The 288,358-nt window shown below is 40.5% G+C and overlaps 4 protein-coding genes across 8 annotated transcripts; 2 read left to right on the forward strand and 2 right to left on the reverse strand.

The window, feature by feature from the left end:
• Positions 1-7,078: 7,078 nt before the first annotated feature.
• On the reverse strand, positions 7,079-30,522 carry PLAC8L1 (PLAC8 like 1). The gene is made up of 4 exons (XM_004042755.4): positions 26,630-30,522; positions 20,603-20,739; positions 8,228-8,364; positions 7,079-7,338 (listed from the first exon to the last, which is right to left on the reverse strand). Exons 1-4 carry the CDS (start codon positions 26,746-26,748, stop codon positions 7,198-7,200), a joined length of 534 nt encoding a protein of 177 aa, XP_004042803.1. The 5' UTR covers positions 26,749-30,522; the 3' UTR covers positions 7,079-7,197.
• A 5,862-nt stretch (positions 30,523-36,384) lies between these two features.
• LARS1 (leucyl-tRNA synthetase 1) lies at positions 36,385-105,108 on the reverse strand. Of its 2 annotated transcripts, none has more exons than XM_019027931.4 (32): positions 104,837-105,108; positions 99,898-100,016; positions 95,182-95,269; positions 94,406-94,486; positions 90,632-90,769; positions 86,826-86,987; positions 82,886-82,998; positions 81,922-81,985; positions 80,237-80,304; positions 79,912-80,137; positions 76,383-76,470; positions 76,224-76,300; positions 75,663-75,716; positions 74,349-74,489; positions 72,076-72,153; positions 67,084-67,169; positions 66,931-66,996; positions 66,727-66,809; positions 65,868-66,006; positions 65,321-65,533; positions 62,631-62,688; positions 58,050-58,113; positions 55,337-55,520; positions 53,452-53,542; positions 52,451-52,591; positions 51,424-51,564; positions 51,118-51,228; positions 48,882-48,992; positions 46,428-46,532; positions 44,943-45,038; positions 42,812-42,944; positions 36,385-36,785 (listed from the first exon to the last, which is right to left on the reverse strand). In XM_019027931.4, exons 1-32 carry the CDS (start codon positions 104,840-104,842, stop codon positions 36,580-36,582), a joined length of 3,531 nt encoding a protein of 1,176 aa, XP_018883476.3. In that variant the 5' UTR covers positions 104,843-105,108; the 3' UTR covers positions 36,385-36,579. The 2 variants fall into 2 exon arrangements, with proteins under 2 accessions (XP_018883476.3, XP_055243277.1); XM_055387302.2 differs by lacking the exon at positions 104,837-105,108 and adding an exon at positions 103,366-103,385.
• Positions 105,109-126,203: 21,095 nt separating this feature from the next.
• On the forward strand, positions 126,204-211,575 carry RBM27 (RNA binding motif protein 27). Of its 4 annotated transcripts, none has more exons than XM_004042756.4 (21): positions 126,204-126,473; positions 141,623-141,741; positions 146,054-146,178; positions 151,585-151,676; positions 152,356-152,549; positions 153,309-153,569; positions 156,113-156,406; positions 159,937-160,071; positions 174,329-174,493; positions 177,561-177,710; positions 181,115-181,259; positions 183,093-183,246; positions 183,858-184,154; positions 185,849-185,989; positions 190,006-190,125; positions 191,548-191,622; positions 191,761-191,925; positions 193,290-193,394; positions 193,823-194,014; positions 206,966-207,076; positions 208,306-211,575. In XM_004042756.4, exons 1-21 carry the CDS (start codon positions 126,415-126,417, stop codon positions 208,387-208,389), a joined length of 3,183 nt encoding a protein of 1,060 aa, XP_004042804.1. In that variant the 5' UTR covers positions 126,204-126,414; the 3' UTR covers positions 208,390-211,575. The 4 variants fall into 4 exon arrangements, with proteins under 4 accessions (XP_004042804.1, XP_018883919.1, XP_018883921.1 ...); XM_019028374.3 differs by having other exon boundaries at positions 126,214-126,473; positions 153,306-153,569; XM_019028376.3 differs by lacking the exon at positions 174,329-174,493 and having other exon boundaries at positions 126,214-126,473.
• Positions 211,576-261,195: 49,620 nt separating this feature from the next.
• POU4F3 (POU class 4 homeobox 3) lies at positions 261,196-264,087 on the forward strand. The gene is made up of 2 exons (XM_004042757.4): positions 261,196-261,589; positions 261,905-264,087. Exons 1-2 carry the CDS (start codon positions 261,470-261,472, stop codon positions 262,799-262,801), a joined length of 1,017 nt encoding a protein of 338 aa, XP_004042805.1. The 5' UTR covers positions 261,196-261,469; the 3' UTR covers positions 262,802-264,087.
• Positions 264,088-288,358: the final 24,271 nt, after the last annotated feature.

The raw sequence follows: 288,358 nt of genomic DNA on the forward strand, positions 1-288,358 counted from the left end.
GAGCATCCTCAGCCTCGGAAGAGAAAGGAGGCAAGAGATTGGCCAGGGAGGGGAGGATATTGATTACATGTGTGAGGATCATAGGAATGCAGGTTGAGTTTGGTCATCAAAATACAATATTTGAGACCTCAGAGAAATTCTGGGGGCTCATGGATTTTAACTTTTTATTTTTGAAATAATTTCAGACTTTTATAAATGTTTGCTAAAACAGTGCAAAGAGTTCCTGTAAACTCTCCCACTAGGTTCCCCAAAAGTTAACATTTTACCAGGTTCATTTTTATTTTTTCTGGACCATTTGAGAGTAAGTTGGAGACTAAATGCTCACTTATCCCTAAACATTTCAGTGTGTATTTTTTAAAAATTAGAATATGCTCTTACATAACCATAATAAAATCATGTTGATATAGTACTATTAACTAGTCTACAGGTCTTATTCAATTGCCCTACTATTTTTTAATTGTCCTGTTTTCCCTTATAGAAAAATTATTTCAAAAGCCTTTTCTAGGACCCCTTTCAAGACCACATCTTGCATATAGTTGTCATACCTCTTTAGTTTCCTTTAATGTGGAACAGTTCCTCAAGATTCATTTTCTTTCATGGTCTTGGAATTTTGAATATTGTAAGCCATTTATTTTATGGAATGTCTCTCAATTTGTGTTTGTTGTTTCTTCATCATTAGATTCAGGGTTTAGAGTAGGAGTAGGGGGCTTGGCAGTAACGGATGATAACCGGTAGAATGAAATAGGAATCCCTGAGCCTATACTGACATAAATAAATAAATGTAGGAGAAGGAAAAGCTCTCCCTTATGGTCAAGTGCCAACCTCTAAGTGTAAAAGGAATTATGGAATTAAAAAAAAAAATTTGGCAACCATTCAGTAGTAATTGGTTCAGGCAATAACCATGAATGAATATTAAAACTAGTGGATGAAAGCTGAGAAGTCTCAGAATATCTCCCCACAAGATACTTATTAGTCACTGAAGGAAAAAAAAATCACAACTTTACAGTAGACAATCACCTTAACCAAAACACCAAAGTTAGCATCACAAGCGATGGGGAAACAGATACTGTGTACCTCCTGATATGATGCACTCAGAAGAACACAGCATCTCTTCTGGGAGAAGATAAATTTCTGCCCAAAAGATGTTAAGAATTCTGAAGAACTATAGTTCTTCCCAGCTGCATTCACACACAACAGACTCTGAAATCCTTTTTACCTTACAGAGCCTGCCTTGGTCATCTTCCCAGGAGGAGTTCATGACAACTGGGATACAGAAGAGAGCAAACGATCTGCTGGGATGGAAACTGCTCAATGGAGAGTTTGTGGACTGCATAATATTCCTTGAACATCAGGGATGGTACAGGGATACCAATAGTCTGGCCTCCAAGACAGGAGAGTAATAGGAGGAAGAGCAAATCTGTCTTCACCTGCAGTATTAATGGGTGGTGGGCCAGAATGGAGAAAAGCAAGTGAGTCATGTGCTGCTACAGGTTACACCAAACTCCCATCCCTCTGTTACTCACTGCTGTTGTCAAAGCCAAACTTTATCTTGCTAATTTCTCACAGCTTGGCACCTAACAAATGACAAGGCAGGACATCCAATGCCTTCGAGCTCTGTGGTCTGGCCTGTCTCTCTAGATCAGATTTAGAGTGATGTAGCAGATGGCATAATATTCTCTTTGGTGTTCAATCCGAAGAGGCCAATGCTTCAGCAAAATGTCCCCTAGCCATCACCCCCAGCCCGACTCCCCACCAAGCATCCTGCATCCCTCTGCCACATCTTCATTCTTTTCCATTCTGTCTTTTCCCCTGATACTTCTGACCCTGGGGATTTCTAATAGAGCATAATGATCAAGAAAATAAAGACCTGGTACATAAAGAGTCTCAGAAAAAAAATCCATGATGTTATATGAAAGATACCAAACTGCAGTGCTTACAAAGAGGCTATTTCAAGTAGAAAGACATAAATATCACTTATAACCATGCATCCTTTATGTTCATAAATAAGTCATCATAAAGAACAAGCCATTAGAAGACATTCTACTCCTTGTTTAAAAAAAAAGACTATAATCTAAAATACAATTTTAAAATTACTGGGCTAACCTGCAAGAGACATTGCTCACATAAATGAAATTCATAAATACCGTGATGTTATTTGAACCATATATTTTCATCTTCTCCTCCTCTCTTAAGACATCAATAAGAATTTGATTTTTAAAGGCACATGCTGCTCTGATTATCAAAGACAATAACACAAATGCAGCATCACTGGGATATGTCGGTTGTTTTAAAGTTCAGATCCTAATTTTACTGAGGAAGCATCCTCAGTTTTTCATCTAGCCCTGCTTGTAAACAGGATCCAGCATCAGCCAAACCATGAGCAGAGTAAGGATTGCATCTGGAGGTTACAGAAATGTTTTCTTCTATGTGAAGCTATCACATGCAGGGGTTAAACAGGCAGCCATCTTTTAATGCGATGAATAATTTGGACTTCTTAGCCACACCCTTATCTCGGTTAACCACAGGAGGAGGTGACAATACACCACAAGAAGCCCCAGAGTTCTGCCAGGTGGTAGGTGAGAAGGGAAGAGGTGGGATTGAGCACACTGGCTATTTATACCTTGTCTTCAAAGCCCTCTTAGTCACATTTCCATCTTCATGCATTGGCTTCTGCCTTACAATTAAGCAATAGGAAACCACCACTCCTAATTTTTGCACGTGCTGCTTTTTAAGTCTCTGGGAACTTTCCATGAGGTATAGTGGAGGGTTTCATAAGGATTTAGCTCTTCCTTCGAACCTGCTTAGCCGATAAACCAGATATTTTTTTAAAACACAGCATACAGATTCCAAATGATCAAGGATCAAAAAGTGTTGGGGATGTCAGGAAGGATGCAAGGATGGGCTTGAATGATCACAATGAGTCAACCCAGAAATGTGCAGTAGAATAGTTTTCTAATGGTGACATCTGAGTTGCATCTCCCGGAAATATTGTTTCTTATTATTACACTTCGGGTCAGGGGAAGGGGTGTTAAGGGTAAAAAGAGGAAGGAGCAAATAGATAAAGAGAAAAATTCACGCCTCCAGGAAACATAAGCAGAAAAACTATAGACTCTTGTGTCTCTGCTTATTTTTTTAAGTACAGTGCTTTTAATAGACCAAAGAGAATCTCTATGAGTTAATATGTATGTGAATAATGTTTATAAACGGGGTATAATGTGTTAGTCATTATGGAATATTGTATAAATAAACCTTCCATATATAAAATATATATAAAATGATTGCTTAGGGCAGTGGACACTTAAGGACTTCCAAACCTTTCATATCTTCATCCCAAAAAATAGAGCGTTCCAGGGCTGGCAACTTATTTCCTTAGTATATTCCACTGTAAAGCCAAGAGGTGTGGGGGCTTGTTTTCTGGTTTTGTAATTTGTAATAATCTGTATGGATTACTGTAAAATGTCTGTTGCATGTGTGTTGGTGTTGGTGTTGTTTACCCACATGGAGTCATCAGAGATTTGTTCCACACTTTGTATCCTGGAAAACCAAAAGGAATTTTCTTTTCTTCGAGACAGAGTCTCGCTCTGTCGCCCAGGCTGGAGTGCAGTGGTGCCATCTTGGCTCACTGCAACCTCCGCCTCCCGAATTCAAGCGATTCTCCTGCCTCATCCTCCCGAGTAGCTGGGACCACAGGTGCGTGCCACCTTGCCCTGCTAATTTTTTGTATTTTTAGTAGAGACGGGGTTTCACCGTGTTAGCCAGGATGGTCTCGATCTCCTGACCTTGTGATCTGCCCACCTCGGCCTCCCAAAGTGCTGGGATTACAGACGTGAGCCACCATGCCCGGCCTGGAATTTTCTAGTAAGAAGAAAAACATACAGAATATGTCTTCACTGTTGGGTAACTCTGAAACTTGCAGCAATCCGAATTTTTTGTAAAACTGTGCTAATGGGATGTTTAATGTCAGAGTTATTGTCTCGCACTTCAATATCTAGTACTGGATAATGTTTCTCCTGGCAGCACGTATTTTTTTTTCAAGTCCTTTTTTCCTGGACTTAACATGTTCTTCTAGAAGACACCAGAAGTCATGACCCTAAGCCACCTCCCTTCAGGACCACTTTCTACCATCGGTTTTCAAAAAACTATCCACATGTTAATTCTGTTTTATGTTCTGTGATTCTGTGGTAGACTCAGTGCTTTCAGAGTCCAGAGCTTGACTTGGGTTAGTGGCCTTAATGAAGTGCTAAATTTGCTCTTTACCGCGAGACTGATCAGAAGAAGCAAAAGGGGAAAGGGGGCTAGAGGTCCACTCGCACCTTTCACATCAGACAAGAGGAGGACTGTGCCAGAAATCTGTGCATGAATCACCATCTGCTCTTCATGCAGGGAGGGGTCAACCGTGTGAACGTGCAGAGATTACTCGAGCCTTCTTTGCCAAAAATATGCATTCTTCCCAGCTGTAAGCGTGTGAAGCCAAATATGTCTTTTAGCATGAAACAATAAAAACATGTTTATTTTCACTTAATAGGTTATTCCCCAGGCCTGGATTTTTTTTTTTTTTTTTTCAGTAGTTGATTTGGAGAGGGCAACACTTCATCATAAATTGTCAACAGTGAGCATTTGATTTCTCCCAAAGGGGTTTAACTCCTGGCAGCTGCTCTGGACATCCAAAAGGGAGGGTTGGGAGGAGAGGAAATCACTTTGACGGATGGGAATTGCTAAGTTTCAGTGGAGGTAGGCGGAGAAACGGGCAAGAAACACTTCCTTTTAATGCTCAGCAGGCTGAATTCACCTCTGTGGAGCAAACTCTGGTTTGTACAACCACGAGGGCCCACAAAGGCCTCTTGGCTGGAAGTCTTCTCTGCCTGATGAGTGCAAAGGTTAGGTGCACAGACTCAAGTGCCTGATTTCCTGTGTTGCCAGCTGTTTAGCCTTGGGTAAGTTACCTAACCTCTCTGTGGCTCAGATCCCTTTTCTAGAAAATGGAGATATAATAGCACCTTTCTAAGGGATGTTAAGGATAAATTTCTTAAAACATGTAGAGTGCTTTGAACAGTGCCTGGCACATATAAGTGCTTAATAAAATTAGTATTTGACCACCTTCACAATGTTTGCCATATCCATCTATCGCCTGTGTTATTATTTACTGAAGATTCTTATTTTAATTGACTCAGTTTTCTTTTTTGAGGTGGGGGAAACTTCATCTCTAGTATCAACTTTCATCTAGAATTTAATTTAAAGGAAAACTTTATGTTCCAATAGTAAATTAGTAAAATTTGGCCGGGTGCAGTGGCTCACACCTGTAATCCCAGCACTTTTGGAGGCCAAGGCAGGTGGATCGCTTGAGCCCAGGAGTTCGAGACCAGCCTAGGCAACATGGCAAAACCCTGTGTCTACTAAAAACACAAAACTTAGCCAGGTGTGGGGGCACACGCCTATAATCCCAGCTACTCTGAGGCACAAGAATTACTTGAACCCGGGAAATGGAGGTTGCAGTGAGCCGAGGTCATGCCACTGCACTACAGCTGGGCGACAGAGCAAGATACAGTCTCAAAAAAAAAAAAAAAAGGAAAATTAGTATAATTTTCCACAAATATAAAGTAGCCATAAAACAGTAATCACACTTATTTACTGAGTCCATCCTACCTGCCAGGCAGTGTGCTAAATGTCTTGATGTACAATTCTCATGCCCTGCAAAGTCAGTACTATCACCATCCCACTTTCCGGATAAGGAAACTGAAACAGAGAGAGGTTAGCAAGTTTGCCTATGGTTGTGTAATTAGTAAACAGAGGAGGCATTTCAGGCTGCAGAACCCAGGTTCTTTGGCACTGTTCGGTGCTGCTGCCCTAACAAAAACATCTACCAAACATGGTAGATGGTCACTTCTTAGGGCTGCTAAAATAAATGATCACAAACTGGGTAGCTTATTCTGTCACAGTCTGGAGGCTAGAAGTCCAGTATTAAGACGTTGGCAGGGCCATGCTCCCTCCAAAATCTCTGAGGGAGGATTTTCTCTTGCCTCTTCCAACCTCTGGTAGCCCCAGGCATTCCTGGGCTTGTGGCAGCATCACTCCCATCTCTGCCTTTGTCTTCACATACCCGTCTTCCCTCTGTGTCTCTATCTTTGTGTCTTTTCTCCTCTTCTTGTAAGGACACCAGTCACACTGGATTAGGACCCACCCTGAAGATCTCATTTTAAACTAGTTACAACGGCAAAGACCCTATTTCCAGATAAAATCGTATTCACAGTTACCAGGGGTTAAGACTTCAACATATCTTTTGGTGGAGGAATGGGAGGTGGGGAACACAATTCCACCCATAGCTGTTGCTGCCTGAGGTTTTGAACCTGGGGCCTGAAGAAGATTTCTAAGTGTTACAGAAGTGTTCAAGATGAGCACCAACCTGAGACTTTCTCCTTCACGCAACCAGACCTGAAGAGTTGGGACAAGGGAAAGACAATGGCTGATGTGTTTCAGTGACATTTCCAGCCAGTCCAGATGCTAACTAAAGTTAGCCACCTCCTGCCCCATCCCTGATACTCTGAGGAAGGTGGCTTGACATAAGAAAGCCACATAACAACTCCTCCAGCTTCTCAGACATCCCTCATGAAAGGATGGCAGTAGAAATCTGGAGGGGAAAAAGCACGCTTCCAAAACTCCAGCAGGGGAGGGGAGGCACAAAACTCACCTCTAGGCTGGGCGCGATGGCTCACGTCTGTAATCCCAGCACTTTGAGAGGCTGAGGCGTGTGGATCACCTGAGGTCAGGAGTTCAAGTCCAGCCTGGCCAACATGGTGAAACGCCGTCTCTACTAAAAATGCAAAAATTAGCCAGGTGTGTTGGTGCATGCCTGTAATCCCAGCTACTCAGGAGGCTGAGACAGGAGAATTGCTTGAAGGCAAGATGGCGCCACTGCACTCCAGCCTGGGTGACAGAGCCAAGACTCCGTCTCAAAAAATAAACAAACAAGAAAACTCACCTCTAGATCTGCTTTATATGGCTGGACTGGAATAGCAAATTCAGACAAATGATAAAGTCATCAACAGGGAAATGTGTAAAGAAAGAAGAACAGTAGAGACAGTAGGGGGGAAATCATTTATTTTCGTACCATTTCAGTAAAAACTTAGGAAAAAGCAATTGTTCCACTGAGAGGTTTGAGAGGAGGGTGTTGGGGAGTAAGGAGGAGGAGTTATCTTGCTGTCAAACCAGGGTGTCCTTAGTCATTGGGACTGCACAGATTTCATAGACTTGGGAGGTCCTCATCTTGAGTTCCCGGGCCACCTGGCAGATGGAAAAAGGCCAACAGCAGTGCACCGCCAGCCAGTCTTCACACAGTGTGCCCTAGGGCAAGACCAGAATCTGTTCTGTTATAGTCACACAGGCTCATTTTTCTTCCCCAGGGACCTGTACAATGTTACCTCCTGGCCCTTCAACCACAGCTTCCAAGGTTCACCAACATCCTTAAGCCAATGCCCAGGGACACTAAGTTGCATAAGTGCCAAGCAGCTGAATTGCTAATCAATACCTGCGATTCAGAGCGCTGCCCTTAGGACCTCTGATATGTGCCTTTATAATTGAACCACTGATTTATCTATCAACTTCTTGGTTCTTTCTCTTAGAACCTAATATTTATAATTATTTATTTCTTTGGAGTAGGTAATAAGTGAACATGGCCTAAAATTTCAGTGTAAGAAGGGATAGGAAGCAAAAAATAAATCCCTCTCTCCAGCTGTCCCCAGCCATCCAGTTGCCTGCCTGGAAGTAATCATTGTTACCAGTTTCTTGTAACCACTTCCAGATACATTCTATGTCTACATAAACATATACATATATAGTCTTTTAAAATAGTTCCATACTTCTGTGCCTTACTTTTTTTTTTTTTCCACTTAAAAATACATCAGTCTGGGCCAGGCATGGTGGCTCACACCTGTAATCGCAGCACTTTGGGAGCCCAAGGTGGGCGGATCACTTGAGGGCAGGACTTTGAGAACAGCCTGGCCAACATGGCAAAACCCCATCTCTACTAAAATAATATGGTATTTTAGTTAACTTATATTTCCTGGTAAAGAATAAAATTTTTAAATGTATTTCCTTTCTCAAAGTTTCCCACTAAGCATGGTATGTTTCAACATCCTCACCCACCCTTCTTTTATTTGGAAAATCACAGGTTTGGAAGGCATCTAGGTTTTCATACAGATTCGGGTTCACGTATACCTTCAAACACACTTACCTGTATTTTATGTCTCTCCCTGGTGCCAATTCTCAGTGCAAAGGTGGACCCAGGTAACAACGGCCAACAAAGACACTCTCCATAATGCCTGGCGATGTCACACTCAAGACACATAGGACAGAATAGACCACAGAAACCTGTCAATAACCACATCCAAAAAAGCCAAGGTTCTCAGATTTCTTGGAGCAACTTCACATCTCAAAGAATATTTACAACATTATGCCACCAGTTTAATGCTGCACTGTCTCCCTGCTATCAGACTGAGAATAAATAACCAATTCCCAAAACTCATTGTATGAAAATTGCCATAACTGAGCCACATCAAAATTGCCTTCTTTTGTTAAACACTGGCAAAGATGAACCTGATACAATTCTGTTAGCGTTGACTATGGTAATTGTTTTGTTCCTGTTAAGAGAAAAAGCATCAAATAATTTTTTTACAGTTGAATCATAACTGTTGCTTTCATTATGTTCATCTATCTAATTTCAATATTTAAAATAAACATGGTATACAGGATATTTTTGAACAACAGACATCTATTTCTATAAGTGTAATTGAAAGGTCTTTTATAGTACATTGATTCTGCCTCCTATTCTTATCAGGGCTTTATTCTATCTCTCAGACCAAGTTATTCAAATTTATGTTAGTGTCTTGGAGCCACTGACATCTGCCAGTTTTAATCTGCAAATTATTAGGGGCTTGGTTCCTTGAACATCAACTGTAAACAATTTGTCATTTATTAGTTCACTCATCTTTACTGATATTGTTTTCTACATATTCTTCATGAACCTTCCAACACAGAGGTTCTATTCTAAATATGTTTTGGGTCACAGACCATTTTGAGAGTACAATGATAGCTATGAACTCAGTCCACAAGGGAAAAGAAAACTACACGCACATAGACATGCAAAATTGTGCATTCAATTTCACGGAGCTCATGTATCCATTGAAAAGTATTAACAGACCACAGGTTAACAACCCCGATATACAGTTAAGATGTTATGTCATCTAGCATCATAAAAGATGACAACTCTGATGAATGCAAATAATTAGGACTGTGAAACAGCAAAAATTCCAAGCTAACCATAATCTCTGAAAATTTTTTTAATAAATATTTTATGGAGGCATAATTTATATATAAGAAAATGCACAGGCCATCAGTGTTCTGTGGGATGAGTGCCAACAATCACATACACCCAAGTAACCAAATGTGTGGAACATTGCTCTCACCCCAGAGCTCCTGTGTCCTTTTCCAATCAATCCCAGCCCTCCTGTTGCCCACTAGAGGCAACCATTGTTCCAATTCCTATTCTTATAGATGAGTTTTGCCTCTTCTTCAACTTCATATTAATGAAATCATGTTTGCTTTTGTATCTGGCTTCTTTCGTTCAACATCATGTTTTTGATGCATCTATGCTGTTGCGTGAATCTGTCTCTTTTTTTAGAGTTGAGCCATATTCCATTGTATGAATATTCCACAAATTGTTTCTCCATTCTCCCACTGATAAACATTTGATTATTTCATTTTTTTGCTTTTATGAATTTGACTGCTATGAAGACTCATCTGTAAGTGTTTACACAGGCGTATGTTTTTATTTCATTTGGATGGATACCTGGAAGGGGAATTGCTAGGTTATGGGGTAAGATATACGTTTAACTTTGCAAGAAATGACAGACAGCTATCCAAAGTATTTGTACCATTTTAAACTCCCATCAGCAATGCATGAGAGTTATATTTTCTTTATTTATTTATGTATTGATTGATTTTGAGACAGGGTGTCGCTCTGTCACTCAGGCTGGGGTGCGGTGGCACGATCATGGCTCACTGCAGCCTCAACCTCCCAGGCTCAAGCGATCCTCTCATCCTTTCATCTCAGCCTCCTGAGTAGTTGAGACTACAGGCATGCACCACCACATCCAGTGTATTAGTCTGTTCTCACATTGCTATAAAGAAATACCTGAGAATGGGTACTTTATAAAGAAAGGAGGTTTCATTGCCTTACAGTTTCACAAGCTGTACAGTAAGCATAGCAGCTTCTGCTTCTGGGGAGGCCTCAGGAAACTTACAAACATGGTGGAAGGCTAAGGAGAAGCAGGCTTGTCTTACATGGCCAGGGAAAGAGGAAGAGAGCAAAGGCGGAGGTGCTACACACTTTTAAACAACCAGATCTCATAAGAACTTACTCACTATACAGTACCAAGGGGGGATGGATCCAATTGTGATTGGATCACAGGGGCAGCTTCTAATGGTTTGGCACCATCCCCCCTTGGTACCATATAGTAATCCCAGGCCCCATCTCCAACATGGGGGATTACAATCCTATGAGATTTGTGGGGACACAGATCCAAACCATATCACCTGGCTAACTTTTTTTCTTATCTTTTGTAGAGATGGGGTCTCTGTATGCTGCTCAGACTCCTGGGCTCAAGCAATCCTCCCATTTTGGCTTCCCAAAGTACTGGGATTACAAGCATGAACCACCACTTCTGGCCAAGAGTTCTGATTGCTCCACATCCTCACCAACATTTGCTATTGTCAGTCATTTTTATTTTAGTTACTCTTGTGAGTGTGAAGTAGTCACCATTGTCTTTTAGTGCACCAGACACGAAGGCTCACATACCATGACACCAGCACACTGAAGAACTTCCTGACAATGGTCTGTCTCTGGCTACCCCTTGTTCTCCCACAGTGAGCACTTCAAAGTCCCACTCCCAAATTCAGTGACAAAGAGGCAAAAAACTAGGAATTCTGTATCTTAGACTCTCCAAGGCTCCAGGACTCTGGACTTCAGCTTCAAATAGTGGATGAAGTAGCACAAGCATACAAAGGGCATGAGGGATGGGGGCAGAGAAGGAACATCTATTTCATCTATTTGGAAGTCTCAAGATAGTCACTCAATCATCTACTGTAGACATCTCTTGGCCCAAAGCAAACTCTGAATTCAGTCTCAAATAAGACTGGGATATTTTACCCTACATTTAAAAAGTAATCTCAAGTAGATCAGCAGGCCCCACCCAGCCCGGATACCTGGTATGAACAGCTTAGAGGACAGCAAATGGTCCAGTAAATTTACTGAGAGTACAGAGTACTCACACTGTATGCAATCTTGAATTAGGGGATTTTGAAATCAATGGCACATAAAAATCAATCAACTCTCACTTTATGAGTGGATTACAAAATAGTGTAAATCCCTGTAAATAAAAAAAAATTAATCAAAACTTGCTTAATTGTAAAGCTGGCAAACTAAGTGACTAATAAATAGTGTTTACACAATTGCCTCAGCTGCACCGCTTTAACTGATAAAGAGAAATGCCCACCTTTCTCAATAAGTATATTGTACAGAAATTGTTTAAGCGCATTTGAACTCTTGCACCATATTTTCATGACTCATATGCTTTTTACAAAAAACACATGCTTTTGTTTTTATTTTTAATCTTTTTTGTCATATAATCATGTTATCTAAGTGTTCATTAGGAGGTAGTACTAGATGCTGAAAGAAACATACCTCAAATTCAATTACTGTACTTTGAAGAAGAAATCAGATGTGATTTTTAAAAAACACTATGAAGGACAAATTTTTATTATATAATAGCTAATATTTATACAGAGTTCACTATGTACCAAGCCCTGTTAAAATCACTCTGCACTTATTAACTCATTGAATCTTTGCAACAATCCTATAGGTATTCTTCTTATCCCCATTTTACAGATGAGGATACTGAGGCCCAGAAGATTTGAGTAATTTGTCCAAATTTACACAATCATCAGTGAAAGGCAGAGGAGAGATTGAACTCAGGTAGTCTGGTCCCAAAGTCTGAACTACTATACATATTACTATGTGTTCTCATGTTTTATGTATTTATCTATTATGCCACAGTAGTTGTGGATTGGTGTGCTAGACAGTAGACAGTATCCTATCACCACTTTACATTTATTCCTGTGGGGTAGTCTTAAGTCAGGCAACTTCTTCTTTTTTTTTTTTTTTTGAGATGAAGTCTTCCTCTGTCGCCCAGGCTGGAGTTCAATGGCACAATCTCAGCTCACTGCAACCTCCACCTCCTGGGTTCAAGAGATTCTCCTGCCTCAGCCTCTCGAGTAGCTGGGAATACATGTGCCTGCCACCATGCCCGGCTAATTTTTGTATTTTTAGTATAGACAGGGTTTCACCATGTTGGCCAGGCTGGTCTCAAACTCCTGACCTCAGGTGATCCGCCCGCTTCAGCCTCCAGAAGTGCTGGGATTACAGGCTGAGCCACAGCACCCAGCCTCAACTTCTTTAAGGAAGATCCTTTCATCAAGTATTGCTGCTCTGTACTGTGAGGAATGCAGTGGGATATGGAAACACTGTCAGGTCACACCCCAAGAAGGGATGCACAAAATCAGGATGATGGGATCCTTTGTTCTAAAGACTCTCTAGGAAAAAACTTTGCAACACATATCACAGGCCAAGGATAAGTATCTAGAATATATAAAGAACTCTTGGCCGGGCGCAGTGGCTCACGCCTGTAATCCCAACACTTTGAGAGGCCGAGGCGGGTGGATCATTTGAGGTCAGGAGTTTGAGACCAGCCTGGCCAACATGGTGAAACCCCATCTCCACAAAAAATACAAAAATTAGCCAGGTGGTAGTGGCGTGTGCCTGTAATCCCAGCTACTCAGGAGGTTGAGGTGGAAGAATCCCTTGAGCTTGAGAGGTGGAGGTTGCCATGAGCCGAGATTGGGCCACTGCACTCCAGTCTGGGCAAAGGAATGAGAACGTCTCAAAAACAAAACAAAAAACAAAACAAAACAAAACAAAAAAAAACTCCTGCAAATCAACATATAGAAGATTAAACAAAAGAAGAAAATGGGCATAGGATATGGACAGGTAATCCACTGAAGAGCAAATACAAATGGCCAGTAATGAAGGCAAAAAGTTGCTCAATGTCATTGGAAATGAATATTAAGACATCCAGAAACTACTTATTATCCATGATAATGCCAATTTTTAAAAATTTGTCAGGCCGGGCGCAGTAGCTCACACCTGTAATCCCAGCACTTTGGGAGGCTGAGGAGGGCAGATCACCTGAGGTCAGGAGTTCAAGACCAGCCTGCCCAACATGGCGAAACCCCGTCTCTGCTAAAAATACAAAAAATTAGCCGGGCGTGGTGGCAGGTGTCTGTAATCCCAGCTACTCGGGAGGCTGAGGCAGGAGAATTGCTTGAACCCAGGAGGCGGAGGTTGCAGTGAGCAGAGATCGCACCACTGCACTCCAGCCCGAGCGACAAGAGGAAAACTCTGTCTCGAAAAAAAAAATTGTTAATGTGATATATTGTGGGGAGCCATGAAGAAATAAGTACTCCACACACAGATGGAAGTAGAAATTAGCACAGCCACTTTGGAAGTCAGTTTTGCTGAATCTATGACAATGTTACCTCATCTAGGACCTAGTGATTCCACTTATCAGTGTCCACCCTGGATCAATGCTTATACATGCTCACAAAGAGCAGGTACAAGAATAGTCATTGCAGCATTACTTGTAACTTTAAATTTGAAACAACATGAATGTATATTAATAGGCTGAAGTACAAATAAACTATAATGGTATAACTATACATACTGTGGAATACAAAAGATCAATTAAGAACCAACAGAGTTAAATCTCTAAGACAAATTTTGAGTTTAAAAAAATCAAACTGCATAATGATATGCACAGCATAATACATAATACCATTTATATTATAAATATAGAGAAATATAGAGAAAAAGATCAGGAAGGAAACTCTCTAAAATTTCAACACTTTGGGAGGCCAAGGCAGGAGGATCACTTGAGGCCAGGAGTTTGAGACCAGCCTGGGAAACATAGCGAGACTCCATCTCTACAAAAAAAAATTTAAAAATTAGCCAGGCATGGTGGCATGCACCAGTAGTCCTAGCCACTCTAGAGGCTGAGGCAAGAGGATCACTTGAACTTAGGAGTCCGTGGTTACAATGAGCTGTAATCATGCCACTGTACTTCAGCCTGGGCAACAAGTAAGACCCTACCTCTATAAATAAATAAATACAATTAAAAGGGACATGATTCCCTTTTCTGTAATGTTTCATTTTGTGCAAGGTAAATGTATTGTTACTAGTGAAAAAAATTTTTGTCTTTTTTTTTTAAGAAGCTCAGGTTCAAAAGGGATAAATTTAGCTTCTTCCTCTTACACCTAAAGGCCTGGTGGTTATGTAAGCACCCACAGTATAAATGATTCAGGTCTGTTCTCTGAGATGGGTTCCACCCGCATGTGTGGAATGTTGCTCATTATTCATCCTTCTAACTCATAGGAGAGTCAAGAGAAAGAAAAGAAACCTACACAAAACCAGAGTGTGGAGCCCCAGAGAGTAGAAGTAGGAAAGGTGGGTGGAAATTGCAGCAAGGCACATTTCAGATCAATTATTGCAAAAGAGGCAGAACTTTCTAACAATGAGATGCTCAGAAAAGAAATGGGTCATATTCATACATTGCTGGTGGGAGTGTAAATTAGTACAACTTCCAAATGGAAAGCCATTTGGCAACATCTATCAATATTTAAAATAGCACATACTATTTGACCAGCAGGTTTACTCTTTAGTGGTTATCCAACAGATATACTCACACACATGCAAAATGACATCTGTGCAGTGATATTCACATAGCAGTGGTTTGAATGGCAAAGTCTGGAAACCATATAAAGGTCCATCAATGGAGATTTTCAGATAAATAAGCTATGGTACATTCATACAATGGAATCTTTGCAGATTTTTTTTTTTTTTTTTTTTTTGAGACAGAGTCTCACTCTGTCACCCAGGCTGAAGTGCAGTAGCATGATCTCAGCTGACTGCAACTTCCACCTCCCGGGTTCAAGCGATTCTCCTGCTTCAGCATCCCAGGCAGCTGGGATTACAGGAGCCCGCCACCACGCCTAATTTTTGTATTTTTAGTAGAGACGGGGTTTCACCATGTTGGCCAGGCTGGTCTCAAACTCCTGACCTTGTGATCTGCCTGCCTTGGCCTCCCAAAGTGCTGGGATTATAGGCGAGAGCCACCGCAACCCGGCCGAATTTGCCAAATTTTAAGAAATTAGCTCCAGATATGTTGATATGGTCTGATCACCTAGATATGTTTTTTTTTCCTTTTATACTTCTTTCAGAAGAATGTGATGTGAGATATATTATTAAATTAAAATAAGCCAAAGGTACTAGACAGTATGTGTTTACAGTGCTACCACTTGTATAAATTATACACACACACACACATATAAGCAAAACATCTAGAAGGATAGATACCAAAATATTAACAATATTTATCTCCAAGAGCTGGGATTACAGGATGCTGTTTTTTTCTTTTATAGTTTTTTGCATTTTTCTTTTTTATAATTATTATATAATACTTTTATAATTAAACATCTATTTTAACTTTTTAGATTTCTATATCTGTATAAGTATATAGACTATATCTGGACTCAAGTAAAGGTATTTGACTCTGAAGAGAAAAACCAGGTGGATAGAGAGCAAGGATGGAGTACTACTTGCTTTTCATATACAAAAAAGGTAGGTACTTTTGAATTCTGCATTATGTGCATGGCAGTCTTTACAAAATAATTTTTTAAGGTGCTGAACTGGGTCCAAAGGAAATGAGCCCTCCTCCCTGGAAGTGCTCAGAAAGTTGAGGCTGTCGGGTCTTTGCCACGCACGTTGCAGAGGGGATTTACGCAAACAGATGGGGGACCAGACAAGCTGACTCGCAATATCCCTTCTAACTCTGAGGCTCTGAGTTTTTCAATTAAATTTGACAAAGAAGCAAATGAGAATACAAGTTAAAATTCATTTATGTGTTATTCAGCAAATACGTTTAAGTGCCTCCTATGGTCTAAGTGCTCTGCTGGGTGTCAGAGCATTGAACAAGAAAACTGGTCCCTGCTTCAGGGAGTCTACAAGTTACCTGAGATGCAGTGTGGGGACACGAATCCCAGTCCAATGCCTTCTCATGCCTCCTTCCTTTTCCAGAAAACCAGGGAAAATTCTGGCTTGCTTTCTTCTTCCTACCTTGGGTATCTACTAGTTCCTAGTACACATCAGTCTCTTTACTGCCTGGTGCTTACAATGCCCGCTACAGGGAAGCTGTTTGAGTGGCTGACTCTTTCCTATCTTTCAGGTAACAGCTGAAGTCAGCTCCTCAAAAAACTGTCCTTTACCCCATTCTCCTATAATTTCCTTTCATACACTCTGTTTAAATTCTTCATGGCATTTATCACAACTGCAATTATTTTGTTTATAGATTTTTGTTGTTGTTGTTGTTTTGTTTCTTTTGTTTTGTTTTGTTTTGAGACAGTTTCGCTCTGTCTCCCAGGCCAGAGTGCAGTCGTGCAATCTCGACTCACTGCAACCTCTGCCTCCTGGGTTCAAGAGATTCTCCTGCCTCAGCCTCCGGTGTAGCTGGGATTACAGGCATGTACCACCATGCCCAGATAATTTTGTATTTTCAGTAGAGATGGGGTTTCACCATGTTGGCTATGGTTGGTCTCAAACTCCTGACAGGTAATCTGCCCACCTCAGCCTCCCAAAGTGCTGGGATTACAGGTGTGAAGCCACCGCACCCGGCCTACAGATTTGTTTATTATCCATCTCCTCTAAGACACTGTCTCTGACCTATTCACTATTATGTCTATATCACCTACCTTGTGCCTATACATGGGAAGAAACTCAGTAAACATGGTTGAATCATGAGCTGAATTATGAGTTGATTACACCTTCCACATAAACCTTCTCTGAGGCCACATCACAAACATTCCCAAAGCTGGATTGCCCAGTCTTTCACTCACAATGCCACTTAGCAGCCACTTACTTCACCTCAGTTTAATCTTCACATCTGAGCTCTCAGCTACCCTGTCTTCAAAGGAGACAGAGACACCCATTTGCTAATCCCAGTGCAGTGTGAATTCAGATGAAAGCACAGAGGTGGGAAGAAGGAGGCACTTAAAATACATAATTACAATAAAATGAAGAAGCAAAATGTCAAAAAGAAATGGAAATCACTGCTGTTCATAATGTACCCTTTGCTTAATGGATGACAAATTGTAGCAATAATTCTCAGCGTTTGATGGAAAAATGTCCCAGGATGGGAATCTGGCATGGAACAGTCATGAGAAGCTCTCCCTTTGTTCCCAAGTCTGTCAAAACAATGGACACAGTGATTTACTCTAAATAAAACTTTGTGGATAAAACAATCCCCAATTAAAAGTCTTTCTAAACAAGGAGGGGAAGAAATCCAAGACTCGTAGCACTCACACTCCAGCAGCATTCTCAGAATTACAGTGCAGATAATGAGTGTACACAGTAATATATTACCTTTAAGTTTTCTTCTAAGACAATTAATTTAAAACACTATGAGCAGTCACAACATGGAAACACAACTAGGGAACAAAAATTACAACACAACATTCGAGATCACCTTGAACCCTATCCATGGCCTTTCGTTCAGAATTCATGCCAATTGTAAAGAATATTGTATTTCTCCCCATATCCTTTTTCCTCCCCTTGTCACTAGAATGGGCTCTCAAGTGGACAACCAGGGAATCCTCAGGAAGTGTGGTTGGTGTCCTGAGCATTGATGCGGGTTGAGAGCAGAGGTGAGCAGTGAAGTAATGCTTAAGGCAAACAGTATGGCTGAGGAGTGAGAATTCCTTGACCAGCTTTTCTAGGTGCTCTTAGGATTATGTAGAAATCATTCTGCAGCATCTAATATAAGCCTTCTGACTCATCTACTCTTTGCTCTCAACATGCTGAAGGATAATTTTTTTAAAATAACAGTAGTATTAATAGCTAAGATTTACTAAGTGCATTGTAATGATATTTTTTTGAATTTTCCTGGTAACTGCACCCCAATAGTAAATTTAGGAAATTATCCCTTCCTTATTATGAACCATATTGGTAGGACTATCGTTCAGAGAACCGTGGCCTGGTCAAGAAGTAGGCACATGATCCAAGCTGAGCAAATTGAGCTGCTTCCACTGAAACATCAATTCTCAGATGGGGATGACACAAGGATAAAAACATTTAAAGCTGATTGGACTGTCAGCTAGCACCTAATAACAGTGCGTCTTGTCCCTTTCTGGGCTTGGCTTTTACCTGGCTCATTGATTCCGGGAGCTATCCCATGGCCTTCTAATGAAATTCAATGTTGGCTTATATATTCGTTTCCTAGGGCTGCCATAGCAAAATACCACAAACTGGGTGGCTTAAAACAACAGGAATTATTTTCTCATGGGAGAATTCTGGAGGTTAGAGGTATGAAACAAAAGTGTTGGCAGAGTTGGTTCCTTTTGGGGGGTCCGAGGGAAAAATCTGTTCCCTGTCTCTTTCCTGGCTTCTGCGGGTTGCTGGCAATCGTTGGTGCTCCTTGGCTTGCAGATGTGTCACTCCAGTCTCTGCTTCTGTCTTCACATGGCCTTCTCCTTTGTGTGTCTGTGTCCAAATCTCTCTCTTCTTATAAATAAGGATTGACTTTATTTTAATTTGACTACATTGTAAAGACTCTATTTCCAAATGAAGTCACATTCAGAGGTTCCAGGTGAACATGGATTTTAAAGTGACACTACTCAACCTAGTATAGTTTGCAACCCTAAATCCCTAACTGATCCAGTTATGCCCAAACCAGTGTTAAGAGTGGGTTCTATCCATGTTCTGTTTTCATCTTTACAGTAAACCTTGAGGTAGGCACCTTTATTATCTTCATTTTAGAGGTGGAAAAATGAAGACCCAAAGGACTTGTTCAACGTTACATGGCCAGTAAGAGCCAGAGTTAGGATTCAAGGTGTATATGTGATATGAACCTGTTCTCCTAACCACTACACCATATTCCAGGCTTTGCCCTAGTTAAAAGTGCACTGAAGTTCCCCCAACCCCCAACCATAAGCTATGAAAGGAAAATGGTCCACTTATTATTCTGGGGCCAGATCTGCACATTTGTGCATGGCTACTCGAGCTCTCTGTACCTTAGTACTGGGTGACTACCAAAGTCATGAAAAGAGCAGAGAATCAGGAAGAATTCTGAGGGAACCAGAGAACAGCTTCCATAATTGTCTGGTCAGAAATCCACATGGGTAGCCGCGACAGGAAGAGACTTGCCAAACTATGGGTCACGGGGAAGACTCTCAGCTGAATGAGGACTTGCTCAGAGTTCTCTGGTTGATATGTCCTGTGAGGCATTAGGACAAATTCAGATCTTCCTAGAAGGCTGATATATCCTTCAAAAATATTTTACCCAGGGTCTGTTGGATTTGGAACTTAAGAGACTAACCCTCATCCATCACACATACCCTCCCTCCTCCCAGAGAGACTCTGTGATCCAATTGCTCCCTAGAGCAAGACCATCAGGTCCTGGAAGGGGATCCTGACATGTGGTACCAAAGATGGGTCAGAATGTCCTCAGGTAAAAATAGAATCAATGAGCTTTGAACTCTAAGCCCAGGGGGGAATCATGTAGCCAGAAGACAGTGTTATTTGCCCCTCTTTATAGCTGAAAAGTGTCAAACCAGTGTCTGAAAAGATTTCAATCAAGGAAGGGAGTTTCTTTTTGTGATTGTTCTTGTTGATAGGAGTACTACATATTCTTCCAAGACAATTGAAAAAAGAAAAGCAAAAAGGAAATAAACACTATCCATTAACCTACCATCTGGAGACATCTGCTATAAATATTTGTATTTGTATTCTTCCAGACATTTAAGAAATGTTTTCCTCTCTCCAAAAACACGGTATCTACTGTGCACAGTTTTGCAATGTGTTTCTTTAATGTAAAAATGTATCCAAATCATCTTTTCATCTCATTAAATATTATTCTACAATATAACTTTTCGTGGCTGTATAATAATTCATTGTGTGGATTCCTCTTGTTGAACATTTAAGTTGTCCCAGGTTTCTGCTGTAATAACTAACGCTGCAAAATTTAATGTTCCTGCTAAATCTTTGCACATGATTTATTTCCTTAAACTCCTAAAAATGTAATTACTGGGTCAAAAGCTATGCAACAGCTGAGGTTCTTTCTATATGGATTGCTAAACCATCCCCCAGAAGAGTTGTACCAATTTACACTCCCACCAGCAGTGGATAAGAAAGCTCATTTTGTGCACTTTGCCAACAGTGGAGTCTGTCATTTAGAAATCTTTGAAGGCACCACTTATTCTATAAAACATCCATATCTCTGAAAAGCAAGATTTTTCCAGACAAGGAGTACATTTGAGTCACTGAAAGATTAGTCCAGTTATTCTGAAAACATTTAATTTCTGTCCTTGTGCCTGCTGCAGCTTTTCCACTCACTGATGTCCCGGAAAAGAAAATAGTAAGGAGGAACTTAAATAAGGAGGAAAAACTTACAAATTCTCCTATCTCTGCAGACACTGAAGAGACCAGTGCTCCAGCCCCCGCCAGTCTGGACAATTGCTGTGATGGTCGTCCTGCCACTGGCTCCCCGAACAGGCTGCTTCACCACAGCGTTGGCTGGTACATGGCCCCTGGAGAGTCAAGGATGATGATTAACTCGGAAACAAAGGTGTTTCAGAACAATAACCATTAAGCCAAGTCAGAACCATGAAGAAGAGATAGGGACCCAATGATGCCAAGGGGTTCATAGCCCAAATCGACTTTGCCATCTCCCTCCCTCCTCCTCCTCCATCATACCTTCTCTTCTGGCTTTTTGCCTCATCTCTATTAATGGAATTATTGTTCTAAATCCTGACACGCAAATTCAAGCTCAATGTCCAGTCTACTTCCTCAGTGTTTCAAATAGTTAAATTCACAAATTTGGAATCGAGACCTCAGTTCAAATCCAGGCATTCCTGGAGGATTGACCTTGGTTAAATGACTTTACCTCTCTGCTTTCCGTTGGTTCTGATGAAAAAACTACCTCATGAGATTATTGTGTCTATTGAAGGACATCTGATTCGTTTACTGTGCCCAGGGGATGTGTGACAAAGTAACTCTGAGTGAGCTGCATCCCAAGGATTTTGAACCTTTGCTGAAGGGATACTGAGAAGGAACTGGACTGAGTGGGCAGACTGAAACCTGGACTAGGCTGTTGAAGTTGACATGGGTATCATTTAAGTGAATTGCCCAGACTTCAGAATATGTCTTGATATCAAATTACTGTATGATTGACCTAGTGGTGCCACAAAGTATACTTTGGGTTGATTTTCCCAGAAAGGAATGAATATTCCTATCATCAATCATTCTGAATTAGAAAATGAAAACCTGGTGGCTGGGCTTCAAAAGCGAGGTAAGGAAAAACTTCTCTTTCTGAGGCTGAAAATCAGTTGTGCCTGAATTTCAACCATGGGGATGTCTGGAGTGATTTCCATAGTGAGGGGTAAGTTGCACTTGGCCTCATAGAAGGGGTGGGTCAAGAGTGGGGTAGAAGGGCCCTAGAATGAATCTGAGCCTGTGCAGTGTGGTAATTATTCTGTTTTGTGCTTCTCTTTCAGCAAGCCTCATTAAGATTTTGCACCTGTTTTCTGATGTGCTATGAAGAATTAAAGAAAGAGCCTGCCTCATAGTTGAGACAAAATAAGAGACAGCAGCATTTCTTCCTGTAACAGTTGCTGCAGTAGGGTGCGGCGGCTCATGCCTGTAATCCCAGCACTTTGGGAGCCCGAGGCGGGTGGATCATGAGGTCAGGAGTTCAAGACCGCCTGACCAACATGGTGAAACCCCATCTCTACTAAAAATACAAAAATTAGCTGGGCGTGGTGGCGTGCATTTGTAGTCACAGCTATTCAGGAGGCTGAGACGGGAGAATCGCTTGAACTCAGGAGGCAGAGGTTGCAGCGAGCTGAGATCGCGCCACTGCACCCCAGCCTGGGGGACAGAGCAAGACTCCGTCTCAAAAAAAAAAAAAAAAGTTGTTGCAGTAATAGTTGCCAAAATTCAGCACCTGGGACACATGGCCTGGAGGCCAAAGCAGAACATTCCTAACTACTCTTAAGACAACATCCTGGGGGCATCTTGGAAACAGCTGTGGAGCCCATTACCTCCGATTTCTGGCAATAAAGCCAATGGAATTTCATGGTATTACAGTATAAGTTGCATTGTGGATCTTATTAAGATCCACATCTCTTTTTCATCCCACCAATACGGATCACGTCCACACCTTCCCAAAGATGATAGCACATTAGCTTGTTAAAAACAGAAATTCCCAAGCCTTCCCTCAGACCAACTGCACAGGTTTCCAAGAATGAGGTACAGAAATTAATATCAAAACAAGGCTTTCAGGTAATTTTTAAGCACTCATGCCATTCTGAAACCTGATACCAGCAGATTTGGACACTAGTGATGGTGACTGCAGTAGTCTCCCACTAGCTAGGTGGTGATGTCAATGCAAGAGAGATGGCAAAAAGTAGAAAAATAGGAGAATAAGAGGTAGGGATGTTTGGAACATATCCAGTCTCAATGTCAGTGAGAATCAAGACAATACTTAACAAATGGCTGGAAATGATGTGCCAGAGCTTGGAAGAGAGGTTAGGGTTGGAAGCGACCTGTCTGGAAGTATGAAGTGGAACTATGAAATACCCCCAGCCATTTTATCCATTAGGCATTGTAGACAGTTCTCATGGTCTAATGAGCTTTCCAAGAACCTACCATGGAAAAAAAAAATTGGCTCCAAAATATAAAAACTGCAAATAAATTAATGCTCAATTAAACACAAAAATCTAGCATTATGTCAATTTTATTAATTGCCAAATTTAGAATTCACAAATATTTAACATTTTGAAAATTTGTAAGTTCTCATTTTGCAAAAATTCCCAAATATGAATGGTTGCTAAGAAGCAGCAACTAGACATAAATGAGTTATTCATAGTCAAATAATCTCAAAAACAAAATTATAAAAATTCTTTCAAGTATTGTACAGAAAAAAATATATATGGATATAACGAATGTATGGGTATATTTTAATATGTTTGTTATGATGTAAGTTAGGGCCCATTTCTGTAGACTGCATTGCATCCCCCAAAACACATATATGTTGAAGTTCTAGCCCCCAGTGTGAATGTATTTGGAGACAGGGCACTTAGGAAGTAATGAAAGTTAAGTGAAGTTGTAGGGGTGAGATCCTGATTCAGTAAGTTTGGTGGCCTTAGGCCAGGCACAGTGGCTCATGCCTATAATCCCAGCACTTTGGGAGGCTAAGGCAGGTGGATTGCTTGAGCTCAGGAGCTCGAGACCAGCCTGAGCAACATGGTGAAATCCTATCTCAACTAAAAATACAAAAAGCCAGGCATGGTGGCATGCACCTGTGGTCTCAGCTACTTGGGAAGCTAAGGTAGAAGGATTGCTTGAGCCTGGGAGGAAGAGGCTGCAATGAGCCGAGATTGCACCACTGCATTCCAGCCTAGGCAACAGAGCAAGACCCTGTCTCAAAAAAAAAAAAAAAAAAAAATAGGTGGCCTTATAAGAGAAATTGCTGTCTCTCTACATGCACGTACAGAGAAAGGCCACGTGAGCACACTGCAAACCAGGAAGAAAGTCCTCGCCAGAGCCCAATCGGGCTGGCACTCTAATCTCAGACTTCCATTCTCCAGAACTGTGAGAAAATTATTCCTCGTTTAAGCCACACAGCCTATGGTATTTTGCTACGGCAACCGAAATAGATTAAGACATCTTTGCTGATTTGAAATTGGCCCTGAAGAAACTACTTTTATATGTCTTATTTCCTCTGCCTCCATGTGTGCTCCCTGAGGTTGGGGGCATATGCTGTTCCTCCCTGTATACCCAGTATCCCGCACACTACCCTGAAACCTCATGGGTGCATGATAAGTATTTGTTGGACTGGACCAAATAGATTCACTTGTCTCTTCTGTTATATTTGAGTCCTCCTCAAGGCTAGCTACAAATTTATGTGAACTTTACTGTGTTTCATTCTCTAGTAAAGCCACAAGTCTTGGGCATGAATTGATGAAATACAAGCAGAGGGTAGCCTAAAAGCTTTCTGCATTCCTCCATACAAAGGCATTTACCTCTCAATGTGATGGCCACAAGCTGGGGCTTCCATCATTAGGCTAAGAGCTTCAATCGTCTTTTAGTAGAGGGATTTCTTAGGGCAGCCTAAGAATGGAATGTTTGCTTCTAACTCGGTATTATGTGAGTGACACCTTTTATTATAGCAAGGAATGCTGTATTCTATCCATTCCAAATCAAATAACTAACAGGATAGCTTTTCCTTAATGGAAAAAGAAAATGGTTTTTTTCTGTGTTTACCTTTTTTTTTTTTTTTTTTGTCTTTTGTCTTTTTTTGAAACAGGGTCTTGCTCTGTCACCCAGGCTGGAGTTGAGCAGCATGATCATAGCTCTCTGCAACCTCGAACTCCTGGGCTCAAGAGATCCTCCTGCCTCAGCCTCTCAAGTAGCTGGGACCACAGGCACATGCCACCATGCCCAGCTAATTTTTTTTAATTTTTTGTAGAGACAGGGGTCTCGCTTTATTGCCTAGGCTGTTTGTCTAATTTTGAACTCAAGGATAGATTTGTTATTTATTTCCTTAATACCCTGAGTCTTCAGTTATTTTTATATTAAAATGTTTGAATTGACATACATTGGCTGAGACATTTCAGTTCAAAATGATTGCTCATGTGTTGTAATTGAAATAACAACCATAGCTAACTTTCACTGAGTACCTTCCATGTACCAGGATCTCAGTAGTTCATTAAGAACTGAAAGATTATTCAGGGGCTGCTACAGGTATCAGACTCAAGTAGCTCCTGTAGCTTCCTAGACAGCTTTTCTATATATTATGCCCAGGGAATCTTCTGCTATCATGAAGAACAGGAATGAGTATGCAAACAGTGGATGAAGCTTACGGCCACAAAGCTCTGCTAAACCGAGAAGATGCTCATTTACCTATCAAATTCCACAAGTTCTTCATTTAGTAGAAAAAGCAAAGATTTTCATTTCAGACACAAAAAAGTTCAAATAGTTACATTCTAGTTGTTTGATCTTAGAAAATACAACTTGTCACAACCCTCAGCTCTGGCCTCCTCCTCCATAAAATTGGATTTAAAATATCCTAGCTCCTCAGTTGCCAGAGTATTAAACAAGATCATGTACCTGACACGTAGTATGCATGAAGTCGATGGCCACTGTTATTATTCTAACTTCAGGATCCTGTGTATGCTCTAGGGCATTCTGTATACTTTTCTCAGAAACAAAGGAAGGAGAAAGGAGAACTGGACCAGGTTTTCAGTTGTCATATGTGCTACCCAAATGCCTTAAAATTCAGTCAGAGTGATGGCCAGGCATGGTGATGCACACCTATAATCCCAGCCACAAGGGAGACTGAGGTGACAGGATTGCTTAAATCCATGAGCAAGACTCCATCTCTTCTTTCTTTTTTTGAGACAGAGTTTTGCTCTTGTCATCCAGGCTGGAGCACAGTAGTGTGATCTTGGCTCACTGCAATCTCCGCCTCCGGGGTTCAACCGATTCTCCTGCCTCAGCCTCCCTAATAGCTGGGATTACAGGCATGCACCACCACGCCCAGCTAATTCGGTATTTTTAGTAAAGACAGGGTTTCACCATGTTGGCTAGGCTGGTCTCGAATTCCTGACTTCAGGTGATCTGCCCACCTCAGCCTCCCAAAGTGCTAAGATTACAGGTATGAGCCACTGCGCCCGGCCTCAGACACCATCTCTTAAAAAAAAAAGATTCAGTCAGGGTAACCAACCATTCCAGTTGGCCCAGGACCAAGGGTTTTCCCAGGATAGGGAAGTTTTAGTGCTAAAACCAGTACAGTTCCAGGCAAACCAAGATGGTTGGTGATCCTAACCCTCAGAAGCTGAGGGAGGCTTCAACTCAGGAGGCAGGAGGCTAACTCCTGTTAAAGTTTGATGGATGAGATACATACTTTTCCCTCTTTTTGACCTCACTCCATTCCTCTTCCTCTTCTAGCACAAGCCCTACCATGTCTCCCACATGCCTGGTTCTTCAGCCTGGGGTGTTACATGTCACTCTTCCATAATCACACTTGGAGTATTGAGAAATCATTCTGCCTTGTACCTAGGCCTCCTTGATTATTTCAAACTCAGCTGAAGCCAAAACCCTTGAGTTTTCATTTCAAAAGGGTGGAAATGATTGGCAGTCTCTAAAAATAAAGTTCCACTTGGTCAGGGTTCAACATTTTAAGTTAAGAATAAAGAGATACCATTTCACCCAAGCCAGCCCTTTTCTTGTCACCAGCCAAGAAAGGCCAGAAGGAACAAATCAGTTGCCCTCTTTTCAAGTTTGCATGGAGAAAAGATAGCAACCACTTTCTTCCCAAGCCCAGTTTTCTTTTCCCTGGCTCCTTATAAGTAGAGGTTGATTCGATAGTCCAACTAAAGAGCAAAAGCTAGGGGAAAAACTCATCCTATTCCCTACCTCAAGTTGGAAATAAAATGTTCATCTTCAGATGACATGTGTGACAACAGAGGTGAGTATATGTTGAGTAACGAAAGATCCTCAGGACACCTGAAGAAGTTACTTCCAAACCAATTCATAGTGAGAAGTGTTTTCTTGTCCCTTGGGCTATCCTTTTTCCCTTTGGCAATAAGCTGGTTTCTAAACTTCGGATTAGTCCAAAGTGAAACATCTCTTGAAAGAATGTTCCCTTAATATTCTGGAACCTGAGGTCATAGCAGTGTAACTAACAGACATCTTTTTTCTTTAAAGACAGGTATACACCTAACTGTGGACACATTCATCTTACTAATCTGTAGGGAGATATTGCTGGAGTATAGAGTAAGTAGAAGAAGAAAAAGACTTATCTTTGGTGGAAAACTCTTTAAGAGATGCCTCTATTAACATTTATCTAGCTAAGTGCCACTTGACTGTTCCTTGGAAGATTCAGAAGGCTGAAAATATCTGCCATGCCATGTGACTGAGAAGCAGCAGGGACCTCTCTTCATCCCCTGAACTGCTGGTCCAATTCAGCCAGATGATGCAAGTCCCATAGCCAACCCAAAAGCAGGAGCAAAAAAAGTCTTTCAGCGCAGGTATTGTATTTGAATCCATCTTATGAAAGGTGGTCTCCTCAAGTTTGAGCTATGGTAGATTGCCACAAGCCTCAAAGCCTTTTCAGAACTTCTAGAAATTCTCTGCTCTTCCATTAACTTCATTGATAATGCCAGGAAAGTGGCATTTCTTTCCTACCCAGTCCAGACGGAATCTAGTAACCGAAGCAAGGCTTGCCTGGTGATGTCCTCACAACAGCTCTGAATCCTCAAGGTCTCAGGAGCCTCTGAATCATGCCTCTAGCACATGTCTTATGGAGGTGTGGACCCTAGAAATATTAGGAAATATCCTAAGACAAAAAATTAGGCAAAATTTCACGTTAAGGGCTCTGTAATCATAATTTGACATTACATTAGAAAGACATCAGGAGGATACTGCCAATTATATCATATATTCTTTTCATCAGACCCATAGAGAATGGTTGTTTAGGGTTCTGAACTTCAAAGCATTTATTGAACCAGGTTGTTAGGAAAAGCCTATAATACCCTCCAAATCAAGATTCCTCAGACATAGCTTCATAACTGCCTTCAATCATGGGGTTCTGGGCAACTGTCATTGTCTTCTTAACAGTAAGGATGTACCCTACATTAAGGACAGGTATGTTTTTTCTGCTTACTACTCTATTCCAAGTGCTGACCACAGTGTCTGGCACATAAAAAGCACTCAATAATTTGTTGAATAAATGTGCCCTACATGAAAATTCAGGTTTATAAGAATAACAGAAATTAAGAGGTGATTACTAGCTTTGCAAAAAAAAAAAAAAAAAAGATTTACAGTAAGATTCCTTTGAAGAGTAAACCACCATGGTACATATAAGCTATGACTCCATATTTTTACATTTCATTTGCGCCCAACTTTTCTAATCAAACGTCTATTGTATGAAGTGACTAATCCACATGCTACACAGCTTTTTCATTTAAAAATAAAATGAAAAGAATAGAAAAGGCATGTGCTTTACAAAAGAATGCCAAATATTTATGAAAAAGAAATAATAGCATTAGAATACCACCATTTTGCATAGCCCCAGCATAACAACATATCAGGAAGGAAATTCAGAAGCATTAAAACCATTAGATAAAAAAGATTAGGAACCAAATATTCTCAAGGTGCAAAAATATAACTATTCCACATATTTCTAATTGCAAAAGAGAAAATGTACCTTAACTATGAAAAATTCCAGAAGTACTCAAAATGCATATTTACATTGGAAAGTTCTGAAAGTGTAAGAAAAAAAAAGTACCCTTACAATAAAAGCTCTGGGTGTGATTTTAACAAATATGCCTTTACATCAGAAGGTCCTAGAAGTGATCAAAATGTATCTTTAACATTACCCTTCACCCTTCCTCCATGATTGTAGGTTCCTGAGGCCTCCCCAGCCATGCCTCCTGTATAGCCTGTGGAACTGAGTCAATTAAAACTTTTTTAAATAAATTACCCAGTCTCAGGTAGTTTTTTATAGCAGTATAAAAACACACTAGGCCAGATGCAGTGGCTCACACCTGTAATCCCAGCACTTTGGGAGGCTGAGACGGGCAGATCATCTGAGGTTAGGAGTTTCAGACCAGCCTGGCCAACATGGTGAAACCCCGTCTCTACTTAAAAATACAAAAATTAGCCAAGCGTGGTGGCAGGCACTGTAATCCCAGCTACTCAGGAGGCTGAGGCAAGAGGATCGCTTGAACCTGGAAGGCAGAGGTTGCAGTGAGCCAAGATCATTCGACTGCACTCCAGTCTAGATGACAGAGCAAGACTCTGTCTCAAAAAAAAAAAAAGAAAAAGAAAAGAAAACACACTAATACAAGCTCTATGCACAGCAGAGGGCCATTACAAACCTTACTGATGCTGTAAATTTTGGGGTGAAGTATTTTCTACCTGACTGGGGTCCATATAAACTTCTCCTTTCTCTGACCTCCTAACGGCCCTGGTAACACTGGCCTTGGTCAAATACATTCCTGTTTTCCATGCACGAATTCTTTGTTGTCTAAGTGCAATGAAGATGGAGGCCAGGGCTCTAATTCAACTCTGCTGCTAGTATATAGGATCTTAAGCCAGTGACTTTCACCTGTTTCTTCATGTGGCTTCCTTGCTATTCCTTCAGCACACCAGCTACATGCCCCTGCCTCAGAGCAAAAAAATGCTTTTGACCACATACGTGCTAACAAAACTACATCTGCATTTACTCTCAGACCCACAAGCCCACTTCTACAAATTTACTCTGAAGATATACCTCCACAAAAGTGAAACGACATTATTCATGAGGTTACTCACTATATCATTCCATACACATTCTATAAAATATTAAAAACTTAGAAACAACCTATACGTCCATCCATGGAGACTGGCTGAATAAACTAAGGTACACCTTTACAATAGTATCACATGAGCAAGGAAAGAAGAGGGGCAAAAGAGGAAGGAGGGAAGAAAAAGGAAGAGAAAACAAGATTTTTTCTTTTTTTTTTTTTTTTTTGAGATGGAGTCTCACTCTGTCACCCAGGCTGGAGTGCAGTGGTGCAATCTTGGCTCACTGCAAGCTCCGCCTCCCGGGTTCATGCCATTCTCCTGCCTCAGCCTCCCAAGTAGCTGGGACTATAGGCACCCGCCACCATGCCCGGCTAATTTCTTTTGTATTTTTAGTAGAGATGGGGTTTCACCATGTTAGCCAGGATGGTCTTGATCTCCTGACCTTGTGATCCACCTGCCTCGGCCTCCAAAAGTGCTGGGATTACAGGTGTGAGCCACCATACCTGGCAGATTTTTTTTTTTTAAAGAGCATGATCACAGCTCACTGCAGTCTTGAACTCCTAGACTCAAGTGATCCACCTGCCTCAGCCTCCCAAGTAACTGGGACTACGGGTATGAACCACTACAACTGGCTAATTTGAAAAAAAAAATTCTTTTTTTAGAGACAGGGTCTCACTATATTGCCCAGGCTGGTCTTGAACTCTCCCACTCCAGCCTCCCAAGGGGCTGGGATTACAAGCACAAGCCACCACATCTCGCTGAATCATGTATTTTTACTTATTCAAAAATCAGATAAAAAGAAAAAGCAAACCATAAAACTGAATATAAAGAGAAATGAATGGCTTTAATTTTATATTAAAAGCACATACAAGAAAGAATCCAAGAAACATTTCTTGATTAAAGAAAAAACCCAACCAGGCATGGTGGTGCATGCCTGCAGTTCCAGCTACTTGGGAAGCTGAGGCAGGAGGATCACTTAAGCCTGGGAGATCAAGGCTGCAGTGAGCTCTGATTGCATCACTACACTCTAGCCTGGACCACAGAGTGAGACTCTGTCATAAAAAAACAAACAAACAAACAAACAAAAAAAAACAACCACATACAAAAAAGAATTCAGGAAATATTTAAATAGTGCTCTGACTATATCCCTTAGAGAGATATGTTCTAAGGACACAAAGAATTGCAAAACAAACAAACAAAACCAAATACTGTACTTATTTATTGCTAACAGAATTGGATTGGCAATTCTGAAATTTTTAATAGACTAAATGAGTAAATATATTGAGGTTCTTGAGAACCAGAGTTCTCACTGTGTGAGAAGGGAAATACAATTGCAAAGGGGAAAAGATGAGAGAGAATTCAGTGGTATTAGATAAAATTATGATTTTAAAAAACACTACTGTATGTATTTCTTAGCTCTGTCTATTGGAAGGGCCTAAAAAACAATGTCCTAGTAGCGCCTGGATCTTGGTTTCTTAATAACACTCTCCATTAAAATGAAGCAAGGCTCTCTGGAGAAAAGGCTGATTTCTAGTTCTGAAACAGAAAACACAAGGCAAGTTGGGAACTTTTTATGCCATTATACAAAGAAATGCCCCAAAATTAATGTGGAGTTATAAAAAGGACAAATATTGTACTGCAGCCAGCTTGAATGGGGCTTCCACTGGTTAACTCAGAATTTGAGCGTTCAAAGAATAATGATGGTAATAGATTATAGCACATATGAAAAAAAGAAATCCATCAGTCCACAGTGATTTTAAAAGAATGATGAAAGAAGAACACTGGGGCCAGACACAGTGGTTCACACCTATAATCCCAGCACTTTGGGAGGCTCAGGCAGGTGGATCACCTGAGCTCAGGAGTTCAAGATCAGCCTGGGCAACATGGTGAAACCCCATTTCTATGAAAAATGCAAAAACCTTAGCCAGGCACGGTGGCACACACCTGTGGTCCCAGCTACTAGGAAGGCTGAGGAGGGAGGATGGCTTGAACCTAGAAGGCAGAGGTTACAATGTGCTGAGATTGCACCACTGCACTCCAGCCTGGGGGACAGAGCCAAATCCTGTCTCAAAAAAAAAAAAAAAAAAAGAAAGAAAAAGAAAAGAAAAAAAATTGGCAGCAAAAAGGAAACATCTTCTTCACAAAAGAATGATACCTAATAAATGTAAAATAATAATTTTATCATTTTTAAGAACTCACCATATTACAACCATCAATGCAATAACTGACAGCTTATCCATGAATGCTACCACTTCATGAAAGTTAGCTGATAAACAAATGTCTTAGTCCCTTCAGGCTGCTCTAACAAAATACCTTAAATTGGGTAATTTATAAACAACAGAAATGTATTGCTAGTTTTGGAGGCTAGGAAGTCCAAGAGGAAGGCACCAGCATATTCAACTTCTGGTGAGGGCCCATTCCTTATAGCTGTCCCTTCTGTGTCCTCACATGGCATAAAGGCAACAGGACTCCCTCAAGCCTCTTTTATAAGAGCACTAATCCCATTCATGAGGAAGCCACCCTCACGACCTAATCACCTCCTACAGGCCCCACCTCTTAATACCAACACCGTGAAGATTAAGTTTCAACATATAAATTCTGGGGGGACATGAACATTCAGATCATAACAGCAGGATATTCATATAAGCCTCAAAGTATCAGCTCACAGACTACTTAATTTATAAAAAGGAAGAGTAGCTTTTCAACTGAGAAATATGATGCTAGTCAAACTTAGCATCACTAATAATGGAACAAATCCACAATATATTAATCCTGACATGATGCAGTGGGAAATATCACCTATGTAGTAATCTTGCCAAGAATTTTAAATCTGATTACAACCATGAGAAAATACAGAAATCCAGATTGTAAGCATCATGCTAACGACCAGCTTGATGTCTTCAAAGATGTCACTGTCATGAAAGATCAAAAAAATAACAGAGAAACTACCCTAGTTTAAAGGAGATTAACAGACATAACCACAAAATGTAATACTTGATCTTTGAATCCTGAGAGTTTTTCAAAGAACACATTATTGATGAGACATTGGGGAAGCTTTACTAGAAAAGCTTATTACCTAATATTATTGTATCATGTTAAATTTCTTGGGCATAATAACAACACTGTGATTATATAGGAGAATGTCCAAGTTCTCAGGAGTTGCGTGATAACCTATGGGAAGATGAAGTGTCATGGTGTCTGTAACTTACTGTCAAATGGTTCTGAATTTTTAAAAAGTATTTTCTAAATACAATGTGTTATCCTGGATACGATCCCATAATAGTAAAAAAACATTAGTAGAAAAACTGGTGAAATCCAAACAAAGTATACAATTTAGTTAATCATAATGTACTCATGTTAATTACTTAGTTTTAACAACTAAACCAAGGTTAAGTAAGATGTTAATAGGAGAAACTGGGTAAAAGATGTACAGGATCTCTCCATATTAAAGATGCAACTTTTATGTAAGTCCAAAACTATTCCAAAATTAAAAGTTTATTTTAAAAATAGATACTTAGAGAGATAAAGTAAATGTGACACAATATTAACAATTGGCAAATCTAGGTGACAAGCGCATGGATGTTTACTGGCCAATTCTTTCCACTTTTCTGTAGGCTTAAAATTTCTTGAAATGAGGTGTTAAAAGAAAATAAAACTACTGAAGGTTAAAAGGAATGGAAAAGATAGTCTGCATGGACGTTAACCAAAAGATAGCTGGTGTTACTATATTGTTAGGCAAAGTGGTCTCTAGGCAAAAAATAAATTAATTAAAAATAAAGAGAAATGGCCGGGCGCAGTGGCTCACGCCTATAATCCCAGCACCTTGGGAGCCCAAGGCAGGTGGATCACGAGGTCAGGAGTTCGAGACCAGCCTGGCCAAAATAGTGAAACCTGTCTCTACTAAAAATACAAAAATTGTGGGGGGACGGGGGAGGGATAGCATTAGGAGATATACCTAATGCTAAATGACAAGTTAATGGGTGCAGCACACCAGCATGGCACATGTATACTAACCTGCACATTGTGCACATGTACCCTAAAAGTTAAAGTATAATAATAACAATAATTTAAAAAAAAAGAAAAAGAAAAAAAATACAAAAATTAGCCAGGCGTGGTGGCAAGCGCCTGTAATCCCAGCTACTCGGGAGGCTGAGGCAGAAGAATCACTTGAACCTGGGAGGCAGAGGTTGCAATGAGCCAAAATCGTGCCACTGCACTCCAGCCTCGGCAAAAAAGAAACACTTTCTAACTAGAAAAAGTTCAACTTACCAGAAGGAATATAATCTGAATTTATATGTACCTAACAAAACAGCCTTAAAATATATAAAACAAAAACTGTCAGAATTATAACAAGATACAGGTAAATTTCATTGTCATGAGAGATTTTGGTATACCTCTCAAAAACAGAAAGAGAGAAAACAGTAAGGATATAGGTTTGAACAATTCAATCCACAACTCTGACCTAATGGACACATACAGAACTTTTGCATTTACAGAATATATATTTTTTTCAAGCTCAAATGCAACATTTATAAAAACTGACATATACTGGGCCAGAAAGCTTATCTCTAGCGACCAGAGGAGGCAAAAGGCAGACCTCTGTGGTGCTGGCACTGTGCCATTCTTCAACTGTTTGGTGACTGTGCAGGTGTTTGCTTTATTAGTAAATTTTTTTTTTGGAGGTGGGGAGAGAAAGGGAGTTCATTTTTTGTGTGTGTATATTATATATTTTTTGCTCACTTTTTGTGTATGTGCATTATATTTCAAAACTTAAAAAGAGTTAAAATCCTCCAGGAAGGCACTAACATACTAAGTTATATATAACATTATTATTATGCACCCAATTATATTATTGTTAATAATAGAATAAGCCCAGTGTAGCCTGTTTTTCCTTCAGCATTTCAACTAACTGCTGGTTCTTCTGTTGAGTACCAGATGAAGTAATGGGCTTATGCTCAGACGACTCCTTATACAAAACATTTGTATCTCTACACGTAAGAAACATATTCAGCACAGCAAGAAGCTTATTCTAAGAGAGACACACAGAAATCGAGACTGAAAAAACAAAGGATCCATGAATCTCAACTCACACTTAATCCAAAACAGTTCATCATAAGATGAACACAATCACAATATTATTTTCCTTTCTCTCTCTTTTTTTTTTTTCTGGCCAAGCACACATAGTTTAATTTTCCTAAGTTAAACACAAGTAGGTTTGTGTTTAGGCAACAGAAAGTATTACTTAATTTCAGAAATAATTAAGGCTTTGCAGATCAGAGAGGACAGCAAAAGAATCTAGAGGAGTGCAAAGAAAGAATCAGTTGCCCCAAAGGAACCAACACAAAGGACATGATTACAGACTACAGCAATCTGAAGCCAATATACCTTGGTATCCATCATCTTCTTCTTCTTCAATGGTAACATTCATAAAGACTTACTACTTGCCAGGCACTGTGTTATGACTTTCCTAGATCAGTTCATCTAAACATCTCACAATAAGCCTACAAGGTACCAGTATTAGTTCCGTTTTATAGATGAAGAACTGCAGCTCCGAGTAATTGGCCAAGAGCACCCTAGTAGCAAAAAGAACTGGAAATCTAACCTAGCTAGTCTGATTTCAGAGCATGCGCTCTTACCCCACTATGCTATAGTGCCTGTCCCTAGTAGATAAGTGATTATTTGCACTTGATGATTTCTAAGGATTTTCAGTTCTAACATCCTATGATTGGCTTCAATAAATCTGTGATAAACCATACGACTAGGCCTAGTGGTCCCTAATTGCGGAGAGCAAAATAAGGAAGCTCAATAAACCCTATTTATATAACCTCAGTTACAATTCAGGTTCCTCTGGGTTATCAAAATTGTTCTTTCTCCATATTAAACCCATCAAAATTAGAAATGTTTCTCCTGTTAGTCAATGCCTTACATTTTTTCCTCACATGAAGACAGATGGCGCAGATATTAAAAGACACTCCATCAAGAATAAAAGAATAAATCTGTAATACAGTCAGTATGACCTCTATTTTATTGATTGATTGATTGATTGAGACAGAGTTTCACTCTTGTTGCCTAAGCTGGAGTGCAATGGCACGGTTTCAGCTCACTGCAACCTCGGTCTCCCAGGTTCAAGCGATTCTCCTGCCTCGGACTCCCAAGCAGCTGGGATTACAGGTGCCCGCCACCATGCCAAGCTAATTTTTGTATTTTTAGTACAGACGGGGTTTCACCACGTTGGTCAGGCTGGTCTCAAACTCCTGACCTCAGGTGACCGCCCACCTCGGCCTCCCAAAGTGCTGGGATTGTAGGCGTGAGCCACCACACCCGACCAGCATGACCTTTAAACACAATTGGACTTAAGACAAATTTAGTAAATGCAGATTTCTGGGGGGGAAGGGGGGAATCTTCTTTTAAAATGCCCACATTTAGTGTAGGTGAAATATACTGCTTATAAACTATTGATATTAGCCTTGAAGTAGCCATTATTGGTTCTTAGTTGAATAATTAAAGCTTTAAAGTCTTATAAAATGCAGGACCTATTTGTTCTTTATATAAAATACTTAGTAATTGAAGTCAAGTCAAAATATTCTCATTCGTTCTTTTAAATCATCATGAAGTTCTCTTCATTTAAAAAAAAAAGCTGCTAATTTACTATTTTTCTTTTTTTTTAAAAAAAATACAGCTAACTCCATAAATGAATATACTATAAAAAGCTGTTAGGTACACCTTAGCCTTCACCAAAGTATAAAGTATAAAGTACACCTCATAAAAGAAGCATACTGACACTTTTATGTTCATCTTAAAAACCAGAAACTTCTAGGAAATAGCAACAATTTGTTTTTTAAAAAGAGTTTGGCAAAAACCATTTCTCTTGGACACCCAAAGAAAGGGAAAAAAAATTTATTAGGTCCAGGAATCAAAGATGACTTGATAGAATTATGAATACATGCAGAATTGGATGGTTAGAAATGAAATCAATCTATTTAGGTCCAGCCTAAGGTTCTGATAGCCAATCAGTAGACACAATCAGAGTAGTAGCATTCCTAAGAAACCAGGATAAATCTCCAATGTGCATGAGTTTAATGAACCAGATAGATTATTGTATCGCCAATATCCACCCTTATCCCATTCTCAGTCAGATGGATTTTCTTGCTCATGAGGTCCACATTGAAAACAGCATGCTCAGAAATGGGGGTCTTCTCGGTGTACTCTTTTCCCAGGACAGGAACTCGTCGAGGCCCGAACAGTGGATCATCAAATCTCATCAGTTTCACTTTGGAAAGGTCTACAACAAAATAAATTATCAATATAAGCATTTAATTACAGTCACTCAAACCCTGGAGCAGTCTGAGAACTCACGTTTTAAATACGCTGGTTGTTATATCTAAACAAAAATATTTTCTTCAGATTATTAAATAAAAGCCACGCTGGGTGCGGTGGCTCACACCTGTAATCCCAGCACTTTGGAAGGCTGAGGCGGGTGAATCACTTGAGGACAGGAGTTCGAGACTAGCCTGACCAACATGGCGAAACACCATCTCTACTAAAAACACAAAAAAATTAGCTGGACCTGGTGATGGGGGCCTGTGATCCCAGCTACTTGGGAGGCTGAGACACGAAAATCGCTTGAACCTGGAAGGCAGAGGTTGCAGTGTGCCAAGATCGCACCATTGCGTGCCAGCCTGGGCAACAAAGTGAGACTCTATCTAAAAAAAACAAACGAACAAAAAAAGCAGTGGCCAGGCATGGTGGCTCATGCCTTTAATCCCAGCACTTTGGGAGGCTGAGGCGGGCAGATCACGAGGTCCGGAGATCGAGACCATCCTGACCAACATGGTGAAACCCCATCTCTACTAAAATACAAAAAATTAGCCGGGCATGGTGGTGCATGCCTGTAGTCCCAGCTAGTTGGGAGGCCGAGGCAGTAGAATTGCTTGAACCCAGGAGGCAGAGGTTGCGGTGAGCCAAGATCGCGCCACTGCACTCCTGCCTGGCAACAGAGCAAGATTCTGTCGAAAAAAAAAAAAACAACCTCAGGAGCAAAGCTAAAATGTAGCAAATCTTCATCCCCTTTCAGCTTTTACCCAGATCAAAGTGTCAGAGATTCTGACATCTCCTGGAATTACAAACTAAGAGAGAGAAAGAATTGTGTGTATTTTTTAGCATTATCCTATATGGTCTCTCAAATCATTTTTATATGCTTCAATTAACCATTGTACAGAATATCGAAAAATCTAAAACTTATCCCTTTCTTGAGCTCCCTGGAATACACTAAACCTGCAAGAATTGTAGCTTTTCTCAGAGATACTTTTGGATAAATAATGACTACTCTAAGAAATGGCATTACCAGTTTCTCATTTGCTCAATAGATGAAAGTATTTGTATTAACAAGTTGATGAGACAAGGAGAGCGGGGACAAGGCAGAGAAAGGACAGAAATTTAAGCTTTCAGGATTTTAAGCTTTAGGATGAGCTCTAAAACCCACCCTGCTTGAGATTTTCCTAATCTGCTCTTATGCAAGCTAAAAATTAGCGCCTGACCAAAAAAAAAAAAAAAAAAAGCACCTGTCTCTTGAACAACTTTATAAGTCAACAATCCTGCCAACAACTGAGCCCAAAAGAAGTATATTTATTTCAGCAATTCTGAGACTTCCCAACATCAAATAGTTTTATTTCATATGGCAGAAAAACACCAGAAATGACTACAAATGCTGATTCTGGGTTTATATCTCATTCAAAGTGTAGCATGGCTAGTTATCCTTAACCTGATCCATAGAAATAGAAGATATTTTCTGAATTACTTCCCATTTCTTTCTGAAACACACCTGAGCTACCCTCCCTCATGTTGACTTGAGAGTACAAAGCTTAGCATAAGAGGGTAAGAGATAAAAGAAGACTTTAATGCAGCTGGCGGCCATGCCAACCAAGAATACAAGTTATCCATGCATTCTGTCCTCTTTGGGAAACAAAGACCGAAGTTTAGAGAAGGGGCTTATAGAACAATTACCTGCGACTACCACAAAAGCAAACCCTGTCTAAGAGTCTTTGGAGAGTTTCTGCAGGGACCATACAATCTATTCCCAGACACAGTACGAGCCCTGAAAATTAAAATGGGAAGAGAGCAGGCGCAATCTTCATGACAGCCACGATCTTATTTTGGGGAAGAATACAATTAATTTTAACAGCTATTGCAATTCAACTTACATATCAGTGGTACCAAATATTTTGCTATAGATGCAGTGACAAGTTCTGCCAGCAGATTTTATGCATAAGGCCTTTTACTGCGGATCTGCCTCTGCCTCTCTCTCTCATACACACACACTCTTTCTCTCTGTCTAAAACAGACCTCCCTCATCATTCCAAGCAATTCTGAATCAAACTAGTTCAAAGAAACCTTAATACTCAATCAGGCTTCTAAGTGACAAAACATATTTGCTTTGATGTTTCACCATGTAGTTCATTACTGTCCATAGATTCGTAGAGCTTTCTTAGCGGTTTAACTGTCTTTTATCCCAGACTTCTCTTATCATTGAAACTGTTGAAATTTAAGCCTGCAACTACATAAGATTTAAGGCTCTTAGAGAAAAGATGAGAGTGATTGTAAGTCCCTAGGGACTGATAACGAGAAATGAAGGCTTTCACTTCCAAGTTATTAGTTCACATATGGCATGGGTTGTGAGTGATTCAAATTTATTAGCATCAGATAGTTTACTGAGTGGCCTTTGTGGAATGAAATGATAGTTTTAGTTCAGTTCCTCCCGGACCCAGATCATAATTACCCTCAATACAACTGGCACTAGTTGGACAATTTGCTGTCTATTGCAGCAAACAGACCAATAACTATGTTACTGAATTTAACTCCTCTTCCATCTCATATACTCAATATACTCAGGCCTTTTAGATATCAAGGCATCCTGAGGGCTTTTGGTAAACTATCAAGGTTAGATCTCTCCTGCAGATACTTATAGGAATAGCAATTTCAAACTCTCTCTAATGTTTCTATTTTCTAAAATTTACAACAGCTACTAACATCAAACTTAAGACACTTTAGATAATATTTTTCACAGCTAGTATGACAAAGGAGATAAGAATTATGCCAAAGGCTCCATGAGAAAAGACAAGAAATAGGAAATACATTTCAGTACAATTCTGCAGAACCTAGTCAGTGCTATATTTGAGTACATTTAAAACAGAGGTAGATTTAACATAATATAATACAATTTTCAATACAGAAATACATCCTTTTATGTGCTATAACATCATAATAATCCCATCCAGGCAGGGCCGGTATCTCATCCCTGTGATCCCAGCACTTTGGGAGGCCGAGACAGGCAGATCACTTGAGGCCAGGAGCTCAAGACTAGCCTGGCCAAGTTGGCAAAGCCCTGTCTCTACTAAAAATAGAAAAATTAGCCAGGTGTGGTGGCTCATGCCTATAATCCCAGCTACTCAGGAGGCTGAGGCATGAGAATTGCTTGCATCTGGGAGATGGAGGTTGCAGTGAGCTGAGATTGTGCCACTGCACTCCAGCCTGGGTGACAGAGGGAGACTCTATCTCAAAATAAGTAAATAAATATAATCCTATCCAGTGGGTCCACACAAATATCTATTTTCTTTAAAAGCCATTATCATGCTCTTTCTGCTTCTTGTGGCCTATAAGTTCTGAGGATGAAGCTATCATTCTATGGTACCTAGTTCACTGAGAGGACATAATAAATGCACATAACATGATGAAACTTGAAGATATTTTGCTAAGTGAAATAAGCTAGACACAAAAGGAAAAATATTGTGTGATTCCAATTATATGAGGTACTGAGAACAGTCAAATACATGAGGTAGGAAGTAGAACAGTGTGGTGCGAATGTAAATTTGTATAGCCACTATAAAAAACAGTATCGAGGTTCCTCAAAGTACTAAAAATAGAACTACAATATGATCGAGCAATCCCACTACTGGACATATATCCAGTAAGAAATGAAGAAATGAAATCAGTATGTTGAAGAGATATCTGTACTCCCATGTTTATTGCAGCACTATTCACAACAGCCAAGATATGCAATCAACCTAAGTGTCCATCAACGGATGAATGAAAAGAGAAAATGTGGTATACAATGAAATATTATGCAGACATAAAAAAGAATGAAGTCCTGTCATTTGTGACAACATGGATGAGGCTGGAAGACATTATATTAAGTGAAATAAGACAGGCACAGAATAACAAATATTGCATGATCTCACTCATATGTGGAATCTAAAAAAGTTGATTTCATTGAAGTAGAGAACAGAATCACGGTTATCAGAGGCTGGGAAGGATGGAAGAGAGGGGACTGGAAGGAGGTTGGTCAACAGGTACAAAGTTATAATTAAATGGGAGGAATAAGTTATACTGTTCCATTACACAGTAGATGACTACAGTTCATAATAATATATGGTACATTTCAAAATAGCTGTAAGAGCAGCTGTTTGAATGTTCTCATCACAAAGAAATGATAAATGTTTGAGGTGATGGATATGTTAATTATCCTAATTTGATAATTACACATTGTAAATATGTACCAAACCTCACACTGTACTCATAATTATGTACATTTATGTGTCAAAAATAAAACTTAAAAGAAAAAAAGTAGAGCAGTGATTACCAGGGACTGGAGGGAAGGAGAATGGGAGTTATTATTTAATGGGTATAGGGTTTCAATTTGGGATGATGACGAAGTTGTAGAGATGAATGGTGGTGATGGTTTCACAGCAATGTGAATGTATTCAAGCCTCCTGAACTGTACACATAAAAATGACTAAAATAGTAAATGTTATGTTAGGTATATTTTACCACAATTAAAAAACACATCTATAAACAACAACATCCCTAACCCTAGTATACTGTTGCTGCTGATGCTCTGTACACAGAGAAACAAAAGCAACTGGTATTTCCCTCCTGGATACCCTTTCCCCTTACCTTTATGGGTATAATGTTCAAGGCCCCATCCAAACAGTATTTTCTCCATAAATTAGTCCCTGATCGCTGCAAGTGGAAATAATCTCACGTTCCTCTGTGCTATACATTTTACCTGTACCTTTCTTACTACACTCAGCAATTTCTCCTTACATTATCATACACTTCAATAGCTTAGTTCCCTACTCCTTTACTAGATGCAGCTCCTAATGAACAGCACTCTGTGGACTCCCCAAAGCCCCAGTACATACAAAGGAGTCTCTACATACACAGTTGTCTCTACAAACACTACATATATTAGTGTCTCAATAAGTATCCACAGAAGGGAAACAACTTCAAGAGAACACAAAATAAATGACAGAATGAATTCCAAAGAGCTATTTCAAGTCTCCTATTTTAATTCATGTTACTACCCTAATATAGTTCCATAAATTAGGTTATTGTTAGGGATTTATAAATCTTTTTAGAAAATTTTTGTAGTGATGGAAAGTGGCCAATCAACTTTTGATTGCTATCAAAAAGAAAAAAGACAGATAATACAAAATAGAGAATCACAACATTAATTTGTTTTCATAGCTCAGAAGAAAAATAAGAGAGACACACTATCTCCCTTCACAGTCTGCTCACCGTAGGACCTGGCTGGATGACGAAAAGAAAAGCCATAAATTATTACATTGAATCTAATCACAAAAGATGCAGACTTATTCTTGATAATAAGTTAAGATTACTGACATATTTTACCTGGAGGCACATTGTTCAGAAGAAAGAATATGAGCTTTGGAGTCAAACAGACCTGTTTGAATTCCAGATCTAGAGTTTACTAGCTAAACAAACTTTGCAAGTTACTTAGCCTTTTTAGCCTCCAGTTCACCATCTATAAAAGGGAAATAAGAATACCCTCTACATTATAGAACTGTAAAAGGATTAAATGGTTAATACATGGAAGACACGCAATAACTTTTACTCTGTTTCTCTTCCTTCTCAAGGAACAGACCTGCTGGACAGGTTAGTTTAGAATATTAAGGGTATGTGTTCCTTGATTCTGAATATCTCTGAGAGACAGAAATCACTCATTACAATTTTAGAGCTAGAAAGAAAGATGAAAACTATCTAATCCCTCTATTGTCCTCACATTAGTAAATGAAAAATCAGTTTTGAGCTTAAGTGACATGGCAAAGCCACTAACCCACCTAGCCACAGAGTCCCAAAAAGAATAGTTTTCTTGATTCTGATCCCAGTACTTTTTCCATAATAATACACAGCTGTCCATAAGCAAGCCGGTTTCTTTTCTTTTTCCTTTCTGCTTAGAACTCACCAAATCTACAAGCTATTGACAAATGGGAGTTTTGGGGAACAACTTACCTTTAATTCCTCGATTCATTTTCATTAAACGCCTGATTATGGAATCACAGTTATCTCCTTGCCTGATTTCAATTTTGGTTGAGAAGTGGCCATTGGATGGCTGGGGATTCACTAGAGAAACGGACACACCAGGCTAGGAAACAACAAGAAAATGATTGTTTAACTTGAATACTGCTGAGGGAGGAGGAATCTCTGCTACGTTTTCAATGCCCAATGAAAGACGGATCTAATTCTGGTATTTTAAAATCATGACTAAGGAGTACTCAAATATGAAAGAAAAGCTGTACAAGCTCATGCTTATAACCAAATGCCTAGGTAAAGATGACTACAACTACATATATCAACACCAATGATGGACACTAACAATAACTACATTTTCTCTTCCACAACCACCATCATTCACTGAATCTCTACTATGTATTAGGCATTGTACTAAGCACTTTATCGACGTTAGTTCTATATCCCTGAAGCAGTTTTTTTGTACCCTTTTTCACAAAAGAGAAGCTGAGAACCAGAAAGATTAAAAATCAGCACAAGGTCACACAGCTAGTAAGTGGCAAGGTCAAGATTAAACATAAACCTATGTTGTACTTATAGAAGCTACATAGTCCAGAACCCTGTTTATTATTTTTAAGTGGAAAAAAGTCAAATGAGTCTTGTGAAAGACTTAAATACATACTATCTTAATAGAATACTTGAAAATGGTTTGAAATAAATATATTTGTATAAGGAATATTTTCATATACCTATCTCCATGGCTCAAATGACTGAACTATTAAAAGCTACCACATCTTAATGCAATGAGCATATTCCTTACATGATGCTAAATTCAGGAGGTATCCATAATCACGATTTCCTTATTCTTTCAAAATAGGCCTTTTCTGTTTGCTGGGTTTTCAAATGTGGCAAAAGTAAAAAAACATATCTAAGTCCTCTGCTTATCAAGACAAGGAGGGCAGTTTACAGACTCTCCCAATTGCAGTCCCCTGGACTTTGCCAAATGCTGCCAATCTGAATGGATTCTTTGAGACTAAAAAAACAGAATGTCCTTTCTCTAGGATCTAGATCCAGAATAGCATCTGACCCAGCAATCCCATTATTGGGTATATACCCAAAGGATTATAAATCATTCTACTATAAAGACACAGGCACACATATGTTTATTGCAGCACGGGCCACAATAGCAAAGACTTGGAACCAATCCAAATGCTCATCAATGATAGACTGGATAAAGAAAATGTGGCACATTTACAGCATGGAATACTATGCAGCCATAAAAAATGATGAGTTTATGTCCTTTGTAGGGACATGGATAAAGCTGGAAACCATCATTCTCCACAAACTAACACAGGAACAGAAAACCAAACACTACATGTTCTCACTCCCAAGTCGGAGTTGAACAATGAGAACACATGGACATAGGGAGGAGAATATCACACACCAGGGCTTGTCAGGGTGGGGTGGGCAACAGAAGGGATAGCATTAAGAGAAATACCTAATGTAGATGACGGGTAGATGGGTGCAGCAATCCAGCATGGCACGTGTATACCTATGTAACAAACCTGCACGTTCTGCACATGTATCCCAGAACTTAAATTAACAAACAAACAAACAAACAAACAAAAAAACAGAATATCCAAAACCTTTTTGTCTTCACCAATAATAGCCAAAAACTAAGAGGTTAAAAAAAGCTATTCCAGCATAACTTAAGATGATGCATCAATCCAGTTTATACTAAAAACAAAACAGCCTTGAATAACAATCAAACCAAGACTCATCTGAGGTTTAAAAGCTCCTTTTAACTGTCTAAAAAGGTCCTACATTTCCAGTATTTTTAAATAAAAACCAGATTTTGAAAATCATACTTTTTATTTTTAAAACCCACAAATAACATCTGATAGTTCCTATAATAGTAAACTGAGGAAAAAGTAAGTATTGCACTGACCAAGGAATTAGGACATTTCAGGTACATCCCCATTTCTAACAATCTATGGGGTCTACAACAAACCAACCACTTAATTTCTCTGGACCTTACTTTGTTCTATTTTTTAAATGTGGGTTTAGATGTAATGATCTCTAGGTCTCTTCTGGTTTTAAAATGCAATGATTCAGTGAGATTCCTTCAACTTACTTCTATTCTAAAAACATTAAGTGGTTTCCCAGGACAGCAGTCTTCCCTGATTTTATCTTCTACTTCGGAGGCAAACTTGACTTCTATGTGTTCTAGCTAAACAGAGGGGAAAAAATGGAAGTTATTAGTATCACTTAATGTGATTCAAATTAATCACCACCTCATTTCACCAAGAACAAAACTAGGTTCTCCAGTTAACATGAAATGGTCTGTGCAATTTTATTATTTTCCATATAAATATTAAATGAAATCTGTAATCAGTTATTTAACATTCATTTTAGATGTCTCATAGTACTGTTATTTATATAGTCATGTTTATCATTTTCTATAATGAAATCTGACATCTGCCATATAAAATAAAATGAAAATCAGCATAAGAGGCTTCCACTTAAGACAAATAGAAGTTCAGAAATTTATCAGTTGAGAATAAAAGGCTTCCACTTAAATAAATGGAAGAAAAGCTCAGAAATACAGCACAGTGCATATGTCTGAATATAAGATGACCCTAAACATAAGGTGTGTCTGCATGGTCCAAGTGAAAAGATCCAAGAAGTTTTTTGACCTACATGAATATATATGAACATTTAGATATACATAAAATGGATGTCATTTAATATTTATTAATTTCATTAACTCATTTAAAATAAAATACTTAATTAGAAACAACTTTCTTCCATCTCCGTATTTCACAAAACAATTTTACTTAAATTCCAAACCTATATTTTTTTTACTTGAGTGTCTTCATTATTACTAGGACCACTTTTTGAGTGCTCTAACAGTTTTCTAGAGCACATGACTTTTCCTTTTGCCTAAGTTGTCTGAGACCAGCTTATTTACGATCTATATATAAAGTTGTGAGTGGGGCACAAAGATTGGATGGGGAGAAAGTCACAGATATGTAAAGCTATTGGTACTGTTCTAGTTCCTGGATTGGGTAGAAAATTCAGGGATGTTCATTTTATTATAAATTGGGAGGAAAAAAACACGGCAAGACATGGAACAATCATAATATATCATGAACCAAATCATAATATATCATGAACCATAATATATCATGAACCAATATATCAGTGCAGCAATTCTAAACCAAAGATTATAATTAATCCAATTCTGCAAATCAAAAGGGAGGGGGGAAAAAAGGCAACAATTCAGAGTACTCCATAACATGAGAGGCTTGGAAAGCATTTGAATATAAGGTCTCTTAAAAATAATTTGCAGTAGAATAGCCAGACATACAGTTCTTTAATGTATAATTGATTACATGTAAATTAAGAATTGATGAAATAAGATGACATATCACTTTTTTTCCTGCAACTTTTATACTCACCCATTTTTCTTTTCTCCAAAAATATTTTCGACTGATATATTTAACAAAGATACTAAACACAGAAGATGAAATTTATAAAAAGGTTTATTATAAAATAAAAGAGCTGGATTATGGTTTAACTACAGTTAACTGGTTATTACAATCCCTGGCCCTCTTACCTCAAGTGAATTAGTCAGATAGACTATATTCTCCATAAGCACAGCCTTTTCATCAAATTCTAATTGCAAATCCAGAATACGAGGCCCCATCTTCTCCAGATTTTCCTAATAGCCAAAATGGTACGGAAAAACAAAATCACAGTAAGAATACGTTGGAAAACATACTTCCTCCAAAGTAATCATTCTTCTCTCAACTGATAAAATCTTCAGATTTCAGGAGTTAAAGGAAAGGCCTTGGACTCATGATTTCCTTTACCTACATTTGCTTGTTAATGAAATTTACTAGCTCCAAATAATTATCTTTTAAAGTATTATAAGATTATGGCAGCACTGAAAAGATGGGAAGGCACAAGGTTTTCAGATTTATAAAATAAATACGGTTTTATGATTGTTTATTTAGACTGACTTAACATGCAAGCCCAAAGAATTCACTTTACAGGGAATCAGCCAAATGTGTGAAAATATCCCTTTACGTTACCCAAAAAAAACAAAATTTTAATTTTCTGAGATACTACCTTCTTAAAGCTGTTTCAGAGAATTGTGAATTAATAATATCCAAACAAAAAATCCCCAAAGATATTTCTGCAAAGTTTAAAGAAAAAAAACTCATACTACATGAGTACTCAAACATGGCATGTAAAAAATAATTTCTTATTCTTAGTCTTCTTGGGTAGTCAATATTTGCTGTGCAAAATAGAATCCTAGAGATCCAAGTACATATGCAGATATAACTACCTAGAACATGTTATACTTAATGAAAGTGACCTGATATTATTCCTGCTACTCACTGTTTTAGCTTACTATGCAAGTTCTATTTCTTTTTCTCATGGAAGTGCTAGAAAGTCATTTTCTTATTCCCAGATTTATTAATCCCTTCCAAAGTTTGCAAAACCACTAATTTGCCTGGCAAATCACCAACATAATTTTAAAAATATATTACCACTCAAACGGTCTGATGCTGGTTCTTCAAATTTAAATGAGATCCTAAAGAAGCCAACTCTTGAATCTAATATCATTTTATACACACACACACACGCACACACACACTCTATATATATATACATATACACGTAACTACTTTTCAAATAGGTTTCCCTGGATTCTTTTAAAACATGTCATCAAAATTAATTGCCTTTGCAACCACCAATGGAATATTTTGTTGGATCCACATGTTGACAGAGATTTGGCATTATGACCAATGACACTAGCCACTGGGGAACCAATGAACTATGAACATACCAGCACTTACATTACAACTTGATTAGTGTAGGTCAACACAGGATTCTAAATTACTTCTGAAACTTAAAATACCCTGAGGATCAAATAGTGACTTTGGTCTAAGAGAATTAAAAACCTTTTCCAAGAATATCAATCTATTATAATATTGAAGAAGTTAAGAGGTCTGGTCTCCATCAGGCATCTGCAGCCAAGAAGACACAAGAATTAAAGTACAGTACAAGAATAACCACGATATGCTTAGTAGGCTGGAAGATACTAATTTGTATTTTTAAACAACATTTACTGAGCCTACTTCTTGACTGGTGCTACTTAAGTGTGTTAGGTACACTATTTTATTTACTCCTCACAGCACTCCTAAAAAGTTAGGTTCTACAGTATCCTCATTTTATGGATGAAAAATCCTGTAGCCCAGAAAATTTAAGTGATTTGTCCAAGGTCTCAAAACTAAGGAGTGACTGATAACACAGAATTTCAACCAAGATTTTTCTGGCCCCATAGCCTGAGATCTTAAGCAATATAAGGCTTCTTTCGGTTTCTTTTTGTCAAGAAATCCAATAATACAACAGCGACGTATAGGAAGAAAACTAAGGGTCTAACCCAATAATTCTCAATGGTAAGAAGTGGAAGGTGATTCTGCCCCCAGCGGACATTTGGCAATGTCTGGAGATATTTTTCATTGTCATAACTAGCAGGAAAGGTAGTTCTACTGGCTTCTAATGAGTAGAAGCCAGGGATGCCATTACATATCCTACAGTGCACAAGAAAGTGCCCCACAAGAACTATCTAGCCCAAAATACCAACAAAGCTATGCTGAGACACCCTGGTCTAACCACTATAACCAATGTTTACCCTATTAAGCTATACCTATACAAATGTTGAATCCTGGTTCCAGGAATAGGGTCTAGGAAATGCAAGCCTCTATAAGCCTAATGTAAGCCAAAAGAGTTTGAAAGAAGGGAAGATAGAATATGAAGGGAATAGTTCAGTGCAGCAATTCTAAACCAATTTTTCTCCCACAATGATATTTTTCACATACTCAGCAATTCCACAAGTAAACCCAAAATCTGATAGATCATTTCTCTCAGTCATTGATTGAAAAGTGCTATTTTAGCAGATTTCTGGCAGGAGACTATGTCCAAGGCTTTTCCCCATCCTTCTATCGTCCCATCTAACCATTGCTCATGTGGTCACAGCTGCATAAGGTCCACAGCTTACCTTAATCATGGCAACAAATGGCATGACTTTCTTCATGTATTTCTTCAGTTCTGGCATACTGCCTAGTTCACTAGCAATGACTTTGTTGTCAGGCAGTTTTCCGTTATTGGCCTAAAAAAAGGAAGGAGGGAGAGTAATGTAGAAAAAAAAGTCTCAAGAATAAGGCAGAATAGTAGATGTGACCAGGCATAGAATGGTGGCCTCTATCAATCCTTAGAGAACAGCAGAAAAGTGTCCAGCCCTAGCATCACGGGAAGTGAAAGCTGAATGAACAATGCAGAAGGAACTCTCCTATTCTCTATAAATTAACAACACGTACTTTTTAGTTTAGAAGAGAAAAAGAAGTGATTTGTGTTGACTATTTCTCCTGTTCAGAAACTAAATAGTCTCATAAAAACTTGTTTTCAAATTTCTAAAAGCATTTTATTAGTCATATTAAAATAAAAAATTACACAACTATCATACAAGTTTATATAATGTCTGCTTTTGGACACTTGGAAGAAACTGTTACCACAATTGTGAAAAGAATCCCTAGCTATTGACCTGTTAAAAACAGAATCATTTCTATCTACTCAAAAATAAATGTCCATATCATATATCACTAATGAGTACAATCCAAGTGTGCTTTAAATGAATCTAAATTCATTTCTTTCTACAAATATTAACGGTCCCCTCGATAGAGTGAGAAATAAAGCAACTGGTCTTTTCAAAGTTTTGGGCGACTTGTTTTCTCTTTATTGTAAAAGAAGGGTTGGGAATGAATCTAAATGAAAAGGAACATATAATACAATTTCAAATAATCTATTTTCAATTCTAACTTTTACTAAAGTACATGGGAAAAAAATATTCTACTTGTTAATATATTCCTCTGAAACACACGAAAAAGAAAAAGGGTGGGAAACACTCCTTTACCTTATGTCACCAAAATGGTGCCACATTCAACATAAGAACACTCTTCGTGATTATAAATGAACATTCTTTTCATTCTTGTGGATGAAAACATACAAAAATCTAAAAGACAGCTGCTAATGCCAAAAGATACCACTGTTTTCAATTATCTAGCAAATGAATACTAAGTAAAAATACAACTTCAAAAAGAACAGAGGTGATGCATTTTTTAATACCTAAGACATTACATATTATATTTGGGTTCTTCCACTGCTTCCTTGAAATTGCTGGTATGAATATATAATCCACTGAGGTAGTTTCACTTTCGTGCCAACCAAAGTAGCTTTTATCTTTTATTTACCTTAATTCAAAATCTGCAAGCAGATTCTAAAGGCCACCTTCTATTTCTATCATATATACTCAAAGGTGGAAATAGTTCTCCATAAAAATAGACTCACAAGAAATACAAAAACATTGGCTCTTCTCTATCAAATTTTACAAACGTAAAAGCAGCTTTTCTTAGCATTTCTTAATTAACTATGAAAAGTGTTGAGGCAAAATTCCAATAATGGTCTAGAATATCAAAGCTAAGAATTTTTCCTTTACGTTTCTTCTTTACATTTTGACCACAATCCGTATTTTGTCTCTCTTTTTAAAGTGCACCTTAGTGGTCTGCATCTAGCAATAACTGTTTTAATAACCTAAGCAAAAAAGCCAAAGTCCATAAACATACTTTGTTTCTACATTTTGAATGCAGAGGAAAAATAGATTTTTTTCTTTCAGGAAAACTTAGATCTAAGTTATTGAGTTCCCTTTAAGTGGATTTATCATTACCTGGCACAGCCAAAAATGTCTTCAAGCTCTACATTTCTATAGGTAATTATCAAACCAAACAACATTTAAAGTACTCAAGAACAAAGCTTCACTTTTTTCCAAACAATAAACAAGGTTACGGTTTGAAATAATTTAATGAATGAATATAATGAATGAATAAATTTAATGAATGACTCCCACTGCTCAAGTTACAACAAATTCCAAAGGCAAACTCTGTCCTTTTATTTCATCATTTCAACTACACATATGAAAACCCCCAATTCTTTTGATTACATTCAACTAGATCCAATGTATTTTTGTATAAATTTTTCGGAAATGAGAGGAAAACAGCAGCTTTTCCCTCAGCACCCTTTTAAGAGCCACCAAGAATAACAAAAGGATGCTGTCTGCCTAGAGGGAATGAAACAAAGCTGCCTATCTTTCTTCTCCCAGACATTGCCAACATCCTAAAAACAAAAACAACATAGGGAGCATACAACACCATCAGGGGGGAAAAGTCTACTGAGAGCATCACCTCAAAGTGTTTACGTAGAACAGACAGGGTGGTATGTTGCCAAGGTGGATAGTTCTTTGCCACATAGATGGTGCAATGTGAGGGCTTCTGCAGGGGTTGTTTGTCAGTCTTCTAGACAGTAAAAGAAAGGAAAAACATTCAATAGCTTTTATATAAACCAAAAATGAGAAAAACCCTCCCCCAACATACACCACCACGGTCTTCACCATTAATGAAAATCTTTTTAACTTTCATTGTTGTTAAATGTTATCTGATCAATAACTTTTAAGGAATAATCCTTTAAAAAAAAAAAAAAAAAAACTTTACCTTCCCTTTAGCTGGTATCATATAGTTCTTGAGTCGTAGTCTAAGGTCATGTGTTACTTCCATAAGATACTGTGAGGAGTGTATTAAAACTTCATCCACAGGACCTGCCACAGGCCATGAAGCATTCATAATTGAGTCAGGCTTTTAAAAAAAGAAAAACAAAAAAACCTTCAGTGAGATAAGACAATATAACTATTTTATGGTTCTTGATTATAGTTTCATACCAAGGATACCATCTGTAATTGTGTGCTCAGAGTTCAAACTTGACTACACATAACACACTTGCACAGCCCCTGATCTAATGTTCCCTAGAATTCAAGCTGCGAAGTCTGACTCTACATTCTTAATTAGCATCCATTTGTACAAGCATATTAATACCCACACACATATGCTCACTTTCAAAGAAAATTATGTAATGCTAATTTGCCTAAATTTAATCATTATTATATAAATTATGCATACACTCAGTTTTTATCCTGCTAATACATCCAGTATTCAAGTACGGTTATTTGGTATATAGATCATGAGCACATTTCTGTATTGTTCATGCATTTAAAAATACAAAAGAGCCTAGCTAATATGGCTGGAAAGGAGTTATTAAACCAGCCAATCTATTTATCTGCAAGCCTGGGAGAAATAACTGAATTTATATTCATAGTAAGAGTGCTACTATCCCTGAATATTAAGTCCTATATATGCCAGAAGTTTTATATAAAACAAGAATACTTACACAAATATACACCTATATCTTTGTTTTTAAGCAGCTCATAATTGTTTATATCTTTCTCAATATTTTCACCTTTTAAAAATATGTATGCACTGTTGTGTATATAAATAAGGGCACATATATCCATCTGAATAGGAGATAGCTCTGGTTTAACCTGTCATAATTATGATGCTGAATCCAGCATTACTCTTGAATTACTCACTTTCAGACTTTCTCTCTTAAGTAACAATATTAGCACAACACTTATTTAATGAAGCCAAAATCAAAACCACTCAAAACATTTTAAATGCATAAAGGTACCTTTCCCAGGAGTGTCCAGATGTGCTCACACAAATGTGGACAGAATGGAGCGAGGAGAAGTGTCTGAACTTCAATAAACCGGAACACAAGTTCTCTGTGCATCCCTTCCACGGCCAATTCACGGTACTTATCTTTTGCGGCCTATAAAATTTGAAATTATTTACCATTTCCCTCACCTTCTTTAAAATAAAAATAAAGGGAAAAATTTCAGTATCTTGGTTTTAACACATTTTTAAGTTTCTAGTCTTTTAAAAATCCATAACAAATTACTGTAAAGGTTTTACTTTAAGAATCTGCAAGTATTTATCTTTGTCCAAAGTACATGGCAGTTTTATACTAATAATTCTCAAAAAAAGAATTTTTTTACAGACAGTTTGTAACTGAGACATAAAAGTTGAACAACTTTAACTGTATATTAAGGGTGACTGCTCTTAGCAGCATATAGGATATTAAATATAAAAAAAGACTATAAATACAACACATTGCTATGCCCAGCCATTTATCCTTATTTAACCACAACTCTGAAAACCAAGTTATATAAATCTCAATGTGATATTTTACACAGCTCATTGCGTAAAGCTACATTTTTACTTTAAGCACTTTAAATGCCAAACTTGAGGAAATACTGACACCTTGTGGAAAACCTCAGAAAACGCTTGCTCTCAAATTAATGGCAATTAATTACAATTTTGCCTTCGTTTTTATCAATTTTGAAATGTTTTCCTGGAAAGTATAGCTGAATTTTAGATTTAATCTCCTTTATATTAATGCTCATAGCTTAACTAGGAGCAGAATTATTAAATTAAATGGACACAATAGAAAAAATACCAAAGATAATAACTTAAAATCACAATTTATTGAAGAATTTAAAATTTTTCTGGCAGGATTTTCAGTCTACACTTTAGGCGAGTAATTGTGCTATAGCAGGAAGAAAAAAGGGGGAAAATACATAATGTTCACATTGACATGTTTTATAGCTACCAAAAGAATCAACAGCCTACCTGAAACTCAAAAAACCCTGTTTTCAAAGCTTCTTTAAACATCATCTTTTCATAGTTTTGATCTGTTTTTATAATTCCTGCATTCAATTCACTATTGAATACGGGGAAAAAAAGGTTATTCAGTTTAAAGGCACTTATACATAGCTATAAAAAACTGCTGCATACACAAATTTAAAATACTGCTTTTTAATATACAAATTTGAAATACTGCTCATTTAAGCAGTAAAATCAGAACAATGCCCGGAACATTTAAAACTGCTCAACACAACACCATCTTTGCGTTCCTTAAAACAAATTACTGCAATCTCTCTATTGTCTATCCATCCTTAAGTACTGTCATCTGACACTGCTTAGGGCTCCTGTTTATGACAATAAATGATGCTTCTTCAGAAATTTCCTGATGGACACTTTATTCTTATAAAGCCAAAAATGCAATATGAAAATAGCTTAACTAAGGTTGTAGCCAAGTTTTGTTTTTTTTTTTGTTTTTTGGTTTTTTTTTTTGAGACAGGGTCTCTCTCTGTCACCTAGGCTAGAATGCAGTGGTATGATCACAACTCACTGTAGCCTCGAACTCCTAGGCTCAAAGAATCTTCTCACCGCAGCCTCCCAAGTACTAGGACTACAGGCGCAAGCCACCACACCCAGCTAATTTTTTTTTTTTTTTTGTAGAGACAGGATCTCACTTTGTTGCCCTGGCTGGTCTCAAACTCCTGGGCTCAAGCAATCCTCCCACCTCAGCCTTTCAAAGTGCCTGGTTTATAGGCGTGAGCCACAGTGCCTGGCCATAGCCAGGTTTTAATTATTGCATTTACAATAACTAATACTGGATATCAGAAAAAAATTTTCTCATACCAATCCAGGTCCTTCTTAATTTGGCCTAATCTGGCCCCAACCTGTTTCATCTCCTACCTCTGCCCACAAGATAATGTACTTCAAATAAATATCAGACCCTTTCCATGGCTTATCCACACTTTCTCCTCTCCCTGAAAACATTGTTTATTTTTCAAGAAACCCAGAATTTGGCCGGGCGTGGTGGCTCACGCCTGTAATCCCAGCACTTTGGGAGACTGAGGCAGGTGGATCACAAGGTCATGAGTTCGAGACCAGCCTGGCCAACATAGTGAAACCCCGTCTCTACTAAAAATACAAAAAATTAGCCAGACGTGGTGGCAGGCACCTGTAATCCCAGCTAGTAGGGAGGCTGGGGCAGAAGAATAGCTTGAACCTGGCAGAGGCTGCAGTGAGCTGAGATTGTGCCATTGCACTCCAGCCTGAGTGACAGTGCGAGACTCTGTCTCAGGAAAAAAAAAAAAAGAAACCCAGAAGTCACATGACATCTCTGAATTCTCCTTATCTCTATTATTGTACTTAGAAACTGGGTGTTTGTCTCTCTTGCTAGACAATAAGGATCAGGTCTCATTCATCTTTATAATACCAGTGCGTAGGATGACTCCAAAGATATTTATCCTTTTCTTTTAATCTACTTTTCCTTTAACCATTTTGCCCTACTCGAAAACAAGACAACATGGTAAAATGGTTATGAGAACAGACTTTCAAGACAGACAGAAGCAAGTTCACATCCCAAGTTTGCAACTACTAGCTTTAAGGCATTTAAGGAAATACTTAATTGTTCTAAGCTTCAGTTTCTTTATTTATAAAATAGAGCTAATAATATCTGTATTATATAAGGTTGCTTTGAGGTTAAAGTCAGATAATGGACACAAAATACTTAGCATAGTACCTGGCACAAGTAAGCCTTCAATGAATACTAGCTATTATTATCATTAGTTTATTTTACTTAAAAAAAAAAGAAAAGAAAACTTAAAAATGCACCAGGACTAAGTAACTCTAAAACACAAAATGATTGGGATCTACAGATTACCTGGCAAAAACTCTATCATTGAAAGTGTTGGCAGGACCACTTCTTAGGCTGTCCCAGTTGGCAACCATTTCTTTCACCCACTCTACCCAGGTGTACAGACGGAGAATACCTGCATCTGCCATGGCTTCCACAAAGTTGGCATCTTCTACAGTGTCACCAGCATCAGCCAGAGCCAAACGCATTCCTGGAAGAAGAAAAAAAAATTCAATGCATTAAAAATATGGTTACTGAGTATCAAATGTGTCCTATGTGTCCAGTTGGATAACTTGCAAAGCCCATATATAAATTAACAAATGCTTTAAAGGACTGTCCTGGATCAACAACAAAAATTAAAATCACCAAAAAGTAGCATCCCTAACCGTGATGTTAAAATATTCGAACCATCCATATTGATTTGCATCCACTAAGCACCAATATGTGTTTCTTCTCAGGCATGTTGAGTTAATGAGATAAAGTGATCTTTAATGAGGCAGAGATAGAAAATGATAAACTGGGGATAAAGATACACATTTCATTGTGGTTTTCTTATCAACATTTCAGCCTCATTTAGAGGTAGCAAAATACATTTTAATGCATGAGAATACACAGTGGTGCCTTATGTGTACAAATGCATATGAATTTTTCTCAGTTTTGAAACTAGGTTCTTACAAGTTTACCACTAATAAAACTTTACTTTTTCAATTCTCATCTCTCAGTACTACCAAAATCTTCCATTCTAAAATATTGAAAAAAAGAACCTAAATGTCCATCAATTAAACTGTAGGATATCCCTACAATGGAACACTATATGGTTGCAAAAAAAAAAAAAAAAAAAGAGGGAACTCATTATGTAGTTATTTCCGTCTTTAGCTTTGGTGTCCAATCAAAGCATTCAGGTTCTGCACTTTGCCTTTTCCACTTAACAGTTCATATTTGTATACTAACCCATACATACACATATCTATGTTTTTGGTTTGTTTGTTTGTTTGAGATGGAGTTTCACTCTTGTTGCCCAGGATAGAATGCAATGGCGTGATCTCGGCTCAGTGCAACCTCCGTCTCTTGGATTCAAGCAGTTCTCCTGCCTCAGCCTCCTGAGTAGCTGGGATTACAGGCATGTGCCACCATGCCCGGCTAATTTTGTATTTTTAATAGAGACAGGGTTTCTCCATGTTAGTCAGGCTGGTCTGAAACTCCCGATCTCAGGTAATCTGCCCGCCTCAGCCTCCCAAAGTGCTGGGATTACAGGTGTGAGCCACCACACCCAGCTGTTTAGTTTTATATCTACATATCTATACACAAAATAAAAATCATGAGCTCATACTTTTATCACCAAATCCAATCTGACCCCATAGGGCTCATTCTAGCATTTTCTCTTTACTTATTTATAGCTTCTTTCTCTGATAGTGAGCTCTGTGAGGCAGAGGTTCTCATTATCTATCTGTTTACTTATTTATTCAATCCTAATATATACATAAAGTGGTTTCATAATTGCTTATATATCTTGTAAGAAACAGACTAACTATATTATTTGGATACAGTTCCGTCTTTGGCTATGGTGTCCAGTCAAAATACTGAGAACACAAACTGAGTTAGCCACGACCAATAAAAAGAAGTACCATGATGACCAATGACTAATTATATAAGAAATGAATGGTTCTTTCAGGATAGTGTATTTCTTCTCTTGACACGATAAAAAATAAAAATAAAATAGGACTGAGGCCAGACAAAAAAACAATTTTCTGAAAAAATCAATGTTCCCAGGTTCAAGACACATTTAGGAATACCAAATACAGGCCAGGCATGGTGGCTCATGCCTATAATCCCAGCACTTTGGAAGGCCAAGGAGGGTGGATCACTTGAGGCCAAGAGTTCAAGACCAGCCTGGCCAACATGGCAAAACCCCGTCTCTACTAGAAATACAAAAATTAGCCAAGCACGCAGGCACATGCCTGTAATCCCAGCTATTTGAGAGGCTGAGGCACGAGAATCGCTTGAACCCTGGAGATGGAGGTTGCAGTGAGCCAAGATCACGCCACTGTACTCCAGCCTCGGTGACAGAGCAAGACTCTGTCTCAGTTAATAAGAATGGAATACCAAATAGAGGAAATATCTTGGAAAAGCTTCCTACATACTCAACATTTTTTTTTGAGACAGAGTTTCACTCTTGTTGCCTAAGCTGGAGTGCAATGGTGCAATCTCAGCCCACTGCAACCTCCACCTCCCGGGTTCAAGCAATTCTCCTGCCTCAGCCTCCCAAAGTAGCCTGGATTACAGGCACCCGCCACCACACCCAGCTAATTTTTTTTTTTTTTTTTTTTTGTATTTTTAGTTGAGACAGGATTTCACCATGCTGGCCAGGCTGGTCTTGAACTCCTGACCTCAGGTGATCCACCCGCCTCGGCCTCCCAAAGTGCTGGGATTACAGGCGTGAGCCACCGTGCTTGGCCCATACTCAACATCTCTACAAAACAAGTCTTGAATCTTAGCAATGATATTGAGTTCATTAAAGGAAGACTCAAACTAACTTCAGCTTGATTTGTTCCTGAACACATCATGTCAGCAATTCTTATATATTAAATATTATGTTGCTCATCCACAAAGGAAACATTAAGATTTTAAAATTTTGTTAAAAGCAAAACAGAAAGTAAAATTAAAACACCAATTTTAACGTGTCTTCTATAATCTGAGAACTGGACCCTACAGAACAGCAATAAGAAAAATGTTTACTCACCATCTGCTGAAAATTTGTCAATAGCTTGAGTCAAAGTGAGGAAGTTGCCTGTGGATTTTGACATCTGAAATAGAGAGTCAGTGATTAATCATTAATAACAGTAATATAAATAAACCAAATGAGCCAAATAAAATTAACTAGGTTGGCCATGACCAGATAAAAACAAAAAAGAATTCAAAATATGGAAAGGAAAAGATATTACACTAATTTTAGAGAGGTGAAAACTGAATTTCATCCGATAAAGTGCCTTGTTTGGGTTACTCAGCTATCAGTGACAGAGCTAGGAGAGGACCTCCAGACTCACACTCAGTCCACTGTGATTTAGCTTATACTGTCTGGGTTAGACATGTGTAATGATTCCACTATAACTCTAGAACACCACCTGGTTACCTAAGAAAGAGCTTTACGGCAATTAGAATCATTCAGAAATGGAATGGACCAGCTCATGAGGTTGGAGTTATGATTTTAGGAACCCTCCTATCATTAGGGTCACAAAAATCGGTTGTTCAAGCTGTGCTCTGCCTTAGGGCAATGGATCGGAAGAGGCACCACTCACAGCCTAGCAATCTTTATTGCTTTAAAATTGTATGTCATTAGTTTAACTATGCTGATATCAGAAGGAAATGATGATTATATCAGTTTTCTATTATACTACATGGCAATACATATCTTGTTCTAATAAAATCAGGATAGTACAACAACTTTCAGACAGCCAAAGAAAATGTCATGTTCTAACAAGAATAATAAATGTATTGTTCCTTTGACTTACAAAGAAGAAATGAGTTCAATAATCAAAGGTTCCTTATTGAGCTAACAAAATCTATTAAAATCGCCTGTGCTTCTAAACAGCAGTTTTTCAGTCTAATATACAGATTACCTATTTTTCTTTTTTTTTTTTTTTGAGATGGAGTCTTGCTCTGTTACCCAGGCTGGAGTGCAGTGGCGCAATCTTGGCTCAGTGCAACCTCCGCCTCCCTCGGTTCAAGGGATTCTCTTACCTCAACCTCCTGAGTAGCTGGGATTATAGGCGTGCGCCATCATGCCCAGCTAATTTTTGTACTGTTAGTAGAGACGGGGTTTCACCATGTTGGTCAGGCTGGTCTCTAACTCCTGACCTCGTGATCTGCCCGCCCTGGCATCCCAAAGTGCTGCAATTATGGGCGTGAGCCACCGCACCTGGCCACAGATTATCTTAAAGGAACATTTTTTATTACCTTTCAATACTAGGGCACAGGCTAAGTCTGATGTTACATAATGCAATTTACATCAGCTGCCGTTTAAAGCTACAACTATTTTCTCTTTTTTTCCTTTTTTTGAGACGCAGTTTCACTCTTGTCGCGCAAGGCCTGAGTGCAATGGCATGTTCTCAGCTCACTGTAACCTCTGCCTCTCGGGTTCAAGCGATTCTCCTGCCTCAGCCTGCAGCTGGGATTACAGGCGCCCACGACCAGGCCCGGCTAATTTTTTGTACTTTTAGTAGAGATGGAGTTTCACCACATTGGCCAGACTGGTCTTGAACTCCTGACCTCAGGTGATCCACCCGCCTCGGCCTCCCAAAGTGCTAGGATTATAGGCGTGAGTCACCGCGCCAAGTCCCCTACAACTATTTTCATTATGACATATAGACACTTAAGACAACTAATACTGTCATTGCTATTCTGTTGGTTACAGCAAAATTCACTGGTTGTAACAAATCTAATTTGTTACCATTTTTATTAATGAGGAATAAATAATTTTGTACCCTTTTTTTTTAAGTCAAGTAGGGGTGCCCTTCTCTAATTTGTACAGAAGTATCATAGGGGCAAGTGAGGGGTCTGTCAAGTTTGCATAACCTCCTACTGAGGATATTGATTAATAAGATAAAGTACTATGCAGTCTGTTTTAAAAAAATCACCCATATTATTAATAGTAACAGTAGTGATAGTAACAGCAGAAGCATAGAGAGGACTACTATACTGCTTGGGAAGGAGCATTACGTGACATCTAAAAATCTTACAGACTCCAAAATTCTATCATTCTACTAATTTAGCGGCCAGTCACAGTATAAAACAAAAAGCACCGAGCCATTTTCTCAACTTACTAAGAAAAATAGCTCTTCCCATCATCTTGGATCCTATGGAGGCCTGCTGGGAGCAGGACTTCTAAAAGGAAATATGGCTGGAAGGCTGTGGTCCAAGGCCATTTTTGCTGGCTATGAGCAATGTCTCCAGAACACACAGCTCTTCTTAAAATTGAAGGTGTTAGCTGGGCATGGTGGCTCACATCTGTAATCCCAGCACTCTGGGAGGCTGAGGTGGGCGGATCACGAGGTCAGGAGTTCGAGACCATCCTGGCCAACATAGTGAAACCCCGTCTCTACTAAAAATACAAAAAAATGAGCCGAGCATCATGGCAGGCACCTGTAGTCCTAGCTACTCAGGAAGCTGAGGCAGAATTGCTTGAATCCGGAAGGTGGAGGTTGCAGCGAGCTGAGATTGCGTCATTGCATACCATCCCAGGCAACAGGGCGAGACTCTATCTCAAAAAAAAAAAAAAAAAGTGAAGCTGTTTATGCTCAAGATGAAACAGAATTCTATTTGGGCAAGAGATGTGCTTATGTATACAAAGCAAAGAACGACTATGACTCCTGGCAGCAAACCAAACAAAACCAGAGTAATCTGGGGAAAGGTAACTCGGGCTCCATGGGAACAGTAGCATGGTTCATGCCAAATTCCTAAACAATCTTCCTGCTAAAGGTATTAGACACAGAATCTGAGTGATGCTATACCCCTCAAGGATTTAAACTAATGAAAAGTCAATAAATAAAAGTGGATTTGTTAAAAAGGAAAAAAAAAAAAAAAAAGAAATGGCTGGGTGCAGTGGCCCATGCCTGTAATCCCAGCACTTTGGGAAGCCGAGGCGGGTGGATCACTTGAGGTGCGGAGTTCCAGACCAGCCTGGCCAACATACTGAAACCCCATCTCTACTAAAAATACAAAAAAGTAGCCGAGTGTGGTGACAGGCACCTGTAATCCTAGCTACTCAGGAGGCTGAGGCAGGAGAATCGCTTGAACCCAAGAGGTGGAAGTTTCAGCAAGCCCAAGATCGCATCACTGCATACCACCCTGGGCAACAGTACGAGACTCTGTCTCAAAAAAAAAAAAAAAAGAAAAAAAAATTTGAAGGTGTTTATGCTCAAGATGAAACAGAATTCTATTTGGGCAAGAGATGTGCTATGTATACAAAGCAAATAACCAGACGGTGACTCCTGGAGGCAAACCAAACAAAACCAGAGTAATCTGGGGAAAGGTAACTCAGGCCCACGGGAACAGTAGCATGGTTCATGCCAAATTCCTAAACAATCTTCCTGCTAAGGCTATTGGACACAGAATCGGAGTGATGCTGTACCCCTCAAGGATTTAAACTAATGAAAAGTCAATAAAAGTGGATTTGTGAAAAAAAAAAAAAAAAAAAAAAAGGCCGAGTGCAGTGGCTCATGCCTGTAATCGCAGCACTTTGGGAAGCCGAGGCAGGCGATCACTTGAGGTCAGGAGTTCGAGACCAGCCTGGCCAACATGGCAAAACCCCATCTCTATGGAAAAATACAAAAATTAGCCGGGCATGGTGGCATGCGCCTGTAATCCCAGCTACTCAGGAGGCTGAGGCAAGAGAATCGCTTGAATCTGGGAGGTGGAGGTTGCAGTGAGCCAAGATCATGCCACTGCACTCCAGCCTGGGCCAAAGAGTGAGATTCCGTCACAACAAAAAAAAAAAAAAAAAGAAAAAAAAAAAGGAAAAGAAAACTCTTCTGGGTCACAATGCTAAGCTCTTTATGATTCCTGTCCCTGTCTTTTTCTCTCTTTACTTCAGTTGCAATTTGTGTCACCTTTGGCCACTCTAAATACAAATGTTACAAATATGTAACTCTTCCCTATCTCTCTCTTCAATTAATACTATCTATTCCCCTTGCTCAATTTTAAAGATAAAAATTAATTTATAGGCCGGGCGCCGTGGCTCACGCCTGTAATCCCAGCACTTTGGGAGGCTGAGGAGGGCGGATCATGAGATCAGGAGACTGAGACCATCCTGGCGAACATGGTGAAATCCCGTCTCTACTAAAAATACAAAAAAAAATTAACCAGGCGTGATGGCGGGTGCCTGTAGTCCCAGATACTCGAGAGGCTGAGGCAGGAGAATGGCGTGAACCCAGGGGGCGGAGCTTACAGTGAGCCGATATGGCGTCACTGCACTCCAGCCTGGGAGACAGCAAGACTCCGCCTCAAAAAAAAAAAAAAATTAATTTATGCCTAGTCCTAAATATGCTAATTAGAAGGTTTTTAACTCTGATTAATTCATATTATTTCTTATTTATTTACTAATTTTTTGGTAGAGATGGGGTCTCACTATATCGTCCAGGCTAGTCTTGAACTCCTGGCCTCAAGTGATCCTCCCACCTTGGCCTCCCAAAGCTCTGGAATTACAGGCATGAGGCACCACACCTGGACACATTATTTCTTACATACATTAAAAAAAAAGTGCAACAACCTAAATCTGAAAAGCTTTCCACAGAATTTTAAACTTTTAAGATGCAATAAGCCTTACCTTCTCAGAGTTCAGGAGGAGATGTCCATTTGCTCTCACAGCTGTAGGCCATTTGTCACTTCACAGATAAATGTTTAAAGACAGAAAATAAGAAACAAAGATGATAGTTCTGGCTTAAAATTTTGAGGTAAAAGCTAATAGACTCATAAAGGATTGCTAAGATAAAAGTGCAAGGATATATACTATAGTCCTTTTTGTAATGGGAAGTGAAAACAAATCAAAGGACTGGCTACATAAACTAGGATACAGGTATACAATGATGTAACTACTTAGGTGGGGCTACACATATGGATATAAAAAGATCTTAAAAATGTATGTGAAGGCTGGGCGAAGTGGCTCACGCCCATAATCCCAGCACTTCGGGAGGCCGAGGCGGGTGGATCATGAGGCCAGGAGTTCAAGACCAGCCTGGCCAGGATGGTGAAGCCCCATCGCTACTAAAAATGCAAATATTAGCCGGGTGTGGTGGCTGGCGCCTGTGATCCCAGCTGCTGGGGAGGCTGAGGCGGACAGTTGCTTGAACCTGGGAGGCGGAGGTTGTGGTAAGCCAAGATCGTGCCACTGCACTCCAGCCTAGGCGACAAAGCAAGACTCCCTCTCAAAAAAATGTATATATACACACACACACACATATATAAATATACACACATATATATATACACACACACACATATATATACCCACATACATATATATACACATATATACACATAGATATACACACACATATACATGTGAAAACATAAGACAGAACAGTGTAAACAACGTGGTATCTTTATATACATTAACAAATAGAGATATCAGATGCTGGTATATAAAATCACAAGAAACCAATAGCATCATGATGAATTTTGGGAAATAGAGTAGTGTGCAGGCAAGGATGAAAGTTCACTTTTAACTTTTTGCCTTTATGTACTCTTTAAATTTTCAAACTATGTACATGTCATTCATTCATTCTAGCAATGAGATCATATGGGGAGTTGAGACCAAGAGTTGTGGAGCCAATCTCTCTGGGTTTGCATACTTGTATTATCTTCATTAGCTGGGTAGCTTTGGGTTATGATTTCTTCCTCTTTATTCCTCAGTACACTTCCCTGCCTACAGACATGGATATTAAAGACCTTCCTCGAAAAGCTATAGTAAAAAGAGTTATTAAAAGTGATTTAAAAAGTACCTGGCATAAGCTCTTGATGTCAATACTTATTTGTAATTTTTAAAAACCTAACAAATGTGAAAAAAATTGGGGCAAAGGAATGAAGATTCAACTTATTGGTAAAGAATACTTCTGAGATACCAATTTGCCTACAAATGCATTGTAAATAGAGAAAAATACTAGGGCCAGGCACGGTGGCTCATACCCGTAATCCGAGTACTTTGGGAGGCCGAGACAGGAGGATCGCTTGAGTCCAGGAGTTTGAGACCAGCCTGGGCAACAAAGTGAGACCTCATCTCTACAAAAAATAAACAAAATTAGCCAGGCAAGGTGACATGTGGCTAGTCCCAGCTACTCGGAAGTGTTGAGGATCACTTGAGTCTGCGAAGTTGAGGCTGCAGTGAGCCAAGATCATGCCATTGCACTCCAGCCTGAATGACAGAGTGAGACTCTGTCGAAAAATAAATAAATAAATTAGGTAAGTAATAACAGTGGATGACAAGTAGTGTAAGAACCACATTAAATTTATTTTATTCCTCTGGGCTGGGCATGGTGGCTCATGCCTGTAATCTCAGCACTTTTGGAGGCCAAGGCGGGTGGATCACCTGAGGTCAGGAGTTCGAGACCAGCCTGGCTAACACGGTTAAACCCCATCTCTACTAAAAATACTAAATTAGCTAGGCATAGTGGTGCACACCTGTAATCCCAGCTACTCGGGAGGCTGAGGCAGAAGAATTGCTTGAACCCAGGAGGCGGAGGTTGCAGTGAGCTGAGATCACACCATTGCACTCCAGCCTGGGCAACAAGAGCAAACCTCTGTCTCAAAAAAAATAAAAAATATTCGGGAGGCTGAGACAGGAGAATTGCTTGAACCTCAGAGGCAGAGGATGCAGCAAGCTGAGTTCGTGCCAATGCACTCCAGCCTGGACTCCGTCTCAAAAAAAAAAAAATTATTTTATTCCTCTACTTCAAAATCTTCGTTTTATTGTTGAAGGAAAAAATGTAATTTTATTCTAAATACAAGAAGGCATAAGAAGTTGTTTTGGTTTTATGAAATAAAATTTGAACAGACTGAGAGGTTTGTTTCCTCAGCTACTTGAGGAACTAGAATGAAAAGTAGACACGTCTGGGTAAAGAGGGAAAAGGACAGAAGGATTACTCTGAAGAAACAAACTCTAGTCAGAATGTTACTACAACTAATGCTGGAACCTTGGGGCTCTCTGCTCTAAAGAGAAGGTTCTTTCCAATTCTAATGGTCTAGAATTATTCCTGCATTTAACAGGTCAAATGAATTACTAGCAGACCAGCAATGCACCTGAGATATGACATGCTTTGGTGCCTGGGGTAGGTATGTGGATTTCTGGATGTAAGAGATAGGAGGTGGCCTTTCTGCTTTAGTACATATTTAAGATAAGAAAAAGAATGTAACTGGCAAATCTATACCATCCCCTCCACAATAATTTATTAGATATTTGAAGCCACAAGACACCCCTACTGACAATCAATAAATCTAGTCCACACCTATTTTATCACTCACCTTTGTTCCGGCCACATAGCCACATGATTATAAAGGTAATATGAAAGATGATTTGGAACAAGATCCTTGCCAGAGACGCGAAGATCAACAGGATACCAGAATTCAAACTCCTGCTTTAACTGATCTAATTTTTCCTTTGCAATCTGAGTCTTAGGAAATGGAGCCTCCTTGAAGAAAACATAATCCCAAACTTCCTTGGTCATCTGTTGCGGTCTGTATTAAAAATAAAACAAACTATTATATATATATATATATATATATATGTAATTTCTTTGAAGAATCAATACCTGAATCGAACCATGGATTAGGAATCTCTTTCTTAATGTAGTTACAGGAACAAATAAGGACAACAGCTTCCATAAGAATGAAGAATAGATGATGACAGTAAGGGGCTATTTATTAATTTTTCCCAGTTCAATAGTAAAAAAGCAAAAATATCATGACAAAATTCTGTGAAATAAATCTTATTAAAACATTTCAATACATAAATCAAATATCACAACTCTTACTGAAAAATTATGCTCCTTTCCCTTATCTGTTTACCAACCTAATGCCCAGCGGAGACTCTGCCTGTCCATGCAAGTTACCCCCCTGCAATAGGTGTGCAACTGTGTAAAATGCCATGTAAATAGTGGAGTCAGAAAGTGATTCAATCAGCCACTGCTCATCCCAAGGCAAGTGAGTGCCTGAAAAATAAAAAGTAACGCATGAGGAACCTGAGAGACATTTCATCTATAGAATCCACAATTTTAAGAAGGGGGCTATAGAATTTACAAAGCTACTTATTTAGGAAGCTCTTAAATTATTCTTGAATAATTAATAAAAATAAAATGGTAGATAAAAGACAAAATGGGCCAGGCACAGTGGCTCACGCCTATAATCCCAGCACTTTGGGAGGCCGAGGCAGGTGGATCACCCGAGGTCGGGAGTTCAAGACCAAACTGGCCAACATGGTGAAACCCCGTCTCTACTAAAAGTACAAAAAAAATTAGCCAGGCATGGTGGCGGGTGCCTGCAATCCCAGCTACTCGGGAGGTTGAGGCAGGAGAATCGCTTGAACCCGGGAGGCAGAGGTTGCAGTGAGCTGAGATCGCGCCACTGCACTCCAGCCTAGGCGACAGAGCAAGACTCTGTCTCTAAAAAAGAAAAAAAAGACAAATGGTTGAAGCTTGGAGTCTCTCCATAAAAAAGTCACACCACAAAATCTATATAGAGAGGGCATATTTCTACCACACAGTAGATGATAGTGGACTATATCCTAGTTTTCATGACTATCCAAAGGAAACTTATTGCTTTCAATTCAGAAAACACTAGAATTGGGGGGGGGGGGGGGGGGAGGTAAAAATGTATATTTTCTGTGTAACTGGCAAAGTTATCCAAACAGAAAAAATTTCAAGTTTGTTTACCTAGACCATAAGTTCTTGAGCAAGCATGTTCTTGCAGCCAACCTAAGGTGGCTTCAAAATTCCTCCTTGTCTCCTCACAGAATCTAGAAAAGAGCAAAAGACAAAGTGTATCTTTACTGGTTCATTTTTTTGTTGCATTTCAACTTTACTGTTTCCACATTTTTCATCTCCTTTTTCCTCCTTCATCACTTTCTCCCATCTTACGTTTCCAGGTTCTTCAAGCACTGAGATGTCTGTTTCTTCCAATTCTCTTCTCCATAATCCAAGTACCTGGGAGTGGACAAATTGATATGTTTTTTTTTTAAGTCAAAGGTGAGCAAATTGACTAGGGGAATTTTCTTGCTATAAGAGACTAACCACTGGTCACACAGAGCCACGACACATTCATCTGACGACCTGGACATCACTTGTTTCTCTGGTTCCATGTAAATAAGTGCATCTCCCTAAAGGAAGGTAAATAAACATACATTAGATACTATGTCAAATCAATCTTCATTCCTCAAGGATAAAAATTACTTTAAAAAAATGCTATACCACCAATAACTGAAACCCCACATTTTCATTATGTCTTCCCCGCCTTCCCAGGGTCAGTCATCTTCTACCTTTCCTTCTATGTAACACCTGCTTTTAAAAAGGCATGAATCTTCATCAAATGGATCACTTTCTCTAGCTACTGATTATTTCGTTTCAGTGAAAAATTAAAAAGTGAACAAAAAGGAAAAAAAACACAAAAGATGGTCAGCAGTTTCGAATCCTATGGTTTGAAGGTTGGGCTTCCTATGACAGTTTTTTGGGGTTTTATGTTTTTTTTGTTTTGTTTTTATTTTGACAGATAGCGTCTTGCTCTGTTACCCAGGCTGGAGCGCAGTGGCACTATCATGGCTCACTACAACCTCGACCTCCTGGCTCATGTGACCCTTCTACTTCACACTGCAGCCTCCTGAGTAGCTGGGACTACAGGCACATGTCAACCCACCCAGTTAATTTTTTATTATAGAAATAGGGTCTCACTATGTTGCCCAGGCTGGTCTCGAACCCCTGGGCTCAAGTATTCCACCTCAGCCTCCCAAAGTGTTTGGATTACAGCCGTGAGCCACTGTGCACAGCCCTATGGCAGCTTTTTATCCTTCTTATAAACTACTGCTTAAAAAAAAAAAAAAGATATACAAAGACTAAACATAGAAAATCTTGTTACTAAAGATTTATGGTGCCATGAAAAATTTCCACTAGAAAACTGACCATGTTTTCGATTTTTTACCAAATATAAATCTTCCTTAATGCTATTATGATCCTAACTTTAAGCATGAAAATTGACGATGCTTTTGATTTCTTACCAAATATAAATCTCTCTTAACGCTATGATGATCCTGAACATTTTAGGCTAGGATAATTTTTAAAAATAAAATCCAGCATTATTATTCATAAAATGATTCACTGCTCTGTTTTTAATGCAATTCTTCATGCTGAAATTAATGGTTTTTTGGCTGGAATTTTGGTTTAAAGATGGTAGATTAAAAACAGACATTTAACTCTCTCTCAAAATTCCAATAAAAAGACAACAGAGGGTTTTACAAATGGCATGAACCTACAAAGTCAAAATGAATGAGAAGAAAAAATATTAACTGAATTTTGCAAACAAAAAAGCAACATGAATGACAAATATATTAGCAGCAATTAAAAAGCTATCTGAATCCTAATAGAAAAAGCTGAAAAGCAATCCACTCTGCACTCTAGTACCTCAGAAATTGGTGGCATTAAATAGAAAGAGACTCAGAAATTGGTGGCATTAAATAGCTCTAGAAATAGAGATAAGGGCTGGGAGTGGTGGCTCACGCCTGTAAACCCAACACTTTGGGAGACCAAGAGTTCCAGACCAGCCTGTCCAACATGGAGAAACCCCGTCTCTACTAAATATACAAAATTAGCTGGGCATGGTGGTGCACACCTGTAACGCCCAGCTACTTGGGAGGCTGAGGCAGGAGAATCGCTTGAGCCAGGAGGCAGAGGTTGCGATGAGCTGAGATCGTGCCATTGCACTCCAGCAGCCTGGGCAACAAGAGCAAAACTCCGAAAAAAAAAAAAAAAAGAAAGAGAAGAGAGAGAGAGATAAGGTGAGACTGAAAAGAAGAGCACCAACTAAAGTCATTTAAAGAAGTGGGTATCTGGGAGGTGGTAAAAAAATAAGATAATAAAAGATAAAATAAAATAAAATAGAGGTTAGAACCCCATATACTGCTCCTACCTATGCCAGACCCCCCCGCCAAAAAAAAAAAAAAAGGCTAATTCTCTGGAAAAGGTAAAAGAAAGTCTCTGAACTAGAGACAAAGTTACAAGTATCATAGTAAAAATAGGGGAATTAAGTGAAAGTCAGCATACTAGATGTTGGTACACATTCCTAGCTATCTTCTCCCATCCAACTTGCAAAATGCTCAGTTGCTTAGACTTTTTTGTTTGTTGTGAGACAGCGCTCTGTCGCCCAGACTGGAGTGTGGTGGCGCCGTCTCGACTCACTGCAACCTCTGCCTCCCAGGTTCAAGCGATTCTCATGCCTCAGCCTCCCGAATAGCTGGAATTAGAGGCAGACACTACCATGCCCGGCTAATTTTTGTGTTTTCATTAGAGACAGGATTTCACTATGTTGGCCAGGCTGGTCTCAAACTTGACCTCAAGTGATCCACCGGTCTCAGCCTCCCAAAGTACTGGGATTACAGGTATGAGCCACTGTGCCTGGCCACTTAGACCTTTTGAGCTAGAGATTGGCAGAATCTTCTGTAGGGAAATCTAACAAACACAAAAGCAAATACTAAAAAAACTTAACAACCGGGAGTCACCAAGGCCCAAATGGCCCTTTCTAGATCTCCCCCAGTGAAGCCTAGTGACAAGTCCTACCTGTATGCAAAAACATTTCTTTTTACACCCAAATATATTACATATCAACGGTCTTCCTCAGAGAAATAAGATTAAGATGTCCCATCTATGAAACAAGAACAGCATCCTACAACAAATCAGCCAGGCATGGAGGCACATGCCTGTAGTCCTAGCCACTCAAGAAGCTGAAGTGGGACAATCACTTGAGCCCAAAGCCAGATCAGCCTGGGCAATATGGCAAGACCCCTGTCTCTTTAAAAAAAAAAAAAATCAATCAGAAAACAAGAATCAATTATTGAACTGTCCCAAAATTAGTAATTATTGAATCCGGGTGATAGGTATTACAGGCATTTATCATTCTACTCTCTACTTTTTTATACATGTGAAATTTTCCATACGATTCTTTAAAAATAAGTTCTTATAAATTTGTATTCATATACACACACAAATAGTAAATAAAAGCACACAGTAAAGAAAAGCTCAGGAAGAAAATGATGAGGGACTATCCCACAAAGAGGACCAACAGGACTGCCAGGATCTAAGAAGTTCAATATCTGAATGATAGGAATTCAAAAAGTGAAAATAGAGAATAAGAAAAAAATAAAATAATCAAGAAAAAAGTCAAGAAATGTTCCCCAAATTGAAGTACACAAGTTTCCAGACTGAAGGAGCCCACCAAGCACCCAGTAGAATGAATGAAAATTGACCTACACCGAAGGCAAATCATGAAATTTCAGGATACTGGGAGAAAAAAGATTATACAAGCCTCCAAAGTCAGGGAAAACAAGTTAGTTACAAAAACATCAGTCACTACCAGAAGAGTTTTCAACTTCTTAATAGCATCAATGAACCAAAAGATGATGAGGTAATACCTTCAGGTTTTTAAGGGAAAATTATTTCCAATCCAGAATCTATACTCAGGCAATCCAATATAAAGATAGAAGACATATTTCAGACATGAAAAGTCACAACAATTTACCTTCCAGGTACCCTTTCTCAGAAAAGCTATCAGAGGCAGAGTTTCACCAAAATGAGAAAGAATATAAGGACATAGACATGGGATTAAGGAAACAGGAGATCCAGCTCAAGAGGAGCAAAGGGTATTCTTAGTAATAGTGGAGGAACATCCAAGATTTGTGCATCAGGACAGTAAGCAACCAGTTCAGACTAAAGCCAGAAAGCTCTGGAAGAGCTTTCTCTGAGATGGAACTGAAAGCACACTGATGTGTTTGAACTGAGTAAGAAAAGAAATAGACAGTTGGAAAAGAGTTGAGAAATGGAGTACTGACGAGTATATTTTAATTAAGAATTTTTTAAAAATAAACCTAACTATTAATCCCAGGGAAAACCAAAAGCTGAGGATGAAAAATTATTGTATACTACATTATGGATAAGCCATGTCTCAAAAATGTAAATAATAACTATTGATCTAACATTTGTTATAACTATAGTGTACGGAGAAGACAGGGTATGGAGTAGTATATACCAATAAATGTGGGACGTTAGAGAAAACAAAAAGTAGGGGAAAGAGTGTAACTTTGATCTTCCTCCTACTCCTTCCAAGAGTAGGAGGTTAGTGGCTGATACCTAACCCTGAAAAAAAAAAAATCACATTACAAGCATTTAGATCAGAGATCTGTAAGAGATGGAGATCAGCCGGGCATGGTGGCTCATGCCTGTAATCCCAGCACTTTGGGAGGCCAAGGCGAGTGGATCACCTGAGGTCGGGAGTTCGAGACCAGCCTGACCAACATGGAGAAACCCCATCTCTACTAAAAATACAAAATTAGCAGGCATGGTGGCTCATGCCTGTAATTCCAGCTACTCAGGAGGCTGAGGCAGGAGAATCACTTGAACCCAGGAGGTGGAGGTTGCAGTGAGCTGAGATCGCGCCATTGCATTCCAGTCTGTGTAACAAGAGCGAAACTCTGCCTCAAAAAAAAAAGAGCTGGAGATCAATACTAAAACGATTACATGTTACCCCCTCCAAGGAAGAGAAATTTAAATTATGGAAAAGTGATGAGGAAATTGCTGCTTTTTTATTTCAACAAGCCTAACAGACCATTGTCTCTCATAGTATTATGGGTATACAAAGTTGTCAAAAATAAAAATGTAAAGGGTTAACTCAGCTAAATAGAAGAGAGTTATAACAAAAATGGAGGGATGAGAGGAGGATGACAGAAACACCACAGAAAGAAAGGATTGTAACTACCAGTATCTAAAATGGCCACTGCCAGAAATATCATCAAAGTTCTCTACACATGCTATGCACACATCGACTTTAGAACACTACCTTTATCAACATTATAGATGGGATGTTCAAGTTAAATGAATTGCTAAATAGGTCTATTTTCTGCCACAAAACTGTATGATATTTTTATTATAGCTCCAGGTTCTACTGTAGAACTCACTGCTAATAACACTGTCAAGTCTATTAACAGCTCTTCTAAAACAGCCTTCAGAGCATAGCCTATCACATACAGCGTCAATCATCTTTTTCTGAATAGTCTTCTTTACATCTTGAACCTTCTGTCCTTTAAATCCATCCACCAACATGATCTAAAAGGATGAGAGGGGAGAAAAACCACATATAAAACAGTTAGAATCTGCCTTGAGTTTCTTTCCTAATTTTCCCTAACTAAATTTGCTTCTGCCCACCGAAATATTTTTAGTATGAAATTTATCATATTTACAACAATAATTTTTCATTTTGGTATAGCATGGATAACTAATATTTATAACACACTTATCGTTCTGTCAGTGATACCCACACCTCACTAGGTATCACGGAGATACCTAGTGTGAGCATGATTAGGAAGGAATACTCACTTCCACTTCTTAAGTTTCCACATGGACAGACTTCAATTACACTCACTCCCCTCATTCCTGGTGGTTTCTGAAGGAACTAAGTACATTCGGCTTCATCTAATTAGGCTCCTCTTTCTAACCCCACCTGCTGCAGGTGAGTATTCTTTGCCTGGCCATGTGATAAAGCTTGCTCTTAGAAGGAGGCCTACTCTTTCACCTCTATCTTTTTTTCAGTAGGCCAATAACATTCTAGGGCAAAGTATTAGCTTATCCATTGTTGCCATCAATTAAGCCTCAATCACCTTCCAGCTTTCTCTGGTAATAAAGCAGATATTTTCACCTACATGACTCTTATTTTCATCTACATGACTCTTATATTTCTCTCAAATTGTTTCTATCTTAGGTAGAAAAGACATGCATTCTCTTTTGACATTCTAAACCTCTAACATACCAAAATACTTCAATATCTATTTAATCCAGCATTATAAAGTTATATTTAATGAGTGCAGTGATTAAGAACACAAATCTGAATTAGCTGGGTGTGATGGCAGGGGCCTGTAATCCCAGCTACTCAGGAGGCTGAGGCAGGAAAACTGCTTGAGCCCAGGAAGCAGAGGTCGCAGTGAGCCAAGATTGAGCCACTCCACTCCGGCCTGGGCGACACAGCAAGACTCCGTCTCAAAAAAAAAAAAGAACACAAATCTGGCCAGGTGCAGTGGTTCAAGCCTATACTCCCAGCACTTTGGGAGGCCAAGGTGGGCAGATCACTTGGGGTCAGGAGTTCGAGACCAGTCTGACCAATATGGTGAAATCCTCGTGTCTACTAAAGATACAAAAATTAGCCAGTCATGGTGGCACGTGCCTGTAGTCCCAGCTACTCAGGAGTCTGAGGCAGGAGAATCGCTTGAACCCGGAAGTTGGAGGCTGCAGTGAGCTGAGATTGCGCCACCGCACTCCAGCCTGGGAGACAGAGCAAGACTCCGTCAGATAGACACACACACACACACACACACACACAAATGCAAATCCCAGAGCGCGCGCGCACACACACACACACACACACACACAAATGTAAATCCCAGAGCCAGGCTACCTAGTTTGAATTCCAGTTCCCACTGGCTAACTATCTGGCTAATCTCAAGTAAATCAGTTAATCATCTCTTTGTGCCTCCATTTCCTCATCTGTAAATTGGAGATAAGAGTGCCTACTTCAGAATGGGGTTATTTTCAGAATTAACTAAATTAATATATAAGTGCTACATAAGTGTTGCTTTTATCATCATTCAAAATATGTGTCACTTCAAAAAAAAGAAATGTAACCAATTCTTGGTTATCCAGAAAAATGTAGGAAAGCTAAACTAAAAAACATTCTTGTTGATGTCCTTAAAAATCTTCATTTGACTCTGAAGCACCTAATAACTTGTTTGGATTTTTATGTTCTCTAGCCTAGCCTTCTTTCCATGGAAATATAAACCACATTAACATATGCACAATTAGGAGAAAAGAATGGTTCAGAACATGTTTGTTGAACTCACCTGGCATTTAGTAGACATTAATAAATAAATTAATGGGCTGAATAAAACTGCTTATCTAAAATATGAACTCCTTAACTAAAAGAGCAAAAGAAGGGACCAGGTATTCTCCATTCAATAAATCTTTGAAGTTTACTGCATAATAATATGAACTAATTTGAAATATCTTGTCAAGAAATTCACTCCATAGAGATTCCTGGAGGGCAGGAAAAAGACAATTTCTGAAAATGCTTCTAGGCAAAGGACATGATAAAAACAAAAATTAGAAATTTGGAAATAGAATACATTCTCATATTAAGCTCTCAAATCAATGTATAGCTGAAACTATGTTAAATTTTTCTACATTTTTTCTAATTAAGAAAATCACAGAGCATGGAGTAAATCAAATAAAAACTAAAAAAAATTATTACTTACACCCTCATAAAATCCTTTTAGATATATCTTTTCCTTTGCTTCTGCAAGTTTTTCCCGGTCATTCTGGCTCTGAATTTTCAACTCATCACAAATGGTTACAGCAGAAAGATTTCCAAAACCTGGGATTTCAATGACTGGCACCTGCAGCAAACAGCAGTCAGGAACATGTTCACACTGACTGGACACACAGCTCTGTAGGGCACAAGTCCTTTTGCCTCTAATGTCCAATTAAGTCATTTCAGATTGTATATGTCATTACGACACTGCCACACATTAAGTAATCACAGAGTGACTAACTTCCAGATGTAAATTTGTCCTTCTACTCTCCACAGGAACCACCCATACTCTGTGTACCAACACCCCCAATGCCCTTCCCCCACCACATACACACCTTTCCCAACACTCTATCCTCCACTGGCATATAATTACCTAAGGAATTCATACTGAAACTAGCAAAATGACGTAAACCAGGGGTTCCCAACCCCAAGGATGTGGACCGGTACCAGTCCATGGCATTAGGAACCAGGCTGCACAGCAGGAGGTGAGGAACGGGCGAGCATCACCCCCTGAGCTTCACCTCCTGTCAGATCATGGGTGGCGTTAGATTCTCATAGAAGCACGAACCCTATTGTGAACTGTGCATGGAGGGATCTAGGTTGCTTGCTCCTTATGAGAATCTAATGCCTGATGATCTAAGGTGGCATAGTTTCATGCCAAAACCATTCCCCTACCACACCCTGCTGGTCCATGGAAAAATTGTCTTCCACAAAACCAGTCCCTGGTGCCAAAAAGGTTGGGCACTGCTGATGTAAACAACTAGATTCATGGATGGTTGTGCTTTTGGTTTATATTAATTCCTCTGGATCTTTCATGAAATGAAAATCATTTGCTAGTAATTTAAAAGTTTTTCTTCTATAGATACTAACATGAAAATACAAGAAACATAAAACAGAGTTGTACAGGACTTTGTTAAAGTTATTATGGTTACATATAAACATTCATGAAAAGGGAAAAATTTTGTCTTTAGAAGCCAGGAAATTGATCACACTAGCAAAGCAAGCTACTATAAAATTGCTGATGCTAAAAAGCTATTTGTTCCAGAACTGCAGGTGCCAGGTGGTAAGAAAATGCTTGTTAGTTTTCCTTTTGCTCTTATCTACCATAGCAGGTATCAAATTAAAGTGAGTAAATCCTTAAGCAAACTCTCTTTTTCATACTCCACCAATTAATTTTGTTATAAGGAAAACATGTTAGCTCTTCTTTTTCTCTGATAAAGAGATGGATGTGAATATTCTGAATTATCTATGTACTCACCGGCTCAAATGGCAAGACCATGTCATCTCTAATTCCATATTTTGCTCGTAAGGCCTACAGAAAAATTTGCAAGTTAACACTAATGATCAAAACTTTACTGATAGAATCATTGAGAGAGGCAACCTCCAAAGTTTCTTAAAAGTTTCTTTAAAGTTTCTATTTGTTCTCCTCTCCATAGAGAGCAATTTTCTAACTTTGCCAAATATCTCAAAAGGGATCTGTAACCTTCAAAAATTTAATAGCTAAAGTTATAGTGAATAGCCTAAATGAAACCATATAGCCAAAAGCAAAAATGTACATAGACATACACATATCACTTAAATTGAGGTTCATATGCCAGATTTCAATGAAAATGTGAATATCAGAAAGCTTTTTCAAAATTCTGTGAAACATATTTAAAATTCAAACCACAGAAAACATATTAACATCAAGAAACAAGTTAGAGATAGCAGTTTAAAGATAAATGCATAGCTTTTTAGCCTAGTCCCACAGCGTAGTTCAGCAGTACCTAAGCAATGAGATGGTGAGGACGAAATACAAACATGAAACTCAGATACTTACTTGCTTTTTCTTCAAGTCTCTGAGGGCAGCAATATCATCAGGGGAGTCGGAAGGAACACTTGTAACCACACCAGTGCCTTATAAAACGAAGTGTGGAATTAATAACTAGAACCAAAACATGATTATCAAAATATTTCTAGAAATAAATAAACTCTTTACCTTTATCCTCCTTAATAGTTAGCATTGGGAGAACATAGATCACCTTGTATGATGTTAAAGGTGCAGAAAGTGATGCACCAAGAATTTCCTGCATAAGAAAAAAATCAATAAAAAAGGTGAAGTAATTCATTGTGACTATTAGAATTAAAACTATGTTAATATTTTAAGCCCTGAGAAGCTAGTAATCAAAAATATATGGAAATAAATTCAAGAGCTATATTGTACAATATGGTGACTATAGGAAATAACAATGCATGTTATACTTGAAAATTGCTGTGTAGATTTTTTTAAGAGACAGAGCCTTGCTATGTTGCCAAGGCTAGAGTGTAGTGGCTATTCACAGGTGCTATCATAGCATTCTACAGGCTCAAACTCCTGGGCTCAGGCAAGCCTCCTGAGGTCCCAGCCTCCCAAGTAGCTGGCTCTACAGGTGCATATCACTGCACCTGATTTAAATTTTAACTCTTCTCACCACAGAAAATGGTAAGTATGTAAGGTATGAATTTGTTAATTACCTCAATTTAGCCATTTCACAATGTATATATATTTCAAAACATACTGCGTACCATAAATACAATTTCTGTCAATTAAAAAATGAATATAGGCTGAGCGCGATGGCTAACGCCTGTAAACCCAGCACTTTGGGATGCTGAGACAGGCAGATTGCCTGAGCTTAGGAGTTCGCGACCAGCCCGGGCAACATGGTGAAACCCCGTCTCTACTAAAATACAAAAAATTAGCCAGGCGTGGTGGCATGCGCCTGTAGTCCCAGCTATTTGGAAGGCTGAGGCGGGAGAATTGCTTGAACTCAGAAGGTGGAGGTTGTAGTGAGCCAAGATCGTGCCACTGCACTCCAGCCTGGGTGACAGAGGGAGACCCCGTCTCAAAAAATAAAGAAAAGAATATAAATAAAATACACATGAAGTAAAACAAAACACATTCTTTTATACCTACTAGAGGAAAAATAATTTTTTTATTTTTTTATTTTTTTTTGAAATGGAGTTCTGCTCTTGTTACTCAAGCTGGAGTGCAATGGCACGATCTCGGCTCACTGCAACCTCCGCCTCCCAGGTTCCAGCGATTCCTGCCTCAGCCTCCCATGTAGCTGGGATTACAGGCATGCACCACCACGCCTGGCTAATTTCTGTATTTTTAGTAGAGACAGGGTTTCACCATGTTGGCCAGGCTGGTCTTGAACTCCTGACCCCAGGTGATCCACGAACCTCTGCCTCCCAAAGTGCTGGCATTACAGGCATGAGCCACCGTGCCCGTCCCGGAAAAATAATTTTTAATAATTATAATAACTAAATCTGTCAATATTATGATGACATGAGTACACTAATACATTGTTTGTGACATTGTACTCCTTGAAGAAAATATAGGAATCCACAGCAAAAGCCACAAAATGTTCATGTAACTCAGACTCAACAACTAATTATTTTTTCTTAAACAAGTCTACCCAATGCTGAGTTAATTATACTAGGAAAGCCTGGAAACAACTAAAGCTTTCAATGATAGAAAAAATGATTTAACAAAATATGTTACAGGAACAAGAATGGGTACTACATATCTATTTAAAATAGTAGTTATGAAGACAAAGTAAAAGGATAGTTCTAATTTCACTTGAAAAAATCCAAAAGATTAAGCAATTTTAGACCCAAATTCTCAGATGGCAACAAAGAATTTGCAGCTGCTTGCTCTAGCTAAGGAACACACTTTTCCTTTCCACATAATTCCCACCCACCTCTCTTTATTCATATATGTACATATAACCTGCCTTTATAGAATTTGCAGTCATATGGATGACAGCTAAATATTATAACCATTTTAAAGGTTGAAACTATTTTGCAATTTATAACATCCATGTCCCTCACGCCAGAATTTGCTCAAATTAACAGGGAGAAAAGTTGCATTAAGAATAGGAAAACATGTATGTCCCTAATACTGTTCCCAAGAACTTCTCAGACAAAATTCCAACATTAGGAACTAAAGAGATGTGGCAGTGTTGCTTTTAACAGAAAAAGGCAGGAAACAATTCAAATATCCATTAATAGAGAATGGTTAAGTAAATTGTGGTACAACCAAACAATGAAATACTATGTAGCTATAAAAAATAAGAATAAAGAAGCTGTTTATGTACTGACAAAATGATTGCCAAGATACAAATTAAAAAGCAAGATGTGGTACAATGCATATAAAGTATATTGCCATTTGTGTAAAAACAGAGGGACAAAGAGTATGTGCGTATTCGCTTGTGTATACATGAAATATTACCAGGATACACAAGACACAGATATTACTAACTACCTCTAGAATGGGGAACTTTTGTATCTTTTTGCGTTTTTTGAATTTTGGGACTTGTAAATATACTGCAATCAAATAAAAAGTATTAAATAAGGAATAAAATAGTTCAATTTAAAAGAATTGAGATGGTACTCTACTCATATTTTTCTTTTTAAAAAATTATTTAAGATACCAAAGATCAGCATTCACTAAATGGAATTAAACACACTCAGAAATATTGATAATACAGTAGATAAGGCTGGGTACAGTGGCTCACGCCTATAATCCCTGCACTTTGCGAGGCCGAGGTGGGTGGATCACCCGAGGTCAGGAGTTCAAGACCAGCCTGGCCAACATGATGAAACCCTGTCTCTACTAAAAATACAAAAAATTAGCTGGGCGTGGTGGCCCGCACCTGTAATCCCAGCTACTCAGGAGGCTGAGGCAGGAGAATCGTTTGAACTCAGGAGGCAGAGGTGCAGTGAGCTGAGATCGCGCCACTGAACACCAGCCTGGGCAACAAGAGCAAAACTGTCTACAAAAAAAAAATAAAAATAAAATAAAGTAGATGAGCTGTGTAACCATCCATATTTAATTAATATCAACCAAGACTTTCTTCACATGAAAAAAAAAAAGCCAGCTACAATTCCAAATTTAGTATTACCAAGAATTCAGGTAACAGTATTTTTAAAATAATATAATGACTAATGCAGCTATTAAATCTCTTGGGGAGGACTGCCTATATTTTTCAACCAGATATTTACCGAGTTGAAACCTAAAAATAAAATATGCTATCTTAATGATACAGTCATACAATGAATATTACACAACAATAAAAAAAGAACTACTCCTACAACATGTATGAATCTCACAAACATAATGTTAAGCAAAAGAAGCTAGACACAAAACAGTCAGACTACACAATTCCATTATGTAAAGTTCAAGAACAACAACTAATCTTTGGTGAAGTCAGAGCAGTGGTTACCTTTGGAGGAGAGAGGTGAGTACTAATGATATGGACATGAGAGAGCCTTCTGCAGTGCTAAAACTGTTCTATATCTTGATTTAGGTGGTGCTTACATAAGTGTATATACATATGAAAATGCACCAAAACACACAAGACTTACACAGTTTACTGCATGTACACCTCATTTTTTAAGGTTGTAATGCTCTTTTCTCAATATTCATTGTTGAAATTTTCCTTGAAATTTATGCATTAAAATAAAAAATCTGCTATCCAACTTACCTCCCCCATTAATTCCTTAACAACAGGCACCACGCCATTGTCTTTGGTAAAGCCCTGGTATGACATATTCCTGGCTGCTTTTTGGGTACAGATGAATATATCACCATTCACCGTCTCAAATCCAATGTACTTCATATCAGGACGAACCCAACAATTTGTCTGCCCAAACATGGTCTCAGGTCTGAGAGTAGCAGCCACCAAGAAAATATTTTTACCTTTCAGGCCACTGAGAAAAAAAAACAAATACTGATGTAAAAACATGTCAACTCTGTAACAACTATCTGATGGTTCAGAAATGATAAAGCAATTACTCTGGCAAACCTACCTTAATTTAGATGGGTATGGCTCAAGCACCTTCAATTTGAGTAAAGTATATTCCTGAGGTCCAACACCCTATGCAAATAAACGATACAAAAATTTGAAGGAAAAAAAAGACTTGCCTTAAACCTACTAACCTATGTGAGAGATCTGATTCAAGTCCCTAAAATGGGTTCTTGCATTATTAATTTTTTTTTGCAGAGAAGAGTTGCCAGTGGTGTGCTAACTATACCCACACAGAAGTCTAGTATGTTAGGAGAGATTTGGAGTAATCGCCCAAAATAGTGTTCGCCAAAATGAAGGTGAGAAGACACAATCAACCCTAATTCCATCCCAGGGCATGTCCCGCATAGTAGTCATCAAAGGAAGACACTAGACCAGAGGTCAGAGATAACGTGCTTTCTGAACTTAGTTTGCTCCCTTACTAATGGTTAGACCCAAGGTAGTCATAATCTCTCTAAGCCTTTCTTTCCTTATTGGTAAAATAAGGATGTTGTGTCTCAGATAGGACTGTCCTGAGGAACACACAAGATAACAGATGAAAAATGCTTTGAAAAATCTACAAAGGATTACTGAAATCTAGGATATTGCTACCATTGGCTATATTAAAACTTTACTGGGTCTTAAGTCTCTCAAATCTTTTAAAATTTTGATCAACTCTCACTTAGATAAGTTACATCAAAATTGAAGGCTGATTTTGAAAATATGTTCAAAGATGGTAATAAAGAATGATGCAATCATAGGGAATCATAAGTTCAGATGCTGGCATTGTCATTGATTTTTACTGTGCCATGGGTTTAGCCAAATCACTTACTCTTGATTTATTCAAGTATTTCAGAGAATAATGTTAATAATGTGTTCTACAGGAATTAGAATGAACTTCTAGGCATGGCTAGAAGTACTTTGGAAATAAGCAAGAAGGCACATGATCAAAGCAAATATAACTGGAATCTGTGTACATCAAATCTTAGTCACATATCTTACTACCTCTCCCCATGCTTTCTTTTTAGAGCTGTTTATTTTCCAGATGGTGCTTCACAACATTAGCATGCACATACATAACATTGAGAGCTCGTAAAAAGATATTCCTGGAGGCCGGGCACGGTGGCTCATGCCTGTAATCTCAGCACTTTGGGAGGCCAAGGCGGGCAGATCACGAGGTCAGGAGATCGAGACCATCCTGGCTAACACGGTGAAACCCCGTCTCTACTCAAAATACAAAAAATTAGCTGGGTGTGGTGGCGGGCACCTGTAGTCCCAGCTACTTGGGAGGCTGAGGCAGGAGAATGGCGTGAACCCAGGAGGCGGAGCTTGCAGTGAGCCGAGATAGCACCACTGCAGTCCGGTCTGGGCTAAAGAGCAAGACTCCGTCCGAAAAAAAAAAAAAAAAAAAAAGATATTCCTGGGCCCCACCCCCAGAACTTTTGATTCAGCAATTTTGGGGTGAGGCTAAACAATGTGCTTTCCTGTAACAAACTGATGCAGCTGTCCTCAGATGACTCTTAGGATAGCTAGGTACTACACAAGATACAGGTACCTGTATTGATATTCTATCTCCTCTTCATATCCACCAGAGTATCAGGACTACATCCCTCAGCACTACAAAGAAGTTATTTTTAGGTTTCTATTTCTTAAACTCTATGGTCATATTAAGGATTATTATAATAGCTACTCTGTCTCACAAATAATCACCTCTCCAGTTTGTCTATCATGATCCATGCAAGGCTGTCCATCTTTCGGAGAATAAATGGTATACCTAAAAAATAAACAAAAAGTGACAAACATTATTATAATATTCACGTTTTATCCTACCATATTTGCCTGTGTTGCACCTAATTTCTTACATGTCTTGCAACTAGAATTTCTGAGTAGATATCTGTATCTATTATGTGTACTCTTATGGTAGTTCCACTGTCAACCTACTTATTTAATGAAAGCTTTCTACCTTCGTCAAAGGTAATACCACTGAAAAATACACACTGATCTTGGCTCTGTGGTATTGAACAAAAGATTATAAAACATAAATTGACTTAACAAATGAAACTATCAGGAAGTTGATTATGTAGATTAATCAAGGAAGATAACATTTTCATTTCTTAAGTTATCTTCCTTGATTAATCTACATAATCAAGGAAGAATCTTAATTTGTAGAACAAAGTATAAAATAAAACACAAATCAAATGATTACTTTTTCTGCTTGGCAGGGAATACTGAACATAATCTTTAGTAAGATAATAAAAGCCCACCCTCCCATTCTCCCTGGTTATATCTGTCATAAACACTAAGCAGCTCAGAGAAATTAAGACACTGGTAAGGAAAAAAGGAAAACAAAGGATACAAAAGAATAGAAACAATGTATTTTAAAAACAGAAAGGTAACAGGAAAAGGTAGGCTACAAGGTATTTATTTATTCATGTAAGCAATCCTCCTGCCCCATCCTCTCAAGTAGCTAGGACTACAGGTGCATGCCACCACGCCTGGCTAATTTTTTTTTTATATAAAGAGATGTGGTCTTGCTATGTTGCCCAGGCTGGTCTCAAACTCCTGGCCTCAAGCAATCCCCTCACCTCAGTTTCCCAAAGCACTGGGATTACAGGCGTGAGCCCCCGTGACCAACTGATTTTTGCTTTATTATGCTCAAGTATAACAAACTTACCGCTTCCCAAATTTAATTTTGTTTCTTTCTCTTAATGTTAAAAATTGCCATCTGACAAATGAATCATAGTAAGGATTAACATCAGTGGTGATGAAGGAACGACGCCAGTCTACCTATAAAAGGAAAATTTTAAAAGGCAATTACTGAGAAATACACAAATTTTGTTTGAATAAGAATTCCTATGAATCAATTATTTACTCTTCTAACTTAGAATCAGATCAACTATTAAAAATAATTTTCCAAGTTCCACTATTAAAAGTATATCACAATTATTACTTTAATTTACTTAATTAAAGTATATTTTTAAGCATATACATATACATATTAACAAACATATAGAAGCTATAATAAATTAAGAAGAAACATTTAATCCTACCTTTATGTATTCCTAAATATTCAAGTTAAACTTGGGCTTCTTCATATTCTTTGAATAAAGCTCCTTTCTACTAATTGTTAATATGTCAATATACATTCTAATTCAACAAATAGTGAAGTATTCATTGTTATGAGACCCATAGGCAATGTTAGGTTCTAGTCTAACAATAACAGTACTAATTCTTTAGTGGCATACAGGGGAAATATATTATTCTAAAATTAGGAGTTGGTCCAAATCTCATATAATCACACAAATATACAGACATATCTGGGAGATATTGTGGGTTTGGTTCTAAACCACCACAACAAAACAAGTCACACAAATTTTTGATTTCCCAAGGCATATATAAGTTATGTTTATACTATATTGAATTATGTTAAGTGTGCAATAAAGTTATATTTAAAAAGACAATGTATATACCTTAATTTTAAAATACATCATTGCTATAAAATGCTAATAATCATCTGAGCCTTCAGTTGAGTTGTAATCTTTGTGCTGGTGGAGAGTCTTGCCTCGATGACGGCTGCTGACTGATCGGAGAAGTGGCTACTGAAGGTTGTGATGGCTATGGCAATTTCTTAAACTAAGACAACAATGAAGTTTGCCGCATCCATTGACTCTTCCTTTCACAAAGATTTCTCTGTAGCATGCGATGCTGTCTGATAGCATTTTACTCATAATAGAACTTTCAAAACTGGGAGTGGGCCGGGCATGGTGGCTCATGCCTGTAATTCCAGCACTTTGGGAGGCCAAGGCAGGCGGATCACTTGAGGTCGGGAGTTCAAGACCAGCCTGACCAACATGGAGAAACCCCGTCTCTACTAAAACAAACAAACAAACAAAAAAATACAAAATACAAAATTAGCCAGGTGTAGTGGCGCATGCCTGTAATCCCAGCTACTCGGGAGGCTGAGGCAGGAGAATCACTTGAACCCGGGAGGCGGAGGTTGCAGTGAGCCGAGATCATGCCATTGCACTCCAACCTGGGCAACAAGAGCAAAACTCCATCTCAAAAAAAAAAAAAAAAATTTGGAGTGAATCCTCTCAAAACCTGCTACTGCTTTATCAACTAAAGTTTATGTGATATTCAAAATCTTTGTCATTTCAACAATGTTCACTGCACCTTTACCAGAAGAAGACTCCATCTCAAGAAACTACTTTTTTTGCTCATCTATAAGAAGCAAATCCTCATCCATTCAAGTTTTCTCATGAGATTATAGCAATTCAGGCTTATCTTCAAGCTCCACTTATAATTCTAGCTCTCTTGCAATTTCTACCACATCTGCAGTAACCTCCTCCCCTGAAGTCTTGAACCTCTCAACGTCATCCATAAAAGTTAAAATCAGCTTCTTCCAAACTCCTGTTAATGTTGATATTTTGACCTCTTCCCATGAATCATGAATGTTCTTAATGGCGTCTAGAACAATGAATCCTTTCCAGAAGGTTTTCTATTTACTTTGCCCAGATCCATCAGAGGAATTACCATCTATGACTGTTATAGCCTTATAAAATGTATCTCTTAAATAAGAAGACCTACAAGTCGAATGACTCCTTGATTCATGGACTGCAGAATGAATGTTGTGTTTGCAGGCATAAAAACATTCATCTCCTTGTATACCTCCATCAGAGCTTTTGAGTGACTGGGTGCATTGTCAATGAACAGTAATATTTTGAAAGAAATTTTTTTTTTTCCTGAGCAGTAGGTCTCAAGAGTGGGCTTAAAACATTCACCAAACCATGCTTTAAACAGATGTGCTGTCACCCAGGCTTTATTTTTCCATTTACAGAGCATAGAGTAGATTTGGCACCATTCTTACAGGCCTTAAAATTTTCCAAATGGTAAATGAGCACTGGTTTCAACTTAAAGTCAGTAGACACATTAGCCTCTAACAAGAATCAGCCCATCGTTTAAGCCAGACACTGACTTCTCTCTAGCTATGGAAGTCTTACAGCATCTTAATCACTAGAGGAAAGCTGTTTTGTCTACACAGAAAATCTGTTGTTTAGCGTAGCCACTTTCATCAATGATCTTAGCTAGATCCCCTAAATAACTTGCTGCAGCTTCTACATCAGCATTTGCTGCTTCACCTTGCAGCAGAGTCTCGCTCTTGTTGCCCAGGCTGGGTTGCAATGGCGCAGCCTCAGCTCACTGCAACCTCCTGGGTTCAAGCAATTCTCCTCCTTCAGCTTCCCAAGTAGCTGGGATTATAGGAGCCCGCCACCATACCCAGCTAATTTTTGTATTTTTAATAGAGACAGGGTTTCCCCAGGTGGCCAGGCTGGTCTCGAACTCCTGGCCTCAGGTGATCCACCCACCTTGGCCTCCCAAAATGCTGGGATTGCAGGCATGAGCCACCATACCCAGGCTACAAATTGCACTTTTCTATTATGGAAATGGCTTCTTTCCTTAAACCTTAAGAACTAACCTCTGCTAGCCTCCAACTTCTCTTCTGCATCTTCCTCACCTCCCCCAGCCTTTACAGAATTGAAGAGTTAGGGCCTTCCTCTGGATTAGGGTTTGGCTGAAGGAAATGTTGTGGCTGGTTTGATCTTCTACATGGACGAAACTTTCTCCATATCTGCAATAAGGTCACTTCATTTTCTTATCATTCATGTGTTTACTGGAGAAGCACCTTTCATCTCCTTCAATAACTTTTCTTTGGGCCAGGTACAGTGGCTTATGCCTATAATCCCAGCACTTTGGGAGGCTGAGATGGGCAGATCACCTGAGGTCAGGAGTTCAAGAATAGCCTGGCCAACACAGTGAAACCTCGTCTCTACTAAAAATACAAAAATTAGCCAGGCGAGTTGGCAGACGCCTGTAATCCCAGCTACTCGGGAGGCTGAGGCAGAAGAATAGCTTGAACCCGGGAGGCGGAGGTTGCCGTGAGCCGAGATCACACCACTGCACTCCAGCCTGGGTGACAGAGCGAGACTCCATCTCAAAAAACAAAACAAAAAAAAGAACTTTTCTTTGCATTCATAACTTGGCTGACTGTTTGGCACAACAGGCCTAGCATTTAACCTATCTTGCCTTTCAACATGCCTTCCTCACTAAGCTTAATCATTTCTAGCTTTTTACTTAAAATAAGAGACATGTGACTCTCCCTTTCACATGAACACTTAGAGGCCATTATAAGGTTAATAACTGGCTTCAAGATTGTTGTTTATTAGAAAACAGGGAAAACCAAGGAGAGAAAGAGGGAAACAAGCCAGTCAGTGGAGCAGTCAGAACACAAACATTTACCAATTAAGTTTGCCACCTTATATGGGTACAGTGTGTGGCAACCCAAAACAATTAGAATAATAACATCAAAGATCACTGAATATAGATCACCATAACAGATAATAATAAAGTTTGAAATATTAAAATAATTGCCAAAATGTGACGTGAAGTAAGCAAATGCTGTTGGAAAAATGGTGCCACTAGACTTGCTCAATGCAGGGTTGCCACAAATCTTCAATTGTAAAAAAATTCCATGTCTGGAAAGCACAATAAAGCAAAGTACAATAAAAAAGCACATACTTGTAAATGCTTTCCTCATATTTCCTTTATAGACATACCTTCAAACCCATTCTTTTTAAATCCTGAATAGCCAGTGGCGGGAAATAATCAAGCCAATGTTCTGCTTCAGAAAATTTTACTATCTCTTCATCAGACAGACCAAGGGATTTCATAATGCCCCACTGGTATTTAGAAGATCCAGCTTTAGCAGCAGCTTTACTCTGAAAATAATGGAGAAAAATAAACTCGATCAACGAATAACCAACACTCCAGGAAAATGACCCAAGATATTAATGAATGTAATTTTTTTACATTCTAAAATAATGCTGATACATCGGAACACTGCAGGAATTAGTTGTACTATTAGTCTGTACTAAAAGTACTAGTCTGTACTAAATAGTACTAATTTAGTCTGTCAAACTGTATACAAGACACTGGCACCAATAATAACTAAATGGATGGCAACATAAAGAACTACCCATCACGAAGATAAGATCTCAATACCAAACCTTCTGTTTCTTTTATCCTAATACCACATTTACCTTATTTACCTATAAAGAGGCTACTCATAAGCTTTCCTCCTTTTCCAAAAATTATGAATATCCAAGAGACAACCAAATGCCAGAAGGTGAAGGTAGGAAATTTGGTTAAACTGCAACACTATAATGAGGCAAGCGTAAGAAAATTTTGAGGATGACAGAATTGCTCTATATGATACTGTGCTGGTAGAAACATGACTCCAGGCATTTTCAAACTCACAGAATTATACACCACAAAGAGGAAATTTTGGGCCTGGCACAGTAGCTCACACCTGTAATCCCAGCACTTTGGGAAGCCGAGGCAGGCGGATCACAAGGTCAGGACTTCGAGACCAGCCTGGCCAATGTGGTGAAACCCCGTCTCTACTAAAAATACGAAAATTAGCCGGGCATGGTGGCGAGCGCCCGTAATCCCAGCTACCCTGGAGGCTGAGGCAGGAGAATCACTTGAACCAGGAGGCGGAGGTTGCAGTGAGCCGAGACTGTGCCACTGTACTTCAAAGCCCAGGCGACAGAGAGAGACTCCATCTCAAACAACAACAACAACAATAAAAATAATAACAATAATACAAAAATTAGCTGGGCGTGGTGGCACACACCTGTAATCCCAGCTATTTGGGAGACTAAAACATGAGAATTGCTTGAACCTAGGAGGCAGAGGTTGCAGTGAGCCAAGACTCCACCACTGTACTCCAGCCTGGGTGACAGAGCAAGACTATGTCTTGAAAAAAACAACAAAAAAAGTAAATTTTATGGTATGTAAATTTTTAAAAAATTCAACCACGATGCTGAAGGAACCTGAGGAATGCAGACTGTGACAAATCTATCTAACTGCATTACAAATATATGATATAACCACACTCAAGGGGGAGGGAAGAAAGGAGCTGATCTAGGCAGTTTTGGAAAACAGTGTGATTAGATTCTAAAGACAAAAAGAATTACACACAAACACTGTACTTTTGTCAGTAAAATTGTATCTCCCAGGGGTATAGGTTGGCAATTCTGAAACTACTTTACTAGTAGTCTAGGATGGAACAAATAAATAAATATACTATAGGTAATGAGAGCCAAGTTTCTCACTGTTGTAGTAAGAAGTCCCAAATAAGCCAAGGGAAAATGCTAGAATGAGACCCATGGTGCTAAAATGGACCCAGGGGTATCAATATGAACTTACTTGTTTTTTAATAAACATTAAAATACATAAAGAAATAAAAACAGATGTGTATGCATGGCTTAGCGGACATAAATATATTTCCTTGCTCTTTCCACTGAGAGTGCCTAGAAGCAGTGATACCCCCAGGCAATGAGCACACCCAGCATTCAGACCTTAGTTTCTGAACATCATTCTTCAATAAAAGAAATCTTGGAGAAGTGGTTGATTCCTTGGTTGAATCACAGAAAATACAAGCCTGGAACAGCTTGTGACATCATAAAGAAAGCAAGTGCTTTGAACAAAGGAAGATGAGGGAATGTCTAACGGACACAGGAGCCAAGCTAAAAAAAACTCCCAATGGCCAAAGCTAGAACAATTTATTTATTCTAGCTTTATTCTAATAAAAAAGAACAATTTGACAACAAATTACGGTGTTGTTAACAACCACACACACACACACAAAAACAACCCAATAGCCAGGCACAGAGGTATAAGCCTATAGTTCCAGCTACTCAGGAGACTGAGGTGAGAAGACAGCTTGAGCCCCGGAGCTGAAGACCAGCAACATAGTGAGACTCCATCTCTTAAAAAACAAAAAGCTCAATGGTATTGGCTTATAACCTGAAGAATAAAGTGAATATCCATGAATCCATATGACATAGAAAGGACAGATTAAGTAAGTGGGGGAGAAAGGACAGCTCTTCTTTTCAGAAGAATTATAGATAATAAATGTAAAAAGAACGAGGAAAATGGAAAATCATGATTAGAAGACTAGAGTAATAATTGCTGTAGGCAAGATCCACTGATGAATGCTAAAATTAATGAGCAAATATTTAAAAAGAAACACAGTATTATTTCCATGGCCTCAAAAGATCTCTCCCAAAATATATATTAATTATAAAAAAAAATGAAATCTTTACAGGAGAAAAACCTGGCAGACGCCATCTTAACCAAATGATCAATGTTAACATCACCAATAATAAGACATATCAGTATCATATACTCCCTAATGCTTGAGAACGACAAATTACCTAATAGTCTTCCTCCAAATCAGTAACCTCAATCTAACGATGAGAAAGCATCAAACAAACTCAAACTGAGGCATAATCTATAATTATCTGACCCGTATTCATTAAAAGTATAAAGGTCATAGAAGAAAACGAAAGACAGAAAAGATTAAGGAAACATAGTAAGGACACATGACAACTAACTGCAATGTGGGATCCTGGATTGGACATTGGAAGAGAAAAGGACATTAGTGAAAAACTGGTAAAATCCAAAAAGTCTGTAGTTTAGTAAACACTACTGTACTAATGTTAATTCCTTAATTTGAAAAATAGTATCATAGTTATATAAGATTTAACATCTATATACTATCTTGCAGTTCTTCTGTAAATCTAAAATTACTTCAAAAAAGAGGAAAAAGGAAATAGGAAAGTCAGAAAGATAATTTTTTTTTTTTTTTTTGAGACAGAGTCTCGCTCTGTTGCCCAGGCTGGAGTGCAGTGGCGTGATCTGAGCTCGCTGCAAGCTCCACCTCCAGGGTTCACGCCATTCTGCTGCCTCAGCCTCCCGAGTAGCTGGGACTACAGGCGCCCGCCACCACACCCGGCTAATTTTTTGTAGAGATGGGGTTTCACCGTGTTTGCCAAGATGGTCTTGATCTCCTGACCTCGTGATCCGCCCGCCTCGGCCTCCCCAAGTGCTGGGATTACAGGTGTGAGCCACCACGCCCAGCTAATTTTTTTGTATTTTTAGTAGAGACAGGGTTTCACCATGTTAGCCAGGATGGTCTCGATCTCCTGACCTCGTGATCCGCCCGCCTCAGCCTCCCCAAGTGCTGGGATTACAGGCGTGAGCCACCGCGCCCGGCCTACGACCGGCTTACGCCTGGCTAATTTTTGTATTTTTAGTAGAGATGGGGTTTCACCATGTTAGCCAGGATGGTCTCGATCTCCTGACCTCGTGATCTGCCTGCCTCGGCCTCCCAAAGTGCTGGGATTACAGGCTTGAGCCACCGCGCCTGGCCAGAAAGATAATTTTTTGCTTTGATACTTTAAAAAAATGATCTAGTACATTTTATGTGTTGGGCACTGTGCTAGTACTGGGAATGCACATATAAATCAGAAAAATATAAAACTTCAACCAACATAAATATCAACCACTATCAAACCTTTTTTCCTTTAGCTTTATCCTTAATTATTATATCTTCTGTTTTAACACTGGTTTCTTCCTCTTCCTCTTCTTCATCTGGAAAATCAGGGGGGCAACCATACAGCTCTATTTCTCTTTTCAACTTATCAGCACACGCCTACAACGAATATTAGAGATAAGGAAGTTCAAAATCAAGGTAGACACAATTTCAGTTTTTTACTGTTTTTATTGCCAACTAAAATTGACTCTGAAATTTTTTGCAATATATTGATACATATGTGGCTCCACTACAGAAAACTGAAACGGAGGCTGGGAGCAGTGGCTCACGCCTATAATCCCAGCACCTTGGGAGGCTGAGGCAGGCAGATCACTTGTCAGGAGTTCGAGACCAGCCTGGCCAACATGATGTCTCTACTAAATATAAAAATTAGCTGGGTGTGGTAGCACACGCCTGTAATCCCAGCTACTTGGGAGGTTGAGGTGACAGGATCGCTTAAAACCAAGAGGCAGAGGGTGCAGTGAGCCGAGATCACATCACTGCACTCTAGCCTGGGCAACAAAGCAAGAATGAGTCCCATGTCTCAAAAAAATAAAATTAAATTAAAAAAAGGTATAAATCATGTACCTCAAAATTCACTAATTTATAAAGTAGTATTTTACCTAATTTACTCAAAAGCATTTATTCAACACCCAGAATATTCAATATAGTATACTATATACCATATATATTAGATATATAAAGATGTAGGAAACATAATGTGTTATCATTTTGGATAACATTAATAACATTGTTTCTCAATTTAAAGATTACTGTCAGGAGGGGGGAGGGATAGCATTAGGAGATATACCTAATGTAAATGACGAGTTAATGGATGCAGCACACCAATATGGCACATGTATACACATGTAACAAAGCTGCACATTGTGCACATGTACCCCAGAACTTAAAGTATAATAATAAAAAATAAAAAACAAAAATAAAATCCCACCAGCAAGAAAGAAAGATAGATTACTGTCACATATACTCTATTAGTTATCATCACAAGCCTACCAAGTAGATAGGATAGGCTTTAAATCAGAAAACAAACAGAGATGAAGTGATTTACCCAAGGTCATACAGCTAGCAAAGTTACAGACTTAACCTTGGACTTTCCACTCTAGCTCTTATCAATTATACCACAATGAGTCCACTGTCAAAAACAAAGATGACACCAAGTAAACACTGTTAAAGTTATGAGAAAAATAAGAAATACAGAAGTAAAAATTTTTTAAATGGAAAAGGCTCTTCTATTCAGAAGAATTTCAACCACTAATAGAATAATAAAAACAGGCAAGGATGATTAAAGGATGATAAAACCAGGGTTATTGAGTAACAGGACATTCAGAGGCTCTCAAAGTGTTATCCTATAGATTACTTTTTAATTTCTTTCTTTTTTTTTTTTTGAGATGGAATTTTACTCTTGTTGCCCAGGCTGGAGTGCAATGGCGCAGTTTCAGCTCACTGCAACCTCTACTTCCTGGGTTCAAGCGATTCTCCTGACATAGCCTCCGAAGTAGCTGGAATTACAGGCGGCTGCCACCACGCCCAGCTAATTTTTGTATTTTCAGTAGAGATGGGGTTTCACCACGTTGGCCAGGCTGGTTTTGAACTCCTGACTTCATGTGATCCTCCTGCCTCGGCCTCCCAAAGTGCTGGGATTACAGGCGTGAGCCACCGTGTCTGGCCTTACTTTTTAATTTTATAGGAGGAAAAGTCACCTTTAGAATGAGGAAACCTGGCAGGATTAACTTAATTTCACTAAATGGGACAAATTACCATTTTATATGCTTTTGAGGTGATACAATGGTAAGTTAATACCTCAACAATGAAGTATTCTTGTCAAAATATTTAGCCCAACCCTAATCATGAAAAAACAATCAGAAAACTCATATCATAGGACATTCTACAAAATAACTAGCTTAGACTTCAAAAACATCAATATCACGAAAAACAACTAAAAGATAGTGAAAAGAATGGATAACTACATGCAATGTGTGCTCCACAAAATAAAAAGTGAAAAACAGCAGGGCATAGTGGCTCAAGCCTGTAATCTCAGCACTGTGGGAAGCCAAGGCAGGCGGATCACCTAAGGTCAGGAGTTCGAGACCAGCCTGCCCAACATGGTGAAACCCTGTTTACACTAAAAATACAAAAAACATTAGCTAGGCATGGTAGCAGGCACCTGTAATCCCAGATATTCTGGAGGCTGAGGCAAGAGAATCCCTTGAACTTGGGAGGCAGAGGTTGCAGTAAGCCAAGATCTCACCACTGCACTCCAGACTGAGTGACAGAGCAAGATTCTGTCTCAAAAAAAAAAAAAAAGGGGGAAAAACAGATGGAAAGGACATTTTGAGTCTACAGAAATTTGACTACAGATTAGATGAAGACGATAAATATAACATCAATGCTGAATTTCTTGGAGGGGATAACAGGACTCTGATAATGTAGAAGAATGCCCTTGTTCTTAGAATACATGCTGATGTATTTAGCAATGACACATCATGATATCTGCAACTTTCTTTCAAAAAGTTCACAGAAAAAGAGAGAGAGAAGGGCTAGGCGTGGTGGCTCATGCCTGTAATCCCAGCACTTTGGGAGGCCGAGGTGGGCAGATTACCTGAGGTCAGGAGTTTGAAACCAGCCTGGCCAACATGGTGAAACCCCGTCTGTACTACAAGTACAACACTGCACTCCAGCCTGGGCGACAGAGCAAGACTCCAACTCAGAAAAAAAAAAAAAAAGAAGAAAAAGAAAGAGAAAAGCACGCATGCATGTATGTGTGCTAAGAGACAGAACTAAAACAAATATGGCAAACGTTAAGACTTTGTAACTACAGGTGAAGGGTGGAGGGTGTTTATTGTACTACCATTCCACTTTTTCTGTAGGATTGACATTCTTTAAAATAAAAGGTTGCAGAAGGCCGGGCATGGTGGCTCACGCTTGTAATCCCAGCACTTTGGAAGGCCGAGGTGGGTGGATCAACTGAGGTCAGGAGTTCCAGAACAGCCTAGCCAACACGGTGAAACCTCGTCTCTACTAAAAATACAAAAATTAGCCAGGTGTGGTGGCGGGTGCCTGTAATCCCAGCTACTCGGGAGGTTGAGGCAGGAGAATCGCTTGAACCCAGGAGAAGGAGGTTGCAGTTAGCCAAGATCACACCATTGCACTGCAGCCTGGACGACAAAAGCAAAACTCTGTCTCAAAAAAAAAATAAAATAAAGTAAAATAAAATAAAATGCTGGAGAATAAAAAGAAACAGGATTTAAATTTCCTAATCCTATTATATAAAGGAATCCTTTCAACTCTAGTTTTCTTTCCTATTCTTCATTGAGAATTATTTCTAATACAAACTTATGACAAATGAAGATATTTGCAAAAATGATCAAAATACAATACAACTGTTTATTATTTTATGCCGGCATCTTACATATGTCACAAGTGCACAATGGCTGTACATTTTTCTTTTTAGTAAAACAGAATCAGTTATTACCTAACTGTAATACAGACATAAATACACAAGGTAACCAAAAGACATTAAAATCACTTAGTAATCACTTAGACCATAATGGATGCCCTTTATTTAAGCACTTCTTCAAATGTTGTTTATTTTTAAATTAATTTTCACTATAATAAATTCAACTCATTTCATACTTTAATGCAGCAATACTTAAAAATCCTTTCAAGCTCTTGAATTGGGTATTACTATTTGCTCCAACTAAAAAGAGTAGAAACCAATCCTATTAGCAATCTTACCTTAATAGGCATTCCAGTACAGTGCAGGCCAAAGGGAAACAGACAACATTTTCCTTTCAATCGCTGGTACCCTACAGCAAACTACAGAAATAAAATTAAATTTAAATTGCAAATTTAAATGCCAGACAAATACAAAATGTGAACTTTTCACACAAAAAAATTAGTTTTCTTCTTTACATCCTCCTTTGGAATGCCAGTTAGATTTTAGGCATTCCAAAACTCAACAACCTAGGAATTACTTTTGAATATGCATACATGCCCAGACCCTTGCACACATACACATATGGCACATAAAAATTAAATATAAAAATTAAATTACTTAAATGGGCCAGGCACGGTGGCTCACGCCTATAATCCCAGCACTTTCAGAGGCCGAGGCTGGTGGATCACAAGGTCAAGAGTTTGAGACCATCCTGGCCAATATGGTGAAATCCCATGTCTACTAAAAATACACAAATTAGCTGGGCGTGGTGGTGCGTGCCTGTAGTCCCAGCTACTCGGGAGGCTGAGGCAGGAGAATCACTTGAACCCAGGAGGCAGAGGTTGCAGTGAGCTGAGATCACACCACTGCACTCCAGCCTGGTGACAAAGCAAGACTCCATCTCAAAAATAAATAAATAAAAATAAAAATAAACTACTTAAATATAAAAATTATGCTTTAAGGAATTTTAAGTTCTCTTAACAGGAAATAATAAATTTTATAGCTGCCATTTTCTTCAAAACAATATTCGTTAAAAACCTTCCTCCCCATTATAGCAAACATAGGGAAACATTACCTCACATTTGGATAAAGAAAACGTGTGTCCCAAATGAAGGCGTCCATTCATATATGGATATGGGAAGGTTACAAAATACTTGCCCTTGCTGCAAAACAACAGTATAAAAAAGAAAGTACAGAAGAATAAATGTTAAGTTCCTTTTACAATAAGGAAGTGGGGTGAAGGAAATGCTTGATATAAATAACTTTAGTTATTTAAAAAATATTTAAAAGTAAATTTATAAATCTAGAAATTTAAAACTTTCTAAAATTGAAAATTACTTTAGATTTACAAGAAATAAGACATTGATAGGTTGCTATTAAGAATTAAATAGCCTTGTAACGAATACTAGAGGTTTAATTTGAGCTAAAATACTTGAGTAAAGATAATATACTAGGTCAGGCGTGCTGGCTCACACCTGTAATCCCAACACTTTGGGAGGCCAAGGCTGGTGGACTGCTTGAGGCCAGGAGTTCCAGACCAGCCTGGGCAACATGGTGAAACCCTGTCTCTACTAAAAACTAGCCGGGCATGATGGCGTGCGCTGATAATCCCAGCTACTCTAGTGGTTGAGGCATGAGAATCAAGAATCGTCTGATCATTGAACCTGAGAGGCAGAGGTTGCAATCAGCTGAGATCATGCCACTGCACTCCAGCCTGGGCGAAAGTGAGACTCCATCTCAAAAAAAAAAAAAAAAAAAAAAATTCTTTAATACCCTTATGAACCTAGGCTAATTTAATATTTTACTGAATAAATGAGATTTGTTTTCACTAGATACTAGATATATATATAAAGCAATTCAAAGTCCCTCAGGTAATATAAAACATCCTCAATATTACTTGATATGTGGTAGATTCACTTTAAAAGCATCCTTTAAAGCTTTTTTTTTTTTAATTTTTTAGTTGTTTTCGTAAAGACAGGGTTCTCAATATAAGAACCACCATGAGCATGAGCTCATGAGCCACCATGCTTGGTCTGTATTCTTCTTTCTTATGAAGAATATCTAACATACATACTGTGTTATGAAGCATAATAAAATGAACACTTGTAAACACACCATCTGACTTATGAACCCACTGAAACTACCTGTTTCCTCTCTACTGTCCCACAAGAGATAACCAACATTCTGAAATTTGCTTTTACCGTTCCCTTGTTTTTGAATAGTTTGCACACTTGCCAGCACCCTTAAACTACTTATCATTTAGTTTCGCTCACTTGTGAGTTTTATACAAAAAAAGGCAAACTTCATATAGACTTGTGCAATTTGCCTTCTTCACTTGACATTATATTACTTTCTTCAGTGTTACTGCATACACCTATAGTTAATTCTCTTTCACTAAACAAAGCAGCTTTTTCAGTTCACTTGTAATTATTTTAAATTACCTTAAAGTTAACCAAACCTCTAGAAGAAAATAGAAGCTTCAAATTATAGCTTCAAGTATAACACCAGAGACTATATTACAGCAATTTCTTTTTCTCTTAAAAAAAAAAAAAAAAAAAAAAAAAGGCTGGGGCCTGGTGGCTCACACCACTAATCCCAGCACTTTGGGAGGCGGAGGCGGGCGGATCACCTGAGGTTGGGATTTCAAGACTAGCCTAACGTGGAAAAAACCCGTCTCTAGTAAAAATACAAAATTAGCTGTGCGTGGTGGCGCATGCCTGTAATGCCAGCTACAGGGGAGGCTGAGGCAGGAGAATCGCTTGAACCCGGGAGTCGGAGGTTGCGGTGAGCCGAGATCACGCCATTGCACTCCAGCCTGGGCAACAACAGCGAAACTCTGTCTCAAATATATATATATATATATATCCATTAGAATATAGCTTAATAAGCAAGGAAAAAAGACTTTTGAATCAGAAAGTCCTAAAAACAAGCCCAGGCCCAGTCAATTCCCAGTGATGTAACCTTGAACTGGTTACTTAGCCTCTCTGTGCCTCAGTTTCCTCAGCTGTAAAAGAGAAATTTTAAAAGCTGTTAACCATAAAGTATATTGAGAAGATTAAGGCCAGGCATGGTGGCTCAAACCTGTAATCCCAACACTTCGGGAGGCAAAAGTGGGAGGATTACTTGAGCCCAGGAGTTCAAGACTAGCCTGGGCAAGACAGCAAAACTTCATTTCTACAAAAGAAATTTTTTAAATGCTGGGCGCAGTGGCCCATGCCTATAATCCCGGCACTTTGGGAGGCCGGGGTGGGCAGATCACTGGAGCCCAGGAGTTGGGACCAGCCTCAGCAACATAACAAGACCCCATTTCTACTAAAAATAGAAAAATTACCTGGGTGTGGTGGCGTGCGCCTACAGTCCCACCTACTCAGGAGGCTGAGGTGAGAGGATCACCTGAGCCCAGGAGACAGAGATTGCAGTGAGCTGAGATCACACAACTGCACTCCAGCCTGGGTGACAGAGGCTCACTCCATCTGACACCACAGACTCTGTCTCCAAATTAAAAAAAAAAAAAAAGATTATGGCCGGGCGCAGTGGCTCACGCATGTAATCCCAGCACTTTGGGAGTCCGAGGCAGGCGGATCATTTGAGTTTGAGACCAGACTGGCCAACATGGCAAAACCCCGTCTCTATTAAAAATAAAAATTAAAAATTAGCCAGGCGTGGTGGCATGCACCTGTAATCCCAGCTACTGGGGAGGTTGAGGCAGAAAAATCATTGAACCCGGGAGGCAGAGGTTGCAGTGAGCCAAGATCGTGCCACTGCACCCAGCCTAGGCAAGAGAGCAAGACTCCACCTCAAAAAAAAAAAAAAAAAAGGCCTGGCGCAGTGGCTCACACCTGTAACCCCAGCACTTTCAGAGGCCGAGGCGGGCAGATCACGAGGTCAGGAGATCCAGACCACAATGAAACCCCATCTCTACTAAAAATACAAAAAAATTAGCAGGACGTGGTGGCGGCTGCCTGTAGTCCCAGCTACTCAGGAGGCTGAAGCAGGAGAATGGCGTGAACCCAGGAGGCGGAGCTTGCAGTGCGCCGAGATTGCGCCACTGCACTCCAGCCTGGGCTACAGAGCAAGACTCCGTCTCAAAAAAAAAAAAAAAAAAAAAAAAAATTAAAAGGTAAAATGAGACCGGAAGTGATGGCTCATGTCTTATAATCTTAAGAGCTTTGAGAGGCCAAGGCAGAAGGATCACCTGAAGCCAGGAGTTTGAGACCAGCCTGGGCAACATAGCAAGACCCCGTCTCTAAGAAAAAACAAATTAGCCAGGCATGGTGGCGCATGCCTGTAGTCCCCAGCTACTCAGAAGGCCGAGGAAGAAGGATTGCTTGAGCTCAGGAGTTTGAAGTTACAGTGAGCTATGACTGTGCCACTGCACTCCAGCTTGAATGACACAGCAAGACTTTGTCTAAAAAAAGAAAGAAAGAAAAAGGCTAGGCACGGTGGCTCATGCCTGTAATCCCGGCACTTTGGGAGGCTGAGGCGGGCGGATCACGAGGTCAGGAAATCGAGACCATCCTGGCCAACATGGTAAAACCCCGTCTCTACTAAAAATACAAAAATTAGCTGGGCGTGGTGGCACGTGCCTGTAATCCCAGCTACTAAGGAGGCTGAGGCAGGACAATCGCTTGAACCAGGGAGTTGGGGGTTGCAGTGAGCCGAGATGGCGCCACTGCACTCCAGCCTGATGACAGAGCAAGACTGTCTAAAAAAAAAAAAAAAAGAAAGAAAGAAAAAGAGGATTAAATAAGAATACACATGTAAAAAAATTTGCTAGCACATTTGCTAGCACACAGTAAGTGTTCAATGTTAACTTACTATTATTGTTGTTATTATAACCATATTTCTTCAATCTGAAAAAGCACATTTTCTTACATCTCAACATATATGAATCTGGGATATATCTTATAATTGATGCATACATTTATTGAGGCAATGTTTGGGGGAGTTATTTTGTTTTTGTTTTTCCCAAATATCATGTCATGATCTATGTTTGTCTTTAAATCAGCATTATTTTAGTATCAAGGCAATGCAGTATTTATGAAATAATATCTTCAACATTTATACTTTTATAAGCATTAGGTTTACTTGTAAAGAAAAAACACAAAAATTTACATTTTCTGTCTTTGGAGATAATAATCGTCTACGAGTCTAATAGAATAATTTCGTTTTATCAGTCAGCAAAGAAAAAAAATCTCAAAACATCCTTCTTTGTCTAAATATTTAAAATACTGTAGTCTTTAAAACAAAACAAACTTTATTTAGAAAAAAAAGCTTTACAAACCCCATAAGAAAAAAGATCCTAATTCATATGCAGAAAGTGAAAGTCACCTCCTTCACCCTGTTTCAGGCATTATAAACACAATCTACCTTATGGGTTCCACCAAGCTGTTTCTGTACTATAAAGCCAACGGTTTTAGAAATACAATGTGCAGGGCCAGGCGCGGTGGCTCACGCCTGCAATCCCAGGACTTTGGGAGGCCAAGGCGGGTGGATCATGAGGTCAGAAGATCGAGACCATCCTGGCTAACACAGTGAAACATCATCTCTACTAAAAATACAAAAAAGTAGCTGGGCATGGTGGTGGGCGCCTGCAGTCCCAGCTGCTCGGGAGGCTGAGGCAGGAGAATGGCATGAACCCGGGAGGCGGAGCTTGCAGTGAGCCGAGATTGCGCCACTGCACTCCAGCCTGGGCGACAGAGCAAGACTCCGTCTCAAAAAAAAAAAAAAAAAAAAATATATATATATATATAGAAACACAATGTGCAGAACTTCACAAACTATTACTCACCTGGTCTGTTTCTCTAAATTAGATGCATTGACCTCAAACACTCTCTCAGTATCCCATTTCTGTTGGATTTCTTTCTCAATCTTCTTCAAAAAGTCCACTTTGGCTGTTCCTTTTCTTTCCTATTGGACACAAAGAGAATAATCCACTCTGTATTTCAGCACACTTGCTTTAAAAAAGAATTGGGTTCACAGAACTGAGCTGCTCACTGATAAAGACTGATTTTTCCATGGTTATCTTGAAATTTAAGTGAACATTAAAAATTAGGGTTATCAGCCAGGCGCGGTGGCTCATGCGTGTAATCCCAGCACTTTGGAAGGCCGAGGCAGGTGGATTGCTTGAGGTCAGGAGTTCGAGATCAGCCTGGCCAACAGGGCAAAACCCACCTCTACTAAAATACAAAAATTAGCTGGGCGTGGTGGCGGGTACCTGTAATCTCAGCAACTCGGGAGGCTGAGGCAGGAGAATCGCTTGAACCAGGGAGGCGGAGGCTGCAGTGAGCCTAGATCATGCCACTGCACTCCAGCTTGGGTGACACAGCAAGACTCCATCAGAAAAAAAAAAATTAGGATTATCATGACCTGTGTACCTCAAACCTCAAAGAAATGGTTGAACAATGACTGAAATATGTAAAAGGCTTTGATATGCTTTTTTAAAATTATATACTACAATGTAACACTGTCATCAAATGTTTCTATTTAATTAAAATACATGAATATCAAAGATACTGATAGAGAACTTCTCTCCAAAATTGTTAAAGAACGGTTCATATGAAATTTAAATAAAATAGGCTGGACACGGTGGCTCACACCTGTAATCCCAGCACTCTGGGAGGCCGAGGTGAGAGGATCACCTGAGGTCAGGAGTTAGAGACAAGCCTGGCCAACATGGTGAAACCCCATCTCTACTAAAAATATAAAAATTAGCTAGGCAAGGTGGTACGCATCTGTAATCCCAGCTACTTGGGAGGCTGAGGCAGGAGAATCGCTTGAAACTGGGAGGTGGAAGTTGCAGTGAGCCAAGATCGCACCATTGCACTCCAGCCTGGGCAACAAGAGCGAAACTCCATCCCCTCCCCCCAAAAAAAAAATACCTGGACTCTTTTCAAGTTTCCATAAAACAGTGATTGTATAAGGTATTTTCTTTTCTAAGAAATAATAAGCCTGCACATCTGTTCATCCCTTTCCATTCCTGCTAGTAACCACCTTCATTTAGACTATCAACGCCACTGCCCCCTCTCACTTCAAAACCTCTTCTTAATAAGTAACTTGGTTGGATGTAGTGCCTCATGTCTACAATCCCAACACTTTGGGAGGCTGAGGAGGGAGGATTATTTGAGGCCAGGAGTTTGAGACCAGCCTAGGCAACATAGAAAGACCTCCTCTTTAAAAGAAAAACAATTTTTTTGGCCAGGTGTGGTGGCTTATGCCTGTAATCCCAGCACTTTCAGAGGCCGAGGCAGGTGGATCACCTGAGGCTACGAGTTCAAGACCAGCCTGGCCAATATGGCAAAACCCCATTTGTACTAAAAATACAAAAATTAGCCGGATGCGTTGGCATGCGCCTATAATCTCAGCTACTCGGGAGGCAAAGACAGGAGAATTACTTGAACCCAAGAGGCAAGTGGTTGCAGTGAGCCAAGATGGAGCCACTGCACTCCAGCCTAGGCAACACAGCAAGACCAATCTCAGCTCACTGAAACCTCCATCTCTGGGGTTCAAGCAATTCTCCTGCCTCAGCCTCCCGAGTAGCTGGGATTACAGGTGCGTGCCACCATACCTGGCTAATTTTTGTATTTTTAGTAGAGACGAGGTTTCACCATGTTGGCCAGGCTGGCCTCAAACTCCTGACCTCAGGTGGTCCACCTGTCTCAGCCTCCCAAAGTGCTGTGATTACAGGCATGAGCCACCCAGCTCGGTCTGTAAAATACAATTTCTAATATTTTTACAGAGGAAAGGACCCCCCCACAAAGGCAAAAGTATGCAGGGCCTCATGAAGCCTAGTCATATCTCCTTCCCTACGGTCATGGGTAATATGAAATTTCACTGTATTTATGTGTGTGTGTGTCTGTGTGAGAGAGAGAGGGTCTCCCTCTGCCACCCAGGCTGGAGCATAATGGTGCAAGCACCAGCTCACTGCAGCCTTGACCTACTGGGCTCAATCAATCTTCCCATCTCAGCCTCCTGAATAGCTGGGACTACAGGCATATGCACCACCATACCCAGATAGTTTCTGTATTTTTTTGTAGAGACAGGGTTTCACCATGTTGCCTAGGCTGGTCTTGAACTCCTAGGCTCAAGCAATCCACCAGCCTTGGCTTCCCAAAGTGCTGACATTACAGGCTTGAGCCATCACACTCGGCCAACTTCCACTTTATTACTAAATTCCTCCTTAACCAACTTGAGTTGACTTCTGTTAAATGCAACCAATGATCTTAAGACATTTATGCAGTTGGGCTGTAAATTCTCAACAGGCAGGAACTTTTAAATCGTTTATAGTCACCTTAGCACAAAGTACAATGCCATAGACACAGAAGTTATGTAACAAATATCTTTTACCTAAAAATTACCATGAGCAGGACATGGGAACACTGAGGCCAGAGGATCACTTGAACCCAGGAGGTCAAGGCTGGCTGCAGTGAGCTATGATTGCACTACTGCACTACAGCCTGGTTGATAGAGCGAGTCCCTGTCTCAAAAAATAAAAAATATGGCCAGGTGCATTGGCTCACACCTGTAATCCCAGCACTCTGGGAGGGAAAGGTGGGCAGATCACTTGAGGTCAGGCGTTCAAGACCAGTCTGGCCAACATGGTAAAACCACAACTATACCAAAAAATACAAAAATTAGCGGCACGTGGTGGCGCACACCTGTAGTCCCAGCTACTCAGGAAGCTGAAGTGGGAGAATCACTTGAACCTGGGAGGCACCACTGCACTCCAGCCTGGGAAAGAGTGAGACTCCATTTCAAAAAAAAATAAAAATAAAAATAAAAAATATGATCATGTCACCCATTGTAAAGAAGACTATGAAAGCAAGTCTTTTACAAATTACTTAGAACTATGTGTTTCTTTTCATTGTACTGAGTATGCCAAATGCAAGAAAGCTTTTATTTGAGTTTTCTGTTTCTCAGAAAAACTTGTTTCTCAAAACCTCAAAGATCAAGTATAATAAAAGCTGATATTGGCCCAAACACCAACTTATTGTACAACCTTGAGCAAGTCATTTGATCAATCTGAGACTCAACTTCCTCAGTGGTAACAAAAGGCTATATAACTAAATCAGAGTTCCTAAACTTTGGCACTACTTACACTTTGGGCCAAATAATTCTTTGTTTTCAGGGGTTGTCCTGTGCACTGCAAGATGTTTAGAAGCATCCCTGGCTTCTACCCGGGATCCCTGCTTTTCACTTACACTGTTGCCCCTGCCTGGAAATCTCTTTCTTCCTATAGTTGCATAGGTTGCTCTCTTACCTCGTTTTTGCCACCTTTTTGGCAAAGCCTTGCTTGATCATCCTTTTAAAAATTGCAACAGGCCAGGCGCCATGGCTCACGCCTGTAATCCCAGCACTTTGGGAGGCCGAGGCGGGCAGATCACGAGGTCAGGAGATTGAGTCCATCCTGGCCAATGTGGTGAAACCGTGTCTCTACTAAAATACAAAAAATTTAACTGGGCATGGTGGCGCGCGCCTGTAGTCCCAGCTACTCGGGAAGTTGAGGCAGGGGAACCGCTTGAACCTGGGAGGAGGAGGTTGCAGTGAGCCGAGATCGCGCCACTGCACTCCAGCCTGGCGACAGGGCAAGGCTCCGTCTCAAGGGAAAAAAGCAAACAAAAAACAAAAAACAAAAAAAAATAAAACCAGGCGGGATGCCTCATGCCTGTAGTCCCAGCACTTTCGGAGGCTGAGACAGAAGGATCGCTTGAGCCCAGGAGTTCGAAACCCTGTCTCTACTAAAAATACAAAAAATTAGCAGGGTGTAATGGAGCACGCTTGCAGTACCAGCTGTGGTGAGGCTGAGGTGTGAGGATCGCTTGAGCCCTAAGGTCCAGGCTGCAGTGAGCCATGATCACGCCACTGCATTCCAGTCTGGGTCACAGAGTGAGAACATCTCTCAAATTTAAAAAAACTTTTAAAAATTGCAACTGTACTACCCCACCGTACACTCCCTAGCACCCCTTCCTGCTCTATTTTTTCCCCACAGCATTTATCAGCACCTGACACAATATTTTACAATGTATTTTACCCACACGCATAAACACTATGAAAAGAGAGATTTTTGTCTGTTTTACGGAGAGGCGCTCAATTTTTTTTTTTTTTTTTTTTTTTTTTTTTTTTGCTGTAAGTAGGAATCAACTTACATACTCCTCTCTCCACCTCGGCTTTATTTGTTTGTTTATTTATTTATTTTATTTTTAAGACGGAGTCTCACTCTGTCACCCAGGCTGGAGTGCAGTGGCGCGATCTTGGCTCACAGCAGCCTCCCTCTCCCGGGTTCAAGCAATCCTCCTGCCTCAGCCTCCCGAGTAGCTGGGTTAACAGGCGCGCACCACTACGCCCGGCTAATTTTTGTATTTTTGGTAGAAACGGGGGTCTCACCATGTTGGCCAGGGTGGTCTCGAACTCCTGACCTCAAATGATCCACCCGCCTCGGCCTCCCAAAGTGCTGGGATTACAGCCGTGGGCCACCGTGCCCGGCTCTCCACCTTGATTTTAGAAACTCCAGAAAAATAACAAATATGATATCCAAGTACTCCGTAAAGTTAACAGACATCAGTTCCTGGTTCATAAACTAGCAAGAAAAAGCAAAGTCTCTACGAAAGGCACGCCTTAAGCGTGGCTCTCTTTTAGAAAAGACTTTCCCTTCAGGACAGCACATGGAGAGCCCCTAGAGACTGGCCAGTCCGGCTCCAGGGCCCCTGCGGACTCTTCCCGCTCAAACTCACCGCCATTGCACCGCCCAGCCGACTGTGCAAATCCACGACAATGACCCTGGCGACCTCCACAAAGGAGTAGTTACCTTTCCCCTCCCTCTCGGGGATGCCAGGCCTCCCACGAAACTAAAGCACACGCTTCACACCTGCTGAGGCAATCATCCGGCTCCTTACTAACTACAGTCAAGGCATCTCAGAGCCCGCCGGGAATTGTAGTTCCCAGACCACCCGAGCAGACACCCAGCAGGAGCTGACTGACTACAATTCCCAGAGAAAAACGGGTTATCGGAAGTCTACTCGATAGGCCCACTCAGAGGGGAACCGGCAGTGACGTCACTGGCATGTTGAACTACAAAGTCCATGATGCAGTGCGGGATCGCCGAATGCCGCGAGTGCGCCCTGGTTAGGTTGGAGTCTCTTGGCCATCAACCTTTTCACCCGGTAGAGCTGGTTGCCTGTCGGGATGCCAGGATACGCAGTTAATTACTATTCGGTGACTGAGGTGCTACTTATGGCTTGCCACTATGCACAGATATTTATTACTGTCAGTGGCATTCAACAGCCCAGCATTTAGACATTGTATAACCGCGTATTAACAATCTCTTTTTTTTTTTTGAGACGCGGTATCGCTCTGTCTCCCAGGCTGGAGTGCAGTGGCGCGATCTTGGCTCAGTGCAACCTCGGCCTGCCGGATTCAAGCAATTCTCCTGCCTCAGGCTCCCGAGGAGCTGGGACTACGGGCGCCACCACACCGACTAATTTTTTGTATTTTTGGAAGAGACTGGGTTTCACCGTGTTAGCCAGGATGATCTCGATTTCCTGACCTCGTGATCTGCCTCCCTCGGCCTCCCAAAGTGCTAGGATTACAGGCGTGAGCTACCGTACCTAGCCAACAATCTCCCTTTTTTTTTTTTTTTTTTTTTTGAGAGGGAGTTTCGTTCTGTCTCCAGGCTGGAGTGCAGTGGCGCGATCTCGGCTCACTGCAACCTCCGCCTCCCGGGTTCAAGCGATTCTTCTGCCCCAGCCTCCTTAGTAGCTGGGACTACAGGCGCGCGCCACCGCGCCCAGCTAATTTTTGTATTTTCAGTAGAAACGGGGTTTCACCATGTTGGCCAGGATGGTCTCGATCTCCTGAACTCGTGATCCGCCCACCCCAGCCTCCCAAAGTGATGGGATTACAGGCGTGAGCCACCGTGCCCGGCCAACAATCTCCATTTTTAAGCGAGAGACTGAAAGCCTACCTGGTCCCATTGCCTGACTCAGACTATTTAGAATACTACCAAACAGGGCGAGGCGAGGTGGCCATAATCCCATTATTTTGGGATGCCGAAGTGGGCGGATGACCTGAGGTCAGGAGTTTGAGACCAGCCTGGCCAACATGGTGAAACCCCGTCTCTACTAAAAATACAAAAATTAGCTGGGTGTGGTGGCGCGCACCTGTAGTCCCGGCTACTCTGTAGGCTGAGGCAGGAGAATTGCTTGAACCCAGGAGGCAGAGGGTGCACTGAGTCGAGATTGCACCACTGCACTCCATCTTGGGCGGCAGAGCGAGACTTCATCTCAAGGAAAAAAAAAAAAAAAGACTGGCCGGGTACGGTGTCTCACACCTGTAATCCCAGCACTTTGGGAGGCCGAGGCAGGTGGATCACGAGGTCAGAGGTTCGAGACCAGGCTGGCCAAGATGGTGAAACCCCGTCTCTACTAAAAATACAAAAATTAGCCGGGAGTGGTGTCACACGCCTGTAATACCAGCTGCTGGGAAGCTGAGACAGGAGAATCACTTGAACCCGGGAGGTGGAAGTTGCAGTAAGCCAAGATGGCAGCACTGCACTCCAGCCTGGGCGACAGAGCAAGACTCCGTCTCAAAAACAAAACAAAAAAAAGACTATGCTACCATACAGAGATATATGGTGTCTGATACAGTAGCCACTAGCCACATGTGGCAATTTAAATTCAAATTAATTGAAAATAAATAAAATTTAAAATTCATTTCTTGCCGGGCACAGTGGCTCATTCCTGTAATCCTAGAATTTTGGGAGGCTGAGGCAGGAGAATCACTCGAACCCAGGAGGCAGAGGTCGCAGTGAGCTGAGATCACGCCACTACACTCCAGCCTGGGAGACAGAGTGAGACTCCATCTCAAAAAACAACAACAAAAAAACACACAAATGGCCGGGCGCGGTGGCTCATGCCTGTAATCCTAGCACTTTGGGAGGCCTAAGTGGGAGGATTGCCTGAGCTCAGGAGTTCGAGACCAGCCTGGGCAACACGGTGAAATCCTACCTCTACTGGAAATACAAAAAAAAAAAAAAAAATTAGCGGGGCGTAGCAGCATGTGCCTGTAGTCTCAGCTACTCAGGAGGCTGAGGCAGGAGAATTGCTTGAACCCGGAAGGCAGAAGTTTCAGTGAGCCGAGATCACACCACTGTACTCCAGCCTGGGTGACAGAGTGAGACTCCAGCTCCAAAAAAAAAAAAAAAAAAAAAAAAAAAACCACAAATTAGTTACTCACATGTGATAATTTATTAACCCAGTAAACATTAAGCATCTACAATGCACTTTAAGGGATTGGGGACCCTTTAAGGGGATGGGGAACGCAGACCAGATGCGTGTCTACCTAAGGGTTTAAGGGAAGGGAATACACACACACAAAAACACACAGAACTTTTTTTTTTTTTACATTTTTCAACAACTAGTTTTGAAATACAAATTCAATGATGTCCTAAAACAATACTTGGCATATGATATGGGGTCAATACAAATTTGTTGGATGAAAGGAAAAAGTTAAGAAGGAACCTTAGGCTACCAGTGGCTCTCCTGCCTCTAGGCTGCCTCCCTCACTTTCCATACCCTCTTCCTTTAGCTACCAACCATTTAGTCATCACTTCCTGACAGCCCAAGTCTGAGTTAAATGCTCCCCACTAGATGTTCCCCGAAGCACCCCTTGCCCTGGAAATTTCATCTCATGAATTGCCTGTTTATTTATCACTAGACTAATATCTGCATAACAGCAGAGACTGTGCCTAGCACGATGTCATGCCCATAGCAGGTGCCTTATAAATATTTATTAAATGAATGAAAGAATCCTCATCCTCCACAGCTCTTATAACTATAGCTATAATTTCTTGTCCCAATTCTGCCCTAACCAGTACTATTTTCATCTCTTTGATTCATCACCTTCCAATCCACATTGGTAATTGAAAGTATTCATACAACAAATATTTATTGAGTACCTCCCATAAACCTGACATAGAGCTAGGATGGAGTCAAGAACAAGGCAGACCATGGTCCCTTCCTTCATGGAGCTTACAGTCTAAAGGGCATGAGACATTAAATTAGAAAATAAACAAGTAAGTATTTTATTAGAAATTATGAAAAACCTGCCTTCATGTCTCCAAATTCAACTTTTGTAATTTTCCCATTTAAGTGACTGAGCCTGGTCATGGTGTTGCACACCTGTAATCCCAGCAGTTTGGGAGGCTGAGGTGGGTGGATCACTTGAGGAGTTCAAGACCAGCCTGGGCAACATGGCGAGACCCTGTCTCTACAAAAATTAATATTAAAAAAATTAGCTGGCTGGGCACGGTGGCTCATGCCTGTAATCCCAGCACTTTGGGAGGCCAAGGCAGGTGGATCACGAGGTCAGGAGTTCAAGACCAGCCTGGCCAACATGGTGAAACCCCCACCTCTACTAAAAACTACAAAAATTAGCTGGGCATGGTGGTGCGCACCTGTAGTCCCAGCTACTCAGGAGGCTGAAGCTGAAGAATTGCTTGAACCCGGGAGGTGGAGGTTGCAGTGAGCCACGATCACATCACCGTACTACAGCCCAGGTGACAGGGCGAGACTCAGTCTCAAAAAAAAAAAAAAAAAGTAGCTGAGCATTGTGGTGCATGCCTGTGGTCCCAGCTTCTTGAGAGGCTGAGGCGGGAGGCTGAGGCAGGAGGATCACTTGAGCCGAGGAGGTTGATGCTTCAGTGAGTCATGTTCGAACCACTGCACTCCAGCTTGGGTGATAGAGCAAGAGTCTGTCTCAAAAAACAAAACAGCCGGGTGCAGTGGCTCACGCCTGTAATCCCAGCACTTTGGGAGGCCGAGGTGGGCGGATCATGAGGTCAGGAGATCGACACCATCCTGGCTAACACGGTGAAACCCCATCTCTACTAAAAATACAAAAAATTAGCCAGGCGTGGTGGTGGGTGCCTGTAGTCCCACCTACTCAGGAGGCTGAGGCAGGAGAATGGCGTGACTCAGGAGGCGAAGCTTGCAGTGAGTCGAGATCGAACCACTGCACTCCAGCCTGGGCGACAGAGCGAGATTCTGTCTCAAAAAAAAAAAAAAAACACACACACACAGACACACACACACACAAACAAACAAAAACATAACTGACCAAGATTCCTGTTTTAAGGATCATTTGAATTTCATTCGTTCAACAAAATGTATTTAGCTTCTCCTGTGTACAAGGCACTATTCTAGATGCTGGAGACACAGCATTTGAAAAAGACAGGCATAGGCTGGGTGTGGTGGCTCACACCTTTGATTCCAGCACTTTGGGAGTCCGAGGCGGGCAGATCATGAGGTCAGGAGATTGAGATCATCTTGGCTAACACGGTGAAACCCCGTCTCTACTAAAAATACAAAAAATTAGCCAGCTGTGGTGGCGGGCGCCTGTAGTCCCAGCTACTCGGGAGGCTGAGGCAGGAGAATGGCCAGAACCTAGGAGGCGGAGCTTGCAGTGAGCCGAGATCGCACCACTACACTCCAGCCTGGCGACAGAGCAAGACTCCGTCTCAAAAAAAAAAAAAAAAGAAAAAAAGAAAAAGAAAAAGACAGGCACAGCTGGGCACTGTGGCATACGCCTGTAATCCCAGCACTTTGAGAGTCTGAGGCAGGTGTGTCACCTGAGGTCAGGAGTTTGAGACCAGCCTGACCAATATGGTGAAACCATAGTCTCTGCTAAAAACACAAAAAAATTAATCGGGCGTAGTGGCGGGCGCCTGTAGTCCCAGCTACTCGGGAGGCCGAGGCAGGAGAACGGCGTGAACCTGGGAGGCAGAGCTTGCAGTGAGCCGAGATCGCGCCACTGCACTCCAGCCTGGGCGACAGAGCAAGACTCCGTCTCAAAAAAAAAACAAAAACAAAAATTAGCTGGGCGTGGTGGCACATGCCTGTAGTCCTAGCTACTCAGGAGGCTGATACAGGAGAATCGCTTGAACTCAGGAGGCGGAGGTTGCAGTGAGCTGAGATCCCAACACTGCACTCTTGTAGGGGCAGCAGAGTGAGACTCAAAAAAAGAAAAAGAAAAAGAAAAAGACAGGCACTGCCACATCCTTCAGAGAGCTTCCAGTCTAGTGGAAGGGACAGACATTAAACCAGTGACAGCAATGGGAGGCCATCGAAGGATTTTAAGCAAGGAAGGGACATGGTCCTATTTGAATTTTTTTTTTTTTTTTTTTGAGACGGAGTCTTACTCTTGTCCCTCAGGCTGTAGTGCAGTGGTGCAATCTCGGCTCACTGCAACCTCCACTTCCCGGGTTCAAGCAATTCTCCTGCCTCAGCCTCCAGAATAGCTAGGATTACAAGTGCCTGCTACCACGCCTGGCTAATTTTTGTATTTTTAGTAGAGACGGGGTTTCACCATGTTGGCCAGGCTGGTCTCTAACTCCTGACCTCAAATGATCCACCAGCCTCAGCCTCCCAAAGTGCTGAGATTATAGGCGTGAGACACTGCGCCCGGCCCCTATTAGTATTTTATAAAAATCATTCTGAGGAAGAATTGGAAAAGAGCGAAAGTGGAAACAGAAGGGTATTGCAATTGTCCTGGTGAAAGGTGATGGGGTCTTGGACTATGGTGGTGACAGTAAAGATAGAGAAATGTAGACAGATTCAAGAGATACTTAGAAAATATATGTGTTACAGCTTAGTAATACGGCTTTTTAATTGGGAACTGTCAATTATTTGCTAGCCTATGTAAAATACCCTCTAGACAAAAGAATTTAGAAAGGTGTCATAGTGGATAAGAACTTAGGCTGTGATTCAGACAGAGATCATCATTTACTAGCTGGGTGACCTCAGGCAATTCAGCTAACCACTCTGTGAAATAGGGATAATAATGTGTAACTCTTAGGATTGCTTGAGGATTAAAGAAATAATATGTGTATAAACTCTGTTTATGTATGTGTGTATGTCTGGCATATAGTAAGCATTTTAAAATGTCAGCTTTTTTTTTTTTTTTTGAGACGGAGTCTCGCTCTGTCCGCCAGGCTGGAGCGCAGTGGCGCGATCTCGGCTCACTGCAAGTTCCGCCTCCCGGGTTCACGCCATTCTCCTGCCTCAGCCTCCCGAGTAGCTGGGACTACAGGCGCCCACCACCGCGTCCGGCTAATTTTTGCATTTTTAGTAGAGACGGGGTTTCACCATGTTAGCCAGGATGGTCTCGATCTCCTGACCTCGTGATCCGCCCGCCTCGGCCTCCCAAAGTGCTGGGATTACAGGCGTGAGCCACCGCGCCCGGCCAATGTCAGCTTTTTTAATATTGATCTATAAACATTAGTCTGATTAAAATGGAAAAAGCTTACGTGTGCCCCATAATAATCTCTTCCCTGGCTTAACTGAGCTAGTTATCACAATGTAATTGTGTGTTATACCTTTTACAACTTTCAAACCATATCGCATTCATTCTTCAAAACCTCACAATAAAACTCAATTCCTCCCTGATTTATTTATTTTTAACTTTTTTTTTTTCAAGACGGGGTCTCGCTCTATCACCCAGGCTAGAGTGCAGTAGTGCAATCTCGGCTCACTGCAGCCTCTGCCTCCCAGGTTTAAGCAATTCTCCTACCTCAGTCTCCTGAGTAGCTGGGATTACAGGGGCGTGCCATTATGCCTGGCTAATTTTTGCATTTTTAGTACAGACAGGGCTTTACCATATTGGTCAGGCTGCTCTTGAACTACTAACCTCAGGTGATCCACCTGCCTTGGCCTTCCAAAGTGCTGGGATTATAGGCGTGAGCCACCATGCCCAGCCTCCCCCGATTGATTGATTGATTGATTTTGTTTTTTTGATACGGAGTTTCATTCTTGTTGCCCAGGCTGGAGTGCAATTGCACGATCTCAGCTCACCGCAACCTCTGCCTCCCTGGTTCAAGCGATTCTCCTGCCGCAGCCTCCCTAGTAGCTGGGATTATAGGCATGCGCCACCACACCCAGCAAATTCTGTATTTTTAGTAGAGACAGGGTTTCTCCAGGTTGGTCAGGCTGGTCTTGAACTCCTGACTTCAGGTGATCCACCGGCCTCAGCCTCCCAAAGTGGTGGGATTACAGGCGGGAGCCACCGGGCCTGACCCCCCCCGATTTATTTTTAAACCCATCCCACTGGTCACTCTGCTCAATTTGGTAATTTGTTAGCATTTCTAAATTTAGATCCCTAAGGCTATAATTAGTTTTAGCTTGTCTGTGAGTCCTTTTGTATTTGTTTTTCGTGCATATTTACCTAGCTTCCCTACCTTCAGATGACAAGGTTCTTTCTCTGAGGAAAAAATTGTGGGAACTTATTTATATGCTTCTGCTCCTAAGGCGTGTGGCATTCAATGAATAGCGTTATTTCCCTACCCTTTTAGGGACTTTTTGTTTTTCAATGTTTTTTTCTTCTACATCTGTGTTCTGCCTTTACCTGTATGCTTCCTGAATGGCAAACAGATTTCTTTTTTAATTGACACAAGCGAAGAGTAGAAGAATAAAGAGAAGGTAGGATTTTTTTTTTTTTTTTTTTTTTTTTTTTGAGACGGAGTCTTGCTCTGTCGCCCAGGCTGCAGTGCAGTGGAGCGATCTTGGCTCCCTGCAAGCTCCGCCCCCGGGGTTCACTCCATTCTCCTGCCTCAGCCTCCCCAGTAGCTGGGACTACAGGCGTCCGCCACCATGCCCGGCTAATTTTTTTGTATTTTTAGTAGAGACGGGGTTTCACTCTGTTAGCCAGGATGGTCTCAATTTCCTGACCTCGTGATCTGCCCACCTCGGCCTTCCAAAGTGCTGGGATTACAGGCGTGAGCCACTGCGCCCGGCTCGAAGGTAGGATTTTTTAGGACTTACAGGTTTAGCTGATGCTGGGGTCGCTCTGCATGCAACTTCAGACAAAGCTAATGGGTCAGCAGAGGTAGGCAGGGTCAGAGTGGTGGTTGCATTCACGGGCTTTGGAGTCAGGTGCCTGGGTTTGCGTTGATGCTGTGTCCCAGGCTAGCTCTATGGCTTTAGGAAAGTTCTTTCAACCCTCGGACCTCTGGGTTATCATGGGACCCACGAGATAATGATAATACCTACCTCTTAGGCTTGCTATGAGAATAAAAGGAGCTAAGCCAAGATGATTAGCCCAGTGCCTAGAATGTGGTAAGTGTTCAGGAAATATTAAGCTGGAAGGAAGGAAGGAAGGAAGGAAGGAAGGAAGGAAGGAAGGAAGGAAGGAAGGAAGGAAGGAAGGAAGGAAGGAAGGAAAAGGAGAAAGGGAGGGAGGAAGAGAGGGAGGGAAGAAGGGAAAGGTTAAAGCTACTGGAAGCCAGTTTGGTCAGTTAATTAATGAAAATTCTAAATCTGATTGACATGAGCTAGGAACAAGAACAAGTAGCCATGATAATTAGAGAAACTGCCTTTTTATTTAGATAAATGTAACCAAATTAAAGAAGTTGTACTTCTCTGGTGCCAAATTTTTGAGAAATCTCTGTTTTCTAGATTTCTTCTAAAGTGGTATATTCGTAACTCCCAGAAATTAAAAATCACTAACTCATGCTATACTACTTCAGACTTAGAACCCACAAGATTCAGCCTGCCATCTCATCAACATTCCACAGAGGATGGAAGGCTGTGTCATGGGCTCATATGGGAAACGTGACACCTGAATCATCAAAACACAGCTTGTGGTTTCTAAATAGCCAACCTACCCACCACTACTGTTAATGTCTCCACCATTAGCATCACCATTATGGAGCAGTCCAAAGGCTCTACAAGAGATGGAAGGAAAAAAGGAAAGAAGGGAAGGAGAAAGGGAAAGAGGGAGACAGGAAGGAAAAGGGGAAAAGAAGGAAGAAAAGAAGGGAGAAAAAGAAACATGTAGGCTGGGTGCGGTGGCTCACGCCTGTAATCCCAGCACTTTGGGAGGCCGAAGCAGGTGGATCACCTGAGGTCAGGAGTTCGAGACCTGCCTGGCCAACATGGTGAAACCCCGTCTCTACTAAAAATACAAAAATTAGCCAAGCATGGGAGCACACACCTGTAATCTCAGCTACTTGGGAGGCTGAGGCAGGAGAATCACTTCAATCTGAGAGGTGGAGGTTGCAGTGAGCCGAGATCACGCCATTGCACTCCAGCCTGGGCAACAATAGCGAAACTCTGTCTAAAAATAAAATAAAATAAAATAAAATAAAATAAAATAAAATAAAATAAAATAAAGAAATAGGTAAAGACAGCCAATCATATATTATTGAGATTCCAACCTCACTGAGTTTTTTTAGAATTTATTTTTGTGCATTTCCAAAGTTTAAGATTCCTGCCTCTATTGTATCAATAAGATTAGACTGGTGTAAACTATATGAACTGGAGAAACAACCACGGTCATACCCTTTTTTTTCTTAGTAATTGGTCAGATCCCTAATATCTTATTAGCCAGAAGTCTAGTATCTTCCTCTACATCCTATTCCATATAGAGTCTGAGACTGTGAATTCTGGAGTGGGATTGCCTGACTTTGAATCATGAACCCCGCCCCCATCCATAACTTGTTGTGTGACCTTGACCTGTCTGCACCTGTAGCATGGTGATAATCATGGTACTCATCTAGTAATCATCTCTAGTAAATAGATGATTATATTAGATTATCCATTAAATATTTATTAACCATCTTTTTTTTTTTTTTTTGAGACAGGGTCTCACTCTGTCACCTAGGATGGTATGCAGTGGAATGATCATGGCTCACTGCAGTCCTGACCTCCCAGCCTCAAGCAATTCTCCCACTTTAGCCTCCCAAGTAGCTAGGACTACAGGTGCACACTACCATGCCCAGCTTGTTTTTTAATGTTTTATAGAAACAGGATCTCACTATGTTGCCCAGGCTGGTCTCAAACGTCTGGTCTCAAGTGATCCTCCCACCTCAGCCTCTCAAAGTGCTGGGATTCCAGGTATGAGCCATTGTGCCTGGCCAAGCCTCCATTATGTCCTAGGGATTTCTTTCTCAGTGCTACAGATAAAACTCAACAAAGAAGCCTGGGCGCGGTGGCTCATGCCTGTAATCCCAGCACTTTGGGAGGCCGAGACGGGCAGATCACTGGAGGTCAGGAGTTCGAGACCAGCCTGGCCAACATGGTGAAACCCTGTCTCTACTAAAAATACAAAAATTAGCTGGGCATGGTGGTGCGTGCCTGTAATCCCAACTACTTGGGAGGCTGAGGCAGGATAATCACTTGAACCCAGGAGGCGGAGGTTGCAGTGAGTACAGATTGCACCACTGTACTCCAGCCTGGACAACAGAGAGAGACTGTCTAAAACAAAATAAAACAAAACAAAACAGAAAAACAAACTTAACAAAGAACACAAAATTCCTGACCTCATGAAAATTTATATTCTAGATGGGGTGGGGCAGAGAGAGCACAGATAAATGAAAAAAACATTTTATATAGTGAGATATGCTATGAAGAAGATAAACCAGGATGATGCAATAGAGAGTAACTAGGGGAGGGAAGTGAGGTGATGGTTTAGGTTGGATGGTCAAGGCCATCCCAAAGAGGTGATACTTGAGTTGAGAAAAAAAAGTCAGCCACACAAAGATGTATGTAAAAGAGTTCCAGGCAGGAGAACTAGCAAGTGCAAAGGCATGAAGTGGGAAACAGCCTAATTTTTGTGTTTGTTTTTGTTTTTTTGAGGCCGGGTCTCACTCTGCTACCCAGGCTGGGGTGCAATGGTGCACTCATGGCTCACCGCAGCCTTGATTTCCTGGTCTCAAGCAATCCTTTTGCCTCAGCCTCCCAAGTGAGCTTAAAATGTTTGAGAAATCAAATATACTTTTCTCCTCATACCTCTCTTTTCAAACATCCAGCATCTGCTTCTCACATTCTACTGGATAGCTTCTTCATTCATTGAGAGCATAGAAGCAATTAATATACAACTTTCATGACTTCCTTTTACTACATCTACTATCACACCTCTATCCACTAATATGTGCTCTTTTTGTCACTTACAGTGAACAACAATTAGGGCTCCTATTAAGACCTACACTCCATTGGTACATTAGACCCCATTGTCTTTTGCCCATTAAGAGCTTTTATTCCTCTAGTTTCTTATCTCACCTCTTGCATCATCAGATTTTTTCTCTCTAGATCATACTCGTCTGCATTCACACATATCTTCTAACCTAATGCAAGCAGACAAGCAAGCAAAACCAAACTGAACAAAATGCCAACAAACCCTATCCTTTGCCCTATCCCACAATACCCTTCCAGTACCATCCAGTACTTTCATTGCTCTACTCCCCTTTACAGTAAAGCTCTTTAGGAGAACTACCATGCTTTCTCTAATTAGTCTTCTCCATTTTTCTCCTCAACCTTTGATTTTATTTTATTTGTTTATTTTATTTATTTAAATCTTTTTGAGACAAGGTCTTATTCTGTAGCTTAGACTGGAGTGCAGTGGCTACGTCACTGCAGCCTCAAACTCCTGGGCTCAAGTGATCCTCCCACCTCAGCCTCCCAAGTAGCTGGGACTACAGGAGTGCACCATCTGGCTAATTTTGTTGTTTTTTATATAGATGAGGGTCTCAATATGTTGCCCAGGCTGGTCTCAAACTCATCAACTCAAGCAATCCTCCTGCCTCGGCCTCCCAAAATGCTAGGATTACAGGTGTGAGCCACCATGCCCAGCCTCTCCTCAACCTTTTATTTATTTTTTATTTTTATTTTTTTTAGAGGGAGTCTAGCTCTGTCACCCAGGCTGGAGTGCAGTGGCGTGATCTCAGCTCACTGCAACCTCCACTCCCCGGGTTCAAGCGATTCTCCTGCCTCAGCCTCCCGAGTAGCTGGGATTACAGGCATGTGCCACTATACCCAGCTAATTTTTGTATTTTCAGTAGGGATGGAGTTTCACCATATTGGCCAGGGTGGTCTCGAACTCCTGACCTTGTGATCCTCCTGCCTCAGCCACCCAAATTGCTGGGATTACAGGCATGAGCCACCGCACCCAGCCTTCCTCAACCTTTTACCTGCTGTACTCCATGGAATTGTCCAGATCATCAGTGACCTCCATGCTGTCAAATCCAATGGCCAATTCTCTGTTCTCATCTTACTTGACCTATGAACTACATTTGACGTATTTGAAAACTCCTTTCTTGAAACATATTTCTTCTCTGTCTATTCTTTCCTGATTTATTGGCCATACCTCTTCAATTTACTTAATATTCCTCACCTTTTCTCTACTGGCCCTTCCTTTCTAGATGTACTCATATGCTAAGTGATCTTATCCAGGCTAATGGCTTTAAACACAATTTACATGCTGATGAGTCTCCAATTTTGACTACAGGCCCAACCCCTCTCATGAACTTCAGACTTAAGATCCAACTGCCTACTTGACATCTCCACTTGAATTTTTATATTAGTTATCTATTGCTGCCTAACAAATTACCCCAAAACTTAGTGGCTAAAAGCATTAATAACCAGGGCCGGGCACGGTGGCTCACACCTGTAATCCCAGCACTTTGGGAGGCCAAGGTGGCTGAATCACCTGAGGTCAGGAGTTTGAGACCAGCCTGGCCAAGATGGTGAAATCCCGTCTCTACTAAAAATACAAAAATTAGCCAGGTGTGGTGGCATGCACGTGTACTCCCAGCTACTTGGGAGGCTAAGGCAGGAGAATCACTTGAACCCAGGAGGCAGTGGTTGCAGTGAGCCAAGATAGCGCCATTGTACTCCAGCCTGGGCAACAAGAGCAAAACTCTGTCTCAATAATAATAATAATAATAATAGCCATTTTTTAAGAGACAGGGATCTCACTATGTTGCCCAGGCTGGACTCAAACTCCTGGGCTCAAGAAATCCTCCCGCCTCAGCTTCACAAGTTGGTGGGACTACAGGCACATGCCACTGCGCCTGGCAGTATAACCATTTATTATCTCTTGCGTTTCTGTAGGTTAGAGGTTTTGGAGCAGTTTGGTTGGGTGGTTCTGGTTTATGAGTTTTCATGAGATTGTAGTCAGATGTTAGCTAGGAAAACATTTATCTGAAGCTTTGGCTGGGGCCGGAGGGTCTTCTTCCAACATGACTCCCTCACAAGGCTGAAAAGCTAGTCCTTGCTGTTGGAAAGAGGTCTCAGTTCCGCTCAGTGTGGGCCTCTCCACAGGATTTCTTGAGAGTCTTACAATATGGCGACTGTCTTTCCCAGAACAAGAGATCCAAGTCAGAAGTTACAATCCCTAATCCAGTGTGAGAGGAAAGTACAAGTGAATGTGAATAATAAGAGGCAAAAATAATTGTGTGCCATCTTGAGACTGGCTACCACAATGTCTAAAAGCCATTTTGTACTTCTCATGTTCAAAACTGAATTCTGGATCTACCAGCTGTTTTCTGAATCTGTTCATCCCTCATTTTTCCCAATCTCAAGCCAGTGCTCAGACCATACACTTTGGTGTCATTCTTGATTCCTCTTTGTCTTTCATATCCACAATCTATCAGCCAAACTTGTTGACTCCACTCTCAAAATATACCCAAAATCCAACTTCTCACTATTAGTCCACACCATCATCATTGCTTGCTTGAATTAATGTTGTAGCCTCCTAGTTTTCGTACCTCCTCTTTTGCCCCCTTCAGTCTGATACCCATAAAGCAGCCACAGTGATCCCATTAAAAAAAAAAAAAAAAAAAAACAGTGGATGAGATTATTTCATTACTCTATTTAAAACCTTCAGTATCTGGCCAGGCATGGTGGCTCACACCTGTAATCCCAGCACTTTGGGAGGCCGAGGCAGGCAGATGATGAGGTCAGGAGTTTGAGACCAGCCTGGCCAACATGGTGACACCCTGTCTCTACTAAAAATACAAAAATTAGCTGGGAGTTGTGGTGCGCACCTGTACTCCCAGCTACTTGGGAGGCTGAGGCAGGAGAATTGTTTGAACCCAGGAAGCGGAGGCTGCAGTGAGCCGAGATTGCGCCATTGCACTCCAGCCTGGGTGACAGGGTGAGACTATCTCAAAAAACAAAAAACAAAAAACAAAACCCTTCAGTGTCTTCTAATCTCAGAAGTAATTTTTTGTTGTTGTTGAGACAAGATCTTGCTCTATCACCCAGGCTAGGCAGGGTGCAATCACAACTCACAGCAGCCTTGACTTCCCAGTCTGGAGTGATCCTTCTATTTCAGCCTCCTGAGTAGCTGGGACCACAGGCACACACCACCATGCCTGGTTAGTTTTTTCATTTTTTGTAGAGATGGGGTCTTGCTATGTTGCCCAGGCTGGTCTCAAACTCCTGGACTCAAGTGATTCTTCTGTCTTGGCCTCCTAAAATACTGGGATTACAGATGTGAGCCACCACACCTGGCATAGAAGTAAAATCTAAAGTCCTTACCATGACATGGTCCTTCATGATCTGGCATCTAACTACCTCTTTCACTCATGTACCATCAGTTTCTTCCTGGTTCATTCTGCTCCAGCCCCATTGCCTCTTTCCTTTCCTCAAACGTGCCAAGTCAGCTCCTGCCTCAGGGTCTTTGCACTTCCCTGGAAAGCCTCTATCCCAGATATCTACACGGCTAACACCCACACTACCTTCAAGCCACTGCTCAGTCTTTTTACCTTCCCCGTCACTCTCTATCTCCTCATTTTGCCTTATTTTCCTTTTTAGAATGTATCCCACCTGACATATTATATTGTTATTTGCCATTATTATCTTGCTACTGAAATAGATCTCCAACAGAATGCCTATTTTCTTCATTGCTGTATCCCCAGGGCCTATAATAGTGTTCTACTTATGATAGATTTCAATCAATATTGCTTGAAGGTAAGGAAGGCTCAATGCAGGAACTGAAAGAGGCTAATTCATGTAAAGTTGCATGGCAGAGTGCCCGGCACACATGAGTATGACTTATTTTTATTTGATATGTCTAAATCACAAGGGGCTTATTTAATCCAAAGAAGAGTGGACGGTTTTAAACATCAGAGTGGACTCTTCTAACATCAGAAGGATAACCAGATGGAATGGGAGTCTTGTCAGTCCACTACTGCTGTTTTGTATTCCCCCCTCCCCCCTGCCCAAGAAAACCCAACAGTCACTGCTGACATGGAGCTTTCCACATTTCTCCTGGATGCTTATATAATCTGCAAGGACGTCAGATCTGAGTCCCCACACAGGTCCAGTGGGAACACATAAAGATCTTGGGAAATTGGGACAAGGACTATTTCCAGTAACCACACACCTAAAGATGCCATTCTCAACCTTTTCTCCCTGGTGACACTGCTCTTAACGTGTGAAGCAATATTTTTGTCTTTTTTAAGAGACGGGGTCTGGCTCTGTCACTCAGGCTGAAGTGCAGTGGCACGATCTCAGCTCACAGCATCCACGACCTCCTGCCATAAGTGATGCTTTCACCTCAGCCTCCTGAGTAGCTGGGACTACAGGCATTCGCCGCTACACCTGGCAAATTTTTAAACTTTTTGTAGAGACGGGGTCTCGCTATCTTGCCCAGGTTGGTCTTGAACTCCTAGGCTCAAGAGATCCTCTTGCCTTAGCCTCCCAAAGTGCTGGGATTACAGGCTTGAGCCACTGTGGTCGTGTGAAGCAACTTTGTATTTATTTATTTATTTGAGGCAGGTTCTTTCTCTGTCACCCAAGTGGCACAAACATGGCTCACTGCAGCTTTGACCTCCTGGGCTCAAGCAATTCTCCTGCCTCATTTTTTGTAGAGACAGGGTCTCACCATGTTGCCTAGGCTGGTCTTGAACTCCTGGGTGATCTTCCTACTCAGCCACCCAAATTGCTTGGATTATGGATGAGCCACCATGCTTGGCTTGAAGCAACATTCTTTTTTTTTTTTTTTTCCCCGAAAGAGTCTTGCTCTGTTGTCCAGGCTGGAGTGCAGTGGTGTGATCTTGGCTCACTGCAACCTCTGCCTCCCGGGTTCAAGCAATTCTCCTGCTTCAGCCTCCCAGCTAGTGCCACCATGCCTGGCTAATTTTTGTATTTTTAGTAGAGACAGGGTTTCACCATGTTGGCCAGGCTGGCCTCAAACTCCTGATCTCATGTGATCTGCCTGCCTCAGCCTTGCAAAGTGCTGGGATTACAGACATGAGCCACCGTGCCCAGCCTTGAAGCAACTTTTTAAAAAATTGAGATACTTCTAGAGTCATATGCAGTTGTAAGATATAATGCAGAAAGAACCCTCACACACTCTTCCCAGTTTCCTCCAATGGCAGCATTTATTTTTTTGACACAAAGTCTTGCTTTGTTGCCCAGGCTGGTCTCAAACTCCTGGACTCAAGCAATCCTCCTACCTCAGCTTCCTGAGTAGCTGAGATCACAGGCACCTGCCATCACACCCAGTCAATGGTAACTTTTGGCAAAACTGTAGTATAATTTCAAGACCAGAATATTGACATTGATACATGTTTTGTGTTCATTTGTGTGTGTGTGTCTCTCTGCATATAGGCCTTTAGAAGACACACACACACGGTCTTCAAAAAGTTTATGGAAAATGTGTATTATGAAAAACTATGCATGGATTTCAAATGTTTTTCATAAAATAAACTCATACTAACTTGTTGTAACATTTCTAAACAGGATCTAGTTTGAGGCCCGAAGAGGGATAAGACATCAGTTTGAAAAGGGCCTCTATTAGAGCAACATGAATTCTGCTAAAATTGAAGAAAGAACAAACATCAAATTTTTTGTGAAGCTTGGGTGGAATAATGGTAAATTATTCATGCTTTACGAAAACCTTATGGGGACAATGCCCCCAAATAAATCAGCAGTTTACAAATGGATAACTTGTTTTAAGAAGGGACAAGAGAGTGTAAAAGATGAAGCCCACAGCTGCAGATCATCCACATCAGTTTGCAAAAACAAAAAAAAAATTAATCTTGTTTGTGCCCTAATGGAAGAGGACCAACAATTAACAGCAGAAACAGCAGCCAACACCATAGACATCTCAATTGGTTCCACTTACACAATTCTAACTGAAAATTAAAGTTGAGCAAACTTTCCACTTGATGGGTGCCAAAACTGCTGCAACCAGATCAGCTGCAGACAAGAGTAGCTTTCGTTGGAAATTTTGAAGTGAGATCACAATCCTGAAGCATTTCTTCAAAGAATTGTAACGGGAGATGAAACAGGGCTTTACGAGTACAATCCTGAAGACAAAACACAATCAAAACAATAGCTACCAAGAAAATAACAATGGGCTAGTCAAAGCAAAAGCAGACTGGTCAGCAGCAGAGGTCATGGCAACAGTTTTTTTGGGATGCTCAAGGCATTTTGCTCGAGGGCTAAAGAACGATAACATATGCTTATTATGAGAGTGTTTTGAGAAAATTAGCTGAAGCTTCAGCAGAACAACATCTGTGAAAGTTTCACCAGAGATTCCTTCTCCATCTTGGCAATGCTCCTGCTCATTACTCTAATAGCCGGGCGCGGTGGCTCACGGCTGTAATCCCAGCACTTTGGGAGGCCGAGGAGGGTGGATCATGAGGTCAGGAGATGGAGACCATCCCGGCTAAAATGGTGAAACCCCGTCTCTACTAAAACTACAAAAAATTAGCTGGGCATGGTGGTGGGTGCCTGTAGTCCCAGCTACTTGGGAGGCTGAGGCAGGAGAATGGCGTGAACCTGGGAGGCGGAGTTTGCAGTGAGCCGACGTTGCACCACTGCACTCCAACCTGGGCGACAGAGCAAGACTGTCTCAAAAAAAAAAAAAAATCCCGTCAAACAAGGGCAATTTTGCAAAGGTTTTGATGGGAAATCATTAGGCAGCTACCCTGCAGTCCTAATTTGGCTCCTTCTGCCTTCTTTTTGTTTCCTAATGTTTAAAAAATATGTAAAGGGCCCCATTTTCCTTCAGTTCATAATGTAAAAAAGACTGCATTGACATGGCTAAATTCCCAGGACTCTCAGTTCTTTAGGGATGAACTAAATGCCCAGTATCATTTGTGTGGTATCACTTGTATGTTCTCAATGTGCCTGGAACTTGATAAAGCTTATGTTGAGAAATAAAGTTTGTGGTTTTAATTTTTCTTTTAATTGCACTTTTCCATGAACTTTTTGAGGTCTCTTCTGTGCATATGTATGTAAGTTTGGTTCTATTTTTCTTTTTTTACCCAGCCATCAATTTGACTTCATAGGTAAGTTTAGTTCTAGTCAGTTTACCACCCTGTAGTTCCTGTATCCGCCATCACAGTCAAAAATCAAAACAGTTCCAACACCAAAAGTGTCCCTCATGTTGTACTTTTATAACCACACCCACTCTCCCTTGGTTGGGAAGGGGTCTCAGTTGTCTCAGTTCCTCTCAACGTGGGCCTCTCCACAGGGCTGCTAGAATGTCTTGAAACATGATGACTAGCTTTCCCCTGAACAAGAGATCCAAGGTGGGAGCTAGGTTTTGTTTTGTTTTGTTTTGTTTTTTTGTTCTTGTTGTTGTTTTTTGGCAGAGTCTCACTCTGTCACCCAGGCTGGAGTGCAGTGGCTTGGTCTCAGTTTACTGCAACCTCTGCTTCGCAGGTTAAAGCAATTCTCATGCCTCAGTCTCTCAAGTAGCTGAGATTACAGGCATGTGCCACCACACCCAGCTAACTTCTGTAGCTGTTCGAAGTGAAGGGAAAATGTGGATAAACTTTAAAAAAGGAGGAGGAAGAGAAGAGAGAAAAGAAGAGGCAAGAGTTGCAAGTGAGAAAGCTCTTGGCTTGCTGTCAGAACCTCTGGATGCTACTTCTACTCCATAGAGGTGTAATTCTGGGTAAACCACTTGCCTCTCTGGACCTTTTCTTTCATTTGCAAAGTTATGAGGAGGGGGTTAGTGAGGGAGGTTCATTACATTATTTTTAAGTGCACCTCTGCTTTTACTACTTTATGTAAGGGGTTTACAAACTGTGGCCAGCAAGCTAAACCCTGCTGGCATCTGCTTTGTACACCTGTGAGGTTACAATGGCCTTTACATTTTTATTTGTATTAATTAATTAATTAGAGACGGAGTCTTGCTCTGTTGCCCAGGTTGGAGGGCAGTGATACCATCTCAGCTCACTGCAACCTCCACCTCCCCAGTTCAATCGATTCTCCTGCCTCAGTGTCTGGAGTAGCTGGGATTACAGGCATGTGCCACCACAGCCAGCTAATTTTTTTTTTATTTTGAGACAGTCTTGCTCCGTCGCCGAGGCTGGAGTGCAGTGGCATGATCTCGGCTCACTGTAGCCTCCGCCTCCTGGGCTCAAGTGATTCTCCTGCCTCAGTCTCCTGAGTAGCTGGGACTACAAACACGCGCCACCACGCCCAGCTAATTTTTGTATTTTTAGTAGAGACGAGGTTTCACCATGTTGGCCAGGCTGGTCTCGATCTCCTGACCTCATGATTCGCCCACCTCGGCCTCCCAAAGCGCTGGGATTACAGGCATGAGCCACTGCGCCTGGCCCACGCCTGTCCCATGCCCGGTTAATTTTTGTATCTTTAGTAGAGACGGGGTTTCACCATGTTGGCCAAGCTTGTCTGGAACTCCTGACCTCAGGTGATCCACCCGTCTGGGCCTCCCATAGTGCTGGGATTACAGGCATGAGTCACCGTGCCAGACCCCCTTTTTTTTTTGAGATGGAGTTTCTTTGGCTCTTGTCACGATCTTGGCTCACTGCAACCTCTGCCTCCTGGGTTCAAGCGATTCCCCTGCCTCAGTCTCCCGAGTACCTGGGATTACAGGCGTGCGCCACCATGCCTGGCAAATTTTGTATTTTTAGTAGAGACTGGTTTCACCATGTTGGTCAGGCTGGTCTGGAACTCCTGACCTCAGGTGATCCACCTGCCTTGGCCTCCCAAAATGCGGGGATTACAGGTGTGAGGCACCGCGCCCAGCCTGGCCTACATTTTTAAATGGAGAAAAAAATGAAAAGATAATATTTCATGGTATGTGAAAATTATATACATTTAAAATTTTATATAATTTTAATAAATGTTTGTAATACAGCCACAATCATTCCATTTACATATTGTCCCTGGTTAATTTTAAGCCAAGACATTGTATGATGAGTAGTTGCCATAGATACCTCAAGGCTCACAAAACCAAAATATTTAGTATCTGATCCTTTGCAGAAGTTTGCCTATACCTGTTCTATGTATATATAGGATGTCTGTTTATTTGAGGTTGATCCATTTCTTTTATATGAGGTGTGTGCTCATTAGGTATTTTTCAAAATGTTATTACAATGCATAACCCCATAAACTGTTCATCATCTTAAGAGGAGAAGCTCTGTTTTGCTCAGCATTGGACTCCTAGTGCCTTACTCAGTGCTGGCAATTGCAGGGACTCAGTATATGTTATTGGGTAAACATTTCAACATCGGTGCTAAATCAGTGATTTCAAAACTCCAGAAGGAATTTCTCACCTACTAGAAAGTAAGTTGACTATTTCAGTAGTTTCTAATTTGTCTTAAAATTTTTTTTTAAATCCTTCTTTGCTGATTAAAATTCTCCCTGCCCGTCCCCCAACCACTGAATTTTAGATATACAATGAAAAGATAATTAAAAACAAACTATTGGAGTCATTTTTCTTCCTAAATAAAGCAACATTTATTAATAATACTAGCAAAATTGAAATGGCCTCAGCCTTTTACATCCGTGCGCCACGTTTTAAAAATGACGATTACTGGATTCCAAGGCATGGTTGTCAGAAACATTCTGCGTAATTAAAGCAGAGCAGCAGAAAATACAAACGTGAGTGCCAATCAACATGAGTGTGTAAAGAAAAAAAGTAAAATTTTGCATTCTGTGCAATGTGTCGAACGTGAACGTATTGCACGTTGTGTTGCAGATTTACTACAGCTGAGTCATTTCGGGACACGAGTGTGTGTTTCCAAGAAAAACGAGAGGAAGGAACCAGGCTGAGGGGCTCGCCGGGTTCCCCCAGGCACTCCCAGCAGCAGACACCGGTATTCCGCGGCGGGCGGCGGCGTGGTCAAAAAAAGGCGCCGCTGCCCCTTTAAGAGGCAAAGCACCTTTTCCAAGATACCATCTTGCACCAGGAGTTCACTTAAGCTCTCCACCTACCTTGCTATACCTCTCCTCCCTGATTGGGTACGGCCTGCCGGCGGGGCGAGCGAGCCTTTTCATTGGTCTTGCCCTCAGGGCCCCCTCTCTCTTACTGGTTCTCAGGCCTGCCACTCGGCACTGTCTCCCGCCCACCTCAGCCTTCGCGCTAGGTTGAGTGAGGGCTCTTGGGTTAGTTCCTGTTAGGCCCCGGCCGGGGGAGTAGGTTGAAGTCTCCTAAGATGCCCGGTGGGCTGGGGCACCGGGAGCTGTGAAGGGAACGTGAGGAGGCGGCGTAGTGGAGACCCACGGCAGGCCTGAAGAAGAGCGGCGGCCGAGCCCGCCTTCCCTGCACCATGCTCATAGAGGATGTGGATGCCCTCAAGTCCTGGCTGGCCAAGTTACTGGAGCCGATGTGAGTGAGCCGGGCTGGGCCGGGGCCGGCGAACGTGGGCGTTGGGGGCTCGCGGGGGCGTGGGGGAGGGGAGGTGGCGTGGGGGGCGGCGCTGAGGGGCCGCGGCCGGGAGGTCCCGGCGACGCCTTCTCTGTAGTACTATCACCATTGTGGTGGGGGTGAGGGTGGGAGAGGAGCGCTGGGGACGGAGAGGCGCCGTGAATATGGGGACTGGGGGGGGCAGGCAAGGACAGCGAGGGCTTTTCAAACGCAAATATCGGGGTGCTGGAAGGGGTAGCAGGGGCCGTGAGGGAATTTAAAACATTGCCGTTTGAGAAATGAGAGAGAGGTAACGGGGCTCTTGAGGGATTTTTAAAATGTGAATATTGAGATGTCGAAGGGAATAGCAGAATATCAAGGGTTTGATAAACATTATTATTCCGGGACTGAAAGGTCTAGAAGCAAAATATCGAGGGCATTTTCGAAATATGAGGGCAGAAGCGGATAGCAGGGACATTGAAACTGTATAGCGATTATTGGTGAGTTCTGAGGGATCAAGAATATTGAAGGATTTGAAAAATACTATGGAGTAGATGAAAAGGATGTGTGGGCATTGAAGGGTTTTAGAAATTATTGGGGAGGTGATAAGTGTGATAGCAAGGATATTAAGGGATTTTAAAGTATTATTGAGGACTTGATAGTGCTAGGGGAACTGATGACTTTTAGATACACAGAGGTTGGAAAAAAGAGGTTTCTGTAAGTTTAGTTGAGGGTTGAAAGGGCTACACTGGTATGCAGCATTAATTGGTGGAGGAGTATACCTAACAGCATATAGGGATTTTTAGATACAGGTGGTGTTGGAGGAATAAAAGGAGCGGTAGAAAGAATAAGAGATTTGTAAATATTCTTGTGAGATTGAGAGGACAGTTTTGTAAATGTTTTTGTAAGATTGAGAGGACACCTGAAGATAATTGGGGTGTAGTATGAGGGACCGAAAAGAAGGAGAGACCTGTCTTTTAAAAATATTTTGGGTGGTGTTAGTAGAAATGTTGTTGGGAGGCTTGAAAGAGGTAACAGAGGTATCAACATTTTGTTTTATAACCTTTTTTTTTGAAACACTGTCTCGCTGTGTCTCCCAGGCTGGAGTGCAGTGGCTCGATTTCGGCTCACTGCAACCTCCGCCTCCCGAGTTCAAGCGATTCTCCTGCCTCAGCCTCCGCAGTAGCTGGGACTACCGGCGAGCGCCACCACGCCCAGCTAATTTTTTGTATTTTTAGTAGAGATGGGGTTTCGCCATGTTGGCCAGGCTGGTCTCGAACTCCTGACTTCAGGTGATCCGCTCGCCTTGGCCTCCCAAAGTGCTGGGATTACAGGCGTGCGCCACTGGACCCGGCCATGTTTGATAACCATTTTAAAGGGTAGAGTTGTGGAGTGTTTATTTGAGGGAATGGGGTATGGCTAGTTACTGGAAGGGAAAGAATCATGTTTTGCCTCCTCCTTGCTTCTGCTTTATTATTCTCTTATTGAAGGTTAGAGCTTTCTGCTTGAAAGAAAGGGGTAGAAGAGATGGGCAGGCTTTGATTCATTAGGTCAGATTGCATTAGTGGAAAATTTGAGTGTTTTTCGGAGGTGAAAATAGGGAGTAGTTTGGGAGGTGTGGAGGCATGGTAAAGGAACTTCTGGGGGACAGTGTCAAGCTACTTCCCTGTTGATCTCTTTCAGTGAAAATGACTTCTGAACACACTTGAAGGTTTTGTAGAAGAATATAGGTCTCTTGAATAGGGGTTTTTTAACTCCTACAATAAAGTTTTGGGCACAAAGATGGAAATGGTTTGTGGTGAAGGTGGGAAATAAGATGGATGTAATGCAATTGACCATATATGGGAAAAGGTTGAAAAAAGAAAAATATCTGTATGTTTAAAGTATTCTTCATGTGGCTGGGCACGGTGGTTCACGCCTGTAATCCCAACACTTTGGGGGGCCTAGGCGGGAGGATCATGAGGTCAGGAGTTCGAGACCAGCCTGGCCAATATGGTGAAACCCCGTCTCTACTGAAAATATAAAAATTAACCGGCTGTGGTGGGGCGTGCCTGTAGTCCCAACTACTCGGGAGGCTGAGGCAGAAGAATCGCTTGAATCCCAGGAGATGTAGGTTTCAGTGAGCCTAGATCAGGCCACTGCACTCCAGCCTGGGCAACAGAGCCAGACTCTGTCTCAAAAAAATAAAAATAAAAAAAGTGTTGAATCATGTTACTTAAGATTAAAAAAGAAAAAATACATCTCTTTATTTTGTATTTCTGCTGCTCTGATGCCTTTAGAAAAAACAACCTACTTTCCAGACAAGTTTAGTTTTGTTGGTAGATATCCTTTTAAGAAGAATTAAACATACATTTTATGTCTTGGATAGAAGGTAACAACTTTTAGCCTTATAGTTACTTGCTTTTTCTTTTTTTTAAAGCTCCCTAAGATATTTTACTCTGAGTAGTGCTTTTCGTTTTTTGGTTTTTTTTTTTTCCCTCTTAATGTTGAAGGTTAGTCTGGGTGGGAGATTCTTCTTGCTTAGGCTTTTTTTTTTTCCTTCTTTTTTTTAAAGCTACTTAGACTCATAAGTATGATCATTCTGTAATTTTCATGAGTAAAAATTATCTTTCAAAATGATTACTTGAGTTTAGTTTCTCCTTTTGAGTTATATATTCAACTTAAAGTTCACATGCTTATTTTTATTTAATTTTGTTGCTCATTTAGCGTAAAAAAAAAAGGCTAAAATACTTTATTTATTTGTTTGTTTATTTATTTATTGAGGTGGAGTTTCCTTCTTGTTGTCCAGGCTGGAATGTGGCGGTGCAATCTCAGGTCACTGAAACCTCTGCCTCCTGGGTTCAAGCGATTCTCCTGCCCCAGCATCACGAGTAGCTGGGATTACAGGCACTTGCCACCACGCCCGGCTAATTTTTTGTATTTTTAGTAGAGACAGGGGTTTCACTGTGTTGGCCAGGTTGGTCTCCAGTTCTTGACCTCAGGTGATCCACCCACCTCGGCCTCCCAAAGTGCTGGGATTACAGGCATAAGCCTTTGTGCCTGGGCTAGAATTCTTATTTTTAACTCACCTAAGTAACAGTTTTGAATGGAGATATTAATAATAAAAAAGTAAATGCAGATACCACATATATTTTTATTCTTAGTATGTCATCATGGGAGATTATTTTTTGTTTGTTTAGATATCCTAAAATGTAATAAATGATATGCTAAAGTGGGTTGTGTTTGTAAATTTACTTTTTTGCATATTCCAGATTCAAGAAAATTTTCATGGCAGATTGGCATGTTGCTACAACATAGCATTTCAGAGCAGTTGCTAGGCTTTGAGATAGTATAGTTGCACCGGCTAGGTTGGAATCAAACTGACTGTGCACATGATTTTCTTTCTTTTTCTTTCTTTTTTGAGATGGAATCTCTCACTGTCGCCCAGGCTGGAGTGCAGTGGCACTCACTGCAACCTCCGCCTCCTGGGTTCAAGTGATTCTCCTGCTTTAGCCTCCCGAGTAGCTGGGATTACAGGCGCCCGCCACCATGCCTGGCTAATTTTTTGTATTTTTTAGTAGAGAGGGGGTTTCACTTTGTTGGCCAGGCTGGTCTTGAACTCCTGACCTTGTGATCCACCTGCTTGGCCTTCCAAAGTGCTGGGATTACAGGCATGAGCCACTGCGCCCAGCCTGTGTGCACATGATTTTCTATTACATTTTCTTATTTAGCTTAGTTTACAGTAAATTAAATTTATGAAAGCTTCCAAATTCCTGGGGGATTTTTAAAATGTTACATCTTGTCCCTAGTGAAACATATGCATGTAACAGGAGATATTTCTTTTTTTTTTTTCTTTTTTTTTTTGAGACAGGGTCTCTGTCGCCCAGGCTGGAGTGCAGTGGCACGATCTTGGCTCACTGCAACCTCCGTCTTCGGGGTTCAAGCGATTCTCCTGCCTCAGCCTCCCAAGTAGCTGGGATTACAGGCGTGTGCCACCATGCCTGGCTAATTTTTGTATTTTTGGTAGAGATGGGGTTTCACCGTGTTGGTCAGGCTGGTCTTGAACTCCTGACCTCGGGTGATCCGCCTTCCAAAGTGCTGGGATTACAGGCGTGAACCACCACACCTGGCCTAACAGGTTTTTGTTTTGTTTTTTTTTTTGAGACGGAGTCTTGCTCTGTCACCCAGGCTGGAGTGCAGTGGCGTGATCTTGGCTCACTGCAACTTCCGCCTCCCGGGTTCAAGCAATTCTCCTGCCTCAGCCTCCTGAGTAGCTGGGATTACAGGTGCCCGCCACTACGCCCAGCTAATTTTTGTATTTTTAGTAGAGATGGGGTTTCACCATGTTGGTCAGGCTGGTCTCAAACCCCTGACCTAGTGATCCACCTGCCTCGGCCTCCCAAAGTGCTGGGATTATAGGCGTGAGCCACTGCACCCGGCCAACAGGAGGTATTTCTAAACCAATCTAGTTTACAGTTGATTATTCCCTATGGACAAGTTAGGAATGTCATGGGCTATTAGAGCTTATCTGTTACCTTCCATTCCCTTTGTAGGTGGCGAACATGTCTATTAGTTTTATTAGAGGAAGGACAGGAGGGAGACAGGAAGAAATGACTCCTTAACTGGCTGGAATAAACTAGTACCACCATTTTTGTTGGCAGTGCAGTAAAAGGGAGGGATACCAATATCTCAGTCGAGAAGTTTGTCTCTTTCCCTGCAGCTGCATGAATAGACTAGACTCAGTTCTTGTTTGGGGACTTCATCTTTCCTCAGTTTCAAAATATCCTGGATATCCTAGTTATAGAGACTGTAGGGATTATGCACAATTTAGAGATGTCATGGTTTCTTTCTGTCAGAAATAACTGCTCATTGTAAGAATGTGAACCCCTTTAAAGTAAGGTTCTGCTAAATTCAGGAGATAAGTGCATCACGAAAGAAATTTCTGCAAGTTTAAAAAAAGATCAGGCAAGCATTTTTCAGTAACCTGCATTTCTATCAAAACATGTTGTATTTAATGGGGAATGTTTTATTTATATTATATAAAATGTATAAATATGTATTATTCGCTGCTGCTTGTTTGGCTTAGTGTAAAACTTTCTCTTGGTGTATGTTTTAAAAAGCATGGTGGGATTTGTAAACTCTGGACAATTTGTCTGTCTTACTTTAATAGACATTGTTGTGTGAATCGGCATTTAATTTCTAGTTCCGTATCTATCTATAATTCACTCTGTGACTTAGGATAAATTGTCTAACCTTTTTCTATTAAACAGAACTAAATTTTATTTGCCTTTTACCTACGTCACCAAGTCTGTTATGAGTATTAATGATGTAGATTTTAAGTGGTTTGTGTACCTCTGAATCATTCTATAAATGTAAACAACATTTTATGGTTTTTGGAATATGAAAATACATGAAACTTTCTGCAAAAGTATTTTGCTTATTAATGTTAAACACCATTGCCACTTAAAAAATAATGATCAGTCTATTATAAGACAGACTAGAGTCTCATTGCAGGTCCTATAGGTAGGAACAGGAATTGCTAGTCAAAGTCATAGACTTGATGTGCAGTTTTTGTGAGTTCTGGCCATATCAGTGTCTTTTAAAGTGCCCTAGGAGATTTAATATGTTGTCAGCTTGGAGAGTGATAGAAAAGGCAGCAATAAGCTTAATAGACTAAGTTTATTTTATTGGTTCATATTTGTGGGTTCAGTGATCATGATGCATATGCTTTGGTTGAACTCTAGAGTTTACATGTTGCTGTATGTTGGCAGTCCTTATCAAATTGAACTCTGGATAGTAATCTCTGCAGTTGCCCAAATGGGAGGAAAAATAATTATCTAGCAATTTTTAGAGCTGACCACCTGGTAAATAAACTACCAGGGTTAAATAAGTATTTTGGAGGTATATTCTTAAGTTTGGGAAGTACTGGTAATTTTCGAAGTGTACTTAGTTGCTTCAGAGAATTAGTGTGTCTCTGAAGTGCTGTGGGACTTAAGGATACCATTCACTATTTCATAGAAAAGAACTTTGGCCAGAAGACTTCTTGGCAAGTTTTAGTCTACTAACTTAAGAACATATTTGTTCTTATGTCCTTTGGTCTGCGTTTTAAAGATGTCTGACTTCATCCTTCCTGGCCCAATAACTATAGGCTAAAGCCAGAAGTTGCTTTTTTAGCCCTATGTTTCTTGCCACTGTCTTCTCTTATCCTCTTACAATGTTGCTACTTACTTCCTTATTAATCTCTTTTTATACAATTTATTATTTTGTACTGTAATTATTTGTTTTCGTATCCACCTCTTGGCCATGGGAGTGCAGGGCAAGGTCTGTTTTGTTTAAAGTAATTCCATTACCAAGCAATATGCTTGGCACTTAGTAAACACTCAGTATATGTTTAAATGAATGAACATTCTCATATGTATATACAGGTAATTGACAATTAGAAAAGTAAGAATTTTTTAGTAGTCTAATTTTGTGCATGTATTTAGCTAGTGGCTACTATACTAGGAGCTATGGTCCAAATATCCAAATGGTATTTGCAACTGATGAATGTATGTATATATTTTCCTCCCAAATAAATCTAGGGTTATTTCTTCCACATCATATTCATTCATGAAAGCCCCTAATTACTTAAGGGGAAGATGAAAGTACTATGGTCTGAATGTTGGTGTCCCCTCAAAATTCATGTTGGACATCTCAAAAAAAAAAATATGTGAAAGGAGCCTGCTTGTTACCATGAGAGGACACAGAAGGTACCATCTGTGAAGAATGGGCCCTCACTAGACTCCAAGTTTGCTGATGCTTTAATCTTGAACTTCCCAGCCTGCAGAACTGTGAGCAATACATTTCTGTTTATAGCCGGGCACGGTGGCTCACGCCTGTAATCCTAGCACTTTGGGAGGCTGAGGCGGGCAGATCACGAGGTTGGGAGATCGAGACCATCCTGGCTAACACGGTGAAACCCCGTTTCTACTAAAAATATAAAAAATTAGCCGGGCGTGGTGGCGGGTGCCTGTAGTCCCAGCTACTCAGGTGGCTGAGGCAGGAGAATGACGTGAACCTGGGAGGCGGAGGTTGCAGTGAGCCGAGATTGCGCCACCGCACTCCAGCCTGGGCGGCAGAGCGAGACTCCGTCTCAAAAAAAAAAAAAGAAAAATTCTGTTTATAAATTGCCTAGTTGGCTGGGCATTGTGGGCTCATGCCTGTCATCCCAGCACTTTGGGAGGCTGAGGTGGGTGGATCACTTGAGTCCAGGAGTTTGAGACCAGCCTGGACAATGGGGCGAAACTCTGCCTCTACAAAAAAATTAAAAAAATAGCCTTAGTCAGGCATGGTGGTTCACACCTGTCGTCCTACCTACTTGGGAGGCTGAGGTGGGAGGATCACTTGAGCCTGGGAGGTTGAGGCTGCAGTGAGCTATGATCAAGCCAATGTACTCCAGCCTGGGCAACAGAATGAGACCCTGTCTCAAAAAATAAATAAATACTAAATTGCCTAGTCTAAGGTATTTTGTTATAGTAGCCCAAACAGACTAAAAGAGAAAGTTTTCATTTGAAAAGAAGTAGAAGTACCAATATATGTGTATCTTTAATAAATATTAACAAATGTGAAAGTCAACTCCATTTTTACTTACTTTGTCCAGTATGGTCTTATCTATTTTTTTTTTTTTTTTTTTTTTTTACTTTGAGAGGAGTTTCGCTGTTGTTGCCCAGGCTGGAGTGCAATGGCATGATCTTGGCTCACCACAACCTCTGCCTCCCGGGTTCAAGCTATTATCCTGCCTCAGCCTCCTGAGTAGCTGGGATTACGGGCATGTGCCACCACACCTGGCTAATTTTGTATTTTTGGTAGAGACAGGGTTGCTCCATGTTGGTCAGGCTGGTCTCGAACTCCTGACCTCAGGTAATCCGCCCCTGGGATTACAGGTGTGAGCCGCCAGGCCTGGCCCAGTATGGTCTTACCAAAGGGATAATCTGAACACAGATCTCAGAGTCAGACTTTTTTTAAAATTCACTTCCATTCTTTTAAAATAAAAATAAACGTATTATTGCATTATGACAGTATAGAAAGTAGAGAAAAGAAAATTATTAGTATTTATTTTCTGTTTCTCTTATGTGTATTTATTTTTATATAGCTACAGTCAGACTCGTAAAATTCTGATTTCTTTGACATTACATCAGAAGCATTTTTCACATTTATATATTGCTTTTATAACCATCACTTTGGTTTTTTTGGTTGTTATTGTTCCCCCCACCCCCGAGATGGAGTCTTGTTCTGTCACCCAGGCTGGAGTGCAATGGCGCGATCTCGACTCACTGCAGCCTCCACCTCCCGGGTTCAAGTGATTCTCCTGTGTCAGCCTCCCAAGTAACTGGGATTACAGGCACGCGCCACCACTCCTGGCTAATTTTTGTATTCTTAGTAGAGATGGGCTTTCACCATGTTGGCCAGGCTGGTGTTGAACTCTTGACCTCGTGATCCACCCGCCTCGGCCTCCCAAAGTGCTGGGATTACAGGCGTGAGCCACCCCGCCTGGCCCTTGTTTTTTATTAAGACAGGGTTTTGCTCTGTCACCCAGGCTGGAGTGCAGTGGCATGGTCATAGCTCACTGTAGCCTCAACCTTCCAGGATCAGACAATCCTCCCACTTCAGCCTCCTGAGTAGCTGGGACTATAGGTACATGCCACCACACCAGGCTAATTATTTTATTTTATTTTTTTAGAGATGGAGGTCTCACTATGTTGCCCAGACTGGTCTTGAACTCCTGAGCTGAAGCAATCCTCCCACCTCAGCCTCCTGAAGTGCTGGGATTACAGGCATGAGCCACTGTGCCTGGCCATAACCATAATTTTTAAAAAAACATTTGTTTATTATATTATATTGTATTATATTATATTACATATATATTTTTTGAAATGGAGTCTTGCTTTATTGCCCAGGCTGGAGTGTAGTGGCGTGATCTCAGTTCACTGCAACCTCCGTCTCCTGGATGGATTCAAGCGATTCTCCTGCCTCAGCCTCCTGAATAGCTGGGATTACAAGCACCCACTACCGTGCCCAGCTAATAACCATCACTTTGGATGCCTAATATTTCACAAACATCCAACAATAAGAGAATGGTTACCTTGGCACTATTTTTTTGTTAAAAATTAATGCTGTTTTTATTTAATATATTTTGTGTGTGTATAGCTTTAGGTACTAGTAGTATTTTCTATATATGCCTTTATTTCCTTCGTCTAGTTTATCATAAGTGTAACTACTGGTCAGAGAATATGGATTTTTTTTGTTGTTGTCGTTTTTGATATGGAGTTTTGCTCTTGTTGCCCAGGCTGGAGTGCAATGGCGTGATCTTGGCTCACCGCAACCACCGCCTCCCGGGTTCAAGCGATTCTCCTGCCTCAGCCTCCCGAGTAGCTGGGATAACAGGCATGCACCACCATGCCCAGCTAATTTTGTATTTTTAGTAGAGATGGGGTTTCTCCATGTTGGTCAGGCTGGTCTCAAACTCCTGACCTCAGGTGATCCACCCTTGGCCTCCCAAAGTGTTGGGATTACAGACGTGAGCCACCACGCCCAGCCAAGAGTGTGGATATTTTAATGGCTGTTGATACACATTGAGATCAGGAGATTTTTTTTTTTTTATAACCTGTGGCTCAGAAGCACATGTATTAGTTGTTTCACCTCTGAAAGAAAGAGCACATTAAGATGGAACTTAAAATTAGATCCATATTCAGAAACATGTAAATTTTTCTGCAAGTGGGAAAGGTCTAAGTAGTCTTGGCTTTTTTCCTAAAGCAAGTAAATGGTAATGGTTTTTCAGTAGTGTTTTTTGGCTTGGGGCCAAAGGTGTAGGACCTTACTCTTTGATCTTATGATTGCATGTCTGAAATTTTCTATGAAGCTTATGTACTGGCTCAGCAGTTGTGTAATATAAGTGCAATAGAGATTTCATTAAAAGGGGAAAAAGATAAATTTGAGATTTTTACAGATGAGGTATTTTTAGGGCAATGTTTCTATTAGCTTACTCCGATAAAAATTTGTTGACTTTTATTTTTTAAATAACTTAAAACATAATTGAAGCATGTTCTTAAAACGTTATTGTGCAAGGTGTGAATTTTAAGGAGTCCTATTTGTAAGTTACATTAAGCTTTAGGAAATTTCTTTTGTTGATTCTTTAAAAGGTAACTGTTGGTTGATACTTAAGATACATTAATTTTTCCTGCAGATATACATTAGAAAAAGACATGGTTGTGAAACAGATTTTACTTGTGTGGAATTGCAGCTGAGTTTTAGTTCCACAGATGTGCTGTCTGCCTGATCTTAAATCGATCTCTTAATTTATCTTTACAAATTTACAAATCTATAGTAGAATGGTAATTTAAGATGGATATTATTACCTTTTCTAATCTCCATGTTATAATAGAAGTCCCTTTTTGTCTAGAGACATGTATATTTTGCATAGTCATGGATCCCAAATTTTACAATCTCTTTCATCCCCAAATATGCTTGTTTTTATAGTCAAGCAGTAATGGATTCCCATAAGCTTTAGTTCCAAATAAAGTGGCTAAAAGATTTTAAGTACTCTTCCTGAGTATGAGAAGAAAGAAGTGATGATTTTTCAGGAGAGGGAAGTGATGCTGCACTTGTCTTATATTCTCAAGAGTCTTAGTTGTACTCAGATTTTTGTGACATACTTCTGGAAGTCTTGTTGAGTAGTTAGCATTGATACTGTAGCTACAGTATCATGGCTGTTTTTTAGAGATTATATAGTGAGGGGTCAATGGGTGAAAGAATAAGTAAGAATAATTGTAAAGGTCTAGAAAATTACAGCACAAAACTCCCCAATGTATTTAAGTTTCACCATTCAATTAGTGTGACTTATTATTTTAGACTTATAATTTTCTTCAGAGCGTACTTTATGGATACATGTTAGGAGCTGTTAAATGTAAATGGTCCTATTCCTTTGGCTGTAAACATGCTGTTGTATTTGGTGCAGATTTCTGTCAGTTATTAACAATCATTTGTTCCCTCACATTAAACAAATGTTTAGAATCTGTCATCATTCTCTTCTCCTGGAGTCTAACCTTTTCTACTCTTTTACTTTCCTGTATATTCATCTTGATTTTTAGCACTGTCATATCAAAATGTGTTTCTTCAGAAGCAGCCTAACTTGGCATATGGTTTTTAGAGTCTATATGCTAAATATATGTAAAAGATATCTGGGTTTCTTTTCTTTTTTTTTGAGACTGAGTCGCGCTCTATCGCCCAGGCTGGAGTGCACTGGCATGATCTCGGCTTGCTGCAACCTCTGCCTCCCAGGCTCAAGCAATTCTCCTGCCTCAGCCTCCCAAGTAGCTGGGGTTACAGGTGCATGCCACAACACCTGGCTAATTTCTGTATTTTTAGTAGACATGGGGTTTCACCATGTTGGCCAGGCTGATCTTGATCTGCTGACCTCAGGTGATCCTCCTGCCTCAGCCTCCCAAAATGCTGGGATTACAGGCGTGAGCCACTGCACCCAGCCGATATCTGGGTTTCTTAAACCCATTTCAGTTATCCAATATCTGAATGTTTTGCCCATTCCTAACATATAGAAACTTTATTATCCATACCCAGCACTAAATCTATCAGATCATTAGACTCCTTGAAGGTTCCTATAACATCAGAGAAAATAACATTGCCATTTTCTTCCATTCTTATTTATTTTTCTAAGTCCTTCTCTTCTGTGTTAGACTACCCTTATCCAAGAACTAAACTTTTTAAGTAAAGGTGGAAATGTAATTTTTTCCCCTTCTCTCCTCCATATGAATGTAGACTACAACTACACTGATCAAAAATTTCTTATTATTCTCAGGGGTGAAATTAAGTTGGCCTACACATCTGTTTTTTAAGGTGTTTATAGAATAGCCAGGGTAAGCATGGCGTGTGTTAATTTTTTTTTGAGACTGTCTCGCTCTGTCACCCAGGCTGGAGTGCAGTGCTGTGATCTTGGCTCACTGCAACCTCTGTCTCCTGGGTTCAAGTGATTCTCCTGCCTCAGTCTCCCGAGTAGCTGGGATTACAGGTGCACACCACCACGCCTGGCTAATTTTTGTATTTTTAGTAGAGACGGGATTTCACCATTTGGGTCAGGCTGGTCTTGAACTCCTGACCTCGTGATCCTCCTGCCTCGGCCTCCCAAAGTGCTGGGATTGCAGGCGTGAGCCACCGTGCCCAGCTGGCATGTGTAATTTTTATTTTATTTTATTGAGACAGTCTTGCTCTGTTGCCCCTGCTGGAGTGCAGTGGCACAATCTCGGCTCACTGCAAACTCCACCTCTTGGGCTCATGTGATTCTCCCACCTCAGCCTCCTGGGTAGCTGGGACCACAGGTGCATGCCACCACACCTGGTTAATTTTTTGTAGAAGCAGGTTTTTGCCATGGTCTAAAACTTCTGGACTCAAGCGATCCCCACACTTTTGCCTCCCACAGGTGTGAGCCACCACACCCAACCATAATATTTTTTGAAGATAGAAAGGCTACATATTCACTATTTTGGTTTTTAATTTAAAATTTTATTAATAATTGTATGTATTTAAGGTGTGATGTTTTGATATATATGCACATGCTGAAATGTGCGTATATATCAAAAGCTAGTTAACATAATCATCTCATATAGCTGTCTTTTTTTGTGTGGTGAGAACACTGAAGATCTACTCTCTTAGCAAATTCAAGTTTACCATATATTTATCAACTTTAGAATTTAACAGTTGGCCTTACTAAGGTTATCTGTTCATAATTCTCCAAAATGTAACATTTTTTACTTAAGAAAAATCTTTACTTTCTTTTTTTTTTTATTTTTTGAGACAGGATCTCACTGTGTATCCCAGGCTGGAGGGTAGTGGTGTGGTCATGGCTCACTGCAGCCTTGACCTCCTAGGCTCAGGCAATGCTCCTGTCTCAGCTTCCTTAGTAGCTGGGAGTACAGGTGTGTGCCACCATGCCTGGCTAATTTTTATATTATTTGTAGAGACCGGATCTCACTATATTGCCCAAGCTGCTCTTGAACTCCTAGGCTTAAGCAGCCAGCCTTGGCCTCCCAAAGTGTTGGGATTACAGGCATGAGCCACCAGGCCCAGCCTTGAGTGACTGTCTGTCTATCTGTCTGTCTATTTATTTAGAGATGGAGTCTCACTCTGTTGCCCAGGCTGGAGTGCAGTGGTGCAATCTCAGCTCACTGCAACCTCTGCCTCCCGGGTTCAAGCGATTCTCCTGCCTCAGCCTCCCGAGTAGCTGGGACTACAGGCGCCAGCCACCTTGCCTGGCTAATTTTTGTATTTTTAGTAGAGACGGGGTTTCGTCATGTTGTCCAGGCTGGTCTTGAACTCCCGACCTCAGGTGATCCCCCCGCCCTGGCCTCCCAAAGTGCTAAGATTACAGATGTGAGCCACCGTGCCTGGCCAGGTGAATGGATGTTTAAAGAACCAGCCTTTCCCATGACAGTGTTAATATTGACAACAAAAAAAGTTGTGTTACTGAATTACGAACTTTAAACATAAAAACTAGAAGGAAGTAAAGGTACTGGTGCTTGGTTTTTATTTTGTTTACTAATCTCATAAAGTTATTGGAAATGTGATTGATACTCTTGAGCTGAAGCGTGTTTTTTTTTTTTTTTTTTTTTTGGAGACAAGGTCTCACTCTGTTGCCTAGGCTGGAGTGCAGTGGCATGATCATGGCTTGCTGCAACCTCCAATTCCTGGGCTCAAGGTGTCCTTTTGCCTCAGCCTCCCAAGTGAGCTGAAACCTTTTAACTTTCTGGCTGGTAGTGAAGGCCCAAGGATTATAGAACAAGATTAGTTAGATTTGAATAGTGTTTTATAGGTTATATAATCACTTTGCTTGCATAATGGTTTTACTTACTGTTATTCTGAATTTTTTGTTTGTTTGTTTGTTTGTTTTTTGTTTCTTTGAGACAGGGTCTCACTCTGTCACCCAGGCTGGAGTGCAGTGGTGTGATCGGCTGACTGCAATTTCTGCCTCCCAGCCTCAAGCATCCTCCCACCTCATCCTCCCGAGTAGCTGGGATTACAGACGTGCACCACCACACCTGGCTAATTTTTGTATTTTCTATAGCGACAGAGTTTTGCCATTTTGCCCAGGCTGGTCTTGAACTCCTGGGCTCAAATGATCTTCCTGCCTCAGCCTCTCAGGATGTTGGGATTACAGGCATGAGCCATTGCCCCCAGCCTGAATGTTTTCATTTTACCTTCATAACCTGACTGTGAAGGATATGTGTTATTTATGTATTCATCAGGAAGCCTAGAATATTTTATATATGTGTGTGTATATATATATGTTTACAACAAGAAAACTAAAAGTTTCATGTGATGTACATAAAACCTCGAGTCTGACAGATTACTATACATCAGGAGTTGACAACCCAAGGATTATGAGCTGTCCTGGAATAGGAGATGATTTTGAGTGTCAATGTTGGATTACTTACTAGAAAAAATGAGAAGTAGATAAAGGTTATCTCTGCTGTCCTTTCACCACTTCTCTTTTCCTTTCTGTTTCTAACTCCTAGATCTTTTCTTTCTTTCTTACAGCTGCTAAAGCATTTGCCAATAATATTTAAATGCCATTCTTTTCATGTTCTTATTTTTTAAAAAGATCTTTAAGATACTCGCTGAGATTAGCAAAAGGGCTGATAGCCATTTTTAGATACTGGTGCCTAGGGAGAGGTGTCTTGAGGAGAGGAGAAAGTTTTTCCATCACTTCCCTTCCTTTTGCTCATTAATCACCTGGAACAGATAGTTCCTGAAGGTGTTATTGACAGTGCTTCTATAGCTGGGAGCCAAACAGCAACTTAGGGGTCAGTTGCCACTCTTTGCCTGTTATCATTGAGAGAACAAGTAAATGTAGAGCTCGCCCAAGATCCTTGATATATTTAGAACCTCAAAAATAGAAGACATACTAGTCATTTTGTAGAAATAAATGCAAAAGGAAAATCTCGCAGTATGTATATGTTTATTATAAAAGTTGCCTGTGTTTGTGGTCACTTTTTAGAATAGAGTTTTGATTTCTCGTTTTCCAAAATAAGGGTGACTTCATTAATAACACTACTGTTTGATAAAAAGTGTTTTTTAAAATTTTTGTTTTCTCTTTGTCTAACTAGATGTGATGCTGATCCTTCAGCCTTAGCCAACTATGTTGTAGCACTGGTCAAGAAGGACAAACCTGAGAAAGAATTAAAAGCCTTTTGTGCTGATCAACTTGATGTCTTTTTACAAAAAGGTAATTATTATGGGCCTTCAATCGAGTATTGAAGTAAAGATTTTAAGTTTAAAACTTCCTGAAAAGTCTTGGAGATATAAGCTTGATAGGAAAGAAAGTAGTCAGAGTCCTTTGAATACTTGAATATACCCATTCATACTTAATTATTTATCATGTTTTGTTAGAACTGGTTTTTTCCCTTTCCTTCTTTGCTGCTTTCCTCTATTGAGGCAATGGCAGCTCTAATGCTTTGTAGATGGTTAGGTCTTTTGCAGCTTTTGACAGAGCCTACTCGATGATTGAGGGGTAACAGTTTAAGGATAATGAAGATGCTTATTCTTGGTGTTCATTAAGATGATGAGCTCATCAGTTTTTTTCCCCCCTTGGATGGGGCAGATTCTTAATATCCAAGAAGAGATGTGTATGATCCTCTTCTCTTTGTGCCTTTAACTTTTCATCTTCTTACCAAATCCGTTTCCATGGTCTACAGAGCTTCCTAAGGTTTCCCCTGTTGCCTCTCTGACCTTATCTCCTATCATTCCCCCTCACTTGTTCCAGTCTAGCCACGTTGACCACCTGTTTTTTGAATTATGGCAAACATGTTTCCAACTCAGGCCCTTTGAACTCGTTTTACCCTTGCCTGAAACATGGATTCTTCTCTCGCTTCTTTCTGGTCTCTTCAAATGTCATCTTCTGAAAGCAGTTTCCCCTGAGTGCTCTACATACAGTGTAGTATACTCCAGGCCTCCATCCACTCTCCTCCCTCCAACCCTGTTTTGTTTTATTTTTATTTTTTATTTATTTATTTTTATATCTATGTATTTTTATTTTTGTAGTGTTGGGGTCTCACTTTGTTGCCCAGGCTGATCCTTGAACTTCTTGCCTCAAGCAACTGCCCCACCTTGGCATCCCAAAGTGCTGGGATTACAAGGCATGAGCCCCTGTGCCTGACTCCTGTTTTGTTGTTTTCGTGGCACTTGTCACCACCTGTCATAGGTTTATTTGCCTGTTTATCTGTCTCTCTACCCTTTGTTTGCCTTTTGTTTGGTTGAGAGTGGAGACTTGGAACCTACAGTACTTGGTACATGGAAGATGTTCAGTAAATATTGTTAAATGGGCCAGGCGCGGTGGCTTACGCCTGTAATCCCAGCACTTTGGGAGGCCGAAGTGGGTGGATCATGAGGTCAAGAGATCGAGACCATCCTGGCCAACATGGTGAAACCCCATCTCTACTAAAAATACAAAATTAGCTGGGCGTGGTGGCGTGTGCCTGTAGTCCCAGCTACTCGGGAGGCTGAGGCAGGAGAATTTCTTGAACCCGGGAGGCAGAGGTTGCAGTGAGCCAAGATCGCGCCACTGCATTCCAGCATGGGCGACTGAGCGAGACTCCATCTCAAAAAAAAAAAAAAAAAGAAATATATATATATATATATATATATGTATAATTGAATGGATGAATAGGAATGTGAATGATACACATTTATCAGTTGATTTAGCTATTGGTGATGAGAAGATATCGTTTAAAATAAGTATTTACTGAGAAGGAGAAAAGTAAGTATGGCTTCTCAATCTAAAACATAGGATTACATATTTTTTCTACATTTTACAGCTCTTTTTGTAGAAACAAAGCAATACTGACAGAATTTTTTCCCAGTACAACAGCTACTTAAAGAATTCCTCCCCAGTACAGATGTTTTCTTTTCTAAATGTGTTAATTTACATTACTTGATTTGCATTAAAGATGAGTCTTGTGAAATGTAGAGCCATGAAAAAAGAGAAAGCAAAACATATTTGGGGTAAAAGGCCAAATGAATGTTTAGACGTCCAAGAATTCTTTGTTATAAAAAGTTAGAAATGATTGGCCAGGCGCGGTGGCTCATGCCTGTAATCCCAGCACTTTGGGAGGCCGAGGCAGGTGGATCATGAGGTCAGGAGATTGAGACCATCCTGGCTAACAGGGTGAAAACCCCGTCTTTACTAAAAAAACACAAAAAAATTAGCCGGGCATGGTGGTGGGCGCCTGTAGTCCCAGCTACTCGGGAGGCCTGGACGACAGAGCAAGACTCCATCTCAAAAAAAAAAAAAAAGTTAGAAAGGATTTTAGTAATTAAAAAAAAAAATTACATAGGTAATATATATGAGAAGGAACTATACACTACATTTTTAAAAGGATAAGAAAATAAGTAACCATAAATTTGCCACCAGAGATAAAATCACTGTTATCAGCTTGTGTGTGTCTTTCTAGACTAGCACTGTCCAGTACAACTTTATGCATATGGTCTATATCTGTACTTTCCATTTCAGTAGCCATTAGCCACATGTGGCTTTTGAGCACTTGATATCTGGTAAATAGGCCAGAGAAATTGATTTTTTTTTTTTTTTGAGACAGAGTTTCGCTCTTGTTGCCCAGGCTGGAGTACAATGGTGCAATCTCAGCTCACTGCAACCTCTACCTCCTGGGCTCAAGCAATTCTCCTGCCTCAGCCTCTCGACTGGCTGGAATTATAGGCATGTACCACCACACCTGGCTAATTTTTGTATTTGTAGTAGACAGGGTTTCACCATGTTGGCCAGGCTGGTCTCAAACTGCTGGCCTCAAGTGATCCACCCGCCTCGGCCTCCCAAAGTGCTGGGATTACAGGCGTGAGCCACTGTTCCTGGCCAGAAATTGATTTTTAAATTTAATTTTAATTAATTTAAACTCAAATTTAAAGAGCTACATATGGCTAGTGGCTACTATATTGGACAGTGCAACTGTAGACTTATGTCTGTGTTTATATTGCATCTTAAAATAGTATTAAGTGAACATACTCTTTTATAATAACATATTTTAAAAATTTAATAGTGTACCTTGAATATTGTTTTTATTTTTATTTATTTTTAATTTTTCCCAAACTCTTTGGTTTCCCAGAGAATATTGTTTAATAGTAGATGTTTATCTTTGCTTTTTAAAAATTGAGCTATGTGTCTTTCAGATTACAAAAGAAAATAACATGTTATAAATTGTTTTAAATAATAATTATAAGTGAAAGTATTCTGATTATAGAGGCTTTTGAAGGGTCTGATTATTGTCTTAAGTTTATATGTAATAGTTAATGAGAGCTAACAGTTTTATAATCATGGAAAAATGCTTACTACACAAATTAGTAGTGTAAAGAAATTTATAAGAAGATGCTTTTCTGTAGAAAAGATAACATTTTAGAAATAGCTTTTATGTAAAAGATGTAATCATTGCAATGTAAGCAGAGTTTGTGTTGTGCTTTTAATATGCTCTTTAGCTGTTCCTTAGGGTAGGACCAATCAGTTATTTAGATTTGGTTTTAATAAGACATAGGCTGGATGTGGTGGCTCATGCCTGTAATCCCAGCACTTTGGGAGGCCGAGGCAGGCAGATCACCTGAGGTCAGGTGTTCAAGACCAGGTTGGCCAACATGGTGAAACCCCGTCTCTACTAAAAATACAAAAATTAGCTGGGCGTGGTGGCACATGCCTGTAATCCCACCTACTCAGGAGGCCGAGGCAGGAGAATCACTTGAACCCAGGAGGCGGAGATTGCTGTGAGCTGAGATCGCACCACTGCACTCCAGCCTGGGCAACAGAGCAAGATTCTGTCTCAAAAACAAACAAACAAAAAAAAGCAGTATAAATATTTGACGTTAATACTTTTAGTAAATTCATCTGGTTCTCCCATTCAGTTGTCTGAGGAAGTTTCAAACAGAGCACCCTTTAAGTAAAACACAAAAAGTTAGTTTCATATCATTTTCATAGCAATAAATATTTAACTGATTAAAAAAATTTTCGGTTAAGTTTTTTGAGTTGGCAGTGCCTTTAATCCAACAATATAAAGGTATACCATGAAAGTCTCTTACCTGTTTTACATCCACCGCGTTCCCACCTACAGTACACAATTTTGTCAGTTTTTATTTTTTTCAGTTTCTTTATGCAGATAGATAGAAACACATATAAATATATACTGTTATATCTTTGAGATCAGATATTATCAGTATTCTTTCTTTTTATAGCCGCTGTGTACTCTGTTGTATAGATGTCCCATAGTTTATTTAACTAGTCTCTTATTCATGGAAATTTGAGTTGTTTCCAATCTTTTGCTATTACATCCTCCAACAAATAATCTTACATATATATCATTTTGCAAGTAGGTCAGAAGGATTTAAAAACCTGAAAGTGGGATTCTCTTCCATAAGGTAGGACTCATTTTTAGTCCTACTGGCAGTGTACAAGATGTCCTGTTTTCCTGAGCTTTGCTGACAATGTGTTGTCAAATTTTTGTTTTTTGTTTGCGCAATATGTAAATGTTATTTCTTCTCCTTAGAAACTTCAGGTTTTGTGGACAAACTATTCGAAAGTCTCTATACTAAGAACTACCTTCCACTTTTGGAACCAGTAAAACCTGAGCCAAAACCACTAGTCCAAGAAAAAGAAGAAATTAAAGAAGAGGTAATGCAAATTTTTTCTCCTGCTTTTGGGGGCTTCTTAAATCCTGTCACCAGTATCCTTAGTTGGAAGTTGAGCCTTTTAAAAGTAATTGTGTATTGATTCAAGTTTCCGGATTTTAGGCATGGTACAGATTCTTCATCAGGATTTCATAGTTGCTTGGACTGAAGAGTTGAAAAGTTTCAGATAGCTTGTTTAGAGATCCAAGAAATATTTCAGAAATATTGAGGAAGTCAGAGAAATCTTATCTAGTGACTTTTAGAAAAAGAAAACTTGGTTAAATATAGAGAGATTGACTGAAAGTGAACTGTTAACAAATCCTCAAGAGAAATCATTAGGTAACACATTTTCATGTATATGGAGAAACCAGTTGCACTTTTTGATTATATAGAGTTTTAAAAAATAGTTAACGTAATTGTGAACATCACTGTCAACATTGGAAAGAGGATTTTAAAAATGTTTTTATAATATTGAAGTATGAAAACATGGTTATAGATGGTAACCTAATTGTTTGAGCCAAGAAGGAAATTTTACAGAGTTCTTTGTACTTCCTTTTATATACAGACAATATAGTATAGAAGAATGTGGATTCTGTAATCAGGTTGCATGAGTTAAAATAACAGCTCTACAAGTTAACTTCTCTGTCTCACTTTGATATTAGTAAAATGAGGATCAGAGTAGTACTTATTGAGGATTAAGTGAGATTATGTATGTATGTGTGTGTATATATATATAGTTTCTAGTCCAGTGCCTGGCACATAAATGTTGGTTGTCATGCAGAAATATTTCCCAGTATTTATTTTTATTACATTTATTCTGAAGGTAAAATGAATTTTTAATTTAGAAATAATTTTAAACAAATAAAAATTACAAGAGGCTGGGCATGGTGGCTCCTGCCTGTAATCCCAGTACTTTGGGAGGCCTAGGTGGGCGGATCACCTGAGGTCAGAAGTTTGAGATCAGCCTGGCCAACATGGGAAACCCTGCCTCTACTAAAAATACAAAATATTAGTCGGGCGTAGTGGCAGGCGTCTGTAATCCCAGTTACTTGGGAGGCTGAGGCAGGAGAATCGCTTGAACCCGGGCAGTGGAGGTTGCAGTGAGCCGAGATCATACTGTTGCACTCCAGCCTGGGCAATAAGAGCAAAACTTTGCCTCAGAAAGAAAAAAAAAATTACGAGAATAATACCCAAAACACCCATATGACATCTATCTAGATAAACTTTTTTTTTCGATGGAGTTGGAGTCTCCTTATGTTGCCCAGGTTGGTCTCGAACTCCCACCTCTGCCTCCCAAAGCTCTGGAGTTATAGGTGGTCTAGATATACTTACTGAAAATTTGCCCCATCTGCTCTCTTTAAATATCCATGATTTTTTTCTCAGTCATTTGAGTAGTGAGTCACATACTTCATGTCTTTTCACCCCTAAGTAAAGTACTTCAGTGTGTATTTCCTACAAATAAGGAATATTCTCTTAGGTAACTATGATACTGTGATCAAGTTCAGTAAATTTAACATCCATATAGTACTTTAATGTATTATCTGTATTCAGTTTTATCAATTGATCAAGCAATGTCCTTTTTTTATTTCCTTTTTAAAAAGTTTTTTGTTGTTGTTAAAGAGACAGGGTTTCACTATGTTGCCCAGGCTGGTCTCGAACTCCTGAGCTTAAGCGATCCTCCTGACTTGGCCTCCTGAAGTGCTGGGAGTACAGGCATGAGCCACTGCACCGAGTCCCAAGTGTTTCTTTTTTATAGCATGTTCTTTTCCTCTCCATTTTCAGGATTGATTCTAAGGATTAGGTATCATTTAGTTATCATTTCCGATTCATTTTTAAATGCTAGGCTGATTGACCTGATCCAACATTAAAAGAAAAAATGTGGCTATATTTATGAAGATCAACTGAGACTGCTGTCTGTTTTTTCTTTTTATATCATGCCCTGTAATTATCTCATCAAGTTCTCTCAAAATTGGAGAGGCTTGTTGAATGTGTCTTAAAGTACTGGAAATAGGAGGAAACCTTTCTGTTTTTTACCTTTCTGTTTTTTTTGTTTTTTTTTTTTTTTTTTGAGACGGAGTCCGCTCCATCGCCCAGGTTGGAGTGCAGTGGTGCCATCTCAGCTCACTGCAACTTCCATCTCCTGGGTTCAAGCAATTCTCCTGCCTCAGCTTCCTAAGTAGCTGGGATTACAGGCATGTGCCACCATGCCTGGCTAATTTTTGTATTTTTAATAGAGATGGGGTTTCACCATATTGGCCAGGCTGGTCTTGAACTCCTGACCTCGTGATCCACCCACCTCGGCCTCCTAAAGTGCTGGGATTACAGGGGTGAGCCACAGCGCCTGGCCACCTTTCTGGCTTTTTTTAGACAGAGTCTCATTCTGTCACCCAGGGTGGAGTGCGGTGGCGCGATCTCGGCCCATTGCAACCTCTACCTTTCAGGTTCAGGCGATTATTCTGCTTCAGCCTCCTGGGTAGCTGGGATTATAGGCCCTGTCACCAAGCCTGCCTAATTTTTTTTTTTTTTTTTTTTTTTTTTCAGTAGAGACGGGGTTTCACCAAGTTGGCCAGGCTGGTCTTAAACTCCTGACCTCAAGTGACCTGTTTGCCTCGGCCTCCCAAAGTGCTGGGATTATAGGCATGAGCCACTGTGCCAGGGCTGGAAGAAAACTTTCTTGAGTACTTTCATAGACATTTTTCTTTGGTACTTTATAGTATATAATTTTTGGTCTATGGTATAGATTATGTTTTTTATAAGTTAAAATTTTTTGTAACGTGTTTTTTACAGTCATTGAATCTCAGTGGTTTAGATGTATCTGTTTGAGAGGCAGCTGATTTGAATATGAGAGAAAATTTGCATTATCTTGAGTTTATTTATTTATTTTTTTGAGATGGAGTTTCATTCTTGTTGCCCAGGCTGGAGTGCAATGGTGTAGTCTCAGCTTACTGCCACCTCCACCTCCTGGATTCAAGCGATTCTCCTGCCTCAGTTTCCCAAGTAGCTGGGATTACAGGTGCCCACCACCACTCCTGGCCAATTTTTTTGTATTTTTAATAGAGATAGAGTTTCACCATGTTGGCCAGGCTGGTCTTGAACACCTGACCTCAGGTGATTCACCTGCCTTGGCCTCGCAAAGTGCTGGGATTACAGGTGTGAGCCACCGCAAGTTTTAAAAGAACAGTTTTAAAAAAAAAAAACTGTTATACTATCTTGTTTGTATCTTTGTAGATACAATTTTGAGAATTGTGAAAAATGGATAATGCCAGTTTCTGTGTAGAGCTACCCCAACTGACAGCTTTCCGGCGTTTCTCATTTTCTAAGTTTTAGAAAATTACATAACTTAATCGTAATTACTGAAATAAATTGTAGTTCATTTAGTAGTGCATAAACATAATTGTTTATAGTATTTTTGTTAGATAATAGAGTAGGAAAGGAGTCTGAGGTGGCACACATCTTTGGCTAATTGTCTTTTTCTGGTCTGTGCTTAGTTGCTCTGAACAGGGTGTAGAGAAGCAAATCTAGGGATTACCCATTTTAACTTTCTTCCTTGGTCTTCGGCTACATTGGGTTCCATTAGTGGTTTTCTAATTAGACTGTTGATAACCAGGGTAAGAGAATTTGGATCATTGGCACCAACTCATCCTGCTTCTGGAAAAACAACTTGGTAGACATGTGCCATGATTTATGAAGCACACTGCCTTCATTGCCTGTTTTCTTTACCTCATCTTTTTCCTTAAATTTTATTTTGTGAAGAAATTCAATCATTTGTCCTGTAGAGTTTTTTACTGTCTGGATTTTGCTGTCTGCATCCCAGTGGAATAATACATCCTCTGTATTTCCTGTGAATTAGGATAGAGAATGTTTTTTAAATGTAGTCTAGTGACTGTGTAGTGATTTTGCTGCCATGTGGTTGCCATATTGTGGCTGCCGTTTTATGTTGCCTGAATTTTATTAAATTATTATCTCCTAAGTCCATTCACTCACTTCCTGATTTGTGTATTTGTCAGTGAGCTTCTCCATTAGATAGGTATTTGTTTAACTCTTGCAAATGACTTTATTTCACCTTTCTCTGGTAAAGACTGTATATTCTGTTTGAGATAAACTTGTTCAAAGACAATAATAAAAATTACTGGTTCTCCAGGAGGCAGAGGTTGTAGTGAGCTGAGATAGCGCCACTGCACTCCAACGTGGGTGACAGAGTGAGACTCGGTCTCAAAAAAACAAAAGAATAAAATAAAAAAATAAAAATTACTGTTCTCTTTGTATTTCTGGTCAATTTTGATGGTTAGGCTTTAAGAGAAAGCCTTAACATTTCCATTAGTTCCAATACCATTTTTCCATAGTTTACATGAATTACTTAGTTTTATAGCATTCATTAATTTAACCATTTTTTCCTAAAACGTTTCCTATGGAATAAATCTGAAGAGCTACTCAAATGAATTATGTATGTATATATATTTCATAATGAGGAAAACATAACCGTTTTACTATATGGTACTTAAGAGATTTGCTGTTTTAATTTGAAGAATGAATTGTTTATACTTTTCCTACACTACCATTCCCTGCTTTAAATTAACATTAAAAAATTAACAAACTGCTTGTTGAAGTAATCTGAGCATCTTTTTTATTTCTGCTGTTGCCTGACTCTTTTGGCTATGAATTGACTTTATTTTTTCAGTGTATTTACTCGTGCCCTCTCTTGCGCCAGAAATATTATCAGGTAGATGGACATGTTTCATGATTTATAGAGGGACCATTCTTTTTTTTTTTTTTTTTTGAGACAAAGTCTCATGTTGCCCAGGCTGGAGCGCAGTGGCGTGATCTCGGCTCACTGCAACCTCCGCCTCCTGGGTTCAAACGATTCTCCTGCCTCAGCCTCCCTAGTAGCTGGGACTACAGGCACGTGCCACCACGCCTGGCTAATTTTTGTATTTTTAGTCGAGACAGGGTTTCACGTGCTGGTCTCAAACTCCTGACCTCAAGTGATCTGCCCGCCCCGGCCACCCAAAGTGCTGGGATTATAGGTGTGAATCACTGCGCCCGGCCAAGAGGGACCATTCTTATTTCTTTTTTTGTTTGTTTTTGAGAAGGGTCTCACTCTGTCACCCAGCCTGTGGTGCAGTGATGTGATCATGGCTTAATGCAGCCTCAAACTTCTGGGTTCAGGCAGTCCTCCCAAATCGGCCTCCTGAGTAGCTGGGACTACATACAGGTGCATGCCACCATGCCCAGCTAACTTATTTTACTTATTATTTTTAGTAGAGACGGAGTCTCCCTGTGTTTCCCAGGCTGGTCTCAATATCCTGGCCTCAAGCAGTCTTCCCACCTGGACCTCCTAAAGTGTTGGGATTACAGGTGTGAGCCACCGTGCCTGGCCCTGCTCTTATTTCTAATCAATATTTTCATATAGGTATTTCAGGAGCCAGCAGAGGAAGAACGAGATGGCAGAAAAAAGAAATATCCTAGTCCCCAGAAGACTCGTTCAGAATCTAGTGAACGAAGGTTTGTGTTTATCTTTAATTAGGAAGACATTGATAACTCACTTTTTAGTTGCCTTGCAAGGACATTAAAAGGATTTTTAATATATATACTTACTCCTCTCTCTGTAAACTCATTAAAGAAAGATGTTACCTTTCTTCCTTTCATTCTTTCTGTTTTTTGTCTTTTGTCTTACTTTCTGTTCCTTTTATAAACAGTCATTATTATGTGTTTTCCCCAAGAGCTCAGGGGTGGGAGCAGTCCCCTTAGAGAATATTAATGAAATGTTCCATTTGGTTAGGGGTGCTTAGTATTAAAATCATCCAAGTCATTTTTTTATGACAAGTAGTACAACTTGTATATTGAATCATCAGCCTAACATCAAAAATTGGTCTTTGTTTAGGAACACTTTTTTTTGAGCCTTTTTTCTTTTCTATTTCAAATTTTCTGTTTTCCCCTGCCCACCCCTCCCCATACTTTGGATTCACCTCTTTTTTTCATTTCTCCCCACCCAGTATAATTGCAGGAGGGATGTTTTTTCTCTGTATATATTTGATTAGAGGAATTATGTGGTAGTTTTGCAACTTTCTAAAAAAGCATAGATATGCGTTTGGATGACTCAAGAGTAGTATTTATGCTATAGATTTGTTTGCAGACTTGGTTTCTATAGCCTGCATATGGCTTTTATATCTGTATATTATAGGACACGTGAGAAAAAAAGAGAAGACGGGAAATGGAGAGACTATGACCGGTACTATGAGCGGAATGAATTGTACCGTGAGAAGTATGACTGGAGAAGAGGCAGGAGTAAGAGTCGGAGTAAGAGTCGAGGCCTGAGTCGCAGTAGAAGCCGAAGTAGGGGGCGCAGCAAAGACCGGGATCCAAATAGGAATGTTGGTGAGTAGATGAGCGTCCCCCTAAAAACTCTGTAGTTGTTTATCTGTCTCTATCACAAGGGTGCAAGAAATTCTCTTAAAGAAAGATGTACCTTTAATATGTCTGAGCAGTGTAAAAACTGGAATTGTCTCAAGAAGCTCAATATTCATTTTGTTAGAAAACAGGGCTCTATTCTGGGGATGGAGTCAAGGGAGTTTGATTAAAAAGGAGCTATTCAAGTGTATCATTGTACATGTCTAGACTTAACTCATTTTGTATAATGGATACAAATATCCTTTAATCAATAAAGCTATCACGTGAGGAAGAGGGTTGCCTGCTTTTCTTTTTTGTTTGTTTGGTTTTCTAAAAGTAATTGATTTGCTGTAAGGGTGCTTGAAGTTTATAAAATTAAATGGATAAAATAAGTAGATTATTGGGATCCCAACCACTCATTTTCTGAGATACAAGTTTGGAAGTCAGTTCTTAGATAACCTTCTTATTAAATATCTGTGGAGAAGCTGACTCTTTTTCAGTTAAGTGTAACTGATGTTGATACTATAAAAGATGATTTTGCACAAGTTCTTGCCCAAGATATGTCACTTGTTGATGTCCCTGCTTTTAGGATATATTAATAAAGAGAGCAATATGAAATATGGATAGCTAGATAAGTTTAATTCAACATTCTCATGTTTTCTCTTCTATGTGAGAAAATAAATATAGTTTAAGAACATGAAATATCTGATCTCTTTGTTTTCTGTTTTTAATTTTGTCTCCAAGTAGAGCACAGGGAAAGATCGAAGTTTAAGAGTGAAAGGAATGACCTGGAGAGTTCCTATGTGCCTGTGTCTGCACCACCTCCAAACTCTTCTGAGCAGTATTCCTCTGGGGCACAGTCTATTCCCAGCACTGTTACTGTGATCGCACCTGCTCACCACTCTGAAAACACAACTGAGAGTTGGTCTAATTACTATAACAATCATAGCTCTTCCAATTCTTTTGGTCGAAACCTACCACCAAAGAGGCGATGCAGAGATTATGATGGTAAAAATCACCACCTTTTCTCATATTGTGCCCAAAAGTACTAGCAGAGCAAATGTTGCATATATTGCATATCTTTTAGTTATAGTCCAGTTTATTTTATTTTATTTTATTTTATCTTATTTTATTTATTTTGAGACAGAGTCTCGCTCTGTCACCCAGGATGGAGTGCAGTGGCTCGATCTTGGCTCACTGCAACCTCCATCTCCTGGGTTCAAGCGATTCTCCTTCCTCAGCCTCCCAAGTAGCCTCCCAGGTGGGCACCAACTCATGGGGAATGTTGTTTAATCTACACTCCCACTGACTTCTATGGCCTGTATTATTTCAAGCAAGTCACACGCAGGCGTGTGCCACCATGCCTGGCTAACTTTTGTGTTTTTAGTAGAGACAGGGTTTCACCATTTTGGTCTGGCTGGTCTCGAACTCCTGACCTCAGGTGATCTGCCTGCCTCGGCCTCCCAATGTGCTGGGATTATAGGTGTGAGCCACCGCACCATGCCTATAGTCCAAATTTTGTTAAAAGGGATGAATGGGGAGGAGAATCTCTGTTTGATATAATGGTTTGGCTCTCATTAAGAGAATATTTAAATTTTACCCTTTTTTAGATTTTTTTTGTTTTTTTGTTCTCATTGTTATTTCAAACACTGTATGCCATAGTATACCGTAAAATTTCATAGACACTAGTAATTGTAATTTTTTAAAAGAATTTTATTTATTTATTTATTTATTTTTGGAGACGGACTTGCTCTGTCCCCCAGGCTAGTGTGCAGTGGCACGATCTCGGCTCACTGCAGCCTCTGACTCCCAAGTTCAAGCGATTTTCCTGCCTCAGCCTCCCAAGTAGCTGGGATTACAGGCGTGAGCCACCATGCCCGGCTAATTTTTGTATTAGTAGAGACGGGGTTTCACCATGTTGGTCAGGCTTGTCTGGAACTCCTGACCTCAGGTGATCCACCTTCCTCAGCCTCCCAAAGTGCTGGGATTACAGGTGTGAGCCACCATGCCCAGCCAGGAATTGTCATTTTTTTGAGTAGTGTTTGCTGCCGAGAATTTGTAGAAGTTACTTACAAGTTTGATTTGCTGACTTTCCATTTGAATGAATGAATCGGTATGTGTGTATTTCTTTTAAATTTTTATTATGGAAGTATTTATATATTCATAAAAGCTGACAAAATGATATGCTTAACCCCAGTGTATCCGTTACGTCATTTAAATAGGCACCAACCCATGGGGAATGTTGTTTTAATGTATGCTCCCACTCACTTCTGTGGCCTGTATTATTTCAAGCAAGTCACAGACATCATAATTTTTTTCTGTAAATACAGAATGCATACGTTTTTACATTTTACTTATTTTAAAGTAGGGAATAGAGTCAAATTATAATTCAAGAATTACCTCATTCTCGCCCTAATCTCTCAGCCATAGAATACTCCTTGCCAAGGCCAACGTAATGTTATCAATTTGTTGTTTATCTTTCCAAACATAGTCTGTGCATATGTACATAAGTAAATACACATATTTTCCCCACATTTTTAACATAAATACTAGTATGCTACTCATACTTCTGCATAATGTTTTTTCAGTTAGCAGTATTTCCTGGCGTTCATCCTATGTTAAAACATAGAGAGCTTTCTCAGTATTTATTTAGGCTTCTTAGTATTCTTTTTTTTCTCTCTTTTTTTTGAAATGGAGTCTCGCTCTGTCACCAGGCAGGAGTGCAGTGCCATGGTCTCAGCTCACTGCAACCTCCGCCTCCTGGGTTCAAGTGATTCTCCTGCATCAGCCTCCTGAGTAGCTGGGACTACAAGCGCGTGCCACCACGCCCAGCTAATTTTTGTATTTTTAGTAGAGACGGGGTTTCACCATATTGGTCAGGATGGTCTCAGTTTCTTGACCTCGTGATCTGCCTGCCTTGGCCTCCCAAAGTGCTGATATTACAGGCGTGAGCCACTGCGCCCAGCCCTGCTTCTTAGTATTCTTTATGTACAAACGTGTTTAACTTATTCCTTATTGATGTGTGTTTGGGATGTTTCTATTATTTTTCTACTATGAACAGTGCTACAAGTGATAACCTGGTACATAATGTCCACTTGAATATTTGAAAGTTTCAACTTCCAGATATAGCAATAATGGTTGCTTTAGAATAATGTAATGAGAATAGATTGAGAGTAAATAATCTAGGTCAATGCCCTTATTCTCCCCTACCCCACGCCTTTGCTAAATTGATATTTGTTTAAAATATCTGAGTTTTTATTATGAAAGCTTAATTGCAAATGGTTTAGTATAATGGTAGTTGGTAACCTGTTCTTGACTCTTTTTATTTGCTTTCTCAACAAGTCATAGTATCATAGTATAAAAAGTAGAGAGTACATCTGCCTCTACCTTGGGGATATGTAATGCTTAACAGAGTAACACTGAGACTTTGGATTCCTTGGAGAAAACCACTTTGTAAATGAGATTGGTGGGTTTTTCAGGGACATGTTTTGTTGTTTTCTGAACTCTAAGTAGATGATAATAAGATTCTTTTTTTATTCTTTATTCCACAGAAAGAGGATTTTGTGTACTTGGTGACCTTTGTCAGTTTGATCATGGAAATGATCCCCTAGTTGTTGATGAAGTTGCTCTGCCAAGTATGATTCCTTTCCCACCCCCTCCTCCTGGGCTTCCTCCTCCACCACCTCCTGGAATGTTAATGCCTCCAATGCCAGGTCCAGGCCCAGGCCCGGGCCCAGGTCCAGGCCCAGGCCCAGGCCCAGGTCCAGGTCCTGGCCATAGTATGAGACTTCCTGTTCCCCAAGGACATGGTCAGCCTCCACCATCCGTTGTGCTTCCCATACCAAGTAAGTATATATTCGTTGAATTTTTCTCTAGCATTCTGTTTAGAAGAACCTCATCCCTTTTAGCTAACTTGACACTCGTTTAAAGTGTTTGAGAAATAGAGTAATAATATAATTTGGAATATATTCCCATAATTAAGATGATATTCTTTTCTTTTTTTCATCCATTATTGCATGATGTTATTTGTATTACCACAGTGTAAATTTTGTGTGTAGTGGCCTAACCTATATTGACCTGCAGTCAAATCCAGTTATCATCTTAAGAAAGCCAGTATTTATTTATTTATCTATTTTTATTTAGTTTTTCTTTAGAGACAGGGTCTCATTATGTTGGCCAGGTTGGTCTTGAACTCCTGGCCTCAAGCAATCCTCTCCTGCCTTGGCCTCCCAAAGTGCTAGGATTACAGGCATAAGCCACCATGCCTGGCCAAGAAAGCCAGTTTTTAAGATGTCAGAGAAAAAACATGTTAGGAGTTTTATGAAATTTTCCAGTCTTTAAGGAAAATCTCTTCAAGAATATTGAAATAATATTAAAAATTTTTTTTTTATTACGGACATTTTTAGAAGTAGAATAGTATGTGTGTTGCAGGTACCATCATCCAGCCTCAATGATGATCAATATTCAGCTGTTTTGTCTCATATTTTCCTTTCTCTCCCATACACTTTCTTTGGGTTGGTTGGTTTTTTTGCTGGAGTAAATTCTAAATGTCATGTCACTTCACCAGTATGTACTTCAGTATGGATCTACTTTCTGATAAGGACTTTTTGTTTTTGTTATTTAAAAAAAAAATCAATATGCCATTATCACATCCAGCAAAATTAGGAGTAAGAAATGTTTTAAAATGGTCATTTAAAAAGCATTATTAACAGTTGCCAATATAGTAGAAATAGAAGTAAGACTAAATTTTTAAAAAGTAACTGAAAAAATTATGGAATGAATTGTTTTCATGTATGCAAAAATATAAAACGTTATCTGCTTGAAGACTTTTAACATTAAAAGATGGCAAATTAGGCTGAGCATGGTGGGTCATATCTGTAATCCCAGCACTTTGGGAGGCCAAAGTGGGTGGATCACTTGAACTCTGGAGTTTGAGACCAGCCTGGGCAAGATGGCGAAACCCCATCTCTAGAAAAAAATACAAAAATTAGCCAGGCATGGTGGTGTGTACCCATAGTTCCAGCTACTTGGGATGCTGAGGTGGGAGGATGGCTTGAGCCTGGGAGACAAGTTGCAGTGAGCCGAGATTGCACCACTCCATTCTAGCCTGGGTGACAGAGCCAGACCCTGTCTCAAAAATAAATAAATAAATAAAAGATGGCAAATTTTTATTTTTAGAAATATTGCTGTTCAGTTTAAGCGGTGGTTTTAATGAATTTCTTTTTAACATTTTATTTTGAAATAATTACAGACTCAGTTATAGAATTATAATTACAGAAATTGTGAAAATGGTTTCACGTGATCCTGAGCTTCCCTGCAGTAATAAAGTATTCTGTAGAATATACATTTCATGGCCCGGCACAGTGGTGCACGCCTGTAATTCCAACACTTTGGGAGGCTGAGGCTGGCAGATCACTTGAGCTCATGAGTTTGAGACCAGCCTGGGCAACATGGCGAAACCCTGCCTTTACAAAAAATACAAAAATTAGCCAGGCATGTCGGGGGGTGCATGTAGTCCCTGCTGCTTGGGAGCTTGGGGTGGGAGGATTGCTTGAACCCAGGAGGTCGAGGGTGCAGTGAGCTGTGATGGCCTCACTGCACTGCAGCCTGGGTGACAGAGCAAGACTTTGTCTCAAAAAAATTAAAGAATATGTTTTATTATTAAAGTTGGTAAATGTTTGGAGGGATTTAATGCATATGTTTGACCTATAGAAACATGTTGTTTTTTTTTTTTTAACTTAGCATTTGTGATTTTTTTTTTCTTTTATTTTCTTTTTGAGACAAGATCTCACTCTATGCCCTAGGCTGGAGTGCAGTGGGGAGATCTTGGCTCACGACTCACTGCAACCTCCGCCTCCCAGGCTTGGAGGGATCCTCCCACCTCAGTCTCCTGAGTAGCTGGGACTACAGGCATGTGCCACCATACCTGGCTAAATTTTTTTGGACTTTTTTGTAGAGACAGGGTTCACCATGTTGCCCAGGCTGGTCTTGAACTCGTGGGCTCAAGCAGTTTGCTTGCCTCAGTTCCCAAAGTTCTGGGATTACAGGCGTGAGCCACCGTGCCCAGCCCATATGTGAATATTTAATATAATCACATAAACAGTATAATTGTGAAGCTCAAGCTGAGATTTTATTTCCCAGATAAAGCAACATCGTTTTATGTATGGAAATTCTAAAATAAAGAACATTATCTCAGCGTGGGAACATATCTATTTAAAAGTTAAATTCAAGAATACCATTTCTCCCGACATTTTGCTATGAAAAGTTTGTAACAAATAGAAAAGTTGAAGGAATTGTACTTGTATACTTACCATCTAGGTTCTACAATTAGCATTTTACTGTATTTATGTTAGCACATATCTTTCCGTTTCTCCATTTTTACTTTTGATGCTTTTCACAGTATGTTGCAGACATCGTACACTTAAGCATGCTTATCATTAACTTGAATTCTGTAGAACTTTACCATCACCCTAGAAAGTTTCCTGAAGCCTCTTCTCAGCCATTCTCCACCTTCACCCATAGAGGCAACCAGTCCTGCCTTTTTTCACCTTAGATTAGTTTTGCCTCTTCTAGAACAAGTAATGTTCTTTTAATTGATTATACAACTCCCAGTGCTTAAGCTTGCATATATTAAATTCCTTAATTCTATTCAGAGCCAAATTAGGTATTTTAAATGTGAGTATCCAAGTTAGTACTAGTATGGTATTTTTTTCTTTTTTTTAAGGTGAAGTCTTTCTCCGTTGCCCAGGTTGGAGTGCAGTGGCGTGATTTCGGCTCACTGCAGCCTCCACCTCCCATGTTCAAGTGATTCTCCTGCCTCAGCTTCCCAAGTAGCTGGGATTACAGGCGTGTGCCACCACACCCAGCTTATTTTTGTACTTTTAGTAGAGATGGGGTTTCACCACGTTGGCCAAGCTGGTCTCGAACTTTTGACCTCAGGTGATCTGCCTCGGCCTCCCAAAGTGCTGAGATTACAGGCATGAGCCACTGTGCCCGGCCTATGATGGTCCTTTTTTTTTTTTTTTTTTTTTCCGAGACAGAGTTTTGCTTTTATTGCCCAGGCTGGAGTGCAATGGTGCGATCTCGGCTCACCGCAACCTCCGCCTCCCAGGTTCAAGCGATTCTCCTGCCTCAGCCTCCTGAGTAGCTGGGATTACAGGCATGTGCCACCACGCCCTGCTCATTTTTGTATTGTTAGTAGAGACGAGGTTTCTCCATGTTGGTCAGGCTGGTCTCGAACTCCTGACCTCAGGTGATCCGCCTGCCTTGGCCTTCCAAAGTTCTGGATTACAGGTGTGAGCCACTGCTCCTGGCCTGATACTTTTATTAGGAAATATTAATGCTGTACTTTTCACTTTTTGTTGTCTGTATGTAGGACCACCTATAACACAATCAAGCTTGATAAACAGCCGTGACCAGCCTGGGACAAGTGCAGTGCCCAATCTTGCATCAGTGGGAACAAGACTACCTCCTCCTTTACCCCAGAACCTCCTTTACACAGTATCAGAACGTAAGTACATGTTGTTTGACTTAAAATTGACAGGGTATAGAAAAGCCAAGTTGTCTCATATCAGTATAACCCTTTAAAAAATGGTAAATAGTTTCTGTTCTTATGGATTCTAAAAATTGTATTTGTATTCACAATACAGTTTATTGTGTGTTTCTGCTATATAGCCACATTTTAATTTTGTGTGATATGGGAGAGAAAGGCAAGGCTTTCTGTTTTGGAGAATTTTACTCTGCCATGGAGTAGCAACATTTAGTCTCTCCTTTTTATTTTTTTGAGACAGAGTCTCGCTCTGTCACCCAGGCTGGAGTGCAGTGGCACAATCTCAGCTCACTGCAACCTCTGCTTTCCAGGTTCAAGTGATTCTCTTGCCTCAGCCTCCCAAGTAGCTGGGACAGCAGGCATGTGCCACCATGCCCAGCTAATTTTTGTATTTTTAGTAGAGACGGGGTTTCACCATGTTGGCCAGGCTGGTCTCGAACTCCTGACCTCAGGTGATCTACCTGCCTCGGCCTCCCAAAATGCTGGGATTATAGGTGTGAACCACTGTGCCCAGCCTAACGTCAAGTCTCTTCTAAATTTATTTTGAAGCTTTTTAAAAAAATTGTTTATCTGATTGATTTTCTAAAGCATAAGATGTATCTCCTAAGAAGTATACAAAAGAGCGGGTTAATTATGCCTAATAGTTAACTTGCATACTGAAATGAAGATAGAGAGCATCATTTAAATTGTAATTTTCTGTATTTAGGCTGTTTGTGACATTCACATTTGATTGTAATAATACATTTTTCTTGGGCCAGGCGCGGTGGCTCATGCCTGTAATCCTAGCACTTTGGGAGGCCTGGGTGGGCAGATCATCTGAGGTCGGGAGTTCGAGACCATCCTGACCAACATGGAGAAACCCCGTCTCTACTAAAAATGCAAAATTAGCTGGGCGTTGTGGAGCATGCCTGTAGTCCCAGCAACTCGGGAGGCTGAGGCAGGAGAATCACTTGAACCTCGGAGGCGGAGGTTGCAGTGAGCCGAGATCGTGCCACTGCACTCCTGCCTGGGTGACAGAGCAAAACTCCGTCTCAGAAAACAAAAAACAAAATGATTTTTCTTGAATCCTAATTCTCTTTTGTTTCTTAGGTGTTTTATTGTTTACTAAAGCTTTAAAAAATTACTTCCTTCAAAAACATTTTTTAAAAAGGTAGTTGGTTGTTAAAAATGTCAAATTAGAAGATTTTTTTTTTTTTTACAAGGCCTGGTAACTTGATGGATATGTTCCTCTTTTATGTAACTATGTATATCATAAAGTTTATTTTGCATCCTAAACATTTCTGTATCTCTTTGATGTCTTGGAGAGGCAATTCAGCAAACTCGTTAAGCCCAGTTTCAAATCCTGGTTTTATCATTTACTATCTTTTTGACCTTGAGTAAGTTGCTTAGTCTCTCTGTAGCTCAATTTCCTCTTCTTTAAAATGAGAATAATATTACCTCATTAAGGTTGTTTTGAGGAATAAATTAATACATCTAAAGCATCTAAAAAAGTGCCTAGCCACTAGTAAGCTATAAGGATTCATTATTATATTATTGTAGTTATTATTGTCTCCTGAAATTTCAAACTCTGAAATCGAACCTATTAACTTCTTAAATCTGTACCTTCTACCATCCCTGTTTTTGTCAATGGAATAACACCCACCTAATACCTAGAATTGAAACCTTCACAGGACTGACTCATTGCTTTGCTTTTTTACATCTGGTTAATCAAAAATTCTTTTTCTTTGAAGTAGCCCTTTCTATTTCTTCTGTGGCCTCTGCCCTCATCCACGCTAGATCACTTCACATTTGGATTATTACTGCAGCCTACTTGACACCATTATGTTTTATGTTTAACTTCCCTAAGTCATACCACATAATGCTGCTAAGCTAATTTTCCTGAGAAATCCAACCATGAAAGTTCCTTATGAGAACTTTTCGGTGGCTACCATTTCTTTCTGAGCCATCAGTAAACCCCTCTCTAGGACTTCTAACTCCTTTTTTTTTTTCCCTTTTTTTTTTTCTCTTTCTTTTTTTGTTTTGGGACAAAGTCTTGCTCTGTCACCCAGGCTGGAGTGCAGTGGTGCAATCTCAACTCCCTGCAACCTTTGCCTCCCGGGTTCAAGCAATTCTTGTGCCTCAGCCTCCCAAGTAGCTGGGATTACAGGCATGTATCACTATACCCAGCTAATCTTTTTGTATTTTGGGTAGAGATGGGGTTTTGTTATGTTGGCTAGCTGTCAAACTCCTGGCCTTAAGTGATCTGGCTGCTTTGGCCTTGCAAAGCGCTGGGATTGCAGGTATGAGCCACCACGCCTGGACTTTTTTTTTTTTTTTGAGACAGTCTCTCAACTCTGTTCCCCAGGCTGAAGTGCAGTGGTGCCATCTTGGCTCACTGCAGCCTCGATTTTCCAGGCTAAGTGATCCTCCCACCTCAGCCTCCCAAATAGTTGGGGCCACAGGCATGTGCCACCACACCCGGCTAATTTTTGAAATTTTTTTGTAGAGATGGAGTCTCACTATGTTGCTCAGGCTGGTCTCAAATTTCTGGGCTCAAGTTTCTCCCACCTGAGCGTCCCAAAGGGTTGGGATTACAGGCGTGAGCCACTGTTCCTGGCCTTTACTCTTTCAATAGTCTACCTCTTCCTTCTTGGCAATCTTTGTCCACTATTCCTCAACATGCACCTTCTCTGGTCATGCCAATTATACCCTTTCTGTGCCCCCGTCATGGCTCAACTTTCCCCCCCAATCTTCTTTCCTACCAATATACTCTGTCTTCACCTCTTTCTAGGCCCATATTCTAAGTATACTTGGAAGACATGATTGCTGTTTTCTGTCTGTCTGTCTGTCTGTCTGTCTGTCTATCTGTCTATCTATCTAGAGTCTCACTTTGTCGCCCAGGCTGGAGTGCAGTGGTGAGATCTCAGCTTATTGCAACCTCTGCCTCCCGGGTTCAAGTGATTCTTGTGCCTCAGCTTCCCAAGTAGCTGGGATTACAGTCGCCCACGACCACACCTGGCTAATTTTTGTATTTTTAGTAGAGATGGGGTTTTGCCATGTTGGCTAGGCTGGTCTTGAACTCCTGACCTCAGGTGATCCGCCCGCCTTGGCCTCTCAGAGTGCTGGGATTACGGGCATGAACCCCCGTGTCCGGCCTTTTGCTCTGTTTTAAACTCTTACAATACCAAAAAGCATTTGTTACATAATGACATATACTTATATATAGGCCTACTGTTTTTTTTTAATATATGTAAATCTTACATTCAACTGAGCTTCTACAGAACAGAAGTCACATTTGATACTTAAGTAATTGTTTTTCCTGTTTCATACTTAGTATCTCGCTGTATTCTGATTGCTATAGCGTCTTTTCATAGAACATGTTTGTTGCTCATTTTTTAATTATGGGAAATCTCAAATATATATAAAAGTAAAGAGGACAGTATATGGAACTCCGGAGTACCCAGTATAATGAAGTTCTTTGTGCTTATCCCTCAGTTTCAACCTTTATCAATTTATAGCGAAGCCTCTTTTATCTGTTTCCCCCTGAATCAGCTCTTAATATTGTTTGCCTTTTGGACTTGTAAATATGAAAAAGTGGACTATTCCAGAGTGTGTTGCAGATGGCATATTTTTATACTGTTAAATTTGGTATTATGACTCATGATAAAAATTCCATCTTGTTTTTAATTTAAAAAAAATCTGGCAATTACCATTTATTTTTATATTGTTAAATTTAACATTGTGACTCACTCTATAAATATTCCATTTGGTTTTAATTTTTAAAACTCTGGCAGTTACCATTTATTTCAGTGACTTAGCTTAATAAATAAATTAATTTGGCAAATATTTATTGAATGCCTACTATGTGCCAGGCATCGTGCCAGACACTAGGGAGCCAAGGTGAATAAGATATTAGATCTCATGTTTTTTGAAGTCCATTTTTCTGTTTTATTTAAAAGTAAGACTATTTTGTAGTATATGAGTAAAGTCCTTTTAGAACTGTATTTCCAAATTATTATTATTTTTTGAGACAGTCTTACTCGTTGCCCAGGCTAGAGTGCAGTGGCGCAACCTCCACCTCCCAGGTTTAAGCTTGTGCCTCAGCCTCAAGTAGCTGGGACTACAGTCGTGGGCCCCAACGCCCACCTAATTTTTGTATTTTTAGTACAGATGGGGTTTCGCCATGTTGGCCAGGCAGGTCTCAAACTCTTGGCCTCAAGTTATCCGCCCGCCTCGGCTTCCCAAAGTGCTGGGATTACAAGTGTGAGCCACCGTGCCCGGCCTCTAAACTCATTTTTTAAAGACTGGTAACATTTCTAAGAAAATTCTTGGGACCTGTACAGTTAGCAGCTTGTTATTTTGCCAGGTTAAGGTCTGTATATGAAAATATCTAATACTTTAATTTTAAAAATATGTTTTTAAACTGAAGAAAGGACATAATCTCAGAATAAAAGACAATCTTTTTAAAAATTTATTTAAAAGTTTTAAAATTTTTAGTAGGCACAGGTTCTTGCTTTGTTGCCCAGGCTGGTCTCAAACTGTGGGCTCAAGTGATACTCCCGCCTCAGCTTCCCGAAGTGCTGGGATCACGGGTGTGAGCCGTCACACACGGCCTCAAGGACAATCTTTTAATTAAAAAAAAAAAATCTTTTGTATGTAGAGGCAGGGTCTTGCTGTCTTACCCAGGCTGGGTGCTCAAGCAGTTCTCCTGCCTTGGCCTCCCAAAGTGGGTAGGATTGTAGGCATGAGCCACCGTGCCTGACTTAATCTTTTAATATTTGATTTTATGAAATAGCACTACATTTTCCCCCCGTTTTGTTGTAGACCAATAAAAGGTGATAATTTCCCCTTAGCATTTGTGAATTACTGCTTTAGAGGATTGTCTTATATGCTGCGTCAGTGTTGATAAACAGATTTGATTGGTTGGCAACTGAATATTTTGAAAGTTATAGAATATTCATATTGAACACTTCAGAAGTCTGCTATGCAGAGAAATATGTGGTTTTCTTTCTTGAGTGTCAAATCTGATTCTAAAATTTATAGAGAAATTTTGAAGACTAGTAGAGTTCCTGATAATCTAAACATTAAAAAAGGGGGGATGTGTAGTATAGTTTGTCAGTCGTAAGTTTATTTATTTATTTTTTTAGACGGAGTCTTACTCTGTTGCCCAGGCTGGAGTGCAGTGGTGTGATCTCAGCTCACTGCAACCTCCGCCTCTTGGTTTCAATCGATTCTTCTGCCGGAGCTTCCCCAGTAGCTGGGATTACAGGCACATGCCACCAAGCCCGGCTAATTTTTTTTTGTATTTTTAGTAAAGACAGGGTTTCACCATGTTGGCCGGGCTGGTCCCAAACTCCCGACCTCAGGTGATCCTTCCGACTCAGCCTCCCAAAGTGCTGGGATTACAGGTGTGAGCCACCACTCCTGGCCTCAGTTTTTAATATCTTTCTATTACCTTTATATTTCTAATAAGTTTTTAATATTTTTCTATTCAGTTGATTTTAAGATAGCTTTTGGGCTGGGCATGGTGGCTCATGCCTGTAATCCCAGCACTTTGAGAGGCTAAGGCAGGCGGATCACCTGAGGTTAGGAGTTTGAGACCAGCGTGGTCAACATGGTGAAATCGCATCTCTACTAAAAATACAAAAATTAGCTGGGTGTGGTGGCGGGCGCCTGTAATCCCAGCTACTCAGGAGGCTGAGGCCAGAGAATCACTTGAACCTGGGAGGCAGAGGTTGCAGTGAGCTGAGATTGCGCCATTGCGCTCTAGCCTGGGCAACAAGAGCGAAACGCCATCTCAAAAAAATAAATAAAATAAAGTAAAATAAAATAGTTTAAAAAATATTTTTGTCTTTGAGACAGATAATTGAATCCTTCACATTGTTCAAGTTTATTTTTCTAAATACAGGTCAAGCATTCCCAGTCTGAAATGCTCCAAAATTAGAAACTTTTTGAGTGCCAATATGATGCTCAAGGGAATTACTTACTCACTGAAGCATTTTGGATTTTGGATTTTAAGATCTGTGATGTTCAGCCAGTAACTATAATTCAGAGATTCAAAAATCTGAAAAAGTCTGAAATCTGAAACAGTTCTGGTCTCAAGCCTTTTGGATATGGGATACTCAACTCGTACTATAATTGGTGATTTCAAAAAGATTAGAAGTTTGGTTCAAATAAAGTAAAAAGCTATATGTGTGTAATGAGAACTTGAGCTATCTTGAAAGTTTAACAAGTTGGGAAAGTTTAAATTATGGATATTTTATTGTCATTAAAATTAATATTAAAATTCACAGCACAGAAAATAAGGTGAAAAATGCATATCAAATGGTGTTTAGTTGTGCAGATGATGTCAATAAGGACCCAAAGTAAACACAGAAAAACGAAATCTGGATTTTTCAAGGTAGGAGTTGGAGTCTGCTCAATGTTAGGTACTAGGAATATACAGATAAATAAGAAATGGTCATCTAAGAATCTAAAAATCTAATAGTGGGAAAGAAATATGTTTAAAAAAATCTCCACAAAATGAAAACCCATTACAGTATATTTTGCTATTACAGCTAAAAAAAACCCCCAGGTAACAAAGGAACTAATTCTGTGAGAAATAAAGCATTCATTTAGGCTGCAGTTGTCACTGGTTTTGGAAAAAGACAAGTTGGATGTTAAAATAAGAAAAAGAATTGTGATTGTGAAACTGAATAGGATATACATGGTTCCTGGTAAAGTTAATATTGGCTGAATGCAGTGGTTTACCCCTGTAATCCCAGCACATTCAAAGGCCAAGGTTGGGAGGATTGCTTGAGCCCAGGAGTTCAAGGCTGCAGATAGTACCATTATACTCTAGCCTGGACAGCAGAGAGAAGTAAGACCCTGTCTTAAAAAAAAAATTGATTATAATTTATAAAAAACTTTGAAATTTTGTTACTTTTCTTGAGTTAAAATGTCATAGACCCTGTGAAAATAAATAACTAACTGTGTTTGGAATTTTGTGTAAAGACAGCAATCAACTGTTAAAATCAACTATTTCCTCTGAAGTACTTAACATTTTACCCATGCCCCCCAACCCCCTTTATTTCTTTCTGAGACAGAGTCTTGTTGTGCTGCCCAGACTGGAGTGTGGTGGCATCATGGGTCACTGCAGCCTCAACCTTTCAGGCTCTGGAAATCCTCCTACCTCAGCTTCCTGAGTAGTTTGAGACCACAGGCATGCACCACCACGCCCAGCTAATTTTTTAAATTATTTATAAAGATGAGGTCTTTCTGTATTGCCGAGGCTGATCTTGACCTCCTGGGCTTGAGCTCTTCCCCACACCTTAGTCCCCCAAAGTGCTGGGATTACAGGCGTGAGCCACCATGCCCAGCTTACCCCAATTTTAAAAACATTTATTTATTTATTTATTTACCTTTTTTTTAGAAATAGGGTCTTGCTCTGTCGCCCAGGGTGGAGTGTAGTGGCATGATTCTAGCTCGCTGCAGCCTTGAACCACTGGGCTTAAGTGGTCACCCCACCACAGCCTCCCAAATAACTAGACTGTACAGGCACATGCCACCATGCCCAGCTAATGTTGAATTTTTTTGTAGTCTTGCTGTGTTGCCTAGGATGGTCTCAAACTCTTGGCCTGGAGCAATCCTCTCACCTTGGCCTACCAGAGTGCTGGGATTACAGACCTGAGGCATTGTATTTGGACCCCTAATTTTTTTTTTTTTTGCATGGGGGTTTCTTGTTGGGAGACCAGAGAACTTGCTAGAGAAAAATCTTAAAAGAGCTGTACCACTGCAGCCTCCAAGTTTGAACTCACCAACTCAGTATATACTTTTGGCTTTTACAAGACCATTATTAAGTAAAGTACACTCTCTTTTCTACCTTGCTTTTGGTCTGTTCTGCTTCTTGAAGAAGCATAGTAAAAATATTTTGTAACTGCTAAGTTCGTTCGTTGTACTGGATGTGTGAAAAAGTAAGAGTAGCAGGTAACATCCTGGATTCTAGAGACTGATTCTTAGGTTGAAGATAACTGTCCAGTCTTAATATAAATTCACATAAATCTTTATCTTTCAGAAAATACTTTCCTACTAACTGTATAAAATTGTTAAAACAGTATAATTCTAAATTTGAGATTTGCTCATTTAATTCTGTGGCATTATGTAGAATAATGGGTTTGATGGCTAGAAAAGTAAGTCAGTGTCTATTAGAGTCCTTGTATATTGTCTAGAGCAGGGGTCCCCAAACCCCGGGTCATGGTGGCACTAAATTATCATAGGAGAACCAACGGTATTGTAAATTGCGCATGCGAAGGATCTGAGTTGCGCATTCTTTATGAGAATCTAATGCCTGATAATCTGAAGTGGAACAGTTTAATCCTAAAGTCACCACCTCCACCCACCCCCGCCATTCGTGGAAAAATTGTCTTCTGTGGAACCGGTCCCTAGTGTCAAAAAGCTTGGGGACTGCTGGTCTAGAGGCTTTCTCCCCCTTGTATTTGACCTGATTCATGTTGTATTAGTTGTGACATTGTCTATTTCAACATACAGATATTCATCCAAAGAAATACTTAAGTTTCATTTGGGTACTTTAAGCTTTCATTTTTTCTTTAAGTGACTATTTGATTTCTATTATGCATCAGGCACTGTTTAGCCCTTGGAACTTCTCAAGTGTACCAGGTACCTTGTATTCTAATCGAGAAGACACATAAATATGGCCAGTATTGGGAAGATGTAGCTTTTTATTTTTTCTGGATTTGAGTTTTTAGCTTAAAACTTAAAATTTTTTTCCTGTGAATACTCTTAAAGACAAAATCAGGAAAATTATACAGAGTTGCTAAAATTTTAGGTTGAATAAAGACTGTCTTTATTCTGACTAGAGTTAATATTAAGAAGTTGAAAATATTGATATTAGGCATGTTACCTATATGAACAATTTAAGATGGGAACATGAACTTGGGATGTTTGCAGTTTGGAAACTACTCTGACCAAAACTAAACTGAATGAATATAAATTCTGACAGACTGATCTTCACCATTACTGTAACCTATTTGATAGTGAACATTTTTTAATGTAGCTGGGCGTGTGGGCATGTGACTGTAGTCCCAGCCTCTTGGGAGGCTGAGGCAGGGGAAGATACCTTGAGGCCAAGAGTTCCAGCTGCAGTGAGCTATGATCACGCCTATGAATAGCCACTGTACTTTAGCCTGGATAACATAGTAAGACCTCATCTCAAATTTAAAAGAGAAAACATATTATGATGGAAAATTTCAAATACAACATACATAAAAGTAGACTGTGTAATGTAGTGAATCTTCATGTACTTATTTCTGGCTTCAACAGTTAATCAATGTGGTTAATCTTGCTTCATCCATAACCTACTCCTGACTTGATTATTTTAGTGCTGTGGTTTTTTGTTTTTTTTTTTTTAGACAAGGTCTTGCTCTGTCATCCAGCCTTGAGTACAGTGGCACAATCTTGGCTCACTGCAGTCTTGACCTCCTGGGCTCAAGCAGTCCTCCTGTCTCAGCCTCATGAGTAGCTGGGAGCACAGATGTGTGCCACCATACCTGGCTGATTTTTAAATTTTTTGTAGAGATGAGGGCTCCCCATGTTGCCCAGGCTGGTCTCAAACTCCTGGGCTCAAGCAGTCCTCCAGCCTCAGCCTCTCAAAGTGCTGGGATTACAGATGTGAGCCATTACACCTGGCCTTAGTTTTTATTTTTGTTTTCTCTTTTATTGCACCTCAAAATTCAGCTTAATGACATGATTGTTTTAGAATAAGTCCCAAATATAGTAGCATTTCATCTGTAAAAACTCATGTATCTTTAAAGATAAGAATTAAACATACATACACAAAATCATACATACACACAGAACTGTTATCACAGTCCCCCCCCAAATTTGTAACAGTTTACTATTGCTTGTGAAATATCCAGTTAGTTTTCATATTTCCCAATTGTATCATAAATGCCCTTTTGTACCTGGTTTATTTGACGCTATATCCAAACAGGGTTATACATTACGTTTAGTTGATATCTTTCTTAAGTCTTTATAGAAATATCCTTTACTTCTTTTTTTTTCTCCCTTGGCGTTTATTTGTTGAAGAAATAGATCATTTGTCCTAAAGAATTTTCTCACATTCTAGACTTGGCAGATTGATCTTCTGGTGTCATTTAACACATTCCTCTATCCCCTGTATTCCCTGTAAATATGAAGTTAGAGCTAGGTATTTGATAAAATTCAATTTTTTTCTTTTTTTGGCAAGGACATTTTATAGATGGCGTTATGTACTTCCTACACAGTACATTATAATGCTCATGATGTCTGGTTGTCTCCTTTCTTTATTATAAATATTGATTAGTGTGTAAAGGTGTTTTCATCCTGATCCATTCATTTTAAAACTTGCTTGATGGTTTCAACAGCCATTTTTGATCATTGCCTGGATTTACTGTCGTATGTGAAACTCTAAATCTATAGTTTCTTCTACATTTATTGCTAGCATTCCATATAGTTGACTGTAACAACCATTTGGTTAACCTGAAATGCAGTTTTTACAGAAGAGATATGATATATGTGTATTTTCTTTCATTTATCAATTTTAAGAATGAGTTGATTCCCTAGTTTTTTCCAAAGGGAACTCCTGTTTTTTTTTAAGTATCATTATGAACTCATGAATTTTTAACATTTGATATGTTTCACTCCATTATAGTCTTTTTTGATGTTCAGATTATCTCATCTTTAATCAATAGGAGCCTCTTCATGTTGGCTTCTGATAGTTTTTTTTTTTTTTTTAATTTTTGACATGCCAGTTTTTGATAACTCTCTTGCTTCTGGAAGGACAAGGTATACTAAGGTGTACCAGGCTCATCTTATAAATTTTCTGCCCTGACCTAGAATTAGCCCTTTGTCTAAAGAACTCTGTTGCTTTAGAAGTAGTATTTAGAGACTCAGTAGGAATTGTTTAAGAAAGTCAGGCTACATTTGGATTAATTGCCATCTTTTTGAGGTATTTGTTTTTTATTTTGAGGCAGAGGCTTTCTCTGTTACCCAGGCTGGAGTGCAGTGGTGCAGTCTCGGCTCATTGCAACCTCTGCCTCCTGGGTTCAAGTGATTCTTGTGCCTCAGCCTCCAGAGTAGCTGAGATTACAGACATGCACCACTACGCCTGGCTAATTTTTGTAATTTTAGTAGAGACGGGGTTTCACCCTATTGCCCAGCCTGGTCTGAAATTCCTGAGCTCTAGGGGTCCACCCGCCTTGGCCTCCCAAAGTGCTGTAATCACAGGTGTGAGCCATCGTGCTCGGCCTTTCTAAAGTATTTGAATTGTATGTTCTTTGTCAGTAGTTTTAAAAACAGACATTGGGCAAAGTAGCCTTTTGGTTTCCAGTTTACTTTGAGACAGCTATTATTAATTAGATATACTTAATTAGATATTATACTTAGTACATCAAGTGATGTATCATACATTTAAAGTAGTCATATGGACTAAGATTGTACTTCCCATTTTTCTATATATGTATGTATTTCTATTTTTTAATTAAATTTTTTTCTTTTAAAGACATCATCTCACCCTGTCACCTAAGCTGGAGTACAGTGGCACAATCATGGCTCACTGCAGCTTTGACCTTCTGGCTCAAGTGATCCTCCTGCCCTAGCCTTCCAAATAGCTAGGACTACAGCTGTGCGCCACCATGCATGGCTAATTTTTAAAATATTTAGTAGAGACAGAGTCTCGGTATGTTACTCAGGCTGGTCTCAAACTCCTGAGCTCAAGTAATCCTCACACCTTGGCCTCCCAAATTGTTGGGTTTATGGATGTGAGCTACTGCACCTGGCCCCATTTTTCTCTTTAACATACTACTACATTCTGCTGATAGGTCACTGTTCACAAGTAATTCCCTGCCATTGATTGTGTGCTTACAACTATTTGTTCCCCTCATTGAGACTATGTTAAATTGGGCTGGGCACGGTGGCTCACGCCTGTAATTCCAGAAGTTTGGGAGGCCGAGGCGGGTGGATCACCTGAGGTCAGGAGTTTGAGACCAGCCTGGGCAACATGGTGAAACCCCGTCCCTACTAAAAATGCAAAAAATTAGCTGGGCGTGGTGGTGGGCACCAGAAATCCCAGCTACTAGGGAGGCTGAGGCAGGAGAATTGCTTGAACCTGGGAGGCAGAGGTCGCTGTGAGCCCAGATCACGCTACTGCAGCTCCAGCCTGGGCGACAGAGTAAGACTCTCAAAAAAAAAAAAAAAAAAGAAAAAGTAAGAAAAAAAGAAAATATGTTATATTGTTTTTGCAGTGTAATAATTAGCGGATTCTTTTTAAATGTACTTTTTTTTCCCCATCAACTTTTATTTTAAGTTCCAGGGTACATATGTAGGATGTACAGGTTTTTTACATAGGTAAATGTGTGCCATGGTGGTTTGCTGCACAGATCAACCTACCACCTAGGTATTAAGCCCAACATCCATTAGAAATGTAAATTTTAAAAGGGTTAATGCTAAGTGCACAGTTATACAGTATGATTTGTTACTTCCTCTTTTGCTTCTTATATACGAAGAAAAGGGTAGTGAAGTTTAGCATCTCTATATTCCCTTTAGGGACTTACTGTGAAACCAAGTGGTTGCTTTGTAGCCTGTCCTATTAAGGTGCATTTAAAATCTTTAGGAATTTTACAGCTTTTAAGGACATTTCACCAGGTATAAAAAAAATTCAAGGCTGGGCGCTGGGTCCGGTGGCACTTTGGGAGGCCGAGATGGGCAGATCATGAGGTCAGGGGATTGAGACCATCCTGGCTAACACGGTGAAACCCCGTCTCTACTAAAAATACAAAAAAATTAGCCAGGCATGGTGGTGGGCGCCTGTAGTCCCAGCTACTCGGGAGGCTGAGGCAGGAGAATGGCGTGAACCCGGGAGGCAGAGCTTGCAGTGAGCGCCACTGCACTCCAGCCTGGGTGACAGAGCAAGACTCCGATTCAAAAAAAAAAAAAAAAAAAAAAAAAAAATCCACTTTATTTTGTCTTGTGTCACATAGTAGATGTCTGATGTTGGACATATATAATAACTAAATCTTATAAATATGTCTCAAATGGGGTTGTCGGTGAAAAAGATACTGTTAAATGGACACCCAAAGGGATTTTGCTCCTTGATACCTTATCTTTTTCTAATCCTGTCCTTCAGATTTTGGCTTCATTGTGTGTGCATTCTTGCATTAGCCTATATATAAATCCTAAATGTGTTGTCTTTCAAAAAGTGCTTCTTAATATCCAGGATGATTTCATGTGTCCAGTGCTGTGCTGGTCTGTTTATCTGTTTTTTTTTTGTCGGTTTTTTTTTTTCTTTTGGAGACAGAGTCTTACTCTGTCGCCTAGGTTGGAGTGCAGTGGCACGATCTTGGCTCACTGCAACCTCCACCTCCCGGGTTCAAGCAGTTCTCCTGCCTCAGCCTCCCTAGTAGTTGGGATTACAGGTGCCCACCACGACGCCCAGCTAATTTTTGTATTTTTAGTAGAGACGGGGTTTCACCATCTTGGCCAGGCTGGTCTTGTACTCCTGACCTCGTGATCCACCCACCTCGGCCTCCCAAAGTGCTGGGATTACAGGCGTGAGCCACGTGAGCCACTGTGCCTGGCCTGTCCTTTTCCCTTTCTCAATTTTTGTTATCCGTGTGCTCACAGAGATAACAAATTTTCACTATCTTTAATTTTTTTCTTTGGAGCATTTCTTATTCTTTGCGAAGGTATGCATGTAGTGGTTTGTTTGTTCTTAATGTCTTTGTCTTTTTTTCTGCTCTCAGATATGGGAGCATATTTGGTGCAAACCTGAAATTATGTGGGTTGGTTGGAGAGGGGTTGTTTTCTTTTTAATGGATATGACAGTTTTCATACCTGCATATCTCATTGGATAGAAAAATTCTGTATAATTAATAGCTCAGGGCTCCTTTGCCTAATAACCTGATATGGTTCACTGTTCAGCTTTAGATAAAATTAGCACGTAGTTTTCTCCACTTAAGATCATAAAAGATGGAGATTATATATACTACCTAATTCTTATTCTTTTCTTTATACCTCAATGGATCCTAACCAGTTGCACGTCTGTTCTTTCTTGAGTTAGAAAGAATCCCAGGAACATCTTTCTGTACTTCTATTCCTGTTGGTTTAATTTCTCTGTTTTTGGCTCAAAGTCTCAGGAAACACATCATCACCTAAGAGAAGCTTGTGACTCTCATTCCCAGCTGCCCTCCTATTCTTTCCTCTGTAGGACAGCCCATGTACTCTCGTGAACATGGTGCTGCTGCATCTGAGCGACTTCAGTTGGGGACACCGCCTCCTCTGTTGGCAGCTCGTTTGGTGCCACCTCGAAACCTCATGGGATCCTCCATTGGGTACCATACCTCAGTCTCCAGCCCTACCCCTCTGGTTCCAGGTAAGCTTTGCTACAGATGGCCATCCACCTCACTGATCTTTTTTACCTTAAGCTGGCCAGTCTAAGCGGTGACCTGGCATCCTGATCTGCTGTTACAAAGTCCCATTAAAGCTCATAGGTAGTTTTATTTTCTGTTCCTTTGCTTCTTTGGTTTGTCTCTAGTGGCTGCTAGATGATTAGGCCTCCTGTGTATCTGTCATCTCTGGTGTCCTCTATATTTACGTTCAGTGCCTCGGTAACAAAGTGATGCTAGTTCCTTGAGCTAGTTTCTAATCAGGTAGATAGAAAGATAATATCTACTTGAATGTTTTCTAATTAGTTATACACTGTAATAAACTAGGTTAATTTTTCCTTAAAACAAAACAAAAATAAACATCTGGTTTCTTGCCGATCATATCCTTTTTCCCCTTTTGCCCCTTGTATGTGTGCATAATGTAGCAATTCTTAAAAACTCTTTTCTCCTATTGACATACATATTTTGAAGGATCTGTGGAATGCTTTGTGGGTGTTTCATGAGGTGTTTTTAACCCTTTCTCACTTTGCCTTTGGATCTTATTCTCATAATTAACTAAAGGGCTTTTAAGTTAATTGGTGTTCTGTGTATTCCCAGGATTTATGGCACAAGGTCATTTGATTATGTAACTTCTTTAAAACTTTCTGCAGTCTTAACTGTAGGAGATTTTCTGTCAGTAGTGCCAAGTGGTAACTGAAAACTTTTTAATTATAATTTGCTAATCCTTTTTTAAAAAGATAAAGCAGTATGCATTTTGTATGTTATATTGCATGTAATTTTTAGAGTTGGCATAAGCAGGGAAGCTGTTACTTTACATATCATTTTCAAACTGTATCATCCTTAAACACATTGAAATTTAATAAGCAACTATGTTAGATTTACTTTTAAGCTAGACATATCATTACAGTGTGTTTCCATCAGGAGGGAATGCTCATGATTAAATACTGTCTTTAGTTGTCTTAAAGAGACAAAAAAATTATAAAGAGAGGAGTTAGAACAAAAGCTAAAATAATTAAGTATGAAGCCCCCAAAATACTCTTTGGCAGATAACTATAATCATAGTCCTGTAACCATTGAGGCAAAATTATTTGTTTTTATTTATTTATTTTTTTATTTTTGAGACAGAGTCTCTCTCTGCTGCCTAGGCTGGAGTGCCTGGAGTGCAATGGCGTGATCTTGGCTCACTGCAACCTCCACCTCCAGGGTCCAAGCGATTCTCCTGCCTCAGCCTCCTGAGTAGCTGGGATTACAGGCGTGCATCACCAAGCCCGGCTAATTTTTGTATTTTTAGTGGAGACGGGGTTTCACCATGTTGGTCAGGCTGGTCTCGAACTCCTGACCTCGTGATCTGCCCACCTTGGCCTCCCAAAGTGCTGGAATTACAGGCGTGAGCCACTGCGCCCAGCCCAATTATTTGGTTTTATTGATCATCATCAGGAAACTTTGAGACTGAATGCAAGCCTTAGGAATGAAATAAAAAATCTCTAATAGGAATGTCATTGTGATAATAATTTATTAAAATTTCTGTGCCATCGTTCTCTGAGGAGGACAGTACAGATGCCCCAAATGATTAATTTTCAACATCATTTAACATTTTATTAGAGGGAGACAGTTCTTAATCTAGTGATGCCTTTTTTTGTGTAATTCCATGAGCTGTTTTCAAAACCTGAAAAAAGGGGAAAAATGGGGGTGGGAGGAAGAGAAGGAATGCCAACCAGCAGTTCTAGTTCTTATATTAGATATCTCAGAATCACCTGTGCTTTAATGGCATTTTATTATTATTGCCTCATTGTAGCTTGTGGATGTTTTGTGCAAGAAGGAAATTAGCTTGTGAATATGAAGTTAGGAGGAGCACAATATTCATGGGAGAGGTTTAGTCTAAGAGTATTGGGGGTGAGACGTTTTCTGGATTGAGGACTTCTGAATCCTAGTTGTGCTGCTTATTGGCCGTTGACTCAAATGCCTGTAGTGGCCAGGAAGATCCCCTAAATGAGGATAATTTGCTGATCTTATATTCTGAATCACTTCTATACTGTAAATCATAGAAGTGACTGACGTGTATGTGCGCGTGTGCGCTTTTTTATTTGAAATATGGTTTATGTGTGAAACCAGCTGTTGTCACTCTAGTTTGAAGAAGTGTACATAACCAAATGAATACATTTTCTTTTCACCTCAATTAAAAAGGTACCTAGAAATTGGAGATATGATGGATAACAGAGGAAACTCAATCCTTCACATATGGTGTTTGTGTATGTGAAAATTTGTATTAACAAATGTGCATCGGGCTGGGCACAGTGACTCACACCTGTAATGCCAACAGTTTGGGAGACTGAGGTGGGCAGATGGCTGAAGCCCAGGAGTTCAAGACCAGCCTGGGCGAGATAGTGAGACCCCATCTCCGTTTTTTTAAAATTAGAAAAAAAATGTGCATTGACATTTGGATTAGGTAATTAATATATACAGTAGAAATGAGTAGGTGAGTGAATCTGAAAATATCAGTATTTAAGAATGGATGCATATATCTATATTCTGTAATAGGAGCATTTTTTTTTTTTCAGTTTCAAAAGGTGTGTCTAGATACTGTAACACAAAGAGAAATACAGTCATCCCTTCACCTCAGGTTCCACATCTGCAGATTCAACCAACTACAGATCGAAAATATTCAGGAAAAAAATAAAAATAAAAAAAAAGCCAGTACAATAATTAAAAGGCATGCAAGTTTTAAAAACAATATCCATAACAGCTACTTACGTAGCATTTATATTATATATTATAATTAACCTAGAGATGTTTTAGAGTATACAAGAGGATTTACCTAGGTTATATGCAAATACCACCACCCTATTTTATATAAAAGTCTTGAACATTTGTGCATTTTTATATCTGCGGGAGGGTCCTGGAACCAGTCCCTCACAGATACTGAGAGGTGACTGTAGGTTGATGTATTTGTTGGAGAATATATGTTTTTTAAGCAGTTGTTTATTTTATAACAATGAGAGATGGTTTAACCTCTCTCTGATTTGTTGTGTGTTTTGTTGCTTTGTTTTCCCTCAGATACATATGAACCAGATGGTTACAACCCAGAAGCTCCTAGTATTACTAGTTCTGGTAGATCTCAGTACAGACAGTTCTTTTCAAGAACTCAGACGCAGCGTCCCAATCTGATTGGCCTAACATCTGGAGATATGGATGCAAATCCAAGAGGTGAGAATACCTTGAACTTTTTCTGATGCTAAGTGTTATGCAATAGTTGGATATAGTTATTACATTTGCATTTCTGGCCTAGCTTGAGGAAATTAAGGTCCAAATTACTATATATCATCTCTTTGGAGGGTGCTATGTATTAATCTCAGATGTTTTTAAATAACTTTATCTCCAAATTTTATTTTAAAGCTATAGTTAGGCTATATTTGTTTTTAAATACAAATCATACTAATATTATTTAACTGCTTCTTTTGGTAGGACTTTAGGCTGTTTTAGTTTTGTTGCTAGGCACTGTGTTAGATATTGTGTATAGAAAGATGAAATTACTGATCCCCTGCCCTCAAAGAACTGATCATTGAAGGACCTGCTTTGTATCCTAAGAGCTATGCATCACACTAATTATATTGAGAATCTAAAATGTTACAATACAATTATTTGATAATTTTTAACACTTATAATTACATCTTTAAGTTAGGACCTTTACAAAACTTAGGAATAAACCTTAAAAATGAAACAAAACCAAGATTAAATGCAAGCATTTACCTTTAATATGGCTGATAACCTCCTACCTACTCCCCCACTAAAAAGGTTGGTTAATGATGGTTAGTTTGATGAGATTCCAGTTTTTTTTTAACTATTATGAATTTCCAATATATAATTTCAACATGAGTGACTGGCCATGGACTGCACAGACACAATAGTTTTTTGATTAATTTAATCATCTGGCAAACATTTTCCTTTTCTTCCTTTCTTTTCCTTTTTTTCTTCTTCTTCTTTTTTTTTTTTGAAATGGAGTCTGGCTCTGTTGCACAGGTTGGAGTGCAGTGGCGCGATCCTGACTCACTGCAACCTCTGCCTCCCAGGTTCAAGGGATTCTCCTACCTCTGTCTCCTGAGTAGCTGAGATTATAAGCATGTGCCACCATGCCTGGCTAATTTTTGTATTTTTAGTATAGACGGGGTTTCACCATGTTGGCCAGGCTGGTCTTGAACTCCTGACCTGAGGTTATCCGCCTACCTTGGCCTCTCAAAGTGCTGGTATTACAGGTGTGAGCCACCATGCCCAGCCTAGCATTTTCCTGTTCTTCCTTTCTATCCTAGCTTTATTAATTCTTTTTTCCTGCTGTTAATAACACTATTACCACTATAAGAATAACAGGTTTTGTTTGAAGACTACACCAAATGCCTTCTCATATATATATTTTATATATATATTATTTATATATATTTTATATATATTATTTTTATATATTTTATATATATTTTTATATAATTTATATATATTTTATATATATTATTTGTATATATATTTTTTGAGACAGGGTCTCCTTCTGTCACCTATGCTGGAGTGCAGTGGCACGATCTCGGCTCACTGCAACCTCCGCCTCCTGGGTTCAAGCGATTCTCCCACCTCAGCCTCCTGAGTAGCTGGGATTACAGGTGTGCACCACCACAACCCTGCTAATTTTTGTATTTTTAGTAGAGACGAGGTTTCACCATATTGGTCAGGCTGGTCTTGACTCCTGACCTCAGGTGATCCAGATCCCACCTCGGCCTCCCAAAGTGCTGGTGTTACAGGCATGAGCCACTGCACCCAGCCTCATATATATGTTATTGTCTCTCATATTTCTATTTTTATTCTCCTTTTACAAGTAAAAACACTGAGGCTTAGAGAGGTTTAAAGAACTTGCCCAAAGTCACACAGCTGTTAAGTGGCAGAACTAGAATTCAGAGGAGAAGTCATGTGGTGTATACAACAAGATTTCTTTGTTGTCTTGGGTAAGTCACTTAACCTTTAGTGACTTCCTTCCTTTAATATGACACACTTCATTAAATTAAAAAAAATTAATTAAAAAAAAGCATTAGGCAATGTTAGCTGGTAATGATAAAAACTATTTAAGGAGAACATAATGGCATCTCAAACTCTAGAATGCTTTATGCCATCGCAGTTGCTATCTTCTTCATTAGCCTTCTGAAAACACAAGTCCCGCAAGAGCAAGGATCATGTCTATTTAATTCACCAGTGTATACCCAAGGTCTGCCATAGTTGCTGAGCTGTAAAATAGCTAAACGTTAAGTGAATGAATCTTTACATCATAATTTCCCTGACAAAGATGAAATCAAATGTACCAACTCCTAACCATATACCTACCCCAGCATTCAGCTCTGGGTTATTCTTTGCTTGGTGGAGTTGCTAAAGTTAAGAGAAATACTCAAGATTTAATAGGCATAGTTTTGTGTTGTTAATTTCTGTTTTGTTCAGTACACGTCTTCCTACCCACAGGTTATTTATTGTAAGGACAGATTCTTAGAGTATTTCTGCCAATTTATAGTATTGGCTTTGGATTTTCTTCCCAACTTTAAACCTGTGGAAAATCAAAAGAAACACAGTGAACATCTGAATGCCTTCATTTAGATTTACCAGTAATATTTTACTACCTTTGGGCATGAATGCTCTCTTGTGTACTCTCTCTTCTCTTTCTTCTCTCCACTCACATTTTTTTGTTGAATCTCTTGAAATTAAGTGGTAGACATTGTGAAACTTTAAGTCCTTTACCTTATATCTAAGAATAAGACAGTCCTATATAAGCACAGTATTATTGCCACACATAAAACCATAATTCCATAATAATATGTAATCCTTATGATTTGGTGAACTTCTTGTTGAATCATACCAGGAGGCAAATAATGTCCATTAATGGTGCTAAGTTTGATTGCTTGTATAAGGTGATCATTGTTGGAGCTCTCCATTGTTTTTGTTTTTGTTTTTTTTTTTTTTGGTTTCTTTATGAGACTGAGTTTCACTCTTGTTGCCCAGGCTGGAGTGCAATGGCACAATCTCGGCTCACCACAACCTCCATCTCCTGGGTTCAAGCGATTCTCCTGCCTCAGCCTCCCGAGTAGCTGGGATTACAGGCATGCACCACCATGTCTGGCTAATTTTTTTGTATTTTTAGTAGAGATGGGGTTTCCCTATGTTGGTCAGGCTGGTCTCGAACTCCCGACCTCAGGTGATCCGCCCGCCTCGGCCTCCCAAAGTGCTGGAATTACAGGCGTGAGCCACCGTGCCTGGCCCAGAGCTCTCCATTGTAAATGTAATTTTTGGAGTGGTACTTTGGCACCATAAATATCTTGTTTTCCAGCAACCTTTCACCAATATTTTTTTCATCTATTGATCATCCATGCTTGAGTCAATTATTACATCGAGGTTAACTTTGAGTTTTGAAACATGGATTTCTATTTTTTATAGAAAAAGGCATTTGTAACTTTTTCTTCTGTTAGGCATTTCTAAAAGAGAAATGATAGTAGTTGAGCTATTCATAGTAGTTTTTAGCTTTTAGACTAAATATATTAATCATTGAGACTCCTGAAAAACTCAGTAATTTCAATTTTTGTTTCCAACAGCTGCTAATATTGTGATCCAGACTGAACCACCAGTTCCTGTTTCGATTAATAGCAACATAACCAGAGTAGTTCTTGAACCAGATAGTCGAAAAAGAGCTATGAGTGGTTTGGAAGGGCCACTCACAAAGAAACCTTGGCTGGGAAAGTAAGATAATTTGCTAATTAGTAGCATCTAATTGTTATTGTCGTTTGCATTGGTAAATTCATAAAAATAAGATTTGTCATTAATTAATGATTTTCAAACTAGGTTTCTTGAAGTTAGGGTTTCAGGAGACATCTTTAGAATGTTGTAAAAATTAAAAAGTTAACAATATTTATAATAGTTTTTTTTTTAAAGACGTAGTCACCCAGGCTGGAGTGCAATGGTATAATCTCAGCTCACCTCAACCTCTGCCTCCTGGGTTGAAGTGATTCTCTTGTCCCAGCCTCCTGAGTAGTTGAGATTACAGGTGCCAGCCACCATGCCCACCTAATTTTTTTGTATTTTTAGTGGAGATGGGGTTTCACCTTGTTAGTCAGGCTGGTCTCAAACTCCTGACCTCAGGTGATCCACCCACCTTGGCCTCCCAAGGTGCTGGGATTACAGGTGTGAGCTACCACATCCAGCCCATAATAGGTATTTCTAATTCGTACCTACCTATTTCTACGCCTAACCCAATATTAGAAATTACTGAGACACTAGCAATGGATAGAAAAGAAGAAAAAAATGAAATCAATGGTGGAAAAAAAAGCTTAGTACCCTTGCAGAAGTTGAAAATATGCCATTAAAGATGATGTTCTAGCTGGGCACAGTGGCTCACGCCTGTAATCCCAGCTCTTTGGGAGGCCAAGGCGGGTGGATCACTTGAGGTCAGGAGTTCGAGACCAGCCTGACCAAAATGGAGAAACCCAAAATACAAAATTAGCCAGGTGTGGTGGCACGTGCCTGTAATCCCAGCAACTTGGGAGGCTGAGGCAGGAGAATCACTGGAACCTGGGAGGTGGAGGTTGCAGTGAGTTGAGATTGCACCATTGCACTCCAGTCTGGGCAAAAAGAACAAAACTCTGTCTCAAAAAAAAAAAAAAAAAAAAAAGGTGGTGTTCTAGCCTTCATTTAATGATGTTAGAGTCTTTGATAATTGTGGTAGATCTTTGTGGTAGATCTTTATGGTAGATCTATTTAGCATATGATTTTAAGTGTTAGTTGGGCCTTTTCTTTTTGTAATCTATTGCTGTTCACCTTTTCTATTCTCATGTAATAAGAATAATGTTGGCCGGGCGTAGTGGCTCACACCTGTAATCCCAGCACTTTGGGAGGCCGAGACGGGTAGATCACCAACGCCAGGAGTTCGAGACCAGCCTGGCCAACATGGTGAAACCTTGTCTGTACTAAGAATACAAAAATTAGTCGTGCGTGGTGGCATGCACCTGTAATCCCAGATACTCAGGAAGCTGAGGCAGGAGAATCACTTGAACTTGGGAGGTGGAGGTTGCAGTGGGCCGAGATCGTGCCACGGCACTCCAGCCTGGGTGAATGAGTGAGACTCCGTCTACAAAAAAAAAAAAGAATAATGTGAAAATTGCTTAGTAATTTCTGAAGAATGTTAAGGGCTCACAAAAGGAACTTTAAACAAATTAATCAATCAGTTAATTTATTACATAGAGATGTGGTCTTACTGTGTTCCCCAGACTGGTCTGGAACCCCTGGGCTCAAGCAGTCCTCCTGCTTTGGCCTCTCAGAGTGCTGGCGTTACAGGCATGAGCTACTTCGCTCAGCCTGTAACCTGTTTCTGGATGCTTATGTATTTTCTGTGGTTTGAATTTTGAATATAATGTTTCATAGGATTTTGAAGAAGTTTTCTGGGATTATAGGTGGAGCCACCACGCCCAGCCACAAAAGGCACTTAAAAAAATTATAAACCTGAATTCTATGTGGTTATATCTCTTTGCTAGGCATGAAGTAGGAGAATTAACCAAGATGTATTAATCTTCCTTTTAGGCAAGGAAATAACAATCAAAATAAACCAGGGTTCTTACGAAAGAATCAGTATACAAACACCAAATTAGAAGTCAAGAAAATCCCTCAGGAATTGAACAACATTACCAAGCTCAATGAACACTTCAGCAAATTTGGAACTATTGTTAATATCCAGGTAAATGTGGTTATGTCAGTGACAGAATCCAGGCATTTTATGGGTCTTGGGAATATTTCTATCAGCTCACCTTGTTTAAATGAGTCAGTGGTTATTCTGATCATCTCTGCTAAGTGCTGTAAATGCCACCATATATCTATATACCCACTTTTATGATGGACTTGTTAAACCATGTTTGTTCTTGTGAATTCATTTGGTTCTTTTCTGCAATCTCTTCCTGAAAGAGAATGGGTAGCCTCACAGTTTTGGAGACTGGGAAGTCCAAGATCAAGGTGCTTGATGATTCATTTCCTAGGGAGTGCTGTCTTCCTGGCTTGCAGATGGTTGGCTTCTCGTGTTCTCACATGGCAGACAGAGAAAGAGAAAGAGGGGGTCAGGGCAGATCTCTTTCTCTTCTTTTAAGGCCACCGATACTATTCATTAGGATGCACCTTTGTGACCTCATTTAACCTTAATTACATCCTAAAAGCTCTATCTCTAAAACAGTAATGTTGGAGTTTAGGGCTTTAACATGTGTATTTTGGGGAAAACATTCATTACATAGCAGTGGGTCATAATTTATTTAACTATTTTCTGTTTTTGGGAATTTATATTGTTTTATTTTCTTCAAGGTTGCTTTTAAGGGTGACCCAGAAGCAGCCCTAATCCAATATCTTACCAATGAGGAGGCCAGGAAAGCCATTTCTAGCACAGAAGCAGTTCTAAACAACCGATTCATTCGAGTCTTGTGGCATAGGGAAAATAATGAGCAACCGACACTACAGTCCTCAGCACAGCTGCTCCTGCAACAACAGCAAACACTTAGTCACCTCTCACAGCAGCACCATCACCTGCCACAGCATCTTCATCAGCAGCAGGTGCTAGTGGCCCAGTCTGCTCCTTCAACAGTGCACGGAGGTATCCAGAAGGTAATCTCGTTCACTGGGAATTAAAGGTCTTTTAGTTACACCCTCTAGATCAGTATTTTTCAATTCCTGGTCCTTGGGTCTTCTACAGAAGAGCTACTCTTAATTTGAACTGCAGACCAGTAGCATCTGATCTCCTGGGATCTTATAGAAATGCAGATTCTTGGGGGGAAAAATTGCAGATTCTTGAGCCATACTCCATCCTACTGAATCAGAATCCCTATGGGTGGGGCCCAAGGATTTGTGTTTTAACAAGCTCTCCTGGTGATTCTTACATACCTTAAAGTTTGAGACCTGCTATTTTACATCAGAATCACTTACCTGGGTGCAAATTCCTGAGCTTCAGCTTCTCAAACCTCTGTAGAGTCAGTCTCTAGATATGGGGCCTATAAATATACATGTTTAACAAGTACTCTTAAGTTATTGTTATGCACCCTAAAGTATAATAAGCATCTACCACAGAGCAACTTTGACTGTAGAGTTATTTCTTTATTTTGTTTTAGAGTCAGTCTTTTTTGTGTCTACCCATTTGCCCTCCTTTTTCCCATGTAAAAAAGTTATATGTTCCTTCTAAAAATGGGAATAGAAGCTCCAAGAGAATTGGAATTTTGCCTGTTGTGTCCATTCTAACCCTAGTGCCTAAAACAATGTCTGGTACATATTGCTCAAAACATATTTGATTGAATAGATGAAGGAAGGAAAAAACAAAACAACAAACTACCACACATCAGAGCCATTCAGAGATTGACCTAGATAATCTCATGCTTAGATTAAATAGTCAGATTTTTAAAAAGTATTCCTTACAGTACATGGCGTCAACTCCATTTGTCATCCTGCTCATTTGCATCTAAATTCTCTTTCAGTTATGTTTGTATCCCACTTCATGTAAGGGCCCAAAGGTGAATGCTTCCCCTAGATGTTGGATGAATAGTGTAGAAAAGAGTTCATACTATCACCTTCATGGTGATCATTAAACATGTTCTGTTAGTACAGCCCAAGATCGCATTATGTTTTTGAGGTGATCATTTCACAGTTATTCATATTAAGCCACTGTCAGTTAAGACCCCCTAATTCTTTTCTTCTTCTTTTTTCCTTTTTTTTTTTTTTTTTGAGACAGTCCTGCTTTGTCGTCATTCAGGCTAGAGTGCAGTGGCGCAGTCTTGGTTCACTGCAACCTCTGCCTCCTGGGTTCAGGCTATTCTCCTGCCTCAGCCTCCTGAGTAGCTGCGACTACAGGTGCATGCCACCACGCCTGCCCAATTTTTGTATTTTTAGTAGAGACGGGGTTTCACCATGTTGGCCAGGCTGGTCTTGAACTCCTGACCTCAGGTGATCCACCCACCTTCGCCTCCCAAAGTGCTGGGATTATATGTGTGAGCCACTGTGCCCAGCCAAGACCCTCTAATTCTTTCAGAGCATTGCATACTAGAGGAAACATTAAAAAATAATTAACGGTTTTTTTGTGTGTAGGTGCATGCATTTTGTTGTGATATGTTTTAGACATCCCAAAAAGTATGAATAATCTATCATTTGTATATTCACCAGTGCCCTTAAAAAATAAAACCTTACGGATAATTGAAGCACCTTCCCGTTCCCATTTTCTTATCTTCTTCCCTAGAGTAATCATCTTAAATTTGTACCATTTCTAGGCATGTTTTTAAACTTCTGCCACATAAGTGTTTATTTTGTATATGCAGATGATGAGCAAACCACAGACATCAGGTGCATATGTTCTTAACAAAGTTCCTGTTAAACATCGTCTTGGACATGCAGGTGGTAACCAGAGTGATGCATCACATTTGTTGAATCAGTCTGGTGGTGCTGGAGAAGATTGCCAGGTATGCATTTTTGGGAGCTTCAGATATATTTAGAATCATTCAGTGAATTAACAGAATAAATCAGTTATCATTCAGACAGTCAAGACAGTTGTGACAGTTAACCTAAGTGTGGCAGGTATACCTCTCTAGTTTCCATGTTTCAGTCAGAAATTTGCTAGTGAAATTTTTTTCCTATTCAAAGTTAAGTAGGAGGCTGGGCGTGGTGGCTCACACCTGTAATCCCAGCACTTTGGGAAGCCTGGGTGAGTGGATCACCTGAGGTCAGGAGTTTGAGACCAGCCTGGCCAAAATGGCGAAACCCCCTCTCTACTAAAAATACAAAAAATTAGCTGGGCGTGGTGGCAGACACCTGTAATCCCAGCTACCCGGGAGGCTGAGGCACGAGAATCACTTGAACCCGGAAGGAGGAGGTTGCAGTGAGCCAAGGTCGTACCATTGCACTGCAGCTTGGATGACAGAGCAAGACTCTGTCTCAAAAAAAAAAAACACACAAAAAACAAAAACCAAGTTAAGTAGGAATTTGAGAATTTTAGATATTTATTTGTTTGTTTGTTTGTTTGTTTGTTTGTTTTTTGAGACAGAATTTTGCTCTTGTTGCCCAGGCTGGAGTGCAATGGCACAATCTCGGCTCACCACAACCTCCACCTCCTGGGTTCAAGCGATTCTGCTGCCTCAGCCTCCTGAGTAGCTGAGATTACAGGCATGCGCCACCATGCCCAGCTGATTTTGTATTTTTAGTGGAGATGGGGTTTCTCCATGTTGGTCAGGCTGGTCTGGAACTCCGACCTTAGGTGATCCACCCCAGAGTGCTGGACTACAGGCGTGAGCCACTGCGCCCGGTGAATTTTAGATACTTATTAATAGAAAAGTGTCTTTATTAATTTCTTTAATTTCATCTTTAAGAATTTAGTGAAGGGTATTCTGTCATAGTAAAAAACCAAACTTTGAAATATGTTTTAAGTAATTTATTTTTAGTAATATATCTATACTATAACTCTTGAGCATGGTGATTATTACAAAGAGAGCTAAAAAAAAAAAAAAAAAAGGGAAAGCAAAGAAAACTGCTATCCCAAAAATACTATATAGCTTCTGTAACTGAAACAACCTGATAATGACTCATGAATAGACAGACTAGTGGAACAGAATAGAAAATCTAGAAATAGACTCAGTTGCAAATAGGAGTTTATTATATAATAACAAAGTGGAACAGATCAGTGGGGAAGTTATAGACATGTTGATAAATAGTATTGGGATGACTGGATAGCCAGTAGGGAAAAGGTGAAATAAGATCTGATCCTTTTTTTTTAATTATATCATAAACCAGTATAAATTCCAAATGGATCTGAGATTTAGATGCTGATTGAAAGTCTAAATGATACAACCCTCATGAAAGGAAATTTGGCAGTACAGTATCTGCAAAAATTATGCATATGCATTACAAAACTAGTTATCTTCCTTCTAAGAATCTATGTCAAAGGTATACCAGCCAAAATATGGAAAGACATATGTGCAAGGCTAGTAATGATATACTCTTTTTAATAACAAAAGACTGGAAACAACCCAAATACCCATCTGTAGGGGACTGGTTACTGCAAATGTAGTATATCTACACAGTAAATATACAACTATATAAAGAGTGAAGAATATTTTTATATGTACCATGGAGTGATTATCAGAATATATTAAGTAAAAAAGCAAAATGGAAGAAAAAATACATAGTTGACTACCGCTGGTGTGAAAAAGTAGAGGCACTGAACACAGAGAAGTATTTGCTTTTAACAGGAAAAAAACCAAAAAGATAATTCATATTATTTAAATCCTGTGGTTATGGCAAGTATAGAAGAAGCTAGATGACTTTTGATTACGTCTTGTTTTGTAGATTTAACTCGGAACCATGTAAATAAATTCTGAATGTAATTATAAAGTAAAATTAAATGAAATAGAAGTAATCCCTAAAAAGTGAAAAGAAAAGTGAAACACATGAACTAGCATATCTGCATTGAGTGCTTTGAAACAGTGATTTGATGATATATTCCTAATGTGATATACCTGAGGACAAAAAACAATTTAAAGAAAGCTCTTTCTAATCATATTGTTGACAATGTTGATATCCTGAAACCCATCTGTGAGCATTGTAGGGTAAATCAAATGAGGAATTACGCTGATGTCCTTGACAACTCAGATTTTCAGTGTGGTTGAAAAGAGAGATAGAAGATAAATAAGACTAAGTAAATACCCTGTAGTCCTGCATTTGAATAGAAACTATCCGTATTAACTCAGGTTGTATTTTATCTTAAGTGGGGAAAAAAAAAGGCAACAAAATATTCCCGAAACATTTCCCAATTCTATTCACTGAAAAGGTCTGGAAATAATGACCAGCCCAGTCATTGAGCATCCCTAGCACTCAAAGGGACCCAGGGATCCTTGAAGAAATAGCTGTCTCCAGACCTGAGACTGGCAGTACTGCAGATGAGCCTAGAATACGGTATCAAACCAGAAACTAAGGAGGGTGTCAAAGATTACTAGAGTCCTGTCAAAGAGAAAAACAAATCTGATCAGGCCTCTAGATCTACCCACTAATTTAAAAGAAATTTGGGGGACAGAGGGACATCTTCAAGGGTACCACAGAATCCTATGGGGGAGTACTACTGGATGAGTGACCTGGTTTCTTCAACAAACAATTTGCAATGAAAAGCAAGAGACAGAGAGGGAAACTATGAAGTAAAGGAGACTGTAAAGAGATGTAACAAGTTGCACTTACATGGACTTTAATAGATCCCATTTCAAATGGGGGGAAATTGTTTAGAATATTATAAGCTGGAACTGGAGAGGTGAATATTATGGCACATGCAGGACTTTCCTGTGTAAACTAGTTTAATTTCGATGATAATTAAGTGTTGTGGTGATTGAGAGAAGTCTTACATTTGGATATATTATTTATGTGATTGAATTTTCCATGGATTTCTTCATATTATTTTCTATATCTCTTATATTATTCAAAGTTAATTAAGAAGTTTTTAAAAAGACGGGTGCAGTGGCTCACACCTCTAATCCTAGCACTTTGGGAGGCTGAGGTGGGAGGATCACTTGAGCCTAGGAGTTTGAGACCAGCCTAGACAACATAGAGAGACCCTATCTCTACAAAAAAGAAAAGAAACCAGCTAGGCTTGCAGGTTCGCACCTATAGCCCCAGCTACTCCGGAAGCTGAGGTGGGATTGAGCCCAAGAGATTGAGGCGCAGCAAGCCGTGATTGCACCTCTGTACGCTAGCCTGGGTAGCAGAGTGAGACCTTATCTTTAAAAAAAAGGAAGAAAGGAAAACTTTAAAAAAAGAACGTAGCTTAATACTTAGAAGGATTTTTCAGTTACTGGAAACAAGAGTTTTTATTTGGCACTTCACTTACGAAAAACAACTTGTGAAATACCCTCCAGCCAGATACCACCTGTAGCCAAACAAATTCAACTTGTTATTCAGTGAGAGGTATACACAATGAAACTGGATGCCAAAAGGACTTATTTTAGGATTTTGGCTAAGTTAGATGATTTAGAAGGATTTAAGGAAACAGGCATAAATTCTATGATAGGATATCTTACTAAATCTTACCTGGAATGAGGCTAAAGCAGTAAGTGGTAAAGAAGCGGCAGTCATTACCAGGATAAACAGATGTTTAGTCATTTTATAGTTTGGATAGCATTCATATTTTTGTCTCTGTTCAGTCATGATTAGGGATTGGTCTTGCTTTTGTCTTGATCTGTTATGGTCACAGGAGCACCTTTGTCTGATGTTGGTGTTTTGTGAAATTGTGTTTAACAGAAGGGCACTTAGGCTGTTTTTATCTTTTGGGTGACAAATTTATGCATAAAGAACTGGATTTTATAATGAAGTTTTTAAATGTAAAAGGAAAATTTAACTCCTAAGAAGAGTAGAAATATATGCATCCTTTCTAAAAAAGTATTCTAAGCATTTCTAAGATATAATTATATTTGTGTGTGCTTTTTTTTTCTTTATTTTTTAGATATTTTCAACTCCAGGCCATCCAAAAATGATTTACAGCTCCTCAAACTTAAAGACACCTTCAAAGCTCTGTTCAGGGTCTAAATCTCATGATGTTCAAGAAGTGCTTAAAAAAAAACAGGTAACAGTCTTGATTCTTCTTGCCTTACAGAAGAAAAGATGCCTTGAATTTTTAAGTGGTTACATTATCACTTTTAAATCAGTTCATGTTGTCAGGGCATAACATCATAATGCTTATTTAGCTTCTTCTCTAATGTAAACTTGGAAAAAAAAGATGGACATACAGAAAAAATGTTTCACAATTGCCATTCAGAATTTTTTTTTAATACACTATTATTCCCTCCAATTCTAGTGTTTATTTTCTTTTTTTAATTCCTAGGTAGATAATGATTCATATAAAATATAAGACTTTTGTAATTATTATCTATATGATTCAGTTCTGAGTTTCATTGTCATCCTGTTAAGTTCACATAGGGTTTTCCAAATTAAATAGATATTTATATGTACTATCCCAGTATAATTAGAGATTTAACAGGAGGGTGGGAGGCAAAATTTTCCTGGTGAAATCCATAGATTTTACTCTCTTATTTCTTTTTTCTTTTTTTTTGAGACGGAGTTTTGCTCTTGTTGCCCAGGCTGGAGTGCAATGGTGTGGTCTTGGCTCACTGCAACCTCCGCCTCCTGGGTTCAAGATTCTCCTGCCTCAGCCTCCAGAGTAGCTGGGATTACAGGCATGCGCCACCACCCCTGGCTAATTTTGTATTTTTAGTAGAGATGGATTTTCTCCATGTTGGTCAGGCTAGTCTTGAACTCCCGACCTCAGGTGATCCACCTGCCTCGGCTTCCCAAAGTGCTGGGATTACAGGTGTGAGCCACTATGCCCGGCCTACTCTATAATTTCTAACCTATAGCTGCATGTCACTTTTTTCTTTTCTTTTCTTTGAGACAAGTTCTCACTCTGTCACTCACGTTGAGTGCAGTGTCGTGATCATGGCCCAGTGCAGCCTTGATGTCCCAGGCTCAAATGACCCTCCCACCTTAGCCTTCTGAGTAGCTGAGTAGGCATGTGCCACCATGCCCTGGCTAATTTTGTTCATTTTTTTGTAGAGACAGGGTCTCATTCTGTTGCCGAGGCTGGACTCAAGCATTCCTACCACCTCAGCCTCCCAAAATGCTAGGATTACAAGTTGAGCCACCATGCCTAGCCTCACATTTTTAAACTTTAAACTTAAAAAATAAGGATTTAGTTATTACATTGGCAAGTGAAAACAACTTTTGTTTTTCTTCATAAGGACATTCAGGTCATTCAAGTCAATCTCATAGATATAGCTAATTAGGTCCAATATTTTAAATATTTTTTAAGTACAGTTGTAAACTCTATTATGCTGAAAGTGTTAGGGAAAATATATTCAAAGGTTTCATCTATGGTGTCAGCTATTTTTTTATTAGGAGGACAGTCTGTCTCAGGGATGACCCAGAAAAAATGAGTTGAGAATGGTGGCAAATTACATTATCTGTATTAATTTCTTTTTTACTTACACAGGAAGCAATGAAGTTACAACAAGATATGAGGAAAAAAAGACAGGAAGTGTTAGAAAAGCAAATAGAATGCCAAAAGGTAAGACAAGAGCTCATTATTTGCATGCTAGAATTGATGTATAGAATTGATCTTAAAAGTATTATTCATAATTTTTAAAGACTTCTTTATATTAAAGTTTATTAAGCATGGTTTTACCTTTTTCTATTTATTTCATAGATGTTAATATCCAAGTTAGAAAAAAACAAAAACATGAAACCAGAAGAAAGAGCAAATATAATGAAGACTTTGAAAGAGCTTGGAGAGAAGATCTCACAATTAAAAGATGAATTAAAAACATCTTCTGCAGTCTCCACACCATCTAAAGTGAAGACAAAAACGGAGGTATCTATTTGCATTTTTTATTTAACATAGGGTTATTGAACATCTGCCATGTGCTTGACACCTTGAAAGTACAATGGGACCCTTAGGTAGCTAATATCCTAATAGGGATATAGGCAAACAATTATAGTACTTAAAAAAAAATCCTAATTATAATACCTTTTTTTTTTTTTTTTTTTTAAGAGACAAGGTCTCACTATATTGCCCAGGCTGGCCTCAAATGCAGTCCTCCCACCTTGGCCTCCCAGAGTGCTGGGATTACAGGTGTGAACCACTGCACCCAGCTGCCACAATTTTTTTGTTTTAGTGTTTCTGTAGTTGCTCTGTACCCTTTTTGGGAAGAGGTTGATAATACGCTGTTTGAACAAAGATGTGTTTTTTAACTGAATATTTTGGTTCTCTGCTGAAGATGACACTGTTAAAGTGATGGTGGTGAAAGAGGTATTTCCCATTTCAGCAGTGTTTTTCTAATGCTGTAATAGTATTGTAATAAAACCATCCTTTAAAAAAAGTAGCCTGGCCTATTCATATGGGTAAAAATGTGGCATGTTATTAAAAAGAATAATCAGAAGTTTTAGATCTATTTAAGTCTAATTTTTATTAATTTCCATGTGTTTCCTTGCTGTACTTGGTTTAGACAGTGGTTCCATTACACCACAGTTCTGTGGTGTGATTATAGGTAATTCTAGTCCTTTGAGAACTGGTAATGAATTTGTCAGATATGTAGAATGTAAATTGTTACATGTAGTATTACATTAAATTTGAAATTATGGTTCTCTATCAGTATAGAAACATAAAGTGTTTAAGATTTCTTCTTAAAGATATAATAAAAATGTTTTTTATTGAAATCTTTTCTAATTATAGAAAGAATATATATGCACATTTTAAAAATTAAAGAGGTGAAAAAATCATTGGCAGTCATGTCTCTTAAAGACTGATAAATAATTCGTCTCTAACAAAAAAGAGAATGGCAACAGTTATGGATTCCAATCTGGTAGTAATTATGTAGCTGTTACTTTGTACTATAAATACATTTTTACTATATAATTTATTTTGCTCCATTGTGTTTCATTTGTGATACTTTATTATGTGACAGTTATTCTCAGCTCCCTCATCTCAGGTGTCTGTTCCTAGGATGTGATTTTTAAGCCGTCTAATGGTTACTCTTTTTCACTGATATCCATATACTTTTTACATGTTGGCACTACTATATCTGTAAAGTTACTTTTTTAAAAACACCCATGTTTATTGCATCCTCTCATTCTCATGTTCCAAAATACATGTGTATCATTGTGTAACTATCATGTTCTGGAGGAGATCTTGTAAGTTATCTAAAAAATACCTTTTTATTTTCAACTTTTCCAAAGGCCCAGAAGGAGTTATTAGATACTGAACTGGACCTCCACAAGAGGCTGTCCTCAGGAGAAGACACCACAGAATTACGGAAAAAACTCAGTCAGTTACAGGTTGAGGTGAGATTTAAAAGGAGTTAGCGCCCCACCACATTTAACGTCTCAAAAAAGTTTTCCTTTGACCGGGCGCGGTGGCTCGTGCCTGTAATCTCAGCACTTTGGGAGGCCGAGGCAGGTGGATCACCTGAGGTCAAGAGTTTGAGACAAGCCTGACCAACATGGAGAAACCCCGTCTCTACTAAAAATACAAAATTAGCCAGGCGTGGTGGCGCTTGCCTGTAATCCCAGCTGCTTGGGAGGCTGAGGCAGGAGAATAGCTTGAACCCTGGAGGCAGAGGTTGCAGTGAGCCGAGATCGTGCCATTGCACTCCAGCCTAGGCAACGAGAGTGAAATTCCATCTCAAAAAAAAAAAAAAAAAAAGTTTTCCTTTGTTTTTAAGGTTTAGTCTAATAATGTATGCTACATTCTACTTTTTGTTGTTATTCAGGCTGCACGGTTAGGTATTTTACCTGTGGGTCGAGGAAAGACCATGTCCTCTCAAGGTCGAGGAAGAGGCCGAGGGCGTGGAGGAAGAGGAAGGGGCTCACTAAATCACATGGTGGTGGACCATCGTCCCAAAGCACTAACAGTTGGAGGATTCATTGAGGAAGAAAAAGAAGACTTGCTTCAGCATTTCTCAGTAAGTTTTTAAAATAGCAAATGCTAACTCTAAAAACACTGTGCTCATCATTTTCCTTGCTGCAGTGTATATAAATGTCAGATGTTTTATAGATTAGAAAAATTAGTTGTAAAAAACATGAGTACTACCAAATGCCTATTTAATATATTTAAAAGTCAAGAAGCAGCTCTTGCTTTTGATTCCATAATACTCCACTTAAGTGCATTTGTAGTGACAAGTTGTTCCAGAGCTATATTTAATTTTTGTTTTGGGATTATTACATGGCTTACCAGGCATTTATAGTTAACAGTGAAACAGTCTGGGATGGAAGCAAAATTCAAATAAAGAATTTATTAGGATAACAGGTATATTTAGTTATATTCTGTATATAGTGGCAACCACTTACTTTTAGGCAAACATGCAAATAGAGATTTGCTACAGGCAAATGTCTTTACTGTTTTGGACATATGCAGTATATACTCTTTCCAGCCACTCATTCATTCAGTAAATATTTTATTGACATTATTTGTGCTAGAACATTTTCATACATGATCTCATTTAATTTTAAATGACTGTATAAATGTGAAATACATGCAAACTGTATATACATGCAAAACTGTGTACATGTGAAATCCTGTGTGTACAGATGTGAACACCACAAGTTAAAATGTCAACCACAATCATATAATTAATAAGTAGTGGAACCAAGATAACCAGTTTCCCTATTCCTCAAACAACTCTTTTGAGAGGAACTATTTTCAGCCCTATTAAGTTTTAAAGATGGCCAGGGACAGTGGCTCATGCCTGTAATCCCAGCACTCTGGGAGGCTGAGGCAGGTGGATGACCTGAGGTCAGTCAGGAGTTTGAGACCAGCCTGGCCAACATGGTGAAACCCCATCTCTACTAAAAATACAAAAATTAGCTGGGTGTGGTGGTGTGCGCCTGTAATCCCAGCTTCTTAGGAAGCTGAGGCAGGAGAATTGCTTGAACTCGGGAGGCAGAGGTTGCAGTGAGCTGAGATAGTGCCATTGCACACCAGCCTGAGCCACAAAAGCGAAACTCCATCTCAAAAAAAAAAAAAAAGTATTAAAGATGGTGAGGGAGATCATAAAGAGCAAGGCTTCACTTCAAGTGTTTTTATTAGTTTGATGCCCATTAACCCTGTTTCACCCTGATTCTTGGGGAAGATAGGCTAAGAAAAGTGTCCAGATTTGAATGTCCTCTGGGTTGTGAATGGTTCACTCTTGACCCAGTTCTTTCCCTGATGTAACCCTTATTTGCCTTTTTTGTAAAGTGGGAGAATAGCTCTAAGTGACTTCTTGAGGAGTAAAGAAGATGGAGGAGCACTATACAAGTGCAGGGTATTGTGAAGGCTGCACGAATGTTGATTTTTGCCTTTTAAGGTTTAGTATATAAAATTAAAATCTCTTTGCCAAATAAATTGGTCTTGTAGAACCAGTACCAGTTCTGGTGAGGTGATATTGGATTATGTGAAGCAGAATTTCTACAAATTTGACTCAGAAAGTTTCAGTTACAAAAAATAGTTAATCTTACTAGGGAGACAGCTACATGTTCTATCCTGTGGTCACTGGAGACTATATGTAGATGTTTAAATTTTAACCCAGAAGCCATGCTCAAATGGATCTCCTTCCTTCTGAAAAGTAGAACCATTCTAAAGCATCTAAAAATAACCAATTTTTATGTACATATACCTGACAAGTCTGCATTGTGGCATTCAGTTGGCAGATGTGGTTATGTCTAGACACTTAGGAAAAGAGCAAGCAAAGCTAAGGCAGATGAGGTAACTTCAAGAACAAAACACTTCCTTTGATTTGGATGGCTCTTTTTTTTTCTTTTTTGATAGCATGCTATCAGAAAGGGTCTCGAGTACTAGGAGCACACTTCCCTGATAATAACTACCTGGGCAATATAGTATGCTTTCTTTGAAAGAAATACAGAAATACATATTCTTAGGCATTATTCCGAATAGAGTTAGCAAACATAAAAGGAAACTCTTCTTCAAGGTCTTTTGTATCTGACAGAGGCCAAGGTAAAATCTATATTTTCAGTATTCTTCTATTCTTAATGATTATGAAAGGATCATGGGTGAGCCATATCTATATGAGAAAATGATGGATGGATTTTAGTGAAGCTATTTGGAATCTAATTCTGGAGTCCTTCAGAGTTTGCTCTTCAATAGTCTAAGAACTTATCATAAGTGGATTATGGTCGTATGCAAATGGCAGCTATAAGTATGCTCATTATAGTGCAGGTAATAGTGAAAAATGATAACCATGTAAATGTTTGACAGTGTTTTGCTGCCTTTAAAAACGTATTTTTTTTGAGATGGAGTTTTGCTCTCGTCGCCCAGGCTGGAGTGCAATGGCACGATCTTGGCTCATTGCGACCTCCACCTCCTGGGTTCAAGCGATTCTCCTGCCTCAGCCTCCTGAGTAGCTGGGATTACAGGTGTTAGCCACCACACCCAGCTAATTTTTGTATTTTTAGTGTTAGTAGTATTAGCACTTCTCTATTTTCCATACTTCCTGAGGAACACATACTCCTTTTTTTTTTTTTAATAGGTGGTTATCTTTTTTTTGTTTTTTGTTTTCTGTTTTTTGTGACAGTCTCCATCTGTCACCCAGGCTGGAGTGTAGTGGCATGATCTTAGCTCACTGCAACCTCTGCCTCCTGGGTTCAAGCGATTCTCGTGCCTCAGCCTCCTGAGTAGCTGCGACTACAGGCACGCACGACCACACCCAGCTAATTTTTCTGTATTTTTTACTAGAGATGGGGTTTTGCCATGTTGGCCAGGCTGGTCTCAAACTCCTGGCCTCCAGTGATCTGCCCGCCGGCTGCGTTGGCCTCCCAAAGTGCTGGGATTACAGGCATGAGCCACCGTGCCCGGCCCACACATACTACTTTTAAAATCAGACTTTTTTTTTCACATTCACTTTTGGGATGAAGCATCAGTGTTTTATATTATGTATTTTAAAACCAAATTTGAGGATATTGGTTGATCTCGATCTTTTTGGTCCCAGGTACTTATATGAAAGGTATATATACATTAAAGCATATACAAATTTAAAATACATAGAATATTTAATTTACAGTGCAGGTTATATATATAACAGCATAAAAACATACATTAATATATAAATATATTAATAGTATGTATCAGAGATCAGCAGACTTTTTCTGTAAAGGACTAGACAGTAAATACTTTAGGTTTTTTGTGAGGAGATACAGATGATCTCCTTTACATTGTCTTCTCTCCTTTCACCTGCTTTTCCCTCTCTTCCTCTTTCCTTTCTAGTTCTTTTTCTTTTTTTTCTTTTTCTTCTTTGTACTTCAATGGATGAACATATTTTTCTTTTAATAACCTTTTCAAAAATGTAAAAACCATTCTTAGCTCCTGGGTCGTTAAAAACAGGGTGCTGGGCTACATTTATCCTGAGGGCTGTAGTATGCAGACTCCTAGTATGTTATTATGTTACTTTATATATCAAATATTTAAGTTAAACATAATGAATTGAAATATATAAATATAATTTTATATATTTTAAAGATCAAAATCAGCGAATCCAGAAAGAACTTTTTAATTTTTATTTTTTTTTATTTTTTATTTTTTTGGAGACGGAGTCTTGCTCTGTCGCCCAGGCTGGAGTGCAGTGGTGTGATCTCGACTCCCTTGCAATCTCCGCCTCCTAGGTTCAAGTGATTCACCTACCTCAGTCCCTCCAGTAGTTGGGATTACAGGCGTACACCTCCTGGCTAATTTTTTTGTGTTTTTTAGTAGAGACAGGTTTCACCATGTTGGCCAGCCTGGTCTCAAACTCCTGACCTCAGGTGATCCACTGCCTTAGCCTCCCAAAGTGCTAGGATTATAGGCATGAGCCACTGCGCCCGGCCCAGAAAGAACTTTTTAATAGAAAAATCTTTATTTACCTATCTTTATTTCACAGAAATCTTAAGATTTTTAATATCTTAATGAAGTTAATGTTAAGTATTTATAATTAAAGTTTAATTCAGAAGCTGAAAATTTTAACTCAGAGCCTTGCCAAGGGCACAGATGGGACAAAAACTAAAGTACTTCATCCCTGTTGAAGGGAGGTTCGGCTAGATACAACAGGAAAAGTTATTTTCTCTAAATATTTGGAATATATAGACTGTACTTTGATATTTTTCAAGTAGTGTGGCTCATTTAACTGTAAGAATTTTGAATTTTTCCTTCTTTTCAAGGAGTCTAGAGTTAGGTTTTAGGATTGATCAATTCAGAAATTCAGCTGCTCAGATTAATATATTTCTCTTCTTCTATCCTACCATGTTGCCTTTTGATTAGGCTTTTTTCCTCTTGCCTTGACCTCCCAAAGTGTTGGGATTACAGGCATGAGCCATTGCACCTGGCCAGTTTTTTTTTTCTTTTTTTAAATTCCTGTTTTTACTGTTACTTCTTGATTTTTAAATTTTAAGCATCATATATTGACTTCCCATTAGTCTTTCTGCTTCCCACCTCTCCAGTTTTTTTTTTGACCTCGTTGTGTTTTTTTTTATTTTTTTGTTACGGATTTATACCTTAAAAAAATAAATTATTCTACTGTCGTTTCAGTGGGTGTCTGGGGAAGGGTATGAAATTGCATATGACAGATGGTCAGTTCCCCACCTTTAGCCAGAAGACCCTTTGAGTCTTAAGAAAGTAAGAGGTTTATCTCTAAAGTACTGTTTAGAACCTGTGCTCCCACAATATTTATATAATTCGTTATAATTTTTATGTTCTTACTGGCAAAAACCTCTAATGTCTCACTCCTGTCATTCCTGGAACTTCATATGAGGCAATTGAATATTTCTGCTATAATTACCAAAGACTTCGCACATAGTTAGCTTTTCCCCACAGCCTCTCAAGACAGGGATTTTCCCCCATCTTCCAAGTATCTGAAAAATATATTTGAGAATTTTACTGTACATGGAAATGATACCTTATAGTTAGGCAGATAGTTTTCTTTTGTGCTTTCCAGAACAAAAATTAACCTTTTCTGTGTATTTAACATTTGGAGAAAGTTTTTTAGATAGTGCTTCATTGATTGCCCTTCATCAGACCTTGTTAAAAAAGTAATGTAGGCCTGGCTTGGTGGCACCTGCCTGTAATCCCAGCACTTTGGGAGGCTGAGGTGGGAGGATTGCTTGAGCCCAGAAGTTCAAGACCAACCTGGGCAGCATAGTGAGACCCTATCTTTACAAAACAACTTAAATTAAATTTAAAAGGTAATATGGGTGATTTGTGAGCTATGACCATTTACTGTTGTTATCTGTCGCAAGTGATCAGGAGTTTACCTTTTCTGCACACTTTACTGTGTTCAGGGTTCTTCAGGTGAAAATATAATTTTCGTAGCTAGTTCTAGGAGTGAAATATGGCAATGGTAATTCTGTGACTTTTACAAAGACATTGAAACTCTAAACTGCCGTAATTTTTTTCTCTTAATTTTGAAAATTTCTTTACAAAGGTAGTTACTGCTTTTAGAACATTCAAACAATACAAATTATAAAGGAGAAGGCACAACAAATTTGAAATCTTACCAATTACATTTTTATGAACATCTTTCTAGCACCTGTATCTGTCATATGTGTACATACTACCCATGCTGTTTTGGAGTTTGTTTTTACATCCATAGTGTATCATGGAGAATTGTTCATGTTTATGAATATAGATATACATTTGTCTTATTTGAAGGCATTCTGTTGTAAGAATATGCCATAATTTTTATGTACAGCCCCCTATTGATGAGTTAGGTAGGTTGTTTACCATTTAACTATTATGAACAATGTTATATACATCATGTTAGATTTAGCATATTTACTGGGATAATTTTTTTTTTTTTTTTTTTTTGAGACGGAGTCTTGCTGTGTCACCCAGGATGGAGTGCAGTGGCACGATCTTGGCTCCCTGCAACCTCCACCTCCTGGGTTCATGCCATTCTCCTGCCTCAGCCACCCGAGCAGCTGGGACCAGAGGCGCCCGCCACCAGGCCCAGCTAATTTTTTTTTTTTTTTTTTTTTTTGTATTTTTAGTAGAGGCGGGGTTTCACCATGTTGGTTAGGCTGGTCTCAAACTCCTGATCTCAGGTGACCTCCCACCTCGGCCTCCCAAAGTGCTGGGATTGCAGGCATGAGCCACCGCGCCTGGCCAATAATTTTTCATTATGTGGGACAGTGCTGCACATTGTAAAACTTCTGGCACCCCTGGCTACCACCTAGTAATTGCCAATAAGTGCTACTTAGTCAGTGTGACTGCCAAAATACTTGCTAGAGTGATGTCTCCAATTGAGAACCACTGCTTTAGGTAAATTCCTAGGAAGGAGATAACTGGATCGAAGGCATGCATTGAAATTTTGGTACAGCTCGCTAAATAACCCTTCAGAATGTTGTACTAATTTATACTTGTAGTGACATTGGATGAGAGTACCTATTTGCTCATTCCCTCATATAGCACTTGAATTTTGTTTTTTTATCTACCAGTCAGTTGATTGATATATGATGACTGGCATAGATTGGGCGTCAGTTTCTAATCGGGGAAAATGGCTGGACTAGATGAATTTCTCTTTGAGCAGCTTCTACCAAGAACCCTAATATGCATATAATTTTTAATTTATGGTATATATAGTTGATCTCATATTCACATATATATGTATTTTATTTGAATTATTTCCTTGGCCAACACACGTAAACAAAATGAAAAAGGAGTAAAAGTGTATACAATGAAAAATAAGATTTCCTTCTACCTCCAGTCACTCAATTTCACTCCCCATAGACAATTATTGTTACGAGTTTCTCATACATCTGCTTAAAGATATTCTCTCTCTATATATATTATTTGTTCTCTCTTTTATAAAAATGGTAGCATGTTATACAACACCCTTTTGCCATATGTACTTTTACTTTATATATATTAGATTTTAGATTGTTCTACACTAGTGCGTGTGGCGTTGCTTCATTCTTTTTAATGACTGCGTGGTATTTCATTGCACAGATATATAATACTACAGTTGAACCATCCTGTATTGATGGACATCCAGTTTTTTCCCATTTTTTTTTTTTGTTTTGAGACGGAGTCTGGCTGCCTCCCAGGCTGGAGTGCAGTGATGCAGTCTGAGCTCACTGCATGCTCCGCCTCGCGGGTTCATGCCATTCTCCTGCCTCAGCCTCCCGAGTAGCTGGGACTACAGGCGCCCGCCACCACGCCTGGCTAATTTTTTGTATTTTGAGTAGAGACGGGGTTTCACCATGTTAGCCAGGATGGTCTCGATCTCCTGACCTTGTGATCCGCCCGCCTCTGCCTCCCAAAGTGCTGGGATTACAGGCATCAGCCACTGCGCCTGGCCTTTTTTCCCAATATTTTATCATTTTAAACCATATTTAGATGTGTATGTGAGAGAATATATATGTATGTGTAGAACAATTAGGTACTGTAATAAGTAACAAATATGTTAAGAGATTAATCCTAGATTTTTTTAAAAAGTACTTTTTAGGGCTGGGTGCGGTGGCTCACACCTGTAATCCCAGCACTTTGGGAGCCCCAGGTGGGTGGATTACGAGGTCAGGAGATTGAGACCATCCTGGCTGACACAGTGAAACCCCATCTCTACTAAGAATACAAAAAATTAGCCGGGCATGGTGGCACGCACCTGGAGTCCCAGCTACTCAGGAGGCTGAGGCAGGAGAATCACTTAAACCTGGGAGGCGGGTTACAGTGAGCCGAGATTGCGCCACTGCACTCCAGCCTGGGCGACAGAGTGAGACTCTGTCTCAAAAAAACAAAAAAAACCAAAACTTTTAAAAATAAAAATATAATGTATGCAAATGGTTAAAAGGATGACTAGGGCCGGGTACGGTGGCTCACGCCTATAATCACAGCACTTTGGGAGGCCGAGGCGGGTGGATCACCTGACCTCAGGAGTTTGAGACCAGCCTGGCCAACATGGCAAAACCCTATCTCAACAAAAAATACAAAAATTAGCTAGCTGTGGTGGCATCTGCCTGTAGTCGCAGCTACTCGGGAGGCTGAGGCACATGAATTGCTTGAGCCCAGGAGGTGGAGGTTGGAGTGAACCCAGATTGCGCCACTGCACTCCAGCCTGGGCAATAGAGCAAGACTCTGTCTCAAAAAAAAAAAAAAAAAGTATGACTAATAAAAGTAAAATCTCCCTTTTATTAATCTTTTTCCATTCTTAAAAGATAGTCACTATTCTTAGGTATCTTTATAGAAAAATACTATGTATGTAAGAAAACATATATAAAGCTTCTCACTTTAAAAACATTTACGAAAATGTGATCATATTATACATACAGGGCTGCATTCCAAACCTTGCCTTTTTCACATAAAAATCTTAGCTATCTGGTATTTCTTTAATTTTTTTTTTTTTTTTTTTTTGGAGACAGAGTCTCAAGTCACCTGTCACCCAGGCCGGAGTGCAGTGGTACGATCTCAGCTCACTGCAACCTCCACCTCCCAGGTTCAGGGATTCTCCTTTCTTCGCCTCCTGAGTAGCTGGGATTATAGGCATGCACCACCGCGCCCAGCTAATTTTTGTATTTTTAGTAGAGATGAGGTTTCACCATGTTGGCCAGCTGGTCTCAAACTCCTGAACTCAGGTGATCTACCTGCCTCAGCCTCAAAGGGCTGGGATTATAGGCATGTGCCACCATGCCCGACCTATTTCCTTAAAATTTTTAAAGGTTATACCTATAGTCAACTAAAAATGTTTATAAAAACCAACTATACTGATCATAAACATATAGTTCAATGATTTATCAGAAGGCAAACACCTAATATACCTATCCCTCAGGTCAAGAAATAGAACATTTCCAATACCCCAATCTCCCTTGTTGCTCCTCCCAGCCTCTATCTTCTCTCCTTCTCAGAGCAGTAACTGTTAGCCTCACTTTATGATAGTCACCTTGCTTTCTTTATAGTCAATCCTTATTATTTTCAGATTCCACATTTGCCAATTCATCTACTCACTAAAATTTATTTGTAACCCCAAAATCAATACTTATGGTGTTTTGTGGTCATTCTCAGACATACACACAGTTGCCAGTCCCCTCATGTGCCCGTTTTCAGCTGAGATAGAAATAAGATGGTGCTATGCCTTCTTGTTTCAGCTTTTATACTGTAAACAAATGCCCCTTTTGCAGTCTATTTGTTTTATTTATTTATTTATTTTTTTTGAGACAGAGTCTCGCTCTATCACCCAGGCTGGAGTGCAGTGGCATGATCTTGGCTCACTGCAGCCTTCGCCTCCCGGGTTCAAGTGATTATCTTGCCTCAGCCTCCCTAGTAGCTGGGATTACAGGCGCCCACCACCACACCCAACTAATTTTTGTATTTTTAGTAGTAGAGACGAGGTTTCACCATGTTGGCCAGGTTGGTCTCAAACTCCTGATATCAGCCTCCTAAAGTGCTAGGATGACAGGCGTGAGCCCCTGCGCCCGGCCTTTGCAGTCTATTTAATGCCACATTTTTCTCAATTTTTTTTGTTTTCTTGGTGATTAAACTGTTTTAAATGGCCCCCGAATGTAGTTCTAAAGTCCTGTCTAGTGTTCCTAAGTGCAAGGCTGTGATATGCCTTACAAAGATACATGTGTTAGTTAAGCTTTGTTCAGGCATGAGTGAGTGCTTTTGGCCATGAGTTCAATGTTAATTAATCAGTAACATATATTAAATAAGATGTCTTTCAACAGAAACACATAAAACCAAAGTTTGTGTTGATTAGCTGACAAAAATGTTGTGACCCTCTAAAACAGGAGTGTCCAATCTTTTGGCTTCCCTGGACCACATTGGAAGAAGAATAATTGTCTTGGGCCACACATAAAATACACTAACACTAATGATAGCTGATGAGCAGGAAAAAAAAATCTCATAGTGTTTTAAGAAAGTTTATGAAATTTGTGTTGGGCTGCATTCAAAGCCATCCTGGGCCATATGTGGCCCATGGGCCACAGGTTGGACAAGGTTGCTCTAGAGGCTCATAAGAGTCTAATTCTATTTCCCCTATAAGTAGTGGCTATTTGCCAATTAAATGTTTGCATCAACTTTTTAGAACAAAACTACTGCAAGTAATGAGAATTGACTGTAGTTTTATCACCTAAATATGCATTCCTAAATATTATAGTAGTATTCTGCCTGTTTTTAAAATGTTATGTAAATGGAATCACACAGTGTATATTCTTTTGTGCTTGGCTTCTTCTGTTTAATGTTTGTGAGACTCATTCATGTTTTTACATGTAATAGTAATTTGCCATTTTTATTACTATATAATAGTTGTATCAATATACCACAGTTTATTTTTCATCCTTTTTTTTTTTTTTTTTTTTTTGAGATGGAGTCTCACTCTGTTGCCCAGGCCAGATCACAGTGGCGCGATCTCGGCTCATGGCAGCCTCCACCTCATGGGTTCAAATGATTCTCTCCTGCCTCAGCCTCCTGAGTAGCTGGGATTATGGGCATGTGCCAGTACCCCTGGCTAATTTTTGTATTTTTAGTAGAGATGGTGTTTCTCCATGTTGGACAGGCTGGTCTTGAACTCCTGACCTCAGGTGATCCGCCCACCTCGGCCTCCCAAAGTGTTAGGATTACAGGCGTGAGCCACCGCACCCAGCCTCATCCTCTTACTGATGGATGTTTGGGTTATTTCTACTATGTGGCTTTTGTAAGCAGTGTTGCTATCTTATACGTGTTTTTAACTACACATGTACACACCATTTCTCTTGGATATACAGTTGGCCCTTCATATGTGTGGGTTTCATCTCCATGGATTCAACCTATTTTGGATCAAAAATATTGGGAAAAAAATGAAAGGTTGCATCTGTACTGAGCATGTACATTTTTTTGTCATTATTCCCTAAACAATACAGTATAACAACTATTTACATAGCTTTTACATTGCATTAGATATTATAAGTAATCTAGAGAGGATTCGAAGTATATAGGAGAATGTGTGTAGATTACATGCTAATACTACACTATTTTATGTAAATGACTTGAGCATTCATGGATTTTGGTATTCACAGAGATTGCTGGAACCAGTGCCCCAGAAACACCAAGTGATGACTGTATGTGGAATTGCTGAGTGAACCCCATCAGTTTTAGATTCTTACCAGTTTAGAATCAGTTTGAGATTCTCACCATTTGTGTATGAGAATTCCTAACTTGGTAGCGTCATAATATATCTTTATTCTAATTGCTGATTTATTTGATTTGTTATAAGTTAGATAGTAGAAATTATTTGTTCTTAATTTCAGACTCTGTATACATTTCTTATTCTTCCTTTAATAATGTATATGCAATACATTTAATGCCTTAATATTCCTTTTGGAGGACAGACCTCTTATCCTCTTTGGAGAGCAACACAGTTATTACAGATTTAAAAATCTTTATTACTTTTTCTGTTTATAAAAGTAATATATTTTTATTTAGAAATTCAAATAATAAAGAAATGAACAAAACAAGCAGGGAAAGCCTCTCTATAATTGGGCTGTGTGTTAAAGGATAGAGTAAAGGGTAAAGGATCTCTATTACATACATTACCTAATTTTTAAAAGATGGTAAATATAGACCAGGTGCTGTGGCTCGTGCCTGTAATTCCAACACTTTGGGAGGCTGAGGTGGGAGAATTCCTCGAGCCCAAGAGTTTGAGACCAGCCTGGGCAACATTGGGAGACCCCGTCTATAAAAATAAAAAAATTAGCCAGGTGAGGTGGTGCATGCTTGTGGTCTCAGCTCCTTGGGAAGCTGAAGTGGGAGGATCACTTGGACCCAGGGAGTCGAGGCTGCAGTGAGTGTGATCTTCCCACTGCACATTCCAGCCTGGGAATCAGAGCAAGACCCTGTCTCAAAAAGAAAAAAAAAGGTACATATCTATATTTGGTAGGGCTATTTTGATACATCAGTTTGGTATGTCCCATGAATCATAATGTTTGGTGTTAGGTTATGAGCATTTAGACCCTTCAAGGAATGGTGGGAATTTTTCCCTTAGAACACAGGACGATGTCTGTGCAGGCAGTAATGGATTTATGAGTCTGCTCTAATGTACATTCTCACCATGCTATGCTCCAAGTGTTTTATGGAAACATTTGGCAAATGCTTCAGGAGGTTTAGCAATGATTTTGCTAGATAGAGTAGAATGAAAGCCCAAATAAAAAAGAATCTCTTCTATTATGTTTTTTAGAACCCCCAGTTCTATAAATGAGGACCTTTGATAGGAAAGCTATAGGGATGGCTAAGCTTTTACTTTTCTGTAACTTTGGATCCCTAGTCCCTTGTCTGTGTTGCTTTGTCTTTAAAATTTGCTTTCCCCTATTGGAATTTGCTGGGGAGAAAAAAATGTTTAAAAATTAGTACCAAGTAACATTTGAAATGGAGCAGTTTTATGAGTTAGGATAGTATTAGGTGTTTGTTTAATGTTTATTGAATGCATAGATGAGCTGGGAGGTGCTTACTAATGTATAGCATTTCAGAAGTGGAAATAAGAAGAACTTTATCCAACATAGGTGGGGCTGTAAGAGATGCAGTGAGTTGAATAAGCAGATGATTCACCTTTTTTCTAAGCTTTGAGTCTATATATGTAGATATCAAAGCCAAAGGTCAATACATGTATTAAGAATATTTCTTGTCCTCATCATGACTTTTGTAAGTAGAGCAACTCTACTTAGAAAAAAAATTATTTCTTCAACCAAGACAGATGCTAACATTTACCTGACACAGATATAAACCATGGTTTATCCTAGGCAAACCATAACGTATAGTTGCTCTAATTAAAAGGGACTTTATTTTTTTTTAGCTCTCATTGGAGATTGTAGATCCACTTTAACAGATTTCTCTCCTGCCCTATGTTATACTTTTTAAATAACACAGAATTTGCAGAAATCATTAGTAAATTTGAGTGCAAACTTGTATGTTCTTCTAATATATATTTTAGACCACAAACCAAGGGCCAAAATTTAAAGACCGTCGGCTACAGATATCGTGGCACAAGCCCAAGGTACCATCTATATCCACTGAGACTGAAGAAGAAGAAGTCAAGGAGGAGGTAAATTTAGTGGTTGGAAATAAGAGTTGAATTAGATCACTTCTCAATTATGTATTTTTTATGATATTAAATAGTATAAATTAAAAAATAAATACTGGGTTTTTCTTTCATGCATGCAAATTAAGACCCGTTTAGATGTTTATTAACGGTCTAGAGATATAAAAACAGGTCTAGAGATATAAAAAGCTGTGTTAGGGGTTATTTTCTTCTGATATAGGAAAGACTTCTTTTTTGTTTACAATTGTATTGGATTTATTTGAGCTCTAGAAATTTTTATTCTGATGAATAAAGTCAGATATTACATAAATGAATTAAACTTTAATTGGTTGGTTTCACTTTTTGTTTATTCAAGTTCCATAGTACTAGATTTGAGTCTCTTATTTTCCTTCTGTGTACAATTGGTTAAAATCAGAGTGTGCAGAAGTTGAACATAGAGGAAAGAATTGGAAAACTAAAGACCTAAATAATAAAAGTACTGAATAATCAGCTTCTTAAAATATATGAGAATTTATTTTGCTTTTTTACTCCTGTTATTTATCATTAGTTTATTTAGTGAACACTTAGGCTACGTTGCGAGGTTTTCCTGATTTATATGACAATCTTGGTTTTAAAAGATACCTAGCTAGCATTTATAGTTTGATCAAGTGTCTTCTCACTATATAGGTAATTTTACACAGCAAAAGCAGAAATGTTCCCTAGATTAAAAGAAAAAAAGAAGTCATGGTATTTGGGTAGTGTTTGCAGATACATCTACTTTGTCTAAGATTTTAGATTTTTATATAAGATTTGGAATATCAGTGTCATGGGGAAGCTAGTATACTCACCTCTCACAAACAGTTGGATGGATATAAAAACAAAGATTTAGGTGTTTGGTCATTTATTTTCCTAATTTTTTATAGAATAAAATTAATTTTAATTTATCAGAAACGTATCTCATAGTCTTTTTTAAATTTTCTGTACTAAATGTCCACATTATTTTCCTGATGATATTAGAGTAGAAATCTCCTATTAAAAGTAGCAAAATTAGCAGGGGAGAAGAATTTATATTCATTTACAAAAATATTTTGGGCTTTTTTTTTTTTTTTTTTGCCCTGAAAGATACTCTTGCATGCATCCCTTATGAAATCTAGCCTGGGCTTTGTATACTAGGCTGTTTGTCCTTTGGCCTAAAAAGTATTTTACTTACCATTCTTGTGCCACTAAGCAGATTTTAACCTCTCTTTCTTCAGGAAACAGAAACCTCAGATTTGTTTTTGCCTGATGATGACGATGAAGATGAAGATGAATATGAGTCTCGCTCATGGCGAAGATGAAATCTGATGCTAGCTGTATAATTTTTAGGAATATTGTTTAGAAGAACAACTTTTAAAAATTATTTAAAAGAAGTCAATGAGCCAAAAAAAATTTTTTTATTTTTCTTTTCAACACAGTAGGTTCAAGAACAGCAAGTTTGCTATTTAAACACATCTCATAACTGTACATGATATTAAAGCACCAAAGGCCTAGTGACTTTTACACAGTTGTGAAGATCCACAGCAATGACATGGATAATCTCTAGAGCCTTATTTTCCACACCACCTTTTTTTTGTTGCTGTTGGTGTTGGATTATGATGTAAATGACAGGGTGTTCAGAAATTTTATTTTGGATTATAATCTACTGATAAAATTTAATTAAATGTCAAAATCACCTGTAATCTTTTAACAGTTGTTATGGATGGGTCATCAGACAGTAGGAAATATTCGTAATTAAAATGCCCTTTTGCTTTCAAGAGTGGTCTTGGAAGAAAAATATGTTTATTTTAATTTTATTTTTGTTTTACTTTGGAGGAGCCCAATTTGTATTCAGTCTAAATTTGTTTTTCATGGTTTTTATGTGTGGTAGTACTAGTTCAGTGAAAATCACAACAAACTGTGTGTTCTTAAATGCTACAGCAATGGTAGCTAGCTCTATAGTATTTCCATTCTCTTGTCATATGAACTCCTGGACTTTTCCTGCTACTGATTCTTAGTTTGCTTTGATATTTAGTGAGCGCTGGTTCGGCTGGTCTTTTTAAAAATTTTTATAACTCAGAATGTAAAAGGCTTTCACCTATTGCCCCTTTCTCGTCCCCCTTTTCTTCCTCTTGCCTTTCTATTAATAGGCCTGAACTTAGTCATCATTGATAAAAGTGGTTCATTTGGGCAACCGCAGGCAGTCTCCAATAAAAGTTCAAACCAGCACCTGGATAAATAAGTGATGTTTTGATGAGAATGATGGAAGGATTTTGGGGAGAAGAGAATCACCAGCTTTATTTTTTCCCTCTTTTGAAGCTTCAGTTCAGTATAGTTACACAGAAGGGTTTAAAAATGTCTGAAATTCTTTTCCTAAATTTAAACCATGATGGTGAGGTGACTGGGGGGTGGGGGGTGGAGGTGGGAGGGGGTTGAGGGCTGAGTATGCTAGTAATAAATGGGAGTCATATATGACTTTGTTCAGATGACCTTATTTTTTCATAATTTTGTAGCTTGTTGCTATCCATGAACATACGCATCCCTCAGTAGACAGTTTCCTTTACTGTGTGCATTTTTACTGTACACTGTATAGAGTAGAGTATCTGTTAAGTAAAATATATATGTAAATTTATGTCTTCGTGTTCTGAATGTTAGATGGAAAAGCAGAGGAGCAACACTACACTGTACTGACCCCTGGGAAAATAAAATGATTAATGTACATAGGCTGTCACTTTTTCAAGGATATACACATCTGTGTTTTTATATATGTGTGGTATGAAAATTTGAAACCTCCTGTTGTCTCCAGAAGGTTCTTGGTGACCACTATATCAAGGATTTTGTTTGCTGAGGTAAAGACTATTTCTCAATATAGAAACTATTCACTAAGAACTTAAAACCATCAGGATTCTAGATTTACTTAGCTATAAGGAGTTAAATCCCATGTTCTGATAATCTTTATTATTCTACATGTTTTCCTGGAATGATGTGTCAAACCAGGGTCATTTTTAAGTTCATATAATTTTCTTTCATAATAATGAGGACTTCCTTTTTCTAGGTTATTGTTATATTTCTAGTAACACTGAAGGTAAAATAAGCTTATAAAAGAAGGAAAATATTAGAATGGTGTATCTAGAATACACAATCTTGCTCCTTACTCCTCCATCATCTCTAATGAAATTTTTCTTGATGTCTGTGGCTCAGTCAGTATATATTTTGAAAGATTCATTGTGGTGAATATTTTGAGTCCTGACAGTTTAAACGTGATAGAGGGAACAAAGGATTTATATATTTTTTGTACAAAGTTTTTTCTTAAACTGTATAATTTTGTAAATAATTTGTTTGGGTTTTTTTTTTGTGTACTAAAACTACCAGCGTATAGATTTCAATAAGAATTGTTGTATTTTTGTATTTGGAAACTGAAAATTACAGTAAATAAATGGAACTCTAAGAAAAATTTCAGTAGACAGTTCAACAGAATGAGATTCCTTTTCATATGATTTTTTTGACCTCAAAATGGACATCTTATTTCACTCTCAGTCAAAAGTTGAAAATTTGACTTTTTAGTATTGGGGGCAGAAGATAAAAGAGAAGTGTGTTAAAGTGAAAAACAGTTTTTTCAGTAAGGTTTGAGGCCCTTTCTGTAAGTTTTCAGTACATGTTAAACAGGACTAAAAATACTTTAAAAGTGTGCTTTCAAAGAATTTTAAAATATGTTTGACTCAAAGATGAATTTGAAGTGAGTTAATTATAATATTGGAAAACTTAAGGTTAGCATAAAATAGTTTATATATATCCCCTGCCCCCTTTGGGATTTACTTCCACCATCAAATCTTCAACTGTTAGAATTTCACTTAAAGTGAATAACTGCCATACATGTTTTCTTGGCATCTTCATTTACAGAAATAACATACAGCATCTAAGGCAAATTCTGTCCCTCTTAATGTGTGTGACATCTTTTTAAGTAGCTGATCAGCAATAATAGCCACCAGTTGACTAGGTCAGCCTGATATACTAGTGGATTACTGTCCAAGATAAAAAGGTAACCCCAAGTATTGCAAAATTTCCCTCAATTTCTTTATGTAACACTGAAGAAATGTTGTTACCAGCTAAGATGATAAATTGGAAAACAGTCTTGTTAAGGTGAAAGGGGTCCTTGGTGATGGATCATTATTTCAAAAAAGAAAAAAATCATGTGAAAAGGAATAGTGGTTCCTCTTGATGTATAGTATGCCTGTATTATAGTTTTTACAAAATTGTGAACTTGTGTAATAGTATAATAGGAGATATTGTTGAATTTCTAACTGTTTATACATTTAAATTCATATATGTAATGTTTGTTTTATCAATTACAATCTGAATTTCTAAGAAGCATGTTGACTTTTGCAATAAAGATGCAATATGGAATGGTTCACAATTGGAAAAAAAAGAAAAAAAGATGAAAGTATTACAAATTTAAAAGAATTTGGAAAATTTATGAACCATTCCAAAAATTATAACAATCACCAAAAGAGCTGTAATTCTGGCTTGTTCTGGAAAGAAAGAAAATGTGTGTGTATGCTTGCTTGTGAGAGTGAGTGAGTAGTGGCTATGTATGTGTGTTTTATGTTGTGTTCATAAACATGAGAGAATGTCACTCAATATGAAGTTGGGTTCGAAGTCACTGGCTATTAAATATTAAGTAGGATAACTTTCTCAACAGAGTAGCCTGGAGAATGAAAGAGAAGGTATTAAAATGCTACTTGTAAGTAACCTTTGATAGCCACATTATTTTGTTCCTGGATGGTTCTTGGTATCCCAGATAAAAAAGCACAAAACAGTTTCTTGAAAGCAATTATTTTAATGTTGTCTTGAGGATATTCATTATGCCTGCCATCAGTAGGAGGGACATTTTCCTTAAGTAGAATAGGGAGAAGGGAAAAAACACCTAGAAGAGATGATTTAAACATAAATCAGTTCTGAATGTGACAAAGATTTGTAAGGACAAACAGGGGAAGATAGTGATGTTATGCACTAAGGACTGGGTGGTGATGAGAAAGAGAAGGGAAGTGTATCACCTGGTTTTCCCATTTTAAAAAATGCTATTGTAAAATTCCCCCTCCAATGATTATGCATTAAGAAGGAACATTCTTTGAATTTCAGCTTATACAAGAAAATACTCAAAGAATGAGAGTAAAGTTATTTTCATTCCTTTCAAATAAAATTTATTTTATGTATTATGTAAATAGCAAATAAGCTGTTTGTCACCATTTGCTTTGAGTAGATCATAATCCTAAATATATTTACAATAAACATTAGTTCTGGGACTTTTTTGGAGGGAGCAGGCATAATTCTGAACATAGTTATATCTATTGAACAAATCAAATGTTTTACTAAGATGGAGCTCTCATTAACAGAAATTAATGATTTTATGTGATATTTTTACTGATTTGGAAGTAAATTGTGCTAAAGCCAAGGATAAATTTTGAATAAGCCCCAGCATACAGTCAAATCTGGATCTAGATATGTTACCGTAAACACAGAATTGTGTTTATCAACATGTGGGGATATTGGATGATAGGGTTGCTTTAGACTAAATGGACCAACATTACCTTGCTGTGCAGAGCTGCTCATTTTATATTCATTTTTAGTCTCAAAGACCTAACTTGAGAGACCAACCAAAATTGACCCAGAAAAGAAAAAAAAAAAAAAGGCAATCTACTGCTACTGCTTGTATTATGAATCACCTTCATTTATGCTAAATTGGTTTTATTGCCAAGATCTCTCCTTTCAACAGGATCATCTACCATTTGGCCTCTTCCCTGTTCTCCAGTTGACCTTAGGTTAACTAAACCATTCCAACATTCTAAGATAGGCAATTTGATATGGAGTGAAATCAAGGTCAGAATAGTGTTGGATGATTGTGAGTTATTTGTGTTTCCATCTACTCTTAGGCTTCTGCAAGCATTTCTTTTTGTGGTGGTGGTGGTGGTAGTGGTGTTCGTTAACATAAGCATGATTAACATTGCTGTTACTTTTTCTTTGCAATTGTATTAAATTATTTTCTGTGAAAGAGCAGCAAGGAAAGAAGACCCCTTAGCTTGTTTTAGATAAAGATAAGCCTGAATTTCTGACCTCACTTCCACTTCAGTTTTCTGACCACTTCATAGAGGTGTGTGTTTTTTTTTTTTTTTTTTTTTTTTTTTTTTTTTTTGAGATGGAGTCTTGTTATGTTGCCCGGGTTGGAGTGTAGTGGCATGATCTTGGCTAATTTTTGTATTTTTAGTAGAGACAGGGTTTCACTGTGTTGGCCAGGCTAGTCTTGAACTCCTGATCTTAAGTGATCCTCTAACCTCGGCCTCCCAAAGTGCTGGGATTACAGGCTTGAGCCACCACCCCCAGCCAACTTCATAGAGTTTTACTAGTTTGAATATAGTGACCTACTAGTTCTTAAAATAATATGTAGAGTTGGAGTTCGGGTTTAGCACTTGATTGTTCAAAATTGTAATTTACTCAATTCTTTGAAGGCAAATATAGGGGCGGAAACACGCCTTTTCAGCACTTAGCCATTTCTGTTGATTAAATTCTTAACACGCCTTTGTAAAAATCTTATAAAGATGAATGTCTTATTAATAGTTTTCTAAAGTCCTTGTGGTTTTACTTCTTAGTTTGCCTCCAGACTTCTATTACTGTGAGATACTGATATATTTCTTCTAATTTTAAATTTAATTTGTAAGGGCTAATACAGACCTTGCCAAATTAATTTTTTCTTGAGGATAATTTTGCTTCAAGATTGAGACTACTCACATAGTCAGTTTGAGTTCTTAGACCAAACGCTGCCTATTCATCTATGTAAACATGTATTCCTGCATAAATTATTGAATGGTAGTTTCTGAACCACCCTCCAACAGTGGGGCTATTTATTTACTTTAGGATTTACGTTATTAACATTTAGAACCTGTAGGGGGCTCCAAAAGGCAAAATTTAGTCTTGGATCTTGGAACAGGGACTGAATCTTTTTTCACAGCAACTCAAAATGAGACACATTTTGCATTGCAACCCAGTATACACACACGAAACAAAAGTTTACAAAACAATACCTACCCAATATGCACCTGATATTTTCATCCTATTAGATAAAAATTCTTGTCAGGACCCACTATTTGGCTTTCAAAATTACAGTTTGGAAAAACAGCCTATTGAGTTGCCTGATGGAGTGCATTTTAAAGTCACTGTCTTCCTTGCCGTGACATTGTAGAAACTGTTTTGAATATAAAATGTTATCACTTTATCTTCTGTTTTTCCTTTTTTTTTTTTTTTTTTACTTGATGTTTTTTCTTGAAGGGTATTTTGTAGTTTTTAATTTTAGAAGCAGACAACTTCTCAGTGACTTTTTAAGCTTGCCTACAGTTTTATATTTTTGTCATTACTTGTCTTGGGAAGGGAGTGGAATATTGATATATTGGTGCTACATTTTATGCAATTCAAATCACTCTGCGGTACTTATTTGTATATTTTTTAAAACACTGTGAAGTCCATAAAACTACAGCTCTTTTTTTTTTTTTTTTTTTTTTGAGACGGAGTCTCGCTCTGTGGCTCAGGCTGGAGTCAGTGGCACAATCTCGGCTCACTGCAACGTCCCCTTCCCAGGTTCAAGCAATTCTCCTGCCTCAGCCTCCCGAGTAGCTGAGACTACAGGCATGTGCCACCACGCCCGACTACTTTTTGTATTTTTGTAGAGATGGGGTTTCACCATATTGGCTAGGCTGGTCTCCAACTCCTGACCTTGTGATCCACCCGCCTCGGTCTCCCAAAGTGCTGGCATTACAGGCGTGAGCTACCGTGCCTGGCCCACAACTACAACTCTTTAAGGGCTATAAATCAATAAAAGATGATTTGGCTTTGAATTAAATTTTGCACTTAGAGTTCACCTTAGCCATCAACAATTTAAAGTGAACCAATTTTGATATCTAAAAATACATATTCTAACATTGTGCCATTGAATTTCACCTTTTTCAAACATATCCCTATAAGTTTATAAGAAATGTAAGAAATAGATAAGCCCTATATAAAACATAACTAACTGCCTTTGCCACTTTTCTTACTCTTGGGCAAGTGTGTCACTTGTCTCTACATGTCTGACCTTTTCCAGTTTCTGAAGTGCAAAGAGAAAGATAGGGGACATGTCCATAAGAATATTCCCATATCTTCAGAAATGCAAAGGAGAAAACCATTAAGTCTGCAAAGTAGTGAAATCAGAACTCATCATGGAGTTATAAGTTACTAACACATTTCAGTATTTCTACCCTCTTGTCTATGTACTTTTCTTTTGGAATTCCTTAAGCAATAAAACCTGACTTTCTTATAATACCATGGTACCAAACAAATACTTTGAATTAACCTGATTGATAATTTTCAACTCACTTTGAGGAAATAACTCATGGACTGAATGCAGACTATGAGCCAATTAGTGGAGTGAGTAGTTTGCCTACATTCTGTGCTTACCACAGCCTTTGAGGAAGGTGTTCTTACCACCTTATTCAGCTTTGAAAACAGTTTTGGAGAGATAAAGTTGCATTCCTGAGGTCACACAACCTTGTAGTGATGGAGTCAGCATTTGAACACAGGTCTGACTCAAGCTCAAGTTCTTAACCTCTGTGCTCCACTGCTTCTAATAAAATAGAATATTGCAAGTCTGTAGAATGTCACTGGTCTTTTTTATTAGTGTCTGTCAAACACTGCCATTCTGGCTCCATCTATCTCATCTGCCTTGGATTGGAACCAGACTCCCTTGGGGAGCAACACTGTGTTTTTAGGTAGCATATTGGAAACCACAGAGAACAGTTTATTTATGTTAATTTGTGGGGGAACATTTTAAAGTAGTAATTTTCTGTGACCTCCACAATGTACAGCCAGCCAATTTGATACATTTCACAGTAATTTGGCTATATCATAACCTGTGTTATTTTGTTTTCAATTTTATCTTAAATGTTTTTTTCCCTGTGACAAATTGAATTATGATAATCTTGCAGTATTTCTACCTTGCTGCTTTGTGTTTTTCAATATTTCTCGTGCCTTTTTCCTTTTAACTTTGGCATTAAAAAAATCACGTTGTACATAAATAAGTTTACATGCTTTAATGATGTTTTCATATAGAATACTGAATTTTCTAGACAAAAAGTGCTGAGAATAGCAGTGTTCATTTATAGTTACGTTTATGCCATATTTTTAAAAAGTATATTCTCAGTGAATAAAACTGATGTTCATGTCATTGTTCTGTTTGGGGAGTTGATTTTTTTTTACATGTTCAGATTTCTTAGATCATTCCAAATCTTTGTGGATTTCTAATTTTTGCTATTTGGAGAACTTCAAAATGTTTATTGACTTGTAGTTGTTACGGTAATAGTTATCTGAAAAAAGAAAAGGATGTAAGCGGCCTTGAAGAAGAGGGGACTTTTTATTCTTTGACAGCCCATGAGAAAACTAGCCATGTTCTAAGAGATTCAATGAAAAAGTTTTTTATTCTTGACAAATTTTGTAGCATTAGGGAATATTTCCAATATGAAAATTGTATCAGGGAAATTGCTGAGACAAAAGAGAATGATTATAACATCCTGGCCACACAGCACATGTTTTAAGAAAGGTATTTCACCCTAAAAATAAAATCGGATTATGTCGTGTGCTTTTTTTTCCTCTGTGAAGATTCCAGAAGTATGTCGTGTGTTTTTTAAAAATTTTACTGTGATCGAATACTAAAAAAAAAATGCATGTTATTAAAGAGTTTTTCAGCATATTTTGCTTTGAAATGTTAAATATAGGGAAGGAAGAATTTTGTATTTTATACGTAGAAACAATTTCTTAGAATTATAACTTTATTTTTTGAAAATTTTCTACCAATAACTTTAAAGCACTTTTCTCCCTGATTTATTTAAATCCTAATAAATTATACATTTCTGCACTTTAGCCATTCATGTGGAAATTATTTGGAGTCATCTCAATAGAATGGTGCTGTGTGGTCTCCCAAGGCCCCCAAGAATGTCAAAGAAGTTTCATCTACTCTTTGTTTTAAATTTTCAAGTGAATATTATTGATAAATTAGATGAAGCTGAAGAAAAGTCTAGAGATTGAAGTAAATTACTAAAATCTACTTAAGAGTGAGGACTTACATAAGAACTCTTTATGGAAAGCTGTACTGAGATCCTAGTATTTTTGGAAAGCTATTTGTGAGTTATAGACACCTGTCAATTTCTCAGAAATGATCTTATCTGGAAAAAGAAAAGTAGAACCTAACTGGTACATTCAGACGTGTTCAGAGAACTTTCAATATTGTAAAAACAACATAGCATATTTTGCCTCTTCTGTTTTACAACCATGGAGGATTGCCTTTTTATTCATTTTGAGGTTTTGATTATCATCACTGGCAGTTTTATGCTTCATAGACTTAGGGTAGCAGAAGTGGTAACAGTAGATGGCTTCACTTGTCTTTCTTTCAGCATGGCCTGCATGAATCAGAATCCAAAGAAAACCAGCACACTTAAAATAGAAAAATTGCACTTTGGGAGGCTGAGGCAGGAGGATCACTTGAGCCCAGGAGTTTTGAGACCAGCCTGTGCAACATGGTGGAACCCCATCTCTGCTAGAAATACAAAAATTAGCTGGGTGTGGTGGCGGGCATCTGTAATCCCAGCTACTTGGGAGGCTGAGGCAGGAGAATCACTTGAACCCAGGAGGCGGAGGTTGCAGTGAGCCAAGATCGTGACACTGCACTCCAGCCTGAGGGACTGAGCGAGACTCCATCTCAAAAAAAGAAAAAAAAAAAAAAAAAAGGAAAGAAAAGAAAGAAAAAAAAAGAAAAAGAGGAAAGGAAGGAAGGAAAGAGAGAGTACAATGAATTTTGATTGGTCAGGTCATCCTTTACCATTCTTGCCCAGAAACATGGATTTTTGTATGTGTGTGTGCCATAAATAAGAAATTAAGAAAACAGATGAGACGGTAAAATATTCCGCACACAGAAGCACTTTAATGACTGTCGAGTAAACGACTTAAATGAAGAACCAGGAGAGAGAACGAAGAACAACCTATCTCTCTGCCTTTTATTTGGTTTTCATTTCATTTCACCACAACTTTAATGGTGCTAAGAAGAAATTGTTGAAAATTTAGAAAAGGAATTGTGGAAGTTACTACATCACAATATACTTGCTTTAAAAAAAAAATAAAATTAAGCCTTGGTTTCTTTAAGCATGGTTTCATTTTCATTCAGTGCTTTTTTTTTTTTCTCCATGCAGTACTTTTATGTCCGCACTCTTTTTTGTTTGTTTTTTGAGGGAGTCTCGCCCTGTTTCCCAGGCTGGAGTGCAGTGGCACAGTCTTGGCTCACTGCAACCTCTGCCTCCCGAGTTCAAGTGATTCTTGTGCCTCAGCCACCCAGCAGCAGGATTACAGGTTTGTGCTACCATACTCGGCTAATTTTTTTTATTTTTTGTAGAGACGGGGTGTCACCATGTTGGCCAGGCTGGTCTCGAAATCCTGACCTCAAGTGATCCACCCGCTTCGGCCTCCCAAAGTGTTGGGATTACAGGTGTAAGCCACCCCGCGCAGCCAATGTCGGTATTCTTGATCTGAGGGATGGCAAGCAGAACTCAGGGCCCGCAGAGCTGATGCAGGTAGCTCATCTCCCACACCTTGGGCATTTCTCAGCCATAAAATGGTCCGTAGAGCCTTATGATCAAAATAAGATTGTTTACCATGTCATTGCTCATTATGTGACTCACTGTGCTGTTTCTTAAACATTATTAAGTTTCTTAAACATTATTGTTTAACTCTGAGGTATACTATTATTTTTCCTTTTTTGTGCAAGAGGAAACTCGGGCATAGAGCAGTTGTGTCACCGATAGTCTCAAAGCAAAGCCAACAATTAAAACCACGTGATGTCTGACATCAAAGTGGGGCTTTTAACCATTGCTTGATACTGTGCTCACATCTCAATTCTTGCTACTTGTGTGAGCTGTGAGTAGGGATTAGTCTTTTTTGTTTTGTTTGTCTTTTTTTTTCGTTTCTTTGGAGACAAGGTCTGTCTCTGTCATCCAAGCTGCCTGGTGGGAGTGCAGTGGTGCTATCACGGCTCATTGTAGCCTCAACTTCCTTGCTCAACTGATCCTCCTACCTCAGCCTCCCAAAGCACTAGGATTACAGGTGTAGTCACTGCACCTGACCTTCTTAGTCTTTAGAAGACTCAGTTTACTCATATGAAATGAACATTATAATATTAGTACCCATTTAATGTTCACAGGGTTGCAATGAACATTAAATGGGAGTTCACTGAAGGTATTTTGTGAAACGTACATCACTATTAGCAGATCTAAGCTTCATCAGATTGTCTCGAATTATTTTCAACTGCAATTGAATTTTCTACCTTGGTTATTAAATCTTGTGGGATCACCTAAATAAATGTGTAAGCAATGTTGAAGAAAAGAGAAAGGTATACTGCATACCTGAGTTGGCACCTCTATATTTCTATAGTACTGTACACCATGATAATCAACTAGATAAAGACAGCCGTAGGTAACGACATTTTCTAATCCTTAGCAGTTGTAAGTACACATTGCATGTAGTCATGAGTTGCCTCAAATACAGCATGTTTTAACAGTCTTACAAATCACTTCCCAAGATGGTAGAAGGGGCTCACTTTCCAGACAAGAATCCTTTCTTGGCCGAGCGTGGTGGCTCACACCTGTAATCCCAGTACTTTGGAAGGCCAAGGCGGGTGGATCGCGAGGTCAGGAGATCGAAACCATCCTGGCTAACACGGCGAAACCCCGTCTCTACTAAAAAAAAATACAAAAAAATTAGCCGGGCATGGTGGTGGGCGCCTGTAGTCCCAGCTACTCAGGAGGCTAAAGCAGGAGAATGGCATGAACCGGGGAGGTGGAGCTTGTAGTGAGCCAAGATCATGCCACTGCACTCCAGCCTGGGCGACAGAGCGAGACTCCGCCTCAAAAAAAAGAAAAAAAAAGAATCCCTTCTTACCAGTTTTCCTTATATCACATAAAAGCATAAACACTTCCGTAGTCTTGAGCTCTTTGTTCTGGGTGTTTATTTAAGAGAGTCACTTCAGAATCACCCTTACTGGCTGTTCTCTTGTCTGTTATATGATCTGCTCCAGCCCAGTAAATCCTTTAGTGTGAATCCCTTAGTTATAGAAAATGAGATCTTTCCTTTCCTTAACTATTCTGTGGCTGGGCACGTGGCTCATGCCTGTAATCCCAGCATTTTGGGAGGCCGAAGTGGTGGGATGGCTTGAAGTCAGGAGTTCGAGACCAGCCTGGCCAACGTGATGAATCCCTGTCTCTACTAAAAATACAAAAATTAGCCTGGCATGGCTGCTCATGTCTGTAATCCCAGCAACTCAGGAGGCTGAGGCAGGAGAATTGCTTGAACCCAGGAGGCAGAGATTGCAGTGAGCCAAGCTCACGCCACTGCACTCCAGTCTGGGAGACAGAAAGAAAAAAGAAAAAAATCTGTAAAGCGTGTATACTTGTGTAAAAAAGCTGGCCAATGAATTCTGCTATAGAGTGTGGCCAAAGGAAAACAATTCAAATAGAAAATTGGATGAAACTATTTTGTGTATAGAATAGATTTGTTTGGGGGACACTAGAATAGCTATTGAATAGATATATCATTAGTACAAAGTATGTGAAATAACTTCACAAGTCATTCATGAATTTTGTGTTTCTGGATAAAAGGCAGAAAAAAATTTAAAAGGAAGCTGTCATTTTCTTCATCTCGTAACTTTTATAAAATTATCATTCAAATGATACACACTGAAAATAATCATTATTAAAACTATTTAACATTTCTTTTTTTAGTGAGTTCTATTATAACCATTTAAGCAAATGTATTGATTTATTGAACATCCTGGAAGATAAAAATGTTTTAAACACGCAAATGGAAAATAGACACACTTTTTGTTTGGAAATGATGAATCTGTGCTTGTTTCCCCTCCTCACTCCTAACATGCCACACTATTAAAGTGACCAGAGGGAGACTTTACTTACTTTTTTTTTTATTAGATTGGTATTTTTTCCCTTTTAAAAATTTCAATAGCTTTTGGGGTACACTTGGTTTTTGTTACATGGATGAATTCTATAGTAGTGAATTGTGAAATTTAAGTGCACCAATCACCTGAGTAGTGTACGTTGTACCTAATGCACAGTTTTTTTATCCCTACACCCTTATCATCCTCCCCCTTCTGTGTCTCTAAAGTCCATTATATCACTCTGTATGCCTTTGCGTACTCATAGCTTAGCTCCCACTTATAAGTGAGCACATAAGGTTTTTAGGTTTCCACTCCTGTGTTACTTCATTTAGAATAATGGCCTCCAGCTCCATCCAAGTTGCTGCAAAAGACATTATTTCATTCCTTTTCATGGCTGAATAGTATTCCATGGTGTATATATGGCACATTTTCTTTATCGGCTCTTTAGTCAGTGGGTGCTTAGATTGGTTCCATATCTTTGCAATTGCAAATTGTGCTGCTATAAACATACATGGCGCAAGTGTCTTTTTCATATAAATGACCTCTTTTCCTTGGGATACCCAGCAGTGGGATTGCTGGATCAACTGGTAGATCCACTTTTTAGCTCTTTAAAGATCTACTTTTAGTTCTTTAAAGAATCTTCATACTGTTTTCCATCAAGGTTGTAGTAATTTACATTCCTACTAGCATTGTATAAGCATTCCCTTTTCCCTACATCCACGCCAACATCTATTGTTTTTTTAACTTTTTAATCATGGCTATTCTTGCAGGAGTAAGGTGGTATGGTATCTCACTGTGGTTTTAATTTGCAGTTCCCTAATGATTAGTGATGTTAAGCATTTTTTTCATATGTGTGTTGGGCATTCGTACATCTTCTTTTGAGAAACGTCTATTCATATCCTTTGCTCACTTTAAGAAATTGTTATTATTTTTATACATTTATTTTAAATTATTAAATAAAGTAGAGTTGGGGTTTCACCATGTTGGCCAGGCTGGTCTCAAACTCCTTGGCAGCAAGTGATCTGCCCATCTAAGCCACCCAAAGCGCTACGATTACAGGCGTGAGCCACCACGCCTGGCCACCTTTGCCCACTTTTTTGTTTGTTTGTTTTTGAGATGGAATCTTGCTCTGTCTCCTGGGCTGGAGTGCAGTGGCATGATCTCAGCTCACTGCAACCTCCACCTCCCAGGTTCAAGCTATTCTCCTGCCTCAGCCTCCCAAGTAGCTGGGATTACAGGTGCCACGCCACCACACCCAGCTAATTTTTTATATTTTTGGTAGAGATGGGGTTTCACCATATTGGCCAGGCTGGTCTTGAACTCCTGACTTCAAGTGATCTGCCCGCCTTCGCCTCCCAAAGTGCTGGGATTACAGGTGTGAGCCACCGTGCCCAGCCCTTTGCCCACTTTTTAGTCGGATTATTTATGGTTTCTTTTGGTGATTTTTTTTTGAGTTCCTTGTAGATTCTAGATACTAATCCTTCGTTGGATACATAGTTTGCAAATATTTTCTCAGAGAAAGACTTTTCTATGAGGCTGTTTTTATATCTCAATTTTATACTTCCTTAGGATATCACCTCTCTATTCATAACCTTTTTTAAAAAAAATCCCATTCCCTATAGCAAAGGATACCCCTTTAAGAAGAAGGGAGGCCGTAGCCACATAGATTTCCTCCAGGATAGTCAGGGGCCCTATGCTTAATTCACAGGGAGTCCCTCTGCTTCATTTTCTGCTTTATTCTTCTTTCTTGTTGCTGGAGTGATTAACTTAATGTGACTACCCAGAAGCCAGAGGCAAAGTTGTTCTTCAAATTTCAAATCAAAACAGGATAGCAGGTGTGAAATTTTTAGTAATGGCTTTATCTAGACTAGATCTGGAATATTAGGGGAGGGGACTTTTTAATATTACCTGTGGATTCCATTCTAACACTCCACTGTCACCCCAAAGGGTAAGCACCTGCAGGAAAAAGTAAGCCTATGTTATAGCCAACAGAACACTTTTTTCAGGCAACAAATGTAAGGATTATGTAATCTTTCAAACTTTTACATTGTTCTAGCACTTCCTACTAGAGAATACAAAGATTACAAAGTTGCATTACAAAGTTATTGTAAATAAGATTACAAAGTGCATGAGAGACTGGGACTTTGAGGTGGGTAAAGATAATTTGCTATTGCTACTTCATGAATTGGTAGTAATACTAAAAAGCAACTCACACAATTTTTGAAGAACTTTACCACCTACCGCATTATGTCGGGAATAAATGAGTGTCATCTGCACATTTGTTTCAAGAGGATAATAAATTATATGATAAACACAGAGGAAACATCCTTGCTATTTCTCCCCATACATGTTGAATTTGCATAAGCTTAGTGCTCAGGTTTTTATGAAAATTAACTCCTTTTTCCCAACAGAGGCTGGCAACACTGGGAAGAAGAGAAATTCTAAAATAGCTGCTTAATTTTCTTCCTTCTCCCACTACCTGGTTTATTTGTTATTTAAATACTCTATAGACACTTTAGTAATAGGTGCAGTTCTGGATGTTGCTTTTTAAAGGTGATAGTATCTGTTCTAGAGTAAAAATACCTGAGAGGAAATTTGTGATAAGTGAAAGAGTGGTCTGGAAATCATAATTGTGAATATGTGCATAGGCACCTTAGAAAGTTTTGCTACCATGTGGCACAAGACACATAAGTATCACCAGTTTTGGTAGTCATCAAAACATATATCACTCCCCCATGTTTTTTTCATTTTTGTGGTTTATAAAGAGTCTGTGTTTCTATTTCAGATTAATTGCATTCTGCTCTGTGAGAGCTTACACATTTTTACGGACAATACAGCAAATAAGCATGTGCTGCAGATCAGGAATATGTGGAGAGGGAAATAGAAACATGGCCAGTGTGGGTAGAAAGACCTAAACGTTGCCATACAGCTGAGCAGCTCTTAGAATTCAGTTGGTCTGTGACCAAAAAACAGCGCCTGTTACATGGCTCATAGGTTTTGTTGTTTAATAAAACACAGAAGTGACACAGAAAGCTTTGGCTGCATGTGGGTTTTGTTTGGTCAGTACAACTAATGGCATGTGGGCTTTGCCCAGCTCTGTGTATTTTCCCCACATTTGGATGAATGAGGTAATGTGCTACTTCCAGGGAGCTTGGTTTTTGGTCATAGGCTGTCTTCTCTTTGTGGTATTTCTATTTTAATTTCACATCCTACCAGCTGCTTCTGGGATCATTGATGCTAAAGGGGTATGTTCATGGGGGTGGCTGGAAAAGAGGGAGGATGATATCAAAGGAATCTACTGTTCTTGTGTTGTTTCATGTCTTTATTTCCTCTACAACCTCCTGTAAGTCCAAGGCTGAGGCCATCCCAGTTGAGCAGGCAGAGAGGAAAAGGCATGCGGGCATTAGGGAGAGGTCGACTGTGGGATGAAGGAGGACCTGTGCCAGCGAGGGGTTCTAGCTTGAAAGGTGAGACAGTCATTCTGGCTCATAGGAGAACATGCCATTGGCCCGCTGGAGACTAGAGCAGGGTCTTGCTGTACCCCACTTGATATGTACTGCATGATCATGTGAGCAATACATGGTCATGATGAGCTAAAAATAGCCCCCCACCCCTGACTTTTTTCTGGTAAGCAAATGAATATTTCAACCACCTTTTTTAATGGACTAACAGTGGCACTCACTCCCTAGACTGCTGTAGAGATTAAACAGGATGCCAGTTTATGCACAGCAATAGAACTGCCTCTTCTCTCCATGCAAGAAAGCATTAGAGAATGCAAGTGAGGGAGAGAGACTTCATTAGAAGGGATAACCTCAAATCCACCCTAATTTATGACAGCGGATCTTTCATAAACGACACTCTTTAGGTCAAATGTGCAGTGACCCAAGATGTTAAGAATCACTGCCTTTGAACAGTAGCTTATGAAATGTGGGGAAAATACACAGGGCTGGGCAAAGCCCACATGCCATTAGTTGTACTAACAAAACAAAACCCACATACAGCCAAAGCTTTCTGTGTCACTTCTGTGTTTTATTAAACAACAAAACCTATCATCTGGTCTCAAACTCCTGATCTTGAGTGATCTGCCCACCTGGTCATCCCAAAGTGCTGGGATTACAGGCATGAGCCACTGCGCCTGGACAATAAATATATTATTAAATATATATATATTAAACTTCCCCAAGTGATTCTGGCATGCAGAATGGGAAGTATTTCTAGAATCACTGATGTCATATACTGATGACAGCAGGCAGGACATAGGTGACCTTTCCAAAGAAGTGCAAAGACACACCTCCCGTGACAATTTGGATAAAAGATCTGAGTGATAAAAGTGCCATTGAAAGGATCTAATCCCCAGTCTCCAGCATGGGTTGGAGGCAGAACACTGGAAAAAGGACCAAATTTTCAAGCCGTGTCTCCTGTGGCCCCTGTACTGATCACCACATTGATACCAACTGTCCTTCAAATCTCCCTTGGACTATGAAGGGAATTGTATTCTATTCAAAGGACTGTGAGAAACAACATCATGACTAGGAATATGAGTTAGGAGGCAACCTAGAGCCTGTCACTATCATTCCATCGTGAAAGCTGCAGCTATACAAAATGTGAATTCTAGGAAACATACCCAGTATTGTCATTCTCATACATTGACGATAATAAGGCCATCTTGATAATAATAATAACTCACAAAAACTGAGCACTTCTTTTGGACTGTCCTAAGAACCCATTTTATAACCTTTTGGGGTGGGTACTCCTATTATTCCATTTCGCCAGTGAGGAAGTTAAGATACTGAGAGGTTAACTTACCCAAGTTACAAAGCTAGTAAATGGTAGAGCTAAAATTTACGTTTAGATGATCTGGTTTCAGAAATGGCTCCACTTTAACTACTACTCCATACTGCAGATCACAGAACCATAAGGGGTGCTGTGATAACACCATCTTTGCAACTCCATAAAGGGACCAACAGATTTAATTCTGACCAAATTTGTATGGAGGCAAAAATAAAGATTAGAATAATTTTGCATTTGTAAATGATGACTTTAAAATTTACAACCTTACCATTCATTTAACATCCATAAAAGATGCTGCTTTTAGAATGTTTATGGAAATTGGACAGCTTTCTAAATGCTGTTTTAAAAAGTAGGATTCTTTTCATTTTCTAGCATTAGTTTTAGTCCCTATAAATTCAACTCCTACTATTATTGCTTACTATAGTATTTAAATACTAGAAATCATGAACAGAACTCACTCTGACAATTTTACTATGCCTTGCACTTTAAACAAATATTGTCTTAGGAGCAGTGATGCATTCACTGTTATTTCCTGTCATCGCCATACATATCCATATTTTTTCTATTTGTATCTCTTTTATACTCATTCTATTCTTCAAGATTGTCTTTATGAAGATACATCTGTTTAGCTTTGGTGATTAGCAGAAACATTAGCAGACCTACTGTTTCAGAGCATAAATAATTAATGGATGTTCCTCATTAATTTCTTCTGAGACTGACTCTTGTTAGACTACAGTTAGATATATTTCTTGAATTAAGATCAGATATAAGGAGCACAGACTCTCCACCTATTTTGAAAATAGGCCATTTACTTTTGAGGGAAAATTATGACATCCGAATCCATCAGTGGCAATAAAAGAAAACCTGTTTTAATGAGATGCAACACATGTCTTTTGTTTGTGAAGGGCCTTACATCACAAGGTGTCCATTCTATGATTTGTTTCTCTAATTCTCTACACAAACCTGCCTTTTAATCAAACAGATTCAAAACACCAGGATCCTGCCTATTCCTGCACCTGACCTCCTTCCTCGCTTCGCTTTGTAAAACAGCCCCATTTCATTGCCTGCTGGGGGTCCCCTCTGAGTTGATACACATACAGTGGAACCTTTGCCCTGGTTTAATTTTTAGTTTCCACCCTTAATATTTATTAATATTATTCTTGTAAAACATCCCTTTTAAATAATCTGTTCACAATTAATGGACAGGCTATAAAAATATAGGTTCTGAGGCAAATAGCCCAGTGAAATACTTCGCTTGAAGGCTTTAGCCTAATTCATTGTTAGGTTTTCTTCCAAGAAAAAAATCAAATGCACATCAGTGTTTGTTTGGTTCTGACACATAGAGTAGGTAAAACTTACCTGCCAAATGTCAACAGAATGTCTTCTTGGTCTTCCCAGAGATCTCAAGAAAATTGTTCAGCCTAGCTCTAAACTGGACTATACTTCACCCAAACAAAGGCAAATTGTGGATGGTTTAAAAACAAAACAACAAACTAAACTGTAGAATAAGTGTATTATACAGAAGTGGGTGCCTCAAAGGTAGTGCTAAAGTGTCATATCTCCCAAATGTCTGTGCTAAAACTCTGAGTAATGGCAACCATTGCAGAAAAGAGAAGCTGTATTTCCTAGAAGTTTTCTTGGGCATACTGGCTCCTGAGGATTTATCCCAAGGTAATAATGCCAGGTATTAATGATAAATGTCTGTGTCGTCCTGAAGGGCCAGCAATAGCAAATTGATTAAATAAATTACAGGAGAGCAATATGATTGAATAGACCCCACCAATTATAAATAATATTGCCATAATAAAAATAGCTAACTTTTTTGAGGACTTGTCAGGCATAGTGCTAAGTGTTAAATAATGATTTTAAAGAATGTTTTTTAAAAAGTCTCATTTAGTTTTACAATGATCGTTAAGGTACGTATTATTATGCCCATTTTACAAAGAAGAAAAACAGAAGCATGGAGAGGTTAAGTAATTTGTCCAGGATCACATAGTAAAGAAATGGCAGAACTGAGCTATGAATCCAGGTAACAGAAAAATTTAAAAATGGTCTGAATGGATTGTTAAAGGAGAAAAGGACACTATAAAACTGATTATCCAGTAAACTTGCATTTTAATTTTGAAAAAGGTAGGTTTTTTTTTTACTAGTGATTATGTCATCTTTCTATTTTTAAAATTAAAAAAATAATTTTATATTTGAGACAAAATTGGGTTGTATTTGATATAAAACATTTTGGCTATTTATAGGTCTACACTATGATGTCTACTTGGTGTCTACTTAATGACAACAAGATGACATTCCTTCCCTTGAGATTGCTGTCTAAATTCAATAAAGAGCAGGTAGCTTATTAAAACAAAAAAAAGTCTAGAAAAAAATATAAAGCCCTAGTTTGCTGTTACGTTTGTTTTGACTGTAATTTAGAACTGATGCATAAAGAAAAAACTAGGCAATGACTCCCAGATGGCTAACCAACTGCAATGTACCCTGCAGATTGTGGCGGAGAGCCTGCCCGGCAAGAGTTAGATGAAGGTATACAACAGGAAAAGTGTACACTAGTGCACTCACAACTCAATCCCAGTATTGGTTTCTTTAATAAATGGAGCCATTAAGTTGTATTGAAGTGAATATACATTATTAGTATCGCTTACCATGTTTATGATCCACTCCATATCAAAGTGACATAAAAAGCAGAGTTAGTACCAATTAATATCCAATTGCTCATCAAACTTTAATTTGTATTTGCTTTCCCCTGGTTGATACATCTTTTATAACTGAAAGGCTCCATCTCTTTATAACATATGCTATCATTCAAGGCCACTTGTTTTAATCACTCTGCAAACCAGCGTGAAATTGTCTAATAATTCACCCAGGTTTTGTCACAAGTGCCTGAAGTTACAGCAGTCTTTTAAAAGGAGCAGCAGTCTTGCTCAGAATGTTTGAAATTATTAGAACAGCAGATCAGATCCTTGGCTAGAAAGCAATCTTTTTTTTTTTTTTTTTTTTGAGATGGAGTCTCACTCTGTAGCCCAGGCTGGAGTGCAGTGGCATGATCTCGGCTCACTGCAGCCTCTGCCTCCCGGATTCAACTGATTCTTCTGCCTCAGCCTCCCAGGTAGCTAGGGCTACAGGTGAATGCCACCACACCCAGCTGATTTTTGTAGTTTTTTTAGTAGAGACAGGGTTTCACCATGTTGGCCAGGCTGGTCTCAAACTCCTGACCTCAAGATATCCACCGGCCTTGACCTCCCAAAGTGCTGGGATTATAGGTGTGAGCCACCGCACCTGGCCAAAAGTAATCTTGTCTGATTGATTAATCAGATGATGATTTTTCGGAGGCATGAGGTTTAATTGTTTTTACACTGATTGGTTTGGATTTTGGTAGCACAGTTGCAGAATAGAATTAATAGTAGGTTTTGGAGGAAGGTTGCAGTTGAGAAGTGTCACCTGTCAGCTTGGCTGAGCAACAGCAATTTTCAGTGGTTACTCATCCACAGCCAGTGCTAATTTGGATTGGACATACGGTGAAACAAACAAACACAAGCACTGATATCCTTCATGTTACCCTTTAACAGGCCTTCTGCAGATAGTGAATTCAGAATCACTCAAGAGTCTTTATTTAGTCTGGCTGTTGCAAAGGCTTGAGGGTTATCCAGGGCATCAGATGGAATTCTCAGCACACAGTGGGACCTATGAGACTCTGGACCTTCCCTCTGCAGCAGAGTCAAAGCAAACCTTCTCAGTCGTCCAGGCCACGTCTGTTTTAAAGGCTCCTAATATATATAAAAAAAATTTTTAAAAAAATACTAAGATGGAACTATGAAACCGGCATATTTTAAATCCTCACCTTAAATAATGTAAATGCTATTTGAATTTAAAGAAAAGGAAGCAAAGAAGGAAGACAAGTGAAGAGGGAAAAGAATAAGAATGACAATGACTTTAAGTATAACCTCATTTAGAGAAAAATCTCAAAGATCTAAAGGTCTGGCCCCAAAAAACCTGTCAGCCAACCTTTGTGGTAGGTCCCAAGCCCTAGCGAGCTTTGTTTGGAAGGATGGAGGCTGGGCAAATGCCTACATTCAGTGGTGTGAAAGTGGGTTTAGGGTAGTGTCTGGTTATTGGAACTATTTTAATGTGCATCTTAAACCATCTGAAAGGGTGGTTTCTTCATCAAAACTGTAATGAAGAAGGATTTGGATGAAGGTTACATTCTCAGTGCTCCTTTTACATTTCCATCCTACAATTGGTGTCTGGGTGAGATTATCTTGTGGGAGGGAACAGGCAAACCGACAGCATCCAAACCAAGCCGAAGGCATCCGTCACTCTCCCAACTAGGAAGCAATGGTATGGTTGTGAGAACACAAATCCTAGAGGCCTGCTTTCAAATCCTGTCTCTGCACCTTCCTAGCTGTGAGAAGTTGGCCATGTTACCAAACTTCTGAGCCTCAGTTTTCTTAGCTGTAAACAGAGGATAATAATGACACCCTCCTCCCCATAGGATTGTTATGAGGATTAAACAAGATCACCCTCTGAAAGCACTGGGCACAGTGCCTGGCATAGCATAAATGTTCAATAATACCACTAGGTATTATTACAAAACGATTACTGGCTGAGCTCAAGCTTACAGAGCCAGGAATGTGGATATGTGGGAAGCTGCGCTTTCTTGCCTACTCGGACAGCCATTAACAGCCAGAAGCATTATGTTATCCAGGAAAACCCAAAAGAGAGCACTCACTTTATTTTTTAAATCATGAAATATTTCAGACTGCTATAAAGTTTAGAAGAGGATATAACATACACCAAAGTTACCCATCACTCAAGAAACGAAATGTATCATGAGCAATAAAATGCTATGCAGTTATTAAAATGAATGAACTAGATCCATGTGGATAAATCTCAAAAACATAATGTTGATCAAAAAGAGCAAGTGGCAATAGAAGGCATATAATGTGATGCCATTTATATCAACTTTATAAACTTGCACAGTGATGCTATGTATAAATTGTTTAGTGATGCATGCCTAGGTAGTAAAACCATCAAGACATGCAGGGGAATGATAAGCAATGCTTGTCTTAGGAAAGCTTTGAAGGATGGGAGCCCTTCAATTCTCAGGTGTCCTGGCTTTGTTCTCAGCAGGGCCTAGGTCAGGAGCTCCTCTCCCTGCTGTCTTTACACAGATGTTAGCCCCTGTGGAGGCAGAACTCCAGGCAAGCAGTGTTAAATACACTGAAAGCAAAATTCTCCCTTTGAATGTACTCGGCTCCCATTAAAGTCCAGGGGCGCTCTCTCTGCAGGCCTCAGTCTCTTTTTGACGCCGCGATGCCTCCTGCGCATCATGACATGACATATCCAACCTGAATTCTGAAGGTTGGATGTAACATAAAAGCAGCCAACCAACAGCATAAATGTATATGAAATGAAATCAATAGAAAGTGTATTTTTTCCTTCTATTGAAGCTACTCCTGGGAGGGTACATCATAGGAGCTAGGACAGTGCTAGAGAGATACCAGCAGCAGGCAGGAGGCAGGAAGGGTGTGAGCAGGGGTGGGGGGAGCAGTGGGGGAGGGAGTCAGTGTTCACATTCACTGTGTGAACCAGGGCTTAGTGAGAAACGTCCTTGCTTTTCCCTCATCACTTAAAAAACAATCAATTATCCATGCTTCTGTGATAAAATAGAGATTTCTGCTTTGTTCACTTCATTTTAGCCTAAGAGGTCATGGCGAAAATGAATGAGTTCTGAGATTGCATTTTCTGTCGCAAAAGGTTGATAGCAGACTATGAATTCATGATAAAATTAAAAACTGAAATCAGGCAAAGAGAGAAATGGTTTTGTTCATGCATTTTTTTCCCTGCTAGCTTCACAATGGAATTTTTATATCTCATAATAATAAAATTCTAGGCATTGCAATGAGTCCTTTGCATCGGTGATTTCATTTATCTCTCATGATAGACATACAAAGTGGTATTAGCGTGCTTACATGAAACCAGAGGTACACTGTAAGCCAGGATTGAACTCAGGGAGCCTGATTCCAAAGTCTATGCTCTATTTGTCACCATACAATATGCCTGCCCCGACTGAAATTTGTGCTGTGAATAAATGTTCTTCGTGTACTAACGAAGTAATCTTCAAACTGCAGAAACTTTGCCACAATGCTCTATTGCTGGCAGGGCCTTGAGAATGATCTAACATGACCCTTTCTATCTTTTTATTTGTTTATTTATTTATTTATTTATTTATTTATTTATTTATTTTCTGAGATGGAGTCTTGCCCTGTCACCCAGGCTTGAGTGCACTGTTGCAGTCTCGGCTCACTGCAACCTCCGCCTCCCGTGCTCATACGATTCTCCTGCCTGAACCTCCCGAGTAGCTGGGATTACAGATGCCTGCCACCATGCCCAGCCAATTTTTGAATTTTTAGTAGAGATGGGGTTTCACCATGTTGGCCAGGCTGGTCTCGAACTCCTGACCTCGTGATCCACCCTCCTCGGCCTCCCAAAGTGCTGGGATTACAGGCGTGAGCCACCGTGCCCCGCCCGACCCTTTCTATCTTAAAGCTTATTTTATAGGTGATAATGTGGTCAGGTAGTTGACAGGGGACCTCTTCTCTAATCCCCCTCTTGTTCTAAAATTGCTACAGAGGTCAAATTGATACCTCTTTCTTGGCTCTTGCCATCACTTCTCATAACTCTCCTCTCCTTTCTCAGGGCTGACCTCTGCACCTCCTTATATTACATGACCCTGTCCATCTCAGGCCTCAGGTGATTGGACTGTAGGTGAACACCTAACCTTGGGGAAAGCAATCACTAGTGGGTAGAATCAGCCAGGCTGTCTTCTGGGAATCTGGACAAAGAAAGAGAGAGTTGAGAAATAATGCTGTCTCCTTTCTTAATCAGTGTTGCTGTTTAGAAATTCCTGAAGTCATCAGCTTCATAATTACATCCTACAGATCTGCTCTGTTGATTCTCAGCCTAGAGCAGTTTGTATATGTTGCCCCATCTTTGCTTCTTTTATCCCCTTCTCTCTTTTCAGAACTCTTTACTTGGGAGTCACTAAAACTTTTGCTACTACCACATCATCATTGCTTTGGGGGATGTTTTGCAGGATTCCAGCTTATTTTACATTAGTTACACTTCAGAATGTTTTTCTTCTTATAGCAGATGATAGTAGAGGGGACTCATCTTAATCTCAAAAGTGTGCTATTTTTTGGAGTTGAGTATTATAATACACATTGATTTGCATTCATTGCATTTTCAGTGAATAATAGATATTTTCTGACCTCTTGTCATCAGCCTCCAGGCACACATTTTTAAAATGCACATGCAATTATCTGGTGTCATCTTGTGACTTTGCAGTGAATCCAAGGGCTGGATGGGAAAGTAGTCCATAAATGAGGCTTAGTATCTCTTTGGGTTCCTTGGTTGTGACAAAAGAAACTAAGTGTAACTTAAACCAAAAAAAAAATTTACTAGAAATATGCAGAAGCTTACAGAATTTAAGAAAGGCTGAAAATCTCAAGGAACGACAGAAAGCAGACAGTTCAGGAGCAGGAATAAAGGAACTGTACTTTCTTTCTTTCTTTTTCTTCTCTTTCTTTCTTTTTTCTTTTTTTTTTTTTTTGACACAAAGTCTCGCTCTGTCGCCCAGGCTGGAGTGCAATGGCATGGTCTCGACTCAATGCAACCTCTGCTTCCCGGGTTCAAGCGATTCTCCTGCCTCAGCCTCCCGAGCAGCTGGGGCTACGGGTGCACACCACCATGCCTGGCTAGCTTTTGTATTTTTAGTAGAGACAGGGTTTTGCCATGTTGCCCAGACTGGTCTCAAACTCCTGGCCTCAAGATACCCACCCACCTTGCCCTCCCAAAATGCTGGGATTATAGGCGTGAGCCACCGCACCCAGCCAGGACTGTACTTTCAGGTTGAACTCCTGCAGGTCTTGTCAGTGCGCTCAGGATCCTGTTTCTATGTAGAGAGCATGGGCCTGGCCTATGTCACACCATCAACCAGAATAGGGCAGGACTCTTGATTGACAGGCTCACCAAAATTGTCTCCACTCAGAAAGGGCTGGTTCTCAAAGCAAAAGTGGAGTGCATACCAGTAAGAGGGGGCCAGGTTAAAAGCAGTTATTTATTTTATCCTTTCAGTATTTTATTTGATCTCTTCCCCAGAGTGGTATGAGCAAGCCGTCCGTGAGAGCCACCATGTATAGGCTTCTTATTGTCGTGGTCACGGATGGAGATGCCATGTGGCTCCATGTTACTTAGCACAATAGGCTTATACTGGGTATTCATGGGCCCGCGTGTTCTGGCAGGAGAGTCTCGCGTTACATGAGACTTCATGGTGCTAGGTGCTGGGTTGTCTACTGCTACTGGAATATGAAGAGGAAATGAGTATTTAGATGCTCCGTCTCACCTTCAACCAGGTCTGTAGTTGGAACTAAAATCTGCATCATCTGCAGAGAAGGAGAACCTGATCTGTAACAACAGTTAGAGACAGAGTTTTCTAAGATGTTATACAAAAGTCGGTAATTGTTTCTAACCAGGTCTCTGAACATGTCTACTTCAAGTCAGGAAATGCTTGCTCCTCTTGATTTACTTACTTCTTTCCAATGAAAACAAATATTTCATATTACTCAGTTTTGGATCGTATCCATATATATAATATAAAAGCTTCCCGGTTTATTTTCTATTTAGGTTCACAAAGATCATTGTCCTCTAAAATATTCATCACTTACTTTAAAATAATTTTTAGCACTCAAGTAATTCATTTAGCACTCAAGTGTTCATTGTAGAAAAATCGGAAAATAGAGACAGGCCAAAGGAAGAAGTGGAAAATCCACAGACAACCACCTGAAAATGTTACGTATGCCTCTAGATTTTTTTTATTATGTTAATGTATTACATATATATGTGCTCACGATTTTCAAAAACGATCATATCACTTTCATTATCTTTTTCATTCAACAATAAGTTATTATCTTTCTTTAATTATAAACACACATTTATTGTACCTTATTTTCATACTTCCAATAAGCTTCTTATTTTAATACGAAAATATTAATATGTAATTAATTAATATAAAGTATTATGCTTACTTGGTCATAGTGGAGACAGGGAAGAGACAATTTGCCCCATTTGTTTTTTTTCTTTTTTTTTTTTTTTAAGACTGAGTCTCGCCCTATTGTCCAGGCTGGAGTGCAGTGGCACAATCTTGGCTCACTGCAATCTCCACCTCCCGGGTTCAAGTGATTCTCCTGCTGCAGCTTCCCAACTAGCTGGGGTTACAGGTGCCTGCCACCACAACTGGCTAATTTTTGTATTTTTAGTAGGGATGGGATTTCACCATGTCGGCCAGGCTGGTCTTGAACTCCTGACCTCAAGTGATGTGCCCACTTCGGCCTCCCAAAGTGTTGGGATTACAGGTGTGAGCCACCATGCCCAGCTTGCCCCGTTTCTTATACATAACCATTAAACTTAGATTTCTCCAAAGCAACAAAACCTCTGATACAATGGTGATTTAAAAAAAAAAAATGAATTGCTCTGGGCAGCAAAGTTTCCTTTATGGATGCCCAGATGTGTTAAAAGTCTTCAAGCATTTGGTTGTATTCTTTATGTGGAAGAAGCTAGCATTCTTGTCTCCATTTTACTGCTGAGAAAAAGGAGACAGACAGACAGCATTGAGGCCATCGGAGAAGTCATTGGCAGAGCCCAAAGAGAACTTGAAGTTGTAATGGCCCAGTCCTCTAATCAAACCACAAAGCCACACTGCTTCCCCTTTCCGCTGCTTCAGGGCTGGGCTTGAAAGGGAAAGTGCTGCCTCTCACCGAGGGCTGAATGGTGATTTGCCATTCACGGTCCACGTTGCTCTACAGAGAGGCACAGACTCCCCAGCTCTCAATTGCGGGTGAAAGCTTGTTATCATGTGCAAGACCCATTGATCTGTTTCGACAATGACTCCTGAATTATATGGCACCTAAATGTTTGCTGCCAGAGAGATCTATACTGTGGATAGATGATGGGTACTTACTGGAAACTATTGCCTGACGGATGAGTTTTGCTGTTTTGTCTCAATGAAATATCCCTGAGCAATTGGAGATCTCTTCCTCCCAACCATTTCCCTCACCTCTGGTATAATGTATTGTGCTAGAAAGTAGTGAAATAAAGTGACTTTCCATTGTCTTGACATTTAAAGAAAAGTCATATTGGTTGTGAGTACAAAAAGGCAGAAGCTTTTCTGAGAATGATTTGTCAGTTCACAAAAAGAAAGAAAGAAGAAAGAAGGAAGGAAAGAAAGACAGAGAGAGAGAAAGGAATTTAAAAGTGTGCACACCCATTTACCCAGCAACTGTGGTTTGAGTAATTTATCCAAAGCAAATAATAGTGGAAGAGTGCAAAGACTGAATTACAAAGGGTCTTCTCTTTAGTGTCATTTACTGTAGTGAAAAAATGGAAACTATTTCAAAGTTGAATGATAGGAGATTGGATAAATGAATTATGACTTGACTGTATAATGGTGTTATATGCTGCCATTAAAAATAATGTGGGCTGGGTGTGGTGGCTCTTGCCTGTAATCCCAGCACTTTAGGAGGCTGAAGCGGGTGGATCACCTGAGGTCAGGAGTTCAAGACCAGCCTGGCCAACATGGCGAAACTCCATCTCTACTAAAAATACAAAAAAATTAGCCAGGAGTGGCGGTGGGCACCTGTAATCCCAGCTACTTGGGAGACTGAGGCAGGAGAATCGCTTGAATCCAGGAGGTGGAGGTGGCAGTGAGCTGAGGTCGTGTCACTGCACTCCAGCCTGGGCGACAGAGCGAGACTCCATCTCAAAAAAAAAAAAAAAGAAAAATGTGTATTAGAATTCATAATGACAAGGAAAGTTGTTTATGATATAATGTTAAGTTAATAGAAAAGCAAGCTGTAAAACAATTTGGGTTCAGTATCTGCTTTGTAAAAATAATACATACACGCACACTCTCACCATCACACAAATGCACAAGAACACAGAACCCTGGCCCTGCCTGCCTCTCTTACCCTGTCTCCAATTATTGTCCCCTTGATTCTTCTTTCAATGACTCCCCCCACCATAGATCCATTGCCCAAGAAGTCCCCTCTGTCCCTTTAGGGACACATCCTTCAGATGTCAGCTCAAATATCACTTTCTCAGGAAAGCCTTCTGACCCCACAAATAGGATTCAGATCTCTGTTATTTGTCCTCAGAGTCACCACGGAGGAGATAGACATTTTCTGCACAGCACTGAGAAAGTCATTAGTGCCATCCACCAAATACCAGGTAGCCAAAACTCTGGAAATGAGATAATGTAATTCTGTCACAAATTGTAGTATCAGTAAACTATTATGCATTTTCCTGTTTTCAGACTTCGTGGATACTTCTTTCGTTTGAACATTTAGTAGAATTCTTTTTTTCTTTTGAGATGGAGTTTTGCTCTTGTTGCCCAGGCTGGAGTGCAATGGTGCAATCTCGGCTCACTGCAACCTCTGCCTCCCTGGTTCAAGTGATTCTCCTGCCTCAGCCTCCCAAGCAGCTGAGATTACAGGTATGTGCCACCATGGCTGGCTAATTTTGTATTTTTTTTGGTAGAGATGGGGTTTTACCAGGCTGGTCAGGCTGATCTCGAACTCCTGACCTCAAGTGATCCACCTGCCTTGGCCTCCCAAAGTGCTGGGATTACAGGCGTGAGCCAACACGCCCAGCCAAGAAAAATAGCTTTTATAGAGAAGTTGTATTTTTCCAATTATAACTTGGGGATTGTGGGAGTCCAGCAAACTTCTCTGGTGGCCCTCAAAAATTCCTACAGTCTTTTAAAATTCTTTAAGACTATAACATTATAGTTTTTAAAAATACTTTTCTTCTTCTTGCAGCAGCACTGTCATTGCTGTTGTTTTATCATGTGTGATTTGGGGGACTCGACTAATGGTAGAATAGCCTCTGCGTATGCGACCCTGGCTTATTTGTCTGCACCAATCATAATAAGCACTCACACCTGTCCCTGTGAAGCAGGTACTAATAGTATTCCTGTTTTGTAAATGAGGAACTGAAGCTCAGAGTGATTAATTAATTAGCCCCAGGTCACACAGCCTGGAAGAGGCTAAGCCTGTATTCCAGCTCGTGTCCCTCTGACTCTAGAACTGGTGCTCTTTTTTTGTTTGTTTGTTTGAGACAGAGTCTTTGCTCTGTTGCCTAGGCTGGAGTGCAATGGCGTGATCTCGGCTCACTGCAACCTCTACCTCCTGGGTTCAAGCGATTCTGCTGCCTCAGCCTTCTGAGTAGCCGGGACTACAGGCATGAGCAAACATACCTGGCTAATTTTTGTATTTTTAGTAGAGACGCGGTTTCACTGTGTTGGTCAGGCTGGTCTCAAACTCCTGACCTCAAGTGATCCTCCCGCCTCAGCCTCCCAAAGTGCTGGGATTACAGCCCTGAGCCACCGTGCCCAGCCTGAACTGGTGCCCTTAAGCCATTATTTCAGACCATCTTCCAGTGGAGCTGATGTGTGTACCCTCTCTGAACACTACGTGTTTTGCATGTACCTGCTGGGCCCCTGTGTAGGAAAAGTCTGTTCTTTGCTTCTCGTCTGCCATTTCTGTATTGCTGCAAACATGTCCTCTTGTGGCATTTCCCAAACTGCAAGATTCTTGGCCAGAGTTTGACAGAAGGCCCTCCAGTTTTATCTACACCTGCAGTTTTTAGCACCAGCCACTACTGTGGGCTACGTCCATTGATGGGTCCCTGGGGAACAACTCTAACTGCCTGAGAGCATTTCATCCAAACATTCTGTTTTCCAAATCTGTGAACTGAAAGACTTTTTGGAGGTTATTATTGTATCTGAAGTTCTTTTCAGGAGCTGGATACGTCGATTTGCTTTCATCCCATTTTGTTTTAAGGAACAGATTCAGGCACCAACTTTATTACTACCACACACACATTCATGACACAGATGGAGTTAAGTCGCACTCATAGTTTCACAGACACAAGTCTGAAATGCCAAAGACAAAGCATGTAACAGTTACATTTTAATTTACAAAACAGTAGAAGGGATCCTGTGGGTAAGGGCTGGGATATATACATCGTGCCGGCACAATCCTTCCATGCTCTCATGGTCTCTGCGGTGGACTGAAGTGGCCCTTTGCAAAATGTTGCTTAAGTTGGTGGATAAGCTTTCTCCCTCCCACACCAGTGCCTTTCAAAAGCCTTGAAATAACTGTGTCATTAAAACAAGGCAGGCCGGGTGTGGTGGCGCACACCTGTAATCCCAGCACTTTGGGAGGCCAGCACCCTGGCCAACATGGCGAAACCCTGTCTCTACTAAAAAAATACAAAAATTAGCAGGGAGTGATGGTGGGCACCTGTAATCCCAGCTCATCGGGAGGCTGAGGCAGGAGAATGGCTTGAACTTGGGAGGTGGAGGTTGCAGGGAGCCGAGATTGTGCCACAGCACTCCAGACAGAGCTAGACTGTGTCTTAAAACAAAACAAGGCAAATGTCACACCAAAACTAACAGGAAGACACAATAAGATGTGTAGCAAAGCTGTAACTTATTCATACATTTAGAAGAGAAACACGGTTTTCAGAAAAACTTCAATGAAACTTCCAATGAAAAATAAAAGCTTTTAGTTCATTTTAGAGCTGGATATGTGAAATATTCCATTTGCCAAAACAAAACAAACAAAAACAAAAACAAAAAGTCCAGGCTGGGCACAGTGGCTCTTGCTTGTCATCCTAGCACTTTGGGAGGCCAAGGCAGGAGGATCTCCTGAGGTCAGGAGTTTGAGACCAGCCTGGCCAACATGGTGAAACCCTGTCTCTACTAAAAATACAAAAATTAGCTGGGCATGGTGGTGTACACCTGTAATCCCAGCTACTTGGGAGGCTGAGGCAGGAGAATCACTTGAACCAGGGAGTCGGAGGTTGCAGTGAGCTGAGATCACGCCATTGCACTCCAGCCTGGGCAACAAGAGTGAAACTCTTGTTTCAAGAAAAACAAAAACAAAAACAAAAAACCAAAAAACCAAAAAACCAAAAAACCAAAGAACGAAAACTCCTGTATATTGTGAGAAGAGATCCATTACAATAGCTTTGAAATTATGTGCTTTTAAAAAGTTTATTTGATATTTTAGATGTTTTTCAAAATAAAATAGATAAGAAACTATCTTTCAGTGACCCCATGATTCCCCAAATAGTTATGCCTATTTACATGTCTCTGTGGGTTCTAAAATAGCCCATTTGCCCAGCCGGGTATAGAATAGGAGATACTGTTGAGGACCCCATGTTTACGTAAGGGTTCAGGCTAAAATTCTCACTCAGGCTCTTAATGACATGAGTTAACCAGCATAACATTAATCTCTGCAGTCTGATTGCTGCTAAACATTGCAAAGAATAAACAAAGAGGTTTAATGTTCTCAATTTAGAAGGGTGTCACTATTTGCTAAGTCTCTCTAAGATGCTTAGTAATAATGTAGGAAATTTGTTGTTATTTAAAGATCAGCTAGGTGAGACTTTCTTCAATAATCCTAAAAATAGCACATTTTGTATTTAAAAATGTGTATGTTTAATGAGTACTTACTTTTTTTTTTCAGACAGAGCCTCACTCTGTCACCCAGGCTGGAGTGCAGTGGTACGATCTCCACTCACTGCAACCTCCACCTCCTGGGTTCAAGAGATTGTAGTGCCTCAGCCTCCCATGTAGCTGGGATTACAGGTGCCCACCATCATGCCTGGCTGCTTTTTGTATTTTTAATAGAGACGGGGTTTCACCAGGTTGCCCAGGCTGGTCTTGAACTCCTGACCTCAGGTCATCCACCCACCTTTGCCTCCCAAAGTGCTGGGATTACAGGTGTGAGCCACTGAGCCCGGCCATGAGTACTTTACTTTCAATATCTACCCTGTCCAGCACACCAACATGGCACATGTATACATATGTAACAAACCTGTGCGTTGTGCACATGTATCCTAAAACTTGAAGTATAATAATTAAAAAAAAAAAAGAAAAAACTACCCTGTCGCCTAGGCTGGAGTACAGTGGCATGATCTCATCGGCTCACTGCAACCTCCGCCTCCCAGGTTCAAGCGATTCTCCTGTCTCAGCCTCCCAAGTAGCTAGGATTACAGGTGCACACCACCACGCCTGGCTAATTTTTTTTTTTTTTAGTATTTTTAGTAGAGATGAGGTTTCACCATGTTGGCCAGGCTGGTCTTGAACTCCTGACCTCGTGATCTGCCCACCTCAAGCTCCCAAAGTGCTAGGATTACAGGCGTGAGCCACTGTGCCCGGCTACAATATCTGATTATCTTTCAAAATTTTATTTTAAAATATATTTAGGGAGTGCAGGTACAGATTTCTTACATGCATATATTGTGTCATGGTGAAGTCTGGGCTGTTAGAGTCCTCATCACCTGAATAATGAACATTGTACTCAATAGATAATTTTTCAACCTGATTATGATCTTTTTGGTAGCAAGAACAAGTGGCTGCAAGTACCAGTTAAAAATATATTTTATTACTTATGTGATACATAATACTCTAAGACATTCAGAAAATACAGATGAATAAATAAATTACAAAATATCTCTACAAGGGAATACTATGCAGTCATTAAATGGCTAAGGAAAAGATTGGTGAGGGAAAGATACCCAGGTTATGGAAAAATGCTCATGATGGCCACTGTCACCACCACAACAATGGTGACAACTACCATTTATTGAGGGCCTAAATGTTTTGGATACTGAGCACTTTGCCGACATACATTTATTTTTCCCCCTATGCTTAGATACTAAATATTATTCTATGAATGCAGACACATTACCCTCTGTAACTTTTCTAAGCAAGGGTAGAACTTTCTGGCCCCTAGGCTTGAGCTGATGTAGGGACTGAACAGCTGAGCTCCATTTGCCCATGCTGTCCATCTACAGGTCTCTGTAATTACTTTGTGGGCAAAATGGACACAATTTAAGATGTGAAGTTGCAACAAGATATTTTGAAACCAATGGATATAAGGGGGCTGTCAATTCAACAAACTTTCCCCAGTGTTCTATGTCAGAATAGTTCCTTTTGGTGGTCTAGACAGGCCCAAGCATTTGCACTATATATAGACTTTAGCTAGTTCTTAAGAAGCATATGATGGGAACTTCTTAAAATTAATGTTATTTACCTGCTAGGATGTAAATGCTAAAAGGATGTGGTCTACATTATGGACAAGGGCTCTGTAAAATGTGATATTAGAAAATGGAAATTTTACGAGTTCTGGGAACAGAAACAGGTGATGAGAGCGAAATGGGGGAAAATTCTAGTTTTTGCTGCATTGTTATAACTTAATAATCCAAAATACTTTTAAAAATTATTAATAATACAAGTACAACATTCTAGGGTTGATTGTGCTCACTTTGGTTCCATCAAGTTGCCTGTTCCTGAAAAAAACCCTTCTGGTTAAAGCAAGGGCCCTTTACATCAGTGTTCTATGTTCATGGGGCTAAATTTACAGAATTCCAAGCTATAGAGGCATGCAGAATTGTTAAATCTAACTTCCAGCCTGCAGTATAAATTCTTCTTTGCTTGGAGACTTCTAGGATGGGTGATATTAGAGTGTAAAGGATGAGACCTCAACAGGCTTTGCTTTTAGATGATCCTCACTGATGAAGGCAGCTACACTGTGGACTTGGGTGTTGTTTAGCTTCTTAATTCTTGGTTACGAATAATAGTAGAATCTACCTCATAGGACTGTTGGAAGGATTAAATAAAGAAATCTCAGTAAAGCCTCTAGCACAGTGTCTGGCACAGTATCCATAACTATCTTCATCTTCATCATGATCGTCAACATCACATAGAGGAGTAGCCACTGTCGTGATGTGGGGGATCAGAGGCCCCTGCTGCTGAGGCTGCGGCAAGGCCCCAGGGCTACATTTGATCATAAACCACACAACTCATCTTGAAATTCAAAAAGTATTGAAGGAAATTAATAGTGCTACTCCAGTGGGCACACGAATGGTGAGACAGTGAAACAGCCTTATTGCTGATATGGAGAAAGCCTGAGTGGTAAGATCAAACCAGCCACGATATTCCCTTAAACCAAAGCCTAACCCAGGGCAAGGCCCTAACTCTCTTCAATTCTGTAAAGGCTGAGAGGGGTGAGGAAGATGCAAAAGAAAAGTTGGAATCTAGCAGAGGTTGGTTTATTGCCATGACACAAAACACAAAGTAAAGCAGCAAGTGCTGATGTAGTAACTGCCTCAAGTTATCCAGAAAATCTAAGATCATAGATGAAAGTGGCTACACTAAACAACAAATTTTCAATGTAGATGAAATAGCCTTCTATTGGAAGAAGATGCCACCCAGGACTTTCATAGCTAGAGAGGAGAAACCAATGCCTAGCTTCAAAGCTTCAAAGGATGTGTTCTCTTATTAGAGGCTAATGCAGATGGTGACGCTAAACTGAAGTCAATGCTCATTGATCATTTTGAAAATCCTAGAGCCCTTAAGGATGATGTTAAATCTACTTAGCCCGTGTTCTATAAATGGAACAACAAAGCCTGGATGAGCCAGCTGTAGTGGCACAAGCCTGAAATCCCAGCTACTCAGGAGGCTAAATGAGGAGGATCTCTTGAATCCAGGAGTTTGAGACTAGTCTGGTCAGTGTAGCAAGACTTGTATTAAAAAATACCCTGGACAACAGCACATCTTTTTACAGTATGGTTTCCTGAATATTTAAAACTCATTGTTGAGATCTACTGCTCAAAAAAAAAGATTCCTTTCAAAATATTACTGCTTATTGACAATGCATCCAGTCACCCAAGGTCTCTGACGGAAATGTACAAGAAGTTTAATTTTTCATGCCTACCAACACAATATCCACTCTGCAGCCCATGGATCAAGAAATCATTTCAAGTTTCAAGTCTTATTTAAGAAATACATTTCACAAGGCTATAGCTACCCAAAGATGATGATTCCTCTGATGGATAAGGGCAAAGTTAACTGTAAGCCTTCTGGAAAGCATTTGCCATTCTAGATAGCACTAAGAACACTTGTGATTCCTGGGAGGGGGTGAAAATGTCAACATTAAGAAGAATTTGGAAGAAGTTGATTCCAGCCCTCATGGGTGACTTTGAGGTGTTCAAGGCTTCAGCAGAGGAAGTCACTGCAGGTGTGGTGGAAATAGCAAGAGACCTGGCATTAGAAGTGGAGCCTGATGATGTGCCTGAATTGCTGCTATCGCATAAGAAAACTTTAACAGATGAGTAACTGCTTCTCATGGATGAGCAAACAAAGTGGATTCTTAAGATGGAATCTATTCGTGGTGAAGATGCTGTGAACACTGTTGAAATGACCACAAGGAATTTATTATAGACTATCACATCAACTTAGTTGATAAGGCAGTGGCAAGTTTTGAGAGGATTGACTCTAATTTTGAAAGAAGTTCTACTGTGAGTAAAATGCTATCAAACAGCATTGCATGCTATACAGAAACTTTTCATGAAAGAAAGGGTCAATGCATGTGGCAAACTTCATTGTTGTCTTATTTTAAGAAGTTGCCACAGCCACCACAACCTTCAGCAGCCACCACCCTGATCAGTAAGCAGCCATCAACACTGAGCCAAGGCCACACCCCAGCAAAAAGATTATGAGTTGCTGAAGGCTCAGATAGTTGTTAACATTTTTTAGCAATAAAGTATTTTTAAGTTATGTACATTTTTTAGACATGAAACTATTGCATACTTAATAGAATATAGTATTGTATAAATGTAACTTTTATATGCACTGGGAAACCAAAAAAGTTTGTGTGAATTGTTTTATTGCAATTTTCACTTTATTGTGGTGGTCTGGAATCAAACCCATAATATCTCCTAGGTATGCTGGCATAAGCTTCTAGACTGTTGTCTTTTTACTACGGCAGGGAAAGCAGAGATGTGTAGCCACTCTCTCATTCTTCACCTGTAACAAACATCACTAATTGACCACAGCATTCTTTCTTACCACCTGAACTCATGCTCAGAATCATTCTTATCACAATTCTTCAGACAGCCACCACCAGTTGAATATAGGTGGCACAGGAGATGTAACAAACCTATTGGTCATTCCTGGACAAGACTATCTAACTTTCATCAATTATTTCATCATCTAGTTAACTTGGCATATTAAAGCTGGAGGGGGATTTTTTTCCCCTAGAAACCTTAGGCCAGGTTCTATTTCCAGTGGTGTATGTGGTCGACATTGATTGTGTACTCCTCCAGGGCAGAATCTTGGTCATTTTCATATCCCATAAGCAAAAATGGAACCTAACACAGATAGACACTAAACTATGTTTTGATGGATGAATGGGTGGATGGATTTAGCAATCGAATAGGCCCTTAGATACAGGTCCAGGGTGGAAAAGAGCTTCCACTGCTGATAGTTTTATAGACTTTCACTCCAGATGATGGCTTGACGCCTTTGTGTCTCCTAGGACTGGGTTGTCAATCTAGAAAGCACTGTCCATCTTCCAAACATCATTTATCTCCATTTATCAGAGGATATTATTAGACACGGTGCTGCTGAGGTAGCAAATTAGTTAGGGCTTTTAGTTCTGGGCCTGTGATAAGGATTTGGGAAATGTATTCTGCCAGGGGAGGGTGGGTACATGGTCTCTCTATTACTCTGGCCTAATGACAGCTGCTAGCACTCTGTTGAATGATCAATAACTGGCTGCCAGTCCACCTACTCCTCACTGGCTATTTTAAGGACTGCCATAGAGATCTACCATGGACTCATGAGAAAATATTTGAAAACAATGAAGCCCCTTGTTCCTCCTCTCTAACAGGGTCTAGCTTTGACCTTAGTCATAGATCCTTGAGATGCAGGCAAACCAGGAGTCCCTTCAGAGGGGTACAGCTGGAAGCCATTTATGACAGGACAAAAGATCAGTTATTCCCATGCACTTAACCATTGATTGGGGAGCTGTTCCACTGGCGCCTAGGCTTTGGCATTGTTGGTGAGAATTTGAGGTTCCAGCTATTTTTGCCTTTGCTGGATTGCTTTTCATTTTAGTTGCCTGTTTCCAAAATAAAGATAAAGGAAATTTTCCAGGGGTCCAGCCAGTCACCAAAGGTTCCTAGTTTAGAAGAAGAGTTGCTTTTATAAGGACAGAGTAAGATAAGTAAAAGGAGCATTCCTTCCTTCCTGTATACTTGTGTTATATACAGAAGCCCTGATAAGAACTTACAGGACCAAGGAAAGTTTTTATCCAATAAAAATTTGTGTGGGCTTGGAGTTTATTTACCCTGCAGTACATGATATAATTGACACCACATGGGTATTTCCTCTTTTTATATTCTCTTGAAGAACAGATGATACAATCTCTTTAATGGTAATGATGGCTAATAAAAAATACTCAGTGTAGGCCGAGCGCAGTGGCTCATACCTGTAATTCCAGCACTTTGGGAGGCTGAGGTGGGTGATCACCTGAGGTCAGGTGTTTGAGACCAGCTTGGCCAACATGGCGAAACCCCGTTTATACTAAAAATACAAAAATTAGCCAGGCATGGTGGCAGTCACCTGCAATCTCAGCCACTTGGGAGGCTGAGGCAGGAGAAGGGAGGCAGATGTTGCAGTGAGCCGAGATCGTGCCACTGCACTCCAGCCTGGGTGACAGAGCGAGACTCTGTCTCAAACAAAACAAAACAAAACAAAACAAAACAAAAACAACAACCAAAAAAACCCCCTCAGTATAGACTAGTTAACTTTTTCTTAGAAAGTGAAACTATACTTCAAATTATAAAATTTGTAGAGAATAAGTGCATGTTTCTATCCCCAGCTTAGAAATAAAACATTATAAAAAGCAGTTGAACCTCCCCAGTGATATTCTTTTCCCTAACCTTGTCCTTGAGGCAGCCACCATACTGCCTGGTGTTCATCAGTCTTACCCTTGTCTTTATACTATATGTATGTATCCGTAGACAATAATAGCATTTTTCACATTTTAAAATTGTATATAAATGGCATCAGACCAAATATATCCGTCTGGGAATGGACTAATTGAGCTCATCAGGATATGTGAAATATTTTTTCCCCATTGATACATGTGGGAAAAATTTAAGCTAATTTTTGGCATCAAGCGATGGATTTTTCCAGGAAATTTGAAAGTCAAAAGGAGTGGTGCCATGGGCGGGGGAGTACGCTTCTGTAATCCCAGACCAGGTTAGACCTCCCTGTTATGGACTTTCATCACACCCTGTTCTTCTCTGCAATGTGTAATCACAGTGCTTTTGATTATTTTTATTTAATGATAAAATAATAAATAATTATGTCATGTCTGTCTTTCCTGCTAGAACGTAAGCTCCCTGAGGGCAGAGACCATGTTATGTCTTGCTCACTGCTGTATCCCTCGTACTTAGCCCATGCTTGGCATACGGCAGGCAGATACATGCAAGATGCTTTATTGCCCACAGTATACAACTCAGATTCCTCAGAATTGCGTGCAAGGTCTTTTGTGATCTGGTTCCCATTTCCATCTCAGGACCTAGTTCCTGCTCCTCCTGTCACCTAACCCTTGCCCCTCTGCCTCCTAAAACACCTGCGGATCCTGAGCTCTCTTGGGCCTCTTGCTTTTGCACATGCTGTCCCCTCAATCTGGATTCACCTGCCTTTGTTTGCCCATCGAGCTGCCTCTCATCCCTCAAGGCTCATCTGAGATGGCACTTCCTGTGAATGGCACCTCCTTCAGTAATGACTACAGGCAGAGCACCGTGCTTGTCCTTTGTGTTCCCACGTCACCATCAAATTCCTCTAGGACTTGATTAATTAATTTGTTGAAAAATATTTACTGTGCTCTTATGCAAGTCAGGTCTTTGTTCTACAGACACAGAGATGAACCAGATATGGTCCCAGTTTACAAATAAGTCAACAGGATCTAGGAAGGAAATGCATGGGGTGATGTGACAGGGTCATTGGGTAGTCTTCTTGAGGGAGGGTAGTTGAGGAAGACATGTCCGAGGGGCTGACATTTGAGCTGACATCTACAAGGATATGAGACTGGGCATGGTGGCTCACACCTGTAATCCCAGCACTTTGGGATACTGAGGCAGGCAGATCAGCTGAGGTCAGGAGTTCGACACCAACCTGGCCAACACGGCGAAGCCCCGTCTCTACTAAAAATAAAAAAAATTAGCCAGGCATGGTGGCAGGCACCTGTAATCCCAGCTATTTGGGAGGCTGAGTCAGGAGAATCACTTGAACCCGGGAGACGGAGGTTGTAGTGAGCTGAGATCATGCCACTACACTCCAGCTTGGACAACAAGAGTGAAACTCCATCTCAAAAAAATAAGAAAATAAAAGAATGTGAGCAAGTCAGTCATGTGAAGGGCTGGTGGCAATATTTTCCAGAATGCATGTCCCATGCCCATTCCCTGTCCCTAAGGATAGGAATTGCATATAATTTATCTGCTTCCTCCTCAATACCTGGCATAGTGCTCAGCATACGGCAGGTGCTCAGTATGACCATCAAAGTATTTAATGAATAAATGAGCCAAATTATTTTGACTTGGAATGAAACTTAGTTATCAAACTTGCAACAGCCTTACCTCCAATGAAATATTTACATCAACCCAAATCAGGTCCTTCTCATGCGCTAATAGCTGTGGGAAGAAAGGAATTCCACTGAACACTGAGAATAGGTGATACCCAAGTGAGAAGAGAAAGGGATTTGCATCACTTTTTTGTGTGCTTCTATTAAAGCTACCCTATGCAGGTGCTTAGCACCAGGCTTGGCAAAGCCTGGCCCCATAGTCACGGACTTGTCATTAACATTTCCACAGCATTAAAGATACTTATCCCTGATGAGATGGTTAGCATGTGCCAGGCATGGTCTTGTTTAATCCTCACAAAACCCTATTATTATTTCCATTTTACAAATGAGAACATGGAGACTTATCAAGGCCTTACAGACAGTAAGGATAAAATGGGCTTGCGCTCTGATGTGTCTCACTGGGAAGCCTGTGCTCTTAACCCTATAGCCCAGGGTCAGCTTCAGGTGTGCAAACTGGGGTTGCACAAGGTCCTGTGCTTAGAAGGGGCCTGTACCTGTTTAAATGCTCTGCTGTTGCTATCTGGAAATTCTTAATAATTTCTGAACAAGGGGATCCACTTTTTTTTTTTTTTTTTTTTGAGGCGGAGTCTGGCTCTGTCACCCAGGCTGGAGTGCAGTGGCACGATCTCGGCTCACTGCAAGCTCTGCCTCCTGGGTTCACGCCATTCTCCTGCCTCAGCCTCCCAGGTAGCTGGGACTACAGGTGCCTGCCACCACGCCTGGCTAATTTTTTGTATTTTTAGTAGAGATGAGGTTTCACCGTGGAAATTATGGTCTCGATCTCCTGACCTCATGATCTGCCCTCCTCAGCCTCCCAAAGTGCTGGGATTACAGGCATGAGCCACTGCGCCCAGCTGGATCCATCTTTCATTATTCACTGGGCCCTGCAAATTATGCAGCTGGGCCTGCCTATACCCACCCTGTGTCTGGCGTCAACATATCAGGTCTGGTGAGCATCCTGATTTTTTGATGACCCTGTTCAAATGCTGTATGCAGTGAAGTCCAAAAGACAAACTCTTTTCTTCAAGATCTACATGCTCAAGTCTAAAAATACATAAGCCTTTTTTCTGATGATAAAAGTAATATAAGCACTGGAGGTAGTAGTCGAGGGGACTATAGTTTTATATATAGTGGAGAAAGATTTTACAAGGAGAAAGTTAATTGAGTGTATAAAGCCCTGTGTCTTCTGTATAAACTTTTATATCCTGCTTATAAATTTCCTTATCCTTAGAATGATTTTTAGACTCACTCTGAGGTGGATACCTGAAGAGAAAACCCAAGAATCTTCATCACCCGGGGGAATCTCGGTTATACTTGTAGTTTACTTTCGTTCATTAAATGCTAGATAAGCATCTTTGACTTCTTACTTAAATAGTAATTCATTTGTGTTGTGAAATATTCGCATTCCTCCTGGCAAACAACCACCTCATTTGGAGAAGATGAGTTAGCTTATATCTTGCACATTTCTTCTGCCTTCTCCAAATCTAGCCTGTCCACCCTCAGCCTCCTTCCCTTTGCTAAAGCTGAAGCTAGCCCCAGTGGGGTTTACCACTTGATCTCTCCTGCTGGTGATCCCTGGGCCCTCTCTTGCCATGAAAGGACTCATATTGTGGAGGCTGCAGTGTTGTGGCTGGTCAGGTAACTTCTGTTACTTAGCAACTTTCTCCAGCTTTGTTAAGTTGGGCTGTTCAATCTCCTTAATGAATAAGAGCATCAAGCCAGGTAATTGATGCCTGGACGTTTAGCTCATGAATAATTGACTGTCTGGGTAATCCTAGATACATTTCCTCGATCAGATTGTACAATGGAACAGTCATGTCATAGCCAGTGTCGACTTTTTTTTTTTTTTTTTGTCCTAATCAGTTTTATGATGTCAGAAATCTGCTTTCTTGACCCACAGGCTCAGGTGAACAATGGAAGCAGTGATCCTCCCAAAGCCAGGACATGCTTCCTCTTTCCTCCACAAGAGCTCAGCATTTCCCCTTTAGTTTGGGCTTAGAAAAGTTTCAGCTCTTCTTGTTTATCTTTTCAGGTATCTTTTCCCACATACATCGGGAAGGCAATGTGGTCTAACAGGGAGGAGGGGACTGGGAATTGGGTTTCCTGGGCAATGCCAATCACTTACTCTGCAGCCCCAGGCCAAACTTTGCTTGTCTGACTCACTTATTCATTTATTCATTCATTCAATACACATATTGAGTATCTCCTGTGTGCCAGGCACTGGAGATTTCATGACAAACAAAGTTAGCCTTGTCTGCTTTCATGGAGCTTATATTCTAGTGAGAGCTCACAGGTGATTTAAAAAAAAGTAAACCAGTAAAGAAACAAGTTATTTTCAGGTAGTAGTAAGTGCTAGGTTGAAAAGTTAGAATGAAGTAATGGATAGAAAGTGACTGACGCCGGGATGGGGTAGATGGAAGTTAATTTTGATCAGTGGCCAGGGAAGGTCAGGGAAGTCCTCTCTGATGAGGTGACATTTGCTAAGAACTGAATGACTAGGAGGAGCCAGCCACGTGAAAAAGTGGAAGAAAGAAGATTCTAGATAGTGGACCATGAAGGCAAAGGTTCTGAGACGGGAATGGGGTTAGCATGTTTGAGGAACAGAAGGAAGGCCACAGAACAATGGGACCATGCTATGTGGCAAGGTTGATGTCCACATTGGCCACTCACCTTTGATATCTCCTAAGACCACAAAAAAATCTATGTGACCTCCCCGGTCAGTCATGGGGGCCTGAAAAGGGGATATGGATGGAGCTAATCTTTTCAAAATATAAGCCTCACTGATGGTACAGACAGTGACTCTCTTCATATACAAAATTCTGATACTGTCAAAATTCAACTCAGGTTAATTGATTTATTCAGTATATATTTATTGAGCTCTAGGCAGTTTTTGTGGCAGTAAGCATACAGAAATGTCTAAAGCCAAGTCCCTGTTGTCATCAAGCTTATATTCTATTAGAAAAATAGACAATAGACTACTAAATAAAATATAGCTATAAGGTATATAAGATGATGAGTGCTTTAGAGAAAAATAAAACAGGAGAGGAAATGTGGGAAGGTTTCGCTGAGAAGGTGACATTTGACCTGACACCTGAAGGAAGTGTGACAGTGAGCCATGCATCTATCAGGGGGAAAAACAAACCTCCCTGCCACCTGCCTACCTCTAGTCTGAGTTCTGCCTCTTTTATGAGACTTTTCTCTTTTTTTTTTTTTGAGTTGGAGTCTCGTCTTATTGCCCAGGCTGGAGTGCAGTGGCATGATCTGGGCTCCCTGCAACCTCTGCCTCCTGGGTTCAAGAGATTCTTGTGTCTTAGCCTCCCAGGTAGCTGGGATTACAGGCATGTGCCACCACTTCCAGCTAATTTTTGTTTTTTAATAGAGATGGGGTTTCACCATGTTGGCCAGGCTGGTCTCAAACTCCTGGCTTCAAGTGATCCACCTGCCTCAGCCTCCCAACATGCTGGGATTACAGGCACCTGGCCCTTTTTAATAAGACTTTTAATCAAAATACTTATCACTGTCCTGCTTAAAACCTTGCACTACACTTAGAACAAAACATAAATTGCTTGCCATGGCTTTTAAAGTCTTATTTAATCTCTTCAATTCTCCAAACTCATCTCCCTTTCCTCTCCCTCTTGTTCTGTTGGCTCCAGCACAGGGGCCCTCTTCCTGATCCTTGAGCATGCAAACCCATTTCCATTTTGAGGTGCAGCCCTAACTGTTCTGTCTGCCTAGAAGACTCTTCCTAAAGATTGCCTTATGGCCGGTTCCTTCTTCCCATTCAGGTCTTCTCAACTCAAAGGTTTGCCTGACTCACCCAAGCCCTTTGGCCCCTCTCCACCACATAGCCATCCCCACTCATAGCAGTTATCAAAATCTCTCTGATCAGGAAGAGTTACCACTTATCCACAAACGATGCAGTCATTTCCTTCGGCAATGAAACTGGCTGGTTATGTATAATGTGCTCTTTGGAGAAAAAGGAGGTTATAAATGTGAAATGAAATGTAACAGAGTACCTATCTACCATATTGTGAAGTTTACAACCCCTTAGAATATGACATCCATTTCCAGAGCCTTCTATTTACCACCAGACTTGGTTCTGAATTTTAAAAGACTCAGTTGCAAGTGCATGCAAAAGTTTCTACACTGCTCAGGAAGATGCAAGAGCAGAAAAAATGGATAAATTACCCTTCTAACAGAAAGAAAACAAAGTCTGAAAAAAATCATAGAGAAGAGCTTCTAGGTTCTTCATATTTGTAATTTACTAGAACTTAGATGCTAAGTCCCATGAGTGGGTCAGACTTTCATTGTCTTGTTTGTTAGATTTTTAAAAAGTTGTTTGAGAAATATAATAAATTCTAGATAAATATACATGGGAAGAAACAGAATGGGGTGGTATTTGCTGTAAGTATTTTGTTTTGTTTGTGAAGTGATGAATAGTAAGGGGACAGCAAGTCTGAAAAACCTCTCTGGGCTAATGTGTTAAAATATGTCAAGGTCAAATCATGTCAAAAGCTGACATAATCTTTCACTCCAGTTCACCCCAAATGGCTTAAACCAGACAGAAGACATGGGCCTTGGAGTGTGAGGTGTCCACCACCACTGCCACCCTCACCAACAATCCACCCTCTTCAACTCCCACACAGGAATTCACTAGGTCAAAATATCTTGATTCCCCAGGCTGGCAACTTTCAGTAGTGCTGTGTTTAAGGCTGCAGGACAAGCAAAAAACAAAGCCAAAAACAAAAAACAAAACCCCACAGATGATAGTGAAATAAACAGGTAACTGTATAAGTTCCTCTTAAACCTACTTTTTGGTGATACATTACCAGAGACTGGGAAAGGAAGGAGCTTTAAAAAAAGAGAGCTGTTTAGTTTCTCCTTCGTAAGGAATGCCTACCACCTCTGGCCCGCCAAGGAAGAGAAAGGATTGTGTTTGTGTGAAGAAGGCTTTATCTGCCATACATCCAACTGAGATGGCCGCTCAGTTTGGCCTGCTGGAAGGAACTCAATGAAGCAAGAGCGACAAGATGACTGATCTTTGTCCCCAAGCCTCTCCACCCCTAGCCCACCAGGTGAACACACTCTCCCTCCGTTTCCAAAGGTTCAACCATGAATGAGTCATCACTGTTATTTCCAACTTGGTGCATTTTTTTCCTTTTCAAATTCAAGAGACCCATCAATTATTTAGGACTCCATGATGATCTCAGGCACTGACACCTCCCTCAGTCTTTATGGCTTTTCTGAAGGGAAACCATCTGGCCTTCCTTAACTTGTTCGTCCCTGGGCTTCTCTCACTGCTCGTTAAGGTGTGGCAGCCACGGAGAGAGCCAAAACCATCAATATTTCACAGCCGTAATTAAAGTAAGCTGAGAGCTGTCAGCCTCTTGCAACTGACTCCCTTTTCCAAAACAAGCGCGTGGCATCTTGAGCAGGGGGCACAGAGGGAGAAATGGGCCGTTTGGCTAAAATTGGGGTGGAGGAGTGAGAGAGCCCAGCATTTCATTTAACAGGACCTCCTGGAGTTATAAACCTGCCAGACTGGAGCAGCAAATTCCTTGGCCCTGCAGGGCTGGCAGAGAAGGGGGGCTGGCCTCTCAGGCTCTCTTTTGACAACTCTTGAAAGGGACTAGAAGTTGGGCAGTGGGGAACTGCAGCTGATCTGCATCCACCAGTCTAGTGGGAATTAATCCTGGGACCTCAGCAAATGCTTCCCAAATCAAGGGGCAGGGAATGGGTGGGTGAATTATGGTGCCCATCTCTTGGAGACTGTCTGCCCCATCTCACGTGGTCCCCTAGTACCAAGACCCACACCACCATCCAGGCAGGCAGGGGAGCCGGGAGGCCTGTGATTTATACATCTATTAATTACCTCCAGCATGGAAGAACTGCCTATAAATACAGTGGCACTTTAGATAAAACTTTCATGCAGCTATTTAGATCCTTTAAAATATAAATGATTTCCTCTAAATTTTTTATCATAAATCAGGGCATGGAGCTAGGCGACAAGACGCCGATTTCCCCCCTGATGCGAGCAAAGCCTTCACTTGTTTTCTCTTTTTCTTTTTCTTTTCTACCTTTCTTTTTCTTCTTCTTTTATTTTTTATTTTGATTTTGATTTTTATTTTACAGAGGCTGGTTAATGGCTCTGCTTCTCTTTGCTGAGTCCAGGGCTTAAGGGGGAGGTCAACAAGTGGCAAGAAGTTTTACTTCTTTTTCCTGGAGACTGTGTACTATGTGGCAAAAGCCTGTGGTCTCTGATCAGCAGACCTGAGTTCAGATTCTATCCCTACCACTTATTCAGTGTGACATCTTGGAGCTCACTTCACTTCTCTGAGCCTTAGTTCTTCCCTCTGTAAAAAAAAAGGGAGTAACAGTACCTACCTTATAGATAGGGTTCTGTGAAAATTAACTGACAGAATGTACAGAAGCAGCACCTGAATAAGAGCTCATGAAGCAATGAGGTGTGTACTGGTAGACAAGTCACTTCACCTCTCTGAGCTTCAGTTTCCTTATCTACAAAGAAAGGCTGAGGGGGTAATGTTCACTTCTAGGGAGTTATTGCGAGGGCTGAATAAGACAACAGCAGACTCTCCACTTCTTTCAGCAAGAATCATGTGGAACTCATTCAGCACTGTATGCCCAGACCTAGAATATGCTAGACATAGAGGAGGTCGGTGAGTATTTGATGAATACATGAGGCAAGAGAGCTTTACTTGTAGAAGACCTTACAGAACCATCAGAACTTGATTTCCATTTATGATGATGGGTTTGGCTTCCGTCCTCTTTCCCAGATCCACACTTAGAATGTTGACTTATCTCCACCAGAGGGGACGATGGAGCCTGTCTCCCTAACCCTCTTGTAGTGATGAGGAAACTGAGACTCAGAGCCCATGAGTGACTTGTCTAGGGTCACCCAGCAGGTTAGCCATGTACCCATATTTGAATCCACACCCCCAGTGCTCTGTCCACCACCTCTTAACATTCAAGCCGGCTGGGTAAGAGAAATGGCCTAATTCTTTGGCCACGGAAGAGATGAAAACCCACTAGGTCACATGGGGAATTGACCTTACGGCTTTGAACTTTAAGATGTCTCTGAGTTGCAGAAGAGGAGAGCAAAACCAGTTCTCATCTTCCAGGATGGACTCATTGAGTCCAGATAGCACAGAGCTAGCCATGCTGCTGATGACACAGATATTCTCAAGTCTAGAGCTCAAAGATGAACACACGGCAGGACCTATGGGTGGAGGGGGGAGAATAAAACAGCCAAGCACTGAATGTAGGAAATGATTAGAAATAGTCTTCTCAGCAACGGCACCTCAGATCCAAACAATTGATCCTGATTCTCCATGAAGCGGTAGAATAAATCCAGAAAAGTTGGGAACCTTTCTCTTCCACTCTGGACCTTGACAACCCAATTCCTGCACAGCCATCAGAAAGCTCCCAGTTCACTCACTACACTCCAGCCATTCGAGCCTTCTTGCTCTTCCTTGAACTTCCTGAGCTGACTCCCACCTCAGGGCTTTTGCCTGTGCTGTTCATTATGTCTTCCATTTTATCCTTCAGGCCTTGGCTCAAAGGTCACTCCTTCCTTTTCTACCCATATATTCTTGATTCCAGCGCTCTGGTTTATCCTCTCTGTAGCAATTATCACTATCCAAGGCTATCTTTTTTATTCCTTACCTTCTGCAGAAGCCTCAGCTCCATGGGGGTATGAGGGGCTGAGGTGAGTGGGAGGTGGGAGTGAAGTGAGTGGAGTGAGGGGTTGTCTGTCTTGTTTATAGCTAAATTCCTATCTCCTATCATGGTGGCTGCCTTATAGTTGCCCAATAAATACATGTTCAGTGAAAGAATGTAACTGAGAAGGTGTATCAGAGATCCCTCGGCTGGGTCCACTCATTTTTTCAGATGGGGAAACTGAGGAGGCAAGAACCTGTTTGGAGTCCTACTGCCTGAGTCCCAGGGCTGTGTCCATGGCGGGGCATCTAGGGGGAAGGGGAGGGCTCCTGGCACGTGCCGAGCCCTCACGGACGCTCGGCCTCTGGCCCCTGAATCCCTCTGGGCGTCTCGGATCCTCTGAGCCCCTTTGCAGACAATGCAAGGCAGCGGCCAACAGACGAGTCCCGCAGCAGCTGCGCAGGCGGCGAGTACATGTGAGAAGTTTGTGAAAGGAGACCAGAGAAAGGGAGAGGAAGGCAAGTCAGGCGGCTGCGAACACCTGGCCAGGCAGCCCCGCCAGCTGCCTCGCTGCGCGATGGCATCTTGAGTTCGGGCCCTCCTATTGGGGCCATATCCCATTCCACCCTCCCTGCCCCTTTTCCAACTCTCCAATGTGGGGCTTGGGAATGAAGATGGGTGGGGGTAGCTGCTGGCTTCTCCAAGTGCAACCTGTGCCCGGAAGCATGCCTGGAGCCTGGCCAGCCTCCGGAAGCAAGAAGAGAAGTAAAACCTGCTCACCCTACTCCCTCGGACCCTGGGCTTGGGAGATGGGATAACTAGTGCCAGCCCAGGATGTTAGTTAGGACTAACCTGAGCTCCAGAATCAGATAAACCAAGGCTCCCATCCCCATGCTACTGCTGCCTAACTGTGTGGCCTTGGGCAACTTACTTAGTCTTTCTATGCCTCCTTTTTTTTCATCTGTAAAATGGGGATAATGATATCAACCTCACAGGCTTGATTTGGAGACTTAGTGTACAACACTTCCAAAGCATCTAGCTCAGAGCCTTGTACATAGGAACCACTCCATAAATGGCCCTTCTTGTCACCATCATCATGGACACCCCCCTGGCCAGAGTTCATTAATTCAACATGAATTACATCAAGCTCTTAATGTTGCCTGGCCTGTAGACACGGGCACTGGAAACACAGAGAGTTCTTCAAGGAGCAGAGATCATAAAACATCACGTTCTTACTAACAGATAATAAGGGAAGATGCAAAAGACATTGGAAGCTCAAAGAAGGAAAACTCTCTTTGAGTCTCCATGAAGCTTACATAATTAGGGCAGGATTTTAAAATAATAATAATAATAATAATAATAATAATAATAATAATAATGATGATCCAGGTGACAAGGGTATAGACTAAGTTTTTCAAGTTGAGAGTCCCAGATCCTCTGCATCCAAAATCACGGATGTCTATTAAAAAGCACGTTAGTTTTTGAGGTCAGCATCTCTGGATGTGGGCCTGTGGTGCTGTATTTTAAGAGGTTGCAGATGATTCCTACACATACTAAAATTGAGAACCGCTGGAAAACGCATCTGCCCCCAGGCCCCTACCCCCTTTGCATCTCTACAAGGCTAGTCCTTCTGGAGGATATGGTGCTTTGTGCCCTGACTTCACCTTACATGTGGCAAATCTATGTCCCTACTAGACTCTGAGCTCCTGAAGCAGTGTCTTCTGTATCTTCAAGGCCTTCCACAAGACTGCTGTTAGTAGGTATTTGGAAATGCTTATCGAATGGGGAAAATTCTTCCTTCAATGCCACTTGCATAAATGCCCACATAGTCCTTACATGGACCTTCACATATTTTGTTTGGCCCATAAATGGTATGAGTGTGTGTGTGTGTGTGATTGTAATTTAATGCCATGGTGGTGGTGGGGGGTGGGTAAGTGCTCTCTAGTTTACCACAATTTCAATCTTTCCTTTTATCTACCCAGATAAAGTTGCTCACTTTTATTTTACTAGTTTTGCACCTTATAGAATTTAAGTTTAAAAATTCTGGAAAGCGTAGAGGCTGTTACAAATTGCTGTCTAAGGCTGTCCTTCCAATTGCTTTTTCTATGGTCTTTTCCCTCTTTTCTTCTCCAGTCTCCAGTCTGTTATCTCCAAGGCCTTCTCAAAAAGACTGGTCCTTAAGGATGGGTGTTGTCTTACCGCTGGCTGCCTAGAACTGCCAGTAGACCTTCTTAGAGGGGAAGATGGGAAAAACCCTAAAACACACGGGACCAGACACAGGTGTGTTTCTTGATTTGTGATCCTAATGCCTGGGGATGCTGGAGTAGGGGCTGGTAAGGTGAAGGTCAACATTGGAGGCATGTGAGGACCAGTTAGTTTTGCTCTGTTTCTGACTCATGCCTGACCTCTATGCTGGCCAGTATCTCCCAGACCCCTGAGAGGACAGAGCAGAAAAAGAGAAAGGATATGAATCCTTTCTCTCCCAGTTTCTAGGGGTTCAGCTTCACAGACAACTAGGGTACTATGGAATGAGTATGGGTCTCACGGCATCATGGGACCAGGCAAAATACAGACCAGTGTATCCCTGTGTTTCATTCCCCTTTTCCCTTTGGGCTTCCAGCACTGGGAAGAAAACAAAGACTGGTCTTAAATCCTAGTGAGTGATAAAATAATGCCACATTCAGCTCTGGGGAGTTGAGTGTCCCTGGAGATAAATTCCTGACATGCTCAAAGTATGTTTCATTCAAATTAACCAGAATGATAGTCTTGTTAAAGCTGGAAGTCTTGTTAAAGCTTAGCAGTCATCTTATACAGCCCACTCCTTGTAGGTAAACTGAGGTCCAGTCAGGGTCACCCATACTCCGTGTCAGAATGCAGCCCCAAATCCAGCCCTCCTGCAGCCCACAGTTCTGATGTGTATTCTGCACTTCTAGAATCCTGCCACCCTTATGCTCTGTGTCTTGTTCATGAATCTACCTCCCTTTTACTGCTTGGCAAGTTTAGAGTTAACTTTCTGAAGTGAATATTAGACTGGTGACTCCTTGAGTGCCAGGATGGATTCTGATTCACATCTGTGTCCCAGCTTTTGGCATGGGGTCTGGCACAATGCAGATGCTGGGTGAATGGAGAGCAAGGATCCGCAGTATGCACGTGCAGACAAACCGGGTTCCAGGAGGATGACTTGGGCCACCCCCACTCTCACATGCTTTCTCTTTAAGTTGAGGAAGAAGAGAGGAACATGTATTCAATGATATCAATGCGCCAGGCACTGTGCCATGTGCTTATCCTAGTGCATTCCTCACAACAATCAATGGGAAATAAATGATCATCCCCATTTTACAGATGGGGACACCGCAGTACAGAGAAGTTGAGAATATCTCGTGGTCTCAGCCAGCAAGAGGCAGAGGCGCATTTTGAATCTGAGGCCAGGGCCTGAGCCCTATGGTACCAGGTTGTGAGGGAGTTTACTGAGCACCAATTTCGTGGCTCAATGCTTTTCTTCTTACCCTAACTCTGAACGTCTTCACCAGAACCCAAGGAGGCAGACAGTAGCGCAATTCCCATTTGAGAGCCGCCGAAACCGAGGCTCAGAGGGCTTTAGCGAAAGGGTTGCCCTTGGCTCTAGACACCTGGGCTGAGTCTTTTTCCCACCATCGCAGGGCGGGAACCAGCGGAGGGGGCTGGCTCGGATGGGGAGAAAAGCAACTGGAGGGCGCCGAGGGAAAGAGGGAGCCCGGATCTGTCAGGGCGTCCTCTTGGACTAAGGGATGTTCCCCTAAACCACACCACCCCACCTCGTTCAGATTCTGGGAAACCCGGCACGCACATACCCTGCACAATAACAGGCAGGGTGAGGTCTCTAAGCCCCGAAGATCGCTCTCTCAGCGGAGGCAGTGGCCCTGACGAGGGGGTACAGCTGCACGCGCGGGGTTTCTCTCCGAACCGGAGTGCAGCGTAGTCGCGGTCCAGGATTCCCCATCCATTATTCACGATGTTTACTAGAGCTGGGCAAGGGAGAGGAAAGAAGAGGGAAGTAGAGAGAAAAAGAGGCTAGGGGAGGTGGAGGTGGGCAGTGCTAACCTCGAGAGCCCTCAAGTTCCGAAACTTCGAGAAGGAAGACCAAGAGGCTAAGGCGCCTGGGAAGCAGCAGGCCGTCAGTAAATATTTGTAAGGTGGATGGATAACTGGGTGAGTGAGTGAATGGGCTAATCATTAGCCCCTCTGATCCTTGTTTTCCTCATCTGTAAAACGGGATAACATCACCTACTCCATACGGTGGGTATGAGAATCCCATGGGCAAACTCTAAACTGTCTAGCATATATTAGGAACTCTTAAACGGTAGCTGTTGTCACGAGGAATGGGCTTGCAAGATCCGGCTGCCCAGCAGAAGTGCAGTGAAGGACTCCCAGGCCTGGAGGGCTATCCTGAACAGTCGCTATTCTAAAAAAATACTCCACAAGCTTCCTTAGACGGGAGGGCTGGAGGAAGAGTGGGCCAAGTTACCTCCCTCAAATGAAAGCAAGAAAGGCAAGCGTGGGGAGGAAGCCACTCCTGGACTGAGAAGGCAGTTACCGCCCCTACCTCTACCCCGGAGCGCGGTTGAGGGAGGGAGGGAGGAGGCAGGGGTCACCTGGGACTCGTTCTGGCAACCCCTCACCCTCTCCAGGGCCCGTCTGGGCGCTTGGAGGCGCCTACTCGCTGCGCCGCGGGACCGGACTCTGGTGGACCGCTTGGGCGTGAGGCCAGGAGCGCCCTGGAAATGGGCAGTTTGGCGGCAGCCGGGCCGACGGAGTGTGTGTGTGTGTGTGTGTGTGTGTGTGTGTGTGTGTGGTGGAGAGGGGAAGTTGGAGTAAGGTCAACTTCCTGCCCCAGCTCAGCCCAGGGCTGCCCTTTTATCCTGGCAGTTCGAGCTGGGACAGGACGGAGAGGTTTGGGACTTTTGGGGTGGCATGGGGGAAGGGAAGTCCACGAAGAAGAAAGAATCGGAAAGGTCTGGCGGGTTGGAGCCAGCGGGGCGGGGCGGACTGGGAGAGGCCAGGCCAGGCCCGGGTATAAAGGCTGTGGAGGGGGCGGCCGCCGCGGGCGCAGAAAGGCGCGCCGCTAGCTGCTGTCTCTCCTCACCTCCCGGGCCGCCCCTGCGAGTCCCGGGCGCGTGAGCACGCCTGCGCGCGCCCGGGCCCTTCCTGGCAGGCTGCTTGTAAGATGAGTGAAGAAGCAGGTGGGGGAGAGGGGAGACAGCGAGCGAGAGGGCGAGGGGAGCGCGGGCGCTGAGCAGAGCTCACTTGGAGAGAGGCAAGCAAGCTAGACAAGCCTGATTCCATGTCCCCCGCTGCCACCCTGCCAGGAGAGCGAAGATGATGGCCATGAACTCCAAGCAGCCTTTCGGCATGCACCCGGTGCTGCAAGAACCCAAATTCTCCAGTCTGCACTCTGGCTCCGAGGCCATGCGCCGAGTCTGTCTCCCAGCCCCGCAGGTACGTAGTGGAGCATAATTACCGCTCTAAGGCACATTTTTTGACAGGCAGTAGCTTCATGTTTTTTTCATGTCGCCCAGAACAATCGCCGCTGTCTGAACCCCTCTCCTTGTCTCCCCCGCGTTCTCTCCCGGCGCGCTCTCTCTCTCATTCATGTCTCTGATCCACACGTCTGTTCCAGCAGAGCCGCTGCCTCCGTATTAATTTTTATGACCTGGGCTTTGAGGAGAGGCATCTCGGTTGCTTGAAAATGTGTTTTAATCCTGTGTTGACAGTATTCCCTACTGACCGTGCTGTGCGCCTTCTCGCTTGCAGCTGCAGGGTAATATATTTGGAAGCTTTGATGAGAGCCTGCTGGCACGCGCCGAAGCTCTGGCGGCGGTGGATATCGTCTCCCACGGCAAGAACCATCCGTTCAAGCCCGACGCCACCTACCATACCATGAGCAGCGTGCCCTGCACGTCCACTTCGTCCACCGTGCCCATCTCCCACCCAGCTGCGCTCACCTCACACCCTCACCACGCCGTGCACCAGGGCCTCGAAGGCGACCTACTGGAGCACATCTCGCCCACGCTGAGTGTGAGCGGCCTCGGCGCTCCGGAACACTCGGTGATGCCCGCACAGATCCATCCACACCACCTGGGCGCCATGGGCCACCTGCACCAGGCCATGGGCATGAGTCACCCGCACACCGTGGCCCCTCATAGCGCCATGCCTGCATGCCTCAGCGACGTGGAGTCAGACCCGCGCGAGCTGGAAGCCTTCGCCGAGCGCTTCAAGCAGCGGCGCATCAAGCTGGGGGTGACCCAGGCGGACGTGGGCGCGGCTCTGGCCAATCTCAAGATCCCCGGCGTGGGCTCGCTGAGCCAAAGCACCATCTGCAGGTTCGAGTCTCTCACTCTCTCGCACAACAACATGATCGCTCTCAAGCCGGTGCTCCAGGCCTGGTTGGAGGAGGCCGAGGCCGCCTACCGAGAGAAGAACAGCAAGCCAGAGCTCTTCAACGGCAGCGAACGGAAGCGCAAACGCACGTCCATCGCGGCGCCGGAGAAGCGTTCACTCGAGGCCTATTTCGCTATCCAGCCACGTCCTTCATCTGAGAAGATCGCGGCCATCGCTGAGAAACTGGACCTTAAAAAGAACGTGGTGAGAGTCTGGTTCTGCAACCAGAGACAGAAACAGAAACGAATGAAGTATTCGGCTGTCCACTGACTGCGGCAGGGCGCAGCGTCGGGAGCTGGGAGAGCCTAGCGCTCATCCCTCCCGGGTTCGGGGGATGGTTATCGGGAACTCCAAGGCGTTTCCTAGGCAGGTTAGGCTCTCTCCTCCGAAGCCACAGACTTTCCCCCTTTGTCCCGCCTGGTTGCCTCCGGCCTTCTCTCTCTTTCCTTTCTATTCCCACCAAAAAAATTTTTGGCGCTGGGAAAATATTGCAGAAGGGCGGGCCTGAGTGTACTTGTGCTGTCCGTGGTGCTGAAATTTTCCCTCGCGCGGGGGCCGCACGACTTCAGAGCAGGAGCCCCAAAGCAGAGGACAGTGAATTGGCCCAACCGCCCGAAGCTAGGGTGAAAATGCCACTTTGCTAAGCGCGATTAGGCAAAGGGTGAAGGGATAAAAAGGAAGTGATCAATAATAACACAAAGTCTAGGATATCTAAGGGGGACACAAACATGCACTGGAGATTTATTAGAGTATATAAAATACATGTATGTTTCCAAAGGATAGCCTTATACTCCCTTCCTTGCCTAAATTCTATTCACCTTATCCTTTGGTTTGCCGTAAATTCTCATAAGGTAGCATGAAGATTAGGTTCAGGGAAAGTATGCAGGGAGTTGCGGGCTCCAAGTTGCCATTTTTTCGTGGTAAGTAGGGCTCCAAAACAGGTGGGCCCAGTCTGGCGACTGAAAATTCTGGGATCGCTTGGCTGTTTGTAAGCAGCTGCCAGCACCAGCTCCGGCCATCTTTCACGACCTACTGGTGCTTGAGGGGTAATTACTGCTTGCTGGAGAGCGGGAGTTTGTAGTGTTCATACCCATTGAGGACTCTCTGACCCCAGCTCGCTGCTCTTGCCAGATTGCCAGCTCAGCGTGCAGTCGGCTGCCGGAAAATGACTGTAACTTCTCTGCATTATATGCAAGTCCTTTCAACACGTCTAACCTCCTTGAACTTTTGTTATTACTGTTGTTGTTAACATCGTTCATTACTATTATTTATTTAATTCTGCTTCTTTCCATTCCCTTTATGTGGGTGTCTTTCGGTGGAAGTTCACTTATAGTTTTGTGAGGGAAGAGGAGTGAGACCATGGGCCTGAACCCTTCTCACCCTGCCCCTCTAGCCCAAATTTTATTTTACTTTTTCGTTGTTTCATGTAGTTTGCGTGTTGCTGTGTGACCTTTGGTTTCATTCTCTGAATAGATACAAATAAAATATTAAGTTTTCTTTTTCTCTTTACCCCTTGAATTAACTTCTAAAATAAATGCTTTATTTTTCAACCCAAATCAAAGTGGTTTTATTTTTTCTCAGAGGCTAAGGGGTACTAGCTTTGAAAAGGATTTAAAAAGGAGAACCCCAAAGGGTTGGGCTGTCAGTTTCTGCTGCCCAGCCCCCAGCCATCCCTTCTCCCCACTCCTCTTCCATGGCAGACTCACTTGGAGCTCCTCGTGGGAGACCCGGCGGCTTGTGTCTGAACTTGAGGTTTCAAGGCACTTCCTTCCATGCTTCCCTGCCTGCCATCATGAGACTCTGCTCAATTTGACTTAGCTAGTAAACTTTGAAGCCGGACTAATAGAAATTCGAGCCTCCAATGCCTCTGCTCACTGGCAGAACCATCCTGAGGCTAATTTCTTAATTTCTCTAAGCCTTCTCCAACAAGATTGTTTGTCTGCAGAATGAACGGACCAACGCTTATTTCACAAGGTTATTGTCAGGACTAGGTAAGATTGTTTATTTAAGACGTCAACTAGTGCTTGGGTTTTGTAGGCAACAAATTATTTTAAAAGATTCAAAGGGCTTGAAAGGAGGTGAGATAATAGAGGCAAAGAGGGAGAAAAGTGTTCGCTGGGACACTCTAGTGGGACCCACTCGGAGTTCCGAATTCATCTGAAATTCTCATCCAGGTTGTTATTCACTCTGGGGTCCACCTCGGCTTCTTTGTGGGGGTACTGCTATAACTGCTGCAAAGCGCCTAGCATAGTGCCCTGTACATAGTAGGTGCTCCATAGACGCCAGCTCCCTGTTCTCGTTACGCTCCCTCTTTTTATTTGCGAGCTGTAGAAACGCCTTCCTGATTTAAAATTTAATGCTCCAAGTCCAGGAGTCATCTGCACATTTCCCTGCTTCGTCCTCAAAGAGTTGCGAGTCATCAAACCACCGGGCCGAAATTCGGAGCAGAGTGGGTTTGCCCTCCGCGCAGTGCGACACCCCCTACCGCATAAGCTAACTTGCGGATCTCCCCCAGCTCCCTGGGCCTCAGCCCTTTACCCTCGCCTTGCACAACAGCCCCAGCGATTCCTCCACCTCCCTCTCCATCGGGTGTCCTTTAATAATAAATGCCCTTATGCCATTACATTATATTGTGGGTTTTGAAAATTTAAAATACGGCTGATGCAATATTAATTGCCTATAGTGGTATAAAACACAGGGCCGGAGCCCAGCCGGGCTGCAGAGGAGACAACCGCGAGCGTCCCGCGCGGAAGCGAAGCGCTCCAGAAGGACGCGCTTTTGCGGGCTGCAAGGTTTCCTGCAGGTAAGAAGAGCCTTCGCATTTTCGGGCTCGGGAGAGAACCGGAAATCTGCCTCCATCCTCTTTTCGAAAAGTTCTCTGCCGTTATTTATTTAGTCTTTTTTTTTTTCCTTTTAATTGACGACTGCAAAAGTTTGGGAGACTTTTACGGAGAAGATGAGAGGAGCTGCCTCCTGAGCGCAAGGTCTGCTCCAAGACGGTCCAGTAGCACTAGGTCCAGTCTCCGAGCCATGCCTCTGAGCCTAGTCTTCTTCAGGCGCCGGAGACCGTGATGCGCAGGAGTATTTTGACCAGTTCCTACGTGAAGGCCGGAGCTGCAGCCCGGTCAGCGAAGCGCTCCACCCTTTCCCTCCTCCTGAGTGCGCCGGACCGGCGCCGTCGCCTCACTCTTCGGCTTGCTCAGGAAGCAACTGGAGATGTGGTTTCCCCAGGATTGTGCAGTCACCTTTGCCACTCGTCTGGCGGAGGCACAGACCTCTCGGGGGAGGGGAGGTGGTACTAGCAGGTCTGGGGTTTACACAAGGCTAGTATGCATCCGAACCGTGTGACCTTGGACAAGTCATATCGCCTCTCTAAGCCTCTGCTGCCAGCTGTAAAACTTCCCCAAATTTATTTTGAAGAGTAATTGAGGGTGTTTCCTAAGATCACCTGGAGCAGGTTTTCATTTTCCTAATTCTGTCAGCTTGCAACACGCACGGTCCAAGACTCAGCTGAGAGTTTCTTTAACTTGTACCAAGAGAAAGTGAAGTCAGTATTTGGGGGTGTTTGCGTGGAAACCTGCATCGGGCCTCCGGAGGGTGGGACTTTGAGAACTACCTGGCTGGAACAGGGGCTTCATCTAGAATGAGCTAGGCATACACATTCCAGCATGACTAAAGCCCTGGTGGGCAGAACTTGGTGGCAGGAGTTCTGGGCTCCTGAACGGTGTTATCTCTGGCCAGCGACTTCCTCTCTGTGTGCCTAAGTAGTCTCAGTTTTGTTCACTACTTCATGTCCAGCACTCTGCTCAAGGTCTGGCCTAGAGTGGCAGACACTAGATGTCTGTTGAATGAATGAATTAGGTTTTTGTTTTGTAAAATGAAAGCACCCCTTCCAGCCGAATCCTCTCTGGATTCAAGGGACTGTAGGGAGGAACAGAGCCATCAGGGATAGGCAGGCAAGTCTCCCTGGGAATGGGGATCGGGGCAAGGCGGTGGTCTGCATCACAGGCTTTCATTCAAGGTAGCCAGTGTCCTTCTTGTTTAAATAGAAGAGACTGTGCTTCACCCTTTGGTGGTTATGGGTACACAGGGGATGCTCTGTGACATGGCCCTTGGAACCTAGAGGAAGAGCCAGGGAGGGGGAACCAGGGAGTGACCTCTGCCCTGCCCAGTGTGCCTGACGTTTGAGTTCCAGTTCTTTTACTTTCCTCCTGAGATGGAAACAGCTCCGGCTCTGGAATGGACACACCTGGGGTGGAATAACTGCTCCATCTCTTACTTGAGTAAGTGACCTTACTGCTCTGACCCTCAGTGTCCTCATCTGTAAAACTGGAAAAACTGGAAAAAAGACTCTCTCAGGATTGCTCTGATGATTAAATGAGATCACGTAAGGCCAGGGCCTGACACGTAGTAGGCATTAATAGATATTTCGTCGCTTTAAAACATTTTTTTTGTACTCAGAAAAGTGAAGGCAGTGTTGTGGGGCAAGTTCAGGGCTTGGAGTCAAGTGGAATCAACATTTTCCCTCTGTGAGCCACCGTCTGGTCAGGGTAGCAGTGCCTATCAGCTCTCGGAGTGGTTGTCACGGGCAAGACGGAAGCTTAAAAGAAACCGCTTTGCACACTGTGCGTCCCAGCTACGCAAGGGACGAAGTATTCTCTCCCTGGGAGTGCCTGGTGCGACTACATAGCTCCCACTGAGAAGCTTGGCCCCGGTCAGCGGCTCCAGGAGCCCGGAACCTCCTCCCTGGCGGAATCCCGAGCACCATTCAGCCTTTTCGAAGGCTCCAGACTTCGCGCTGCTCTTCCTCCCGAGGAGGGGCGGGGCGCCAGAAGGCAAAGGAGAAGCAGGGGTCTTGGACTCCTCCTCCTTCCCAGCGAACATCCCTTCCCCGCCCTGTTCCCACTTTTTGGCCCCGGCGCCAGAATGTTTGAGCCGAAGGGGCAGAACACCTAAAAGCCGTGTTTTTTATTTTTATTTATTTATTTATTTTTATTTTTTAAATCGAAGAAGGCAGTGAGGCCTAGAGAGCTGGACGGACTTAGCTGGCTCCTTTTACCTGAAACAGCTCTTCTCCAATCACGCTATCACACCGCCCGTTTTATTTCTTTCCTAGTCTTTAAGACTGCCTGATAGCAGCTACCCAGTTTACCCCCGCCTCCCTGAACTCAACGCAGGGCCTCGCACAGAACGAGCGCTCCACAAATGTTTGCTGGATAAATGACTAGTAATGATATCTAAAACGTATGGCGGGATTCCCCTATGCGAGGTACTGTTCCAAGCGCTTTAGCGCATTCGTTTGTTAATTCCTAAACAACACCATGAGTAGGTACAATTTTTAATCCCATTTTACAGATGAGAACATAGAGGCACGGAGAGTTTATGTAACTTGCCCAGGACAAGTCGTGAACACAGCCATTTAGTGGAGAGACCTGGCAAAAACCCGGTGCCTTTGCTTCTTCCGTTTTCAAGTGAGATCACCTCTGGCTGGGGTGGGGAAGCGGACCGCCTGGGAGTGAAGGAGGAGCAGGTGAGTCCGATTTGGCACCAGATTAGGCAGCGCGAGCAGAGGAGGTGGTGGGAGCCGAGAACGCCCGCTGTCCTCGCCGGGCTTCGGAGCCTCCACGCCTTTGTGTCCCGCGCGCCACTCGCGTCTCCCGTCCTGTCTGTGTGCGTCTGTTCGCGTGTCTCTCACTCAGCCCCTCTTAGCTTCCCTCCAGCCTCGTAGGCGCGAAACTCTGGCCCCCATGTGCCGGAGCGAGGGGGCCCGCGTCCCCGGGCGCGCGCAGAGTCGCCTTCCCCTCTTTCCTCTCTTCCGCCGAGCGGCGGGAGCCCCCGCGGTAACCCCGCCCCGGCGGGCAGACGGAGCCAGCGAGGACCCCGGCGGACAAATTAGTCTCCCCTTCGATCGCTCTTTTCCGATCAAGTCAGGTTTCCCTTGTTCCCCCGACGGCGCTTCCGCACTAGCGCGACTCCCAGGGCTCCCCGGCTGGGTCAGGGTTCGCCGGCTCCTCCCGGCGCCTCCGGATGGGGGCTTCCCCTCGGCTGCGTCCCGGCCTGAGGAGTCCCCTGGACCGCGGGAGGGGCGATTGCCGGGTCCGCGCGGCTCAGAATCCTCCCCACGCGTTGCTTATACTTTTATCTGTAAACTGTCAGATTTCTGCCCCCTCCCTCAGTTCAGCCCTGCGCAGCCTTGCCTGCCGCTGGAGGCAAACTGGGACAGAAACTGCGCTCGCTCTCTTTTTATAGACTGTATATGTAATTTAATATTTAAAAGATTTTGAGTTTTAGGATTACACACACACACACACACACACACACACACACAAATTCAAGTGTTCATCCTGGGAAAAGTCAGATTTTTGTTGGACTTCTTTATAGATATTTAGCATTTAATATTATTTTTACTTTGAATTACATGGGGTGGGAGGCACCACCGTAATTTCATTGGGGTCTCTGGCCGAATCCCATCTCTAATTTCACCATCTTTCTTTCCCCCACTTTCCTTCCCGCTCCCTCCCAAAACACACATCAGTCCTGCTCCAAATCCCAACATCCGTGCCTGTGACAGAGCCTCCCCCAACGCCTGAGGCTTAGATAGGCTGCTCACCTCTTGGCAGATATAGTTAATGTCCAGCCCTCATAAATCAAGACCATAAAAAGCTTACTTTCATATGCACTCAATTTCTACCAAACCTAAACTAATTGCGTAAATTCCTTTAGGCCACTCAGCGCTGCTCTCTGGGTTGGGATCTGATCAATTAGTCATTAGGCACTCCATTAGCTGGGGTTTAAGCTGCCTCATATAAATGTCTCCTGTCAATTTGCTTGTAATTGAATAAATAAAAAGGGTATAATTATTAGCACAGAGGATCAAAATAAGGAGAGGTCAATTTTATTCAAATATCCTTAAAATGTCTTAATCTAATAATCATCTAATAATAATAATTAGAAGGCATTTACACACCAGCCACTCCAAAAGTCCCTGACCATGTTAAGGAAAGCTCTGGGCTGAGACACAACCAAGTGTGTACATCTAAAGTCTGCCACCTTGATAGTAGTATCTCCTTCCCTTGGAGCCTCAGTTTCTTTACCTGTAAAGCCAGTTGGTTAGAGGTGATTTTCTTTTCTGTTTTTTATAGATGCATTTTATGTATGGTCAAATTAATTTATGCATGTCATTTAAAAATGGAATAATACAGAAGGGCAATTTGACCATCCCCCACCCTCAACCATTTTTAGTTGCTTCTTCTGGTAGTGAATTGCATGTCTAAATAATGTATCTTTGGCACTATTTCTTTTCTCAAAATTCAAGGTTTGTTTATTAATACTTTAATTAAATAATACATGCTTCAAATTCAAAAGAACTAAAAGATTTGCCGTGAAAAGTCTTTCTTCTTCCTTGACCCAAGTCACTCAGTTCTCTTTGTTGAAGGTAAACAACGTTGTCAGTTTCTTATGTATATTCCAGAGATATTTTATTGGCTGCCATTTCTTGATTTGTCATTCTTAGTCATTGTGTTTTAACTTCTTGCTATGATATCAGAAAATTAGGGATATAATAATCTTGAATATTCTTTCCACACCAAGGATCATAGGAAGTTTTATATAAAATCAATAATTTAAAAAAATGAATTGAGTGGGCAGTTGAAAATTCTGATTTTTTTTCTTTGTTTTTTTGAGACAGAGTTTTGCTCTTGTTGCCCAGGCTAGAGTGCAGTGGTGCGATCTTGGCTCACTGCAACCTCCATCTCCTGGGTTCAAGTGATTCTCCTGCCTCAGCCTCCTGAGTAGCTGGGATTACAGGTGCACGCCACCATGCCCAGCTAATTTTTCATATTTTTAGTAGAGATGGAGTTTCATCATGTTGGTCAGGCTGGTCTGGAACTCCTGACCTCAGGTGATCCACCTGCCTCGGCCTCCCAAAGTGCAGGGAGTCACCGTGCCTAGCCAAATTCTGATTTTTTTTAACTAACAATTAATTTGGAGGTGCAGACGTCATAATGTATAAAAACTGCCTACTCATAAAGAGGGTTTATATGTTGATTTGAGTTCTATCCCACCTCCTTCTGAATAGAATTCAAAGCAGCCTATCTGTTATTGCTATGGAATTAGACACTATATTTATAGTGGAGGTACCTTTATCTACTGGATGCTTCAGTGCATATGGTACTTAGTTTAACTACATTTCCTTAAAAATCTCTTTGCTCCTTCATCTCCACCAAGTAAGCCCATTTCTCTAGTGAGGGGAGTTTTTCTTTGGTGTACACAGCTATGACAGGGCTGGGGAAAACATTGATGACATCACTTAATAATTCACACCTAGGTGGCTGGGCGAGGTGGCACATGCCTGTAATCCCAGCACTTTGGGAGGCCGAGGCAGGCGGATCATGAGGTCAGGAGTTTGAGACCAGCCTGGCCAACATGGTGAAACCCCGTCTCTATTAAAATTACAAAAAACTTAGCTGGGCGTGGTGGCAGGCGCCTGTGATCCCAGCTACTCAGCAGGCTGAGGCAGGAGAATCACTTGAATACGGGAGGCGGAGGTTGCAGTGAGCTGAGAATGCACCACTGCACTCCAGCCCAGGTGACAGAGCAAGACTCCATCTCAAAAATAAAAATAAAAATAAAAAACCAAATAATTCACCAAGGGTTGGGATTGAGCACCAGACTCCAGACTGCAGAAACTCCAGCTGAGCACCCACGTGGGAGGGAGCCGAGGGCCTCGGAATCTTTGACAGAACTCCAAGGTGGTGATCTTGACTTACTGCTGGGAGAGATACAAGGAGCCACTGTTCCTGGGCTTGGGTTGATTTGTTTTGAGCCCTACATACCCCTTCAGTGAATTCCTCTTGTAGCAAAAAACATGGGTTGGAAGAGAGTGAGCTCAGGGAAACAGAATCATCTCGGATGAGAATACAAATACGCAGGCCTGCTGGTGTAGTGAGAAAGAATATAGAATATACACAAAGAGATCTGAGTTCTAGGCTTTACTCTGTTCTGTTTGACCTTAGCAAGTCTATTCACTTCTCAGTGCCTCAGTTTCCTCAACTCTAACTTGAAGAAATTGAACTAGATAGTTCAGTAGTTCAAAGTTGGTGAGGACTCATGGAATCCCTTGAAAATTTGAAGAAAACTGTGTCCCTAACCCAGAAATAAATGCACCTTTGTGCACTCAAAATTTTTGCTAACTTGTAGAAGTCATGGATCCCCTGACTCAACCCATAAATTCCTGGGTCCCAGGTTAGGAGCCCCCAAAACTAGGCAAACTAAAGGGCTTTCTTTATGTGACCATCCAAATTTAGGGTCAAATACTTATAAGCACTGAACCAGTTTAGCAAACAGGGAAGAATTTTACTGAAGGCAAAAATAAAGTGCCAATTAGATGATGAGCCAATTGCCAATAAGGACTCCAGATGGCTTTGACAAAATTATTTTTCAGATCAATAGTCTCTGAAGAGACAGCATGGTGGAGTGAAAAAAGCACCACATCAGGGGTCATAAGCTAGGTTAAAATTTTTTTAACCGGTTCTGCCAACAGGCAGAATTGAGATTTTGAGCTGGGACTTCCCTGCCCTAGCCCTTCTTTTGTAACGGTAAAATGAGAGGGTTGAACCAGACGAACTCTGAGGCTGCCAGCTGTAGCATTATGTGAGCTAATGAGCATAGACACTGGGATGTCTTATGTTTATATTTATTTTGGCTTATTTTATTTTTCTATTTTGTTTGTGAAAAGATAGTTGTACAATCCAAGTAGAGCTGGAAGAAGGGCTATCAAGTATGCTATCTCTTGGGTTCCCAGAATTCAGGCTTCTAAGATCATTGACCGAAACGAGATCCCCCAAATCATTACCCGCCATTGAAAAAATAAAAATACTCACAGTTTGTAAGTTTAAAAATAAATGGCAGGGTGGGTAGGTGAGGTGGGGTAAAATTAAAACATTTTGTTAGACTAAATAGTCCTGGCTCAGCCAAGCTGGTTTATCAGTAGGTCTAGGGAGACACAGCCCCATCAGTAGGTCTGGGGGCAGAGGGACTGTGGTTTGTTGTGGGCTGGGCAAAGTAGTACCCAAACCTGCCCCAGCTCTGGCTGGAGTCCACAGATAAGAAAATGCTGGCTGGGCATGGTGGCTCACGCCTGTAATCTTAGCACTTTGGGAGGCCGAGGCAGGCAGATCTCTTCAGGCCAAGAGTTTGAGACCAGCCTGGCCAACATGGTGAAACCCTGTCTCTACTAAAAAATACAAAAATTGGCTGGGCGTGGTGGCATGTGCCTGTAGTCCCAGCTACTCAGGAGGCTGAGGCAGGAGAATTGCTTGAGCCCGGGAGGCGGAGGTTGCAGTGAGTCGAGATCCTGCCACTGCACTTCAGCATAGGTGACAGAGTGAGACTTCATCTCAAAAAAATAAAAAATAAAAAATAAAAAAAAAAATAAAAAAAAAAAAAGCTAACCAGACCACTTGTTCTCTGCTCTCAGACCTTCATTTTTCTATCCTCCTGACTTGTGTTAATATTTGCAGCTGTGAGCTCATTCAGCCTTTGGGGTCTGAGTTACTGGTCAGATTGCCCAGGTAAAATGATTAAAACTTGGATTACCTTCAATGCTTCCATCCCCAACTCTCCAGAACTTCTGTCTGTTCTACGCTTTTTACTTCTTAGTTGTTTTTGCCTTTAGCATTTTACTACTGCTTATGGCTTTGTGTAGGATGGCCCAATCTCTTCTATTAATTGTGTTAGGTTAATGAGGGAAGACCTGTATTTCTTGGACTGTAACAGTAGGGTTTTTCCATCACAAAGGGGGCTTTAATAATATTGACTCAAATATTTTATGTTATCACCGTTAGACGTATGAAATCCTAGCATGTGAGCTGGGAAGAGTTCTTAGAGATCCTCTCACTAGAAAATATGACATTGTAGTTCTAGGGACCCAGGTATCTATATTTTTCACAATCTCCCTGCAAAAAATTATGATTTCTTGCCCAGAGTGAGGAAAAGTTTTCTTATAAGTATTGTTTTTTCAACCAAAGTGCCTTACATCGGAGTCTGGGTATATACTCTGAAACACAAATCTTATGTCAATTTTTATTTCATTAAAGGTGGTATATATTTTGCATTCCATGTCAACAACACATCTCTGACTGTTTTGCCAAACGTGCACGTGAGCTTGACAGCTTGGACTGCTGTAACAAATAGCACAAGCAAGGTGGCTTAAACAATGGTTTATTCCTCACAGTTCTGGAGGCTGCTAAGTTGAAGATTAAGGTGGCCACATATTCGATGTCTGGCAAGGGCCCTTTTCTTGGTTTATAGATGGCCACCTTCTCACTGTGTCCTCACGTGGCCAAGAGAAGGAGAGACCATTTCTCTCATGTCTCTTCTTCAAAGGGCACGAACACAATTCATGAGAGTCCATCCTTATGACCTAATTACCTCCCACAGGCCCCAACTACAAATAGCATCACACTGGGGATTGGAGCTTCAACATATTAATTTTGGGGGTACACAAACATTCAGTCTACGAGCTTGTGTGTGTGCACATCCACACACTACTGTGTGTCATGGAGTAGATTGATGCAGTATTCAGAACCTTTGGTTACAACCACAGTTCTGCACACTGACATGTGGCTCATAAGAACAAGTAGCCCAATTTGGAAATAAATTCTAATGCAACAGTTTTGTTGTAGGGCAAAGATGATAACTAAAAGGAATTTAGTTAATATATGGTAAATAACAATAAAACAACTTTTCTACCAATCACTTTAGAAGAACAGCTATTTAACAAATATTTGAACTTGAGTCAGTGAATGAGTTGTTCTTGCTTACTATCCTCCTCATGACACCCTGTCCCTCAAAAGGCGAAGGAAAAAAATGAATTTTATTTCATTTTTCTTTTGGAGACAGGATCTCATTCTGTCTCCCAGGCTGGGGTGTTGTGGCATGATTGTAGCTCACTGCAGCCTTTAGAAGAGCTGAGCACTTCTAAAGATCTTCATTTGACCCAATATAAAATAAATAGAATGATTAAAATGATTATGAGGCCGATCATGCTTGTAATCCCAGCACTTTGGGAGGCTGGGGTGGGTGAATCACCTGGGGTCAGGAGTTCAAGACCAGCCTGGCCAACAGGGCGAAACCCAGTCTCTACTAAAAATACAAAAGTTAGCCAGGCATGGTGGTGGGTGCCTGTAATCCCTGCAGTGCATAGCTCACTGCAGCCTCAAGCTCCTGGCCTCAAGTGATCCTCCCACCTTGCCCTCCCTACGTGTTGAGATTACAGGTGTGAGCCACTGCAACTTGCCAAGAAAGGAGTTTTAAAAGGTATGCAGTGTTCATATATTCAAAATACTTCCCTTTCTAAAATGTTTTATATACCTATGTAAAGTATATGTATTATATTACACATTTTATAAATTAGGCACCAGGAAGTTAAATAACTTGTCAAGTCAAACAACTAATAAATGCTGGAACCTAGGAGTTAAAACCAGAATGGTCTGCCTTGAGAGTGGTATCAAGCTTACCCCTGTAGAAGAAAATGGACTTGTGTTTTTAAGGCTGAAATCTGAAGGGCTTTTATGTGAAAGAAGGCTTACTTTTGTTTTATGGGGCCCCAGGGGTGTAGCTAGATAGGAAATAAGTCACAGAGAGAAAAAGATTTCAGCTCCTTTCAAGGAAGAAGGCTCTGGCAGTCAACACAGTTGAAGGCGAGGGCCGTGCTGTGAGCCCCTGTCTGAGGATTTGAGCAGAGATTCTAGTGAGTTATACTGTCAGGGAGAGTGGGGGCAGTGAGATGACATCTCTTTCCATCCTGAGAGCTGATGCTGCTATAAATGATTGTTCATTCCTAGAGCCCACTGGTGTAAAATATAAAGGTACTAGCTCATCAAAAAAACTTACAACTTCCTTAAAGTAGCATGGAATATAAATATTATTTTAATAGTTTTACTTTTTCAATTTGTCTTTGGAATACCAAGATATAGATTTAAAGTTGATACTGATAAAAATATTAGGTTCTGTTCCTTTATCAACTTACTATATTAGAAAAACTCAGGCCAGGTGCAATCGCTCACACCTCATTTGGGAGGCCAAGGCAGGCAGATCACTTGAGTTCAGTTCAAGGCCACCCTGGGCAACATGGCGAAACCCCATCTCTACAAAAAATGCAAACATTATCTGGGCATGGTGGCACATGCCTGTGGTCCCAGTTACTCAGGAAGCTGAGGCAGCAGGATTGCTTAAGCCCGGGAGATTGAAGCTGTAGTGAGCTGTGATTGTGCCACTGCACTCCAACCTGGGCGACAGAGCAAGACCCTGTCCCAAAGAAAGAAAAAAAAAGCAAAGCAAAACAAAAAAATTCAAATACTTTTCAGTCTATAGTGTTAGCATAGGGAGAACTGAAGACTTCAGAGGAAATGTCACTGTCATTTAAAAATGGTTTTGTGGAGTAGGAACTAGATTGAGGGCCTTCATTGCCTTTTGTCTGCTGGCCTGGCTTTATCTTCTCTCCCATTTTTAGCCGAGGCAGGCAAATTGCTTGAGCACAGGAGTTCAAGGCAAGCCTGGGCAACATGGTGAGACCCTATCTCTACAAAAAATTTAAAAAATAAGCCGGGCCTGGTGGTGTGCACCTGTCATCCCAGCTACTTGGGAGGCTAAGGTGGGAGAATTGCTTGGGCCCAGGAGGTTGAGGCTGCATGCAGTCATCATGTTTATGCCACTGCACTCCAGCCTGGGTGACAGAGTGAGACCTTCTGTCTCCTCAGTTTTGCCCCCTTGTCTCCTTTTTCCTGATCACAGAGTGTCAAAGTGCTTGCGAAGATTACTGACTATTTTTAGGTTTTCCTTTGAGCCTTTGAGTATCCAGAAGCAATAGGCTATACAGAAAGCTCTAAAATAGGCCGGTCGCAGTGGTTCATACCTGTAATCCCAGCAATTTGGGAGGCCGAGGCAGGCAGATCACTTGAGGCCAGGAGTTCGAGACCAGCCTGGCCACTATGGTGAAACCCCTTCTCTACTAAAAATGCAAAATTTAGCCAGGTGTGGTGGTGCACACCTATAGTCCCAGCTACTCAGGAGGCTGAGGCATGAGAATTGCTTGAACTGGGAGGAGGCAGAGGTTGCAGTGAGCTGAGATTGCGTCACTGCACTCCAGCCTGGGCAATAGAGTGAGGCTCCATCTCAAAAAAAAAAAAAAAAAAAGAAAAGAAAAAGAAAAGAAAGAAAGAAAGCTCTAAGACAGGGCTTAATCACATAAACTCAGCCTAAACATACACTTAGGGTACTTGCAAGGCGAAAATACCCAAAATAAGAAAAGGTGCTTTGGAAGACTTCACTATTTGGTGTTAAGAAAAAAAGCATCCTAGTAATCAAATTCAGCATTGTGCTGGGCCTCCTCTCCTGTATTTTATGTTGTAGTATTTTTGTTTTTAATTACATACAGGAGAAAGGATAACAAAGTATTTGATGCTGAGCACTTCTAAAGATCTTCATTTGACCCAACATAAAATAAATAGAATGATTAAAATGATTATGAGGCTGATCATGCTTGTAATCCCAGCACTTTGGGAGGCTGAGGTGGGTGAATCACCTCAGGTCAGGAGTTCGAGACTTGGCCAACAGGGCGAAACTCAGTCTCCACTAAAAATACAAAAATTAGCCAGGCATGGTGGTGGGCGCCTATAATCCCAGCTACTCGGGAGGCTGAGGCAGGAGAATCATTTGAACCCAGAAGGCAGAGGTTGCAGTGAGCTGAAATTGCGCCACTGCACTCCAGCCTCGGTGACAGAGTGAGAGTCTGTTTCAAAATAAATAAATAAAATGATTATGAATACTCTGAAGTGTACATTTATTTATTTCTTTTAATTGGCCGCCAGATTATAGATATGTATGATGTACGACATGATATTTTGAAATATGTATGCATTGTGGAATGGCCAAATAGAACTAAATAATGTCTGTGTGACCTCATATACTTACCATTTTCTGTAGTGAGAACACTTTAAAATCCACTCTCTTAAAGAGATTTTCAAGAATAAAATACACTGTTATGAGCTATATTCACCGTGTTGTACAATAGATCTCTTGAACTTACTTCTCCTAACTGGAATTTTGTATCTTTTGACCAACATCCCCGCCAACCGCTCCTCCCCAGTAACCACCCTAGCCCCTGATAACCACCATTCTACTCACTGCTTCTATGAGTTCAACTTTTTGAGATTCCATACGTAGGTGAGATCATGTGGTATTTGTCTTATTTCATTAACATAATATCCTCTTTGTTCATTCACGTTGTTACAAATGACAGAATTTCCTTCTTTTAAAGGCTGAATAGTATTCCATTGTGTAGGTATGCCACATTTTCTTTATCCACTTACCCATTGATGGACACTTAACACTTAGGTTGATTCCATATATGTTTTGATACTGGGTCTCATTCTGTCACCTGAGCTGGAGTGCAGTAGTGCTATCTTGGCTCACTGCAACCTCTGCCTCCTGGGCTCAAGTGATCCTCCTGCCTCAGTCTCCCAAGTAGCTGGGACTTCAGGCATGCACCATCACACCCAACTAAGGCTAATTTTTTAATTTTTTGTAGAGGCAGGGTTTTGCCATGTTACCCAGGCTGGTCAGGAACTCCTGGGCTCAAGCGATCCACCTCGGCCTCCCTAAGTGCTGGGATTACAGGTGTGAGCCACCACGCCCAGCCTATTCCATATTTTGGTTATTGTGAATAATGCTGCAGTGAACATGGAAGTGCAAATAGCTCTTTGACAAAATGATTTCATTTTCTTTGGATATATACCCAGTAGTGGGATTGCTGGATCATATGGTATTTCAGTTTTTAACTTTTAATTTTTTGAGGAACTTGTGTTATTATTTTTTTTTTCTAGCACAAGTTGACTGAAGAACTGAAGAAAAATGGTTTTCTTCTGATTTATGTGTAGATAGCTGGCTTCCTCAGAAACAGCCATGGTCTGGAAATATAATGAGTTAATTCAATAAAGCTTACATTACTCTGCTCTGTGTTAGGCTCTGCTCAAGGTGCTGGAAACTCAGAGGAGAATTTGATATTCAGCCTCTGCCTGCATGAAGCTTATACTCAAATTGGACACTAGTGGTACCTCATTTCCTAGGATTCAGCACCAATTTATGTGCTGATCAGTTAACCTTATCTTGACCTCTCTATAATGTTTGGGAACGAGTCCCAACCTTTCTAAATATGCCTGCTGGCATACTATGTAACCTATAGTGATATCCTCCTTTCTTCCCCATTTCCTCTTCAGGGAGAAAAGTTATGGAGCTAAAGAGACAGAAAATAGTCTCCAAAGCCCTGTGATTTAGCGTAACATCAGGTGACACCAAGTTATGGAACTTGACTTTTTTTTTTTTTTTTTTTTTATGACAGGAGGAAGTTAACAACTGGAGAGGAAGGTGTGTGTTCCTGGCAACCAAACTAGACCACTTCACTAATGGAGCCACTCCCTCTGTCTCCCTGCTGGCTACCAACTGCATGGATGAAGCTTTCCCATGGCCTTCCTCTTTGTACATGGATTGTTAAGACAGAAGCACATCTTCTCCAGAACAAACCGATTGCTGACCTGTATGTAGCTGGACTCTTCAGAGTTGAAACCCAGTCCCCTATGGTTTCAAAAGGTGGGAGGGGTAAAGAAGAGCTGCCTCTTTTCTGAAGGATGAGAGATTTGATGCCAACAAAGGAATGGTCACAGGCTGTGTTCTCCGACCAAGAAGGATATAGAGTTAGAAACTAGGCCATGCTTGTGTTATTCCCAAGAGTCAGAGCAGGACTCCTGTATTTTTAATTTGTTTTGAAAATCGACGTTATATGTGTTCAGAGTTTGAAGATTCGAATAGTTTAGCAAGGCTTGGTATGAAAAAGAACTATCCTTCAGCCTTCCTCCTCTCATCCCTGATTTCTTCAAGGCAATCACATTCGACTCTTTTAGCTGGTTCTTTTGATATTTATCTTATTATCTCTAAATGTCATGTTTATGTCATTACTTCTTGATCATTGAGTTGTAGGCATTTTATTCACTTTCCTTTAATAAAGATGAGGAGAGTTCTCTCGTTCATTCCCTACCCTGATTCCCATCTCCTCACCATTCCAATATAGTCAAATCTTAATTTTGGTTATATTAATATTCAGTGTTCATGTTTTGTGTGCAAGCAACATTTACTGCTGAGTCATGTAAAATGCTATAGTTGCTTTTCCTTTGCTGCATGATATTTAATTTTTCTGGGAATTAATAATTAGGGCTTTTAATATTTGTTTTGTTTTTTTTTTGTATGCTTATTATTAATTAACCCCAAACACTCACCATTTATGTAAATCTCTCAAGACTTTCTTTCTTTTTTTCTTTTCTTTTCTTTTTTTTTTTTTTTTAGACAGAGTCTCACTCTGTTGCCCAGGCTGGAGTGCAGTGGCGTGATCTTGGCTCACTGCAACCTCTGCCTCCCGGGTTCAAGCAATTCTCTGCCTCAGCCTCCCGAGTAGCTGGGATTACAGGTGCCTACCACCATGCCTGGCTAGTTTTTTTGTATTTTTAGTAGAGACAGGGTTTCACCAACTTGGCCAGGCTGGTCTTGAACTCCTGACCTCGTGATCCACCCACCTTGGCCTCCCAAATGCTGGTATTACAGGCATGAGCCACCGCGCCCAGCCAAGACTTTCAAACACACAAAGTGTTCTATCAGTTTAATCTTGAAGAAGCCTCCATTGGAGCCTTCTAACCTGCTTCAGGCTAAACTAGTTGCATTCTGGGCCTGCTGACAGTCATTCTCATTCTTGATTTTTGCAGGAAAAAAAAAAACTTTCTGGAAGCTTATAGGGTATATTCTTTTTGTTTATTCTGCTGAGCAATTTTTTAATATTGAAACTCACAACTTTCACTTTGAGAAATTTTCTTGCATGATTTCCTTGAAGTTTTCTGTTCTTAGTTCCATATTTTTATATTTCTGGAATATCTATTATTTCAGTTTAGACCAACTGGGTTGGTTCTCTGAGTTGCTTATATTTCTGTACTATTTTTCTCTTTTTGCCTTCTTGTTATTTTGTGTTTTCTTCTGTCTTAGTCCATTTAGTGTTGCCATAAAGGAAGACCTGAGGCTGGGCAGTTTATAAAGAAAAAGTTTATATGGTTCATGATTGTGATGTCTAGAAAAGTTCAAGACTGGGCATCTGCATCTGGTGAGGGCCACAGACTACTTCCACCCAAGGCAGAAGGTGAAGGGAGTCAGAGTATGCAGCTCACAGGGAAGAGCGGAAGCAAGAGAGAGAAGGCGAGTGCCAGGATCTTTTAAATAATCAGCTCTTGCAGGAGCTAATGGAGTGAGAAATCACTCATTACCTCACAGATGGCACGAGGGATCTGCCCTCATGGCCCAAACACCTTTCATTAGCCCCCCTCCAACAATGGGGATCAAATCTCAACATAAGATTTGGAGGGAGTCAAATAAAGCAAACTATATCATCCTCAATTTTATCTTCCAACCTTTCTATTGGGTTTTTCATTTCTCTTATCGTTTAAAAAGGTTCTAGCAGATCTTTTTGCATGTTAAATTTAAGAAAAAAAATTTTAATTCTTTTTCTTGTTTTTTTTTAATTTTATTTTTTATTTTATTTTAGACAGGGTCTTGCTCTGTCTTTCAGGCTGGAGTGCATTGCAGAAGTGTGAACACAGCTCACTGCAGCCTCGACTTCCAGGGCTCAAGTGATATTCCCACCTCAGCCTTCCAAGTAGCTGGGACCACAGGTGTACACCACCACACTCACCTAATTTTTAAGTTTTTTGTAGAGATGGGTCTTGCTATGTTGTCCAGGCTGGTCTCAAACTTCTGGGCTCAAGCAGTTGTCCCGTGTTGGTCTCCCAAAGTGCTAAGATTGGAGGCACAAGTGAGCCACCGCACTGGGCCCAGAAAAAAATATTTTTCTTGTTTCATGAATGCCATATCTTCAGTAATACCTCTGACAGTGTCACTAATAGTTTCTTTTCAATTTCTCCTTCCATCAGTCTTCTTTCTCCCCGATGCTTTTCAATATTTTCAACATATCTATTTTGGTTCCTTGTATTAGATAATGTTTAGTTAACTGGGTAAAAAAGTTTATTGGAGGCTGTGTGCACCCGTGTTAGGTTTGTTTATTTTGGTTTTCTTTTATTTTTTTGAGACAGAGCCTTGTTCTGCAGCCCAGGCTGGAGTACAGTGGCATGATCTTGGCTCGCTGCAACCTCTGCCCCCTGGGCTCAAGCAATTCTTGTGCGTCAGCCTCCCGAGTTGGAGGATTACAGGCATGCACCACCACTCAGCTAATTTTTTGTATTTTTAGTAGAGACAGAGTTTTGCTACATTGGCCAGGCTGGTCTCAAACTCCTGGCCTCAACTGATCTGCCTGTCTCGACCTCCCAAATTGCTGGGGTTACAGGTGTGAGCCACCACATGCAGCCAACTTTGGTTTGCTATTTAGGGTGAACCAACTGGGCTCTTTCCTTGGGGGTTCCCTAATGGTAGTATTTTTTTTTTCTTTTTTGGACTGGTTAGATTCTCAGAGAAGACTCTTTCAATTTCCTGTTTGGAGTATGTTTGTCTGTCTGCTCATGTTCAAGATGCTGTGTGGAGGAAGAGGAATGGGGTTTTCAACATTTAGAATGTATAATTTAAGTAATCCTTTTGTTTTCAGTGTGATTTCCCACCCTTAACTATAGTTGGTGTCCCAAAATACAACGACTTTTAAAAAAATGTTTCCAACGAATAAATTGCCAGTATTCTGCCAATTTTCAGGAAAGGCAGTTGCCCGCTGTGCCAAGTAGGGGAGGTAACCTGGGATCTAACTGCTTCTTAAACAGACTCTCAACTAATCTGCCCACTTGTGGCCTTATCTTCACTCCCACTTCCAGAGATAGTGGTACAATCTCTTCACAAGTGTTGTAGACAATCTGCTGTGCACTTCACACTGCTTCTCCTAAGTCCCACTGCGGACTTAGGATTCAGCTTTCTTGAGTCTATTATACCAATGACCTCGAGTCTATTATACCAATGACTTCTTACCTATTTACTTTCCAGTGTCCAACTTTTTTTTTTGGCAGTTGTCTTCTTTGTCGTTTTCTTTGTCCCTGTAGGCTTATGCTTTAAATATTCTTTTATTATTATTGTAAGATTAAGTTTTGGGAGAGAATGGAGCTGATGTAAACAACCAATCTCCTATTTTAAGGGGAAGTCTCCAGGGCAGGGATTCTGAATGAAGATCTGAGGACTCCTCGGAGAGCCAGGGATGTGCTGGGGGTGAGGGGGTGTCTTTGTACCCCCTGAAACTGTATGTAAACATTTGTGTCTTTATGTGCATATTCCCACCCTTACTAAGTCTACAGCTTTTATCAAATTCCCAAAGGCATCTGTGACCTCTTCTAAAATTAAGTACCATTTCTCTAGATGCCAAGTAATATGTTACATTGGGAAGAAATATCATAGGCTTGAAGATATTCAAGTTTAGGAAAACAGCAGACCAACCCCACACTCATCAAGCCTGCTAATAAATGCAGGTTCCAATCACAGGGATCAAACAGCCCTTGAAAACCAATGTATTCCCATTTATTGTGCCACATAGTACATAATCCTCACACGGGTCCAAAGAAACACTGCAATATCCTTGAACAGCCACACACTGGGCACTGGGCAGCAGAGTGGTGCAGACTGAGGTGAACCAGTTAGTATGTACCTGGCTTTAAGGGGGCAGAAGTTACTCAGCATCAGCTGGTAATTGCTGTGTGGAGACATAAACAGAAAGTGAGCAAATCTGATTTTTCCTGAGAAGCTGGCGATTTAGACTTCTAAAATGTGATATCACCTTATCTCTCTTACCATAAAATAAAAATTTAAAAATCACGTGGGTCAAACTAAACACATATATAAGCCAGGTGTAGCTCACAGATCACAAATATGTGATATTTGATCCAATGCAATCTTTTTTCTTTTGCATGTTGGGAGCCTGCAGCTCAGAATGAGGAATTGCCCATGTTCAGTCTTTGCCATTCTAATAGGTTCTAGGCTGGCTCTTGGGTCCCTGAAGGCAGCTCTGGATCTTTCTTGTATAGACCAAAGGGTAGAAATCCATGGCATTGGAGTACAGGGTGTGTGTGTGTGTGTGTGAGTGTGTGTGTGTGTGTGTGTGTGTGTGAAAGAGAGAGAAAGAGGGAGAGAGAGAGAGAGAAGTAGACTATTTGGGGAAGATGGTGGGCTCTGGTGAGGAGATAAGATGAAGAAAGAGTATTGGCTTTGGTCCTGATAGCTAGCCTTCTCAGGGTTTGCTGGAAGAGTTATAAACAATTCAGTAGGGGGTGGGGACAGTGAGGGAAGCAACAATGCTGAGTAATTTTAAAAGATTCTAGAGGCCAGGCATGGTGGCTCATGCCTGTAATGCTAGCACTTTGGGAGGTTGAGGCGGGCGGATCACCTGAGGCCAGGAGTTGGAGACCAGCCTGGTCAACATGGTGAAACCCCATCTCTACTAAAAATACAAAATTAGCCAAGCATGGTGGCACATACCTGTAATGCCAGCTACTCTGGAGGCTGAGGCAGAAGAATTGCTTGAACCCGGGAGGCAGAGGTTGCATTGAGCCGAGATCGTGTCATTGCACTCCAGCCTAGGCCACATGAGCAAAACTCTGTCTCAAAAAAAAAAAAAAAAAAAGATTCTAGAAAGGCCCAATGCTGTCCAGTAAAACTTTCTGAGATTATGGAAATGTTCTGTATTTGCACTATCCAGTATGGTAGCTACCAGGCACATGTGGCTATTGAGCACTTGAAATGTGGCTAATGCAACTGAGGAATTGGATTTTTAATTTAATTTAACGTATCCAATATATCTTAAAGTGTGTTATGTCATCTTCTATGGGTAGTATGTAGATAAGTAAGTGGGTATGTAGAATAATATGTCTATTTTTATAGCTCTACCCACCCCCCTATATACACACACACACGCATCTATCTTGAGTGCATAATTTCATGGATATTGTTGACTGGTTGAGACCAAGTTTTAAAAGGGAGTAATTAAAGAAAAATGTTTAGTAAATACATTCAATAAATAGTATGTGGGTTGTACATACAATTGGCAAATATCAAAAAGGTCATAAAATGACTGACATTTTGGAATAAATGAGCTATATAGATATTTATCAAATTGCATCCACGCACCACTGGTAACTCTAGACATACTGTTTTACCATAGAAAATATCCCATGGACAAATAAAATAAACTTGGGAAATTTTCAGAGTACTTTTTTGGTTGTTGTTGCTGCTTGTTTTAACTGCAAAACTTTTTAGTCTTTTCAGAATGGAGCATTTCTCAAACATATTTGACCAAACGGTAACCTCTTCCCCCCCACTTTTTTTTCTTAATAACCGTGATTCCAGGGATGCTAGTTTTTCTGAGAACCCAGTTTAGGAAACAATGTGGCAAACTTTTTCTGTGACCAGCTAAATGGTAAATATTTCAGGGTTTGTCGCCATAAATTTTTGTTGCAACTACTTAAGTCTACCATTGCAGTGCAGAAGCAACCATAGACAATACAGAAATAAATGGGCAAATGGGCATGGCTGTGGTCCTGTAACACTATATTTATAAAAACAGGCAGCAGGCCAGCTTTGGTTGTCAGGTCATAGTTTGCAGACCCTTGGTCTAGATGTCTTCTAGGGGTCTCCCAGATTTTCTGGGTCTTTTCTATCCCAAATCTTTCCCGGTCTTAGATGGTTCTTAGATCTAAGGCTTCTAAAGGCATCCTGAATGCTTTGCCTCTTGTTCCTTGAGTCGTATATGCCCACTTGGGTGATCTTTGGGAGAGAACTTAGCCCTGGATGGTGTGGAGGTAGAATCTTGATTTCCTTGTCTTTCTGACTTTTCTCCTAAAACAAAACAAAACAAAACACATCTGTGGCCTACAGACCTTCCCCCAGCAAGCTGTGTCCCTTCTGGTTTTTAAAAGCCCCTTCAAATGGAGATCAGCATGTTCTTCTACAAGAGGAGTGGGACAGACTCTTAGACAGAACTCTGGGTGAATGAGAAATCCCCACGTAGCCCAGGCAAACTGTCATTTGAAAAATTGAAGAACCATGCTAAATTTTACAAATTGTGTACCAATCCCCTAATGGACTCAGTGAGGAGCAGAGCTGTTGAAACTTTCCTGTGACTCATGGTCTGTGTAGGGTCTGTTGAAACTTTCCTGTGATTCATGGTCCTGTGACTCATGGTCTGTGTAGGGTTGTCTTTTGACAGTACCGTGCCCTACTGAGACCTAGGCTAAACCCAGTGTGGAGTGGCTAAGATGGCACTGGGCAGCTCCAGGGCCCTGGGAAGTGGAGGAGAATGTTCTTTTGAGGACTGATTATTCAGTTAGTCGGAAACACTTGCTAAGAAATGTAGCCTCAGATCTCGGTTGGCCACTGCCAAACTATAAAAATAGATTTAAAAAGGGAAGAGGATGTGGCAGAGGGAGAAGTGCTGCAAAAAACATTTGACTAGTTTCTAGTTTTGCCAAACACTAACCTGAATTTGATTTTGTGGCAACGTGAAAGTTGGGGGAGTGCAGCTGGGTGCGGTGGCTCACGCCTGTAATCTCAGAACTTTGGGAGGCCAAGGCAGGTGGATTACTTGAGGTCAGGAGTCTGAGACCAGTCTGGCCAACATAGTGAAACCCTGTCTCTACTAAAAATATAAAAATTAGCTAGGTGTGGTGGTGCATGCCTGTAATCCCAGCTACTCCAGAGGCTGAGGCAGGAGAACCCAGCAGGCAGAGATTATAGTGAGCAGAGTTTGTGCCACTGCTCTTCAGTTTTAACTGAAGCATGCGGAGAGATGAGGCAGTTCCCAAGTAATCTAGAGAGTTATAGATCATAATGCACAGAAGAAGGAGATGAAGGGTGGTATGACAGAAAGTCACTGCCAGGGTTAGAAGTACCCACTGTAGCTAGGGTTAAAAGAGATGGGCTCTCTGAGGAAGTGACATTTAAGCTGGAGGATGAAGGAATAAAGGAGCCAGCTTTTAGGGATTCAGTCTTTACCATAAGCCACAGACGCCTACCCTTAAATGCAGGGCCTCATATGAGGTAAGCAGTAATGTTATCCCAATTTTACAAATGAGAAACTGTGGCACAGAGAGGTTAAATATCTTATCCAAGGTCACATATCTAGGAAGGGACTAATAGGGACTTTAACCAACACTTTCTGACACCAAATCCCTTACCCACCCCTCCCTCCCTCCCTCCCTCCCTCCCTCCCTTCCTTCCTTCCTTCCTTCCTTCCTTCCTTCCTTCCTTCCTTCCTTCCTTCCTTCCTTTTTTTTGCAGGGAAGGAGGTGGGGTCTCGCTTTTTTGCCCAGACTGGAGTGCAGTGGTGCAATCATAACTTACTGCTGCCTTGACCTCCTGGGTTCAAGTTATCTTCCTGCCTCATCTTCCCAAGTAGCTGGGACAGCAGATGTGTGCCACCATGCTCGGCTAATTTTTGTATTTTTAGTAGAGACAGGGTTTTGCCATCTTGGGCAGGCTGGTCATGAACTCCTGAGCTCAGGTGATCCACTCGCTCTGGCCTCCCAGGGTGCTGGGACTACAGGCATGAGCCACCATGCCCAGCTCCTTGCTCCTTTCTTTATACTCACTTACCTCACACATATTTGTGCTGAAGCTCAGATATGAATATAAGCCAAGCACTCAGCCTGACTTGACATACAGCAGATGCTTTTAAATGTCAGCCCTGCTCTTAGTCCCACTCTCCCATGTCTGATCTTTCAGGGTGACTTCCCTGGAGTCTTCAGGGCAAGCCACTAGAGAGCAGGCCCCCAAGCCTCAATCCTGAAGGGTCTATGGGTTTCTACATTGAAATAAATCTATATGAAATGGAAATGGTTCTACAGCTGGAACTCCACCCCTTCATCGCGGCAGCCTGGCAAAGGGGCAAGTGAAGTAGGGATGAGATGAGGGCAGGAAGACATGAATCCTTACGTAGACTTCCAGGAGAGCTCAACAGAATGTTGGAGGGATGAAAAGTGATTCCACAGGCTAGGACTCTTAAGGCAGGTTTTTAACCCTGCCCTGTCCTCACCTCCCCTTCCCACTCTGGCATGCTCCTAATCCCATCTCCTGCTCTGCATCTCCCGAGAACTGATGCCTCAGAGATGAAAGCCAAGAAAACTCAACAAGCCATCGGCGGTGCTCACTCAATTGATTTTTACACAAAATTTGCCTTCATGCACGAACGATGGAAAAATGATCCCATAAATAATGAATAACAAAAACAAATGCAGGGAGGAAATCAATAGTCACACACTTGATACTGCAGGGAGATGGGAGAGGAAAATATGGAGCCCATTCCAACTAAACGGCACCCCGGGGAACCCCTTTCTAGCTCTTCCTGCTGGGGAGGGAGAGGCACATCTTGCCCTGGCAAGCCCCCAGAGCCAGTGAATCGAATCCCTGCTGGGGAGACTGGAAGAATTGAGTCTTATGGAGCCTCTGGCTTCAGTAGACCTTAGGGAGGCCTGGACTTTTCCCAGTGTTGGAGTAGATCTCAAGACATTGGAACCACAGGCCCCTCAAGGGGTGCTCTAAATCCTAGCCCACAGACAAAGATACATACCCTTTCTCAGAGCCATCTATGACCTCAGGAGCTAGAGCGGTCTTTCACAGCTGCCAAAAGGCTTCCATGCTCTCTCCCGGGTTCCTCCCTTTATCTAATCACAGCAGTTGCCCCCGGATCTGGTTACTCACTCAGCTGCAACAAAGGTCCCCAGTGTGGTGTGGGGGTAGGGGTTTGAGCCCATTTACTCTCCC

This window comes from Gorilla gorilla, chromosome 4 (genome assembly GCF_029281585.2).
Source record: "Gorilla gorilla gorilla isolate KB3781 chromosome 4, NHGRI_mGorGor1-v2.1_pri, whole genome shotgun sequence".
In the NCBI taxonomy this organism is placed as follows: Eukaryota; Metazoa; Chordata; class Mammalia; order Primates; family Hominidae; genus Gorilla; species Gorilla gorilla.

What these genes read in the sequence shown, in the direction of transcription:
- PLAC8L1 (XM_004042755.4), bottom strand. Translation starts at nt 26,748, where the DNA reads ATGAATTGGTTTGGAAGTAACTTCTTCAGGTGTCCTGAGGATCTTTCG. An exon ending in CATTTTATTTCCAACTTGAG is followed by an intron (nt 20,740 to 26,629) that starts GTAGGGAATAGG and finishes TTGACTCTCCAG; the next exon opens with GGGCCATGTACCAGCCAACG. An exon ending in GGGAGAGACATAAAATACAG is followed by an intron (nt 7,339 to 8,227) that starts GTAAGTGTGTTT and finishes GTCTTGCCCTAG; the next exon opens with GGCACACTGTGTGAAGACTG.
- LARS1 (XM_019027931.4), bottom strand. An exon ending in TTAAGGAATTAATGGGGGAG is followed by an intron (nt 76,471 to 79,911) that starts GTAAGTTGGATA and finishes TTTCTTATGCAG; the next exon opens with GAAATTCTTGGTGCATCACT. An exon ending in CAGGGTTTTTTGAGTTTCAG is followed by an intron (nt 52,592 to 53,451) that starts GTAGGCTGTTGA and finishes CAAATTTTATAG; the next exon opens with GCCGCAAAAGATAAGTACCG.
- RBM27 (XM_019028374.3), top strand. Translation starts at nt 126,415, where the DNA reads ATGCTCATAGAGGATGTGGATGCCCTCAAGTCCTGGCTGGCCAAGTTA. An exon ending in TGATGTCTTTTTACAAAAAG is followed by an intron (nt 141,742 to 146,053) that starts GTAATTATTATG and finishes TCTTCTCCTTAG; the next exon opens with AAACTTCAGGTTTTGTGGAC. An exon ending in GAACTATTGTTAATATCCAG is followed by an intron (nt 183,247 to 183,857) that starts GTAAATGTGGTT and finishes ATTTTCTTCAAG; the next exon opens with GTTGCTTTTAAGGGTGACCC.
- POU4F3 (XM_004042757.4), top strand. Translation starts at nt 261,470, where the DNA reads ATGATGGCCATGAACTCCAAGCAGCCTTTCGGCATGCACCCGGTGCTG. An exon ending in TCTGTCTCCCAGCCCCGCAG is followed by an intron (nt 261,590 to 261,904) that starts GTACGTAGTGGA and finishes TCTCGCTTGCAG; the next exon opens with CTGCAGGGTAATATATTTGG.